The sequence below is a fragment of the Micrasema longulum genome, unplaced genomic scaffold (genome assembly GCF_059751315.1).
Source record: "Micrasema longulum isolate JH-2025_06_02 unplaced genomic scaffold, ASM5975131v1 h1tg001015l, whole genome shotgun sequence".
In the NCBI taxonomy this organism is placed as follows: Eukaryota; Metazoa; Arthropoda; class Insecta; order Trichoptera; family Brachycentridae; genus Micrasema; species Micrasema longulum.
The window spans coordinates 145,869-434,226 of NW_028278203.1; the positions used below are offsets into that span (position 1 = coordinate 145,869).

A 288,358-nucleotide genomic window follows, 5' to 3' on the forward strand; every position below is an offset into this window, starting at 1 on the left:
GTGGGGCTGAAGTTTCTCATTAAAGCATTTTCACATTACACGCGATAGAAATTTTATGCGTAGCATAACGATAAGGTTCTTTAGAAAATGCAAGCAAGAAAGGCAATATTTCTCATGTTGTAATGCCATATATTACGCATTTGTAAAGTGACTATTTAATTTAGTGTCATCGGTTCTACATTTACCTGAGAATATAATATATATAGGGATGAAACAAGGAAATAAATAAAATGCCATTAGTAAATAATTAAAAATATTTATTTAATTGTGTGTGATAATAAATCTATGTATATAGTCGAATAGTGCAATCGGCTCCCGCTGAGAATACCCAGGGTTGGAGTGGGTGGAAGGTAACTCCGAGGATACCGAAGTCCTCATGAGCTTCATGAGTCTGCAGCTGCTTCAGGGGAACTATCAGAGGATTCTGGAGAAGATCACTGTTAAAATAAAAAAAAACTGTTAATTAATATGCCATGTAGCTTTTTCAAATTACGTAGGTATAACATGGTGTTATATGAGGTGAAATACGGCGACGTATAGGTATTGCCAAAAGTGCTACGAGTCGGCTGGTGAAGATCTGGAAGAATCACAGAATAACCATTCACACCAAAAAGAGACTGGTGAAGGTCTTGGTTTTCTTAGTGTTCGTGTACGGTGTGGAGTGTTGGCCACTGAGAGAATCTGAAAAGAAAAGATCGAAGCTGTCGAAATGTTGTGTTGGCGGCGAATGCTGCAGATTCCGTGGACGGCCAGACGTACGAATGCATCTATACTCCAGGAACTGGACATAGGAGAAAGACTAACATCCATATGCGAGAAAAGAATCCTGCAGTTTTTTGGGCATATTTCCAGGGGAACTCTGATAGTTTGGAGAAAACTATTACGACAAGGTCGCGTGGACGTCAATCAACAAGATGGAGCGGCACAGTCACTGAATCATTAGAATCATCACTGACGAATGCCTATAGAAGAGCACAAGACCGTTCCAGATGCAGGAAGACTGTCCACAAACGAGCCATGCCTGGAGTCAGGTGTAATCACCATCCTCAGACATGAGGTACGGATTGAAGAGAGAGGTATAACATAACTAAAAACACTGATTTTATAAAAAATACTTGAAATAAGTATAAATTAAATTAACAATATTTTTAAAATACAAAATTTTAAGATTTTTTGGTGTATAAATGTATAAAAATGTACCATAAGATACCTGAAATTATGTAGAATAAATTGAAGAAGTGCTAGGTTTACTGTAGTAATTTGATACAAATGTAAATATCATGTAATATAAACTATCTAAATCTAAGTAATTAAATGTGAAAAAAATAATATATTAGGCAGGTGCATAAAAAAAAAGACCGAAACTTACTTATACACCATTCCATGGGATATGATGAGCTTTCTATCATCAGATCCGGATGCGAAAAGGGGATATCTCTTGTGGAAGGCGACACCTCGCACAGCTGCACTATGGAGTCGAAGTGTCTGGTACGGTTTGCTTGAGAGATCGAGATCAAACCTGAATACAAAAACAAGGCATTATTAAGTTAGGTTATAAAGGCTTAAGAGTTTTCTGAGCAAGTAGGAATTTACTGTATATAAATACTGGATTAAACGTTGAGTATTTTTATTGAAATACATTTTTATTTCACAAAAATTTTATCAGTCGTAAAATTTCACATTCGTTTTTATCGCTGGTCAATTATTAAGATATCAAATATAAGTTTAAAAAATTAAAGTAAAAAATTGTGATTCTATCATCATACAAGTTTTCATAATGGAACATCCTTAGCTAACTTAAACATTTTAAACATTCGATAGAAGAAAATGGCATTTGAAAAATATTTTAATAAAACTGACCACATCATTTTTCTGTCATAAGAAGCGACAAGTAAGTTGTCGCCTGCGGGGTGTATTGCCATACAACTGATCCACTGTGCTGAGGTGAGAAGTTTTTTAACTAACTCCTGTTTTACAAGATCGTATACTCTTACAATACGTTGGGTCTGAAAACAGAGAAAAAATATTATAATAAAGAGTCTATAATGAGCGTTTTGAGTGTGCGGCGGTGGATCTGGCTTGGACACATGTTGCGGGTGCCTCGGAAGAGCCTTAACCCGAGTTGCCTCTTCTCCACACTCACGGGGTCCCGCCGTCTTGGAAGACCGTCGATGACAATCTTTCGGTTTTATTTGGCCGATCTGAGGGAAACAGGGTTGATGTGGGAGGAGGTGAGAGTGCTGGCTGGCGATAGTCTCCTAGAGGCGTCTGATAATGTCCACATGCTCCACTTAGGAGCAGATGCGGAAAAAAATAATGAAAGTGTAAAAATTATACCACAAAACATATAATAACAAAGATAAAGAAGAAAATATAGAAATCCAGGCATTTACGGGACTTATAACCTGTTATTGGTTGGTTTAAGTGATCGATTTACACACTGAGTAAATATTACCATTCTGCCTGCATTCAGCATCTTTACTTCAAACCATAAACTACGGCCCAATCGGAAGTGAAATATTTTAAATAAAAAATAAGAAGGTTGCGATATGTGTCCATATGAGCAGATTCTACGAGAAAAAAATCTCCACTAACATGTTATAATTTCACAAATGGGGGGTTAAAATCAAAAAACGCCACTGTCCATGATCACTGTTTTTGGGAAGACCAACAAATCCAGTAGCAAAGAGACTATTTCTTTTAAGTTCAATGTGCAACTTGTGCGTGGTATAACAGGTAGCGAAAAGACTTCCGTTGAATGTGTTTTGTTAGTCTTCCCAAAAAGTAATCATAGATAGTAGTGTTTGTGCTTTTAACCATCTCAAATTAAGTATTCAATAATAAATGCATGATAATTTTAGAAGTTCTCTTATTTAGATTTGACTTACAGCGACAAAAAGGAATGGTCGTATCGGGTGGAACAGAGCACATTGGACCATTCCCTTGGCTCTGGAGAATGGTAGCTGCGACCTTCTTCGGGAAACTTGATGCACTACTACAGAGCGGTTGGCTCCATCTGGTAACACAACACACACGTAGTCACCTCGGCCGTGCCAAACAACCTGAAAAAATAAATTAAACATTTTTTTTTGTTTTGCACCACAGCAGGCCAGGAGGCCCAATCCCAGTGGTGAACACCCAGGATTGAGAAAAATCACATAAAATGTTCATGTTCCCGTGAGTCAAGCGTCTTGACCACTACACCATAGAGGCCCCCTAATATTTATGGTTACAATGTCCATATGCCAATCACACACACACACGCGCATTATTTTACCAGAAATCTAGAGCGTCGACTGAAGAAAGCAACTTAGCATTTTCTGTTTATAACACAATACATTACATTGTCCAAGACCAGCTTATTACACACAGAACTCTTAATAACGAAATTAGTTGAAAAGTGACAGTGCATCAACTTCACCCCCGCCATAGAGACGTCCAGAACAAAAGATCGTGACATATAAAAGGAACGGGTCGTATCAACATCATTGTTCAGTGTTCATCTAGTCACATCATCCAGTTTGATTAGTTCTCACAGTTCTTTAGTATATTCACCATATATACTAAATACATATAGAATATCAACATCCATTCTTCTGCAATCTTCAACTAGTGTAGAAGATCCTCTAATAACAACTAACAAAATCCTATATATTTGTCTTACATTTTGTGTAAAATCACTGAAATTTAGTGATTTTTCTCAAAATAAATACCTAAGTTAATTATCTAAAATTAATGCTGTTCGAAAATTTTAATTTTGCTTTTTCTTTTATGTTTTATTATAGAATTCCAACTGATCATGTGCAATGTAACTGCAAGACATGTTGCTCTTAAAATAATTCTAGACAAAAAATATTAGTTAAACTGTGTTGTTTTTGTCAGAAATAAAAAAAATAGGTTAGGTTAGGTAAATTTCAAAATTAGTTTTAATTTATAAAACATATTTTTTATATGACATATAAATGGTTCCTTTGCGTGATCAACTGATATTTGAGTCGCCTGAACATTACATAAATTATGCAACGTTATAGTAACTTGTGAATTTGATTTTAGCAGAACATATTATACTATAAATCAATGTTTTAAATTTTTTCAGGAACAGGATTAACGTGCCAAATTTTTGGTATATTTCTAAAGGGAATCTTTTATGATACACAAGTAAATTACCTGCTTAACTTCTTTGAAGTGACTGACGCTGATTCTAATGCCTAACTTCCACAACTCTGGTGATACCGTTTCCCACTGAACAGCTGTTCGAATCCTTTCATCGGCTAGAAAAAAAATTGGAATGATAAAAATAATATTTAGGTAGTTTGTGAAACCCCATGAGAGATCATTTTAAGGGGGTCTATAGTATACCTACAGTTCAAAATCATAAAACGAGAAGCAGGTCAGTATTTATAAATATTTAAATATTTTTTAAGTCTCGACAAACAAATAATATAACATATTTTATACTAAATAAATATATAACTACTTAAGTGATTTAACTTGAAAATTTGCAGTTTGTGCTTCAAATATCAGTGTTCAATTGGATAATTATTACGCTTGGGAATTTATTATAGTAAGTAGTACATTATACATACCGATATATTCAGAGTTATCGGGAGCCTCTGCCAGCAACTCGTCGGTTCTCTCAGCGACCTTGTGGTCTCCGACTCCCTTACCCGGTGAGAAAAGCAGCATTCGTTGGCCGCAGGTAATGGCGAGGAGAGAGAGAGAAGTCACGGGAGAAGCCTGTACACTCTTTACTGCTTCGTCACCAATTTTTGTGGTCTTCAAGCAACGTCCGGTGCTAACTTCCCATACTGTAAAATAAAGAGAAAAAAATCCTCATTTTTAACAATACATTGCGCACAGAAATAAACTCCTAAATCGATTTTTAAAAATTGATTGTGAAACTACCGTAGAAGATAGCGATAAATGGTATATGTGCTTTATTGAATGCATGCTGATACTGGTTAGCAAAAAATAATTAAATTACTGCTTCAATACAGGCTTACTTACTTACACGGGTAATTACAAAACCAAATAAAAAATTCCTGCCACTTTTTTTTATGTTTGAAAAGAGACAAAATTCATTATCTGAAGTACATCATCCATCTGATAAAATTAAGTAATTACTCAAAAAAGCCGAATTTCTAGGAGAGCCTAAACACCAAAAAAAAAACGTTATCCTAAAACCACATATTTTTCAATGAATTTTTTTGTTTTTCTTAGCACACTTTAAATACAGTATTTTTATGGGACCCCCAGAACCACAACTTTATTATACTACTCGTATACCCTCTGAGGGTCGCGACCTGCAGGTTGAAAAACACTGCTTTAAAGCAATGCCAATGTGTCATATATATTTCGATTTGTCTTAAAAAAATATATTATTTTTTACTAATCTTTGTTGTCATAAAAATAATAAAAATTGTTAAAAATATGACACTGTTTGACAACGGCGATGCTCAAATAAGTGTTAGTGTAAGTGGGTCATACACCCATCAAGCGGGTAAATCAAAAAAGTAGAATTATCTCATTTTTCAGCATATGAGATTTCTATAAATAATATATTCTGTATTACTTAACTAAAATCAGATTTTTTATAGGTACAACTATTTTATCGGATGTGCGATATGAGCATTATAAGTATCGATAGCAGAAAATAGTGTTTTTTTTTGACAAATATAATGATACTATGAAATAATTCTTTTTTAAAAATCTTAATAGAATATATCGTTATTCGTTGGACGTTGAAGGTGTAATCTCTAAGTGAGGAGAAACTTACTTTTGACAGTTCCATCATCACACCCGGAGTACATATATTGGCCTGTGGGGTCTACATCGATGCAGCGCACAATATCCGTGTGCCCTCGGTACACCATACTCTCGTGGGTAGGGAAAGGCTGAAGATCCTGAGGATTGGGTAGCTTGGGGACGAGTTGATGAGGTTCGATTGTGAGCTGAAATCACATATTAGAGATTAGATGATTGGAACATGATTTAACTTTGTACAATTTCATATCCTTTTAAATACCATTATTCATTGTCTTGTTTTTTTAATACTACCTGTCTATACCAATCAAAATAAATCAATGTTTCTATGAAAATGCTGTTTTTCTTTCCTTTTTTTGCGCCCCACGTAAACTTAAACCTTCAATATTTGGCCCATGTCAGCCTTTGAGTTTGACATGCTTGATCTAGACTGATTTATGTGATAACGTGAAGCATTTTTACATTATTTCTGCTTCTCCCTGGGACCAAAACCCGGATCTAAGTTATTTTAATTATATACATGATTTTTCACTGGTACAAATTAACCCCGATAATAAATGCTACAATAGTCCGAAATATCTGCAAATATCATAGAATAAAAATCTAGGAAAACACTATCAGCAATTGAAACTTTATGAATGATGAGTTTGTTCATTTCAGCATCTTCATTCTAGTATTGCACAAATGTGTCATCTAAAGGATCTATTTTTATATTTACCCTCATTTTAATAGCGCGAGGTGCTAGATACAGATCTAAACAACGAAGGAAACGCTCTCGAGTGTATCTGGAATATGCTGGAACTTCACGAAGAGAGGCGTACTTTTGTGGCAAGAAAGTGTATTTCCTTTTCCACGGCACGTTCTCCATTCTCTTCCATTGTTTCATCTGAGAAAAAAGTAAAACAGAATTATTTTAAAGTATTGATTAAGAGACAATTAAAACAGTTTTATATCTTCACGTATCTGACAGTATGGTTGTACCGGTGTTATATTTTATTTACATACATATTGTACTACGATATGCATACCTCTCTTTCATCAAGTAAGTACTCAGGAGGAGGATTGTAACTCTCCGCATGTCCAGGAAGGGCCCGTTTAGGTGCCGGAATGTGATTCCTAATCCTTCTCATTTCTTCAGCCTGGTCATCAGTACTCCATAACATGTAGAAACGGGTTTCCTGAAGATTCAATACAAGGCATATTTAGGAATATGTATGCAATAAAGGGAGTTAATACATTACCCACGGATTTTCTGTTCTAAGAGTTATTAACTTAATATCATATGGTTTCTGGCACAAGTTGGTAAATACATTTTACTAGATGTGAGATATTATTTAATTTTTCATCCTAGCTTTAATTTTTTTATTTATTTATTTTATTGCAATTATGCCTGTATGTATTATAAGGATATGTGTTAAACATTTTTTGAATGGACTAAGTCCGTAAAAAAAAATAAAAAAATATTGCACTTTAAGAGTTAAAAGCTCTTTCCAAATCAACAATTCAAATAAAACTGAAACTGATATTACAAAACATTATTTTTGTATTTAGATAATATGAATTATTTTTATTCACTTTTTAAATAAAGATTATTTGATGCCATTTATGAAGACATCACATTATACAAAAATTAGTAGTTACCAATTTGTGCCAGAAACCTGATGATACGTAACCATTCTAGTTCATTAGCTTCATAACCTTGGGGCAATTGATCAAAGAAAAAAAAGATAAATAACTATAAAGTGAACAATATTAACAAAATATATACACTATTTTATATTTTTTAATACATGCCAAATTACCTTTTTCTTTTCTCTGTCTATTCTATCTTGTTCTCTGGTCTTGATCCACCCAGCTCGCAGCGCGCGGACCAGCCTATTGACCTGACGCTGCTCTAACTGAGAGGGTAGGAAGGACCTCTTGTGTTCGGGAAATGCTCGAACTGGAGTTGGGAGAACTATACTCGTAAACCACTCCACCCATTCCTACGGACAAAATGACAAACGCAATAAAACAAAAGTAAATGAATAATTGAGACATGAGTGGATAAAGGTGTTATTTGATAAAAACAAACAGCAGAGACATCTGGGGTTAATGTTTTGAACACCAGTACAATAACACTTTCATTAATTCTCAAAATCAGTTTACTGCTACTTTTTGCATGGTGAAGTTGGCTTTTAAAAAAAATTACGACATAACGCCTTCCATCCATTCATGTCTTCAATTCTGACATCTGTGTCAGCCTTTTTTAAATGTTGAAAAGCTCATTACATCGCATCATTTAATCTATATAATAAAATAGCTAAAAACAAAGAAGCTAATTTGTCACTACACTGCTGTAGTAGTAATGGTATGTAAATTTTGATGCAAGAAATATTTGTTTTGACAATTTATTTTACCAAAAAGCATAGCAAGTTTATTCCAGTTCATTGTTGCATTAAGGCGCTGGGCGCACTTAATAGATATTTTTTGTAGGAAGATATAATCGGTGTTGGTGATTTATTATAAATAAAAATAATTTTATTTATTTCCGCATAAACATATTTACTATAAAACATTATTATCGAAAGTCAATTATAATAGTAAGCTGTGCATAATCGCTTATTTTGAAAATTCGCCCCTGGTGCATATTATACATATATGTATTAAATGACCAATCATCAATAAATAAATTATCAATTTATTAAAATTAGTAAAAATACAATAATATGGATTTATTAATAAAAGACTCTTACGGGATAATCTTCGTAGGATGGATCAGGAGTTCTGCCATGTCTCAACCTTGCCAGGATCTCCAAATCCGCCTTGCTGAGGATAACATCTTGTCCTGTCAGAGGATCATTTACCGTCCGCCAAAAGTCTGGATCCTCACACCGTCTGTAAACAAAACAAAATATTTTTTTAAATCAATAAAAAAAACTGACAAAAATAAACAGGTAAATATTATTGGTTCAACTTTCAGTTGTATTTACTTATTTATTAACGGACCATTGTCCATTTATAAAGGTTAACAAGATACATTTGAAATTAAGTCAAAATTACAAATATAGGAGACAAAACAACAAACAACAGAGCTTTGATCAAACATTCAATGACTTCAAGACAAGATCTGGGCTCTTAATTTAGCGCTCGTTTCAACTGTGGTAGACTTAAACCGAAAATATCCAGATATTATATGATACATAGATACAATACGACAAATATAGAATACTAGTGCATTAAGGCCATAGTTTGTTACAGAACAAACATAGGCTGATCGTGGAACAGCACTTCAATATACTGAATATATAAATCAAGTCAATGTAAGTACTAAGTTTTGTAGACTCTAAATATTCAACACTGACTTCATATCAGTGAACAAATAGTCACCCCTCTCTAAGCCAAACATTCATGCTACTTTTGTAAGCACATGATGTTGGACCGATTCAATTTTTTTAAAGTAATAACCCGCTAAGCCTCCATTTTGAGGCTTGTCAGAAGGTGGGATAGAGGGGATATGAAAGGAGGTAATGAAAAATACACACAACACTCCGACCAATTGAGGAAAAAATCTTTCTTGGATTTTTTTTCTTGCAACTGGCGAGAATCGAACCTGCGAAACCAGTTTCACAGTTGGCCGTCTAACCAACTGCACCACGGCGCCTGTCTTTGTTTGATTTGATGATGTTTCTCTAACTTTAAATTTGATTGTCAAATACATAAATATATGTAATATTTAATTATGAATAACTATGATTAGCAAAATTAATGTAAAACAGACAATACATAACAGCACTAAACGTGTGAAGAATTTTTGGTACATTTTTTTGGAAGATTTACCATCAATTTATTGTGGATTGTGGTTAATCTTCACATAAGTGAAAAGTTTTTTAAAAAATCAAAAGGCATTAAGTCATAAGGAAATTTGTCAAGTTCAAACTTACTTTAAAAATTCTTCTATTTGATCTCGCTGAGGAGGTTTTAGAATTTGTTTACCATCCCAATCATAACCTATGTGTGGATAGTCTTTATACCAATGTAACGGGACATCGCCTATTGTATTTCTGCGGTCTTCTTCATCTGATGAGTCATCACTTAAATATTCATCTTAAAAAAAAAAACAAAAACAAAATGAGTACTCCAGAAATGCATAAAGTCCACTCAAATCTTGAATAAACCTCTGCTTATGTGTGTGAGTAACACAAATTAAATTAGTATGTTTACTTGGTTTTTCGAGAGGCACAAACAAATTAACGTAGGCTTATTAGTCATTCATATGCACTGTACACAACCATTTAAACACTAGTTTTAATTTATCTTGTCAACAATTAAATATGACTCTAATGCATGAGTTTCATGGTTTGATTTCTGATAAGGTTTTGTCGTTATTTAAAAATGGATTCTTCACTATACATAATACATATTTCATAGTTTTCGCAGACTGACTAATGGTCACTGAATAAACTGATTTACTTAATCAATTATCAGGATAAGGGTATATTGGGGCAAATAAGTGTAGAGATACAGAGAACAAATGATAATATTTGGTAGATTTTAAATAAAATCAAAAAAAAAAATGTGCTGATTCATATTTTTTGCATCACTAATATATGTGTGTATTTTTTTCTTTACTCTACAAAGATCTAATGATAAATTAATACTAATTTAATATCTCAAATAAATTTACAAACCTTTTTTAGTTTCAGTGTCATCTTCGTCATCTTTACTTTCAACTTTTGATTCATTCCCATTTACACCAACACCTTTCTTGTTTAATTTATGAACACTACTTGCTGTACCACCACCTTTTTCTTTAGTTGTATCGATACTTTTTGTTGATTTAGTTTTTATTTTATTGGATGTATTTTGTTTAGAAATGACAGGAGATTTTTTTTGTGGAATCTCTGCTTTTTTATCTTTAGATTTTTTAGAAACTTCTAGTGTTTTTGCTTTTGCATTTTTTACATCTGATTTTGTTTCTTTATTCTTTTTAGTTGCTTTATTAGATTTTGTTTCAGAGCCTTCGTCACTAGAATCCTGTTCAAATCCAGATTCTGATTCATCACTAGATCGATCATCTTCTTCATCACCATCATCTTCACTGTCCTATAAAAATGAAGATATACTATAGACACGTAAAAATTGATTTGAACATCTTCCTGAATGCGGAATCCGACAATACTATATGTGTTGTTAATACTATATTAGACAATGATTATTATCATTGAACTAAATAAATAAGAAAATTAAAAAAATAAACATGTCCGTATATAATTATTAATATTTGTCTAAAAGATGCAATGGTTTCCTGAAATCAGAAGGTACATTAATAAAGTTTGGACAAATGGAGTAATAATAAAACAAGCATTATTCGAAAAACATATAATAAAATCATGATATCCAACACAAATATTCCATTTACAAGAAATATGTTTCCAACAAAAGTTCCTCCGTTTAAAGAAAATCCAGTCTTAAACATTTCCCTTGAAAACCTAAATTTGGTAAAAACAAGTTTTAAAAATCAAATTACCTCTCCCGGGCTGGATTCGAATGATAGATCGTCATCGTTATCAGAATCGAAAATAGGTTTCTGAAAAAAAAGAACTAAATTAACAGGTGACTGTCATTTAATTTAATTTATAATTAAAATTTAAAATAAGTAGATACGGTGTTTGTTTCTGGGGGCGATTACAATCCATACCCTCACAATGACGGTATATATAGTCCATAAAATATAGCTTGATTAGAATGACAGCCGTCAAACTAATGTCATTAGTGATGGGAAATTACTGATCACTGATCAAATCGATTTTATCAGTTTTTTCATGCAATCATGAAACTGTGTTTACGAAAATTGATATAAAAACGCAAAAACAAGCCTATTATAGTGTGTTCAAGACAATTATTCACCAAAAAATAAGACATTTATACTTTCTTCATGAACAACATCAAATGAATTATTTTTTTATTCGATCAATTTACATTGATCAATTTGTCTCATCTCTAACATTTTTGCAAAATGATGTAAACTTGTAAGAATGTGGTTAATAATTAGGTTTATTTTAGTTTTAGAGCTGATTTTATATATTTATGTTAATTAATGTTTCAAGCATTGTATTAAAAAAATAAATTAACACGCCAGATACGAACGATTTTTCACGTTTTTGAATATATTTTATAAAATAAGAAAATTAATTAATCAAATATGGTACAATGTTTTTTTTTTATTCACTGTTGTGATAAATCGCATCTGAAAATCCGAAAACATAATACTTTTGGTGTGTAACACATTGAAACGGAAAAATTATGGTATTATTGGTTTGCTCAAAATATTTTAAAGGTTTGTTTTATGACTTACATCCATTTCTCCATCTGAATCCTCAACCTCTCCTTCCGAATCTGAGCTGTCAGCATCCTCATTATTCACTGATGCGAGTAAGTCTTCTGTTTCCTAAAAACGAGAAATATCTCCAAATGCAACATCGTGAGTGAACTTTACATAATATATAGATAGTATTAAATACATCTTCCGAAAGAAAAATGCTGCCGTGCTTTCGGATTCTATAAGTAAAAAAAATATTTTTTTAAACTCGTGTGTATTACCGAAGTTTTCATTTAAATACATGACACCAAGTTTCACAGCTTAACCCTAAAATACTCACATGAATATTTGATTTTTTGACAACCGCGTCATCACTTTCCTCCGATTTAGTTTTTAATTTGATATTTGGTGAATTTGTGTGCTTTCGTTTTTTTAATGCCTCTTTAGAAGGCGGCATTCTCGACGAATTTTGATAAAAATAAAATAAACTTCAACAAACTTTAAGACGCACGTGGGAAAATGTCAAAATTGAGATCACGTGACACTCTATTTTTGCTACTGTGTTGCTATACTAGAGAAAGTAATAACCATTTTTAATTCAAGTGCTTACTTCAATAAAGTAAAGGGACAAACAAAAAACTAAAGATAATTATTATAAGTCATAAAATGTATTATTTTGACCATGTTGAAAAATATTGCTTACGAGCTGAACACGACAATGATTTGCTTTTGCTAGATTTTAATACATACCTACTCGTATATACATATATAATATATATATATATAATGAATACAATCGAAAGTGTGATATCAATAATTATTGAATTGAATTAAAATTAGATATGCGGTGACAGGGAATTTCGATAAATAGGTATTTGAACCTTGTTTTCCTTTCACTGTCTTGAAGACGCCTCTCCGACGATGCAAAAAAGATAACAGCATTTCGGACTTTTTATGCCTAACTAAAATAAACTTATAGAGTCTTTACCTTCTCTTAAATGTTATTCATCTCTGTTGTAATGTGTTAATGTAAACAGCTCCCTAGGGAGTTGAATCCAGTCCTTGTCTACAAAAATTTGGACAAACTCAAAATATTGTTGATAAATTACCTGGTCCATGAAGAAGTATAGAAATTGAAAAAATAATATTTTCAGGTGTTGCCTAGTATGTAGGTGAAATAATTCAATTAGATGAATCTCACCCGCATAAATAAAGGTTTCAGCTCTTTAACTTCACAAACATCAACAGATGAAAGAATTGAAGGAATATAGATGTTCAAATATAGGCAGAATGGTGAATGTTACACAGTGTGTAAAGTGGCCACTTAAACCAGCCATTGACAGGTCATAAGCCCTGTAGATGCCTGGATTTCTATATTACCTTCTCTTAAATGTTCTTCATCTCTGTTGTAATATGTTATTATAGAGTCTCATATTCCGCACCTCAAAATTGAACTGATTTCATTATTTTTTGAAAACGGAGTAAGTATCGGAAATAAATTTTTTGTATCAGTACGTTTTGCATTTTTCAAAAATTGCTATCATATTTGTATACCGTGCGCCCAAAGACCGCCGATGTAACTGGACGTTTTTATGGGATTTTGGATGATTATAATTCTCATAATAAGCCATTTATCAATAAACCAAAATATTGAGATACGCCGAAGGTAAATATTTATAGTGCCATAACCCAAGATGAAAATACGGTAATATGTTTGGATGAAGAAAAGTCAGACCGCGTTACCTCTCAAGATAAAACACTATTAAGTAAATTTACAAAGTGTACTTCATAATGCTTTTATGTAACCAAAGAAAAAGGTTCGGTTTTCTTAAATAAAACTATTGATTTATTAGTACACATCGACTCACCCTGAGCCCTCTAAAATTATGACACTTAAATGCCCAAACGCTCAGTCATGGCCAAGCGTATTTAGTCGTTTTTTAACTGCCAGCCGGTTTTGACTAGAGCTTGATATTTCATTTAAAACCCAAATGCCCGATTGTGCGTGAAAGCGTTAAAAAACTGTTCGGATGAAAGGAAAAAATATGGTGTTACTTTTCGTTGATAAGTAAGAACCTAGGTGCTTCTTAATGTTTGAATTCCAAAACATAAAATAATTTGTTTTCAAATATAGAATTCTTTTGGCAAATGTCAAACTCTGCTCTTCAGGGTGTTTGTTTTTGTTGATTTTTTTTGTCTTTTGCCATACGCTAAATAAATTATCAATTTTACCTTTGTATGTTTCTATTTCACTGTGTAATCGACAATAAATTACATATTTTAATTTACTTGTTTGATTGTAAAAATTTTGGTAGCTTTATATTTTTTTCCAGGAATAATGACAAAGGTACTGCGCATGTCTATCATCAATAAAATAAATTTTACAAGAAATTTGATGGTTCAACTATTCTTAATTCTATAATGGTACAACTAACTTATGGCATAATTTATTACACTTTTAAATTATAATAATAAAAATCCGTAGGTATTTAGTTTAATAAGGAAGTTCACTGTCTTTTTCAATTTTTTTTATTTGTTGATAGATTATTAAATTAAGCCAAAAACATTTTTTAAAAAAAAAATTTATATATCGTATTATCAGCGATATGATTTTTTAATGCTTTATATTTCTCAAGTAACTCCGGGTGTGATGTCAGAAGTTTTTCTCTATTAGTTCTTCCAATTGGTTCGTTTACGGTAAGCCAACCGGGTATCCTTCATAGATCTCATATCATTGGTTGGTTCATATGAACCAGTGACGTCGATTAAAGTGGTGCGTTTTTATTGAAATGTATAAAAAAAAAAATGTACATTGTCAAGAAACTTTGCAATACAATTTAATGCTCTAATTTTTACTGCGCGCAAGAAAACAGTTTTTGTATCCAATTTCCAATAGGGCTGAAGTTCCTCATTCTACTTTTATTTATAATTCTTACGAGCGACTTACGTAAGTGCAAGCAGGGATTGTCAATAATGATTTTACAGAATTATGGGAATAAATAAGTCTAATTTAAACAAATTAAAGCATAATGTAATAATAATTATATGAACAAGTATCGTTTGAATGTACTTAATAAAAACAGATATAAAATATATAACTTTATAAAGTTTTATAGTAAATATTTGTTTGGTCTCCTACCAGTCTGATAATGTTGGGTATGACAAAATCTGGTCACTGGTGAAAATTGGAGGAGGAATTAAACTAAATAATCATTACCTTTTTGCTTTCCTTCCTGATACTTTTCCACGTTTCTACTTCTAATTTGATGTTTCATTTTGTTTTTTAATATTGTTTAAAGTTATTTTGTTACATTATCGATTCATTTTATATTCCATTTTTAAATTACTATAATAATTATGTTTTTGTACTATATTATATTGATTTGAACAATAATACATTATTTAATACTGGTTTATGTTTGTAACTTCGTTTGTATTATTTATATTTTATTAGTTTCATGAGTACTTAATGTTATTTCTTTTATTTGGATTATTATTGTTAATTTTTATTTTGTATTATTTTAAGTTATTTTATATGTTTTGTTAATTATTATGGCTAAACACAGGCACAGCCTTAAAAGCTACAATAGATTAGTGAATATGTATACAAATGTAGTTTGAAATGAATAAATAAATACAAAATGCAGTTCCACCAAGAAATATCAGTAGAAAAACTCAATTTATTTATGACACTATCGATTAACCAGCTTCATATTTCCATTATTTTCAGCTTCATATTTTTTTTCCCGTATTATGTTTAACTTTAGGCAACCAATAAATCAATAAAGTGAAAAACAAATAAATAAATCAAATATTGTTTAATAATTCTTGTAAACATACTTTTTTTAAAAACACAACCATTATTATAAAATATATTCATAAATATCTTAAGTAAAGTTTTAGACATTGTGGTAAAGGTAATTTTTTCAAAACAATGAGGAACTTTTCAGTTGTACTTGCATTTAGCCTCAACCGTTGTCTTATCACTTTTCTGGACAAATGTTTAAGACTAGGAACATCATTGTTTTTTAACGAATTCAGCAATTCGGATAATCCTTTTGAATCTTCAATGAGCTGCAAAAGGGAGACTTGTTTACGTATATTATCTAGGGACTTCACAGAGAGGCAGCACATTGGTAAAACTTTAAGCATAACCTGTAAAAAAAAATTCAATAAGGAAAATATTCAATATTTCAACAGAGACAAAGGTATCATTAGAAAGGTGGAAATCTAAGTGCAGTAAACCCCCTATAATATTGAGACAGGTACCACGTTATCGGGGGTAACGTTATATGGGGGACTTTACTCGCGCAGGTTGACGTAATCTTCCCAGAACTTGCGGGCAGGGTAGTTCAACGTGACAGTTTAACATTTTTTTTTGTAAATATCTACATTGAGAGATAATGTGTATGACATCTACCGCGCGAACGTTGGACCGGGTCCAGATGCCTCGGTGTAATGTTATATGTAGAGTAAAAAGTATGTAATTACCTTACGTACTTGAAAGTAAGTAAGGTTGACCACACCCCAAAACTGTCATAGCGCAGTACTGGGATCATAATCAGGGGGTTGATTTTTTCTTTGCAAAAATATGCATTATTTTACACATTTTACGATCACTTCAAGAAGTTGATACCTAGTTGGTGCTAGTTAGCACTAATAATAATAATAGCTCGCTCAAATGAAGTGATGGGGACGAAATGTTTGTCAATTAATGGCATACACTATTAATAAATTATAGAACACATTTTACATGTTAAGTTTTAATAAAAAAAATGTGTGCATCAATTTACTTAATCATAATTTATTTATTAATATCCCAGGGATATTTACATATTTACTTACTGTATCATGTGAATATCCCTGGGACAGAGCAGCGATGTGCCGATGAGTCATCAATGTTAGTTCCGCTAAACGTGTCTCAAGGTCAAGGGACATGGACCTACTACGTTATACGGAGGACCATCGTTATAGGAAAAACTGCCGCAAACGTTATAGGAAAAAACCCTATACGAGTGTATGTTATAGGGGGGTTTACTGTATTTACATAGGTAAATCAACAGACCTTTGAGAAATGTCATGGTTATATAAAAATAGTTCATTTTATTTTGAAAATAAACTAAATTTAAAAAATCCGACGCTATTGAATATCCCGCTATTTAAAACTAAACATCACACTATCTCCTCTTCGGGGTAGATGTTGAGGATAGAATACCATACCACTTTCTTGTCATAGATAATTTATTTGCTCTACATTCATAATGTTATCTGCATAATCTTGTAGCAAACTTAGCAACCAATAATTAGGTTTTATGAAATCCACAGGTGGTACATCATCATTAAATTTTGCCTTAAGTAATGATGCAAAGGGCGCTATATTGGTTCACCAATTACAGCATATTTAGATTTTTCACAATCTTAACATTGCAGTTGTATTTTAGAGTAAATATTTTATGATAACCTCTTAGATGGTGGGAAAATGTGATAACCCTAGATTATGAGGCGAACAAATATTTTAATCTACATATTGTGCTAATTACAAATACAGTAAATAAAATAGATTAGAATGTTTTATAGTGTAAATTAGTTTTAAATATACATGTTTGTTGATAATATGTTCGTCATCATAATTTCCTTACATACGAGTAGATGGGTGTTTCGGTTATTTAAAGAGAGTAGCAGTAACAGTTACTGATTCACAAATTAAACTGTTCCTAAATAACAATTTAGAGCAGCGTGGGTAAAAAATCTGGTACAAGCAATAGCTGGAACAGTATCATAAAATTTAATTGAACTATTAATTGTTACGAGACACACTGCTCTGAACTATTTTTTAAGAAACAGTTTCACGTATCCTGGTTAACGTAACAGTTTAATTTAACAACTTGGCTACTTTTTCTTTACAGTAACAATTTAAAAGCGGTATAATAATTTGATTTTTTATGAAACTGTTTTGGAACAATAGCTTAGTTTTCGGAACAATAATTCAATAATCTTATAAATAAATATTTATTGTCGACATAGCTAGAAATTGCATCAAAATCGAATTAAAAACACTCATCCAAGATTCTGGTTCACTTTTACAAACAGAACAGTATTCTTAATTCAACTGAACATGGACAAATATATTACCTCAGCTGATATACGTTGGCCAATGAAATTATATTCACTTAGTTTCTCGACAATTTCTTCTGGATCTACCTTTAGGGAGTAAGTGAGGAGTATTGGTAGTGTGTGTCCGCTAGATGTAATGGAAGCCATGAGAGCATCTGGCACTACATTGTTACTATCATCCGGCATTGTGGAATAATCAACATCACAGCCTTGGCTAACTAATATCTCTATTACCTGAAATAAAAAAATCATATTACACAATATTTTATTATTATTATTGGATATAGGCAGGCAGCCTTTGCTGGTGCGCCTATATATCGTGTTCTGCTTTCTGTGCGTTCTTCTTCCTTCAAAAAAGGATCTAAATGTTTTTTTTACAGGTTGATCGATATGGAATAGACAACTAGGCTTGGCAATTTATTCCAGTCTGAAACCACCCTGCTGGAAAGGAAGTTTTTCTTTGAATGTAGGTGGAATCGGGGACGATGGAGATTCCAGTTACGACCCCGTAAATTGGTGATGGAATTTAATTGACATATATTAACAGTCATAGTAATCATTAAGTGTCTTGTAAGTTATCAAGTCATTTATCTTCCGTCGTTCTTCCAATTATGTAAGTCCTAGTGCTTTTAATCTATTGTGGTATGGCTATGATTCATTTGGAAGTTTTTTGTAGCACTTCTTTGGACTTTTACCAGTAGCTCTGTCTTTAGTGAAACTTGTTAAAGATATCAAAACTACTTGTTTAAGATATCAACACTACTTATTTAAGATATCAACACTACATGATCAAAATTCAGCAATTAGATAAATTCAAGATTTTGTCAGACTGTTCGGTAAATTCTGTTACATAAAAAACACGCAGTTACTTTTAGACCCTCAAATGATTACATTTATACTTATGTCTATCGAGGACATTAAATCACTAACTAGTATTGTTGCAGTTATTAATAAGATATATCATAATGATGATTTCCCTATCCGCACCTAGTGGTGCATAGGGCACTGCACTGCAATTACAACTGCAGCGTATTTGTTACACAGGAGGTGATCAATTGTACCCTTCCAGCGCCAGTCCTGGGGCAATTAAATATCGGAGTATTAAAACAGTAATTTTACGTTGACACTGCCAGGAATTGAACCTGGGTTCTCAAGCATGGTTGGCAAACGTACCAACCTTTATACTACGAGGCAGACTTATCGCCACTCGATTACCTTTTCCAGGGTTTTTATCAGAGAGCCGCCATTGAGTTGAAAGCACTCGCCCAAGGTTCTGGTTTTATTTCACATACAGAATCGTATTTTTCATCCGCTCGGACACAGACAAAATGAAAAAATATGATTTATTTGTACCTGTGCGTGACAATTAGTGTGTTCCGTGTAATGCAAATATACCAATGGAGGACATTCTCTTCTGTACAAAGGATTGACTGCAACTCCTTTAGTCAATAAAAGAAATATTAATGTCTCACACAGATCCGCAGAATATTTATAAATATATTCAATAATATTTAATATTGAACAAAATGGGGGGTTTACAGTGTAGCGAGGTCGGAATCCGAATATTTTTTCAAGTAAAACATGAAACCTGTCACATTTGTTGAAGAATATCGGGCCTAAATCGGATTTTAGCAAAGTTGTAAGAATATCCATGGAAAAGTATAGAGGTTTACAAGCCATGTTCAACAGATCATTTTTGATATTATCAACATTCGTAACAGGAAGAAGCAGCTTAAAAAGTTCCGCATGTCCGTGAGCAACAGCTGTATAAAGTGGAAGGTTTCCTTCGTCGTTAGCGATATCCGGGCTTGCCTTATTTTCAAGTAAGAATGTAGCAACATCCAAAGAGCCTCTTAACACAGCTAATATAAGACCGGTGTTTCCATCATAGGCACATTCGTTGATGTCTAATATAAACGGAAATATGGCGCGCACACATTCGAGAGATCCATTAAAACAAGCGAGGAGGAATGGTGTCAAGCCATAAACATTACGCAGAGTGGGGTCAGCCCCGACGTGGAGGAGGATAGAAGAGACTTCTGCATGGCCACGGTGAGCAGCTTCGTGTAATGCAGTGTCTCCATCATAGTCTTGGAGGCTAATTATGGAGCCCGCGGCTATCAGAGCCTGTACCGCGTCCACACGACCTTGACAAGATACTACGTGTAGCGGAGAAACCATTTCGTTGCTAGCATACTCCGCAACATTCTCTCCATATTCTAACAGTAAAGAAATAGTTTTCATTGAACATTTATTTCTACATGCTAGGTAAAGTGCCGTGTGGCCTTCGAAGGTTTCAGCTAGAGTTGACGTTATAGGATATTCCAAAAGAACTTTTACAGCTTCAAATGCGTCATTAGCAGCTGAAACGTGCAGCGCTGTCCATCCTCGATTATCTGTGCAATTAGGATTCTTTCCTGAATCCAATAAGTGTCTTAATGTTACTGTATCGTTTTTCCCTGCTGCTAAACTAACAGCGTTAGTGCTTAAAGGGTTTAAAGCGCTGAAATCCATTTCGTTTCATATCTTTTAAAACGCTGGTAGAAGGTAGAAGACCATAACATTTTATATTTAAAAAAAGTTATTTCCGTATTTATTCAACTAAGCGGGTTATTTTATGATTGAACGGAAAAATAGAGAAAAAGCAATTAAATTTAAGCGAACTGTCATAATAACATTGAAAATAATTGAATGTCAAATGTCACAACGACATTTGCCGGAAATGCTGCCATTATTAAAAAGGAGCAATAATTTTCTTGCCTGATAAAAAAATTAAAAAAGAATATCTACCTAAAAAATAAATTGAGCTATGATTGGTAACTTTGGAATTTACTTTCACTGGATCATAAAAAAATATTCTTCATCGACAACATTACAAAAGTAACCTTCATTAAATACAGAAAAAAGCGCGTTTTCTACTCCAAATATTAGGTTTGATTCTATCAGATACAATGAATTTGGTAGTTTTTATTTTTTTATTATTACAAAAATTATTTATATGAATTACGATAGTAATTATTATTTGTTTTAATTAACAAAGGTATTGGAATCCTTTATATCGGTCAAAAAAATACAGTTTAGTCTATTTTCAGTAAAACCTTTTCAGTCAAACAAAAAAAAAAAAGATGCAAAAATATTGTTAGGTTAAAATGAATAAATGTAATTTATTTGATTCGCCTGTATTTTAAAATATCAACAACAATAATTATTGTACATAAGTAATGTAGGTATGTACTTCATTTTCGTAAAAAAAATCACCCCAAATGCGAATAAATTGAAAAATACAAGTTCTCTAATTCCAGTGGAGCGTAGGACCAAATAGTTTTTCTCCTCTTCTTTAAAGCGTAATGAATATTTTGAAAATCTTGAACAAGACCCATCCTAATACCATGAAAGATATCAATAAAATTTTCAGCTTCAAATATTTTGGGTAAAATAATATACCTAAAATTGAGTGAATGTTTGTAATTTTTTTTTTGCGGTGCACATTTAATTACTTACCTAATACTTCATTTGCCTAGCATGCAAATTTTCGCCATTACCATCTTAGGCTTATACTACCTAAACAATAAATAAAGACCTAAACGAAAATAGGGAAAACCTATAATGAATGACGTTTTTTGGCTTCATATTTATTTTATTGTGCGTAAGGAGTAATTTAATTGTAAGCTAAAAATTATTTTGTAGCAGAACGTTAACATGATAATCAATGTAATTCAGCGTAGATTTGGAAACAACAAGGCGGTTTACGTAGCTACTAAATTTCGTGTGCGAAATATCAAATTCATGCTGACTGGTAATTTTAATTTCCCTGACAGGTTCTTCATACTTCCCAGCGAAAACAGACTGCACGCATAATTGCTGCTTTCGTTCCTTACAAGTAAGCCTTCCATTAGTAACAAAGTCCTTTTGGTGATCAATATAATTATTCTGCATTTTACTTTCTTTGAGCTCTTTCCCCACGCACATCATTTTCTCAATTTCTTCTTCATCCAAATACCAATAGGTGTCAGCCTGGCCTATGACCGGTAGATATTTTCCGCTGTTTAATGCAAGTTTCTGGGTTTTTACAATTTTTGTATAAAACTTCCGCAGATGCGTCATGTATTTTTTGTAACGAATGCTCTTGAGCAGTTTTTCAAAATCTGACAACTCTCTAAAACAAAGACAACAGCCAAATTACGAACTTTGTAAAACATGTCTGGTACCGGTAAGTCGCCAAAATCTTTTTTGCCCAATAATAAAATTGGTTTATATTAGTTTATTGTGTAATAGAATTTGCTATAAGTTTTGATGTATGTAACTATGTCTTTGTTTATAAAAAAAAACATTTGTGCCGTGTACGCCAATAAAATATCAAAAATAAAGTATGGAAGAGCGCGACGGTGATCAAAATTACATAAAAACTTCATATTTATAACAAGTTACAGAAAACAGGAGTTAATCGACTCAATATCTATAGTTATTTGTTTTTCTTTGTAATAGGATTTCAGACACAATGAATTTTTACCTCTTCTAATTTCTGATATATCTACCAATATATTTTTTTTTGTTAAGTGATTTATGTAGATCTCGAAAACCACTTCTTTCTAAACCGCCTTTCCCACACAATATTATAATAAAAGTAGGTAGTATAAGTAATTCATACCATTTTTTTTTAATTCTCACTTCAATGTTGCAGTTACCTTGCAAATCAATTAAATTTTACACCTGTCGTGTTAAAGCTCTATGGGCGTACATAGATAATAAATAAATAAATATGAAATAAATTTAACATTTACTTTTTACAGGAAAACGTTGGTTGCTGATTCGTCTCTTATAACAAATGTTTATAGTACCAATATTTTGTTTGTCGTTGTTTATTGTTATAATATAAATATAAGATCATCCTTTAAAATACTACCTACTACAAATGTAATATTAAAACAATAAACTTAAGTCACGAGCGTGGCAGACAAAATAATATACTCCGTTGGTGCCCTGAATATATGAAAAACAGTAAAGCCCCAGATGAAGACAGAATTACTAGCGAAATGTTAAAATTAGGTGGTAGAAAGCTGACAGAAGCCATAAAAATATTACTTGATAAATGTTTAGAACAGGAAAAAATATCTGACGATTGGCAAAATGCAGAAATTAAATTATTGTTTAAAAAAGGCGACAGTGACGATTTCGGAAATTATAGACCAATCAGTCTACTGTCACACCTTTATAAATTGTTAACAAAAATTCAAACTAACCGATTGACACAAAAACTTGAGTCTTATCAACCTGTAGAACAAGCAGGCTTTCGCAAAGGCTTTGGAACTAGAGACTACATCCAATATATTCAACTACTCATAGAAAAGTCGACTGAGTACAACATAGTACTACATTTAGCTTTTATCGACTATCGAAAAGCGTTTGACTCAGTTGAAAAATGGGCTGTTAATGAAGCACTCCAAAATGCCCGAGTTGATTAGATTAAAAAAATTCATTTATGACAACGCTGCTATGGATGTGAGGATTAATGAGAACACAAAAACTGATAAAATCAAGAACCGATGAATCAGAGAAAGGTGTCAGACAAGGAGACACAATATCGCCAAAGCTCTTTACGCTAGCCTTAGAGGATGTATTTAAACCCTCAATTGGGAAAATAAGGGTGTAAAGATCGATGGCAGATGATATAGTGGTCATAATTAAAGACATGGATGAACTAGGCGAAATGATTATGGAACTACATGAGGCTTCAAAAAGGATTGGTTTGTAAATGAATATTCATAAAACAAAGATTATGGGTCCAATAGGACGAGACATTTTCATTAACAATAATAAAATCGAAGTAGTTGATGAATATATATATCTAGGACACAAAGTCAAACTTGGTAAAGATAACCAGATAGCGGAGTTACCTAGAAGAATAGGGCTAAGTTGGGCTGCTTTCGGCAAACTTAAATATATTTTTGAAAATAAAGAAGTGGCTATATGCCGACAAAGACAAGTATATGAATCGTGCATATTGCCGGTGACAACATACGAACTAGAAACCATGTCTATAACACAAAAAAGTAGCCAGAAATTAAAATGCACGCAACGATCCATAAAAAGACAGATGCTCGGTGAATGTCTAAGATACAGAGTAAGAAATGAAGAAACAAGGCGCCGAACCGGAGTCATGGATATCATGGATGGAGAGACAAAATGATGGCAGGTGGACACCCAGAATAATAAAGTGAAGACCATGGGCAAACAAAAGAAGAGTTGGAAGGCCACAGAAAAGATGGGTCGACGACATTGCCTCTACTGCCGGTAAAACAGGAATGATGAAAGCGGGTGATAGGAAGGAATGGAGACGTTTGGAAGAGGCCTTTATCCAGCAGTGGAGAGAATAAGGCTAAAGAAGAAGAAGTTGGTGATATTTATTTTTCATCAGAACTGAACAGGGTTCCACCTTTAAGAGCATGTCTGATTATATTAACGAAATTAATTCTTTTATTTGATATATAGGAATACTTACGTTGAAAACCTCTTTGAATAAATGCCAACAGATACTTGAGTGCGTAGCAAATGATGAAGCTTAGCTAAAACGAACACTACCCACTTCCTAGATTCGATTTCAAACTCTTCGAGTCTCTGTTCCTTTAAGGCTTTTTTGTTTGCCTTAATATCTGCTAAGACTTCATCATTTTTCTTTTGGATTTTCGATATCCAATTCTTGAGAGCATAATACGAGAAAACATCTCTACGCGAGAGATAACCAAGCCAAGCCTTCTGGATGATGGATGCCATTTTGTTGTAGTATGCCAAGTACATTTCTTCCACGGTAACTTTAAGAAGATGGCGATAGTACACTCTTCCACGCCATCCCCGATACCATTTTTGAATAACCAAAGCCGACTTGTTCAACTTTATTATGTATCGCTGAATTATAAACCTTCTTACGTAAGATTGGATAGTGCGGGCACAACAAAACCGAATTTTGGCAGTGTTTTCATTTTCACTGGAAATTACAAATCCACAAAATAATTATACATAACCACCTACTAAGTACATCAACATTTAAACACGGCATATTTTACAAAATACTTACTCCGAAAGGTTTTGAGCTTTATCCAAAAAAACGTATATATTTGGAACGAGATTATAAACAGAAGCCATTTTGACAATTGTCAGATTTTAAATAAGGAATATAAATATACACGAGTTAGATGATTTAATTCGTGAAAATAGGGAGGAGGTATCTATTCATAATTATATATGTATATATGTATGTATGTGTATATGTATGTACGAAGTATGTATGCTTTATATTTGTGTATTTAATTGTATTTTTACATTTAATGTAAACTTTTTTTTTTCTTTTCTTCTCTTTTGGGCTATAACTGTTTTTTTTTATTTCTTCAATATTGTTTTTTTATTTATAGGAAAAATATTCGTAAACCATATTTGCCGCAACAAATCGGTTTCTTAGAACAGGCATTTGCCCATATAGGAACCGATTGCAACATTAGGCGTATTAATATTTCTGGCTTGCCGACCCTTCATATACTGAGCCTACTCCTAGTACTAGCAGAATTTGCCAGAGTGTTTTTTGTGCCATTTTGTAACATTGTATGTATAAACTAATAAATAAATGAATTTAATAGAATAGGTATTTTATTCCTTTCAATATTGGTTGAAGTACCTACACGTTGATCACCAAAATGCTACTTACATAAGTTTTATTGTTTAATTTTATTGTAATTTATTGTGACTTGACACGGGCATAGCCTAAAAAGCCTTAATAAGTTCATAAATATTTAATTTTTAATGAATAAATAAATAAATTAGTCTTATATTTTTTACTGAACTTTAGAGTCGGTATATTTGGAATTATGGGCGTCTTTCTGTAGGACCCAAGTCTTTTTTTTTGGTAGGTAGGAAGAAATTGGGTTAAGGCAATATGCCCGCCCTTGTGCATATTTATATAAATTGTTTAAATAGTTAATTAAAATGAGGTTTTGAATAAACGACAACATAGATAAATAATCTAGTATAAAGCCATACCTTCTTATTGGTTGTAAAGTCACCTCATGTCATCTCGTGGAAGGTTTGTAAGCGGAAATTTTGCTAAAAATTTGTTTTTAGTTGGCTCCAGAAACTTTTACTCTTCTATGGATTTTTATAACCCACGAATATTATTTTGCCGAAGAATAATATTTTTTTCAATTCGACAAAAACGAAAAAAAGGAATAGTACGATAAAGGTTTTATATAAAATGAAAAAGACCGTGTTCGTTTAGAAAATCAAATAGTTTTTATTTTGTTATCGATACATTTATGAAAAACTAACTTAAATACAATAAATGTCTTTAAAAATAAAATAACATCATCATGTCACAAGTGCAACAAAACTATAAAAAATCTATGTATCAAATTAAAATAGAATCATCATTGTACGGGGAATCGGCCTGATCGATCCATTCATATAAGTAATGTACATATAAAGTTCTAAAACATTCACGAATAAATAAATGACGCCATAGCAACAGAGAAAGTTGTCCTTGATCAGCAATAACACATCGACCATTAGACCGAATATATTAGGATATCCCGCCAGACAAATGAACGGGAAACAATGGCAGGTACACTAAGAAGCTTAACCTATATCATTAACTGTAGGCACTGAATTTCAGACAATACACGAATGTACCATCAATAGTCACTTGATTCTCCTCTTTTTACAATTTTTATTGTGTAGGTAAATTTCGTATTTGTTGTTGAATTTCAGTCGACATCGTTTGCATCTGAAAATAATATACGGACTTTTATTTCTCAACTTTTTGAGCAAAAATTTTGCAATTAATTTACGTCTAACTGACTTCTTTTTCATTTTTATAGATTTGTTATCTTTCTGGATAGCATTAAAGTTCTTCGACTGGTGGAATCCAGTTTCGGCGAATAAAGAGCGTTGGGATGAGGTGTCGTAAAAAGAATCAACATTAGAACTTTTTCCAGCTATTTTGAAAATAATGTGATCGATTTGATTTCCCAAAGCCGCAGTTTTGCATTCGGTTATGGCGTCTTTTTCGCGCATGCAACCGTCTTCTATCCCGTCTGTCTGGATTACTTTCTTGGGTTGGCTTTGTTTTCTCGATCTTCTGAGTTGTGTATTTTCCTCGTCGCTTTCCCAAGCAGTTTGGGAAGAAGACATAACACTATCCGAGGTAGAACTAGCCAAGGCATTGTCAAATTGAAAATGTGACGAAGCTCCATTGGCGGCCAAAAGTGGCGATCTCAACATGCTATTGTTGGCGTGACGTCGCTGGTGGACCGCTAAAGATCCGGCGGTTTTGAATGCCAACGAACAGATGTTGCAACCGAATTTCGACGCCTTGTTTTCTTTGTTATGAGATTTTTTGCTTTTCTGTACTTTTTTCTTCTTGTCGATAGAATGTTTCGAGTTTTCAGCGGGAGATGTGACTGTCGCTCCGTGGGCCGCGGTCGGATCGCGCTCGCCAGTATCTTCAGCCGAGTTGCCCACATCCCCCGCTTTAGGAAAATCCTGGACGTTCCTTTCTTGCGGGTGCGGGTAGGACGCGTGGCCGCGGACGTTCACGCCGCCCGGGAAGTCATCCTGGTCGGAGCCGTCAGACGCCTCCATGTAGTTGAAGAGGCGCGCGGCTCCCTGCTGCCGTGGTGGCCTCCACACCCTCACAGGTTCCAGGGAGCCTCCATCACTCGAGGGGCTGTCAGCGGAAAAGAACTTTATCAAAAAATTAATATCACCCTACCTCTGGCGAGGTCAGAGTCATACATGGTCCCTAGCTAAATTTTGCGTGCTGGGTTAATACATTAGTAAGTCGATTAGTTCCCTGATCTCGTCAACTCTTAATAAAATAGAACATATTAGTAAAGCTTAATCTAGGGAAAGGGGAGAAAAGATGATGATGAGATGTTAAATGTTAAGAAAATGAGATGAAATGAATAGAAAATGACACCAACACCGAGGAGTTCCCTTGCTAAGCGTAACATGCTTCCTAGAATTCAGATAATTATTTTACCCAAATGAAGGCATCACGGGCGCCACTGGAGCTCCACTGTACCCTGCTCTCACCATCGTATTCGGCACCTTTATGCTGCGATTTTCTACGTGGCTGAAAGTAAACATAGTATTGTGAGTGTGTGTGAAACGGTGACTTAAAGAAAACGAAATAGTTTATTGTGGCACTTACTGTTGTTCCTGCAGGTGAATGGAAAGCTGCGCCTGGTCTTCAGCGAGGAATGAGCATTTTCCACATGCTTTTTTGTTATGGACCTTCGAAACGTGTGTGGATAATCTTTCTGATCGTGCTGCTTTGTAATCGCATAACGCGCAAACAAACGGCTTAAGATGAGTATTTAAGTGTCGTTTCAAGCACCAATTATCTACACCTGACCAAGGACAATAACAGCAGGAGTATCTCTTTTCGCCTTTCTTTTTGTTGCCTGCATTTTTACCGAGAGCATTAGAATCATGCTCAGCTTTGATCTGATGCATGTTATGTTCAATCTTTACGTGTTGTATTCTCGGAGCGTAAGATTGCTCCGGTTGATTTTGTTGGGTGTTCATTTCCGGAGTCACTTTAGGGTAGTAATTACCAGATGTCTTAGTTATCTGTCTTCTTATTCTATTCAAATCATAGGGATGATCACGATGCATTCTCAAGAAATGTTTTTTGACGTGATCAGCTCGATTAAATTGCTTCTGGCATACGTAACATTCGAATGGTTTTTCATCTCTGTGAATGTTTTCGTGTCTCGTGAAGAGATCGCGCCGATCAGTAGCGTAAGGGCACGCCGGGCAACCGTAGCGCTTGGCGGCTCCCTGAACGGCCACGGCACCCGGGGTCCCCGCGGGGGGAGAGCCGGAGGGAGCTCGACCCGCAGCCGCGGGGGGCGGTGGCGGAGACACGCTGTCAACTTTCGCTTTTAATCTTTGGAGGTATTTGGTGACTTCATCTAATACGGGGTTGTTTTTGACGAGCGCGTCAGTTCCGCGGTCATCTGGCATGTTGTGTTCTCGCACGAGATGTAGACGGACGCATCTCGCCCACGCGCTTCCGTAGGCGCACTGCGGGCACTGGAATACGCGTGCGTTGGAGTGGGTTCCGAGCCAATGCTCCGCTATTCGCGAGAGAAACCCGACGCATTCGCAGTCGACGCACTTGAAGAGTTTCTGGGCGGGGTTGTAACTGGCGATCCGCGAGGCGGTCCACTGCAGGGCCTCGTCAGTAGCGGTCCACTTGTCCTCGGCCGCGGGGTTGGTTTTAGGTTGGAAGTTGGCGTGAAGAATACCCGGTGGCGGAAAACCATTTTGCATAAGAGCAGCGAGTCCGAAGGCGGTGATGTGGTCTTCGGGTTTCAGCAGGGACCCCTCTTCGTGGTCGGTCACTCTATCGGGAAAGTCGAGGGCACCCTCTTCTCCGTACAGTTTCTTGGTGATCTCTTTAAACATATCCTCGCAATCCAGGGCCAGTGGCCCGGGCATAGCCACCTCCATGTCAGCTGCGCTCGTCCTCCATGGTCCGAATCTGAAAACGAGACAACTGTTGCAAATACGATAGTTATGACTTATGAATCTGGAGACGTTATCTAATACAAATAAAGTATTCACCCCTGCAAGTAGTTCCCATTCATCTGACCTTTTATCGAATGCAAATGATGGAGAGATATGCGACAATTCGGACATTAAGACGGTCAATGTAAGTAGGGCGGTATACTGTATGGTGGGCGGCCGCCCCCGCCCTGTATCGATTCCCCCTCCGCCGCCCCAGACCACCTCTTTCCCGCCCCGTCCTGCCCTAGAACCGGACAATCTTTGTTCCGGCCTTTGAATCAACACGAATCCGAGTCATGTTTATCACTCTGACCGCGGTGCCTAGTAGTGATTCGCGTACACAATGCATAATTAACGTAAAATGTACATTACATACGACTACTATATTCCAAAAACACTTCAATACATTATTAATTTACGGGTTGTTCTATTTTGAATAGGATATTATGCCGTATTATAATATTATGTGACGAGTAAATTTGTGGGAGTAATCAAACCGAATATTCCACACGAAATTACTTAGAATGTTTGCATAAACTTCAGTTATAAGAATAAACATTCCAATTTCTACTTGAAAAATTCAAATCATGCATGGGGAAACGATAATAATTATGAAGCAAATATTTGAAGAGTGATTTTTTAACGTGGCCTAAGTAAAAAAATCTTTTAGAGAAAAACAGCTATTCGTGTTTTGCCCGTTTCTATTAGATGCACTGATTTTTTTATAGATATCGAAGTGATTTTAGACTTGAGTCATGCAATCAGATCACTTAAACGCACTTTTTTAATTTGCCATCATTTACATTCATATTAAAATAAGGACTTTTGAGGGCATTTTGAGGAAACATGTGAAATTTGAGGTCGTGCAGTGTTGGATTTTGTGACAGAGAACAAATTTTCTTTTTGGTTATACGGCGCTTTTAATTGTTATTACAATGGCACCCTTATTTTGAAATTGATAAATTTTGAATTGGAACTGTTTGAAAAATCACAAAAATATATTAAATTGGAGCTTCGTGAAAACTTGATTTTACGATATATAAGTAAAAAAGTAAATTATCATTCATAAGTAGTCGGTTCATATAGTGCGTTCGAATGTTTAATAACCATATGTTAATGTAGTAATGCCTGTCGGTAAACCAAGTAAACACACAAATTTCGTTTGTGTTAGAAGAAACACTAGAATGATATATATATATATATAGAAAAACTTGTTGTTACGTACACATAAAGCAAAGGTTATTAAAGATTTTAATGAACTGTACTATTATTGGTCATGTTTGGTTAATAATTTATTCCTGCATAAAAAATGTCTGCCTTTCAAAAGGTTTCATATTAAAGTAAGGCAAGTATGTGTGTATTCCAGAGAAACATACTTAAAAAATGTAAAGTTTGTAAAAATTCGTCGATAAAATTCCATATGCATGTACGTATATTTTACTTTTGTTTGTTTTTTTATATATTTAAAAAAAGTTATTTTTTGTACAAAATAAATTATATGCAATTTACACAAACAGTAAACTTATAAAATATCGTTAAGTTATGATTTATTTCTAAGAAAGTTATTTAGATCTAAATTTTTTGCAGAGAGGGAAAACATTTTAAAGAAGAATACGGAAGTCTGGGCATTTACGGGGTTTATGACCTGTGTGTGAGTGGCCACTTTACACACTGTGTAACATTCTGTCTGCAAAAATTTGGACATACTCAAAATATTTTTTTTCCTTGTGAAACTTTAAAACATCGACACCATAATACATACATATCATTTATTATCTTCATTGTTTTAGATGTATACAATATTATGTCGGTACTATCTTATTTGATGAAAAATGATTTCTTATCATTTTATTAACACTAACCGCTGCCCTAACTCTTGTATGTTCAATAAAGTATTTATTCCATTTGCCAGTCTGAAGCACTAACTATGCACAACACTCTTTCCTCTATCGTTCTTGCTCTAACTATAATGCTTTTTTTCATCTATTGCTATATTTTACATGCCCCTTATTTATTTAAAAATAATTTAAGACTCATTCTTTCTGGCTGCGATACGATCCCACTTGCTTTTTAATGATGATCACACTTACACACACCTGAACACTTACTCCCACACATAAACGATAAACACACCTCTATACTTACTCTCATACAAATACACATAAATACACTCTTTTGTTGTACCATAATTTAATAATTATGATTCTTATTTAGAAACTTCGCTGGTCTGTCATTAAACGGTATCTTTTTTATGTTATTATATCATTGTCGACTGTTTGTTTCTTTAAAATAAATATATAAACCAATTTTAGAAAATTGAGTTATGAATGCTAATATGTTCATTATCTTATTACCCATCCGTGTAGCTAAAAAGTATTATTTTTTCCGTTATTAAATAGTATTTTCAGCATTTTTTAGTGCCAATCTCAACTTACTGATTTTACTTATTTGACTTTAAAAACAAACAAAATGTATTTTGTAAAATTTGCAAAATGGTCTATGGAACAACCAAGAACTAGGGCAGCGTAACGTGTGAGTATCTAAAGTATTAATACCAAAGTATTTACATTTTATTGAATAAAGACTAATAATTTCGTCACAAACACACACGCAGAACCATCACAGCCTCTCACACGCCCCCATCGCCTCACCCTTCCCTGCCCCGTCCTGCCTCCGGAAAGGGGGGTCTTTAGAGGGTACCCCACGCCGTTATGTGCATTCCAGAGCTTTACTGACTGCGTCAGATACCCGATATTGGAAGGGGACTTGGAAACGTCAAACGATTTTTCAATATTGTGAGAGAAAAAAAAAGCAAAATTTTTATTTTCGAATCAAATTTGTTGCAACAGAGATGTTAAACAATTTTGAGAAGAATGTGAAAGTATAGGCATTAACAGGGTTTATGACCTGTCACTAGTTGGTTTAAGTAGCCACTTTGCACACTGTGTAACATTCACCATTCTGTCCATGTTTAAACATCCACATTTTCCCAACTCTTCCGTTTGTTAATTTTTGTGAAGTAAAAGAGCTGAAACCTTTATCACGTGAGTGAGATTTATCCGGCTGAACCATTTCATAACATTTTGGTTTTTTCTTTTAATTTTCTGATTAAAAAAACAATTATTTATCAATATTATTCATTTTCATTTGCCTGTGTTCAGGTGAATAAAGTAGATAGTTCTGTGTGTGAAATCAGTGGAAAAATGGCTAAGGCCAAATACCTCCCTATTTATAAATTTGGAGCAATTTAAGTGTGATAGGCCCTGAAAAATCAGAATTTTAGTTTACAAGCTTGATGGGAAGTTCAGTGTTTTTTATTTATTAATTGACTATTCAACTAAGGCAATTTATTTTCTTTAATTTTTATACATCGCATTATCAGCCCTATGATTTTTTAAAGTTTTGTATATCTGAATTAACACCGCGTGTGACGTCAGAGGTTCTCTTCCGCTTATTCTCGATCAGTTCTGCCCATTGGTCTTTTGGCCTGGTATAGAAAAAAAAGACTTCATTATTAAAAAAAAAAAGAGGGACATATCTTGACGAGTCTTGTATTCATACACGTGTTTTAGGGCCAGACCACGAAACTTCAGAGTAACATTCCTCTTGGTAAACGTTAAAAAGCATCCTAATATTTTTTTTCAATTACCATTTTTTTTCATGTCTTTTTTTTATAATCTGAAAATAGAGTAAATTCTTAATTTCTCGGACAAGCATCCCTTCAATAAACCCCTACCCCCCCCTTCCTAGCCGCTTCCCTTGTCCGCGTTCAACGCGTATCGATTCTTTGGTCAAATAGGATTTTTTACTATTTTTTTAGTTATTTACGGGTAGGGGTTTGTAGAAAGAACGCTAGTCAGAAAAAATAATGATTAGCACCATTTTAACATTACAAAATTAAAAAAAAAACTACTTAAAAGTGAATTTAATTTATTATTATTTTATTTTAACAGTCAACTATGTATTTAATTTTTTGTAAATATTTTTAGTGAGAAAAATACGTATGCTTTTAGTTCTTATTAATACTTTTTGAGTTTATAGAATTTTTTAAATTTTTTTCTTTGTAAAGGAAAAATAAGAAACCTCCTGACAAGCCGGTTTCGCGGTTTAGGGGGTTTTATTATTTTTCCTTTCATATTTTTCTGTTCATGTTACCATATTAAATTATTTATTTATTTACTATTATAACTAACGGCCGTAGCCAATTTGTACAAAATTATATAATATAAAGAAAACAGTTAATTGTTATGCTTAAACTCAGTAAAAGTGATGTGTAGTAAAAAAAAAAGAATAAAATATTTACAGTAAAACAGTGGAGTATAGAAGAAAAGTAGTAAAAAAGATATGCATTTTAGGTTTGTAAATCTATAACACTCTGTTTATAATAGAACTGAATAAAATAAATAATATAAAAATAAATAAAAACTGGAAACACTTTTCAATCTCAATAAATAATGTAATTCCTTAAACACATTGTTAGGCACAAAAATTCAGCAAAAACAAAAATAAAAAAATAAAAATTTGGAAAAAAAAAATTAGATTTTTTTACATTTACCATGAGGAATGTTCCTCTGAAGTTTCGCGGTCTCGCCCTGAAACACAGTGTATGGTGTATGCATAGACACATGTGACATAATTGCCACACTACAGTTTAAAAAAAAATGAAACAAAATAAAACTAAAATATCCCTTTTGGTTTTTAATTTGACTGCCTTCAAAATGGCTTTATCTGTATTCGTTTCCTGCGAGCGCACAAAAGGTTTGTCTTACAGAGGGACCCAAGGCACCCCATGTCTCCCCCTATTTGCCCAACCAAGGGGTGTCTCCCCCAACGCTTACTTCTCTTTTGGTGGTGTTGCACCTGTGGGCCTATATTTATATCCATCACGAATGTCTCGCAAGATTACGCAGAGAACCAAACCGTCAAATTTGTGAACATCTCGTAGGGGTAGGGACGCGCGTCGCGTCAGTTTAAAGATCATAGTCATGACGTCACCGTAAGTCAACGAATAGGTAAGATAATTTCATCGTCATCATTTCCCTATCCGCATTCAGCGGTGCATATGGTACTGCATTGGCGTAGTGTATCTGGATCTTTTTCGCTACATGGAAGGTAAGAAAACACTCTTCCAGGGTGCTGATTATATTCCTCACTCGGAACAGTATTTTTAATTCGCCTAAATACAGAAACCACAACTTCTATGTAGGTAAAAACGGTCAGGTAAGTGAAATGATATTTTTTGTGTTCAAATATTAAAATGTTGTAATATTAAAATCTCTAAATTCCACACAAGTCATGGTCAAAATAGCTTTGTCTTCAAAGGTGTCAAAAATTACAATAATCTCCCCAATGAACTAAAAACTATTAAAACTAATATATCTATAAATAAATTCAAAGTAAATCTAAATAATTTTTTTTAACAACTGTAAAAACTGCATTAAATTTTAAGTTTTATGAATGTAGTATTATTTTCTGTTTTTCTTTATATATCCTATGTTTTTTTTTCCTCATGTACTCGTATATTTAAAATTTTATAAACTCTAATAAATAAATAACTGTAATAGTGTAAGTCACTCTCCAAGCACAGAAGTTAGTCTCTTTTGTTGAAGAGTTACCGCTATAACACTGACTAGATGTATAAAAGTATTTGTATAGAATTAAAAAAAACATGCACCATCTATGAAATTTATTAATAAAAAATAAAAATATTGATAAACAAAAAAAGCGTTTCTAAATTAAATTAAATTATATTTTTTAGATCCACCTAAACAAAATGACAAGACATAAGTCGAATAAAGCGATTGGTAATCTAGCTTCAATATGTAAATGTCATCAACTATCAAATATCTAAATTTCGTAAATGGGGTCTAGAATTTCAATCGTCCATGCGCTCAGTAGCTGCAAGATTTGTTATAATCTAATCTCCTATTTTTAAAAAACAAGTTTTAAAAAAAACATATTTTAATGTTATCAAACACTAAACTTTATTGTCAAATTAAAACATAAATGAGTGCTAGATTTCTTACCGCCCCTGCGCTCTGTAGCTGCAAGACGTGTTTTAATCTAGCTGTTATCTGTTATAATGTAAATATATTAAAATTGGAAACGAGGAATTCGAATCCCAATTGTCCATGCGCTCCGTAGCTGCAAGACGTTCTGGGATATTTATTTACTGTACAGCGCCCTTGAGGTAATTTTAACAAAAATAGCGCTATATAAATTATTCAACTATAGTAATAATAAGAAAAAGCCACGTCAATTCCTAGTTGAATCCGTTTTATGTAGTTTTTAAGTAAAATATCAAACTTATGTTTGAGCACCCGATGACAAATGTTGCCCAACTAAAATCGACGTTTTGCTGTCCCATTTTCCGCACCCCAAAATTGAACCTATTTGTTTTTTTAAAGAAAGAATCAGACTGAAATTATCTGTGTCGGTACTTTTTCCGTTTTTCAAAATTATTTATCATATTTGCATAAAGTACGTACGAAACGGCAGATAAAACTGGGAGCTTTTTCGGGTTTTTAGATGGTCCTAGTCCCATAAGAAACTATTTTTCAAAGAAGCAAATGATGGAGACACGCTAATGGTAAATATTATATCTATAAAATGTAAAAAAAACATTTTCCTAGTGCCATAACCCAGGGAGAAAATACGGATAAACGTTTGCATAAAGAAAAGTGAGATGGCGTTTTTCCTTAATATGAGTATTTTAAAAAATTTATTATTTACATACAATATTACATTTTCATTGTTTTTTTAAAACATTTTTTAATATTTTTTTTTACAGGACTCACCAAGCCAATTAAAATGGCTTGTCGGTAGAGATCCTTTGAAAAAAATCTATATGATAACACTACATAGTTGTAAAATAATAATTACTACTAACTTAAATATAAGGAGCAAAAAAAAGTACTTATAATTTATGTTTTCAAATAATATTTAGAAAAATGTAAAAAAAGCAAAAAATAAGTAAATGATATCGCAATTATAAGACAAAAATTAATACAAAACCGGAATACCAAAATTTATAAACAGAAGTGTGTACATAATTAAAAGGCACAAAGCATTTTATTTGAAACATTATTTCTTGACATATCTATATCTATTTTCATATCTATATGTTTTTATATATCATCGCATCATCATCATCGTTCCCTTTCCGCACCTAATAGTGCATAGGGCACTGCATTGGTACTCCAATCGCAGCGTATCTTGATTATTTTTGTTACATGAAGGTAAAATGATCAGTCTTACGCTTCAGGTACCAGTCCAGGGACTATGAAATACTCTAGTGTGAAAACACCCATTTTAATAAATATTTTACAGTAACCATGTCGGGAATCGAACCCGAGACCTCTAGCATGGCAGGCTAACGCGCTGACCATTACACCACGAGGCCGACAGTTTTTATATATAATTTGTTGTAATATGGTTTTTGTTAAATAAAGATTTCTGAATATTTCCTTCGTCTTGTTGGAAGTACCCGTTTACCTATGTAAAACATAAAATTGTTTTTCTAGACAAAGCTGTGAAAAGTCTCCCGAATACAGTTTTGAGTTTTGGTGAAATGTGAAGGTAATTTTTCGATGAATAATGTAAGTGGAACTCCTTAGGGCCTAGTCTTAAACCACGTGGGCGTGTGGAACTGAGAGGCAACTTGTAACTTAAACCCTTTATATGCTAACCGGCACATCTGCCTGCCAAATGAGCGAGTGAAATACTCAATGCTCACAAGCAAACGAAAAGAAACTAAATTTAACGAACGTAGGCAACCGGTAACTATAGTCCTTGAAATATAGCTTGATTAGAATTACAGTTGTCAGCAAAAGTGACGACATAATATTGTACTTACGTCTAAGGAGTGACTTATATCGACACATGAATGACACCAAGTCGTTGGAACAATAGTACTACACACGTGCGTTTCCAGAAATTATCAAGCAACCAGTGGGCCACATGGCGACGGTATTTACCTACTGTCTACAAAAGCTTCTCTTCGGACATCTATCTCCCTTTGTTAACCATGGAGTTGAAAGAGTGTTTGATTTCTTTAGTTTTTTATTGCTTACTTCTTGACATGAACACTTGACCAATTTACTACTATGATCTATTTTTTATAAATTTATTGATATTAGTTTAACTTTGATGGAATCCCACTCGTCCATGCGCTTTGTAGCTGCACGATGATTGGTTATCTAGCTTTCATATATCAACTTAAAAATACCTAAATTTTCTAAATGGGGTCTAGAATTCCAATCGTCCATGCGCTTATTAGTTGCAAGACGTGTAGTAATTTTACTCCTTTTTATTATGATTATTTTTATTTTTTAAATATCATTAATACACTAAATTTATTTGTCAATTTTTAAAATATGTAAATGGGGGCTAAATTTCTAACTATCTATGCGCTCTGTAGCTGCAAGACGTCTTGTAATTTAGCTCCTATCTGTTATATTTTTTTATTGATCTTAATTGAAAACGAAGAACTAGAATCCCAACTGCTATTTGAACTATTTTGAACCGCTCTCGCGGCCGCAGAAAACACTTTTGTATCGCGTATTTTGTATTTAAATACGCGAGATAAAAGTGTTTTCTACGGCCGCGAGGGCGTTTGAAATATCACAATATACATAGTGCAAAATAATTCATAAATCTCTTATATCTGACCCGAGCTATTGCTTCTCTGTATAAAGACAGCACAGCATGTGTTAGGGTAAATGGGTCATTCACATCGTGGTCTTACATTTGTAAAGGAGTCAAACAGGGATGTGTGATGTCACCATGACTGTTCAACGTATACATCGATAATTGTAAGAAAGAACTGAAAGGCTTAGAAATGGGAGCAAAAATGGGTGATCTAAATGTCAATTGTCTTTTGTATGCTGATGATGCCGTGCTTCTTGCTAACAACACAGAGGAACTGCAATTCTTGGTAACAAAAGTCAACGATGTATGCAAGGAAAGCGATTTGCTGATGAATGTCGATTAATCGAATGTGATGGTTTTTGAAAGAAATGAAAGTATGACTAAATGTGAAATCACGGTATATGGGGTATACTAAAACAGGTAGAGGAATTTGTGTATCTGGGAAGTATGTTTACTAGGGATGGAATGACTGAAAAAGATATTGAAAGGAGGGTGAGTGCCGGGAATGGAGTGAACGGTGCTCTGAAATCAACCTTGGCAAATAAATGTTTGTCGAAAGAGGCAAAATAATCAGTTCATAATGGAGTCCCGGTCTTGACCCTGTTGTATGCGAGCGAAGTATGGACTTGGAAAAACAGGCGAAAGTGTGGTGAAACTATGTACGATAGATGCAAAAGTGTCAAGATCCGTACATTATGTAAGGCTGAGATAGGCATTATCGACGAAATCAAGAAAGGAGCTCTGCGCTGGTTTGGACAGGTAGAGCGAATGGACAGCGAAAGAACGGCTAAAAAGATTTACAATGCGAATGTTGATGGATGCAGAAATAGAGATAGACATGGCATGACCAAATCCCACAAATACTTGAAGATGTGTGTATGAATAATCGGCTCGCGTGCATGAGAAGATTTATGAATGTAGAGGAAGCGAGATCTGTATGCAAAGATAAAGTGATGTGGCGTTCTTTCCTCTCTGCTTATCCTTACGGGGAAATGACGTGATGGTTTGTTGTTGTTGTCTCTTATATAAGAATGAATTAGATGCAACAAAATACTGTAGGTACATATTTAGACATATTTAAGTAGTTTCGGCCATTTCAAAGTAATTAATTCCAATAAAAGCCTCCTGCGGCTCAGTTTTGCGTAGAGCTGTCGCCTGTTTGGATGTGTAAAATTACTGCTCATTTAAAACTTCAATATTACAACAAATTGTGATAGCAATTTTTTTTTCAATATTTTTGTTTGATTATAAAGTTGTATTTTCAAATCACGCAATGTTTATTAGAAGCCCAGTCGGCGGTCGTAACGCGTGACGTCAAAATGACGTGATACCAACTGAGAGCCGTTTTGAATGAGCTCACTTTTAAACCAGAAAATTATAAATGAGAACTCTTTCTGAATACATTGATAGTTATATCATTAGAATCGTAAAAATCAGCCCTAAATATGCATTATATTTTTAACGTTATAACCAACATGTGAAAATACCGTATTGGCAGCAAATCTGTTCAATCATTTAACAGGCGAAACTCCACGAAAGCGTTCAAAAAAAAAAAAAAAAAATTACCTGTGAACTAAGTTCAGTCATATCACTCCACTACTTTGGAAATTACAGTAGCTACGTTTTCCACATAGGGTGGAATACAAACTCTGTTGGCTATGTATAAGTCACTGCACAACTGTGCTCCGGAATATCTAAGGGAACTTTGTATTCCAAATGAACTAGCTGACAGCCGTCTTAACATTAGATCAGCTACATCTACGTCGAGAGGTTATCATACATCTACGCAAACAGCGCACTAAATTCTGCCAACGCGCATTTACAGTCGCAGGCCCTATGGCATGGAATGCTCTCCCAGCAGAGGTGCGAAGCTGTGAGAGTGAATTGATGTTTCGGAAAGATCTTAAAATCCACTTGTTCTCTAAATTATTTGAATAAATCCGTAGCATCTGATAACAAAGTAAATTGTTTTGCTTAAATTACAAACTCAAAAAGTTACATTTATGTAATCACTTTGTAAAGCGCCCCTGAGGCATTATGTTACGAAAATGGCGCTGTATAAGTTATCCGTAACAATAATAATCTGGTGCGAAAGAGATACGATGACGTTTTTTTATGTGAAATTGATAATTAAATTAGCAATATTTTTTTTGCGGTAAAACTCAAAATGCACCGATGCATTTGTGGGCCGCGTGTGTATGTATTTATAGGGGGGGCATTTCTCCATTCTTCTCGACCGTTTCTCGCCCACATCCTGCTACCTGGGTCCGGCCGGGGCGCGGTGGGGGCGCGCCGCGGGGAGGAGGGGGCCCCAGGGGGCCCGTATGAGGCAGGTGGATAGGACCAGAACGGAGTACAGACGGGTAGAGTAGAAAATAAACTTCCACCCGCCTACCCACGTAAGAAATTATTTAAATTTGAAATTTAAATTCGGAGGGACTGCGAATTCAAAAATCAAATAAAACCCGTCTAAATTTGTTGCAACAGAGATGGAAAATATTTTTGAGAAGGAAATATGGAAGTCTACGCATTTAAAACGCTTATCCCTGTCTTTAACTGGTTTAAGTGGCCCCTTAACACACTGTGTTACATTCACCATTCTGCCTATGTTAAAACTTCCACATTTATTCAACTCTTTCACCTATTTTGAATTAATAAATAAATAAATTAATTAAGAAATCTTAGTGAAAGTATTCGGTTACAGCTCGTATCAGTTTGACGAATCTAGTGGGGTACCCCCAAGGCTCCACCTGGGACCAGTACTGTTTTCTTTTTTTCTTCACGACATTGTGTCGATATTTGAGAATGTAAACATTCTTCTCTTTGCTGGCGATCTCAAAATTTCAAAAAATATTGTGGAGTTCTTAAGTCTAATTTGGTAAGGCCTTACAATCGGTGCCAGAAAAATGAACTTTATTTAAATGGCGACAGGTGTTGTGTAAGAAGTAAAAAAACCTATGTTATTCGGTTACAAGATCAATAATATCAACCTGGGAAGAGATTTGGGGATAGTTTTTGATGAAAAATTATCGTTTATTCCTCACATTGATACCATCACTAATAAGGCGATGAAATGTCTTGGATATTTGCAGAGAACTGTAAAGGATTTCAATTATATCACTACCCCAAACTACTATTTACTGCCTTAGTTAAAAGTATTTAAGAATTCAATTCAACAATTTGGTCACCTCATTACAATGTTCATATTTAAAAGTACATAAGAAACAACGTAATTTTCTTAGATTTATCAACTATAGACCTTATGTACTCACAGAAAATATTGATTACGATTACTTATTGTGTACACTAAATATGTCGACTCTTTACAAAAGAAGAACTAAATATGATTGATTTAATTTATATGAAATTGCATATGGCGTATTGAACGTCTCGGAATTAACTAGTATTATCGGCATAAAAGTACTTGTTTGAAATACTCGGCAGCTAACGTTTTTTTTTAATCTCCCGGGAGTCATTATTATTATTTAAATTCACCGATACCTAGACTATACCGGCTAGGCAATGAGTATGGTGAAATTTATATATTTCGTTTGCCTTTATATAATTGTAGAATATTTTATTTCTTAATATTAGTATTCAATGACTAAATTTTACTAAATGTTTCTTTATTCTTTTTAGGTATCTCTATAATAATATATTTATGTGTATGTGTGTGTATTTATATATGTAAATATATTGAATATATTACTGTACACCCATATACCTTTGTGGGTACATTAACTTATTATTGTTAATTTTAGTCTTTCTTGTGTAATTCTTACTTTTAACTTCATTTATTTACTTATGTTACACTGTTGCACTAGAACATATTGCTAATAAATGTAAAAGTCCATATGGCGTATAAATAAATAAATAAAAATACTTAAATTAGCCAATAACACGTCATGTTAAAAGGAGACACCCGAACCGTTCAAAATATGTCCCAGTCTGTAGACGGACATATTTCGCTGCCCCAGAAAATATTGTATGATTTATGTTGCAAAAAAAAATATTTGCTGCGAGTTGAAAATAAACACAATATTATAGAAAAGCAATTGATTTTTAATCCACATCCACACCCAAAATTTTAATGCCTTTACTTAATTAATCAAAAGGATATTTTTGAAACGTAAATTAGGAATAATTATTATCTGTTTCATAGCCTCGTCAATCTAATTAGGGGTAAAAACATAGTCTCTTATTGTGTACTATTTGATTACCCCCATTTAAAATAAATAAATTATTTATTTTAATCTGAAAGAACGTGTTTAAGTAAATCATTAATTATATGCACATCTTTTGATTTGGAACAAAATAAACATTATTAACACTGGGATGAGAACTCTTCCATATTCAGTGATTCTAACTCATAAGTTAGGTATTAATACATTTAAGTATTTATTAATTTAGATTTTCCTACCTTTTAAATAAATATTTACGTCAAGTTAATTCAATTATATTCATTTTTACATTCATAAACACAACATGTTAATTTTTGACAGCTGATAAGCTGAGGAGGTTGAAAACTGACAGTTGTCATGTAAAAACAATTTGCATAGAGGCATGTCAATAAACGCACTTGCAATGTTACACTATATTATGACATGTTGCGTAGCGCAATCCAGACGAATTAAAGCATTTAAAAGCAAATATGACTCTTAGCAAAGGCAGAAACAAAAAGAAAAAAACATGGCCGTTCGCGCCACGGCTCGGCAGAAGGCTTGTATTGTATGTACAATATCTAGAAATAACCATCCTATGCACTTCAAGATCAAAACGGGAAAACGAACGAAGAATAATATACATCCGTCTCTGTTTACAAAGCGGCGTAGTAAAGGGACAGAGAAGGGTAGAGAAGAATATCAAATTGACGGTAAATTGGACACAAGACGGCACTATGTGAAAAATGACGCGCAGTTCAATAGTTTGACACGTACGTATGTATTTACGTACTCTGCGCTGCCGACGAATGGGTATAACACCGAGGTTTTACTAAATACATGAGTATATTTTGTTCCGTGTTAGCGGTAAGATAATTCGGCAATGATGCGTTTTTGTTATTTAAAATTGGAATGTGTTTTTTTCTTACCGCGAGATCGTTCGGGTGTCGTCGGCTGGCTTCGGGCGGTGGGGTCGGGTGCTCGGGTGCGCTGAGACAGGAGACGACGTGCCACCCACTCGGCGGGTCGGGCTGCACTAGAGCGCGCGCCCACCCCCGGAGTGGGGCGCGCCGCCCCCCGCCCTGCGCCCTCCGCCCCCCGCCACCCGCCAGGCGGCTTGATACCCCGCGGCAACCTTACACGGCGGTTTATACCTGAATCCAATACATGTTACGACAACCCTTTTGCCTCTCACAAAAAACAAAGAAAATTACATTAGTAATTACAAATTTTCACCTTGGCGACAACGTCTTTGAACCGAGACCAGAGTCATAAGAGAGTTTAACTCTAAAGTAACAAGTCTCGATCAAGGAAATCAATTTGAGTTAAGTCCGCCTTGTAGTGTGGTGCTCGGCGCGTTCGCCTACCATGCTTATGTCCTAGGTTTAATTCCAGGCTGCATGCGGCAAGGTGAAGGTAAAATATTGGTTCTGAATATTCAGATAGAGAAATGATAATGAAATAAAACATCAAACATCACTCTGTCAGATTTAAAATTTATACTAAAAATGCATTATGTAACTTAGTAGACATTATAATAATAAATATGTACATCTCCCTTCCCCTCCTTATCCTCTCTTCAAGCATTCTTGTCCTAATCCTGCCCAATTTACAGTAACTTAATGTTCTTAAAATAAATATAAAAACATTATTTGATTATTGAGTACATGAAAATAACATTTTTAAATGTATAAATTGTATGTATTTATTTGATATGTAATATATTTTCTTTACTAACTTTGTATACTATGTGGAAATCTGTTATTAGTTCTGAGCTTATACACTATATCTGTTTGTTTACTAATATGTATGTAGAACTGTTGATTTCCCAAATAAAATAAAATAAATAAATAAATAAAATATTGTTGAAATATTTGTAATTATTATTTATTTTTTTGAGAATATTTAAAAATAGTTCAAATCATAATAACTGTAATGGAAAACGTATAACGACATCAAATTGAATTCACGACTAAACCCGGTCACTGGTAAAAATAAAAGTGGAATAAAACTACATACGTATTTTTATAATTATAAATTAAGTTTACAAATATACAAAAATAATTACTTAAATATACAGTAACAAAGATCACAGTTAACAAAATATTTTTAGCATTAAAAAAATAATAGTATTTAGTTAAAAAAAGCAAGTCAGATCTGTACAGCTAGAAAGAAAAACGAAAATAAAACACGATTCATATATACAATATTAAATTACAACAAACATAATTTAAATTACGATTATTTACAATGAGAGAACGGCCTTGAATAAAAAAGGCTCACTGGGTGATCAGAAGCAGAGGATCCGAATATCACCCCCGTAAGAGGAGGACAAAACAAGATAACTTTTTGAGTCCAGGGACAGTAAAATTTGCAGTAATAATAAATTAAATACAGCGCAACTTAAAATCGCTTTTTGTGACTCTTCAAATGTACGTACAGTCGACGCGCGTTCAATGTTGGTTCCCGCTACCCCTATCATCCGTCTCAGTCGGGTCGGGTGTTTCCGTCTCCTTCCGCCACCCCTCGCGGCCACCCGGCCCCCCGGCCCCCGCCCCCCGCCCCGCGCACCCCCCGAGGGGCGGACGGGCGATCGATCGGCTCACAGAACAACTAATGGCTTCCTAACAAAAGCTAAAAGCCAACAGAAACCATGATTCCGCGGATTTACACATCTTAGAAATATGAATTATACATAAATATAGTATTCAAATATAGTGAACAATATTTTGAAGCGTTAGACTGATCATCATACCTTTATCTAATAAAAAAAATATTGAAATGCTCTGCGATTTATGTATCAATGCAGTGCCCTATGAACTATTAGGCGCGGAAAGAGAATAATAAATAAACAATAATTATAGTATTTTTAAAATAGCAAAATCTTTATACATAACAGGCGCCACATTCAATAGTACGAAGGCTGTATGGAGATCGGATATTTACTCAGTGAAAACCAAATTCCGCCCATATAACGCCTGCACAACACCTATTCTCCTCTACGGATGTGAATCGTGGCACCTCACTAGGGTCCAAAACTCTGTTTTTTTATTATTTTTTTTTTATTTTCTTTTATTTAGGAAACATACAGTACAGTTACAAAGTTTTATATTTTACACAGTTAGACTTAACTCTAATGGACGATCGAAGTTTTCATATTATAAAGTAATTATATGTAAGGTTATTAATGAAAGTACCAAAAAGAGAAGGTTAAAAAACATAAATAGAAGTTGTTTAAAAATTTAAATTAAAGCAAAAAAAATAAGAAAATTTGTACAAGTAATTAAAAGTTAAGAATTTAAATAAAGATTGAAAAACATGCTCAGATGTAAAATTAAATAAAATAAAAATAACATTTTTTAAAAAGGAAAAACATAAATATACACATACTTATTTTAAGGGATTCAAAGAAACGATGAGACGAATCTTTAAAGAATCTTTAAATAAGAAAATAAATTTAAGTCAATTTAAAAACATCTTCAACAGATATTTGAGAATAGATGTCTCAGAAGAATCTTGTGTGTGCGGTGGTTTGATTTTATAAGGAAAGAAGTAATAAGAGAACGAACGCGGTAAACTCCGGTGATGACTGTCATCAAGCGGAGGCGATACTGCGGATACCCCCTAAGAGCCTTATTCACGCTTGCTTACTTTATAAGGCATCAGGATCGCGACGTCCTGGTCGTCCGCTACTGGCTGTTCGCCGGCAATTTATCTCAGAACTACGGGACGCGAATCTGACTTGAGAGCTAGCAGCTGACTGAGATGTCTTGGGGCACTTTGTGGACACCATATGCTTCAACTAGGGAGCCCGCATGTAATGAAGATGACGAAATCTTCGTAGAATTTTAACTCACCATCATCTAAATCAATGTGGAAAAGAAGAAATTTAAAAAATATATTTTTGTTTTATACCAACCGACAGGTGTGTTCAATTAACCCTTATGGATTGGTATGTCAATAAACAGTAATTAATTTACCGGATATACAAAATATGTTCAATCGAACATTAAACTCATCATCATAATCATTCTCCTTTCCGCACCCAGTGATGCATAGGTAAACCAAATGCAGCGTATTTTGATCATCTGTTACATGAAGGTAAGGTGATCCGTCCTATGCTTCAAATGCCAGACCAGGAACAGTGAAATAATAATAACGAAATAAAATATCTCGGGGTTTACTTGGATAGATATTTAAATTTTAAAACACATTCTCAATATATAATTTAAAAAAAAAACATTTATGGGAAGATTGCGAAATGTAATAGATGTAAAGAGCAGTGTTCTTGTATATAAAACAATCATATGCCCACACATAAATTACTTTTCTTCAATCCTTTTTTTTATGTAATGAAGGAGAAATTAAAAAAATACAAATTCTTCAAAATAAGGCGATGAGGATTATACTTAAAAGAAATATCTATTCTAATGTAGAAAGAATGCACAAAGAAATTTGCTTGCTCACAGTAAAGCAGCAAATTAAATATGATGTAGCAATTTTTATGCATAATATAATTAAGGGGATGAATAAAATAAAAACAATAATAAAATTTAACCAATAATGTCATACATATGAAACAAGGGATAAAAAAAGATAAGATTACCAATGAGGAGAAAAACAGTATTTCAAAACTCATTGTACGAGGAATTGAAGCTGTACAATGAGTTACGTAAAGGAATAAAGGAGATAAAAAGATCGAAATATTAAAAATTAATTTGAAAAAATATGTTATTGAGAAATTTTGATAAAAAATTATAATGTTAGTAAAAGTTTATATTAGTTCTTAAGATGTTATGAACTAACTTAATTAAGCATAAAATAAATAAATATTGCAGTCCAAGCCGGATAAAATTTATGATATTAAGGTGGTACTGTTAAGGGGGATTGTACCGAATAGTACAAGTCGTGAGGCGTATATTTTAAATTCTGTGATGCCCTGCCAGTAAAACAACTTTGTGACTACAAATAGATTGTAGATCACTGTGTTGATTTAGAATATAAAAAAGGAATTTCCCATACTCACAACTATTATTTTTATTATTATCAGCGCGTTTGCCTACCATGCAAGAAAGAGGTCTCAGTTTGATTCCCGACTTGCTTGATATGAAATATTTATTCATAAGGATGTTTTTACACTAAAATATTTCGTAGTCCCTGGACTGGTACCTGAAGCGTAAGACTGATTATCTTACCTTCATGTAACAAAAATGATCAATATACGCTGCGATTGGTGTACCGATGCAGTAACCTCTGCACCATTAGGTGCGGAAAGGGAATAATGGTGATCATAATATTTTTTGATAATTTCCTGTTTTTTTTGTGTTAGAAACACGCTAATAAACTTATATCTATTATTAGTTTGGCGTGATCTAGATATTGTTAGAATTTTTTCGTAAAATTTGACCAATAATTAATAAAATACCTCAAGAAACCTCGGGATTGATCGGTCCCCGAATTACAAATTTCTTTGGAGAACGCGCATTGAATAGCTTAATACCAAGATTGCTCAATACTCTCCCGAAAACTTCTTCAATCTTCAAATGAAAAAAAATCCGAAGAAATACCTCCCCCGTACTGTTTAGTAACTGTTTTAAAGTAAAGTAAGGTTTATGTTGAACCCAAAACCCGAACGACTTTTTCTCAGAGAGACCTCTTCTGTGTCCACCGAGAGTGTTTATTATTTTGGAAGAACGCGTTAAGCTCTCAAGGACAAAATATTTTTTCAAAAACGAGTTTCAGGAAGAGGGATTTGAGTGAGAAACTGCTTGATGATTTTTCAAATATTTGAGGTACTTTATTTCAATTTAATTTTTTCATGAACTTTAAATGTATTTTCTTAAATGCATGTTTCTTTTATATGTTGGTATGCCATGCATTTTTTAATGATGTTTTTGTTCTGCGCAATATATATAGTGATATTGATTTTTAAAGTGTTCTACATAATATTCGTCCCAACTCAACACAGGGCTTTGGTTCCATGGACTTGGGATGATATTCCCACCCTTATTCTACCCTATGCCTAGGCGTAATTTTGTACAAAGTTTATAAGTAAGGCCCATTATGTGTACAAAACATTTATAATTTTATACTTCCTTTGTAAACAATTTTTTCAACAAAGTTTTAAAAAAAAGTTTGTCAAAGAAAAAATTTCAAAATTTAAGATATCTGATTATTTAAAATAAACAAAAAAAAGGTTAGCTCATCTTCGTGATTTTCTTATATCTTCTAATCAACAAATAACCAGAGGAAGTTCAATGCTACAGCATGGATATAAAAATGTTTTCTTATGCGCGGTAATAATTAAAGCATTCAATTGTATGTGGAAGATTCTCGAAATGTATGAAATGGTTAAGGCTGTAGTCTGGTAAAACGCACGCAAAATGAGGAAATCATACAATTTTACGGACAGTATTTCATAAACCTTTATTAATTTAAAAATGTAAAAAAAGTTATATTTCCCTATTACATTTGACTAAATGTGTTGGACAAATATTTCTTCGACGAAATAAGTTGTACACGTGAACTTATAGAATATTGTTTATGAACATTTATAACAAATAGCCCCGCCACACTATGCTCCTCGCGCTGCCGCCCTCTCGCCTGATGTTGCCCTCTCCGCCCACACACTGCTCTACTCGGGCAATTAATCGCGACGCTCCGCACTTGTCATTTGTCTTTGCCATACAATGGACGATGAAACTGTGGCAGCGTGCGCGCTCTACATTTTTAGTATAGCTTATTATGTCAATGTCATACAAAGAAATATGCATCATTCAAAAATGACGCCTGCGTCTTGTGTGAGCGCTCGATGCGTACTGCAACTGCGTGCTTATGTGGCCAGCCACTCGCGTTCATATTGCCGATCCTTTCACTCGCGCTCAAAAACCGACAAAATAGGGAGCGGTGGGCACGACGAGGAGCATGACGTGTGGCATGACGAGTAATGTTGCCAAGCTACGTCTCTGCCTCCTTTCCTCGCTACATCTCTTGCCACTTGTCGAGTGTGTGGCAGGCCCATTTAGAGATTATTCGCAAAAGTTGGAAAGGATTATGAAATATGTCTGTCTTGCTTTTTCGGCAGTACTTATATAATATATCGTGACACATGCGGGTAAACAGTATAAGTGTGATATGCCGCGCAGTCGTAGTGTTTTTTTTTTAAATTGTATTTTGCCGAGTTGAGGTTTGCGGTTTTTTTTCTGACTCATTTGAAAATATTAATTGAAGTAAAACTACAATTAATTCAGGATGTGGGAAACTTTTCTAAAATGTTATCTCATACGCAAGTTGAAATCGGTGATTAATACACACTAAAATAATAGTTTCAATATTCACACCCACTGACGCATAAGGTACTATATTGGTACACCGAATGCATATCTCGATCATCTGTTGTATGAAGTAAGTCTTAAGCTTTAGGTGCCAGTCCAGTAGCTCAATCACAACTAACTATCGACGTGCTAATAAGGAACGTCAAAACAATTTCTCCCCATGGTTGTTTATCGTATTCGCAATCACAAAGGATCATCCGTGAACTCCTAATATTAAATGTCAAAATATTTACGTTTCGCGACGTAAAGTGCTGCTGTGCAATTAAATATTTCAATTTCCCCGGTATAAATATAGAAAATATTCCTAAACTGCTATTTTTATTTATTTATTATTTATCATGGTATTTATTGCATTTAGCAAGCCAAATGTCAAGAAAAGCAGTCGCCATAGTAATTGTAATTTAATTTTCACTTTTTTGTATTAAATACTCCTTACTATTTACTTTCTAAACGCCGATTTTTCGGCAGTGAACTGTATTTATTTACGAGGAAAACAAAAAACAAACCGACACGAGCGTTGACTTAGAAATAACACACTCGTTGACTTATGACTGCGATAACTAAGGCATATTCATTGTGATCGAATTAAAGTGATGCCTATCATCATTACCTTCTTTTGGTACAAATATGCCAAGGCTACCAGATTACAGAGAGCTCTTTTGGACAGCTTTTCTCAATAGATAGCGAGCAAATTTTTCTTATAAAAGGGCAACACCAAATTTCTCAGATGCGGTGTGCAGTAGAGAGAGGACAAGCTAGTGTGGCATTCATTAAAAAAATATTTTATAAATTCTGCCTAGTGTTTGTGATTTCCAAACTTCCATAATTTACAGAAGTTTGTGCCAGAACATCGCACAATAGTGAGACCGGCCAACAGAGGGCGCTGTAAAAATATTTAAAAAGTGCAGTAGAGCTTCGTTTTAAAGTGCAGTAGAATTCACGCCGGATTGATTATGCTTAACTAAAATCGATAAAATCCGCTTGCAAAATCTTTTGTTTCTATTTCGTTTTTTTGCGAATGTTAAGTGAGTAAAGGTTTTTTCTTTTTCGTTTTCCAAATCCGAAGACGGCATGGTTTTTGGATGGTTCTAGCTCCCATAAATATAGTGTGTAAAAAAAGGACTGTTCTAATGCAAGGAGAAAATACGGGAATACGTTTATATAAAGAAAAATCAGTCTTTTTCTCTTTACACTGGATCTTGATATATACACATATGACTTTGTGGACCTCGGCTCGCTTATCTCCAACAACGGCAGTTGCAGACCTGAGATTGGTCGCAGGATTCAAATGGCCAAGGAAGCAATGAACCGTTTGGAGAAGATTTGGCGAGATCGAGGTATATCAATAAACACAAAAAAGCGGTTGATGGAAACCCTGATATTTTCTGTTATCCTATATGAAGCTGAAACGTGGACAATGCGTGCCTACGAGAGGAAGAGGATCGATGCATTCGAGATGTGGTTGGAGAAGACTGCTGCGAGTGCCTTGGACAGCCAGAAGGACGAATGCATCGATACTGGAAGAGCTCCATATTACAACTCGTCTATCAGTGGTGTGCTTGAGAAGGATACTGTCTTTCTTTGGACATATTGCTAGACGTGAGCCAGACAATCTAGAAAAGGCAATAATGTCTGGCCGAGTTGAAGGTAGGAGAAGCCGGGGTAGAATCCCATATAAATTTGATGAGTCAGTACGTCGGGCTGAGGACAGACTGGAGTGGAACAGACTAATCAGAAGTGTTCATGGTGATCACGATCCTCAGCATTGAGGGACCGACTTGGAAGAAGAATATATATGTGTATATAAATTAACCTCAACAATACAACACATACAAATAATATAATCACCAGATCCCCAACACAAAGACAACTTAAACAAATACAAACTAATACCACATTCGGACAAAGGGATTTTGAGTATTATCCTATTAAATTCTATTACCTACTTCCACTGTCCATTAAACATTTAGTAACGAGAAAATGTTCAAAAAGGCCATAAAAAAATTAATAGTGGAGCTGGGTAGAAGTAACATCGATTGTCTCGTTCGCCCAAACCAATATTGAATCAACTTCTTCACAAATGTATAGTTTGTGTTATGTTTTTGTTCTTTTACTGTGCGTTATATAATATAAATAATATAGGTATACATAAATTATATATAAACATAAATACGCAGTGTTTAAAACTGTCTGAACATTTTGTTAATCATCTCTGTAGTCTTCTTTGTATATTCTCACATGTAAAAAAAAAAAGAAAAAAAGTATATTGTTAAGTGTCCTCGGCACGGGTAGAGGACATATTTTTGTTATTATTAATCATTGTTTATAATGAATTAACAAATATATCCTGACAGTAGCCTCGTACTTCTACATTCCGTATCCCGTCCAGTTGTATATTTCTAAAAGTCAAAGCAGACGTACTTTCACATTATTGGACACATCTCATAGACGACATCTGTTGACTTTTTAGTGAAGTTTTTACAGTTACATTATTTATTTAGTTTTTCGAGCAGAACTCTGTGCTTTATTCCGCTGGGACCAACGGCAATATTGGGGAGAATTCCTTCGCTCTTCAGGGGGTTCTCACTCTCGCATGCCTTTCGTTCTTGGTCCTACTGCAAAACGGAAATATTCCGGATCTCGGAAGTATTTCCGGACGGGAATTTCAATCCTTTATGCATTGAAATTCCAATATGGTCACTGCGAGAACACAAAAAATTTAAGATTTATTTTTATATTCATTATTTTTTTCCGTTCTTCCGCTGATTTGAGTGAAGTTAAAGAGCTGCAACCTTTTTTGTTGTGAAGTGATTCATCTGATCGAATTATTTATTTATTTTAAAGAAACAAACAGTCGACAATGATATAATAACATTTTTAAAAAATATATAGTTTAAAGACAGACCAGCAAAGTTTCTAAATAAAAATTATACATATTATTAAATTGTGTTACAGCAAAAGGATGTGTTTATGTGTATTTGTATGAGAGTAAGTGTAGATGTGTGTTTATGTGTATTAGTGTGGGAGTAAGTGTTCAGGTGTGTGCATCATTAAATAGTAAGTGGGATCGTATCGCAGCTAGAAATAATAAGTCTTAATTTATTTTTAAATAAATTAAGGGGCATGTAAAATATATCAATGGATGAAAAAAAAACATTATGGTTATTATTTTTATTTTTATTATTTCACAAATTAGGCACCGCCTGAAAACAATTTTTAACTTCTTTTTGGACTAGTTGGTTTTATTACAATACTTTGAGCTTATCCAAATGTTTGTAGACAAAATACTGTATTTCACCCCCTTGGGAGTCATTCAGATTTAAAAATTTACAGCAGGGATAGAAAACATTTTAGAGAAGGGAATGTGGAAGTCTGGGCATTTACAGGGCTTATGACCTGTCATTGGCTGGTTTAAGTGGCCAATTTACAGACTGTGTAGCATTCACCATTTTGTCTATGTTCAAACATCCATATTTCTTCAATTCTCCCACCTGATGATTTGAGTGAAGTTACAGAGCGATTTTCAGTTGAAATTAATCAAGTAAAATTAGATATATTGTATCATGTTTTAAGTATAGATTTTTTTTTTTTAATTAACAGAAGGGAGAGCTGAGGGAATGTGGATTGTTTAATATAGGCCGAATGGTGAGTATTACATAATGTTTAAAGTGGCTACTTAAACCATCCAATGACAGATTATAAGATCTATAAATGCTTAGACCTCCATATTACGTTTTCAAAAATGTTTCTCTCCATTGCAATATTTAGTTTGAAAAAAAAAAATTGTTCTATTTTTATCGCTAAGAAGTGCGAAACTGTGAAAGTGAAGTGACATTTCAGAAAAAACTTATAACTAACTGGTTTTCTAAAGCATTTGAATGTAATAAATGAATTGTTTTATTTAAACTACAATTTTAAAAAGTTAAAATTAAATTTATTTATTTATTTATATAATTACTTTGTAAAGCGCCCCAGAGGTATTACATTACGAAAATGGCGCTTTACAAGTTATTTATGACAATAATATTGGAAAAAAAAACTTAGTTTGTGATATTTTGATATTTACTGAGGAAAACATAATATTTTGTCGGTTCTCTTTTACTACCTATCATATTTTTTGTATTATCTCTATTCGGTCGCGTTCGGTAGTACAAAAGAATGCCGCCCAACGAGATCAATGGACAAAAGTCTGAACGTAATGGCGAAAAGCTTTAGAAAGCGCGGGACGCGCTGCGTCTGTTTCCCGCGCGCGCGTGCGCCTCCGCCATTTTCCTCGCGCACGCGCATTGCGAGCACGCCAGCACGCATGACAAGGCCGGGAGAGACCTTTTTGATGGGTGTAACAACCCAGTGTAAACCCGTGCGCGACCACGGCACGACACGACCAAATCGTATCGAAACAAACCCATTTTTGGACAGAGAAATAACGATGTCGGCCGCCCGCGAAGTCCGTCGATAATCAGGAAATTTGTGTGTGTTACAAGTGCCAGTTTATCAAGGTGTATTTGGTCTTAACTTGAAGAATCTATTTAGTGAGCGCTAAACTCCACTTAGCTATCGACTTGTGACGGATAGGTGTTTTTATCTAAAATAATAAATATATCCAGTGCTCCATTTGGTGTCTATTTGAGCTAAAATAAACGGGTAAAGTATTTTCATCTTACTTAACTAAGTAAAATTTACACATTCCTGAAAAAATGCACTGAAAAAGCTAGGGTGTTTTTAGTCTTGTTCTCCGTACGATGAAATTATGAAACGAGACTTGCGTACTTCGCTTTCAGATCATCCAATATTGAAAGCTAAACAAATACTGTTCAACGCTTTTACAGAAAAATATTTTATTACTTAACTTAAAAAAGAATACAAAAAACATCACAGAAAAAGCATAAAATTGAAAGTAAATCAAAAGCAATTATTTTTTCTCGTAAAAAGACATATCATATTATACGCCTAAAGTGTTCTTATAAAATAAAATAAACAAAGATATAAATAAATAAAATGTAGAACAAAGCCACTCGATCGAACATCTACAACATTGCGCGCTAAATTACATTACACTAATTCAATATTTGAGAAGTTATGTATTTATTTTTATTTTATTTATTAATTGAACAGCGTTTTGTTATCAGTTTTACAGGAAATATTTTATATGGAGACAGGAATGGCGTAAAATTAAATAGACATATTATAAGCGAATAATATGTAACATCAAAAGGTAATATCCTAAATGAACAGATTGAAAATGCTGTAAGATCACTTTAATTCGTATTTAGTCCCATTCCTTCCGTCTCTTTGTCACATGAATATTTGCAAGTTTTTCGGGATTTGTTATCTCTTTTTTTAAGAGGGCAATGCAATATTTCCTTAAAACTGAGATGCATTTAGAAAGAGAATAACGTGTCAATTTATTTTAATAGAAAACAAAGGCGTTTATTTAATTACTCTATTGAAATTATTGTCACATTAAAAAATGGGCAGGTAATGAAAAGCATGACTACGTACTGGTATTAAAATGTTTAGTAATAACCCTTAGTTAACGTGTTAGTGTTTGTCGGTGAACCAAGTTGACGAACAATTTTTGTTTGTGTAAGCACGCACATTTTAATTATTTATTTGTAAAGTTTATTACATATTTGAAAGGTCTGCATATAGATATTTGTGTACGTGTATATGTTATTATGTTTCTGGGTTTCGGTGTATAAATGTGTATGTGCAAGTAAGAGAACTCAGATTAGGTTAAAACAGCTGAATTGCATGATAAGTAAGTATTTTAATTTATATTTATTTATTTATGTAAAGATACACATTACAAAAAAATAATAACGTATCCCTAACATATATATATATGTGCATATGAACTTTTTTAAAACATATTTGTGCGTGTTGCGTTCACATACAATTGATAAACAATATCTAAATATAACAAATTGTTAACATATTACAACGGAGATGTAGAAAATTTTAGAGAAGGTAATATAGAAGCCTAGGCATCTACAGGGCACTGTGTAACATTCACCATTCTGCCTATATTTGAACATCTCTATTCTTTCAATTATTTCATCTGTTGATGTTTGTGAAGTTAAAGAGCTGAAACTTTTATTTATGCGGGTGAGATTCATCTAATTAGAAATTGAAAAAATAACATTTTCAGGCGTTGCCTAGTATATAGGTGAAATAATTCAATTAGATGAATCTCACCTGCATAAATAAAGGTTTCAGCTCTTTAACTTCACAAACATCAACAGATGAAATAATTGAAGGAATAGAGATGTTCAAAGAATAGAGATGTGTTGTCTATGTTTTTATGAATGTATGTATGTGTATGCGCATGGGTGTATGTACGTGTGTGTGTATGTACATGTGTATATATGTGTATATTTATATATATGTGTGTACATATGTGTATGTCTGTATGTATATGAATCAAAATGTGTATCCGAATAAGTTTATATTTTGTTTGTCTGTGCTCTATATTAATTTGTTAACTATTATAATATATTAAAATGTAATTGCCTAGCTTGGAACGGGGTATGTACCCTTGTTAGCTGGGCAAAGTGAACATGGAATTGTATTTTGATAAAGAGTGTGAATAAATAAATAAATAAATAAATATAGGCAGAATGGTGAATGATACACAGTGTGTAAAGAGGCCACTTAAACCAGCTATTGACAGGTCATAAGCCCGGTAGATACCTAGACTTCTATATTACCTTCTCTTAAATGTTTTTTATCTCTGTTGTAATATGTTAATATAAACAGCTCCCCGGGGAGTCAAATCCAGTCCTTATCTACAAAAATTTGGACAAGCTCAAAATATTGTTGATAACAAATTGTGATTATTATACCAATGTCGGATGTATTGTTTATTGTTTATTGTTTAAGAGCCCTGTATTAAGTTGGGATACGACATTATGGAAAGTGGAAGCATGCGTATTATTAAAGAATACTAAAAACAATAATTATTACATAAATTTAAACCTTAATTAACATCTGGACAACACTCTTAATATTTATGTATACAATTCTACTGTACGTGTGATATCTCTGAACTCCTCCTAAACGGCTTAACCGATTTACTTGACGTTTTCAGCAAAATGTAGATCTTTGCGCTGTGCATGTTCGTAGATATTAAAATCTTCAATCTAATCTGTAACAAAAAGTTAGGAGCATAAATGTTTTATTTATCGATATACCAGGGTTTTGGTTTGAGTGGGTCCCTGGATGGTTTAGATTCACAATTATTTCCGGTAGGTGGCGCTGCGATCTCAATGTCAAATGTCACTTAGTATATAGTTTATTCAAAATTGGGGTTTTTCGAGATTTCGCGTTTGCTGAACCAGCTAATAGCAGGCAAGCGAACGTTTGGACAGGACAACGTCTGTCGGGTCCGCTAGTAGTATATACATCTATGCAATGTCTCGCAGCAGTCACCAGCAATGGTCTCTTCCTTTGGACAAAATTCAAACTTGTACACTTCTCCTGAAAACGGCTTTCGTTTTGGAAAACTTTGGATGTTCATTTAAGACACTAACACTCTTGGGGCCGCAAAAGGGAAATTTCTTAGAGTGAAATTAGAACGTGTTTTTGCCATAAAATTATTCAAATTACATGGAAACTTCGTACAAGCATTCTGCTGGGATCTCTTTTTGTAACCGCATGGCCAGAAATATGTCAATGACTCAATAACCGAAAAAATGTTTTACAATATCCAGTACATTCATTGATTGAAACATTGAGGGGAGATCCTTAAGCCCACCATCCACCCGAAGCTGTTATAGAGTACTGAGGAACTCTCTGTCAGCTGCGCATAGAGGAAAGTTATTATAAATATTCCTAAGGAATACAAACTCTATGCAGATTAAGGGGGGAGGAGGATGTATGGACAGAGGCCAACACGTCGTCCCCACCCCTCAGGATCCCCTCAATACCTGTGTTTTTTTTATTAAAAAATATGTATTTACACAAACAATTTACATAAATAAACGTATCCAAATAAACAAAAACAATTTCTTAAAACTATAGTAGCACAACAAACATAACTTACTCAAAAAACATAACCAAAAACATAGATTGAAACTATTTCTCAGATGGAAAAGATGAAAGACATTGAGGCATTATTTAAGAATTCATTTTTATTAATGTATTATAGTAATGTAATAACTTATATTTACATATAAGTTATTAATTTAAAAATACTTGGTACACTTCGACATATTTATTTTGACCAATTAGTGCTTTCACCTTCTAATGGGCATCTTCAGACTGTTGTATTTGGTCTCAACTTGAAGAATCTATTTAGTGAGCGCTAAACTCCACTTAGCTATCGACTTGTGATGGATAGGTGTTTTTATCTAAAATAATAAATATATCCAGTGCTCCATTTGGTGTCTATTTGAGCTAAAAAAAACGGGTAAAGTATTTACATCTTACTTAACTGAGTAAAATTTACACATTCCTGAAAAAATGCACTGAAAAAGCTAGGGTGTTTTCAGTCTAACAATATAAATATACGTTATTACATCATTACAATGGAATTCCATCAAGAATTGTCAATAAATAATTTAAATGAAATAATTTATCATAGGGTTTATGATAGACGCCGTGCAACCGTTGTATTACAAATTCAAGAACCAGCCTGAAGTTATGATGCTTAAGGCACTGCAATTCTTGCATCACTCGAAATATTTTTTAATTTTTTTTTTTAATATTTATTTTACAGAAACAACAGTCGACAATGGTAAAATAACATAAAAAAGATACAGTTTAAAGACAGACCAGCGAAGTTTCTAGATAAAAATTATGCAAATTAAATTGTATTACAACAAAAAGGTGTGTTTGTATGAGAGTAAGTGACGAGATATGTTTGTGTGTATTTGTGTTTTATCTCAGCAAACAAAAGCCACAAACAAGTAAAGTGGCAATTTAAACCAGCCAATAACAGGTCATGGCGGCCTCCGTGGTGTAGCGGTCAAGACGCTTGACTCACTCACGGAAGGTTCCGGGTTCGATTCCCGGTGAGAACACAAAAATTCAAAGTGATTTTTCTCAAGCCTGGGTTGTTTTGCGATGGAATTCACCACTGTAATTGGGCTTCCTGGCCTGTTGTGGTGCAAAAAAAACAACGAAACAAAATAAGCCCTGTTAATGCCTAGCCATCCATATTACCCTCGCAAAAATGTTTACCCTCTCTGTCCTTACAATTTAGATCAAAATAAACACGTTCGTATTTTAAAGTATCATTTTACGAAAATGGCGTTATTTAATCTATCTATAGTAATGGGAATTGGAAAACATTAACAATTGACAAAAGAGTCAAATACCATTTTAAATGTTCAAATAATAACGGTCAACGCTTTTGCCTACCATGCAAGAGGTCTTGGGTTCGATTCACGACATGGTCGACATAAAGTATTTTTTTGGAAAGGCGATTTACACTAAAACTTTAAAGTCTTTAAACTAGCACCTGAAGCGTAAGACTAATCATCTTACCTTCATCTAATGGAAAAAAAGTATTTAGACACAATTCGGTTGGTGATCCAATTTAGTGCCATATACACAATTTTTTTATTTATTTTTTATTTCAAAATACAAAAATGTACAAAACATAATTGTATTCCCGTGAGTTAGCAAACTCATTCTGGGATAAATACAATTAAAGATTATCAGATAAAAATAAAAATACATTTATTTGAACACAATTAAAACAAAAATGGACATATCTCGGAGATCTTTTTAAAACAAATTCTAAAAGATAATATATTTGGTGCGAATAGGGAAACGATTTAATAATTATATTGTTTTACATAAAAATATTTAATATCATAACCACAATGTTGATTATGATAATACTATGAATCATTCGTGCAAGTTTCATAATGTTTATTTTTAATCGTATCACAAATTAATTTTATTTTTCGTTGGGTTGTGAGATTTGCAATAGGTTTCATGTTGTTTTTGTGCTATATTTTTTTAATAAGCAAAAAAATTACTGCGGTAAAGCAGTATTACTTTTATTCAAATATACACATTTTCGCACACAAAATTTGTTTTAACTTTATGAACAAATTGTGCATAGAAAAAAAAACTAATTTATTTTTAAGTTTATAATTTCTATGCAGATTAATGAGAGGAGAGATGGACAGAGGCTATCGCGTTCATACTCTTTGGATCCTCCAAGTTTTATTCATAAATTTAAAAAATACCCTAAATATAACTTTGAAAATCACTCCTTCGAATACATATTTTAGGTTGACCCTGTCAGGAATCGAACCTGAGATTTTAACAATGGCAGGCATGTACTAATTTCTAGTCGATTTCCTTTTTCAATATTTTTACACGAGAGTCAAAAGCACCCGTCAAGAGTTAGAGAAGTAGACACATTTTTATTCATTACGTATGTACCAACTATTTATTATATTTTGTAATTTTATACTCATTTTTTTTTTTTTTAATATAATTAAATTAGCTTGTTAGTAAACCGGGAGAAACAAGTCCGATCAGGAGAGCCAGAACCGTGACCACCACTCCACCAGACAAATAATGTATTCATCGTAAATAATTGTATTCTTTATCCGTCCGAACCCAGCGACTATTTAGTATGCATATTTCATATATTACGTTTCAAATAAATCAAAATTGTTTTTGTTGAAATATTTCTTTGAGCCCCTATGTCAACAAATTCTCAAAACATATACATTATACAACATGAAGGTTGCGTATCCATCACTTCCGCATTTATATAAATAGGTTATTGTGAAGAATTTTACATAAATCACAAAACAATAACATTGTAAATAGTTGGTCTAAGCCAGAGATTCTCAGACTTAACTTATTTTCCGGTTTTTTTAAAAATGAATAACCCGCTATGCCTCTATTTCAAGAAAAGAAGCAATGAAAAATACACCACAACACCCAGACCAATTGAGAAAAAATCTTTCTTGGATTTCTTTCTTGCAACTGGCGGGAATCGAACCCGCGATGCCACTCTCACAGTAAGCCGTCTAACCAACTGCGCCACGTCTGTCAGTGCCATATAGTGGCATTTATTCATTTTTTTGGGACAAAATCATTGTTATGGATATTGTACATTATGTCATGTTTACCGGTGAATTTTTTTATAAAATAGATCTAAATTTGTTGCAACGAAGAAGAAAAACAATTTCGAGAAGGGAATGTGGAAGTTCAGGTATTTACAGGGCTTACGACTGTCATTGGCTGGTTTGAGTGTTTAATTTATTCATTTAAAATTACATTCTTTGAAATATTAATAAACTTTTTAGGCTGTGCCCGTGTCAAGCCATAATAATTAACAATTTAAAGTACATAGTAAAATCTATTGAATTAAATTATAATGACATGTGATGCAATAGAATAACAATCCAGAAAAACAAAGTATAAATAATAAATAATCAAATTCCAAAGAAGAAAATGCAAAAAAAAATCAAATAAAAATATTAAAATACAAATTATACAAATTTAGATTCATACGTAATCAAATACGAGTATACAAAATAATAGTATCACTGAAATCAATAAAAAAATTTAAAAAACATTATTGAAATGATAATTAAGATATAGTTTCTCACTTACTCTATTTTTTATTATTTGACACTTTATATACATGTACAATAAATATACATATAAGGGCGGGCATATTGCCTTAAGGCAATTTCTTCCTACCTACCCAAACCGTTCAGTTTGAGAAAATTATAAATAATAAATACATGGACATATTGAATCTTACAATTTTGAATCAAGAATTGAATTTCATACAAAAATTAAAAACAAAGATTAATTAAAGAATTCAAAATTAACACTATACAATGAAGAGAGGAGAGGGGATGGGAAGGAAAGAAGAAGGATAAAGGAACAATTTAAATATTTAGATAGTGACATTTCAATCTTGACTTAAATGTAAATAAAGAAGGAGCGTCTCTAACATTAGTGGGTAGATTATTCCACAATCGAGCAGCTACTACTGTGAAAGAGGAGGCAAAAAAATTAGAGCGATGACAGGGTATTAAAAGGGTTCTCTCGTTACTAGAACGAAGAGATAGTCCGTGTTGTGAAAGAGGTTGGATGAGCTCTCTCAGATAAACAGGCGAAGTGGGATTATTTAAAATATTGTGAAGAAGTGATAGAATGTGAATGTTTCTTCTATGCCTGATACTGAGCCAGTGTAGTTGCGTGCGATACTCGGTTATGTGGTCAAATTTGCGAAGATTAAAGATATGACGAATACAAATATTCTGCAATCGTTCTAACTTATCAAGCAATTCAGAGTTGGCATCTGGATAACATACATCCACGTAGTCAAGGAGTGGAAGAAGTAAGCTCTGGACTATTTTTTGCTTAACATTAATTGGCAAGAAATTCTGTAATCTTTTAATTGAGTGCAAACTGCTATAAAGTTTACGACTAACTTCGTTAACCTGATCGTGCCACTCTAAATGCTTATGAATGATAATACCTAAGTTTTTGACTGAAGTCATGAATGGAATTTCTGTACCATCTATTTTGAAAAGAGGAAGTGTAGAAAAATTCACTTTTGAATACATTTGTTTACTACCAACAAGTACAATTTGGGTTTTTGTTGGATTTATGAGAAGTCCATGTTTTTTTGTCCATGAAGAGATATGGTCGAGTGCAAGTGACATTACTCTATGTGTTTCAACAATGTCGACGGGCTCTATACTTTAGTAAGAAATGAGAGTAATAAATAATATGCCAAATAATAGTGAGTACTAAATTAGGGAGTTTTTAACTCTGAGAGTAATTAAAAAATGCTGATTATGGAGATATCTTGTTGTAGTAATTATCCAACGAATTGTGATTACATTTATCATTATCATCATTTACTTATTGGGCACTACATTGGTTCTCATTATGTAAGTCATTTTGTTTCATTGAAGAAAAAAAAATGCCAGATCAATAAAATATTGCGTAGAACCACTTTTAAAACAAATATTTTTTATCAACCCTACCAGAAATCAAACCTAGGACCTCAAGCATGGCGACATCTGAATCATCCTGAAAAATGATATCGAGTAATAATAATTCCGCCTTATTATGTAGTTTACATACTATGCTTCGGGTCCCGGTTGGATTCATAACAAAAAGTTGTGTTTTAAAATGATTAAGGTTAAATAATTAAAGCGTTTTTGTCAAAATGGGCTTGTGGCTTGAGTACGAAAGACAAAAATAATTTTGATGAATCACAATAATGATTTAAATGAGGAAGTTTAGTGCTACCAGAAAATGGATAAAAATATGTTTTCTTACGTTTGGTAAAAATTAGAGCGTTTAATTTAATTACACCTGTAAGATTTTTGAAAATTAGGGTATTTTTATTATAGAACAAACCTATTGAACTTTTTCAAAGATGGAGAATGGTAATTAAACATCTAGTATAATTATTATATTTATGAAACAGTGCTTTAGGATTTTCTTGTTACATTAATCCTTAAAAAAAAAAATGTTATTTAATTTGATTTTCACATTTAAAAAAATGTTTTAAACTTCTACTGAATGAATTTATTTAAAAAAAAAACACTTTGTAATTTTTACCATATAAGAGTTTAGTGTATTATAAAACAACTAGTTTCAGGTATTCTAAATTACCCATCATCAGGTGTAAATATAAAAAACTACAAAGTGTTTCATTGTAAATAAATAATAAATGTTTTTCCACAAAGTAAATGCTGAAACAATAAATAATATAATTCTACTGAAGGTGTTATATAATTTTTAGGTTTAATTTTTGTTTCTAAATTTAGGTAAAAAGTATATTATAATTTTTGCCGTATATGTTCATAATCATTTTCATTCCTTTTCCGCACCTAATGGTGCATAGGGCACTGCATTGGTAGACCAACCGCAACGTATCTTGATCCTTTTTGTTACGTGAAGGTAAGATGATTAGTCTTACGCTTCAGGTTCAGAAATATTCTAAAGTGAAAACACTTTCAAATTAATATTTCAAATCATCATGTCGGGAATCGAACCCGAGATTTCTTGCATAGTAGGCTTACGCGCTGACCATTACACCACGAAGCTGTATATGTTAATAAAATAAAATAAAATTCCAAGTTCACACGGATAACTAGTGATAGAGTGTGGTGATAGATTTCCGGTTTCCGGGAAGCCAACTCACAAATCGGCAAAACTTGTGACGTCACATGCGGAGTAATTTCAAACTTACAAAACGTGTAAAAATTAAAGCGCAGATAATACGATACATTAAATTTAAAAACATATTTTTTGACCCAAGTTTGGCAGTTTATTAACCAATAAAAAATATTAAAAAAACACTAAGCTTCCTCATTCATTTTTTGTGGCCCTTAGTCGTTTAATTAATGTCATAATTATTCTTCCATTTAAGTCGCGTTATTTTTAAATAGTTTATTGTGTAACATTTTGAACGCAACTGAACAAACCATCGCATATCTAGTACGCGGAACAAATCACCGTGTGTGAATACAAAATAGCGCGTTTGTAGGTGATAACAGGTGATAACACAAATAGACGACTACTTAATCTTTGTATTGCTCTCAGGCATAGGCACTAAAAAAATCTATTTTTATCGACAGATAGGCAATATTAACTGCCGGTACATTGCCCTACGGGAAAAAGGATCCTATCGCGAATAATTTTATCTACTTTCTAAATACAAAAATGAGGAGATTAGAAGGCATATTTTTTTTACATCAATATCTTCATCAACAAACCCTTATCAGCACCCGATGGTGCATAAGGAACCACATTATAACACCAAATACAGCGTATCTCAATCATTTTATATAAAAATAAGGTAAACAAACCTATGTATGCTTCAGGCGCCAGTCTTAGCAAATAAATATATTTCTGGATCTCTCAAACTTGTCAGGAATCTTACCCGAAGAAGCATCATATTCCCCTATTCATATCCGAACCCAATGGTGCATAGGGCGCTGCATTGGCACTCTAATTGCGTCACATTTCGATACTTAGAAAAAAAAAGTAAAGTTAATACTAGATTGAGTTTTTCTACTGATATTTCTTCGTGGATCAGCATTTTAATTATTATATGTAAACAGTTTTATGCCACTTATATTTTTAAAAAAATACCGGGTCTTGCCATGACCGACATCGTCAGACTGGTGGGAAACTAAACAAATTTCTATGTTATAAACAATTGCAAGCAGAGGTTGTAAATCATGATTTTATATAATTATGAAAATAAAGGAGTTTAAATTAAAATAATTTAAGTATAAGATAATAACAATTGTATTAATTTAAGTTTTGTTTTAATGCATTTAATAGAAACAGGTGTAAATGATATAATTTAATGAAGTTTTTAAATGAAAATTTATTTGAATAAAATGTATTTAAATTTTATTAAAACTATAACAGGGGGTTGGTAGTCCCATCGACAGCCATGTCCCCGGTCCGGGGGTAGTTAAGTGATTATTTTATTTATTTATATATATTTATATTATTTTAATTTTTTCATTATTTTAATTTAAACTCTTTTATTTCCATAATTATATAAAAACATGATTTACAACCCCTAGAAATTTGTTTAGTCTCCCACCAGTCTGACGATGTCAGTCACGACGAAACCCGGTTACTTGTAAAAATCTATGAATAAAAGTGGAATAAAATTATATACGTATTTTTATTATTATAATTGAAGTGATTACGTTTCAGAAGCTAGAAAATGAACAATGAAATATTGCAGCGTAGGACTACCTTCAAAACCAATTATTTACGTCCTCCCTTGCGACCTCATGCATGGTAGGTGAAATGTGAACCACTACACTACGAGGCAGACGTTTCTCCTCTCGATTTCTTTTTTAAAGATTTTCACCTTACGTATCTATGTAATTAATACCACCCCTGGGTTCTGCGCCCGTATTACAATGAAATGTGAACAGTTACTTCAATTCAATCATTTTTATATTTTCGTTTATTCTATTGATTAATGTGGTTACGTAAAATGATACAAGTTAATTCTTTTCTGTTATTATCAGTCTTTGCTTTTGTTTTGTTATATTAAAGTTGCAACTTTTCAAAAAAGAGACTAGCTCTTCGCTTACACTGTTTTAACTTTGAGTGCATTTGAAGTTACATAAATTAAAACACAAATAACTATAGTCGTGTTTAAAACATGCGCAGCATTTGAGCGATAACAGTGAACAATAATGAATATCCAACAATGTTCGAGTATGTCCAAATGCTTGCAGACTGGCTGGATTTCCTCCCTAGGGAGTTATTCATATTTAAATTTATTTTAACAGAGAGGGAAAACATTATTAAGAGGGGAATATGGACGTCTAGGCATTTACAGGGCTTATGACCTGTCATTGGCTGGTTTAAGTGGCCACTTTACACACTGTGTAACATTCACCATTCTGCATTATGGAAGTTGGTTTAAACATGGGCAGGATGGTGAATATTACACAGTGTGTAATGTGGCTACTTTAACCAGCCAATGACAGGTCATAAGCCCTGTAAATGCCTAGACGTCCATATTCCCTTCTTAATAATGTTTTCCCTCTTTGTTGAAATAAATATAAATATGAATAATGAACATGCTTAAGTTATCGCAGTCATAAGTCAACGCGTGGGTAATCTATAAGTCAACGCTCCAGTCGGTTTGTTTTCCTCGTAAATAAATACAGTTCATTGGGGAAAAATCGGCGTTTACTATAAAAAATAATACAATTTATTGAAAAAGTAAGGAGTATCTTAGACAAAAAAGTGAAAATAAAATTATAATTACCATGGCGACTGCTTTTCTTGACATTTGGCTTGCCAACCGCCGGCTAAACGCAATAAATAGCATGATAAATATTAAATAAATAAAAATATCAGTTTTGGAATATCTTCCATATTTACACCGGTGAAATTCAAATATGTGATTGCGCAGCAGGATTATACGTCGCGAAACGTAAATATTTTGACATTTAATATTAGGTGTTCACGGATGTTCTATTGTGATCGCGAATACAATAAACGACCATGGAGATAAATTGTTATCACGTCGATAGTTATTTGTGATTGAGTTACCGAACGCTTTGCGTTCCTTTGCTTCGAACATAGGCGAGTATTCGGTGTAACCAGTACAAGAAAAACTAATATAAAATAATGAATAATAAAAGTGATTAAAAAAATATATATAAGCTCAATGATGATTGTAACGTACGCGTTACCACGATGAAAGTTTCGCCGGTTCGTCACCCGCGTCTGCCGCAGTCAAGCTTCCCGGCGTAAGTGGGAAGCCGCCCTCCCAGACAGAGCCAAAGACAAAGTCGGAAGGTAGGAGCACAGCTGCGCCGACCGCAAGTCAACCTCAATAGCCCTGAAAAGGACTTTCCACCCGGTCCAAGTGGTGCAGAGAGGCGAAGGCAGTCAGCAGGCAGAGCGGAGCGAAGAGCGAAGTGCAGGAAGGCGAACAGGACGGAGAACGGAATAAAACACGTGTGAACTGTTCAGAGTTAGGAACTCAACTGATTTAATATTTCCATTTGACCGCCTTATAAAGCGGTGCGCGTCGAGCTCCGTGAGTCGGCCATCCCACCCGCGCCGGCTGCCTCGGAGTGGTGGGGGTAATCTTTCCCCGCCACTCGCTACATGCCGCCGGCCGCAGGTGGCGTAAATACGGGCGCTCAATGCCCGTACGGGCCATTTCCGTCGGCAGCCGCGACGCGCGCAACATGACATTTACATAATATATTTTTATACATTTTATTCATTTTACCTAGCTATTTTTCCCGGTAATACTGAGGCCAGGCTCGAAAGTGACCATTTTATCTTTATTGAGAGCCCAGCCATCAGTTCTATACATTTACCGGGGATCCTTTCTAATTATTGTATTATTTAATTTATTCGATTTTACGCGTCCGGAACACTCCCCCCGTGCAGCTAGTCTGTACTATTTTCCTGCTGGGCGCGTTGTTCCTCTTCCTTCATTAGTACGGCGATCTTCACCGCTGGTCTGGTGTAGGTGGCCGTTGGTGGTCCGCACCTCGACGACTCGTACTTGTCCGTCAGCTGCTGGTTCTGCACGGGTGACTCTGCCGCGAGGCCAAGAATTCCGCGGCAGATTTGGGTCCATGATGAGCGCGAGGTCCCCGACCTGTATTGGAGGCGCGGGCTCGCGCCATTTCTTCCTGTGCGCCAAGGTGGGAAGGTACTCCTTCAGCCATCGGCGCCAAACATGTCGGCCATTTTCTGGGCGATCCTCCATTGCTTATGAAGGCAGGCCCCTTCTTCCTTTTTGTTATAATATGCCAGAGTTGGCTGTGTATTGGCTGACCCGAGGCAAGAAGTGGTTCGGGGTCAGCGGTGCTTCGTCGTTGGGCTTGGTTGACACATGCGTGAGCGGGTGATTGTTCACGGTGTACTCTGCTTCAGCCAATATGGTTTTGAGGGTCTCCTCTCTTGGAGCCTGCTCGTTGAGGGTTGCGTGGAGGGCTCGTTTTACAGATCTCACGAGTCTTTCCCACGCTCCCCCCATATGAGGTGATGAGGGCGGAATGAATTTCCACTCAATTTTGCGAACTGTAAGTTCGGCGAGCATTCTGGGGTCCGCCAGGAGCTCGTCTACGGCCTGTTTCAGCTCTTTGTCCGCTCCCCTGAAGTTGGTAGCGTTGTCCGAGTATAACGCGTGTGGGCAGCCTCTGCGGGCGGCCATCCTTCTTATGGCCATTATGGCGGAGTCGCTTTCGAGGGACGACGCTAGCTCCAGGTGGATCGCGCGTGTGGTGAGGCAGGTGAACAGTGCCCCATAGCGCTTTTCTTTTCTTCGGCCGTTGGTGATCATCATCGGCCCGAAGATGTCAAGCCCGCAGTGCGTGAACGGCGGCGTCCTGAAGGCCAGTCGGGCCTCAGGCGCCGTTCACGCACTGCGGGCTTGACTTCTTCGGGCCGATGATGCCCATCACCACCGGCCGCAGCATAGAAAGGCACTGTTACTCCTCACCACGCGCGCGATCGCAGATGGTAGCGCTCAGGGCGATCGTCCCTCGACTCCCGGGTGGCCACCCTTCCGGTGGCTGTGCGTGATCAGCAGCCGGGTGTATGGGCAGGTCCCGTCCATGATAGGCGGCGCGCTGCAGTCCTCTGCGAAGCTCTGTGCCGCTTGGATGCGCGTTCCCATCCGGATGACTCCCTCTTTGTCTAAGAAGGGTGCCGCTGCATGGAGGCGGCTGTGCGGCGGGATAGGCGCCTTTCGTCTCAGGAGCTCCAGCTCTTCTCCGAAAGCCGTCTCCTGGGACCGCTTCAGCAGCATGATTTCTGCGGCCCGTGTTTCTGAGGCGTGAAGTTCAAAGGTCCCCCCTGGGGACGGTAGGGACTCGTGGCGGCGGCATCGTGCGATGAATCGCAGCACCCATGCCGTCGCCCTGACGAGTCGGGTCCACGACGAGAAGCGCTGCACCTGGGGTAGGGCCTCCGTCCGTCTGATGTGGCCCACGAAGTGGCGGGGTTGTTTCCGCTCCAGCGTCTTCTCGTCCGGTTGTTGTAGTAACTTCTTCTCTTTCGGCCAGTCGGCTTCCCCTTTTCTCAGGAAGCCGGGGCCTCCGAACCATAGTCCCGACCTCGCAAGGTCGGGTGGGCCCTTGTCGCGGGTCCCTATGTCGGCTGGGTTGTCCTTGGTGGGGACCCATTTCCAGTCCCGTACGTCTGTGAGCTCGTCAATCTCGCCCAGCCTGTTTGCGACGAACGTGCTGTACCGCAGTGGGTCGGTTCGCAGCCAACACAGGACCGTGCTCGAGTCCGTCCAGAACACGGTTTGGGTGATGAGAGCTCGACTCTCTTTTTTTATGGTGGCGGCCATCCTTGCCGCTAGTAGCGCTGCCTGGAGTTCTAGTCTAGGCACTGACAGAGGCTTTAGGGGGGCCACCTTGCACTTCGCCATTGCGAAACTTGTGGTATCGGCCCCCACAAAGTATGCCACTGTGCAGCATGCCTGCTCTGACGCGTCGCAGAACACGTGCAGTGTCACGGGTTCTTTCTGCCCTTGCAGCGAGCATCTCGGTATTGTACAGCCGTTCGCTGCCAGCAGGTCGCGCCATTCCAACCACTTTTCGGCGTGGTCCGGTTGCAGCGGTTGGTCCCAACCTGTGTTTGTCCTCCAGATGGCTTGCAGCAATATCTTCGCCCGTATCGTGAGGCACGCAATGAAGCCTACTGGGTCGAAGATACTCATGGCGGCGCTCAACATGCCGCGCTTGGTGGGTCGCTCCGGGATGGCTGCACTTTCGGCTCCGTGCCGAAATATAAATAGGTCGCTCTTGGGATCCCATACGATCCCGAGGACCCGCTCCGTCATTACTTCTTCCCCTATGGTGACTGCTGTATTGGCCCGGTCGTCGGCCTTTACTTCTTCCAGGACATCTGGTTTGTTTGAAGCCCACCCGGTGAGCCGGAACCCGCCATTGCCGAGTACGAGGGTAACATCTCGTACCAGGCTTGCAGCTGTTTCTTCGCTGTCTGTGGCGTCTAGGTAGTCATCCATGTACATATTGTGCTCGATCGCCTCTGCTGCGGCGGGAAATTCTTTCGCGTGTGCTCGTGCGACTGTGTTTCGCACGAATTGCGCGCTGCTGGGTGAGCACTTCGCTCCAAACATCATGGACGCGAAGACAAACGTGTCGGGCTCCTGCCCGTCCTTCGTCCGCCATAGGAACCGCTGCGATTGCTGGTCGGCTTCCCGGATTCTTATCCGCAGGAACATCTCCCGTATGTCGGCCGCGATGGCTACTCGTCCCTCTCTGAAGCGGATCACGTTTCCGAGGAGGGATGAAAGCAGGTCAGGTCCCGTCAGTAGATGGTCGTTCAACGCCGTCCTCTGGAACTGGGCGGCGGCGTCGAACACGACCCTTATCTTGCCAGGCTTGTTGGGGTTTGTCACCGCGAAGTGGGGCAGGTACCATTTGCGCGAATGGTGGGCGTCTACCTCCTCGCGGCTTAGTTTGACGGCGTATCCCTTTTCAACGTAGTCCGCCATCTTGGCGCGATATGCGATCGCCAGTATCGGATCCTTCCGTAGTTTATTTTCCAGGGAGTGCAGCCGCTTCATGGCTGCTTGCCGGTTGCAGGGCAAAGAATCTCCGTCTTTCGCCCACAGTAAACCGGTCTCCCATCGTCCGGATGGTAGTTGTGTGGTTGAGCTGCTCATGAGCTCCGCCGCTCGCACATCTGCGGCGCGGCAACGTTCCAGGGTGGTTACACCTAGCGAGTCAACGGCGAAGCTCTTCTTTACCAGTTCCGCTAAGTCCCTTTCACCCTGGCCGTCTGGGGGTAATTCAAAGGCGGGGTGCACAGCCCCGCCGTAGGTGACGGCTCCTAGGGCCGTCTCGATGGTTAGCCGCCCGTCCTCTTGTAGGACTGGCGGGCCTGTAGATACCATTAGGGTGGCGTAATCAAGACCGATTAACATCTTCGGCTTGATGCCTGGCCCGTGTGTCTTGGTGCTCTTTCGGTTGCGGTGCGGCAGATCCATGACCCGCACCGTCTGTGCCTGGACACCAAATTCTTTGTTTCCTTTAACGAGGATTACGGATACACGCTGTGACTGTAGCGTGTCCGTGTTCCCACTGGCACCGATGAGTCTCAACTCCTCGCAGGCCCCGGTGGCGCCCACTGCACGGGCGACATCCTCCTCGAGGAGAGTTACCGATGAACCCTCGTCTAGTAGTGCGTGGATCTCCATTGACCCACGCGGGCCCTTCAAGGTTACTGGCACTACCTTGAAGGTCACTGGGACTTCCGTTCGCCTTGTCAATAAGACTTGCTCGTTCGGCGTACTGTCCACTCTCTCGCGGTGTAGTGACCGATGATGCCGCCCGTGGCACTCGTCGCACTTCGCCGCTTCACAGGTGGTCGTTTTGTGTCCCGGTTCTAGGCATCCGTAGCACACGAACTTGGCACGCACAATTGTCCACCTCTCCTCTACCGTTTTCCGGAGAAACTTCCGGCATTGTCCGAATGCGTGTCCACTCATGTCGCAGAACAGGCATTTTTTGTCCTGAGTGAGAAACACGTGCCTTTCTTGGGTACGCCTTTTCTCCACTCGGGCGGGTTCCGTGCTGATCCCGATGCAACCCGCATTCGGTATTGCACCGGTCAGTCTCGCTAGCCACAGTGCCAGATCCCTGGGGGTAGCTTTTCTCACGGTATCCGGCTCGAAGGACCAAATGTAACGTACGCGTTACCACGATGAAAGTTTCGCCGGTTCGTCACCCGCGTCTGCCGCAGTCAAGCTTCCCGGCGTAAGTGGGAAGCCGCCCTCCCAGACAGAGCCAAAGACAAAGTCGGAAGGTAGGAGCACAGCTGCGCCGACCGCAAGTCAACCTCAATAGCCCTGAAAAGGACTTTCCACCCGGTCCAAGTGGTGCAGAGAGGCGAAGGCAGTCAGCAGGCAGAGCGGAGCGAAGAGCGAAGTGCAGGAAGGCGAACAGGACGGAGAACGGAATAAAACACGTGTGAACTGTTCAGAGTTAGGAACTCAACTGATTTAATATTTCCATTTGACCGCCTTATAAAGCGGTGCGCGTCGAGCTCCGTGAGTCGGCCATCCCACCCGCGCCGGCTGCCTCGGAGTGGTGGGGGTAATCTTTCCCCGCCACTCGCTACATGCCGCCGGCCGCAGGTGGCGTAAATACGGGCGCTCAATGCCCGTACGGGCCATTTCGTCGGCAGCCGCGACGCGCGCAACATGACATTTACATAATATATTTTTATACATTTTATTCATTTTAACCTAGCTATTTTTCCCCGGTAATACTGAGGCCAGGCTCGAAAGTGACCATTTTATCTTTATTGAGAGCCCAGCCATCAGTTCTATACATTTACCGGGGATCCTTTCTAATTATTGTATTATTTTAATTTATTCGATTTTACGCGTCCGGAACAATGATGTAATTCTAACGGAAACAATACTATCAAAACAATGGAAAAGTGATTACCGTTAAAATTGTTTAGCTTGTTCTGAGTAAAGGCTAATCCTGTGCTTCCAACACTAGGTACTACTCTCTGGAGAAAACCGATTAACCCTCTGAAATCATAATCTACCCTTAAGGCACCCACCCAAGCACTTCCCAAACATAAGGTAGACATTATGAAATAGTGTTTATTTGGCAAGTGATGGTTTTGCACTGAAATATTTCATTGCCTGTGAACTTCCTTGTTTATTTATTTATATTTGGATAATTTACACAGCGCCGTTTTTGTGAAAATCACCTCAAGGGCGCTGTACAATAAATAAATATCCCAGCGCGTCTTGCAGCTACAGAGCGCACGGACGGTTAGGATTCTTGTTTCTCGTCTCCAGTTATGAAATATAGGCGCTAGATTACACGTTTTGCAGCTACAGAGCGCATGGGCAATAAGAAATCTAGCCCCTATTTATATTTCTATTTTTTTATTTGATAATGGAGTTTAGAGTTTTAGTGATATTTAAAAAAATGAAATAAAAAACAAATTTATAAAAATAGAAGTTAGATAACAACAAGTCTTGCAGCTACTGAGCGCATGGACGGTTGGAAATCTAGACCTCATTTACTAAATTTGGATATTTGATAGTTGATAACATTTACCTATTGAAACTAGATTACTAATCGTCTTGCAGCTACAAAGTGCATGGAAGAGTGAAATTCTGGCAACTTAAAATTATCAATAAATTTACAAAAACAAACATTGAGCATAATAATAAATTTGTAAAGTGTTCGTGCTAAAAAGTAAACAATAAAAAACTAAACAGATAAAGCACTTCAACACTATGGATAGCATAACAGATAAAAATATCCGAAGGGTAGCTTTCGTAGATGTTCGGTAGTCACTAGTCACTGTCGCAGTATCGCACAAGTGCAAACACATGTTTTTGCTAAATTCCTAGAAGATGGTCCGGTCCACGCGTAGTTGCCGGAGGGGGAAAGAAGCCTATTGTTCCAACGACTTAGTATCCATTTTAGTCTGTATTATTTCGTTTTATAATGAGTTTGAAATTCCCGCTCAATTTTATTAATTTTTGACATTATTATTAGACGAACGTGTGTATGAGAGTGGTTTACGGATTGACGTATCATTTTGCATGTACGAATATATTAGAAAGAATATTTTAAATCTATTGAGTATGTATCAATAAGTTCACTTTTAGTAGCACTGTTGTAGTGGGAGATCATGACTGATTTCAGAGATCATCACTTGATGATCATTATGTCTACGTGTATTAAATTAATAATATCAACACACGCTGAGTTGGTGAACCGATGCAGTGTTATGAACAATAACAAAAAAACAATGCTTTTGTATGAGTGAAACATTCAGGAAGACCCAAGGTCTTTAAAACAGGTTTTTCGGGTATGTGAAGGGAGAATATTTACTTCCAGTGACAAGTCATAAGCCCTGTTCATACTTAGACTTAAGTGTATATATTTATTAATCAATTATTGAAAGTGCATTATGCGCAAATTATTTTATTTGAATTATTTTTATTTTATTTTATTAATTTTTCACGCCCAAAAGGCTTATACACATGAAAGTTCTAGAAAACATGAGTATATAAACAACATAAAATTTAAAAAATACAATTTAAAGCAATAAAATATAGAACAGTGTTTAGAAGTAAAGTTGGTATAAAAAAAGAACATGAGTATATAAATAACATAAATTTAAAAAATTACAATATAAAGAAATGAATGATAGGAACATTGTTTAGAAGTATAGTTGGTATAAAAATAAAAAGATGAGTGTATAAACAACATAAATTTAAAAAAATACAATATGGCGAAAAAAAAAACATAAATATTATTAAATATTTGTATATAACCACTTACCGACTTTTCTGTGTCTACCGGTTTCGAGACGTAACCGTCTCTTCGTCAGGACACCAATTAAACCAACATGCAAACCATCATGAAAAACCCACTATACACCTTCACCATAGTTGTTGCACAAAAATATAAAACCAACACGACATGTATTTTAATAAGCACATGCACTGATTAGGACTGTTAAAATGCTTGACCATAAAGTTAATGCTTTAAATATTAATAATAAATAAAATCCATTTCTTATATTGTTTGTTATGTTTAGATTCAAATGACAGGCGCCGCGCCGTGGCGCAGTTAGTTAGATGGCTAACTGTGCAACTGGCGTCGCGGGTTTTGATTCCCGCCAGTTGCAAGAAAAAAACAGAGATAGATCTAGAATCGTAGAAGAATCCAAGAAGATTGTTCTTATTCGGTCTGGGTGTCGTGGTGTATTTAATTACCTCCTTTCATATTATCTCTACCCCACCTGCTGACGAGCCTCTTAATACAGGCTTGGCGGTTATTCCTTTATAAATAAAAACATTAAAAAATGAAGAATCTCAAAAAATGTATAATTTCAAAGATCTTTTTAATATTTTGCCTACTTAAATTGTTATTAAATGATCAAAAAATGTGTTCCTCGGAATTTAGTTTCCATTTACATGGATTTAGACATAGCAAAAATACTTTCGTGTAGTGGTCAAGGTGCTTGACTTACACACGGAAGGTTTCGGGTTCGTTTCGCGGTGAGAACACAAAAGAAAATAATTGTGATTTTTCTCAAGCCTGGGTGTTCTGCGATGTAATTCACCACTGTAATTAGGCCTCTTGGTCTGTTGTGGTGCAAAAAAAACCAAGTATTACTTAGGTATTAATATTACTTATATAACACATGACACGGGCAGAATGTTTTTTTTTTTTCTAATTGAAAAAAATAACTATTTGCGTTCTTGTGATTTACCAAAATATAAAATTTTGAAGGTATGGCCTAAAAATGTTTCAATGAGTTGTAAATAACTCACAATTAGAAAATGGGAATCAAGTTGGGGTAAAGTGGGATTCGAACCGCGGACCTTTGCGTGAGTCCGAGACACTAGCCACGGCACCACAACCCGATCCATCACAAATCGATCAATCATAAATATTTTTTATAGTATTTTCATTAAAGATAAGTGCAATGAGAATTTATACAAAGCGTCGTTGTTCAATCTTCCTTCGAGTATTATAATTTAATTTATAAAAATCTGATTTAGGAATTAAAGAAATGTTAAAACATGAGCAGAATGGTGGATTCATAAAACAGACAAAGTCAGACTGTTTTCCCTATCTTTTTCAATACATTTAGATCTTAATAACTCCCTAGTGAGTAAAATCAATTTAAAACGTTGCAAATGTTTCTTTTTAAAAAATAAGTGACAATAATATTGTTCAGACTTCTGAGCCATATTTCTGCTGTACATTTCTTCAATTTAAGCATGCTTATTAAAATTATTTTTATCTTGGCCTGCGAACAATTTATTCCGTTGTGGATTAAGTCACTTGCCTGTTGCTAATCATCATAAAACACAGCGCTGTACGGAGGTATTTCCTGCAATCCGCCAGGAACTATTATTGCGAAAATTATATCCCTTAAACACGAACCACTCATTGACTACATTCGAGGCCACCGATTGAACTTTTTTAATAAATCAAACCAACACTTTATTTACCTGTGTATGAACTATTCTCTCATGGGAGAAACTATATGGAATCATTATTTTATTTGTTTTTTTATTTTATTTATTTAAGACGTCTATAAACGTACATACAAAAGCATGTTGCATTAAAGCAATTTCTTCCTACTTACCCAAACCGTAGAGTTTAAGAAAAAAACATGGACATGTTTTAAGTAGTCAAAAAAAATCTTTAAATTGTGAACAAAATTTAACTAAAAATCTACATACTGTGAAGAGAGGAGAGGGAATGGGAAGGAAAAAAGAAAGAAAAACTCAAATATTTATATAGTGACTTTTTAATCTTGATTTAATAGTCGGTATATTATTCCGCAATCGAGCAGCTGCTACTGTGAAATAGGAGACAAACAAAATAGAGTGTTGAATGGGTATTAAATGGTTTCTATCGGTACTAGAATGAATACATAGTCCATGTAACCAGAACACTTACTCTGACACAAATACACACAAACACACCCCTACACTTATTCTCTTACGAATACACACAAACTTTCACAAATACACCCTTTTACATATACAGGGAGTTCATTAAACCCTGTCACATCCGAAACCACGATAATCAGTATGAGCAAGAAGACATATTGGCACATAAAAATATTTTTTTAGAACGAACAAAATTTAAAAAAATAGAATATCAAAAAAGCAAATGGTTGCTTACTTCTGCAGAGGAGAAACGAGGAAAGGGAAGAGGGAATCTGGTACTGCGCCGCGCTCCCCTCACTTCTCCCCTGCAGAAGTAAGAAACCATTAGTTTTTTCAAATATTTTATTTAAAAAAAATTCTTTGTTCTTTTTTTTATTTTTTATATGCTAATATGTCTTCTTGCCCATACTGATCATCGTGGTTTCGGATGTGACAGGGTTTAAAGAACACCCTGTATTTCATGACTCAATATAGTAGTACAAAAAGAAGTTAAAGGTAGTTTTGTAAAAATTATTCATATTTCAATTTATATACATATTTTTTTATATGAACTTCATTATTAATGTTCTAAAATAATCCTAAATATTGACATATTATACATACATACATGTAATCATTTATGTATATGAGTACTTACATATTTATACGTACTATATTTTTTGTTTTTTATTACGTTTTTGAATTTTAAATTTATTATTATTTTGGTCGCATAAAAGTGTTTTATTATTAGTCACGTTCAGTATTTCAATAAATGTTCCGGAACTTCAAAAGCCTTGTATTTATTTCAATAGCCACTTCCAGTTCTCACATAGCTACAACTAGTATTTCAATAGTTATGCGCATCTAGTATTTCAATAGATATTCCAGTATTACAATATACTTAACTATTATTCTAAAAGCCACTTCCAGTAATTAAATAGCCACGACCTACGACCGGTATTTTAACACTTGTGTCCAGTATTTCAACGGCCATCTGCATAATATCAATGGCGACATCCCGTAATTTAAATCTGCCACCAGTATTTCTACACCCATTTCCAACATGTCATCAGCCAATGGCAGTATTTTGAATATGTAAAACATTTAACAAGAATTTGAATAGTCTCGATATATTTAACAGGTACAGAAGAGATCTGATAGGCTTGATTCAGAATAACAGAGAATTGACGTATTGTCTCTTTTCTTGCTCTGAATCATTAAATCAAATGCAATTTTCCCCTCATACTTTCCTACATTCATCCTTCACCACTCCTTATCAATTTCCTTATTTTCCTTCCCACTATCTCCTTGTTTTGTCCATATTTCTTTTATTTCAATACATAGTATATTTATTATTTATATAGTTTAAACTTTAAGCCGTCGTCGCTTTATTGCAGTATAATTTAGTGAATAAATATAATTGGATGGCAGACCCTTCTATGTATATATATGTTTTATAGTTTTTATTAATATTGATTCCACCTGTACATCTGTTTGTATTCGAAATAAAATAAAAATATTTTAAAAAGTCACTTCCAGTCCATCAAATCCGTGACTAGTATTTCAACACTTGTTTCCAGTATTTCATCAGCAATTTGTGGTACATCAAAAGCTACTTCCAGTGCTTTAAATCCATGACCAGGAGTTTAACACTCGTGCCCAGTATTTCATTTTATTTATTTATTTATTTAAATTTAATGTTGTGCACACAGTGCTATGTTAATATAAATCTAGACAATATTACGAACAAAAAATAAACCTAACACAGCCCCAATTACGTACACAACACAATATATGAAACAACTATCTAACAGTACAACAAGATGTAAGAAGAATTTGTGCTTTGTGTGAATTTACTAGTGATTGTGTTTTTACTGTTGTGAGTATGAAATGTAGTGCGTGGAGTGAGGTGTATGGAGTGATGTGTATAAGATGTGGTGTTTATGTAGTGTGTATTCTGGTAGTACCTAGTTTAGTATTAATTGTTTCTGTTTATTTTCAAAGAGGCTAAATGATACTAATATTACAGTAACTTTAAACTTTGAAGTAGGGCACACATAAGCGAATTCCCCTATGTGCTCCAATAATAACAATAATAACATTAGTAATACTAAACATTAAAATCTTTAAGACTCAGCTTCCGTTTGTAGCAGAGCTGAGTCGTTAAAGATGTCTAAATCGTACATCTTCTCAATTTTAGAAAAGTTACTAACTGCTCTTCCTAAGAGCGAATTTTGAGCTGCTCTGGTGTTGCATTTGTTGTAGCTCAGTAATACAGTATGTCGAGTGCGACGAATAGGAGTATTAAAGTTTATTTCATCATCCTTTTGCAGTATTTAAACGGTCACTTCCAGTACTTCAAACCCATGATCAGTATTTCAACACTCATTTCCAGTATTTCATCATCCATGTGCAGTATTTCAGTTGCCATGTCCAGTGTCCAGCATTCTGGTCTGAACCGTCTCGTCTGGTTTCAGGGCCGCCGCGGGATGGAGCGGGGCGCGCTATGAGCGCGGGCCCGCGGGGGGCGGCCATGGGGGCCGCGCGGTGAGGCGGGGGCGCGCGGGGGCGGGGCGGGACGGCCGCGGCCCACGCCACTGCCTAGCCGCACATGGACGCTTGGAAAGGTAAGAAAAACACATAAAATTAATAAATAACACAAAAAATACAAGAATAATCGAGTAAGGCATTCAAAGTTAACATTTCTCGTTGTAATTAGTTTTAAAAAAACATGTTTAAGGGTCAGATATTAGAAACATCACTTCACATAATTCCAAGAGAAGCTGATGATTAAACTGTTAATTATATACGGATAGTTGATAGATCATTGTAATCTCAAAGTGAAATTTTTAAAATCCCATGAAAAATATATGCAGGAATTTAGGTAAAAACACGCGAAAATGCCCTTTCTGTCATGCTCCGTATACCTGTTACAGAAATTTTATCAAAAAATCCTTTCATAATATAAAGTAGCAATTTAGTGTTTTCGACTCGAGAGCTAATCTTAAATAAAAATCTAAGAAATTTCTTAGGTCCCTTGTTCGATCCGTAAGATTGATCACCTTGTTTTTACGATTATTACAATTTACCCCTTGATAGTCTGCGATTAAAGTATCAACACAGTGTCCTCTGTGCCACTGCTCCTTGGTAAGGCTCTTGAAGTGATTACTCACAAAAACGGCGCTATAAAAATTGCCGAAATTTATTATAATTTTTATTAATGTTTATTTTGAAATTCGTAACAATATCATGTTCATCGTCATTAGTGTCACCAGCCAATGGCAGGTCATAAGCCCTGTAAATGCTAGACTTCTATATTCCCTTCTATAAAATGTTCTTCATCTGTGTTGAAATATATTTTCAAAAACATGTTTCATCATCCTCATTCTTTTTCCGCGCCCAACGGTGAATAGGGCACTGCATTGGTAAATCAATCGCAGCGTATCTTGACCATTTTTTTTTACATGAAGGTAAGATGATTAGTCTTACGCTTTAGGTGCCAGTCCAGGGACAATGAAATATTCTAGTGTAAAAACGCCTTTTAACTTTTTAAATTTAGTTCTATGACTAACATAGTCTAATATATATTTACAACACAATACTTACATCTATACTTATTCTAACATTATTTATCACTATTATACACTTAATATCCTAATTTATAATATTCACTGTTTCATATGTACATTTTCATTAATTATATTCACTATTTACACTATATATTACCTAATATTTTTCACATATATACTTTTTACATTTAATTTTAAATATATTTACATTTATTTCATTTTTTATGCTTTCTGGCATTTCCTCAAATAGTTGTATTCCCTTGTACATAAGGCAGTTCTGGGACATTGCTTTTGTAAATATTTCATGTCAACCATTTCGGGAATCGAGCTAGAGACCTCTTGCATGGTACGCAAATGCGCTGACCATTACACCACAAGGCCGACTACGAAAAATATGTTTAAATGAGGATAAAAATCGGTAAATGCTATTCGCCTTCAGAATTGTTTCCCAAATCTAGCACAGAACTTCAGCAAAATTGTAATTATTTTTCCAGATGATCAGGTTCAGGAATTTTCAGCAACATAACCACTGCAGCAACTTTTCTATTATAGTTTCAGTCACTGAACTAAAGTGGGCGTATTCTATTTATGACTCACTGAAATTCATTGAATAAAAACGCCACCTCAAAAGAGAGACGTGATCGCGTTGTCGTCCAATCTCTTTATCGCACGATACTATTATTTATCTTTCCACTCCCGGCTTAGTAATATCAACAAATCTACATTTAAAAAAATAACTAAAAAAATAAGAAAAATTAGTTCTTATGATTTACCCAAATATTTCAATCTTGACCATTATGTCGTGTTAGAAAATAAGAAACAAGCTGTGCGACCGCTTAATTGAGTCCTTGACTACTACGGGGTTGATAAATGACAAGCCAAGAACGAAAAATACCCCAATTTCACCAAAAAAATATTATTTAGGTAGATACTGAAGATTCGTCAAGATATTCTCACGTGTTCTAATAAAGTTATAAACTTCTCTAGGTAATAAATTTATCGACATTTTTAACAAATTGTACTAATAAAATAAGTTTTGTGAAATTAATAAAAACATTTGCGTTCTTATGATTTATCTAAATATTTTTATTTTGGGGCCGATTTTAACTATGTGTAAATAACTCACTGCTAGCAAATTAATAATATACATTCTATCAATAGTCGTAGTAGAGCGGCGTTCAAGCTTTATAAATCTAATCAACGACATTGCGACAAGACCACAACTCGATTCAAATTATGCTTTATGTTAAGCGCTTAAGTATGAATTATATTTTTACAACTTAAAAAATTGAAAACGAACAAATGATAAAAATTGGACATTCAAATATAGAATTAAAAAAATACCCACACACAGACCATGCCTTTGTGTGATTTTTTTGTGTTGATGTATTAGTTTTTTTTTGTATTTGTGGCTTATGTACACCTATTGTAAAATGCCAAGAAAAAAAAAATATTTCTAAATATACATAAAATAAACATGTATATATTATTTTTAATTCGTATGATTGATTATACAACTATACATATTACAAGCAAATCATGTTCTTTTTGGGCCCCGATTAAAAAGTAACCTTATCTTTTGTTGTCTATAAAGTAGAATTGAATATTCTTTACGAAAATGTATTTTTTTTTATTTAAAACAAATTACCAATGAGGATAATTTTATTCATATTTTCATTTAAAACAATCTACTTTATTTTATGGACAATAAAAGATTACTTTGTTAACCTTTCATTGTAATACCTGTGTCCCGATTGGAATGGAAGCTATCTTAAATAGATTATAAAATATAATCGAATTATCTGTCCAAATTTGTCTTTATTTGTATAAAAAAATATTTTAGTTGGTAACCTGTAATTAAACATGTTTCGAAAAAAACACACAAATATGAACATTTTCGTACATAAAAATCGATTTTACTTAATAGACAACTCTAGATTACGCTGATGTTTCCATGACTGATTTAAGCTGTGAGCAACTAGATAAACTTGAACGACTTCCGAATACATTCATAAGGTACATTTTTTGTCTTAGGAAATATGACCACATTTCTGATTGTCGTAGGCAACTGAAATGGCTCAAAATTAGACAGCGGAGAGACTATCACTCCCCCTCACTTCTGTTCAATGTACTTCATAGTCCTAACGCTCCTATATACCTGCGTGAAAAAATTCAACGCTTATCAGTTCATGGTTTACCTCTTCGTTCTAATTCTCAAGGCACTCTCTTAATACCCATCCACAATTCCTCTTTCTTCTCTAACTCATATAGTGTCCATGCGGCTCGACTGTGGAATCATCTCCCACCCACCATCAAAGATGTTACTACATTATCTCTGTTTAAATCACGTCTGAAGAAACATCTCCTTTCTCTTCCTTGATCTCTCCTCCTTTCCTCTTTCCTCTTTTTTCCCTTTTCCCATTGAGTAATAGTTTTGATTTAAGGTAATTTATAAACAAATACGTTTATTTCTATTTTTGAATATCTTTAGCTTTTTAAACTTTATTTTCTATTGAATATGTTCTGTAACTTGAATTATAAAAATTAAACTTTTATTTTATCGGTTGTTTGGAAGAAATTGCCATTTGGCAATAAGCCCGCCAATGTACAAATAACATTATGTACAAAAAGTTAAATGATTAAATAAGATAACTCTGATGACTTTTCATTGTAGTTCGGTCCCAGGACTGGATTATTAATTACTGCCCTAATCGTCCATAGGTTTAGAAAAAATAATCATTTAAATTAAATGCGTCATTTTATAAACGCTTTTTTTATTCAATGTTCAAACCAACTTACATTTTTATTTCTTTCGGGAAGCCATTATTGTGGAATTTGTTCAGTTCCTGTGTGAAGATGAAGTAAATTTATTATTGGTCTTCGTTGGGATTGTCTAATCGTTTATTTCATTGGTATTTTGTTTGTTTATTTTACTCGTATGGATTAATATTTATTAATGAATTTGTGTATCTGGGAAGTATATTCACTGGGAATGGAAAAACTGAGGAAGATATTGAATACAGGGTGAGGTTGGGAACAGGGTGAACGGTGCACTGAAATCTACCTTGGCAAACAATTGTTTGTCGTAGGAGGTAAAACTAGCCGTTTACAATGGAGTTCTGTTGCTAACCATAATATATGGGAGAGAAGAATGGAATATGAAAAATGATGACGAATGAAGGTTGAATGCTGTCAAAATGCGATCTTTTAAGCAAAAATGTGGTAAAACGATGTATGATGAGTGCACTAATGTCAAGACCCGTGCACTATGTAAGGCTGAGACAAGCATTATCGACAAAATAATAAGGGGTGCTGCGTTTATTTGGACATGTGGAGCGAATGGACAGCTAAAAGGATCTAAGATGCGAATGTTGATGGATTTAGAAAACAAGGAAGACCGAGAAAGACATGGCACGATCAAATCCAAAAAAAATTTGAAGATGGACATGTCAATGGTAGGAATAATCGGCGTTCGTGCATGAGAAGATGGATAAATGTAGAGCAAGCGAGGTCTGTATCCAAATACAGAGTTATATGGTGTTCTATCCGTTCTACCTACCGCAACGGGAAAACTTGTTTATTTTTATTTGATAAAATTAAATAAAATCATTATTCGGATAAAAAAAAATTTTAACATAAAAAATATTTAAAGCTATGTAATATAAAAAATAATGTAAAATAATATAAATTAAATGAGATTTTTTTTTAAAGGCAAAGAAAATTGTAGACAAAGTTCATTGAAATCTTCTTTACTATGATTAACTGCACTAAGGTGGACCGTAGACTGTTATTTTTTTATTTATTTGTTTACTATCAAATGCACCGCATTGCGAGAAAAGAAAGAAGAAAGCACATGCTTAGGACCATTCCCGAAATACCTGCTAGATGGATTGGACACATATTGCGTCACGAAGATCTAATCACAATGCAATAGAGAGGGTAGTAATGAAATAAAATTTTCCAAATTTTTATTATTTGCGGACGACTTGAAAATTTTCTGTGAAATACTAACTCCTTTGGACTGTTTGAAACTTCAATACGACATTCAAAATATTATACGATGGAGTAAACGAAACAAACTGGTCTTCTATGTCTCTAAATGTTTTGTCATGTCGTACAGAAGAGCGTCCAAAACAATTTATTTCCGTTATATCATGAATGGAGTAAAGCTTGAACGAGCGTCGACGTCCAGGGATCTCGGGGTGCTGTTTAACGCTAAGCTATTATTTATTCTACATATAATATCGTTATGTGGTAACTCCCCTAAAATGCTTGGATTTGTTCTTAGAAACGCCAAGATTTTTTCAAATATTCAGGTTCTGAAAACACAGTATAATTCCTTGGTAAGAAGTCGCTTGGAATTTAGTTCCATCATTTGGTCACCAAATGAAACCACGCATTCCTTAATGATAGAGAGGGTACAGAAAAAAATTCTGCGTTATCTGTATCTCAGGGAGTATGGATTTTACTCGCAGTTTTTCCCGACTGACTTCTTACTAGGAATGCTGGGTTACCAATCATTGTCTGGGAGAAGGGATATTCATTTGGGTGTTCACTTTTTTCAATTCATTGGTGGTCGCATACATAATTCCGAAATTTGAATGAATTCGGTCTATTTGTCCCTGTTAATTATCTTCGACAAAGGCAACACAGGTTGTTCTACCTACCACGATTCAGAATCAACCTGCCAATGGTTATGCCGGTAGGTAGAGCAATCGTGTTATGCAATCGTACCGCCTCGGATGTCGATATATTTCATGACAGTGGGATTTCTCTAAGGAGGGCAATTTCCAAATGAGGAAGTTCAGCGGTTTTTTTCAAATTTTTTATTTGTTAATAGACTGTTAAACTAAGTCAAAATTTTTTTTTTTAATTTTTACATATCGTATTATCGGCGCTACGATTTTTTGAAGTTTTGTATTTCTGAAATAACTCCGCGTGTGACGTCAGAGGTTCATTTCCGCTTATTCCCATTCAGTTCTTCCTATTGGTCCAGAAGCGACAAGCAGACCGGAAATCTTCCATAGCTCTCAGATCATAGGTTGATTCACATGAACCAGTGACGTCATTTAAAGTAGTGCGTTTTTATCAAAATATTTTTTATTATTTTTTCTGCACATTTTCAAGAAACTTTACAATACAATTTAATGCTCTAATTTTTACCCCGCGTAAGAAAACATTTTTTGTATCCAATTTCCCGTAGGGCTGAAGTTCCTCATTGTAATATGTATTTCAATTCGCTTGTCTTTTTTTTATTCTCTCTTTTCTATTTAATAAATCTGATATGTATATTTTGTAATGTGTTGAGAAATAATAGGATACTCTGTAATGTTCTCAATGTAACTAAAAATAAATAAATGAAAATATCTGAGGGGACAAACAGCGACAAAACCTTGAAGATTTATGTGAGGATATAAGTATGAAGGGCTAAAGAGGGCCGCATAAGACAGACCGAAGTAGCAGAGGAGATTCAGAACTTTGCTGCAAACCAATCCATCTTAGAGGACTGAACCAGAGAAGAGAGAAAACTGAAATCAGTAAATAAATCGGTTTTATTTCCCACTAATATTATTCATGGAGATCTAAATATAGAAATCAATTTAAGTGATTAGTATTTTCATTCGCTCGAGACAGAACCACCTATTGGGGTATTATGATTTGCCGATTCTATCAACGCTACGATTCAATTACTCGATTAATTCAGTGATATAAATTCAAATTAGGGGAATAATTTTAAATTATAATTAGATAAATTTTAATAAAGGTTCATAAATATATATTGAGGCAAGCAATCATTAATTCGGGTTGAATTTTATTGTTCGCGTAATCGTCAGTTTGTTATACGTAACCCGTTTTCCCGAGAATAAATAGGAATCTGCGATATTACTACTCTTTTATATTATTTTGATTTCGTGTCCAGGCGGATGAAGACCACAGTTCTGTGTGTGAAACAACGCCAGAATCCTCGATAAGTATTTTTTACTGGACGGTAATGATCATGAAAAAGGAAATCCAGGGGAGAAAAATAAATCAGCCTTCTCGTGAAGTAGTTGGCGCGTACGCCTACCATTCTTCAGGTCATGGGTTCGACTCCTGGGAGGGTGCACGCAAAATAGTGATTTGAAAGGTTGTGTAAACTGTAATATTTTGTTGTTATTGGACGGACACAAGCGTTACACAACTTACCTTCATGTGACCAATGATCGAAGAGGCCGCATTTCGTTTACTAATGCAGTGCCCAATAGACCACTGGGTGTGGAAAGAGGGGTGATGATGATGATTAGTAATAGTTTAGTATTAGATCATTCAGTATTTTATCATATAATGATAAAAGTATCAAATTATAATTATTAAAAAAAAAAATATTATTAAATAATAATAAAATAAAATCAATAATTGCGATTATTTAGTGCGTACTTTTTCGATTTGCGTTTTTTATTTATTTGTAGAACACTTTTATATTCATGTAACGAATGTTTATTTTCTTGTCGTCAATTCAGCAACTCTGCTTCGCTTTGCTTACTTAGCAATGTGTGTCTAGGACCTCAGCGAAGCGTTATTCTCGACACGCGAATCACCCATTTGGACATAAATTATTTTCGATACCATAAAACGAACTATAATTAAGTAACTTGTCACTGAAATATTTAACGAAATCGTGACAATAGATTAGTACATGAATAGGGGAACTTTCTACGGTATTCTTGGCTTCATGCCTAGGGTGATATATGCGTTTTTGTTTCTTCGAGGCATTGAGTCATTATTATTTTATAATGTGTCTGTTTTTTGCTGACTTTATTTGTTTTAATAAATGCTACTGTTTAGTTTTCGTGTTACTCTGTTGGTAGTTTCTGTTTCATTAAATGTATGTTTTGTTTTAAAAGCGGAGCTACCATCAGAGTATATATGAATTCAATAGTCATGTTCAGCAATCCCCATATTGGTGATTCCTGCAGTACAAGAGCCATACAGCTTTTAACTTCTAACTTCTAAGAATAAACATCGGCATAACAGCAACGCGTTTCATTATCAGTTCATTAATAAGGGAAGACATTAGAAGTAAGAGAAGATGTTAAGTATCTTGGACATATTTTAAATGAAGCGTTTAATGACGACAATGATATAGCCGTGCAGTTAGATACGATAAGTGTAAAGCATAAATAATGCTCGACAATCGTTTCTTTAAAAGTAGCGACAGTGTTAAGGACGCTTATACTCAGAGCTTTCTGCACATCCATCTACACCAGTGAGCTTTGGTTAAAATACGCAATTTCTACTACTAACATTACCACACATGTCTATCCTAGAATACATTCCTGGCGTTTTCCACATTCATGCATCTTGTTATACACGCCCTTTGGTTTTATCTGCTTTTGACATGTCCAGACTTAAGATTTTAGTTTATCTGATCATGCCACGTCTTCCTTGGTCATCCTCGTCCCACGTTACCATTCATTCTTGCCATTTATATATGTTTTACCATTATTTCGTCATCCATTCATTATTTGTGACCAAACCATCTCAGAGACCCTTTCTTAATCTTATCATTGAACCTGACTCAGATTTGCACTGTCGCCTGATTTCATCATTCGTAACCCTGTCATACATTGATTTACCACACATCTGCCTAAGACCTCACATTTTGACCGATGTAACTCTGCTTTAATCCTTCCTCTGCCAGTTCTATATTTTACTTCCTTAAATATGTTAGGACCAAAGCTCCGTTGTGCACTGCCAGTCAAGCTTCGATTGACATAGCAATTACTATGCTTAGAGCGCCGTTTATTTTGTTGCGCGCATTCACTCTCAACGTCTCGTCCTTTCAACATATTTTTCTACTCTTCCATCTCTTAAAAACATTCTTCCCAGATACATCAATTCTTTTACTTGTTTAAAACATTCGTTTTATATATTTATCATGCAATTAGTAACCTTCTTTCCCTTTCAAATACCATAACTTTTAACTCACTTTCGTTCATCACCAATTTTCTCTCCAGGTATACAGTATACATTCTAGAGATTATTTGTTGCAAATTCATCTTGCTTCTTTCTAAAAGAACTGCATCATTAGCGTACAACAGACAGTTTACTACTGCAAAATTATCAATTTTTGCTCTAATACCCATACATTATATACCTTTCATACAGTTGTCCATGTATAGATTAAACAACCATAGTGACATTATATATCCCTGTTTTACGCCTTTTGAGATTGCCAACCACGGTGTGAATCCGCCATTAACACACACTGAACTCTCTTTGTACAAAAATGTCACTCTTGTATTAGTATTTTGTTTACACCATACTTTTCCAACTCGCCCCACAATTTAATTTTATCAACATTATCACACGCTTTTTGAAAATCAAAGCAACAAATCCAACGCAAATGTCAAAAATGTATAACAACATGTAAACTTTCTAGATAATGTAGTGTAACATACATGTTTCGAGGCAGTTAGGTTATTTATTTAAATTCTCTTCTGAAATGCAGGATCCGTGGGTTTCAGGTAAAGGTCGCAAAAACAACAACCTTCTGACTCTTGCAGTTCAACCATAGCAAAACTCACCACTAAAATAAAAGACTTCTGTTGCAAAATATCTAGATTTTGAATAATTTAAAAAATGTATATTGAAAACATAGCATATAAAGTAAAATTATAAGTTAGTTATTAGTTTTATGATGTTGTGAACTAACTTAATGAAGCGGAAACCATAAATACATTATGTCCTAGCTATATATGAAAACATTTCGAACAAAATGCCATTAGTGGGCACACAGAACTTTATGTTTGGTCTTTTTTTTTGAGAATGAATGTTAGTTTACTGATTAGGGTGCGTGTGTGTTACTGCTGTAGTTACTCTCCTGTAAAAATGAGTTTTTTGAGCTGTGTCAGTGTTTTTCCTACAAATCTCTAAAAACAAATACTTTTAAAATATTTATTTCTTAATATTATTCCAACAAAAGTATTAATTTCACTCATCATAATCAATACAATTATTAAAATTTAATGGCCTATTTAAATATAGATAATATTATCTAGATAATTATATGTTCCTTTTATAAGTACATTGAAGTTGAAATCGATATGCGTCGTCGTCTACCCTACTTACAAACTAAACGACACTGAAGCCGCATCGACCCGACGATAACGTTTATTATTTACTGTATTAAATATTTTTTAAGTTTATTCTATTAAAAACACAACCTGTATCCACCCTGCCAGGAATCGAAGCCAGGACCTCAAGAATGGTAGGCAACCCCTTTAAACGCAACGAAACGACGCGGATTCATCTCCACTCGATTTCATTTTTCAGGACTTTTACCTGAGAGCAGCCATCGAGTCGAAAATACTCATCCAGGCTACTGGATCCAATTTACACGTAGAACTGTATATCTTTATCCTCCTGGACACATGAATTCGTATTAAAACGTTGTTAAAATACATTTTTGACATTCTACTAAAAAGATTTATGCAACAATAGGCTTGGATTTGGTTCTGCACCTCAATTTGTTACTTTCACGTTACAGATGATCTTACATACCCATGTATTTTTATTTTTAATCTTTAAACATATTTTTATGTGTGCTCTTATAATAACAATGTACATATATTTAATTTATAAGTTGTTGAACACATATTTCTTTTTTCCCATATAGTAATATTTTTATACTGCCTTCTATAAAAAGGAATTTTGACATTTTGCCTTTTCTCTAAATGGGAGTCTGATTTTTACCTTTAGTCTGATAGTGTGGTCAAGTTCATGTTTGCGTTAATATTTTTTTCTAAAAATTTTTTTTTCTGTGTTAGTATGTACATACTCATGCTTGTTTGCTGCATTAAGTGTACCAATACAGTGCCCTATGCACCTTTGAGTGCGGACAAGGAGTATGATGATGATGAGGTTTGGATTCGTAATACGGTTTTAGCAGTCTCATTAGAATGAATGTATAAATATTATGCAGAGCTAGATTTCAAATTCATCTAGCACTAGGTCGTTGTAAGTAAACAAAATTTATTTTCGTATATTCCTACCGACTTGGATACATATATGCCGTGGATTTGATACCAGATGCTATCATCGAATACAATTTAGATTACTTACTCGTAGATCCCCGTTTCTAGTACAAAATAGTTTTTAAAAACTTAGAATTTTAGAAAAAAATAATCAAAGCATAAACATTATCACAATACAAGAAAAAAGGTAAAAATCAGACTCCCATTTAGAAAAAAGTCCAAGGCACAAAATTCGTCTTTATGTAAGGCTGTAAAAAATATTATACCCATGGTAAAAACATTTATAAAGAAAAAAAATTATACTTCTTAGATTTTCACGGCCGTTAAGATGCACAATAAGTTTTTCTGGGTTATTATGCCGTGTGTCGTTCGTACTCTCTACCGACGTTTCGGATCGCGTTACAGCGTCCATCATCAGGGTTGATGTTATTTGTGTATGAATATGTGTTACGTTAGGTACTTAGAATTTTTACCGTGTCGTAGTCGTTTTTGTGTGATGTTATGTATTTGGGACTTGTACCGTGTCGTAGTTGTTTAGATTAATGTGTACCATTATGTACTTAGGATCTATACCGTATCACAAATCTGTGTTACATTGCAATCTTTATGCGATTTCTTTATGACTGGGTACCAGGATGTTTTTAATCGCATCCCATCATCTCTGTTTATGTTGTCGGGATGTTTGTAAATCTCAATTGCTTCTTTTACTAGTCGTGTTTGGTGGTTCTTTGGCCTCCCTAAGATTATCGGCTCAAAGGAAAACTTATGCCCCGTTTCTATGTGGTGCTCGGCCAAGGCCGATTTTTCGGGGTAGCCGAGCCTGCATGCACTCATGTGCTCCTTTACTCTCTTTGTTATATTTCTGGCAGTCTGCCCGATGTAAACCTTAGGGCAGTTTTTACAATCCAGTTTGTAAATGCCGTCGGTTTCAAGAGGATCCCGGTCCTTTGCTGATTTAAGAAAATCTCTTATTTTTGCCGACGTGCCGAAAACAGTTTTGATCTGGTGTTTTTTAAGGATTTTGGAAATTCTATCCGTAATATTCTTTACATATGGCAAACAAGCTATCCCTTTATAGTCATCGTTATTGCTGTCATACGTCTTGTTTGTGTTTGATATAGAAGCTATTCTAGCCAAAATCTCTTTCTTTTTGTATCCGTTTCCTTCCAGCGCGTTTGTTAATATGTTCAATTCAGTTTCTAAACTTGTTTCTTCACAAATACGAGTCGCCCTTCTGGCAAGTGTATTTATGAGACCCAGTTTTTGGGACGGATGATGGTGAGAGGTAGCATGAAGATACCGATTAGTATGAGTCGGCTTTCTATACACTTTATGGCCCAGGCTCCCGTCTTGTTTTCTCATAATTTCGACATCAAGGAATGGAAGGACCCGTTTTTGTTCTTTTTCCATTGTAAACTGTATAGAAGGATGCAGGCTATTCAGGTGTTCTAGGAACACTTTGAGTTTATCTGATCCATGATCCCATATCACAAAAACATCATCAACGTAACGCCGCCAGACTTTGGGGACGAAGGGAGCAGTATCCAAAGCGGTAATTTCAAAGCTCTCCATGAAAAAATTCGCTATTACGGGTGAAAGTGGATTACCCATAGCTACTCCTTCTATCTGTTTATAAATTTCCTTTTCAAAAGAGAAATATCCATTTGTCAAACAGTGTTCAAATAAGGCACACATGTCCTTATCAAAAATCTCTCTTAAAAGGGCCATTGAATCAGTTATTGGGACATTAGTAAACAATGATACTATATCGTTTTCCTTTGAGCCGATAATCTTAGGGAGGCCAAAGAACCACCAAACACGACTAGTAAAAGAAGCAATTGAGATTTACAAACATCCCGACAACATAAACAGAGATGATGGGATGCGATTAAAAACATCCTGGTACCCAGTCATAAAGAAATCGCATAAAGATTGCAATGTAACACAGATTTGTGATACGGTATAGATCCTAAGTACATAATGGTACACATTAATCTAAACGACTACGACACGGTACAAGTCCCAAATACATAACATCACACAAAAACGACTACGACACGGTAAAAATTCTAAGTACCTAACGTAACACATATTCATACACAAATAACATCAACCCTGATGATGGACGCTGTAACGCGATCCGAAACGTCGGTAGAGAGTACGAACGACACACGGCATAATAACCCAGAAAAACTTATTGTGCAAAAAAAATTATATTATACAGAAATATGTGGTACACAACTTATAAATGAAATAATGTACATTGTTATTATTGGCCACACATAATAATATATTTATTTAAGCCCTATTTCAAGATTTAACATAAAAATAAATAATGATTATTTATTTTAAATATACATGTATTTTACAGCACACCTGCCAATTTTATGTACATATCTCTAAATCAAAGCAGCAATAGTAAGATAAACCCGAAATTTCCGATTTTGAGCTTCGCATGCAGTTATCCAAATAATTTAAATAAATGAATATTTTTAAATAATAAAATTTGAAATCAGTTTTTTTTAGTTTCGTTTAATCAGAATAAAATTTGAATAATATTTTTATCAATCAATCAAATATTTAATATGTATATTTATATTAATGTTTCCCATTATATGAAAGAGAAAACAATTAGGAAGTTAGGCCCTACAGGAAATTGGATATAAATAATGTACTCGTATTCTTACGCTCGATGAAAATTAGAACATTAATTTGAGCGGCTAAGTTTCTTGAAAAAGCATGAAAAAACTAATAAAAATTATTTAAATAAAAACGAACTACTTTGCATGACGTAACTAGTTCTTTCTAATCAACCAATGATAAGAGAATTGTGATAGATTTCCGGTTTACGGAAAGTCAACTGACGAATCAGCAGAATTCATCAAGAAGAAGGGTAAGAGAACTTGAGACGTCACACGCGAAGTAATTAAAAAAATGTAAAGCTTTCAAAACGGTGACAAAACAGACCACTGTAATAATGCTACATTGATCACATAAACCAACTAACTACAGGTCGTAAGCCCTGTAAACGCCGAAATTCCCATATTTATTTTTTAATTAATTTTTTAAATTTATATTTCGTATTTTTTTATTTTCGTAATGCAGTTCAAAAATGCTTATCCTAATACCGCTAAAATCAGTGATCTATCAACTAGTTGACGGTTTTACGCAATATTCTGCTATGGTTTTTTTTATGCACTGGAAACTCATTTTACACGGTTTCGAAATAACCTGAATTTGTTTATTTATTTATTTATTTACATAATTAGATGGAGTTATGCAAAAATGTGTTAAGCCGCATTGTTATTACAAAGGTAATAAAAAAAATTTAAGGTCTTCCGTAAAAACGTGTTTTCTCACTTTTTTGTTAAATTTTTACTAAAAAATAATAAGTTATATTACAATTTTATCACTGAATTGTTTTATTTAGTAATTTTTATACATTAAACTTTACAGCCAAGCTAATTAATTAATAATCTATTTTTTAAGTGCGCCTGGGACCCGATTACAATAGAATGTTAACAAAGTTATCTTCGACTGTCAATAAAGAAAAATCGGTATTTGTGTACAAAAATTAGTATATTTGCATTAACATTTAAAGTATCTTCGTCGGTAACCTATAATTTTACTCGATACCGATTTTACTGATTTTAAATTTTCTCAGTTCGAGGTTGGTGTGGCCTAACACATTTTTGCATAACACCATCCATACACGGGTGTACAACATTTTGTAGGTAAGTTCCACGCATGCGCCCTCTCTCTTCCACGGAATTCTGCTTTTTCAGTTAAGTCAAAATGCAGTTTAATTACCTCCAATTGATATGATCGCTCTGGGATGAATGAATCAACATTGATAGAACATTCTAGATAGCGGGAAAGACTGAAATTGACTGTTTTTGTTGCGCGATTATAACTTACGCCTGCGGTTAAAAAAAGATGAAATTAATTAAAATTTGTGAATCTGCATTTTTTTGTGATTTATTTATAAATCACGAGCTAAACCCGGCAATGCTTTGCTATTACTAAATTTGAGTACATACTCGTACTCGTATACAGATTAAATGAACACATTCAAAAGTTTAACCATCAATTATTACTGTATTTGGCGTACTTATTGTACCTAGGTACTTGTTTATGATTAAATTCCAGAACATAAAAAAATTCATTTTCAAATAATGAATTTAAGTAGGTGCCTAGGTACTTTTTTATGTTTGAATTGCAAACCACAAAATAACGAATTTTTAAATATAGAATCCTTTTTGCAAATGTCAAACTCTGATCTCCTAACCAACAGGGGTACACTGTATGTGGGAATGCGATTTTCAAAAATACATTAAATGTCAGTTAGTATTACTTTATAGTTATCATTTTATACGTAAATCCATCAAAAAGAAATTATAATAAATTTAAGGAAAAAATCTGATTGGGATCCATAAAAAACTAACGTTGTTTGAATACATTCAAAAATAATTTTTTTTTCAAACTAAAAAAAATATTTATTATTTAGAATGCAGCCCTGGTGAACGATGAAAAATACATTTACAGTCCTAACTTTGTTCTACCTAATAAATTGAAAATTTTAAGAGCTATAAATATACTCATGCCAAAGATCTACATTTCGCTGAAAACCGCTCGCAAATCGGTCCAGTAGTTATAAAGTGTATCGAGGATACACATGCGAATATTTCCTTTTATATTTATATATATATAGATTTATACGGCCCGAGTTTATTATGGCAGTTATATGAAGAAAAATATTTACAAGTAACGGAACATAAAACTATGTATCAATGACAAACAAGGGCAATAAAATAATGGTATACAATATATTTATAAACACGACCAACATATAAGACTTCGAGCTAACTCATGCCAATCTATCTTCATCCCACCCTGTGTTGATGGCGAGGAGATCTACGAAAAGCCGGGAGATCTATCCCAAAGAATTCCAAGTTATTTGACGAATCGACTAATCAACACTTTCTGGGCATCGGGGCATAAAAACAAAAGTTGCTCTTAGAAGATTTGATATTTGATACACTAATTTCAGAAAGAGATAATAATAATTACACATCAAAAACAGAGAAAAAATTGCATGAAAAAAAAAGATTTATTACGACATTAGTAATTAGTTTTAAACAATGCATTTAAGAACGTTTTAAAATGGATAATTGTCATATTAAAAATGTCTATATCACAAGTAAATTTGTTGGCTAAGGAATGTAAACGTGGAATCGGAGTGTCGTGCATAGTTAGTACCCACGTATGTACTCGTAGTTGCAAACAACTCCGTACTTCTAGTGACTCGATTCGGTATTGTGAAGTTAATAAGATTCAGGAGTTCACAACAATCGATATTCATAAAGAAATAATGTGTAATGTGTAATTGGTTTTACTTTTTAAAATTGAAGATTTTGTTGAAAAGATTATGATTTCCATAATAAATAAATAAATAAATCCATGATATACATTTTTTTCTTATGTGTTAAAGTTTACTTGATGATTACAAAAAAAACATGGTTATTTCATAGCAATTGCCGAGATATTAATTGATTAAGTGCACTTTGCAACGCCGCGCTGATTAAATAAAAATTCAACGCAATCATGTCAAAATACTGCAAAATTCTAATATTTGAAAATTCTCCAACAAAAAGTTTATAAAATGCTAAATAAATACGTGGAACGCATGAAATAATAAATTTAAATCGAATTATAATAATATAAACAGCCAACTGCCAACACACTGTTGTGTTATTTTAGTCCCGTTTGTTTAAAAACTTAATTGAATTCTAATTGAAAACAACGAAATATATCTCTTATATAAATAAATTTAATGCTGATTAAGCTAGCAAGTTTAATACTGAAATAGAAAAATACTTTATTTATATTGGTAATATACATTATACAGGGTGTTCTTTAAACCCTGTCACATCCGAAACCACAATGATCAGTATGGGCAAGAAGACATATTAGCATATTAAAAAAAATATTTAGAACGAAGAAAAATTAAAAATATAAAATATTTAAAAAACAAATGGTTGCTTACTTCTGCAGGGGAGAAGTGAGGGGAGCGCGGCGCAGTATCAGATTCCCCCCTCCTCGTTTCTCCTCTACAGAAGTAAGGAACCATTTGTTTTTTTGATTTTTAATTTTTTTGATAAAAATTGCAAATTGTTTTCAGGCGTCGGCGTCGCCTAGTATGTGAAATAATTCGATCAAATAAATCTCATCATAACAATAAAGGTTTCAGCTCTTTAACTTCACAGATAAAATAATTGGAGAAATACGGATGCTCAAACACAGGCAAAATGGTGAATGTTACACAAGGTGTAAAGCAGCGACTTTAACCAGCCAACTACAGGTCATAATCCCTATAAATGCCTACACTTACATATTCCCTTCTCTGAAATGATCTCCATCTTTGTTGTAATTTGTTAATCTTAATGACTCCCTAGGGGATGAAATCTAGTCTTTCGTCTACAAACATTTGGACAAAATCAAAATATTGTAAGCTATTTAATGCCTAAACTTTCATATTTCCTTCTCAAATTGTTTTTCCTCTACGTTGCAATAATTTTAGATTTCCGAATTATTCATTTAACTCTTTCCATTTGAATTTAATTGATATATGTATTATTTATTTGCAAAGCATTTTCTTGGCAGTCTCTTAAAGGATACATAAGTAATAATGCGATGAACCCCAAATTTCCGATTTCGAGATACACATACAGATACTCGCATGTTAATAAATAAAGTAAGTTTGTGTTTTAAATAAAAAAAATATTAAAGTTAGGTAGTTAATCTGTGTGAAAATATACCGGTCAGACGCTTTGCACGCCTCAAAATCCTATTTATCATCATCAATCCATAACCGCTCCCTAGTTTGTGCATATGGTATCCATAAGAGCCTCCGTGCATCTCTATCGGCTGCCAACTCCTTCGCATCCACCTAAGTCAGGTTCTCGTCCTGAATTTCTGACATAAACTGCCGACGGACATTCAGCAGTGGAAGTCCGGTACGTCGAGAACCCGGTGCCTTGTAGAGTAGGCAAGCGTGGTTAAGGCTTTCAGGAGGCATCCGCATTATATGGCCTAGCCTACCGTATCGCCTCCGTTTGTGGATCGTTGTCACCGAAAGTATCTGCGTCCGTTCTCTTAATACTTCGCGCCTGCTTCTCCTAACCCCGGCTCTTTTTTAATGCTGCCATTTTCTGTTACACATACTCCCAGGATTTTGAAACTCTCGACCCTTTCGATAATTTGGTTTGACAGTCAGGGGATTTTGAGCATCAAGGCACGAAGTATTATACAGTACATGGGTTTTAAAATATTTATTTTTAAACCCATGCATGCGAAAAATCTACAGTAAACTGAAGACCCCCGACTGAATCGTCAATTATAACCGCATCGTCGGCGTACTCTAGGTCGCAGAGTTTTTGGGAGAGGGAGACGGATATTTCTCGATCTAGTGGAGTTGACTTTCTAAGGATGAAATCCATAAGGATTATAAAATGGAACGGTGCAAGGACGCAACCTTGGCAAACTCCGGTGGTCACCTCAAATCAATCTGTGACAACATCGTTAATTCTGATTTGGCATTTGCTACTTGAGTACAATATCGGCGCTTTCAAGTAGCAAAATCCGATTACCTCAGAACATATTCTTTAGAGATATCTCACTGTTGCTTCTGGATAAAAGCTAAAGCAGCATTTAGTTAAAACTGCTTTACTATGGTTTTCTCTCTTACTGCATTATCAAAATTAAAAATAAACTTTAATTAAAACAAAAAATACATTTTGGATCTGAACCCTTTTCAACCATCAAAGGCTAGGTAACGCTTGAAAACTATTTTTCAATTTCATACTTCTTCTTATACCAGTTAGTTTAATCAACAATGTTTTGAGTATGTCCAAATCCAGCCTGTCTACAAAATTTGGACATACTGAAAATATTGCTGATTTACCATTTTGTTATACTTTTAGTGCTCCTTTGGAAAAAATCGGACACAACTTATATTAACAAATTAAATTTGCACCGTATTGGATTAAAATGTAATGTTTATTTCTTAAAGAGCATTTTACAATTTTTTTATGAATATTGGTACGTAAAATAGCATTTTCCCTATATTTCTCCTCAAATTGGAGAAAAATTATCTATCCGAACAAGTCTAAAGCACGTGGAGCTTCGGTCGATACTCACGGGAGAGGAACGCAGATAGGACATCCCTCTACGTGCGAGAGGGGTGGCAACACCTCATGCCTGGTGGTTTAGGGGTATAATGTAATGTTGGCCTTGTAACTTTCTGTCACTCTTTGTTGGGTATTTACCCAAATACAAATCTCGAGGGAACCGTAACACAATAGAATAAAAAAAATACAAAGTAAAATAGTATTAAACGCTGACATAATGTTATTCCTATACTGCCGTCATCAGCAAAAAAGCACTTATTTGCAAAAGTCTTATTTTGAGATATGACAGTTTATAGTATTTATCAACTTGAAATGCAAATTAAAAAAAAAACTGTAAATAATCGTCAGTATATACACAGTATGTCAATTCGTCAGGATCGTAAAACAACGACACATGTGATTTTTTTCAACTTTACGTGGGAGCGGTTTGAATTTTTTTTGGACACTTTGTGACAACTTGATAAGTGCAAAAGTATCTAGGATAGTGTGTGTTTTTTAAAACATGGAAAAATATACAATTTTTGGATTAACGAAATATTATGAGTAAAAAAATAATATAATTTTTCGGGCCTATAAAATACGCATGTCTCTGTGCTAGCCTCGTTTTACAAAGTGGTATTTCTAGCGCTACTACCATCACGCCATTTTCCCGTAGGGGTAGGCAGAGAGAATGGACCGCCACACACGTCTATCCTGGCATACATTCCTAGCTTCTTCCACATTCATGCATATTGTCATACATGCCCTTCGGTTCTGTCTGCTTTTGACATGGCCAGACTTAAGATTTTGGTTTATCTGATCATGCCACGTCTTCCTTGGTCGTCCTCGTCTCACGTTACCGTTCATTTTCGCCATATTTGTTTTACCATTCTTTCGTCGTCCATTCGTTCTACTAATTATACTTAGCTTAGATTTACACTCTCGCCTGATTTCATCATTCGTAACCCTGTCATACATTGATTTCCCACACATTTGTCTAAGAGATCGCATTTCAACCGCGTTCACTTGGCTTTCATCCTTCCTCTGCCAGTTTCATGTTTTACTTCCATACATAAGTGTTGGAACTAAAACTCTAGTTGTGCACTGCCAGTTTAGCTTCGATTGACATATTTTTATAAGCAATTACTGTGCTTAGTGCTCCGTTCATTTTCTTGCCCGCATTCACTCTCCTTTCAACATATTTTTCAACTCTTCCATCTCTTGAAAACATGCTTCCAAGATACACCAATTCTTCTGCTTGTTCGAGACATTCGTTGTTTACATTTATTATGCAGTCAGTAACCTCACTATCCCTTTCAAATACCATCACTTTTGACTTACTTTTGTTAGACTCGATCATTTTAATTACTAGTAAATCAATTTTGATTCATATATACGAGTTTATATTTAAACATTGAAATTGACTTTACATAACTTTTTCACTATCAAATATAAAAGATAGTCAATGTCCCATTTTTTGCACATCCGTCGTGGTTCTACGATCCCAATGAATTGTTTCTAAAGCATAAAACCTGTGTGTGTCATAGAGCATTGTCTTGCTTTTGATAATCTTAAAAGTTCTGAACGGGTTTATTTATAATCCCAACACTTTAGAGCGCATACAATTATATATACAGGGCAACTATTTAGCTAGGCAACACAAATCATTTGTTCTTTCTGAATGCAGGACAAATTTACCGTTGATGATGCCTGCGGGGAGAATGATTGGTCTGTTGAACAGCCTACTGAGAGAGGTGGATTTTTTTCATGCTGGAATTGTCAGTTTTAGGCTCTTCTTCTCTTACTTATATCGCCCGCAACTACTCATGCTCAGTATCAGGCATAGAAGAGACATTCTCATTCTATCACTTCCTCACAATATTTTAAATAATCCCACTTCGCCTGTTTATCTGAGAGAGCTCATCCACTTACCCATCTCTACGTCAAGACACCAACTAAACCTACCTGCAAAATCCACTATCCACCTTCACCATAGTTAAGTTAGCACAAAAATAAAAAATGTTGGTTTCATATATTTGCATCGGTATGGATGCATTGGCATGCATTTACAACTTACACGGGATCACCCAAAAATATGCATATTTTTTGGGTGATCCCGATTATATTGTTAAAATCGTCCTATAAATTTAATGAACTTTCTAATCATTTAAAACTTCACAACCTTACTACTCCTTCCACATTCCATTATTTTGCTTATCCTGCGTCGTTCTATCCTTAATTTCTTACTTTCATATTCCATCTTCTTACTATTTCTTCTTTCACGAGTCATTCGATTTCTCATCCTTTTACATTCCATTCTCTTTCATATATTGTAAACAAATTCACCTAAATATTGCGTATTGGTGAATGGACCCACCCTAGTATCCTTCTCACTCTCCCGCCCCTAACCCCGGATGGGGGAGACAGGAGAGGTGGTCACCCCCACTCCCCAGTGTGAAGACAGCACGCACTTACCACTCGCCATTATCCATACATTTTCGCTAAGAGATGAAATAATATTATTAAATTCTGTGGTCGCGCTTCGGGTGAGACCCATTTTGTCTTATCGTTCCCGAGCAGCTTTTTTTAAGAGACTTTTATGATGTGCTTGGACGGCGTTTTATAAAAATCATTCAACCTGTTAAAATGATATGAATATAGAAACAGTTGCACAAAAAATATTAGTTAAAGTACGCTTAAGGTTAAATAACAATTATTGTTGCGTTTTTGAAAATGGGTGCAATGAAACAACGAACGAGGAACCATTTTAAAAGAGTTAAAACCTTAATTGATGTGGGTGAGATTTACGTGATTCAATTATTTCATCCTCTTGGCCACTACTAAAAACACTTTAAAATTTTTACACTTCTTTTTATACCAGATAGTTTTCGTTTCAGTTAAGTGCCGGAATACGGCGTTTATTCACTTGATTCAATGTAAAATAAAACAAAAATAAGTACTTAACACGTAAAATTGCAAGAAAATATTCCCAGCAGCTTTGCTTGATACAAAAGTACCCGTTCTAAAGCTATGTAGGTATATGTCTCAAATAATGTACAATAAACTTATGTGTGTAAATAAATAAATAAATATATACAAATATATATTTACATATTATAATAAGAAGATTATTGCTATATTATAATAAAAATGAAAAAAAAACAATAAAAAAAAATTATTATAATGTTTAAAAAATTAGAATTAAAAATTAAAAAAACATCAACAATTAATTTAAAAAAATAAGAACGTAAGTTAAGTGAACAACAGGGAGTATTTAATTTAAATGTAAATTTATTAAAATAGGGAGGGAAAACATTTTTTAAAGAGAATATGGAAGTCTAGGTATTTACAGGGTTCTTGATCTATCTTCTGATTTCTGACTTACAAAATACAACAGACGGAAAAGTTTTGGAAACGTGGATCAAAAATACAAGCATACTGTCAACGATGTTTTGAACATCTACGTAGAGCCAAATCATTGCAGAAGGTATGGAAAGATATAAGAAATTTTGAAAATAATGGTTTCGCGGTATGTAAACTTGAAACAACAAATGTCATCTTCGTTTCTATAAAATGTTGTTTCGGTTGTAATATGTTAAGTATATATATGTATTTATCATATTTTTAGTTACTTTGATAGGCGGACATAAGAGTATAAATGTAAAAATGTAACTTTTCACGAGAGCAAAAATCTTATTATGAACCCAATTATTTAGCTACAGAACTTGTATTTTGCGAAATGAATTATCAATTACGGATTATTCTATTTGTGTCACCGCATTCGAGTAATTTGTATAAATAACATAAATATTCCAGATATGCTACAGAAATGAGTCTACTTATATAACTAGAACTAACTTATACCATTTGTACCACTCAATGAATGATATAAATTTGTATTTTTATATTTATAGTACTAAAGCCATTTTGTACTATTTGTGTCACTAAAAACATGACAGAAATGCGCATACGTATTTTATTAAAACTAAAGCTTAATAGGCACAAAGCTGTTTATTTATCAACAAATTACAACAAGGATGGAGAATACCTAAAATAAGGAAATATGGAAGTCTAGGCATTTACAGGGCTTATGACCTGTCATTGGCTGGTTTAAGTGGCCACTTTACACACTGTGTAACATTCACCATTTAGCCTACGTTTAACAGTCATATTTCTTCAATTCTTCCATTAGTTGATTTTAGTGAAGTTAAAGAGCTGAAACCTTCATTTTTGTGAAGAGATTCGTCTGACTGAGTTATTTCATGTACTAGGTGCCTGAAAACAATTTTCCAATTTTTATAAAATAATTCAGTCAGATGAATCTCTTCACAACAATAATGGTTTCAGCTCTTTTTCTTCACTAAAACCAACAAATGGAAGAATTGAAGAAATATGGATGTTCAAACATAGGCAAAATGGTGAATGTTACACCGTGTGTAAAGTGGCCACTTAAACCAGCCAATGACAGGTCATAAGCCCTGTAAATGCCTAAACTTCAATATTCCCTTATTTTAGTTCATCTTAATGACTCCCGAGGGGGTGAAATCCAGTCTTTTGTCTACAAACATTTGGACAAACTCAAATATTGTGCTGTTTATTTATGTTTTGAGTAGTCGCATAATTCTACTCTTAATACAAGTACCATAGATGCAGGCATACGAGTTGTGTTCAGAAAATAACTTTTTTTTTAATTTCGCGGATTCGGAGAGTCCGATTGTCAATTTTATTATGTTGGTATACATGCTCCTGAAGTATGCTAAATTTTTCAGGTGTGTTCATTGTTAACTTTGTCTGTGTTAGCCTGTATTCATTATTTACTTTGTTTGTAAGTGATTCGGCGATCGTTTATAACCATTTCATTCTCTTTTTCCACGTTTTCATCGGTTGTTGATGTGCTGGGGCGTCCGGGCCGTTCGTCAACTTCAGCGTATTCACGGGATTTTGGAAACGCTTATACCATTCGTAAACTCTTGTTTTACTCATAGCAGACTCACTATAGGACTTTATTTATTTTTTTACACCAACTTTGATACAAATCCTTTAATCCATTTTTTAAACAAACGAAAATCGCCGAGCTCATAAAAACACGTCTAACTTTAGCGGCTGCCACAGACAAAGTAAACAGTGAATACAGCTGAAAATTTTAGCATACTTCAGGGGCATGTATACCAACATAATAAAATTGACGATCAGACTCTCCGAACCGGCAAAATTTAAAACTCCCGTTATTTTCTGAACACACCTCGTACACTCTCGTACACGAAGAACATTTTCCAATATAAATCGCAATATATATTTTTGTTCACTTTGCCCAGCTGTATGAAACAGTATTAATGATTTTCTTGTTATATTACTTTTAAAAAAATTTTTATTTTGTTTTTTACATTTTTTTTAAAAGGAATAACTCGCTAAGCCTCTATTTTGAGGCTTGTCAGCATGTGGGATAGAGGGATATGGAAGGAGGTATCGATAAATACACTACAACACCCAGACCAATTGAGAAAAAAATATTTCTTGATTTTTTTCATGCAACTGGCGGGAATCGAACCCGCGACGCCAGTTTCACAGTTGGCCGTTTAACCAACTGTGCCACGGCGCCTGCCATTTATTTTTAAATTGTTTAAACTTTCTACTTAATATATAGTATTTATTTATTTATTCATATTTTTCGCTTACAAACTATAATTAATGATAAAAATAATGTGACCTCACTGGGGTTTCCCGTGCCGAGGACACTTAACAATTTAGTTTTTTTTAATTACATTTGAGAATAAACAAAGAAAACTCACTTAAAAAACAAACATAATTAACAAATATTCAGACAGTTTTAAAAACAAGGTATTTATGCACATCTATATTATTTATATTACAAAACTAAAATAATTAATTAATTATAATTTTTAAGTTTAATTTTTTTATAAGTCTTTGGTAAAGGGATATTAATGTTTTTAAAAAATATATATTAATCTAAATATGTTAATATTTTAAATTTTTGCAAAATGCAGATTTGCCTTTTATGTTAATAAAATAAAAATAAAATAAAATGAACATAAATGTAATAATTCTAATAATTCTCTTATATCCGCCCATCAAAGACATTCAACATCTAGTTGGATTTCATCTTGTAAAATTGACTAGAATAAAGAGCCGCGTATATCCGATTCTAAGGGCACATGTGATTTTGAATTCCTGAAGGTATTCATTAGGACAGGTTAGGTGACAGAATATCTTACACATCAAAGTCTTTGTTTGTTACAAAGCCAATTGGGTCGGGTGTGGCTGGAAGGGTCTCGGGTCAAAGGTTACGGTTTACCGATCCTTACAGGGATGTGCCGCCGCGGCCCTAGAAAGGTCTGCCATATCTCTCTCAAGTCAATGTAGACATGGAATTGGAAAACGAGTAGGTGAAATTAAAATATATAATGTAATATTTAAATGCCAAAATTTTACACTAAACATTTTAAAAATAGTTACATATATCGAGGAATCAACTTATTTAACAATTTGCCTCACGAACTAAAAATTATTAAGGACCACACTAAATTCAAGCTAAAATTAAAATATTTATCTATTTTTTAAAAATATTTTTTTATCTAAATATATGTTTGGACCCCTGTATTTAGTAGCCTTACGTGTCATGTACAAGGCTAAGGTAATCAGAAAAATTCGTTATTGTTTAATTAACATATTACAACAGAGATGAAGAACATTTAAGAGAAGGCAATATAGAAGTCTGGGCATCTACAGGGCTTATGATCTGTCATTGGCTGGTTTAAGTGGCCACTTTACACACTGTGTAACATTCACCTTTCTGCCCATATTTGTTGCAATATGTTAATAGCTCCCCAGGGAGTTGAATACCCTTGTCTACGAAAATTTGGACAAACTAAAAATATTGTTGATAAATCCACCTGGTCCATGAAGAAGTAAAGAAATTGAAAAAATAAAATTTTCAGGCGTTGCCTAGTATGTCATGGACCAGGTGGATTTATCAACAATATTTTAGTTTGTCCAAATTTTCGTAGACAAGGGTATTCAATCTGGGAGCTATCAACATGAAAGAATTGAAGAATATATTGTTAATGTGGCAGAAAGGTGAATGTTACACAGTGTGTAAAGTGGCCACTTAAACCAGCCAATGACAGGTCATAAGCCCTGTAGATGCCTAGACTTATATATTGCCTTTTCTTAAATGTTTTTCATCTCTGTTGTAATATGTTAATGTTAACAGCTCCCCAGGGAGCTGAATCCAGTCCTTGTCTACGAAAATTTGGACTAACGCAAAGTATTGTCGTTATTGTTTATCTTGGAAATGGGTCATTTTATCACTGATTTTGGTTTATTACCTTTATGAGTCCAATCACCATTGTTGCAAAGTCTAAGAACAATGGCGCGTGATAACTTTAATCATTTAAGATATTAAAAAAAAAAAACAACGAAATTAATCAGTCCAAAATAATTTTGGCGCTTTGTGTGGATTTGTTCAATGGACGTGAAATTAGCTTCGCTAATGAATGCACAACCGCACACTCTGGCCACTGATTACAATTCGTGTGGTAAACTCCGTTATTGAATCCCCAAATATCATAATTACATTTCGTATACTCAATCACACACGTCCACACATTTATGAAGGACAATACGGGTATGTGAATGTTGTTATTTTATGAGCGAACAGTCATATCGTTTGGGAAACTAATCTGGAATGTTGGTTCGAAATAGAGAAACAGGTGGTCAGTTGAACCACGTGACATATTATTTTTCATTTGGCAGAAGTAGTGATCAATTTAACCGCCTGGAGTATTAATTTTTCAAGTAGGGAAGATGGGGGTTAGTTAAACCACCCGGAATATCAATTTTCCCATTAGAAATTTGGTAATCAATTGCAAGTTTAGTCGTGTTGTTACCACCTTTATGTAGGCACCTAGTTGGTGGCCTAATTTTGTGATGTACAAAGTTATGTGGGTGCACAGAATGAGAGCAAGTAAAACAGGGTACTTACGTTTTACACAAAGATTTATTCACGAAACTAAACTACTGAAGCTAACACATTGAAAGAAGGATTCTAATAACTATATTAGGCAAAATAAAATGAAGTTGGTAAATCTAAATTGGCGGTAATTTTGTGCCTCGAAGACGCGTGCGGTGAGGTCGGAATCCGGTAGTTTTCCTCCTTGTCGGTTTGGCCCGTTCGTACGCTCTACGTCGGCGTTCGGCAATGTTCGGCTCGTGCCGTCGTTGTCGACCCGCCACACAGCCCCCTTCCAAGTTTTGAAATCTGTTTTTCAAAACTGACGCTGTATCACCCTCCTGCCGCTACGCGTTGTGTATGCCGGTTGTTCTGTTGGTGTTTCCGTTTCTGCTGGACTGGCTCGTTCTTCCGCTGTCTGGAACGCCGGCTTGCACCTGTCCAGCGAAACCTTTTTATGTTCGCCATCCACGTCCAGTGTTACCGTCTTTTCCGCCCTGGTGATGACCTTGTAGGGCCCTTGTAGTTCGGCATCAGGGTTTGTACACTCTGTCGTCCCTCAGAAACAAGTGTGTGGCTCTCTTTAGTTCCGGGTGGATGAAAACGTTACCTTTATTGTGGTGCTCGACTGGCCTTGGTTTGACGTTTTGCATGAAATTTACCAGTTGCCTAGTGTAGGAGTCCGGGTCAATGTAGTCGTTCGTCTGCTCCAGGATGTCTGCTGGTAACTTTAGTTTGCACCCATACAGCATCTCTGCTACTGAGTGTTCTGCATTCGTGCGCAGTGTGGCCCTCAGTCCGAGTAGTATGGTGCTGATCGATTTTGTCCACGGAACAGGGTGGTGAGCTTTAATGGCCGTCTTCAGCGTTCTATGAAATCGCTCGATCATGCCATTACTTTGTGGATGGTAAGGCGTCGTGTTGGAGTGTGCTATGCCTGATCTGGAACAAAACAAGTTAAAGTCCGTAGACATGAATTGCCTACCCTGATCAGTTATAATTTTCTCCGGTACGCCGTATCTCGCAATCCAGTTGTCCCAGATGGCTCTGATGATTGTGTGGGTCTGGATATCTGCGATAGGGATTACTTCCGCCCATCGAGTGTATCGGTCGATACATGTGAGGCAGTACCTCAGTCCCTCTGATGGTGGAAAAGGTCCGATGAGGTCGACATGGACCACGCAGAATTTCTGTCTCGGCATGTCGATCTTGATGATCGGTGTCCTCGTGTGTTTGTTGACTTTGCTCTTCTGACAGGGTATGCAGGCCTTCGTCCAAGCTGCGCAGTCTGCTTTCATATTTTTCCAGACGCCTCTTTGACTGATGGTCTTGGTCGTGGCGTCGGCTCCTGCATGGTTGAGGTTATGCACTTGGTTGAAGAAAGATCTCTGTAGCGTTTTTGGGATGTACGGTCGCATGTTGCCTTTGTTGAGATCGAAGACGATTTCTTGTCCCTGCATGTTGGTTTTGATCAGGTTCAGAGCAGTGTTCTTGTCGTCCAAGAGTGCGAGTAGTTCGTTGTCCTGCCTTTGTTCTTTATGGATCTTTTCGAACGATATGTTTGCCTCTTGTTCGATCATGTCGATTCTTGATAAGGTATCGGCGACGACGTTGTCTTCTCCTTTTATGTATTTGATGTCCGTGCTGAACTGTGAGATGTAGTCTAGATATCTGAGTTGTCTGGGGCTTTCTTTGTCGTGACTTTTCCTTCTAAACACGAATTGTAGTGGTTTATGGTCCGTGTATATACAGAATTCTCTGCCCTCCAGATAATGTTGAAAGTACCTTACAGTCTCAAAAATGGCTAGTAGTTCCCTGTCGTACGTACTATATGAACACTGAGCCTTGTTCAACTTTTTTGAGAAGAAACTTATCGGTTTGTAGTTGATGCCGTCTGTGGTTTGTTGTAGCACGCCTCCGATTGCGTAATCTGAGGCGTCTGTCCACACTGACATCTTGCTGCTTTCCTCTGGGTAGCTAAGCTTAGTGGCGTTGATCAGCGAGTTCTTGACCTCTTCGAAATCGTGTGTAGTGACTTCGTTCCACTCTACTTTTCTGTTGTCATTCTTTTTTGCTCCCTTGAGGTAATCGTGTAGTCGTATCAATTTGTGTGCTGCTCGTGGTATGAATCTTCGGTAGAAGTTTCCCATGGCCAAGAATCTTCTCAACTGCTTAATGGTTTCTGGCTTGTTGAGGTTCGTGATGGCTTCCACTTTTGTTGGCGAGGGTCCGATGCCTTCAGCCGAAATTTCATAACCAAGAAATAACAGTGTTTTCTTGGCAAACTCGCATTTAGATGGGTTTACCACCATTCCATGATCTTGAAGTCGCTGGAACAAAGCTTTTAAGTGTTCCACATGTGTTTCTTCGTCTGGTGAAGCGATCAATATATCGTCGATATATGCGTGTACTCCTTCTAGACCTCTTGTGACTTCGTTGATGTGACGTTGGAATGTTTGTGCAGCGCATGATAGTCCGAATGGCATTCTTACAAATTCAAATAACCCGAATGGTGTGGTTATAGCTGTCTTTTTAATGTCAGTTTCATTAATTGGAATTTGGTGATATGCTCGTTGTAAGTCAATTTTGGAAAAAATTTTACAGTTAAATAAGTCATTGCATATATCGTGGATATGTGGCAAGGAATAACGATCAGGTACCGTCTGTGCGTTTAAGCTACGGTAATCGCCACAAGGGCGATAAGTACCATCGCTCTTCTTCACCATATGCAATGGAGAGGCCCACTCACTCTTGGAGGGTCTACAAATACCTTGAGCCACCATGTGATCGAACTCTTGCTTCGCCTGCCTCAGTAGTTCTGGGGACAGCCGACGAGTCTTACACATAACGGGTTTGCCACGGGTATCTATATGGTGGATTGTGTTGTGTTTATCCAGCCCTGCGTATGGTTTATTGATATCTACTAGTTGTGGATACTTCAATATGAGTGAGTGGTAAATGTTGGTTTTGTCTGTTAATGATATGGAACATGTTATGTTGTTGTTTGTGGAGATGTCAAATGCTCTGACTATCTTGCCGTTTGTATTGTCTACTAACCGTTTGTTCCTAACATCTACTAACAGGTGGAAGTTGTGGAGAAAATCTGCTCCTATAATAGGGCGTGTCGTATCCGCTATTATAAACTTCCATGTAAACATTTGTTTACATCCCAGATTCAGTGTTACCGTGGTAACTCCGAAATTCTGGATCGTAGTCCCGTTCGCTGCATAGAGAATTAGCTTAGACTTTTCTCCATGGCGTTTGTGTAAAGATCTAGGAATTAATGATATTTCCGATCCGGAGTCAACGAGGTATGACACACCGGTATCACGATCTTTAACAAAGAGACGTGTTGTGTTGGTTGAATCAGCCGCCTCCGCTATGATTCGACCATCTAGTTTTTTGAAGCTAGATGCGGTTTAAATTCACATGGTGTGACGCATTTCTTAGCTTGATCGCCAAATTTTGTGTGGAAGTAACAAAGAATAGTTTTCTTGTTATTTCCGTTGGCCCTATAGCTTGTTTTGTTGAAATTGTTGTTGTATTTGTTGTTATTGAAATTGTTACTGCTGTTACTTGTTGTGTGTTTGAATCTATTGTTATTGTTGTTGTGACTATGCTGTTTGTTGATTGTGTGAAATAAACTCTCTACCTTATGGGTTAGAGCTTGTACGGACTGTTCTAAACTACAAATGTTATTTTTATTGTTGGTACCTACTACCGCTACATTATCCTGTGTGTACACCTGTATTAGGCGATCTGCTATCGTCGCTTGCCTATCCCAGTCATCTTCGCTTATGGCTAAATGCGCTTGGATCGTCTTGGGCAGTTGTTGTATCCACAAGTATTGCAACGTCGTTTCGTCTATTTGTAAACCTATTGCTAGCGTCCGCATCTCTCTAAGTAGGCTGGATGGGTTTCGATCCCCAAGCTGTAAGGAAGAAAACAGTTTTTCTCTCCTTCTGTCCTGTGGACAGCCCATGCGTTGGATTATAGCTTCCTTCAGCCTCGTATATTTTGCTCGGTTCGGTTCCATGAGTAAAATATCTGAAACTTGTTCTATGTGCGTTTGTTCAAGTTTTGACACTAAGTGACTATAACGTGCGTCTTCTGAAACTATGTTTGCCAACTCGAATTGTGCTTCTATCTGTTTAAACCAAAGTTCGATGTTGTTCACCCATAGCTGTGGTAGTTTAACGCTAATCCTATCCGTGTGGAACATGTTGTTTGCTGTGTTGATATTTGTCAAGTCAGTGTTGTCCTTGTTAGCCATTGTTTACAGTTTAAAAATATTCGTTTTTAAAAAAAAAATTCAGAAAAATGTATGTAATAATGATTACAGTATAAGTTAACATATTGAAATAAAAGTATTCAATAATGAGTGTAGTTGTATTAAAAAGTTAAGTTTAAATTATTAGATTTAAATTTAAATTTAAATTTAAATTTCAAACAAAAATATTTATTTTTTAAATGTCAGAGTCACTATTTGTTATGTATGTACTGTGCAAGTTATAGAAAAGAAAATTAAAAACAGAAAATTTAAATAATTATTTTACCATACGGCGGAACACATTTTCCAACTATTAGGTATTTGTATTCTCCAAGCCTGAGTGGTCCCCTCAATATTAATATTCCTTTTGATTGTCCGTTGTACAATATATCAAGTTTAAAAATGTTTATGGTAAAACTTCAAATCTGTAACACATAATAACATGCATAGCCTAGGTTAAAAATATAAACATATATAGTACAGTCACACGATATAATGTATATAGAAAAAAAGTATGGATACTAATGTCCACGTACTAAGTTAAACATTCGTCGGCTTAGCCGCCCGAATATCTGTTTGTTTGATAGTTTCAAGTTGTTTACAAAAATAAAATTTTACAAATTGCAAGTATTGTGCACGACTGCGCCAGCTGAAAAATATTTCCGATAGATTTCGCTGGTAAAAAAAAACTTACTCCCGCAGTGCGTTCACAAGGAGAAAACTTTCGGATGCCTACGTCACGCTTGTCTCGCCATATAATATTTGTCAAAAATAATTATGTTCCGGTACCCTGTAAGTACCTCTACTCAATCTGGCACCCTATGTAAATGTTCGTGTGAATTGTTTGTGTGTTCGACTCAAGAAAAATAAAAAAAAATAAAATTTATATGTGTTGTAGGAATGTATTACTCGGCGTGCGATTTTTGGTGAGCGAGTCGCTCGAACGTATTATATTATGTTTGTTTATAATAATTTTAGTTAAATTATGAATCACCTGTTTGAATTAATCCCGGCCGAGTAATATTGTTAAGAAATTAATCACAGTTTAATCAATTCACTAGTTACATTAATTACATTTACATTAGTTACATTTACATTGAAGATTGTTACCGACAGAAAAATTCACTCGATTCGCTCGGTCTTTGAAAAATCTAATTCTATTATATATTATAATTATTATAATATAATTCTATTATACTAAATTAATTAACCTTACAATAAGTTAACCTTGAAATAGATTAACCTTGATTAATTACAAATAAATTAAAAGTGCAATCAAATTAAAAATGAAATTTTAAATTTTTCATGTACCGACCGAAAAAAAGTAATTGTTGTACAATTTTGTCAAGCGAAGATATTTCTGTCTGAAATTTTGCGCAATTTTTATGGAATTTGAATGGGGTCACCGTGATTGATTGTTTAATGTTGTGTTTTCGTGTTCAAACGTCGGGGTATACCACTTTTAGTCGTGTTGTTACCACCTTTATGTAGGCACCTAGTTGGTGGCCTAATTTTGTGATGTACAAAGTTATGTGGGTGCACAGAATGAGAGCAAGTAAAACAGGGTACTTACGTTTTACACAAAGATTTATTCACGAAACTAAACTACTGAAGCTAACACATTGAAAGAAGGATTCTAATAACTATATTAGGCAAAATAAAATGAAGTTGGTAAATCTAAATTGGCGGTAATTTTGTGCCTCGAAGACGCGTGCGGTGAGGTCGGAATCCGGTAGTTTTCCTCCTTGTCGGTTTGGCCCGTTCGTACGCTCTACGTCGGCGTTCGGCAATGTTCGGCTCGTGCCGTCGTTGTCGACCCGCCACACAAGTGTCTGTACGCGAGAGGTAAACTACGGTAACTCCAAATACTACGAAATTGAGTTATTATTGTGTCGAAATATTTTTTTTTCTTTATTACACGGTAAATAGCATTAACTACTAATTTCTTTAATAACAAACATAATTTATTTATTTTTTAATGTAACTACACATCAAATTAGAGGATAAGGACAGTAAGAAAACATACAGTACTTCTATGTCTGTCTTCTGTATTTTTGTAATGAACATCAGTATATTTTAGAAAACAAATTTACTTTGAAGCCTCTCATTGAAAAATGAAAGATGTTTAAAGTATGAAAAATCACTAATATGTCTCTCCTGAAAAGTTGGGTTTTTGGAGATACCGTAGTTTCCCTCTAGCATTCAATTATAGTTTATGATAGTTTTCCGTTAATAATAATTCTGAAAAGGAGAATCGAGTGGAGATAAGTCCGCCTTGTAGTTTAGTAGTTGGAGTATTCGCCTACCATGGTTGACTTTCGGGTTCGATTCCTTGCAGGGGAGTTCGTGATTGTATACTGCAATATTTTTATATCCCTCTAATAGAACCTGACGCGTCATACTGATCACCTTACCTACCAGGTAATAAAATTTATCAAGATACGCCGTAATTGTAGTACCGATGCAGTGCTCTGTGCACCACTGCGTGCGGATAGGAAAATGATGAAGATCTATTTAACAATCTGGAATATTGGTTTTCATGTTGGGTTGGTGGTCAATTGAACCACCCGGAATGAATAATGAATTTAGGGGAGTCTGTGGTTAGGTTACTATTTTAACCACATTATGGCAACTCTATCGCTAAATATACATTGTTGGTATTTTAATATGTTTAATGTACTAAGATATTTTAAAACATACAAATTGAATTAACTGGTGTAAATTAAGTCCACCTCGTGATCTCGGGTTCATCTCAAAATGGTTGACATTGAATATCATTTATTTAAAAAGGTTTTTCAAACCAACTTTTCAATCAATATGTATTTTACCTTCGCCTACCATGCAAGAGGTAAATATTGATTAAGATACGCCTCGGTTGGTGAACCAATGCATTATCCCGTGTACCATTTGGTGCGAAAAAGGAATGATGAATTAATGAAATAAAGTCGTTTAACCTCATTTTCTCGTTAACAATGTTTTAAGTTTGTCCATATTTTTGTAGACAAGGACTGCATTGAACCACCTAGGGAATTTTTAATATTAACGTATTACAACAGACACAAATAACATTTTACAGAAGGGAATATAGAAATCTAGGTATCCACAGGGCTTATGACCTGTCACTGGCTGGTTTAAGTAGCTACTTTACATACTGTGTAACAATCACCATTCTGCCTATATTATAACATCAATATTCTTTCAACTGTTTTATCTGTTAAAGTTTTTGTTCTGCTGATATTTTCAGGCGTTACCTAGTATGTATGTAAGTGAAATAATTGAATCAGACGAATCTCACCCGCAACAATTAAGGTTTCAACTCTTTAACTTCAAAAACGTCAACAGATGGAAGAGTCGAAGGAATATAGATGTTCAAATATAGGCAGAATGGTGAATGATGCACGGTAGCAATATAAAGTGGCCACTTAAATCAGCCAAACACAAGTCATAAGTGCTGTTGATGTGTGGATGCCTAGCCCTTCTGTAATATGTTCTTCGTGTATGTCGTAATATGTTAATTTTCTTGTGTTAAGTTTGTGAAAATTTACGCTTTAGTAAACTAACGGCATATTATATAGTCTTCTTTGCATACGAATCTAAATTAGATGTCTCATAAATCATTCCTTGACCCAGTAATTGAGCGCTATCTCAAATTAAATGTCCCCAGAAGAGTTTCCTAGCTTTGCTGTGCGAGATTCAGAAATATCATGATATATTATGTATTCCTGACACTTTGTCTTACGTCTGGAAAATCAAAGAAACAGGAAGATGCTTCGTTAAGACGTTAAGAGCGTGGGTATTTGAGAAAATATTAATGAGTTTTCGTTTGCCCGTGCTTTGTCAATATCATCCGATTTGGTATTTGGGTCTTGCGCTTATTTGCTTTTTTTTCTATTTACAAGCGCATAATACAATAAAACAAGACGGGTTGTGGTCCCGTGGGTAGTGTCGCAGACTCCGGAGCAGAATGTCCGAGGTTCGAATCCCGTCCTACCACTACTTGTTTTTCATGTTCCAACACGTTTTTTTAGTAAAAGAAAATGGCCCCAAAATTGAAATATTTCGGTAAATCATAAAAACGTCATTTTTGTTTTAAAATTATTATTTTTTGGATTATATAAATGATATAGATAGGTAAACACTATCTATATCATCAGTTCTCTTATCCGCACCTAATAATGCATAGAGAACAGCATCGGTACAGTAATCGCACGTATTTTTTTTATTTATGTAACTTTTTGTCCATAATGTTAATTGTATATTGACGGGATAGTTGCCAAATGGCATTTTTTTCCAACCAACCCATAAAATACAAGTTTTATTTTCATAATTCAAGTTACAAAACATATTAAATATAAAATACATAAAAAAGTTAAAGATACATTAAAATATAAATGACTGTATTTACAAATAAATTACTCTTAATCAATATTATTACTCAATGGGAACAAAAAAAAAGTGGAAAGGGAAAATGAGGAGAGATTAAGGAAGAGAAAGGAAATGTTTCTTCAGACGTGATTTAAACACAGATACTGTAGTAACATCTTTGATGGTGGATGCGAGATGATTCATCAGTCGAGCCGCATGGACACTATATGAGTTAGAGAATAAAGACGAATTGTGGGTGGGTATTATTATTGAAAAATAGAACGAAGGGGTAAATCATGAACTGATAAGCGTTGAAATTTTTGACGGAGGTATATAGGAGCGTTAGAACTATGGAGTACATTGAACAGAAGTGAGAGGGAGTGATAGTCTCTCCGCTGTCTAATTTTGAGCTATTTCAGTTGCCAACGATAATCAGAAATGTAGTCATATTTCCTAAGACCAAAAATATACCTTATGCATGTATTCTGAAGTCGTTAGTTTATCAAGTTGCTTACAGCTTAAATCAGTGTTGGAAACATCAGCGTAATCTAGAATGGGTAGTAGTAATGCTTGTACGAGAGTGCATTTAGTATTAATGTGTAAGAATTTTTGCAACCTTCTAAGTGAGTGTCGAGTGTAGACTGAAAAAATATTTTGCGGCTTAATTCATTAGTATGAGCTCGTCACCATAGATGTTCATCCATTCGTACTCCTAGATTTTTTTTATAGATTTCCTGTATTGGATATTAGTACCATTGACATTAAGGGGATTAAGTGAAGATACGTCTAACTTACTAAGCAATCTTTGACTACCCGCAAACATAATTTGTGTTTTAGATGGGTTTATAAGTAAACCATAGTCTTCTGTGCATGTTGACACGCAATTTAGTGTATTAAACATCATTTCTATTGCTTCACTAGTGCTTTCAGGTCTGCAATGAAGATAAAGTAATACATGTATTTTTTAACAAAACAACTAAAATTATTAGTGTAGCTTAAATAGTACTAAAAATATATTAAAACCTGCTGACGAATTGCATGCTTGCAATTTAGCCGCATTTTTAATTTCAAGATTATTTTTATAAATATTTTTTAAATTAATAAAAAAAAATGCAAGATCTTAATCTCTCGCTTCAAGTAGATAAAGGGACTGTAAAAAATCCAGTCTAAAATGTCTATTTATATCTATTTAGATATTTCATGTGGACTCAACGGTAATCGAATCCGAAATTTCAAGTATGGTTGGCAGATGTTTTAACCAGTAGACCACGAGGTGGACTAATTTCCATTAGGTTTTTGTGTTTCGAGATTTTTATTCATAAATAGCCATCGAGTCGAATATACTCGTCCAGTAGCTCAATCACAAATAACCATAGACGTGCTCAAAAACATGCTAAGCATTTGAGCGATCATAATAAACAATAATGAATATACTTAGTTATCGCAGTCATAAATCAACGCGCATGTAATCTCTAAGTCAACGCTCGAGTCGGTTTGTTTTTTGTTTTCCTTGTTAATAAATACAGTTTATTGGCGTTAAATCGGCGTTTACTATAAAAAATAATACAATTTATTGCATTTGCAAAATAGTTAGGAGTATCTGATACAAAAAAGTGGTAATAAAATTACAATAACTATGGCGGCTGTTTTTCTTGACTTTGATTTGGCTTGCCATAATAGATGCAATAAATAGAATGATATAAATAAATTAATAAAAATAGCAGTTTTGGAATATTTTCCATATATACACCGGTGAAATTCAAATATGTGATTTCGCAGCAGGATTTTACGTCGCGAAACGTAAATATTTTGACATTTAATATTAGGAGTTCGCGGATGATCCATTGTGATTGCGAATACGATAAAAAACCATGGTGAGAAATTGTTGTCACGTCGCTTATTTGCACGCCGATAGTTGTTTGTGATTGAGCTACAGGGTTCTGGTTTTATTTCACAGACTGAACTGTATTCCGCATTCACAATAGACATTACAAAACATGTTTTTTTATAAAGAGATTATTTTGCCACATATCTAGGAAATTTGCCTGAGTGAATACGAGGTCCCGGGTTCGATTTCCGGGAAGATTGACATGAAATATTTCATAATATATTACAAGACTGGTACACTATTCAATACACACATTGCTATTTTAGTATCTATTTTATTTTGTTTTCAAAAACTAAAAAAATATAAATAATTTATTTTATTGACTGATTGGAAGAAATTGCGCCGCTAAATTAGGCCACCGATGTACAAAAAAGTTATATAAAAAAAACATCGTCATTCCCCTTTCCGAACCTAATGGCGCTTAGGGCATTGGATTGGTACACCAATCGCATATATTTTTGTCTCGATCATATTTTTATTACATGAAGTCTTAAGCTTCAGGTGCCAGTCTGGGGGCTATGAAATATTATGGTGTATAAACACCTTTTCAAATAAATATTTTATATCAACCATGCCGGTCATCGAACCCAAGACCTCCTGCATCGTCGGCGTAGGTAAAATACATATCCATTAAAAAAGTGGCTTTACGGTACGTGTTTTATAGTTCCTGGACTGACACCTGAACCACAGGGCTGATCATTTTACCTTCATGTAATAAATGATGGAGATGGGCAGCATTAGATGAGGGTAACAATACAGTGCTATCGTAATGAGACGAGAATAATGCTGATAGCAACAACCAAAAAAATATTTTTTTTGGTTATGATGTCATTCTGTAGTTTTTCAACTTTATTTTTATAAAAATCATGAGTTGAGTTGTAAATGAAGTTAAAAACCATTCTTCTGATGGTTTGGAAATACTGTTTGGAAGCAAACATAGCAATATCCATCAAACATTTTATTCGACCATTGACAGGCTTGAGATTTAAATTTTCTTAATGGCCGTGCCATACAAATATAAAGAAAGTTTTTTTAATTCGTGTTTCAATTAAAGCTAATTTATTAGTTCAGTGAAAATAACATTTCTAACATAAAGACTCTCTTTGGCTAGTGTAGCAGTTTTTGTTATTTTTCTCGAAAACACCAAAACGGGATCAAGGTTCGTAGGTTTTCACGGCCTTCAGAATACAGATAGTGTTTTTCTGGGTTATTATGCCGTGTTTGTGGGCTTTGTATTGCCGACGTTTCGGTACCCGGTACCCGACTACGAACCTCATGGTACCCGGTGCTTCCAAAGCCCACGGTACAAACTCCACACACTTAACCACATACATTGCCCGACTGCGACACGGTACAAATTCCTCACAATTAAACACACTAAAAACTACACTCATACATTCAGCCCTGAAGATGGACACTGCAATGTGCTCCGAAACGTCGGCAATACAAAGCCCACAAACACGGCATAATAACCCAGAAAAACACTATCTGTACCAAAACGGGAGTTTGCTATCTTTGCTTCCAATGCCCTCATATATTCTCTCTATCTCTCTTCAATCCATGCCTCATGTCTAAGGATAGTAATTATGCCTGACTCCAGGCATGACTCGTTTGTGGACAGTCTACCTCCACCTGTAACGGTCTTGTGCTCTTCTATGAGCATTCGTCAGTAATAATTCAGTGACTAGGCCGCTCCATCTTGTCGGTTGGCGTCCACGCGATTTTGCCCATTCGACACTTCCCAGGAGATTAGTTTTCTCCAAACTATCATCGTTCCCCCTGGTAATATGTCTAAATACTGCAGGATTATTTTCTCGCACATGGATGTAAGTTTTTCTCTTATGTCCAGTTCCTGGAGTATAGATACATTTGTACGTCTGGCCGTCTGCGAAATCCGCAACATTCGCCGCCAACACCACATTTCGAAAGCTTCGATATTTTTCTTTTCAGATTCTCTGTGTCCAACACTCCACGCCGTTCATGAACATTGAGAAAACCAAGGATGATAGATAGACATCGGTAAATCTCTCACCTCCACATTCCAATCGGGGCCAGGACCCTCCATCTCCTATGATCGCAGTTAATGGCCTTAATTATTTTAATAATAACGTATGTTTGTTTGTTCTCAGATGTGCTCGGTGAGTGAGTTACCGGGCGTGCGGCTGCGCGGGCTGGGCTCGGCGCGGGGACCCTTCCGGCGCTGTCTCTGCTGGTGTTGCTGCTGTAGCTGCAATGGTTCCTGGTCAGTATTACAATTCAAATTTTAATTTAATTGGACGCAAATAACACAAAAAGCAAAAAAATAAACTTAAGGCGTGAAATCGAGACAAGATATCAGGCCCGTTGCTCAATCGCAGATGTTTATCAACGTGGTTGAAAAGTTCTTAAGGTGATTCTCAACGAAAATATTAACCTAATAATTCATAGATGGCGCTTTTATAATTTTTATTAAAAAAATCAATTTTTACGTTTATTTTCAATGGAAATTATACATAACTTGGTTTGCGAAAATTTTACACCATATTGACTCTAACAAATACAATAACCATATTATTGTGGTCCTTTTCACAAAATGGTGTACAAAACAAAAAAGAAGAGAAATATTTTTTTTTTAAGTTTTGTGAAAAGGACCTAAATAATATTTTTATTGTATTTGTTACAATCAATATGGTGTAAAATTTCCGCAAACCAAGTTTTGTAAAGTTTCCATTGAAAATGAACGTAAAAATGGCATTCTTCATTAAAAAAAGTGGCATCTATGAATAATTAATTTCATATTTTCGTTAAGAATCACCTTAATGACCGATCAAGATTTATTTTTGGCGTTTGGCCACGTGGCTGCTATATAGCGCGTGATCAATTCTGGACAAACAATTACAGCTTCATAAAACAATTTTATTTTAATTTACTCACAGTTTTCGAGTATTTTCTTTATTTAATTAATACGATATTTTGCCGGGACCTAATAATATTCGAATGCGATTTATACGTCGCAAAACGTCATTATTTTGAACGATGACATTAATATTGGGTGTTGCAACGTATCAGGTTGAAGTAGAGCGATATTGAAAAATGTAATAATCCCGATGGATAAATTTTAATAGATGTTCCATTGGAATTGCTAAAATGATAAACAATCGCGGAAGGATTTTTTTGTCGCATCGGTTATTACCGACAAGTGCAGCCGGATTGTGATTAAGCAACAGGAATCCCTGAGCAATGGCCCGAAATCATCAAGGCACAATACTTGGTGGGGTTTCTTCGATTGGTCTGTGTAGCTGTGGACTATATAATAAACGGCGTTGCTTATCTTTTAGAAATTTATTTATTATTCTTTAAATATAAGATTCATCGAATCTCTTATAATCGTCAACAAATAAATTATAACTACAAAATATAAATCATAACAACATAAATCAACAATAAGTAAATTAAACCTATCAAACGAATTTAAATAAAAAAACTAAAATCATTAAATTAAAATCAATAATCGCCAATCTAATGCCAAGCTGTTTTATCCTGCAAATATTCATCGACTCTATATCAACTCTTTCCAAACAGGCTGTGCTAGACAAAACCTTTTTAAAAATTGTTGGCAAAGCCTGAATTTCAAGAGACGTTTTATTGTAGAATCGAATACAGTTTGAGGCAAAAGAATTACATATTTTTTGCAGTTTAGTGGCGGGCACAACTAGCATACGTTTATTTCTAGTGTTGAACCTATGGGAATCTCTGTTTCTTTTAAAATCAACAATATTTTCATGAACGTACATTATTTTCATAGATATATTGACATGTGACTGTCAACATATGTTTTTTTTAAACATATCTCTGAGCGATTCTCGGGGACTCGTATTGTAAATTGCTCGAACAGCTCTCTTCTGCAGCACAAAAACGGAATCAATATCTGCAGCACTTCCCCACAGCAGTATACCGTAAGATATAACACTGTGGATGTAACTGAAGTATACCAATCTAGCTCTTTCTACATTAGTAAGATGTCGAATCTTTTTAACAGCGTAGGCTGCAGAACTAAGTCTGTTAGATAAATTAACTGTATATATGTAGACCCCATTGAAGCTTAGAATCTAATTTTATATCCAAATGTATGGTGGTATCCACAAGATCCAGCTCTTTGTCTTTAATTTTTACATTAAACATAGTTTGTTTGACATCACGTTTCACAAATATATTACATTTAATATTTTTTTCATTTATAAATAAATTGTTGGAATTAAACCAATGGTATCTGTGTGGATTTATTGGCTGAAGTTTGGCTGATGACCCAGTCGAGCTAGTCGAGCAAAGTGAAGCGCAGAAAGAGAATGAGAAACTATTTTCAACTCCCTTTATAGCCTTTATGAGTAGATCCAAATACATACTTTATTTTATTTTATTTTATTTTATTTTATTTTATTTTATTTTATTTTATTTTATTTTATTTTATTTTATTTTATTTTATTTTATTTTATTTTATTTTATTTTATTTTATTTTATTTTATTTTATTTTATTTTATTTTATTTTATTTTATTTTATTTTATTTTATTTTATTTTATTTTATTTTATTTTATTTTATTTTATTTTATTTTATTTTATTTTATTTTATTTTATTTTATTTTATTTTATTTTATTTTATTTTATTTTATTTTATTTTATTTTATTTTATTTTATTTTATTTTATTTTATTTTATTTTATTTTATTTTATTTTATTTTATTTTATTTTATTTTATTTTATTTTATTTTATTTTATTTTATTTTATTTGGGAAACCAACAGTTCTACATACATATTTATAGTAAACAAACAGATATAGTGTATAAACTAATAACAGATTTCCACAAATCATACAAAGTTAGTAATGAAAATATATTAAATATTAAATAAATATACATATATTATGCATATAAAAATGTTATTTTCATGTCCTCAATATAAATATTTTTCAATAATCAAAGATTTTTTATTTTTTTTTAAGAACAACAAGTTATTGAAAATAGAGCGGGATTAGAACAAGGATGCTTGAAGAGAGGATAAGGAGGGGAAGGGAGATGTACATATTTATTATTATAATGTCACAATGAGAGTTACAATGAGTGATGTTTGACAATGTGATGTTAATAGTATGAATCTAATACACAGGAATTTACCCACACGTAATCTTAACAATATTCTTTAATAACAATAGTACTTGCCTCTTAATCCTTTAATGCCTAATTTTTTTAATTCTAACTAAAAATATATTTTTATGAATGTTTTTTTTAAATGCAAATACTGAGAAAAATAATGAAAAAAAATGTTTCATTTATTCAGTTTTAATTTTATATTTTAGTTTATAGGGACAATATGCTACATCGGGCATTAAAATATAAAAAAATACAAGAATGTAAGGAAAACAAAAAATAACGATTCTTATGAACATCATTTTATATAATAATGAAAGTTGCGGAAACAACTGTAACTCTAAATCATTAAAAAAACAGAGAAACCACCCTTTGAACTTTAGCTAAATTACACTTCTGACAGAATACGTGCAACTGACTTTTTGTTTCAAATGTAATTGAAAAAAAATACCCTAGGTTGGTAGTCCGAACGCAATTATAGCGGGGTAAATGCATTCGGAATACCAGCCCTGGTGGTGACTTTTAAAAAAAAATTATAATGGCTAGTATGCACACAATATAATAAACTAGTCGCCGAGTGATAAACATGTTTGAAATCACTTTTATACACCGATTATCGGTATGTAGTAGATCGTCTACTACATACCGATAATATTGGCATTGTAGGGTTAAACAAAGTTTCACTAGTGTGAAAGATGTTGATCTCCAAAGTTATCATGTTCAGTTGCCTGACAGCTCATCCTATCAGCATGACTAGGGGCGGCATTTTGAATGCAATAGTGCGCGTGAGAACGGTTTTTTAACGCGTATTTACGAACTCGATACACGCTAACAAAGCCATACCATTCAGAATACCAGCCCTGAGGCAGGTTGGTTCTGGAAGCTGGAAGAAATGTGGAGACGAGCAAAGAATAAGTTACCCAAGTCCAGCGAAAAATAGTGCGCATATTGATTATATTTTTTGTTTGGTCAATATTTATAATTTGGATAAACTATTAAACCAAAACGTTGCTAATATGGGGCGCGTTTCGTGAGGGAAATGAGTAAAACTTATAAAATAATTTAAAAACTTTTAGATCGGTTGTATAAAGTGATACCAACATAAATTGAAAGAAAGTAATCAAATATTTGTTGGAAAAGGGTCTTTTTATTGTGTTCAAAATAATGAAAATACGCATACATTTTTTAAAAAGTGATATGATAGCTATCAGCTGTGACGTAGCGCATTTTGCCGATCCACTTTTTGGCACCTTTTCCCAACAAATCCATCGTTATTTCTGAAATGATGCGTGTTATATATTTAAAAAAAATAAAAAATATTTGCGTTCTTATGATTTACCCAAATATTTCATTTTGAGGGCCATTTTCAACGAGTTGTAAATAACTCACTATTAGAAAATGAAATCAAGTTGGGGTAGAGTAAGATTCGAATCACGGACCTTTGGTCCGTGAGTCCGAGACACTAGCCACGCGACCACAACCCGATCCATGCTTATATAGTTATTTTTAGTGTTATGCTTAGATAGTTTCCTATATTTCAAAATAATCCTATGGCGTCAAATCACAGGATCGTAAAAACCAATTATCGGGATCGTTTCTGAAAATAATGTTGTCGCTAAAATTTTCAGAAAGTAAATTTATAATTTCACAAAGAGCTGTATATGCTTGAAGAACTAAACGCTGCGCTGATTTGAAAAGTAAATGTCCAAAATGTACATGCGTTTTTTGCTTGTAAATCATTTAAATATCAATTTGATTATCGTTTTATAAGAGACAGAATTACCAACCGAAAAATCAAAAACAACAAATAAATCACGCGTTATATGAGGTTCCAGAACTATGTGGGGGCTTTTGGTTTTGAAAGTAGAGATTCATTTATTAACGACTATGTAATATGCAAAATAAAAAAATAGTCCTGTATAATAACTAGTTAGCTTAGTGGTTTAACATAATGTTTTTATGTTTTTTATTTATTTATCAAGATCAGGATACATATAAATTTAAACAACTAAAATCCCACCAAGACACTTTCTGTGACTCGTTGGGGGAGATTTATATTGATACTAACTTATAATATTATGACCCAAATTAAAAAATAATAATTTACTAATAAAAGCCGGAAAGATCAGTAATATTCAAACATGATTTTTTTGATACAAAAAAATTACACATATCCGCTACTAATTATAAATGATCCGAATAAATTTTATTTAAATGTATGTATATATTACAAGCTTTTGATTGAGTTGTCACTCTCTTATTTTATTTTGTTATTGTTCGATGACTCGACGCTGGAAAAGAAAAAATATTAAGTGACATTTAGTAACTTTACAAAAGAGCCAATTTAAGTTTTTTTTTAAAATTAATTAAGGTACTAAACTAAATTGTTCTAAAACGATGCAAATCTACAGTAAACCGGGAAAGGCATTGTTTTATAAAGGAGAATTTCATCGCTTCTCTATCTGTAAATCTCTTCTGGTACAATATTTTTAAACTATAGAGTAATGTAGATCCTAGATCTTTTTAATATTGGTTTAAGTTTTATGTCCCCACGATTTTATACCGTTCCTTATTCATTGATTCTACTAAGGAATAATAAAAAAAATTTAGAGTTTATTTCTGCAAATAAATAATTAAATCATCACTATTTTTTGCGTGATTTTTTTAGGTAATTAACATTTTTTTAAGATCTCTCTTAACCCAGTTCATGTTTTGATCGTTTAATATTATTTAATATTTGTTTAATTTTTTTCATGTGCTGTCCTCAGGTCGAAGTGGTGAGTTTTTTACAATATTCATTTATTTATTTTCACAACATATTTATTTTCACTTTGTCAGAATTTTATATCCAACCATTCTTTTCTTTTAACTTATAAATGTGACAAATGGCACGCTAAAAACACATTTCTCGCAAATTCATATTTTTTATTCGGTCGTAATTTTGCTTTATAAGGACATGCATGAAACATCTGTACTAAAGAAATAACAAATAATGAAGCTATGTTTCTGGGATACATGACTGTCAGATGTGATTCTTTAGGTTGGCCATACAGGAGACGTAATGGTCGTAATCCAAAGTGATCGTAATTTCAAATGAGGTTCTGTAAGAAACAAAACTCACGATGCTCGCTATACAAGTTAAGAATAAATTTATTACAGGAACATTTTCACTGGCGAGTCATTCTCCAAATCAAGATCTCCAATTTTCGCTTGATCCCTTCGAAGATTGGTGTCAAAAAACATGCAATAAAAGTGGCGAAAACAAAATAACGGCAATGAAAAAATAAGTATGGATCATCAAAAAGAAATTTAAATTAATGCAACATTAATGTGTGAAGTAAATGATAGCGAATATCATTTTGTGATGAAAGTAATCGCCTACTAAAAAAATAATATTAAAGATAACTAACTAATACAACAACCCTTTCGTGAACTTCAGAAACAGGGAGATGACGCTTACAAAGTCGCTCAAAAAGTTCAATCAAATAAAGATTGGAAAATACGAAAAAAAAAAATAGGAAATATAATGCGTCTGAATTTAATAACTTACAATATAGTAACTGAAATGATTTTTCTTCATATTGAGTATAATGTGAGTCATAAGTAGTTGATTAAGTTTTTTTTTACAACTATCTATCTATCTATCGACTATCTAAATAAATACATAACATTACATCGACACCTCTAGCTCATAAAAAACAACTTGTCGACAAGGTAAATAATGCAGGTACTCAAAATAAACGCTCTAAAAACCAAAGCCATGGTAGCCAGCAAACGGAGTGGCATTAACATCCATCTCATATAGATGGATAGAACAGGTTACTCGTTTTAAATATTTAGGATGCTCGCTAAATGATGAGTGGAATCTGGATTCCGAAATAAAGACCAGAATTGAAATTGCAAGATCAACCTTCTATAAAATGCAAAAACTCCTGTGCAACCCAAATCTGAGACTAAGCACAAGATGGAGAGCAATAAAAGCTTATGTATTGCCAGTGTTGCTTTATTGAGTGGAGGGGGTTGGACTCTTAAAGTTTCAACGATGAACAAAATTGAGACCTTCGAACTTTGGTTTTGTAAAATAATGCTTCGAATCTCATGATCGTTTCTCCAATGAAGCGGTTATAAGCATTATGAACAAAAAGAGCGAGTTACTGACCATTGTGAAAAGAAGAAAAGCCTCATACTTTGGTCACATATTCCTCAAGAGAAGTATGCCGTTTTCCAACTTATTATGTAAGAAAAGATAGAGGGCAGGCGGGGTATGGGACGGAAAAGAGCATCATGGCTCAGAAATTTTAGACAGTGGTTCGGTGTGCCGGATGCAGCAACGTTTATTAGACTGGTCCAGGATCGTGGTGAATTCAGAATGATGGTCGCCAACCTCCGGTAGGGGTGGCAAAAAAAGAAGAAGCTCATTAAGATACTACCTATAAATTAATATATTTTGCACAAAACAGTAAGTCAATAAGATTAGACACATGCATATTGCACTGGACATGTTGTGAAAATTAAAAAAAACTACAAAAATCACAATGAAACGACGCGACGTTTAAAAAATCGATCTGTTATTTTTAAAAATATAAATTTTGAACGTAACAAATATTGTGAACTAATTTCCATAAAAAATGTATTGCAAATCCAGATATTAGAAGACAATATACTATACACGATTCTTCAAGTTCTGATGGTTAGTAAAAATGTAAAAAAAATATCAGACACACATCAACATCAAGTATCTTCTCCGTGGTAACTACTAGTACATAGCAAATCGTTATTTTTAAATCACCACCACTCAGTGGTGCATAGGGAACTATTTCGATCATATGTTACAAAAAGGTAAGGTGATCAGTCCGGGAACAATGAAATAATGCAGTTTAAACCACCTTTTCAACATTTCACGTCCACTATGCCAGGAATCGAGCCCAGGACCTCAAGAATGGGAGGCAAACGCGCTTACCACTACGCGACGAAGCGGACTTATCTCCACTCGATTTGCTTGTTCAGAATTTTTACCTTAGAGCAGCCATCGAGTCGAAAACACTCGTCCAGTGTTCTGGTTCTATTTCACACAGGGATTTGTATTATTCATCCGCCTGGATACAACAGCACTTGTTTAAATCATTTAAAAAAAAAGTTTAGTTAAGTAAAGTTTAAAAAAAAAAACAAATTTTAGAGAAATTCAGTGAAGGTGTATGACTGGCAAAATTAATATTTCTAAGTAATTGAATGGAATTCCCGCAAACACCGTACATAGACACTTTGTCACAAAAACTAAGCTTCGTTATTCCAAAATGTGTGAAGTCACGTTCATTTTCACAATTAATTAATTAAGCTTGTAAATGGCACTTTAGCGTGACGGTACACTGTTATATTGAGCGGCGGTGGCGGTGTGTATGAAATGTGTTACCTTGCGTTAACCGTAACTATTTTAGGAGGCGTATATTGTCACAATTTCGTTTCGTAAGTTCGTTCGTTCGTTATATATCCATCTCAGCCTAATGCAATCAAAATCGTATTTCACTCTCGTTCCCACTCATGCGATACGAATGAATTTACGAAACGAATTTGTTTCGTAACTTCAGTTGTATCGTTTGAGGGTAAACGAGAGCGAAATTCGGTTTTGATTGCGTTAGAGTGAGATGGATATACGACGAACGACATAGCTTACGAAACGAAATTGTAACAGAATAAGACTCCAGTATCTGCGTGCACATATTTTTTTAATGTCAAAATGATTTGTTATATTTATATAATATTACTAGCCGACCTGACATACGTTGTCCTGCCCGAGCATTGGCTTGCCTGTTATTTGCTGGTTCACCAAAACTTTTTTAAAATTATAATTTTCAATTAATTATATACTAAGTGACATTTGACATTGAGTTCGACATTTCAATATTTTCGTTTTGTCATTGTGTAATTTGCTGTTCCCTAAAACAAAATAATAAAAATAATACAAAAATATCACCAGCCAAATAAATCATTCTACTGTAGGCGTGATGAATTATTAATATTCTCATACTGAATTTAAGTAGGTACCTTGGTACTTTTTTATGGTTGAATAGGGAAATATCACACACTACGAATACCGATAAAAATATATTAAATGGATTTAGAATAATTAATTGTATTTACAGAATCAATACGGATATTGCGGAGAAATGTTTTCATACAATTTTTTTTTAAATCATAAAAAAATATGTCACTAGAAAAATGCGACATGTTTGGCATTGATAATTGTGACGCCAAGATTCATGACGATGTTCCATAAAAATTTCAACTTTTTGGAACAAAGTTCTAAATTAACATGGATCGTGACGTATTAGGGGCTTGACCAATGCAATGCCCGTTTTGCGGGAATTCAAAATTACATTTTTTTTACTAGACAGTATTTTAAAGACCCTCATTACTTTAAAAACGTTTTAAATACGTGATATTTCCCTATTCCAACACAAAAAAAATATTTTTAAAAGGCATAATTATTTTTGCAAATGTCAAACTCTGCTCTTTTTACAACAGGGGTGCACTTTATTTAGGATTGCGATTTTCAAAAATGTATTGAATGTCAGTTAATATTATTTTAGCGTTACCGAAAATCCAGTAAAAACAAATAAATGGGTAGAAATTATAAAGAATTTGGAAACAATCTGATTGAGATCCATAGAAAACGAGTGCTGTTTGCATTCAAATACAAACTTTTTTTAGATGTAAAAATTTAACATCTTCCCAACTTTTCAGTACATGCATTCTCGTCGAATGCAACTCCGGTAGGTCGATGAAATTTTTTTTGAATTTTTTTTATTTGAAAATTTATTTAAAAACCCTGACGGATTATTACACATAAATAAAACGTTTATGCTCCTTACTTTTTTTTACAGATTAGATTAAAGATTTATATAAATACAAGCATGCGCAGCGCAAAGCTTATTATTATGCCGCACGTAAATCAGTTAAGCCGTTTGTTTAGGAGTTTAGTGACATAACACGTACAGAAGAATTATACAGGATGTTCTTTAAACCATTTCACATCCGAAACCACGATGATCAGTATGAGCAAGAAGACATATTGGCACATTGAAATACATTTTTAGAACAAATAAAATTTACAAAAATAAAATATTAAAAAAAATAAATGGTTGCTTACTTCTGCAGGGGAGAAACGAGGAGTGGGGAGGGGGTAGTCTGATATACCGTCAACCGCGCGGCGGCGCCCTCCTCGCTTCTCCTCTGCAGAAGTACGCAACCATTTGTTTTTTTAAATATTTTCTTTTTAAAAAAATTCTGCGTTATAAATATTTTTTTGAATATGCTGATATGTCTTCTTGCCCATACTGATCATCGTGGTTTCGGATGTGACAGAGTTTAAAAAACACTCTGTATATATAAAGATATAACGCATTTGTTTTACCTGTGTTTTGTAGTACCACACACGGATAAACAAACTTCAAATGACTGAGCCTTGCCTCGATCAACTATACTTTCCACAATACAATTCCACAACTCACTTATCATTGGTTGGTTCATATGATCTACTGACCTCGTCGTTAATAGTATTTTATATTAAATTAATCATAAATATATTTTTCGTACATTTTCAAAAAACTTTGCCATATAATTTTTACCTCGCGTAAGAAATAATTTTTTGTACCCAATTTTCTCGCGATATATAAAATCTAGTTTTATATCACATCGTATAGATTTGGGGACCCAAAAGTGTTGCTATATTTAATTTTCGCCAGGACGCACTAATTTTGGGTGATTTTGTAGTTTGAAAATCGGTTATATTCCAAAACGAAATAAGTGTTTCCGACATGGACATAAAAAATATTTCCAACAAATTGACTATTTCCAGGAGTTAGTCAGTTCTGGGAAAAATTAAAGGGAAAAAAATATTTTTCACGGGTGCATTTTATGGACCGGCCAATTTTGTTGTGGAACAAAAATACTTGTCATGTCTTTTTAACTGGATCTACAGTTTACCTCTTACCTTCTAAAATAAAAAATATCTTAAATAGTTTTGCAAAAGAACACTGCAACAAGGAAATATTACGACTTATTTTTACAATTAAATTAATAAGAGTCCATGAAATATTGTCGAGTAAAAAACTTTTTTTTACTTGTGGCATAAAAAATATTACAAATGTATAATTTTAAATTCCCGCGAAAACGGTGCATTGCATTGCCACGCCCTTAATACGTCACGATTAGGTAAAATTTTGAACTTTATTTGTGATCATTTCAATTTAAATAGAACATCGCCACAAATCTTGACGTCACAATTTTCAAGGCCAAACATGTCGCGTTTTTGTAGAAACATATTTGACATTTCGATTTTTGAAGTTATGTATGAAAACGTTTCTCCACAATATCCATATTGATTTTGAAAATACAATTGAGTTTTCCAAATCCGTCTCCCATTTTTTATTAGTATTCGCATTATGTGATATTTCCCTATTGTTTTAATGAGTTTAATTTTTGTTAGTATAACATCCAGTTTCTAATTTATAAGGATTATTTATAAACATACCTACCAATGTATTTGCTAGCATAAAGTTCCTCCTAGCTTTTCTGAGCTTTTGGTTTGATTCTTTGCTAAGATTTTCCTCAGAAAAGTATTTGAGAAGATCTCCATGATTCACGATGCTCCTAACTGCAGACTTTTCCCGATAGATGGCGACTCTTCATGTGAAAAAATACAATGTTAATAATTAAAATCACCCGTCTTATAAAAAAACAATAAATCATTACTTAATTAATACCTACATTTTCCAGCGAGTACACAAAAAAAAACAAGCATAAAAAATAATTATTAATTAAAAAACTATTCATAAAAATGAAATCATAAAATAAATCGGAATCAATAAATAATGTTCAATTTAATTTGTAGATTTTCATGTTAAAGTTTTAGGTACCTATCGTATCACAAACGTACGGCCAAGCACCGACAAACGTTAAGTAAAAAAATGTTTAAAGTTAAACAATTATTATTATCATATTACAAGAGATAATATATTATTAGAGAAGGCAATACGAAAGTCTAAATATTTACACGGCTTACGACCTGTCATTGACCGGTTTATGCGGCCACATTCTGCCAATGTCCGAATATCCTCATAGCTTCAATTCTCTCCTCTCTTGATTTTTGTGAAGCCAAAGAGCTGAAAACTGCATTTTTATTTTATTTTATTTATTTCCATACATGTAGTTTATAACACATTATTTGAGACATAAGTCCCAACTCCATGGGACTAAAAGTCATGTTTTTTTTAGATGGGACGAGCAATTAGTTGACACAGACACACGAGTATATCACCATAAATATAGGATCAGAAACACAAAATTTGTGGTTTCAGGTTAGGAACATAAAAAAAAAGCATTAATGTGGGTATGATTCATCTGACTGAAGTATTTCACCCAAATACTAGGCAATGCCTGAAAATAATAGGGATTTAAATAAGTTCTTGCCGTTTCCCGACAGATGGTGTTATATAAGCCTTTCTACGTCGGGCAATACTAATGCCAACTTTATCGTGAAGCTCACCTAACCATTAAGCTTGAAATGACAGTGTATGTTAAACATGTCGAATTTCGTGCCAAAAAAAGAGAATTTGCTGTGAATTTTAATGCATTAATTCTTGTGGAGAATCAAGATGACCATGCTCTGTCTGGACGTCACCAAACATCATCATCATCATCGTCACCTCTGCAATCAGCTGGGTCTAGTGTATTGTGAGCTCCTCAAACCTAATGAAACCATCACGGGAGATCGCTATCGACTACAATTGATCAGTTTGAGCCGGGCATTAAAGGGAAAACGGCCGCAACACGAGGAGAGACGCGGCAAAGTAATTTCACAGCATGGCAACGATGGGCCACATGTTGCGAGGCCAGTGGATACATACTTGGAAACGTTCAAATGGGAAGTCCTACCCCACCCGCCGTATTCACCAGACATTCGCCCCTTCCGATTACCACTAGTTCCAATCGATGACTCATGGCCTTGCTGAGCAGCACTTCCATTCTTATGAATGTACCTGAAAAATGATTTCATTTATGGATAATTTCAAAAATAAAAGTCGTTCTTTCGGTATGGTGTTCATATGCTGCCAGAAAGATGAGAGAAAGTAGTCGCCTGAGACGGAAAATACTTTTAATGACATGTTCTTTGTTCTTCTTTTTCTGCCTTCTGTCCTCCACTGCCTATAGGCCTCTTCCATATCCTTCCGTGTTTCTCGGTCGGTTAGTACTTGCAGCCAATTTTACCCCCTACAGCAGCTATGTCGTCTGTCCATTTTTTTAGGTCTTCCGACGCCTCGCTCATTCTCCCAAGGTCTACATCTTAAAACTTTAAGGGTCCATCTTGTGGGGTCTTGTCTCGCAACATATCCGTTATTCTGGTTCTGTTCCTAATTTCTTCATTTCTTATTTTGTCTTTTAGGCTTATACCAAGCATGGATCTGTCCATGGATCGCTGTGTGCATTTGAGTTTTTCTACCTTTTTTTTTATGAGGGTAATGGTCTCTAACGCATATGTAGTCACCGGCAATATACATGATTAATACGTTTTCCTTTTCAGACAAATCGAGATCTCTTTATTTTCAAGTATGTGCTTAAGTTTTCCAAAAGCTGCCCAACTCATTCCTATTCGTCCACCGTTTGATTTTCTTTGCTCAGTTTTATCTTATGTCCAAAATATACATATTCATCTACCATTTCGAGGTTTTATTGTTAACAGTAATGATATTGTTTACTGAACTTATAATTTTTGTTTTTGTAATGTTAATATTCAGACTGATTTTACTAGAAGCCTCATGCAATTCATTACTAATTTAAAAAATACAGCATTAATGAGCAACTCAGTGTTTACCGAATAAGCGGTGGCTCCAAATTAGAAATTGAAAGACTTGTGAATACATTAATTGAGTATGTTTTTAATCTCAGAAAATAGTACCAAATTTCTGATTAACGTAGGCAACTAAAATGGCTCCAAATTAGACAGCGATGAGACTCATTCAGATCACTCCCTCTCACTTCTTTTTAGTAAAATATTTATTTATTTTATTTTATTTATAAATCATGACACAAAGTATTTTACAAGTATAATACGTTGAATGGTTGAAACCAGGAGTTACAACAACTCAATTCAGGATATAAATAATATTAGCATTTAGAAAATAACACGTATTAAGAACAACAAAGAAACAAAGCAAGTTTAGCACCTTTATAACTAAAGATAGCACAACAATATATACGCCTCAAGCCTCAAACCTCAAACACAAGCAGAATAAATATATTAAAAAAACGCTTTTAAGAATTAAAAAAAGTAGTGAATCTACTAAGGGAGTAAGGCCATTGATTGATACTAACCAATCGTTGCATTACAGGTCAAAAAGTCTTTAGTCATACTTTTTTCAGAAAATTTTTCGATTTTGTGATCCAAATGACTTAAGTCGTGTAAAAAATAAAATAAAATTCAAAATTTAAAAAACACAAAATGTCAAGAATAATTTAAGTTAAAAAAACACAAAACAGTTGAATCCTTCTGATTTGGCAGCTTTTTTTATGATTTTCAGACACACTCAAAACTTTGATTGGCTCTCCTGAAAAATTGACTTTTTTTACTTAAGCCCCCTCTCCCGCGCACGGAAGAAAAAAAATTTGTAAGTATGTAAATATATATATACATACTTACAATTTTTTTTTCTTCAAATTTATGTTTAATGTATATGTTAAAGGCAATTTATGCCGTTTATCTAAAAATAAATGAACCTAATGTGTTTATTAAATTAATCAAAATAAAAACACTGTCATTTTGTTCCTACTTTCCCTGCCTATTTCATAAGATAAAACTTATTAATTTTCTCTCTTGCACGTGGATCTAATTTATGTTCAATTTTCCTTAATTTGCTATTGCTGCTAAGACCAGACATAAATGTGTGGCATCTGTTCAGGCAACTGTAATAAAGTATTCGTATGTGCTACATACACATACACGCATGCATCTATTATACGCACTTGACTCTCGATTAACCGGGATTCGGGTTAACCGTGTGAAAACGGTGGAAATTATTATTTTGTTTCCCGGACAGAAAACATCGAAAATGTATTAAAAAATGTATTTTCTTGCTACATTATTTCTTCTCCTCGCTGGCTACCATATGCTACCGAGTTAAGCAGCAATGTGGACTTTTTACGTTTTTCTTTTTATCATTTAAAACAGTTGTTTACACGACCAACTGCGAAACTGGCGTGGGCTCGTTTCCTGCCAGTTACTAGAAGAAAAAATCCAATAAAGTTTTTTTTCTCAATTTTGGTCTGGGTGTTATGGATATTTCATAAATTCTTTCCATATCACCTGCAGACAACTCTCTAAAATCAGCTCAGCGGCCAATTCCTTTTTTCAAAAGCAAAAAAATAACAGTTACGATATTCATATATTTTTCCATGATAATTTTCTACGATGCGATGGTTTAAAACACGCATATTTAAAAAATATATATTTACATCACAACAGGCCAAAAGGCCTAATTACAGTGGTGAAGACAGAACACCCAGGCTTGAAAAAATCACGTTTTATTATTTGTGTTCTCACCGGGAATCGAACCCATAACCTTCTGCGTGTGAGTCAAGAGTCTTAACCACGGACGACGGACATTTTACATGTATAGTGGCATTCAATGTTCCAATCCGCCGGTTGCGAAATAATAATGTGCTGTTCCTCGATCAACATAGCACAAACTATGGATTGCATGCACCAATGTCCCGATTGTGTCGTATTGTAAACTCGAGACAAGATCTGGACTTTTTTGGTGTAAGTCTTTATAGGTTTGAAAAATCACTAAGATCGACCGGATCTTGTCTTGAGGTAGTAATTTTTTTTTGTCCTATCTTTAATTTTATTTAGTTGTATTTTATTTTATTAGTGCCTGTATTTATTCTAAGAAATTGTATTTACCATCGTTAGAACAGACTGCATAAGTCCTTCAAAGAAAGAAAGAAATAAATATATAACAATTTTATACGCCATTTATACTTTTCTAATTTTTTTTACAAACTGTGATTTTTACCGATTAGAAATATAACACAAAAAAATAAATATTAGGTTCAGTTTGCATATTTTAGGTACATATGTGTTTTAGTGAGTAAAGTATATACAAAGTATAAAATTATTATAATATAAAAAAACGAAATACAATATAGTAAACAAAATAATAAATTACGTTTAGCCTTAATAAGTTCAGTCTTTGTTTTCACGAAAAAATGTTCGTTTGCCTATGCCTACAAGTATGACAGGTGTGTGTGTGTGCAACTGTTCTCCTGTAAAAATGAGTTTTTAAGTAGTACCGCTTATATTCCCGGGGTGCGATGTATAATTTTGCAATAGTGCGTAGGACAATGTAGGAGTGATTTTTTAGGGGTTAACCTTCAAGCTTGAGTGCTGTGAACACGTTGGTTGCTCCCAAAGCAGTGATCTGTGTGTAATCGTTGGTATTTTTAACCCCGAACTACACAAGCAGGAGACAGAATAAAGGTGAAAGGTTTGGCTAATAGAGTGGACTAAATTAGCGAGAAAATATGCTGGAAAATCATCCTGAAATCAGTATTTATAACAAACGTTGGCTAACAAGCCTAGTTAAGAACGCTTAACTCAAATATATTTTCAACAATAGTATTTTAAGCATGTCTAAATGTTTGTAGATAAGTATATTTACTTTGTCCCATAATTTTTTTTCTAATTATTAATTGATCAATTTTTTTTTTGATTTTTTTTTATTAATAAATTTCATAAAAGGTAAATGTTTTTTTCAAATTTCATACATATCTACTTTTACACATATAATAAATTTTATCACTGTAACTCTCCAAAAAAGAGACTAACTCTTGTGCTTGGAGAGTGACTTACACTGTTGTAGTTGTTTATTGTTTATTATAAGAGTTTATATAATTTTAAATACGAGTACACGAGAAAAAAAAACATAGGGTATATAAAGGAAAAACATAAAATTATAATACATTCATACTAATTAAAATTTAATGTAGTTTTCACACGTGTTCAAACAATTTCTTTAGATTTACTTTACATTTATTTATTGATATATTATTTTTAATAGTTTTTAGTTAATTGGGAAGATTATTATAATTTATTACACCTTTGAAGACAAACCTATTTTGACCACGACTTGTGTGGAATTTAGGAATTTAGGAATTTTAATATTATGTCGGTATTTGAGTGATTTATTCATCTCAAATTCTTAAATTTTTTCATTTTTATATATTTGTATAATATAATTTATTTTATAAAGTGTGTCTACTGTATGAACCTTAAATATTTTAAATAGACTTTCCGTATTGAATGTTGAGGGTTTCTTTAGAATTACTTTGATAAATAATCTTTATACTATTTTAAGACGGTTTAATATATTGGCGTATGAACCACCTCACCCTACAATACCATATTGTAACAAAGATTGTACAATTGAGTAATAAGCTATTTCGACTCAAAATATTATATTAGGTATATCAATAATGAATTATTAACCTATTAGGTTTACATGTAAGTATATAAAAAAACTTATTATTATTATGTACTTATTATTTCATATACCTACATATATAGATATAACGCAACTAAGGAACTCTTTAAAAAAAATTAAAAATTAAATTTAATTTAACTCTTTCAGCTAGAATCCATAAATTAGCCACTGATGCAATTGTAGACGAATAACTAAAACTTGAAAAAAAAATGTAGCAAGCATGGACACAATACGAGAATATCAGAACATATTAAATATAATATTTTTAAAAGAGACAAGGACAGTCGAGGTTAATAAACCAGGGACTGAAATTATACAATAAACTACCAGACAAAACTAAACAAAAGACTCAGACAACCTTTACAAAATATGATTTGTTATGAACATCATAAAAATTAAATATTTTGTTAAATGAATTTAATCCGTAACGGTTCATAAATAAATTTCAAACAAAAAATATCGATACTAGTCTTTAACGGGAAATAAGAAATAAAAGGAGAAGAAAACGAGAGAGTTTAAGGAAGAGATAAGAAACGTTGATTCAGACGTGATTCAAACAAAGTTTCTGTGGAAACATCTTTGCGGACAGTACATGAGCTTGAACAGGAGAAATTATGATTGGAACGAAAAGGTAAACCATGGTTTTATAAGCGTTGAATTTTTTCACGAAGGTATAGAGGAGCGTTCGAACTACGGAGTACAGAGAACAGAAGTGAGAAGGTGTGATAATCTGTCCACTGCGCTAACAATTTTTTCACCATATATTTTTAATCTCTGATTTACTACCAAATATTAGTGTGGCACGGTAGGCAAACGCGCCAACCACTACACCGCGAAGCGGACGTTTCTCCACTTGATGTTTACCTGAGGGCAGCCATCGATTAAAAAACACTCGTCGATGATTCTCCCGGACTGGCATCAGAATTGTAAAAATGATCACCTTACCTTAGTGTAATGATCGAGAGACGCTGCATTTGATTTAACAATGCAGTGCCCTATGCACCACTGAGTGGATGAGATGATGATGAAATATTAGTGTACAATACACACAAGTCAAACAAACACTATGGAAAAAAATATCGAATGCTCATGCGTTTATCAGAATTATTCGATTTTTACTTTAAAAAACGTTATAAATAAATTTACAACATTTTTGATAGTCACCATCAAGCTAGTAGCGAAAATGTTCAAGTGCCAATTTCATGTTACATAAACATATTTTATTAAAATTTAAACTTTGGCAAATATCTGTAAATAGATATGAGTTATTGCAAGAAATAACTGTTTTTAATGCAATCGGTATCTTTATTGGCGAACTCTACTCTCTTTTGCTACGTATCTAGTATCTAATTGTATACAAGGCTATGGGTTTTTAGGTTCGGCGTAAGCTTCAGTCAAGACTGCTATCAAAGTTTATCGTTTTAGCCAAAGAACACGTCCAGAGTGTTGTTAAAAGTTTAAAAGTCTTGGGTTGGCAAAACAGATACACTATAATTGAAATTACGATTAGTTCGACGGTTTTAGTCTTAGTACAGGTCACACTATTTACAGTCGAAACTGACGTTAGACGGTCTCGACTCAGCACAGGTCAAGACGATCTCGTCTTAGCACTGATCACACTATAGTCGAGACTGTAGTTGCATGGTCTCGTCTCGGCACAGGTCAAAACAATCGCATTTTAGCACGGGTCATACTATAGTCGAGGCCGTAGTTTAATAGTCTCGTCGCAGCAAAAGTCAAAGAGGTCTTGTTTAAAACAGGTCACACTACAGTCAAACCTATAGACGGTCTAGTTTTAGAATAAGTTTAAACTCCTCTGTTTAAAAACAGGTTACCACCCTATATTTAAGTCTGTAGTTAGACTGTCGCGTCTCAGCAAAGATCATGGCAATCTTATCTTAGCATGGATCTCAATATAATCAAGATTTTTATCATAATTTATTATATAAATAAAAGACGAGTGATACTTTAATCCACAAGTTTGGAATATCCAGTGACAGGTTTCATCGCTTTCGCGACATCTTCGAGACTGGTATCTTTATTAAAGGGTTCAATGAATTTATACAAAACAGAGGTAAGGATGATACATTGAACCCTTTAATAAAGACACCAGTCTCGAAGATGTCGCGAAAGCGATGAAACCGGTCACTGGACATTCCAAATGTGTAGATTAAAGTATCACTCGTCTTTTGTTTATATAATAAATTACAATGAACTTCCAGCAATAATTTTCACTTACAAACTTAAATGTTTTTTCATCATAAGTTACTCTTTTTTTTTTTTTCTTGTTCCCGTTATTCATTGCTTTGCTAATGCATACAAAGCTTTTTTTCCTGGTATGTATATTTTGCACGATAGTTATTTTTCACGGGTCTGAGTCGATTCCTTCATTATTTTTTTTCATTTTTGTAACTATGGTCTTAAGAAAATCAATGTATTTTTCGGCAGTAGCTTAACTTTTTATTACTTCCTCTGGGTTTTCAAAAATTTGGCCGTATTGTGCGCACATTTGTATGCAGTTTAACTTCTCGGCATCAAACGTAGGACAATCTAGTAATATATGGAGGACGCCCTGAGATCTGAGTCCATTGGAAGGGCAGCAATCGTTATCTCCTTTTATAAATCTATGAAGATATTTTCGAAATGCACCATGACCTGAAAGCATTTGAGTCAGCTCGTAAGTCCGCCCCAAAGTATCCAATATCTCGGCATCTTTTAAATTTTTGAAAAACAATTTCGCTATTTTGCCTGTAGCATTTGATAAATATCTTTTGTTCTAAGTATCGTATGATGTTTCTTGCACTATTTTTTTTAATATATGATATGGGAATATGGTCATAGGTAGGGAGAGTTCTCATTTTGGAAACTTTTTTCGCTAATTCATCCGCTCGCTCATTTTCCAAGTTACTCTTTACATGACTAGCGGAATACCGATCATATTGTCTTCAAGTAATCATTTACACTACCCGATTTAGTCAGTATACTAAAGCACAGGTACAAAAAATATCAAATTAAAAAAAAACGGATAGGTGAAAGCGGGCACATTTTTCGCGATTTAAGGGTGCTGAAATTGTGGGAGAGAGAATCATATTTTGTTTTCTCATAATTTTATATGTACGTTTTGATATTAAAATATTCTAAGACAAATTTATAGTTTTGGTTCTAACCCAAAATATTCTTGGCAAGCAAATCTTCTACCTGGTTCATGATATATAAAGCCGCCCGTGGTAAGTGGTTAGTAAAAATAGTCTAAATTAAAATCGTTATAATCACGAGTTCGACACCTAGTTTATCACGAGTTCATAAGTGTTGTTTAAATAGTCCTGAAATTTGTAATATGCTTTTATACATATTTTTTAATGAATTTTATTATGAAAGCGGCGTATTATGAATACAGCCTTCTATGGATGAATTACTGTATTATGAATACAGCCTTCTATGGATGAATTACTGACCATACAATATTAGAAGGTTAAAGTGTTTTTTTAAATTTTATTATCATGAGTTACCCACTTTAGGAAATGAGATAACATTTTTTCGGGCATACTTGTACCTACATTATGTTTTTATAGATGTATTCCTTCCGCTGAAGTCAGGATATTAAATATATATATTTATCTTAAAGACCTCATGAACCTTGTTCATGAATTCTAATAGAAAGTCTAGTTTCGTGAAGCGTTATATTATTTGTTTTCTAATTATTTTTAACCTTTTAATTTGATGATTTTTGACATATTTTAACGGACGCTTAGCCAAAATGTTGAAAGCAACGTTTAAAGCTGTAGTCTGGTAAAACGCACGCAAAATGAGGAAAGCATACGATTTTGCCATTTTAAAACGAATGTTTTTTTTTAATCGCGCAATAATAAAAAAATATAAAAAAACATAAACTAGATAAAAATAATAATGTTTAAAGGTATTTATATTTAAAATATACACTTAAGTTTAATGTAACCAAAATATAATTACTTTTAGACCGGCAGATTACGCCATTTCAAATTTAGACTAAACTTAGGTATCTGGGTCATATAAAGACTGAGTACTAAACTAAAATTTGATGTAGTAATTTGAAGATTGAACATGAAAGTGGCTAAAGCAAAATCTTATTTTTTTGGTTTTTGACAGCAAATACAAGCATTTTAAATCACATTAATTTCTGTGACATTTTCCTTTATTTTTACGTAAAATTATGCCTTCGGTAATACTTTAAAAAAATATATTTACCGAAATATTTTATTTGAAACATTTTTTTAAAGAATTATGTTCTCTTTTTGAAAAATAAAAAAATCATTCTGGTTGTAATATTCATTTTCAAACAATATCTTATTAACGTTTTCATTACCTTCATACCTTCCCCTATCGGCAATGGTACGTTTGTATTTTATCTCGTTATTGATAATTATTTAAACGTAAGTTATTTTTCTACTTCTTCATAACTGTTATTTTGTTTAATTTACCATTTTTCATGTAGGTATTTGTATCTGTTCCAGATGTTTTTTTTTTATTTTTATTGATATTTTTACGAATTAATTCGATGTTTTTAATGATGTTTTGAAAAAAAAAATGTTTCAGTTTTTTCACGGCTTTATTATAATTATGTTAAAGGTTGTTTAAACCGTAAAAAAAAATCATTTTTCAAACAGAAAATGATTAAGGAGCCAAATCAAATAAAAAATAAAATCAGCAATGTCAGACATACGAAACTAGATGTAAAGAAGATAATATATATTCCTTAAAGCTGAAATGCTGGATGTCACATTTAATAAATTATTTAGAAGAGCGATTTGAAGTTGTAAAACTGTTTCAAATGTATCTCTCCAAGTAAAAACACAATTTATTGCTGTTTTTTTGGATTTATATGCTTCTGAAAAGAATATTTAAGAAAAAACATTGAAAGTATGGATCAAATAACTATGGGACTTCAATGTTTTTAGTTCTTACCTCCCGGCCCGCGCCCTAATTCCTACTGGGACTTAAGTATAAAAAGTAATGTAGAATATTGAATTAAAAACAATGTATTTATAAAACTTTATTTTGGGCAGAAACGTTAAATTACGTGCTATTAATTAAAACATTAATTATTTATGAAAATAACAGATACATATAAATTTAATGACATGATTTTAATAGCAATAAAACAGTTATTGAAAGTAAATAGTAGGTGAAAAAAACAAAGTAAAATAATGAAACGAACAGCAAAAGAAATGACATAATGGTTAAGTATGGTTGATTATTACAATAAGAATTAATCTTGCGCAAAATCCCTCGCTGCGTCGGAGGTAGTTTGTTATAAAATTGTGGAATTTATTTCAAACCGTTCAATGTTGTTGAAAGCATGAGTATTATTACTGCATTACTGGTGTTTTAGAACAAGCTAATTCAGTAGTGGTATACCGTAGGACTCCAATGTTTTTTTTATTAATAGAATCTGAATATAAGAACAAAATGACATTCATAACTTTTTTTTTTTTAAATAGACTTTAAGCCTTTCAGCTTTAAGGTACAGAAATTACCAATGAGGAGAAAAATAGTATCTAAATTCATTGTACAAGGGATTAAAACTGTACAATGAAAGTCATCTTGACAAATTTTGATATTAAACTTAACACTATCAAAAGTTTTTCAGATGTTATGAACCAACTTAATAAAGCATAAATAAATAAAAATTAATCAATCATCCGTCCATTTCATTAAAGAAAATATATCCGACCACTCGACAGATCCGTTGGAGTTCTATCCTCCGTATAATGCCGTTAGAGCCATTAAAACGGACAGGTTTATGGCGTTACAATTTATACGTTCCATCAAGGCTTGTTTATACGACCAAGATACAAAATGTTTACTTCCAAATAACCTTGCTTTGAAGAATAATATTATTGATTTCATCATCACCATACACATAGGGGTATACATATACACCATCGGGTGCATAGGGCGCTACATCAGAACACTAAATACAGCGTACTTAAATCATCTGTTACATGGAGGTAAGGCGATCAGTCTTACGCCTTAAGTACGAGTTCAGAGTTGGTATTCCAAACGCTCTCGCGACCGTATTATCTCGTGTATTTACGTACAAAATACACGAGAAAAACTGTTTTCTCGTGCCGCGAGCGTGGTTCAGAATAGCACCCCAGGAACAATTAAATATTGAAGTGACAACCACCTTTGACCCTTTGTTCCCTGAACATAGATTCAATAGAGTTCTTGAACTTTTTTTTTGTATTGTGTTATTTACAGCTTGGAAACGATTACTTTTTTTCATATAAAGATTTTTTTCAAACTCTTGATTAAAAAAAAGTGCTAGAGTTTTTTACCCCCAGGAAATTGCAACTTTAAAAGTTGTTACTTTTCTAATATGATATATTTACAAAAATATATTTGAAAAAAACACAAAAATATTTAAAAAATAAAAACTTACACCACCACCTACCCCCGCTATAATAATTTTAATATTAAGGTTTGTAAAGAAGCAGTAATTTTACACAACCAAACGGGTGTCAGCTCTACGCAAAACTGATCCCCAGGAGAAATTTTTTGGAACTTAATACTTCAAAATGGCTTAAATTACTCAAAAACGTCCAAATATGTACTGACATTGATTAGTTACATCAAATACATTATCATATTAGAGATATATGACTTATTCTACACGTGAACAAATTTTTACCGTCAGGGAGCAAAGGGTCAAAACCAATTTTTAACATTCATTCTGTCACAAATCTAACCTAGGACCTCAAGCATGGAAGGTGAACACGCCAACCACTACATTACGAGGCGGACCAATTCCCACTTGCTTTCCGTTTACAGGATTTTTTCACGATACATACTTTTTTATTAGTACATATTAAGTGAACACTTTTCGTTCATACAAGTCAGAAATAAAAGTAACACAATTTTTAAAAATCGAAAAGGTCTGACTAGACCGTATCGTTCATCGAAAATACACATTTTCCCTCCAAAAATACTTATATCAATGTGAAAATGTACGTTCTATAGGTTAAATCGTTAGTTTCGCGCTCTACCACGAACACAGCCAAGGTCCGGGTACGAACTCCACCCTAAAACGATCGATTTTTATTTTCGAGCGCATTTATTTTTACTTAACTATTTAAAGAAATGACTTTAATTTAAAATACAGTGCATAAAATAAGAAATCAAAACAAGTTAACCATAACAGTAATAAAATACATATTTTATTTAGGATGCAATTGAATTATTATCGAAATGTAAAAAATAATTAAATTTAAGCGAATTTATAAATATATTATCGGAGTCATTAAAATTTTATCACCGAATTAATAATAAATATCTGTACCTTAAGGATAAACCGCACCGTATCTGATTCCACGTTACTCATCCTTTAATATGTACAACATAATGTACTTTTTTAAAGTTGATATGTGCAAGCCTTATCGCCCAATTAAAAAACAGCTGCTATTTTTAATTAGTCAGGTTTTTTATGCATAAATTTTCGTTTTTTAGTACGAAATTTTGACCGAATCTTTTTTTGGCCAGTCTGTTTTTTGGTTGGCTGGAAGATATTGCTTTTATCAATAAGTCCGCTAGAGTACTTATTCTCAGTACTTGAAGTTAAAAAAAAACTACGAGAGTTACATTGAATGAAATATTCGAGAAACAAGATATTGTAATTTTGCCATTTCCAAAACATTTAAACTTTTTAACCAAATGAGAAAATTTGAATCTATAAAGAACTTTCAATGTAAAATTATGATTTCTTTTGATAATAATAAGACATTTATCGGCCTCGTGATGTAATGGTCAGCGCATTTGCCTACCATGCAAGAGGTCTCGGGTTCGATTCCCGACATGGTTGAAATGAAATATTATTTATAGGGGTGTTTTTACTCTAGAATATTTCATAGTCCCTAGACTGGTACCTGAAGCGTAAGACTGATCACCTTACCTTCATGTAACTAGGTCGACTACCGGTTAAACATTAACTTCTCTAACCATACTGAAAGTATGCAGTACCATGGAATAAACTCTCTTAAAAATCGATAAATAATGTTGGACCAGTTACTTTTATACAAATTATGAAATAATAAAATTGATTATCCTAACCTACTTGAAAAGCATCCATTCCGTGTGCCATCTGGACCGACAAGACGAAATATTTTGTTTTACACAGAACACGCGTCAACAAAATATTTGAAATAATCGACAATACCTAGAATATGCGACCAATATAACAATAGATTTACCGAGGCTGATGTTTTTTGTGACAATGTATGTAAATTTAGGTCAAAAATCATAGGAATTTTTAGGGAAACAGATATTTAACTTTGTTATTATGTACATATTTTTTCATTTCTTTTCTTCAACATAATTTTAATTATTGTATTAAGTTCAAACAATGTTTTTGGTGTGTGCATGAGTGTCCTACACTAATACACAAAGAAATTGTCAATACTTATGTACATATTGTTTGTTTACCCAATAAAATAAATAAATGAGGAATAAAAATGAGCAAACGCCCCGAATCAGCAGATGAAAGTTAATACGGGAAGATACTGGAAGAAATTATAAGAAAATGGACCTTTTGCATTATTCGCGTGAAACTGAAACACCTCTGATTGAAATTAACCTTATAAATGTTCCGTTTAAATAAAACAGTTAGATTAAAATATTTTGCAAAATTCGCTCCGATTCATTCTGTCTTGCGTTAGTATTGCATTCTTAAAGCGATTTGTATGTAAACTTGTGCAAAATCCTCATAAAGCCAGCGGAAAGCTTCCGGTGCGGTTTTATAAACACATCGCCCGCTTCTTCAATGGGGAATTATTTTGGGCGGGATAATGATTCCTTTCCCCTCCGCCTCAGCTCCCGCCCCGCCCCGCCCATCGACGTCCCCCGCTTCCGCCCCCGCCCCCTTTGCGTTCCGCGCTTCCGCCCTCGCCCCTTTGCACCCCGCTTCCGCCAGCGCTCCCGCCCCCGCCCGACACACCCGCCCTCGCCATCGCATTAGGCGCTAAGAGTGCTCATTTACGTCTGAATTTTATTCTACGTGTTGAATAATGAATATGGTTATTCTTTTTGTACGAAAATGTGCGATTTTCGCACAGTTTTTAGTATTTTTCTCTGTAAATTGTCCATTTCGTGGTGTAATGGTCAGCACGTGGAGCTGTGCTTTCTTGTGCATTAAAATATTCCGGTCGCAATTTAACAATAAGATTAAGTTTCATCACATAAATACCCGTAACTGTTGATAAATTTAATCTAAAAAAAATTGGCCCACATGTCAGGTAATCGGCATTTACCATATTTTAACAGATGAAATCACAATTCTATTGGTTGTCAATCCACAATAATAATAATAATAATCATGTTTAATTGGTAAAAATAACAATTACTTAATCTAATACATACACACTTAGGTAATAGATTTCTCTGGATCATGTCTAGTCTGCCTAACTAGGTACAACCTGTTTAGGTACAACAACAAAATAAACAATAACATTAATACCTACTAGTTAATTTATTTTACACTTATTTTTTTTCAGTTAAAACCTTTATTAGCATAAAAAAAACAATACACACAATAAAAAAAATTGAACACTTAAGGTTGTTTTACAATATTTATTTATACCATTTATTATTTAAGACTTATATCGGCCTCTTGGTGTAATGGTCAGCGCGTTTGTCTACCATGCAAGAGGTCTCGGGTTCGATTCCCAACATGGTTGATATGAAATATTTATTTAAAAGGGTGTTTTTACACTGGAATATTTCATAGTCCCTGAAGCGTAAGACTGATCATCTTGCCTTCATTGAACAAAAATGATCAAGACATGGTGCGATTAGTGTACCAATGCAGTGCCCTATGCACCATTAGGTGCGGAAAGGGAATGATGATGATTATTTAAGAATGTTTTTGAGTAAATTTTCCTATTTTTCTCGACCTTAACCAACTAACCAAGCTAATAAACAAATACTCTTTACAAAAATAACTACTGACTACATATCTAATTTCTGTTGTTTTTCCTTATAATAAATACATTTTTTTAATCCTCCGTCCCATCTTAAGAGGTTCTCCATCTCTAATAAAACATAAACAAATACAGTTTAAACATATAATAAATTAGCATTACATTCGTTAAAAAAAAAATATTATGTATAAAACACGCCTGAAAATTTATTTAAAATTTATAGATTTATTGAACTAGTTTTTTTTTTTTAAATTTTGATTTTTGCTAATCCTTTCATCAAAGATTAGCGTTGAAAATATTTATCTTTTTCTTCCTAATCTGTATTGATTAATTACTTTATGTGAAACGGGAAATTCCCCAATGAGGAAGTTCGGTGGTTTTTTTATTTTTTTATTTGTTAACAGACCATAAAACTAATCCAAATTATTTTTTAAATTATTTTTAAGTGTGGTATTATCATTGCTATGATTTTTCAAAGTTTTGCAATTTTGAAATTACTCCGCCTGAGACGTCACTAATTGTCGTCGGTGAGTTGTTCTGACTGGTGAGTTGGCTTCCCGGAAACCGGAAATCCTTTACGTCACTCTATCATTGGTTGATTCGGAAGAACTTTAGACGTAGTTCAAAGTAGTTCATTTTTTTTAAACATTTTTATTATTTCTTTCATACGTTTTCGAGATACTTCGCCGCACATTTTTTATATCGAATTTCCCGAATCACAACTCTTAGTTCAATTAATCTAAAAGCCTTATTTCATCCTTACAAATGCTACTCAATAACATATTTTTGAGCAGTAATTTTAAGTTACAAATTAAAACGTAATAAATTCAATAATATTATCAAATTAAGTCTTTAAAATAACTCGAGATAATGTCAAGGCAATGTCCCGCCAGTGTTGGCACAAACAATATACAGAGAAGTGCTTGATTTCATTATCTTTTTCAATCAATAAAATAAATACTAATTGCGTTTTCGTAAATCAATATCAAATAACTCGTAATCATAAAATAATAAAGAGGTTAAAAATATATACACAATTAAATAAAAATGTACAACCAAAAATGTCGTAATGAGAAATTCCACTGTTTTCTAAATTTTTTTTTCTATAAGCGTACTATTTAACTAAGCAAAAATATATGTTTTTTTTTGTGCGTTATTTACAAAGACATGATTTTTTAAAGTTACATTTATCAAATACCGCGCCAAATGACTGTAATCAGTGTGTCACTTTTCAGTAGTGACGTCATGAAACGGTTGGCGTTCTTACTTTCACTCACCTGACAAGAATCTATGGAATATTGCTTTGATTACTTTATTTAGTTGATCGTAATTTGCTCATTTCTATGTTATGGTTGTTTTTACGAACGTTTCGATTTAGAAAAACCTAGAAAGTTGACATAATCTCTGGTTTTTGCGTGCGTTTTTGAGATATTTCATCCTACTCCAAAATTTTTAAATATTCACGTGTACACGAAAACTTTTTTAAAATTTAATTCCGGGTTGGGCTGGAATTCCTCATTATGAAACTAAATAATAAAAAAAAAATAGATTACCAATGCGGAGTAAAAAAATATATTAAAACTACTGAGGATGTTCAGTGGTTTTTTTATTTGTTAATTGACTATCAAACTAAGCTAAATGAAAATATTTTTTTTTATGTATCGTGTTGTCAGCGCTACGATTTTTTAAAATCTTGTTATTTTGAAATTACTCCCCGTGTGACGTCAGGAACTCTCTTCGGTGAGTTCCGCTGATTGGTGAGTTGGTAAGTATAGTACGTTCTCAGTCGTTCTCACCATGTGTTTACTGCTACTCATGTCGCCATTTTATCTCTAACAGTTATTTTTTGTTAGTATATAAACTTTCTATCATAATTATCCTAAGGAATTTTCTACCTCAGTATCTTTGAAGGATGATTTCAGCAAATAACGTCCTACCAAGTACTATTTTTTTTATATTATTACAAAAGCTTGGAGTCTAGCGCTGTTTTTAAAATTACTCAGAAACTAAGAAAACACCTTTTAGGTTTCTTAATTTTAGGTTGAAAGTTCAAGTCTGACTCGCTTGAGCTTAAATTCGGCATTTTAGGTCAAAACTTTTGTAGCTTTCATTAATGTTACAAAGCTGATTATTTAATGCGTGGAAGTACAATTTATACGAAATGAGTTTCAAAAAAAAAAATCCGAACAAACTTTCCAGAGGTTTAAAAAAAAATACCGATCCGGTCGAACATTTTCAAAAACCCATTAAAAAAGTCATAACTCGAAAACTAAGCAAAATCCCAGAATATACATAGGGGTGATTCAGATACCCCTTAATACGAGGCACCTACATTTTACCTTTGGACGTCACTTCTCCGGCCTTTTGTATAACCAACCGGTCCAAAGGTAAGTATAAAAATTGAAAAATATTTTCGGACGTTGTCCAGTACTCGTATGTAGTTGAAATAACTCCGATAGACGAATCTCACATCAATAAAGGTTTCAGTTCTTGGACTTCACAAAAATCAACAGACGGAAGAATTGAAGAAATATGGATGTTTAAACGAAGGCCGAATGATGAATGTTACCTTAACCGGCCAATGACAGGTCATTAGCCCTGTAATGCGTAAAACTTCCATATCCCACTCTCACAAATTTTCTCCATCTAACCCTCCATTGCAATATGTTTATTTTAATTACTCCCCGGGGTGCTTGTCTACAAAAGTTAAGACAAACTCAAAAAATTGTTGATACTTAATCTTATACTAAATACTATTAGCTAAATTACAAGGAGCAAAAAAAGATACGAACGTATAATAATAAGAAAAATAAAAACAAATAACTTGAATTTTAATTTATTGGCAATGATACATAAGAGGATGCCCGGTCTGACTTTTCTTTATACGTATTTCCGTACTTTCTTCCTGGATAATGGCATTATAGCAGTAATTTTTGCCCATTTTTTAAAATGATTAATTGTCTTTATCAGGAGCTAGGACCATCCAAAAACTCTTAAAAACGCCTAGTTTTATCTGCTGTCTTCGGGTGTATTTTTCGAAAAAAGCAAAACGTACTGACACAGACAAACGTCTTTCTGATACTTTCTTTAAAAAAAAAACAAAATAGTTTCAGTTTTAGGGTGCGGAAAACGGGAATGCGAGAACTCGATAGGGTTGATCTTAGTTAGACATAATCAGTCCGGCGTGCAGTTGTCTGTTTCGCACGGTATTCGGGAAGGGATCTGCGAGAGAGAGACAGAAATACTGTGTTCAAATACTAGTTAATCAAACCGCTTTACTCCGCATATCCTCTCTAATTTTCCGGGGCATAAAAAACAACATCTACAAGAGCGTTATTACTAGATTTTCTCCGATTCGATTGTTTTGAAATCGAAGCCGGTTATGATTTATTCGATTGTTAACTTAAATCGGTTATCGCTAGTGTGTTATGAGTGTATTCTGTATACCAGGGGTCAACTACTGTCCGGTGTTCGAGCTATCTACCAATCATCATTTCCTATCCGCACCTATTACTTAGTTACTTAGTTACTTGCTCAGCCTTCGGCTTGAGTCCAGTGTTGTACAAAGGCCCCCATTTGGACCTCGCCAATTTCCGGTCAGCCGCCACCCATTGCCACGTTGGACCTGCAACTCTTCTGATGTCGTCGGACGATCGGGATTGGGGCCTCTCTACGCTCTGCGTCCTGTTCTAGGCCTCCATTCCATCACTTTTTTGTTCTTCTACCATCCGACATCCGAGAAACATCACCCGCCCAATTCCATTTTAACTCCTCTTTCCATCGCTCAATAATCGTAATGTCGTATGTAATCGTAATGTTTCCCCATATTTTAGCAAAATAATACAAATGCGTCGAACAATTTTTTTCTTCGGGTTTATTGGGATGCTACTAGATTCAGAATTTAATTTATTATTTGAGGGTATTCGATTTTAATTCTTAATTTTAACTTTTAATTTAAACTTTTAACTTAATTTTAATTTAAACCTTTAACTTAATTTTAATTTAAACTTTTAACTTAATTTTAATTTGATCTTTTAATTTTAATTTTAACTTTTGATTTTAATTTTAACTTTTGATTTCAACTCTTAATTTTTACTTATTTATATAAACATCTACTACCTGCATCTAATAAATTATTGTTGGTTGTGAATTTTTACAAAGAAATTTAAATGTTCATGGAAGCAGAGAGAGTGGAGTGGGAGTTATACAATGTCTTCTCCTTTTTATGTACTTTTTATTTTATATTCATATTTTTACTTTTTTAGAAATCAATTATTTTTCCCCTCTCCTCCTGCATTCATAATAAATTAGTGGGAAATCTGTAATTGGTCTTACTTTTTTTAATTGTTCTTTTGTACCTACCTTGTTTTATATAAAGACTGTATGATTTCCTTAATAAATAAATAAATAAATAGAAGTAAACTTAGAAATCTCCACCAGAGACGGAAAATTATTTATAGATGCCAAAATAAACTATACATAGAAACCTACCTACCTAAATAATAGCGTAAGTCAAAACCATCTCTACATCTTGAAAAACAGATTTCATTTATACTACTTGACTCCGCAAACTAAGCAATTTTCATTGAGTTAGTGAAGTATGATTATAAATCACACACAAAGTCTTTTAATTGAGATTCTAAGTTTGCTTCTAATAGCCTAATATATATTGTAATGTAAAACCAAATAATTCACATCTGCCCTGACAGGATTAGAGCTTTAGACCTCAAGGAGTCGAAAATACTCGTCTAAAGCACTAGTTCTATTTCACACTCAGTAAAGATGTACCGAATATGGAATAACTTAGGAATAAATTCGTACTAATTATATTCAAATTGTTTATTAAGTATAAAACATTGAAATCTTTGGGAACATAGTTATGTAACATAGAATATCATCGTTTTTTTTTTTTTAATACGCAAATGTCATCGCTTTGAACAAAAAGTGAAACAATAGAAATAACGTGAATAATAAGTGAATATGGAATTGTATTTTGATAAAGAGTGTGAATAAATAAATAAATAAATAAATAAACGTATTTCCAAAAAGTGTTCTTAATACGGAATACTCAGATTTTTGAATTTTTCTAGCAATAATCAGATATGAAATCGATATTATCGGACTCCGTATACTCAATATAGTACCGATTACGGCAGGCTTTGTACTGGATTCACTCCTTGCCTTTGATCTCGTGCCTTTTTAAAGTATCCCTTTTCTTTTGAAAGCCTTCCAGTTCTGTTTTATAAGGAGTCTGAAATCTAGGTTTCATTTGTGTTGTTCCCTTTTTCGTTTGTATATAGATACAATATAGAAAATACGAATAAATTAAGTTTTCCTACAATTCTATATTAGAAACAACGTCCCGTCCCTAATTTCAGAAATTACTTCCATTTTAGAGTCACCCAGATATCTCATATTATGAACGATATCAGAATAAACAAATGTATTCACAGAAAAAATCTACGGGAATTTAACTTCAAATCACTACGAAATTTAACTTCACGGGAATTTAACTTCAAATCACTACGAAAACATAAAAGTTATATTGTCGTAGAGTAAAAGTTTGATAACTTTCTGGAGAAAAAATACATTGAAAATTAACAAACAAACCATCACGCCTTTTCCTCGTAGGGGTAGGCAGACAGGATAGAACGCCATATCACTTTGTCTTTGCATACATACCTCGCTTCCTCTACATTCACATATCTTCTCATGCACGCACGCCAATTTATCCTACTCTTGAGATGTCTATCTTCAAGTGTTTGATGGACTTGATCGTGCCATGTATTTCTCGGTCTTCTTCGTTTTCTGCCTACATCAACATTCGCATCGTAGATCCTTTCAGCCGTTCTTTCGCTGTCCATTCGCACTACATGTCCTAAACCAACGCAGCACCCCTTTCACACATTTCACAGATTCCACATCAAATCGAAATGCCACAAAAACGTAATCACTGTCTCTGATGCTTGCGGTGAGTCTAGCATTCGAGCATGTTCTACGTAACATGTTTCGGTCGGTCGCGGTCGATGGGGATGTGAGTACGTTCTTGCTTAGTTTTTGAGAAACACAGTCATCTCATATTAGGGACGTATGCCATATTGGGTACATTTCCTCTACGATATTTTTCAACATTTCCGTAAGTTTAATAAAAAAAACAGTTTATTTATGCATGCAATATAACTAGACACCTAAAAAATCTTGAAAGTCTCCGTCTGTAAAAATTGCCTCGCTCGATCGACAGTCCTAACAGCTGCGATCAATCGGTTGGCCACCGCTGCTGTATGCGCCTTTACATTACTCAGAATTTTTCAGTTCAGACTAAGAACCTCAGAACTCAGACCGAATGTAGCGTCTATCGGGAATGGACCGTCCTTATTAGCGCCCAGCTGCACGAGCCGCCTGGGAATAAATATGAACAGTGGCCAGTAATCTAATTACACGCCACACTTCAATCAGTACTCGACACTAACTGTCTCTTCAGCGTGTATCGTGTCATTTTATTATCCGCTTGTTCTTTAAGTTATTTGTGAGCAAAATCACCGAAATTGGTGACAAAGTTTTATAATCTGTAAGATCTGTGCCTTTTCAGTGAATTTATTAAACAAAACTGTGCCTTTAAGTTGACTTGGTCGACTGTTATTTTGTGAAACTCCGTGATATAATTTAACATTATTTTGTTTTTGGCTCAACGTAAGGTTCTTTTCCAAAACATACTATTTCCAAATTTAAACTTTTTCAGGAATCTTCTTTTTTATTATTGACTGTTTGAAAAGTAAATCATAATAAGATCTAGATACAGTTCAGTTCACGGTGTTTATTATAGTAAATAATACAATTAAACAATTTGTCATGTTTACAAAAGAGTGGCAAAGATTTCAGATACAATTAAATAAATTAATTTGTTTGTAAACATTTTAGACACTGTCTATCCACACTAGGTATTTGTAAATACCCGTTCTGCTGAGAAAGGCCGAATTGACTTATTATTTATAAAATACAGCATTCATCTAGAATTTAAGTTATAGTCTTAATTTTTTTCTAAAGATAATAGAGAATTTTCAAAAAAGTCTAAATCAAAATGAAATAATATATAAAATATGAAACTGATAAAAATATAGAGAAAAAAAAATTAAAAAGGTGCAATCAGTTACTGATATAAAATAATAAAATTTATTGAAATAATATATGAAATTTGTTAAAATAAAAATTTTAAAAATACGAAACACTGACAAAAAAAATTATTGTCCGACAAAAACTCATATTTGATGCTCCAACTGCTTCCCATTTTTAAAGCCACTCTTTAGTACGAGTTTTGAATTTGTTTCTCGCTAAACACAATAACTTTAAAAAAGGATGATAGAGTGTTTTTGTTTCCTGAAAAAATTTGGACGGTCCACCACCTACAGCAATAAATATTTTTTTTAATCCTTTTTTTATTTTGATTATTTCCCAAAGTTGACTAATTCCTGGAAATAGTCAGTTTAATGAAAATATTTTTTTAAGTCCATATCGAAAATAGTTCGTTTCGACAAAGAACTGATATTTAAGCTACAAAATCACTCAAAATTAGTGTGCTTTGGATGAAAAATAATTTGTCAACATATTTTGCGTCCCTCAATCTACATGATACGACATTAAACTCGATTTTGTATCAATTGTTATATTGTTTAAATAAACTCGTATTGATGTGTGGAAGATAATATGATAAATTAAACAAGCTAATGACAGAAAATAAGCCCTGTAAATGCCTAGACATCCATATTTTCCAATAATTCGTCTCGATTAAGATAGTTTTCTATTTAAATAGTTACCGCTCATTTCAATTAGTCTTTTTAAAACTGTATTTTTAAAAAGGCTGCGCTTTATTTAGGTACTTCAATAATTCAACAATAGATCATTTAATCGGGTTGTGGCTTAGTCTCAAACCACTCGAATTTTATTAATTTGTATATTTAATTCAATAAACTCATTATGGCTTTGAAATTGGAAACAACGTGTAAATTAGTCGAACTGACAGATTTATTCTGTACAATCTGTACAAGATAAAAATCTCGATTTCAGATTTCAGTCCTCGAAAATTCAATTACCAAATTAAAAATATTTTCCATCGGGCCTTACTTATAAACTTGGCATAAAGTTACGCCTAGGAATAGTGGTAGAATAAGGATAGGAATACCATCCTTATTATATTGGTAGAATAATAATGGTATTCCCATCCTTATTTAACCAGGATGCCTAGGAGTAACTTTATACCAAAATGACTTGCCATTTATAATCAATTTTTCACCGTGACACATTTGAAATAATTTTTATATATAATCTCGTATCTGAGGTACGTTTTCGAAAGTAAGCTTAAGCTTTACGTAAAATTAAATTAAGTATGACAGGTGTTTTTTAAATGAAAATTTGATTTAAATATGCAGTTCTTTTGGCTTGCAAAAATCCGTTTATTTATATAATGTAAACTTATAAACATGCCTTAATTTTTTTTTAAAGAAAATAATCTATATCTGATTCTTTTTGCAGTGGTACAACGCACTTTCTCCCCCACGAAAAACCTTTTTTTGTCAGTAAACGAAATCAATAAAAAAGGAATTTTAATCGAATTTGACTCAACTAATTTCATCACCATAACCACATTGCAATTATTCATTGACATATTAATACATAGACATGCCCTGAACCCTCAAAAATGAGGACACTTAACTCATGTCCGAATGCTCAGTCATGCCCAACGCATCGACCTTCTTCTTCGACCTTCGTAAATGCCTACTTTTCGGATAAACATGATAAAAAGGATTGTGTAAAATTTCATAGGTAAATATTTTTTCGTGAGTGATTAACAAAGCTTAAACAATTTTTATTTTTTATAATTGATTTTTTTACATAAGGATTTTTTTGAACATCCATTTGACTCCCGTAGTTAATATTTAAATATAAATGAAATTTTTTTAAACGTTAAAATTATCTTTTTGTTCCTAAAAATCCTAAAAAGTTCCTAAAAAGGGGTAAAAATCATAAGGAATAAGGAATCATAAGGAGAGGGAAAGAACTTGTTTGGATCCACCAAAAACGAATTTGTTGATTGTTAACGTTAAAATACAAACTTTTTTATGTATCACTAAATTTTTAGTAGCATATGCATGCTCGTTGAATGCAGCCCTGGTGTAAATAAATAATACTTAGCAACTATGGGCAAGTTTTCGCGTACTTTTACAAATATTTTTATCTAGGGGATGTTTATGGATTATATGTCAATGCAATTAGTACTATTAATTTACTTGCGTCAAATTCCAAATAGGAATCTATCATTTTGTAAAAGATCGTAATAAAAATATAAACAATTCTGATAATCATGACTCTGGCAAAAATACAAAACTATGATCAAGAGTGCTATCTGAATTATTTTTAAAGTATGTAACACTTGATTGCACCCGGTCTAATACAAATTACGCTGTCAAAATATACGTATGCCCGCAAACTTTTAGAATAAATTATTTTAATTCGTTGTTCAGTCAAAAGTGATTATGAGGAACTCCCTAGTAAAAAATGGACGCAATGATGTCATCAGCTAAAAAATGATAATGTATTTAAAGTGTGTGAAGTGATAACGCGTGAATCTGTGAATCAGTGTATCTCGCGCGAGTCGTGGACAAGTCATTAGTTTGCATGATCGATGCAAGGAAGTCGAGTGTGCCTCAGCCTAGTTCCAGTAGTCCCACAGCCAATGGGAGCAGCCGACGGGCGAGCTTCAGGGGGAGGATGGTAGAGAGATGGAAAAGTGCGGTGCGGAGGTTAAGAGAGAGGTAAATTGAACTTCTTATGTGTCTCACAAGAGTAATTTCAAAGCTGCCTTATAACGCAAGTAACTTTAAATGTGTCTCACGACAAGGGTAACTTTAAACCTGCCTTATCGTCGCTTTAGTTCGTTTTTGTCCAACAGACCATTTTTAACGAAACTGGGTTAAGTAGGAGTTTTGATAAAGCCTTTATTTATAAAATTTAAATAAATTTTTTTTTTTATGTTTAAGGGGTTTTTTAAAGAATGTTGTCTAAGGTTGTGATCATTATTTATTCATATTTCCAAAAAAAAAACTTTAAAGTTCTGTTTCTGCAGATTTGTATTTCGGTATGTTGGACATAAACGAACTAAAGCGACGTTATAACAAAAGTAACTTCAAATGTATCTCACAAGAGTAACTTCAAATCAGCCTTACAACATAAGTAACTTTAAATGTGTCTCACGACAAGAGTAACTTTAAACCTGCTGTAAAACAAAAGTAACTTCAAATGTATGTCATAAGAGTAACTTCAAATCAGCCTTACAACATAAGTAACTTTAAACGTGTCTCACGACAAGAGTAACTTTAAACCTGCTGTATAACAAAAGTAACTTCAAATGTGTCTCACAAGCGTAACTTCAAATCTGCCTTATGACACAAGTAACTTTAATTGTGTCTCATAACAAGACTAAAATCTATCGTTAAACACGAATAACTTCAAATATATATTTTACAACACGGGTAACTTCAAATGAATGTGTCTTTCTATATGAATTAAAAGTAACACTGTACCATCCACCATTCTGCCTACGTTTGAACATCCGCATTTCTTCAATTCTTACACCTGCTGATTTTAGGGAAGTGAAAGAGCTGAAACCTTTATTGATGCGGGTGAATAAATGAAAAAATGCGGAAGTATAATTAATATTTATAAATATTTCGCCTAGTGGCAACGCCAGAAAATATTTTTCAATTTTAATACTTCCAAGTTGTGGTAGAGTGAGGTTCGAACCTTGGACCTCTGATCCGTGACGCTAGCCACGGGACTACAAACCGGTTTTTTTTTTTTGGATCAGTTGGTATCAATCTTTCAAAAATGTCTTCACGGCATCAGTACCTAAATCAAATTTGTCTCACAACACAAGTAACTTTAAATGTGTCTTTTGTATTTATTTTGCACAACAGGCCAGGAGGCCCAATTACAGTGATGAATTACATTACAAAACACCCAGGCTTGAGAAAAATCACATTTTAATTTTTGTGTTTTCACCGGGAATCGAACCCGGAACCTTCCGTGTCAAGCGTCTTGACAACTTCAATAATGTTTTTCAATTTGCGCTTTAACTCGTCTCTGAAAATGGCCACTATTTTTAATTTTATATTGCGCGCTAAAAGCCAAACACTTAGTAATTTGGCTTTCATCAGCTTGCGGATCACGTTTGTAAAATATTTCATTTATGAATATTGAGGTTTGTAAAGGAGTAGTAATTTGGCACTTTACCCGTAACCTAATGGGTTACAGCTCTGCGCAAAACTAATGTTCAGAAGTCATTTAACAAATATTATTTACTTCAAAATGGCCGAAACCATGATCAAATGCTTTCTCATATAAAAAATAAATTTTAATATTAATAACTCCCTAGCGAAGAAATCCAGCCAGTCTGCAAGCATTTGGACATACTCAAACTTTGTTGTATAAATGAGTTATTTTACACCAGCGCTGTTATTCCAAATGTTCTCGCGGCCATATAAACCCCCTTTATAGCACGTTTTTAGTATGTAAACACGCGTTTTAAAAGGATTTTCTACGACCGCGAGAGCGTTCATAATACCAGTCCAGGACAAATTTGTACCGTCCGAAAGCAAGGGGGCAAACTCACTTGTATATACAAAACGAACGCATAATTTGAACCGGGTTGCGGTCCCGTGGTAGTATTTTAGACTCACGGACCAAAGGTCTCAGGTTCAAATCCCACTCTACCACAACTCGGTTTCCATTTTTCCAGCACAAGTTATTTACGACTCTTAGGAAATGGTCATAAAATTTAAATATTTGAGTAAATAATAAGAACTCTAGTATTTCTTTTTTTTTAATAAATAAAAAAAAATCTGTAAAGACCAATCCTAATTCTAACTCCTGCAAAAATAACTGGCGAATTTCATACAAATGATCAATAGGATCCACATTCCACATGCCGACATATAAACAAAATTAAAACCTTATGTTGACAAACACGTGATTTTTTAAAATATTATCAATATTTTTAATATTATTGGTGAACTTTTTGAAAAAAAAAAATTAAAGAAAATGAAATCAAACCCTAAGGTCCTAAGATATTGGCCTTTTCCGATATGATTTTTGTTACCTTCTTCTTCTTCTAGTGCCTTGCCGGGTCCCCCCGACGTTGGCGATCACTACAGCGAAAGTATATGTATCTGTCATGCGCTACTTTTATATTTCGCAGCCAGGACGACTGCTTATTGATGTACTCGCCGTAGCGATTCCTGGGAAAAGATGACCAGAGTGGTTTCCCGTTGCGTTCTCTGGTGGATTTTTCTGTCGGGGGTTCCTTCCCTCAGCTGGTTAGTTTTGGTTTTGAGGTGCCAAAAACTCGCCTTTCATCCTCTCGTTATCTGCTGTGATCACACCGGTATGAGTGTGATCCCATTGCCCAGGGTTCACGACGTGGACGCTAACGAGTTGGACTAGTCAGTAGTGTTGCCGGTGGAATGCAACTGGGCGTTCGCAGCATTTTATAGAATCGCATCCTCCGGCAAGATGTGACTCACTGCGACCATACTGACAGTTCGAACCCTTACCCTTTTGTTACCTTAATTGATTTATTAAATTCGATTTACTATATCTGCCGCCGCCAAACAGTTAAATCAGCCACTCAACAGAGCGGATAGGCTGTTCATTAAATGCCGATATTCACCTGAATGGCTAGGCCGTTCGTTGAATGAACGTTCAACGAAAGGCTTGAACGTCATTTAGCCTCTTTAATTTTAATACAACAATAATAATCGTTATATTTTTTAATTGATTTTGTTATGTGAAGTTAGGATGGTTGGGTTTAGTAAAATAATTTTAAAAAATCGTATTTTTACTTAACTTAATCTTTAATTTAAGTAAGTAATAAATCTTTAATATAACTTAATAAATACAAAATATTATTAAACTTGACCCAACCTATCCTAACCTAACCAGAATCGGCCATTTCCAAAGGGCTAGATTATATCTAGCCAACAAGTTGAACGTTGAGTTATCTTAATTCATTCAACGAACGGTCTAGCTATTCAGGTGAATGCCAGCATTTAATAAACAGCCTAGCCGCTCTGCTGAGGGGCTGATTTTATTATTCGGCGGTGGCATATCGACAAACATCGGTTAATCCTTCTACTCTCGTTGGAATGCGGGACCGGTGATCATTTACTTGTGCACATAATGAAAAATATAAATAGGATCAAAAATTTTCAAATAAAAAATATGCGAAAAAGGATAATGAAAAACATAGTAAAACGTAGGTATCAAGAATAAAAGGGCAGGCCCGTAAGGTTCCTTATTTTGATTCTCTTCTGAAATGCAGGATCCGCAGGTTTCAGGCGAGAGTTGGATTTGTCAGTTAATCTGAAGTGGTTGGACTTATTAAGACAGAAATTTATCTTGCACAATACTTTTGACATTTGATGTAGTTGTTTTCTTATATACTGTTTTATTGTTTAAATGACAATCGTTCACTAAATCCAAACGTTTTTTGCCAGTGTTAAGTTACATAGGAGATATATTAAAAAGTTATTACGATTACAAAGAATACCATATATTTTATCAATATAACAAACAATACAGTTGGTCTTTATAGATATATATATATTTTTTAATAACTGAAACGATTTTGTGATTGGGATCAGAAACAAGGGTAGACATTCGAGTTGGTAGGGGAACTTATACTGTATCTTCTGTGAGTAGAATCGGAATAAAACATGATTTAGTTCATCGATGTCCTTACCACATTCACAAAATGGAGAGGCTACAAATTTTATTTTAAAGAGATGGGCCTACAAATGGTTGAAATCTTATCTATTTATGGGAAGGTGCCAATACCAAGGTTTGCGAGCGATTCCAACTTGGATGTTAGCATAATAAATTGCACTGTGTTTTTTAAATTTTTGCCAATTATTTTCCCAGACCAGTCTATGTTTGACATTGACATATTAATACAAAGAGGCGCCCTATAGAGTAAAATATTTGCAAAAGTGGTGACATGAAAACGTACTCATAGTTACTGAGTCTGTATATTTACACCCGGGCTGCATTCAATGATCATGTATATGCTAACAAAAATTGGGAGATATTCATTTTTGGTATATAAAAAGTTTGTATTTTAACGTTAACAATCAACATTCGTTTTTGATGGATACCAATCAGATTATTTCTTTAAATTCTTATTTATTTTCACTGGATTTTGGGGAATGCAAAAATAATATTAATTCACATTTCTTACATTCAAAAACGTATTCGCATTAGTGCGCCCCTGTGAGTAAGAAGACCTTCGCAATTAAGCCGCTAGGCGTAGTTTGAAGTTTACAAAAAATAATATTTATATTTTAAGCTTTGTTAATCACTCATGAAAAAATATTGTCCAATTAAAAGTTACACGATCCTTTTTACGATGTTTGTTTTTCCGAAAGGTTTTTATTCATGACACGAGCAGGCATTTTGGTTTCGATTCTAAATGTCACGCCTAGCTCGAAGAACGACTAAATACGCGTTGGGCATGATTGAGCGATTGAGCATGAGTCAAGTGTCATCATTTTTGAGGACTCAGGGCGTGTCCATGAGTATTAATATATTTTTTATTTTTTTTATTTAAATCTTAAAGTAGGGCACACATATCATACATATTGTTATGTGTGTTCTAATAATAACATTGAAAATATATTTAATTTATAAATTGTTTATCACATATGTCTTGACCATTATTTTAAATTTTGATATGTTTTTTTCTTCATAAATATTTTTTTCCATTTCGTAATACTTTTTAATTGCTTTAAATAAAATTGAATTTTGTGACTTTGCCTTTTTCCTAAATGGAAGTCTAATTTTGTTCTTTTCTCTAGTATTGTGATCGTGTTCATGCTGGTTCCGATCAATTTTTTTCCAAAATTCTGTTTTTTTATTAGAGTTTATAATTTTATGAACAAATATCATTGTATTGTAAAATATTCTTTGTTTATATGTTAATAATTTCATTTCATTTACCATCGACTTTACCCTCGTATATCTGTTTTTTTTCAAAATGATTCTAAAGGCTTTATTTTGTAATACAGTTAGTTTATCTATGTTTTCTTTGTTTGATAAAAATAAAATGCTACTACAGTAGTATGTAGTATATGTCAATGATGTTTGATTTTTAAATTACAAATGGCATCCGATTTCGGAAACAACCTGTTTATAGGGGAACCGTTTTCACAAGCCTAAGATTCTGGAAGAAAATGTTTATTATTATATTATATGTTTTTTTCCGTTTTATTTGTAAACAAATGCTTTCGTAATTTATTGCCTTCCACGAGAGAGACACATACGAGTGATTCACCTTAAAATATTTTATCTAATTTTACTAAATAATGTAAAACTTGCGTTAAATAAATTCCCATGAAGTTAAAACTAAGAACTATGTTCTCCGTTTTTATTATTTTTGTGTATACATGCATATGTGAAAAAAATGTTTTTTATTTAGAAATCCGATGTGTTTTAATTAATTTTTTTTTGTTTATTTTCTAGTTTGGCTGTCAGGAATGGCGAGGATAATGGGCCGACGAAGAAGGAGCCAGGACCTGCTGAAGGTCTTCTCTGCGATGGAGAACCACCGTAAGAATATTATTTAAAAATCATTGTAATACTAGAAGTAGGTATTATAAAATAATAACTATACTGGGGTCTAAAATCAATGCTAGCGAGCTCATACTAATGAATTAAGCCGCAAACATTTTTCAGTCTACACTCACTTAGAAGGTTGCAAAAATTCTTACACATCAATACTAAATGCACCCTTGTACAAGCATTACTACTACCCATTCTAGATTACGCTGATGTTTCAATGGCTGATTTAAGTTGTGAGCAACTCGATAAACTTGAACTACTTCAGAATACATGCATAAGGTACATTTTTGGTCTTGGGAAATATGACCACATTTCTGACTATCGTAGGCAACTGAAATGGCTCAAATTTAGACAGCGGAGAGACTATCACTCCCTCTCACTTCTGTTCAATGTACTTCATAGTCCTAACGCTCCTATATACCTGCGTGAAAATTTTCAACGCTTATCAGTTCATGATTTACCTCTTCGTTCTGATTCTCAAGGCACTCTCTTAATACCCTTCCACAATTCCTCTTTCTTCTCTAACTCATATAGTGTCCATGCAGCTCGACTGTGGAATTATCTCCCATCCACCATCAAAGGTGTTACGACAGTATCATCACCTTTCACTTCCTTAATCTCTCCTCCTTTCCTCTTTCCCTTTTTCCTATTTTTTCATTGCGTAATAGTATTGATTTAAGGTAATTTATAAACAAATAAGTTTATTTCTATTTTAACATTTCTTTAGCTTTTTAATCTTTATTTTCTATTGAATATGTTCTATAACTTGAATTATAAAAATAAAACTATTATTTTATTGATTGATTGGAAGAAATTGCTATTTGGCAATAAGCCTGTCGGGCATTGTCGATGTACAAATAACATTATGTACAAAAGGTTAAATAAAATCAAATCTTATACAAAATAAATTAATATTTTTAATCGGTACCCAAAGGGGGATTCTGGGTTCGGATTCCGGTGGGATCACAGTAATTAAGTGATTATTCTCAAGCTCAGGTGTTAGGTCTTGTAAGTCATCCCTGCAATTGGGCCTCTTGGCCTGTTATGATCCAATTTTTATCATATCTCACCTACATTATAAGTTTCTATGTCAAAAAGTTTATTGTTCTTAAGGGATTTTTTGTTTCTGTAGCGATTTTTCGTGTGAAATTGCCCAAGTCAACATAAGCATTCCTTTCACTACTAAAAATGAGATTTTTGTTACAATGAGGATGTTCGGTGGTTTTTAAAATATATTTTGATAAAAGACTATCAAACAATTTTTTTTTAAATGTGTATCAGCGTTATGATTTTTTAAAGTTTAATGATTTTTAAATTACCCCGCCTGTAACGTCGCAAGCTCTCTTCGGTGAGTTTTGCTGATCGGTGAATTGCTTCTTGGTAACCAGAAATCTATCACAACAGTCCATCGTTGATTCGGAAGAACAAGTGACGTAAAGTAGTTTGTTTTTATACTTCTTCTTGAACCAGGTGGATTAATCAACAATGACAGGTCAAAGCGCTGTAGATGCCTAGACTTCTTTATTCCCTTCTCTAAAATGTTCTCCATCTCTGTTTTGATATGTTAATATTAACAGGTACCTAGGAGGTTGAATCCAGTTCTTGTCTACAAAGATTTGGACAAACTCAAAACATTGCTGATGAATCCACCTGGTCCAAGAAGAAGTATAAAAATTAAAAAATGTTTTCAGAGGTTGCCCAGTATGCGGTGAAATAATTACGAGTAAATGTGATGAATCTGAAACGCATCAATAAATGTTTCAGTTTGTTTTTATTGAAATCTTTTTTTTCACAAATTTTAAAGAAACTTCCCGGCATTATTAAATGCTTTAATTTTTAACGCGAGTAAGGAAAAAATATATATCCAATTTACCGCGTAGCACCGAACTTCCTCTTGGCCTGTTGTAATGCAAACAAATATTTATTTATTTGTACATCAACGGTTCAAAAAACCTTTTACAACAAAAAAAAAATATTTATCAAAATAATCACAGCAGTGCACATGCACAGCACAAGCAACATCAAAGAGTTTATGATTTTTTAAGCGAGTCATTAGACAATATGCAGGTAATAATTATCCTTTTTGAAACGATGTGACAATCTCATCAAAAATGTCAGTGTAATTATTGTTGCATCAAGTTTCACTGCGATGGCAAAGATCGTCAAGTTCAAATGTTTTATTGAAAAACATTGCCAATTTGAAGCTTTGGCTTTCCGTAAAATATGCAATATGCTCAAATACCCATGCCACTCTTCGCTATTTTGTTAAAATTAGCGTATTCAAAGCTAAGCGCGGCGCCGGCTTTAGGGCCGGTAAAATCAGATACCTACTTCAGAATATTTCCAACTCACCCGAGTCTTAGATATATTTCCATCATCTAACATTAACAGTATCCTCATAAAATGCGAGGAATTTTAAACAAAACGCTTTACTCATCACAAAACACCGAAGTACAATAATATGCAAGGAATTTGCAACCGTTCGGGCTGGCATTTTAGCGGGAAAACTTTTCTGAGCGATAAAATTTTCCTATGAAGTATCTTCGCAAATGAGAATAATGGTATTATCGATTTCACTTGAAAAACTTGAAACGTCCTGCTAAATAAAAATAAAGATTTTTAAATAAAATTTAACCATAAAATGAAAATATTATAAAAAAGAAAAATTGAGTGAAATAAGAACTCTATTTTATTTGTGCCGTGTCTGGTATACTGTTTTTCTTTTCATTATAAAAAACGTTTTCACGTTAATATAATCATGGGTAGACATTTTAAAATATGGAACTGCAAACAATAAATATAAAAGAGTACCCAGTAGTGGTATTTTTTCCACAAAAAATAAATAATATAAAAATATACCTACACTAATTTAAAAACGTTTTCTTTTACTCTTGTTCTCGGTTGCTTTGCATAAGTCTGTCTTAAAATTGAAGACGTGATACATTAAAATATATTATCATAAAGCAGAAATATAACAATACGCTTATTTATATACAATTAACTATATTACAAAACAAAGCTTTAATAATCATTTTGGAAGAAAAAAAACTGATACACTTGTGCAAATTTGATGTTAAATTAATTAAAAGTACTAACATAATATAAGCAAAGAATATTTATTAATAATGTATATATTTTTTAAAAATACAGAATATTGAAAAAAAAAATAGATCGAAGCCAAAATGAACATGATCACAATACCAGAGAAAAGGTAAAAATCAGGCTCCCATTTTGAAAAAAGGCGAAGTCACAAAATCCCATTTAAAGTAGTAAAAAAATATGATATGGGAAAAAACATTTATAAAGAAAAATAAATATCAGAATTAAAGCAGCAGGTTAAGAAATATGTGTTTAAGAACTTGTAAACCAAATATATGTACATTGTTATTATAAGGGGAGCACACATAAGAATATGTTTATGTGTGCCCTATTTCAAGATTCAAAATAAAAATTGAAATAAAAATTATTTTAAATTAACTTAAATCTGAATAACGAAAATAGTGTAAGTAAGCCACTTTCCAAGCACAATAGCTAGTTTCTTTTTAGAAAGCTACAATTTTAAGATTAACTATTATAAATATATAAAAGTAGATTGTAAAAAAAATATATATTTATAAATAATTTTGTGTAACTATGTTAATTGATAAAAAAATAAATTCTAAAAAGCGGTTAGAATTTTAAAAACATTCAAAATAAAGTTTAATCATTTACATGATAATTCGCTAGGAGAGAAATTTTTCAGAAATTTGAGGGGCTGTATGTAGTCTGGAAACCTCAGAGTAATAATTTGCAACCGCTTATAGAGCCTTCCATGCGGACAAAAACCATTCTACGATTATCAATCACGAAGTTAGTTACAGTTTACAGAAAAACAACGCACCGTAGCCATAGGCACTCAAGTCGAGAATTACAAGCGCAGCAGCGAACCGTCCGTTTGTAAATTAAAAAAATCGATGGATTTTGTTTTGTTTGATTGATTTGAAGATAATTTATTTTAAAGAAACAATCAGTCAACAATGATATAATAACATTTTTAAAAATACGGTTTAAAGACAGACAAGCGAAGTTTTTAAATAAGAATCAAACATATTATTAAATTATGTTACAACAAAAGGGTGTGTTTGTATGAAAGTAAGTGTAGATGTGTGTTTATGTGTATTCGTGTGGGAGAAAGTGTTTAGGTGTGTGTAAGTGTGAGCATCATTAAATAGTAAGTGGGATCGTATCGCAGCCAGAAATAATAAGTCTTAATTTATTTTTAAATAAATTAAGGGGCTTGTAAAATATATCAATAGATGAAAAAATGGATAGACTATAATGAATTATCATGAATATTGTAGACTTTTAATTATGTTGTTTAATATGTACTTATTTTAAGTAGAAAATACTAAACAAATGATGTTTTATAGTGAAGTTTGTATTTTTAGGCCAAGTATCGAAGAAATCCAGAGTTGGGGCAAATCCTTCGATAAACTCATGCGAAGTACAGGTAAATAAATTTTAATATAAATAAAGTTTATGTAAAACGAACGCGAACGGCTAGAAATATTTACGATTTGTTTAGATTTAGATGCAGATATCCAGGAAGACCGAGAAAGACATGTCAGAAGTCGAAATATTTTTTTACAAATTATAGACTAAAAAAGGATCGTACATTCAGACCATAAAATTAAGAATAGTCTAGAAACCGCATATGAGCATCACACAGAAGGCGACTAAACTACTCATAAATAAATAAATGAGTAGTTTTACGTTTTGACCAATTCGTTTCTTTGCAGACGTCGCTCAGTATGCAACTCCTGATTTGAATTCAACTATGCGTGTTGTGTCCTTTTAAAGTGTAGAAATACTGCTAGGATCTTAAAGAAACAGGATGGAATCACATTTCATGTGTAATTATCAAATGAATGTGTAAGTAGCAAAAAAATTACTTAAAAATTGAATTATTTTTCCATCTGTCAGATTGTCGAAGAAATCAAAATGGACATTTCGTTAGTGTTGCCAGGGTAGTAATTTTTTTACCCTACTTTACTCATCTAATGAGAGAACTAATAAAAATTGGACAATTTAACTGATTATTCCTTTACTCCCCGAAAACTGATTTTTCTTAGGTATATTATTTATTTATTTATTATCTACATATTATATACGCCCAGATAGCTTTTAAATGACGCAACAGGTATGACCTTAAAGTTAAAGAGTTTATGGTGCCTATAACAAATTATTCTGTCGGCCTCAGCGCATTTGCCTACCATGCGAGAAGTCTCGGGTTCGATTTCTGACATGGTTGATATTTAATATTGGTAAAATGGTGTTTTCACACCAGAATACACCATAGTCCCTGGACTGGTACCTGAAGCGTAAGACTGATCATCTTACCGTCATGTAACAAAATTGATTAAGATACGCTACGATTGGTGTACCAATGCAGTGCTCCATGCACCATTAGGTGCGCCAAAGGAATGATGATAACAAACTAACATGTTGGTACTTATATTATTTATTTATTTATTTAATTCACATAAACGCCCGCAGGGCTTTTACAAGTATGATACATAGATAAAATATAAAAAGTAATAAATAAAATATAGCGTTTAGTAAATTTAAATACATATTGCTACATATAACTAGTAAGAAAACATCATTTAAGAACACATACATATTTTTTTAAATATTTTTTATTCATTAATATTTTTTCCATTATAAACTATGATTAATAATTAAAAAAATGTGACCTAACTGGGGTTACCCGTGCCGAGGTCACTTAACAATATACTTTTTTACATTTGAGAATAAACAAAGAAGACTAACTTAATAAACAGAGATAATTAACAAAATGTTCTGACAGTTTTAAACACTACGTATTTATGTTTATAATTAATTTATGTACATCTATATTATTTATATTAAAAAACGCACAATGAAATAACAAAAATAATAAGATAATAAAATAATAATAATATAAACATAACATAAGCTATACATTTGTGGAGCAGCTGATTCAATATTGGTTTAGGTAAATGAGACAATCCATTTGACTTCTACCTAGGTCCACTATCCATTTTTTACAGCCCTTTTGAACATTTTCTCGTTACTTATTGTTTTGATAGATGGTATAAGTAGGTTATAGATTTTAATTGAATAATACTCAAAATCCCTTTATCCGAAAGTAGTATTAGTTTGTATTTGTTTAAGTTGTCTTTGTGTTGAGGATCTAGTGATTATATTATTTGTATGTGATGTATTAGTAAAATGACATGATACACATATATATTGTAAAGCATTTAAATAAATCAATATACCCAGAAAGAAAAACTTTTTTTTTTAAGATACGCTAATAAAAAATCCTAAGTGTTGTTATAAATACACAATTGTACGCGGGTAGAAAAGAAAATTATAAGCAAATTATTAACATGTTTTAAAATGCTCAAAAGTATACATCTGAATAAAATACAATCAATGAATAACAATAGCAATAAAAATATAGTATCAAATGACATACAGCATATAAGCAGGTAGGTAGTAGGTACATAATTAAATGTGTTTGAAAAATCATAATAAAATATAATAGTTTTAGGGAATGAAATGAAGTTTTTAAGTGTAGGTGAGCAAAAAAGAGTGAATTTTACAGCATTCGAATAATGAAAATGTTTTTTTTTTATCGCTGTAAAAATTTTTACTCTAAAAACTGACAATGGAAAATGAAACATATTAATTTCTCCATACTCATTTCCGAGCCGCTGTAGTCCGACAATTAAAGAATTCACAAAATAATCTGCCTACCAGAAGCCACAACAAATCATGTGCATCTATTTAGTGCTTTAATCCTTATAAGTCTAGTTAAATCAGGGTTAAGCTAGAGTTTCCTAGGACAGCGGTGCCCGTATCTTAACGGCCGTAGTGAACGGTGATGCGGTGGACAGCCGTCGTAACGGTGACTAAAGAGTGGTTTTATTTTTTAACGGTGTTATCAATACCGCTTTCCTAGGAAACCACTCTCTAGTCACCGTTACGACGGCTGTTCACCGCATCACCGTTCACTACGGCCGTTAAGATACGGGCAACGCTGTCCTAGCAAACTCTAGCTTTAGTGTGGCATTTGTCATTTTATAAAAATTGATAGTATCGTTTAGAATTCTTCGCTTAAAAAGGGAAAATATTTTTAAAAAGTTAAGTAAAAAATTATAGTCAATCTATTTAGCTGGAAAATTAAGTTTAAAGTTAATGAATATTATGTTATTTATTTATCTCAAAAAGTTGTCAATTTTTAATTTCTTAATTTGGTATTCCTAAAAGTATCTACTTTCCTTAAATTATGTTTTTACTGATAACTTTAATATTATTCCTCATGATGTCATGTTTCCTCAGAATTCTTTTAAGTTTTCTTCAAAATTTCTTGAATATTTCATTAATTTTTATATTCTGCAGCGGGTCGAAAAGTGTTTAGAGACTTCTTGCGCTGCGAGTACTCAGAGGAGAATATCCTGTTCTGGTTGGCCTGTGAGGAGCTCAAAAGAGAGAGTAACCCTGATGCTGTGGAAGAGAAAGCTCGCTTCATCTACGAAGACTACATCTCCATACTTTCACCCAAGGAGGTGAGCTAAAATTTACTTTTCTCGTTTTAATTTGTTGGTTATTATAAAAAACAAAATATGCAACTATTTAATACAATACAAAATATAACAACATAGAAATAGAATAGTGGAGAAACTCAGTACTTTAGTTTTCTTTCTGCGTCCAGGCAGATAGAGAATAGAGCTATTTGAGTGTAATAGAACTAGAACACTGGACGAGTGTTTTAGACTCTCAGGTCGCTTCCTGACTAGTTGGACATATCCTATGGTGGCATACCAATGTAGTTCCCTATGCATCACTAGGTACGCAAAGGGAACGATGGTGATGATATACTAATGGCTAATAATAATTTATAAATCATATAATGCAAATTTTAGATATGGTCAAATGGTAAACTCACTGTGTGATAAAAATGAAAACAAAAATTTTGATTGTTTTATTATGCGAGTTTTGTATATTTTGCAGGTGTCGCTGGATTCCCGAGTACGTGAGGTTGTGAATAGGAACATGGTGGAACCTACTCCACACACCTTTGATGAGGCCCAGCTGCAGATATACACCCTTATGCACAGAGATTCTTATCCCAGGTAACTCAAATTCATGACTCACATCTCGCTCTGCTTAAATGTTGAATGTGGGAGAAGCAGTTTACCAAAATGTCTTTTTTACATTACGATTTCAATGCTAAATTTTTTCCAGAGCAGGAAATATCTAAAAGAAACTATTCCGAGTGTATATAGAGTGTAATATTTTTTTAATCTCTAACAACCAATATTGTACCCGTTCGTTTTTTTATTTTTCAAATGCTAAAAAATAATACTTTCACAATTTTTAATTATTTAGAAAATGTTGAAATACTTAAAAATATTTTATCTAGACAAAAGACTGATTATTAATAAATTAAAGAAAAAATATATAGATACGGAACCATTTGTTCAAAAACGAATTGGACGTTTGAGAGGGTCAGTACTGAAGTGATGTAACCCACAAAAGAGTATAAACGGACTTAACCTTTACCATGTGTTTTATGAACTAGAAGTGCTTAAACCCATTTTTTACCATTCATTAATGGATGACACCGCTCACACCATTACCAGTTTGAACACCCGCAACTTACATGGATAAACTTTGAACCCATCTATCTTAGTTTCACATGTTTGTGGGTATGTGTCACTTCTAGGATGACCACTTCATATTTATATGTATAGGAAGTGAAATAAGATTACCAGAAAGACGAGATAGCCGATAGCTGCCTGTCCCTAATCTAATAACAATAATACATTGTTTTCAGTCTCCTGTTTTATTGTCATGTTCTAATATTGGTTTTAGAAGTTTGATAAATATATTAAGATAAGAATACCCCTGTTCAACTGAAGTAAAAGTTTAAAAACAATACCCCCCCAAAGTCCTATGTTATTTTTTAATTTCATATAAAATACATAAGCATTTTTTTTCTCATGCCAGGTTTGTGAATTCTGCTCTTTACAAGACTCTCGCCCAAGTAGCGAGCAGCAGTAGTCCGGCGGGCGCAGGAAGTGACGAGGAGGAACCCGGATCTCCCGACTCCTGTCATCAGGAGGGAGGCCCCTGTCACGCCCGAGGAGGGCCCGAGGAAAATAAAGAAATCGCAGAAAGCAAACCGGAGAAAAAAGAAATCACAACCGATAAAAAAGGAGTCACTTGGGAGAAGATGGAAAACACGTCAGATAAAGAACTGAAGAAAGAAATTGCAGACAAAAAAGACTCAACTGATAAGAAATCACCTGCCAATAGAGAAGAATTTGCTGATGCAAAGGAAGAAAAAAAGGAACTCTGTAAAGGAAATGAAAACAATTTGGGAAAAAAGGAAACAATACAACTTTCTTTAAATAAAGACCTCGAATGTAAAGCAGAGAACAAACCGAGTCCAGATAGTTTGGAGAAGAAAAGTGCAGCTGGCGGAGGTAAAGATCCGGGACTCTCTAACAACTTGGCATAGTGAATACTTTCGAATGAGTGCGCCGCAGACTACACAATATTGACAAAATGCATAAACATTTTCTTATAAACTTCGCTACACCAAATATATAAACATAAATGTATCCAAAGAAACCTTATATTGAGGAATTTAAGTGCGACGTTTAGTTGTTTTATAATTTTCATTCGATGTAACCGTGTAAACTGACCAAATCATACTTTAGATAATTTTGTAGAAGTGAGAAATATGCATTGTTGGGGACTATTTAGTTATTAGGTATATCGGAAGCTAGTCATGTGAATAAAAAATAAACTGACATTACCGGTGAATAATAGAAATCTCTAATGGACTAAGTTTTGGTGAAGACTAAAATGACAAAATAAAAGTGTGTGGGGAAGTTTAGTTACCAGTGAAAAAATCCCCATTCTCGAGTGTCGTGTGCGGATCATAATAGATCTCCCTATTGGAGAAAACAAATTGTCTGTTGCAAATGTTTTTCCACTGATGCGCATTTATCAATATGATATTATATTGTTTCTAAAATTCTTACTTTTGCGAATCAAAGTAAACTTATTCATAATGGATACGATAAACATAATAATATGATCGCTAACGATAATGAATAAAATATAAGCAACACAAATATAAATGAAACAGAAGTTTGCATTAGTCTTAATTTAGGAAATAAACAATTAGTTCTAGTCATATTTAAACCTTATAGATTAAAATTATTAAATAAATATTTATAATAATATTGTAGAAGTGTATATTCCTCTGATTCTCCGTTGTGATTTTCTTGTTGACAAAATACATTTATTCAGACTTGTTATTTAGATGTATTATTAGTTATATCTAGTCTAATAATATATCCAAATGGACAGATCGATAACTTAAGTTGTTGTGAAACATGTCGATGTTTTAGTCATTATACTTCATACAAATATTACGCACAATGATTCGATGTTTCCAAGCAAGATGAATGTATATTGTTTATACAATAATTACTCACAAATTATAAGATTTTATTTAAACGTTTTGGTAGGAAAAGAATTATGAAGTTATTAAGCCCGCACCAGCAAGACTTCCGTAGAGGGTTATAGATGATGTACTACTGCTTCTGTTATTGCGACTAGGAAATGCACGAATCTGCCTTTTCTATAGCAACTAGCAATATCGTGAGATATGAATGTAACCTAACCTAACCGATGAATACAAAAGCCGGTTCACGGTTTGTGGGAGACATTAAATCATCGAAATAATCCTGTGATGAGACCTTCTGCGGGAGCTTGGGGCAAGTGAGATTATTAAATATTGTTCAATAATTTAACTGCTATACTTAGAATGGCGGATTTAGGAAATAGCCCTAACTTGATACTAGTGTATCAGTTATATTAAGGTTACTCCAATGCTTATGACAAGTACTGTACCGTGTGTCTACGTGTTAACTGTTACGTGTACCCCGAGCCAGTGTTGCCCAAGATGGAGGGCTAAGTAGGAGACATGTATCATTTTAGGTTGGCTGTATTATGTTAACCCATTAACTTTCCAATTCCCATGTACTATTATAGGATAGATCTGAATGTTCTAACTGCAAATTTGTAATAGTCTTACAGAAAAAATATAACCATAAAATGCTTTAGTTTCTAAGAAAATATTTAACAAAACTTTGGCAAACACTGTGACAGTAATGTCTACCTACATTTTTAAAGAAAAATCATCTAAATATATGAATATGTAAGATCCACTATTGTTACCAACAATCAAATAATATGTGTTTAGTTTTAATAAACTTTGACAAAGAGACCGAATAAATGAATAGCACCAGATTTACATGTTATGTTATAATATATTAGTACTAGTATATTTTTCTTTAAGCAGAATATTGTCTCTAGTACAATATTTGTTTACAATTTCCTTTACTTGAAATATATACACGCTTGTAGGTTTGACCACATCAATAAATATAAATAGGTAAAAAAAATCATTTATAAGATAGTAACTAAAATAATGCAATCGAAATTTAAATGTGATACCTCGATGGATTAACTACAAATAATAAAGTCATCAATTAAAAATGAGACACCACTTTTAAATTTGAAATTGACATCAAATAAAATAACAGAGAAAATTAGAGATAACTTTAAAACAAAAAGAAATATATCATCCAATGGAAAAGAGGCATTCTAAAAACCATATTCTTACTGTAAAATTGTGCAATAACTTAAGACTTGATATTAGATTTGTCAGACTTCGTAATTGTAAACATTTTTATATTTTATACGAAGTTTTGAGTGTCATTAGTAAATTTTCAAATAGAGACTATGTCTGTGTGTTTAGGTAATATAGTAAGGGCATGTTTTCTAAACCTTCGTTAAATCGTAGGGTGTATCTTGACTAAATAAATAATAGTAAATATTAAGTGGAATATGTCGCAACTATTCGGGACCTTTTAACCCTAAGAGTCGGAGATCCTCGCTGTACTGTCTCTGATAGATGTGCATGACACTTTCCAGATTTTAAGCTCCTAGTGGAACTGAGTCTTCACTTCCTTAACTCATTATCTGATATGTAGATATCCTCCGTTACATACGTCTATAGTGAAAAACCAACACAAATATATCTGTATACATTAAATGTAACCACAAGTACTTTAATATTATTTGTCCGATGTGCGCTTCTATAATTTCTAGTGTTTTTTTAAACTGGCAATCTCAATTCAAATATCATCAAACTCACAAAACAACATTACCTTTTGTGGATTGACTCTCGGTGATTCTCGAAACAAAAAAAAAACAAATCTACTAAACTTATTAATATACATTTCATTTTTTAATATTTGATATCTCTGACTGATCATTAAACACAATCATTTTATATAAGGACACGGTTAGTTTAAGCAAATTTTACACCAAAGCTTAAATTTAAATGTTTCTCAGTTAAATTACACTTTGAAATCTTGATAAACGCATTATATGGTAGGAATTTGTATTTGAAGTGTATTATGGATTCAAAAATGTTGTATGTGTTTTTTTTTGGCAACTCTCACCAAGGCTAGGTTTAGTTTTATTAACAAAATAACTGCAGTAAAGTACAATTTCATATTTAATTTATCCAGAAAATTAATATACTCTTATGTAAAACAAGGCTTAATATTAATTCATGTGTATCTTAACGGTGTATTGTGGTAGTTCCCTCTTTGATAGAATACATACATACTTTGAAATGGAATACATTATATTACATGGTTGAAATTCCTCATAAAACATCCTTCCAACACGTTTTCTGTTTCGTGATAGTCACTCCATTTTCTTCTCAGTAAGTAATTATGATGTCACTGCCTATAAAAGTGTAATATGTGTAACTTTAAGGTAAAACCTAGCTGAGCACACTAAGTACGAAATAATATTATATACCTACATATAAACTTGCACAAATACGAAGTTTTCTTCACGCCAAAGCACAAATCTCTTCAGTTTGAAAGATAATATTCAAACCTAACATTTGAAATATATTATTTTATTATTTAGTTTTCTAAAAAGTATGTCGATACCTACTTCTCATATATTGGTGGCACGAATATTAGGCCTACTGTTTTTCCTACAAATTGTTAGCACATTAAACCCTTAATAATGCGATTGATATGTTCCAACTTAATAGGATATAGCATCAGGTTGTACAAGTTCATCTGTTTAGTATTTAAATTCATCATAAAAAATGAGATCTATATAATAGATCACGAGTGTTAAAACCAGTAAGATTGAAGGGCTTACAGCAACTTACATTGCACAGTTTTTTATGAGTGGCTTCAGAACCATTTAATTGAAAATACAAAAAAAATATCATTAATTCAAATAAACTTTTGTTGAAATACCAAAACCATAAAAAATATTTTTATTTTAAAGTTCTAGAATAATGTTTTAATTCCTGCGAAAAAAATATTGTTTGTGGTCACTTGAAGCATGCGATTGCTTCGTGTAAAAATGAACAGCCATTTAAATATATTTTATCTTCTTTTGTTTACATTTTAGGAAAAATTTATGGTGCTTTGTTTAATTTTACATTAAAATTGCAGACTGTTTATTAAAATTGTATAAAAATTGAACATATAAATAATGTTTAACGAATAAAGAGCTATATGCTCTTCATAAATCCTTGGCCTAATATTCAGATACTAAAGATTACACAAGCTAATATATAACAAATCATGCGCTATACTTTCTAAAACGAATACACCTTCTAATTTTAAATGAAAGTGTCGTGATTTTATAATTTTTGTGAATTTTCCAGTGTACAATTGAAGTATTGAGTACTTTAAATCCTCAATTTTTCTAGCAAAATAATAACAGTAGATAATAAAGGAGAATATATAAGTACATAATTATAAAATAATGTAATACAAATAAATGCATGTCACATACCAAACCAACGTTTCTTTGCTAACCTATCATACTGATTATTAATATTGTAGTCTATGGTAGTATCATTTCAAGTATTTCATGTGTTTGCAATATTAGCATTTATCTGTTAATGTCGAATTATATATATAAAAATCTTCATATTTATACATCACACAAGTACATTAAAAATTCAACAACTATATATTACCTTTGGACTATGTTAAAATATTATATTGTACTTTTAAATATAAGTATAAATCGGAAACGGATCTTTTATTTATTTCCTTTGACATCATGAACATAATTGATCACAGCGCTTACCAGATCAAAGGTAGGCGCAAGATTGACAAGGTTTTATAAAACGGCTCTGAACTTCGATACAAAATTAAAACAAGCACTTGCAGTGATGGTCAATACATCAGTACATCATTGCAGTCAAAGAAGGTATGGTTAATTCAATTTATTAGTTATTTTGTATTTAACATAGCAACCTTCATGGTAAATGTGGCGCAACCAACCATATTGTCTCTATTCCTCTTCACCTAATGGTGCATAAGCCAATACATCGGTACACCAACGGTAGTGTATCTTGATCATTTTCCACAAGTAGAATAAGTTTTTAGCTTTAGTCTAGAAACAATGTAATATCGCAGTGTAAAACCATCTTTTAAATCAATATTTCATGTCCACCTTCCCAGGAATCGAACCCGGGACCTCGAGTATGGTAGGTTAATGCGCCAACCGCTACACTACAAGGCAGACTTATCTCCACAGTATTTCCTTTTTTGGGATTTTTATCAAGTATAAATCAAGTCAAAACTCCTTGTGCAGGATTCTGATTCAATTTCACACATAGAATCGTAATCTTCAACATGCTAAGAATTGAGCCAAGGTTCTCAAGGAGGCAGACAGCAGTTATTATTTTTAAGAATAACTTATATTTTTTGTAAAATAATGGCACTTGACAATAGTGATTCGGTGCTGCATTGAATTTAATTAGACATAAAATTTTAGAAAGCCCTTCAGAATACAGTAATTCGTTTTGTAACACGTTATGGATTTGTGGATTTAGAGAACAGGTGGGTTTGAATTTTTTTCCGAAACATCACTTTACTCTCGCAATTTTTCTGCTGGGAGAGCATTCCATATCAAAGGGCCATCGACAGCAAATGCACGTTCACCGAACTTAGACGCTCGTCGCATACAGGCATGATGATTTTTCCTATTGCTGTAGATGAATCTGATCAGAGTACTAATTGTTTATTCACTGACTACCTAAATAGTATTCTTAGCTGCAGTAAAATATATTACATTTTTTACAGAATGATTAAAAGAAAACACATGTGGAGCATTCGTTCATTCGGACAGCGAAGAACGGCTAAAAGGATTTACGATGTGAATGTTGATGGATGCAGAAAACATGACCATATTCAACAAATACAGGCCGAAATAATTGCTATAATAATAATCGTAGAGGAAGCAAAAACATAAAGTTAAAAACGGGAAACTTACGGTTTGTTACCTCGAAACAAACTTTGTACCACTCAAATGCTATTGTTCTCGATAAAGCAGTCACCGTAGACTTTCTTCAACATTTTCAACACGTCTGAACCAGAAATTTCATTTGCAACACAAAATTTAAGACTGATTCTTTGTTTATTTATTTTTCTATGCTTAAAATCGCAACACCCACTTGAGTACAACCAATGTTTAAACTTAGCGTAAATATAGAGTACAGTTGAGCTAACTTAGCGAAGAAAAAATAATTTAGAAAAATAATTTATATGGGCCTTTTAAATTACTCAGTGCCGGTATTTATTTGACAGATGTATCAGTGAGACAAAATAAAGAAACAGATTTTTAAAACACTTTTATTACAGCAAATTTACTATGTCCATAAAATCTTAAGAAATAGTTTATATTAAATAAAATAAGGTTAATTATTCATTCATAAACATGTTACACTACAGTGTACGTATAACTACTTAAAAACTAAAGAAATCTTAAAATTCTTTGCAGCACTAGAGAAATAAAATAAAATTATTATAAATGTTATCAAGTTCATAAATCAAGAAATATTTTTTAAATATGTACAAATAAAAAAAGTTAATTTGAAAACCTTTAAGTAGAAAATAAATTTTCACAAAAATAAAGAATGCTATATTATATTTTAATTAATCGGGTAAATTTTTGGTGTGAAATAATTACCTTTTATAAAGTGTCCTAAGTTTACTGAAATGACATGTATATTCAAAATTACGTAATGCTGATTTATTCTAGATTGACAAATACGTCTACAGAGATGGGAAACCTATTGAAAAGGATTAGTATTTTCAGGCGTTTCCTAGATGGTGAAATATTTAGCGATGAAAAATTTACCTACACCGATAAAAGTTTCAAGCTCTTTTACTTGCGAATGGATAGAGAAAGAACGGCTAGCAAGATTTACGGTGTGAATGTTGATGGATGCCGAAATAGAGAAAGACATGGCATGACCAAATCCAACAAATACTTGAAGACGGACATGGCACGCGTGGATGAGAAGATGTACGAATACAGAGGAAAATAGATCTGTGTGCAAAGACAGCGTGATATGGCATTCTATCCTCTCTGCCTACCCTTACGGAGAAACAGCAAAAATACTGCTAGAGCATCAGAAAAACGATCATTAATTAGAGTTAAAATAGTAACAATTTAAAACTAACGGCTCTTAATACCTACAACAAATTTATTGCAGGAAAACATTTTCATTAAATAAACAGGTTACAAGGTATTCCAGTATCACGGCGATATATAGAAATACACCAGCACCAGCACCATCGCCGCTTCAGCAATTAGTGGTATTATACTGGTGATTCTACTTATTTATTTGTACGAATTTGACTATGGCACCTCACATACAGATAGATGTATATAAAGTCATGTTAAATGTTTTTAAAATATAATTAAATTAAATATTTACTTGTACATAAAAATTACAGTGTATGTAATTTTATGAAAAATCTCTTAAAGTAAATTTTACTAACCAGACCCGCAATCTTTTATAGTTTATAGCAAAATGTAAAAAAAAAAAAGTATTTTAATGTCTTAAATGCAGATAAGGTAAAAATAAATTATACAAATATTTATGGTTAGAGATCTAACGAGTTTTATAGCCATTTTCATCCAGTGTCTTTTAAAAACAAAATAAGTTTACAATTTATTTGCAAGTACTTGTCCAGATAAAAAAATATATTGTTTAACTTTAAAATAAGCTCTGTTCTTCAACGTCAAGGTGATATTTTTGAATGCTAGTAGAGTATTTTTTTCATTTGTATAATTATTTTTTATTACATACATATTTACAGTTTTTCTCCCATATATTTTATTTCTAAAAAGAATGCACAAATTTTATATAGTATTTTCTTTAAAAAAAAAACATAAAAATAAACAAAAATCCGAAATTTAAACACAGAAACAAAACCTACATCAATAAAGGTGTCAGCTCTATCGTTTTAAAGAATATGCTTAAAGTTATTTTTTTTTTGAATGAAGTACAGGATACATAAAAACAGCGATTTTGAAATAATATTCCTTAATATCAATGGAAATCAATTGAGATTCATCTGATCAATCATTTGTAAGGTCGTTCAGATGCACAATCAGTTATTTTGGGATATAATGAGGTGTATTCGCAGAGTTCACATTTAAAGAGTGCTGGTGAAATACGGCATAATAACCCAGAAAACCCCATTGAGTGGGTTTTGAATCTGATTAACATAAGATAATTTATTTAGGAAGGGTCTGCAAGACATATTTTTCAATAATTATGTACTAGCAATGCTGAATAAAATGATCTGTTATAAATTTTTATTTTCTAGATTTACAGTCAACAAAATTAAAATAAGAACCCTTTGGCCAGTCACATTTTGTTAAATGTCGGGAAAGAGAAATAACTACGCAGTCATCTCAAAACAAAATGATTTAATATTTAGAATGAGATGCATAAGGGCTAAAATCGTCACCGTGAGACAAAGCTCGCAGTCAGTGGCATTTTTTAGCTAATAATTTTGACACAATGTATAGATCAAACATATAAGAAACATTAACTTTTAAGGAGTTTTTACAATGTAATATTTTATAGTTCCTGGACTGACACCTGATATATGAGACTGATATTCTTGCATTCGTGTATTTAACAATCGAGATACACTGCGATTGGGAGTACTGTGGGACTCCCCCGAAAACCAATGCTCACTGTCCCTGACATACTGTCGTCTTAAGGACAGTGCAGAATCATGCATTTCCTGTATGTAAACAACAAAATAATAAAAACATTAAAAAACTGATTACATAGCTTGGATGTCAAATTGCTGACAGCGGGGAAAAAGAAGATGACCTTAATTTCTCATCGAAAGTAAGGAGAACACTATGACCAACTACTTTAATAGCAGTAGCACTCTTAGGTACCACGAGTAGACCAGTAGTTCAGTGGAGTTCAGTGGAGTTCAGTGGAGTTCAGATCAGACATGAAGTAGATTAAATCAGTTCAATTCAGTTACTGCCGTTACTCACGAGTTGTAAAACCAAATTATGTATTTTATTTTACATGTAACAAATACTTATCGAAGCATCATCATAGTTTCTTTTTGTGATCCCCAACCGGTGTATTTGTTAATTACTGGATTTGTTAATTTATCATAATATGGTGACACAATGAGTCAAACGCTGCTCTCAAATAGGTCCAAGATCGGAAGGAATAAAGGCGCATTAGGGGCATGCACTCTATAAGTATTTGAGCAGTGACTACGGCCTTCCTTATTAAATTATCATGAAGATATAATGAGAGTTTCTGAATCAATTTAAGCAAATTACAAGTTAGTGAGAATATAGTGTTCCTCATATTTTTGTATCAAGAAGGCACTGCATAAAATCCTTTTTTGAGTACTCGCCCCTGCGTATCATACACCTGAGCTTATATTCTCAATGCTCTGGCGGGGGTAAAACATTGTTAGAATGTGTTAGTTCTTAGCGTTCAGAATACCATCCTCGGTGATTGAAATCCCAGGAGCTAGTCAAGCAAGACAAGAAAGGTGTTACGAGAGATTGTGCACAGGAGTGGGGGCTGCGAGCGCGATGTTCCGTCGAGCACTTGCGGTGGAACAGTGGCCGACCTGCGTGGCAAAGCGCAGCGTGCTGAGACTCTCGTGCGCGCACTCTTCGTACGGCGCTGCGGCGGCAACCAGCAAAGCCTTTGCCGCGCCACCAAGCTGCGGCTCTAGCAGACGGGTCAGCTTGCTGTTGCGAAACGGGACATGTTCTTGCTTCTGCTGCAGGGCAAGTATCACCTGGAGACAATAATATCACTGTCATATTTTCATTCACCAAAACAGTTTATATTTTGCATTCTATGCCGAAGTTTCGGATAGCATTGCAGGAACAATCATCAGGGGTGATATAATTTGTTTGGGTATCCTATTAATTAATAATTAATTTAAATTAAGCATGGGATTTTTTAAATTTATTTATTCAAAATATTAATTTAATATACATTATTTTATTGAGACACAAGTCCCAACTCCACGGGACCAAAGTCCTGTGTTGAGTTGGGACAAATAATACACTCAACCGTTCTAATGCTAAACTAGCGGGACGCACAATGTACCCCAAGTGCTGAGCATGTTTAGATTTTTTAGTCTTTTTTTGCAATCGTAATTTTGGTTACAAAATTAAATATCCAATAGTTTACATGATACAAATAAATTCCCCTTTTAAACTATATTTTGCCCTCGGTATTTGTCAAGGCCGAATCCGAAAGTGAAACAACTCGTCTTTATTGGGGATTCGGCACTTGACTTTCTTACATATACCGAGGCCCAATACTTGGTTAAATCTTTATAAAATACACAATTAAATAACATTTATAAGTCTTGTTCTTTAGCCCGCGCGTCCGGAACAGTTAGCCACTATATAAACGGTATATTTACGTGCTTTTTACTCTGCAATAACATCTATATAAGATTATTTTGTAACAGAAAAAAATTACTAAAACAATGACTGCATGAAAAAACTGCGCATTTTTCAATAAAAATCAGTGAATAAAAATACTGGGTAAAATGGACAGCTTCTTTAGTCTATTTTTTTTTTTTAATTTTATTTTTATTTTTGCACCACAACAGGCCAGGAGACCTAATTACAGTGGTAAATTACATCACAGAACTCCCAGGCTTGAGAAAAATCACATTTAATTTTTGTGTTCTCACCGGGAATCGAACCCGGAACCTTCCGTCTGTGAGTCAAGCGTCTTGACCACTACACCATGGAGGCCGCCAGTCTAGTCTTTAGTCTTTCGGTTGCTGTGCTAATTCATTTGTAAAAATAATAATTTTGTTTTATTATATTAAATATTATATATTTCTTCAATTCTTTCAAAATTTGCTATAAATCGACATAAACAATGAATTAACTGTTAAATACTTTTTAGAAAAAAAAACACACGTTGAATTTATTCTGTGAACTGTTACATTATTTACATAAAATTGTAGAAATACTGTCAATGGTGGCGATTTTATTATTCAAATATATACCTAAATACAATCAATAACGAACAAATACATTTAGCGTTGTCTTTCTGAAAAACCAACTTATTTCTCAGAATCGAAAAACACTAAGCCTTAATATTGCAATCCGTTTATTGCGGTTTTTGGCATTGTTAAGACACCAATAACGTTGTTTGATGACCGATATTAATTTTTTTTGCTCAAAAAGTAGTACGAAAAATCCGTTTTAGGCCCTAAAGTCCACAATAACGAAGAAAATAAGGTGAATTTTTCTCGAAGATTTTGAAGCGCAGATCTCAGCTCCGACACTCAAAGGGTGCCAAAATTGAGAGCTGAAATCTACGCTCTGGCATTCGAGTGGTTAAATAACATAGCAAAACAAATATTAAGCAAAACAAGAACATCATTAACTCATTTGCCGCAGTGCCAACACTTAATTTATTATCAAAAAGGTTTGTGGCTTAAGTATTCATCAAGTATAGAGTCTATAATATATTCATGGTCACTAACAAAATAAGTGTTAAAACAAATAAATAAAATAAGTGCTTAAACTAATAAATAAAATATGTTCATTTTGAACGCGGGAAAAGGAACAAAGATAAACATTTGATTTACATGAAACAAACCGATATAAATATTTCAAAACTCATCAAGGAGTTTCTAACTCAAATCCCTCTCCTCGGGGAAATTACCACACAATAAATAATCTCATAAATTTTCGAATTGTCTATTTGTAGCATTCATGGAGGAAGATACAAAAAAGTATTTTGAATGGTTAATAAGCAGAAAAAGGAAGAATCACGAATGGGAATTAAGAGGGCACTTTGAGAATGTGAATAACCTGTCCAAGTTCGGAAAGGCTCCTGTTGATGTTCTTGGTCTCCTTGAGGCGCTGCGTGAGCTTGGCGCTCTCGCTGCCCGCTAGGTCCACGAGACACAGGCGTGAGGCGAGCGCCAGCTGGCGCGGCGCGTGACACCCCTGCAGACGTATGCGCGCCACCGAGTGTGAGCGTGACGAGCGCTCGTTGCCCGCAGTGGCGGCCGTCTGGCGGTGCAGCTGAGCGCGAGTCGCTAGCCGCAGCAGCTCATCGGCACTGCGCACTTCCTGACATACAAAACACAATTTTTATTTATGATGTTATAATATGACCCCTTAAGCAGAATTTTGGAAAAAATTCATGAATGTCAACATGAACATAATCAAAATGAACATAATGGATAAAAAATAATATCAAAATTAAAACTTAATGTTAATCCGTAAAACTTCATTGGCGGGAGCCAGCCGCACGAAACAAAAATTCGCTGCTGCTCCTATGGCAGGAGACACCCACCGCCTAAGCAAATAGTCATGTAAAAAATGTTCTAACTTTCTTTTTTTTTTTACATAAAATAATATTATTACTACCATCTATTGAAGAAAAAATAAACAAAGAATTTTTTTTATTTAAGAATGTATTTCCGTTTAAAAATAAAAAACAAAATAAATAAAAAATTTACAACTGTCATTCAATAATTAAAAAATGGCTATCATGTAACATTTTTAGTTATGTAATAAGATAAAAAGTGGTTTTAAGGACTGTGCAGTAACCAAAATAAAAAATATATAAGAAGAAAAGAACCAGAGTGGTTTTACAAGACATGTTCACGGAAATCTGATGTGCACAGGCAGAAAGTCATAAAATTACTGATAAAAGGTGTTTTGTTTTAGATAAATTTTTGTTTTTATTTTATTTACAATAAAAAAAATAAAATCATCACCAAATTTAAAACAATTTCTGTATTTATTTTCTTACTCAAGTTTTTTTAAATCTTACGGAGGTCAAAAAGTTCAAAAACTGGATGAGCATAATTTTTTTTAATGCTTCCTACTTCAGTATATGTGTGAATTATTTTTTTCTGTACTTGTATTTTATATGGCACGGTGTATTAGATGTAGACACATTAGCTTAATGGTTCTAGTGTATCTAAGAATAATAATAAAACAATAATGCACTTCCAGTAATGAAACATTTGTAACATTTGGCTTGACGATAACATTACAATGCTTTTGCTTTATATTTTTATAATTAATACTAATCTATGAATATTTCCAACCTGTTGAATTATATCTTTATATTTTTATAATTAATACTAATCTATGAATATTTCCAACCTGTTGAATAATATGAAATAATCGACAGTCGGGTTTAGTGATTTTTTAAAACTTGCATGTGGACGTTTCCACGCAAATAAACAACAAGACACGTTTGTAACGCTATGAATAAAAAAATTACCTGCTCCGTCAAGTTGGTGACGTAAACATCGGATCCCTTGGCGTCCACCATACGGATGTCCAGGTCCCTGGGGTCTCGGGACGGCTGCAGAAGGTCGTACAGCTGCTCGTTGTAGATCTCGAGGAAGGAGGCATGAACTGTATACTCCCAACTGAACAGAATGTATAAGAGACTTTAAACAGATGATTGGTATTTTTGAGGGGGAATATGGAAATCTTGGCATTTAAGGTTAATGTACTGGATTTGTATTCTATGCATAGTAAGTAAAAGTAATTTAGAACTATATATGATGTTACTAAGTATGTCCGATTCCCGTTTTATACGGTAAATACATTCCACGCAATACAGTGTAAAAAAAAGTATTATAAATAAAGACACTGTTGGATAGGTTTCCTTGTATAAAAATCTATTCAGGGTATCAAAAATTAAATTTCATTGTTTATTGTATCTGAACTAAATTTTTTTTAATGCTTTCAAAATCAAAAAAAAAAAAAAAAAAATTGAAAAAAAATCACTATCAGAGAATAGAGATACGCATTTACACATTTGGGACATCATTTTCATTACTTTAGATATGTAGTGCATGTGTAATATTTATTTGCAAGTTTTCAGGTTTACTGGATTGAAACAAAAAAATTGTTGTCGATGGCCATGACAGTTTTTTTGTAAGTTTCCTATACGACTCTCGGTTAAGAGTCATGCAAGGGATCAAATCATATTGAAATTGTAGAAATCGTTTTATGTTGTGATCAATTGTTATAAATACATTTACACACCGTGTAACATATGATTCTGTCAAATAATTTACTTTAATTACTTAAAACATCTGTTCAAGTATAAAAGCATTGAAACATCAAAAAGAGGGGTCAAGAAAATTAACGGCTTTAAAAAAATAATTTAAAAAACAGTACACTTAATAATGCACAAAAAAGGTTTTGACTCTATTTTCCATTTCATTCCTGCCCACTTCCATAACGTAGTTTAAATTTATATTATGGAAAATTTTCTTGCTGCTTATTTCTTTAGGGGATAGTGGAAATGGGTTATCAATTTTAATAGCATAGTAGTCAGTCTACTAAATTGATCTCGAGCATATTAAGTTTAAATGAAACTTACCCTGATTTAGAGAGCTGCTTAATGGATTCAAACAGCATACTACAACTGCGGGGAATAACACCGGGAGATTCTCCAGTTCCTTCCATTGTATAGGTTTTACCTACATACATTTAATTCAAAAGGTCAGTACATGCGTAAAAATACACATGTTAAAACATTAAATGTAGATGAATTATGCATTTTAATAAAAATAAATAAACAATCATATTAATTTGAATAAACATCCAAAACAGAAATTTATTTGGATGAATCAGTAATACTGAGCAAATGAAAATAATCATTTTGGAACTAATAAATTTATTTATTATTGAAATAAAAGACGAGTAATCCAAAAATTTGGAATAATCAATGACTGATTTCATCACTTTGCGACACCTTCAATACATTAATGTTTGTTATAAAAATTCATTTATTAATATAAAATCAGTAAGGATAACAAATTCAAACTATAATAATTAATTAATTTAATTATTTAAAGTGTAACTGAGTAAATACACTAAATACATTGTTGTGGATCTTCTTTATAAACATATTTTTATAACAAAGGAGAACTGAACTGGGTTGTGGTCTGGTAATTAATGTCGCAGGCTCGCAGATCAGAGGTTCGAGGTTTGCACCCCGCTTTACCACAACTTGATTTCCATTTTCTAATACATAGTGTGTTATTTACAACTCATTGAAAATGGCCATATAAATGAAAATATTTGGGTATGTGAATATTTTTGTTTCAATTTTTTTGTTTACGTTACTAATCATTGTTAAAGTAATGAAACCGATGCAAATTTGTAGATATAAAAATTTAGACCAAATGGTTTAATTGGATTATTTTAATAAATTATTTACGAATAATTGAATTAATAAAATAATTTCATGTCTGGTTAAAAGGATGTTTTACCGTTATTGTTATAGAGATAGCAGCATTTTTATCATTTATTTATCATTTATCATTTATTTATTCATATATATGTACATTACAAAATAAAATATCTTAATTCATTACCTGAACCCGTCTGCCCATATGCAAATATGCAGACGTTGTATCCATCCAGAGCACTCTGTACCAAGCAGGATACTTCTTCCCACACGTCATCCTGATTGCTGGATGGTCCAAACACTCTATCGAACTGAAAAAATAACAAACAAAAAATGAGTAAATAATAATTTAGCTCCATATTTATTTTGGGTAAAATCACTAAAATAAATTTAATATGCCGACCGGCTTCAGAACACAACTGTTTCTTAGTCAAGGCCTAAAAATAAACTAAAGCTAAATATTTTAAATCTTACCAAAGCTAATATGAACTAAATTACGGGTACCTATTATACATCTGCTAACTTGTGTTCGGTGTTTAATAAAAAGAGTGCAAAAATTTTTTAGTAAAGGGCCGTTATTCAAATCTTTAATTTGGTTATTGATAAAAAAAAATTTCAACATTTTAACACTAAAAATGGCTAGTCTACAGGTGGCCCCATATAAAATATGTCTGGCACTGAAAAGGTTAAAAAAAAAAACATTTCAATACTCTTTTGAATAGAACACAACTGTTGGCGTGGAACTTATAGGTTTGGAAGTTACCTTGAAGTCGTGTTTAGCGAGTCTCCGATGCGCACCGGGTTCAAAGCGTTCCAGCTCAATGGTACAAGCATCGGGGAAGGTGAGTGCTGCTACAGGTTTACCAGCTGCTAAAGCGGGACGAACTCTGCATATAACTCGTATGTTACCTTTAAAAAAACACATTTGTCATTTAACGCAATACTGAAAATTGCACTGTTACAAACAAATTAATACTTATTTTATTCTTCATCTTTCTTGTCTTGCTCATTGCTAAGTGTAGTAGACTCCACAGATGTCAGCAAATGACACACCTTTATTCCTCCCGGTCCTGGGCTACGCTGAGAGTAGCATTCAATAAGGACCCCATTCATTTCTTTATTTGGTCGGTCCATCTCAAATGAGACCATCCTCTTGCTTGCTTACCCTCGACTGTCCCTGTTACTACCATCTTATCGTTCTTTCTTGCAATATGTCATGCCGTATATTACTAGTTGTATTTATACTGTACTGATAGTACACATTAACTCACTCGTTTGAACATACGATTTTACCATAAAAAAAATAATAATTGTTAAAATAAAACCGCAGTCTTAATTATAATAAATATAAGGCACATTGGATGAGTTTCAACATATATGGTTATAAAAATGTACCTTTCATATCTTGTAACTTGTTATGAAGACTTCGTCTTTCCCAGTGAAGGCGTTGTGTGGATTCTTGCAATTCTTCAATATCCTGCGCTTGTTTTGCTATCAACTGAAATATTTAAAAATAAATAATTAATTCACAAACAAACCATCACACCGTTTCTCCGTGGAAGCAGAGAGGACAGAATTCCACACCACTGTCTTTACAGACTTTGCATTCTCTATATTCATACACATGCACGCTGATTATTCAGACTATTGACATGTTCATCGTCAAATATTTGTTGGATTTGGTAATATAATGTCTTCCTCTTATTTTGCATCCATCAACATTCGCATTGTAAATATTTTTGTCATTCTTTCACTTCCCATTCTTTCTACATGACCAAACCAACGCAGTACTCTTTTCATAATTTTGACAATTATGCTTGCCTCAACTTTGCACACTGCATGGATCTCGACATTGTGCACCCATCATACAGTTTTACCACAAAATTTCCTTAGTAATACCTGCATCCTCGTACATTATGAGCTGGTTTTAAGGTAATGATAGGCATACTCGGGGGTAATTTTCATTGCAAAAATTAAGAAAATAAAATAACACTTTCGAAAAAAGAACCTGGTAAACATGCTAATAAAATCATTTTAGAATAACCTATATTATACGATGTGCAACATTCACCATTTTATGTGCATTATTTTATATGTGTGTTTAATGGCAAGAAAATTTTAAAGTAAGAGTTATAGCATTTGTAAATGCCTAGATGTTTATAATATACCCTTCTTAAAAACATATATATCACTGTTGAAGTTATCAAAAAATGAACCCATTAGCTTGAGAGTGGAATTAAGTCACAAGACCTTTGCGTTTTAACTTTAGATTCCCATTTTTATCTGCACAATATGAAACATATTTCAATCCCTACATACAAAACTAGAGATGAAAAAGTAACAACTATCAATGAGGAGAAAAACAGTCTCAAAACTCATTGTACAAGGGTTTAAATTGTACAATTTGTTAGCAGAAGAAAGAAAAGAATTGGAAAGCTTAAATAAAATAAGAATTTATTTTAAAAAATATGTTCTCGATAAATTTTAATACTAAACGTTCATGTTAGTTTTAAATTAATGTTATAAAGTAAAGAAGCATTAATAAATACCATATTTTTTGGACCATAAGATAGACATTTTTACTTTTAATTCAATCAAAAGTTTGGGGTGCCTCTTATGGTCCGATGCGTCTTATCGTCCTCAAAATACAGTAAGCAGTTTTTAATAAAGACTCAAGTTGTTTTCGAATAAACACATTGATGGAATAAGTTAATATTTATATAAAAACTAACTTTTATTAATGATTATCGGCTAGAGCCATTAAAATCATATCTCTAATTTAAGGAATGCCATAGTTGTAAAAATAGTGTCTCTCTCCGTCAGTCTAGAAGTATTGTCTACGTGAAACTAAAGTAATTAAAAACAGTCAGCAACGAAAGTGTTTCAGAATCTTAGCCAAATAAGATTTACATCAAACCATCAAATACACTCGGATGGAAGTGAAATATTCCGAAAAGAAGAAAATTATGATACGAATGGATTCTATGAGAAAAAATGTCTACCGAGCGGATCCTGTGAGAAAAAAAAATCCGCAATATGTTGATAAATTCTTAACTTTTAAAATATGTGTTTTTAATTAGAATGAATATTCATATTAATACATACCTGTTCTTGTTGGCAATTGGTGTCTTCACATTGATGGAGTTTCCTCGTCGTATCCTCTAGTGACCTTTTAGTCTCTCCCAGCTCAGAAGTGATCTGACCGAGTCTCTCGTTCAGGGCCGCATTGTCTCGCTGTACGAGTTCGTATTTCTGCTGCAGCTCCGTGGTATGGGTGGTAAGTTGCATTATTTTACTTCTGTCAGCTTCAGCATTCACCTTGTACTCGTCTAGAGTCGTGGCGTAGCTTTCCCACTGAGCTCTCATCTCCAAAAGTTCTTCGGAGATAGTGTCGTGCGTCCTCTTCAACTCCAAATATTCCGCCTTCATCGGCTTATGCTTCTCCAGCAGATCGTTAAAACGAGCCTTGTAATCGTAGAGCGGTATCTTTTTATTCGTGATCGTTTTAGTACCTGTGGAAGTTTGAGAGTTTGACAAAATATTTCCATTCCTCGGTTGTTTAGCGGCAGAGTTAAAATTAACGGGGGGCCCGGCTCGCTTAACTGCGCCTAAACTGTTTTTAACAAACGGTTTATTTTCTTTATTTTGAGCCACGAAATTTGATCTCATAGTGTCGCCCTTGGGTAGTAAAGGATGTATAACCAACCCGTTTCTATCCGATATCGGCCGTCGTGCGGGTCCCATTTGTAAATCAGAAAACGATTTACTTCTTCGTAAGTTGGTTTGAGGTTTCTTCATCACAGGTAAAGATTCTTTTGCCAACCCCATGTTGGGAATACTTCGCAATAAATTGCTTTTAGCCGGCTGCCAAACTTGCCGTACCTTGGGCAATTTGCTCATCGAATCCATGATTTCCAAAATAACGCTGTTCCTGTTTAACGAGTGAGGTAAATTAAATACACATATTACTAAACTACAATGTCTTTAAATCACTTCGATGTTTTTTATTCACAATTCACAACAAATAGTCAAATCTGAAATATCAAGTTAACTTTTAAAACTAAACACGCACAGACATGTACACAAATTGACACAAACAAAAGTCAGTAAAAACGGTTGATAATGTTTGAATTTTGAATTCGTTTACATTTTTACCAACATAATAATGATGTTGTTGGAATTATCATCGGTAAAGTAGGTACTTAGAACTTACCAAGCGTTTTCTTACAAATGCGCTAAAAAAAAAAAAAACTATAAAATTTTTGAAAGGTGATAAGTTTTAATAATTTTATTTTATTGAATATACCAATACTATTTTGTGGTAGGAACACAACCATTAATTTCATCATCGTCATCCACCTTTCCGCGCTTAGTGATGCAAATGCACTGTAGGTATTAGCAAACGAAATGCAGCGTAGTTTGATCATTTGATACACGAAGATAAAGTGAACAGTCTCATTCTTCAAACTTTGTTTGATGCAATAAATACAGAATATAATATCAAAGAGTGTAATATTTTTTTATATTCTTGTCCCTTTATTTCGTAATATTGATTTATTTTCTTTTTCCGAAATTAGTACCCATTAACAAATAAAAATGCCAATAATTGAATATTAATTTCGTTTAAATTTTTTATCGAGTAATTAGAGATTTAGTAGTTATTATAATCAACAGTAATTTGAGCATGTCCAAATATTGCAGACAAGGACTAGATGAAAAATGTTCTTTCCTTCTAAAATTGTTTTCTTTGTTATAATTTTATTATATTTATTTGTTTGTAGTTCTAATAATCTGAGTAAGCATGTGCCTTGAAATAATAAAGTCTAAACTCAGCAGCCAGATCGAGGAAACTAGAATTATCAGCATTATACGGTAGAAAAATATTGTTTTTTTTTTAACCTTTAATGTACTCTGTGGAAAAACTCCCTCAAGTCACCGCATCATAACCTGAGGTTAGGAAATGATCGCCTGATAATCTGTCTCCTTTCATAGTATTAAAATTATATGCGCGTCATGCTTAGTGATCTAATTTGATTAAATCTCTTTCTCTCAAATGAAGGTTTTATATATTTGTCTCAGGGTACTTGATATTTGGTCATTTTTGGAGATCCTGATAAACAAAATGTTTCATTGAAAATTATTTAAATACTTAAATATGTTTTTACGATTCACAAAATTCAAAAAATTCATGGTAATATTCATAGTAGTTGCCGAAATATTAATTAATTGTGTGCAATTTGCAACACCGGTCACATCACACCTAGATAATATATTTTAATGTAAAATACATTGTACACGCTAAATCAGAAAACCCCTTCTGTCTATGATAACAGTAATTGAGTACTGTTTTATAGAATTTTGACAGCGCCCTCTGTCCGGTCTAACATTCCGTGTGCTGTCAGATGCACAGATTACAGATATCTTCAGAGCAGATGTCAGATGTCAGGCACATGAATAGCAGATATCGATATTGCCAGGCTGCATGTGACTAGAGTCAGTTTTATATTTTTCATTTACATAAATTTAATACTTCAACGGATATTGTATTTCTAAGTGTTCAAAATTCCTTTTTTTTGTTGTTTTTTTTACCAATTCAGCACATTTTACTTTCCCCCTTAATGTTATTGATAACAATGGTTTAAAAGTAATATTTTAGACAGTTTTAAAATCGGCAACCCTAAATAATGAAACAATATTTCAGTTGAATATATATTTTTTTATTGATGCCTCTTACTAATATCAGCCAAAACACATGTTTTTTCAATAAATTCACATATAAATAACTCCAGAACAGTTGCAGGATGTAAAAGAAAAAACAACACATAACCAATAAACTTGTTTAATTTCCAAAGAACACAACCAGACAATTGTAACAATATCAAGAATCATTCTAAACGCAAAATGTGGATCATCATAGTTGACTAGATATAATTTGCTAAAAAAAACACAACAAATATTTTTAACATAGTAAAGATATGTTTGCACATGTAGATGTATTACCAAGTTGTAAAACTACTATGGACATATTAATTACATTCATGTCCTACTTCCTCAATTACATTAACAATAATTTCGATAATATTCTTAAATTATGAAGGAAAACGGTACTAAGGACAAAATTTGTTGGATACCATTTAAAAATGGAAGCTTAAAATAATGTTTCAAACATAACATTCCAAAAAAAAAATATTTTGTTATATTCCTGAGTATCGTTTGAGTAGATATTTTGAGAATTCCATATTTTTTTACATATAAAAAGGAAGTATTAGCATTCTTATAATTTACCCCAATATTTCAATTTTGGGGGCTATTTTCAACCAGTCGTAAATAACTCACTTTTAGAAAATGGGAGGTTGTAGAGTGGGGTTCGAACCTAGGACTTCTGATCCGTGAGTCTTAGGCACTAACTACGCAATTACAACCCGACTTCAAAGCAGAAGCTTCACCATCATTAAATATTTATGTTTACCAATTAGCAGAAGACATGAGTTCTTGAATTCTGTTTTGAATACTAGTCATTTAAAAAGTTATATTGCTGCCTCGGTACAGGCTTATATGGTGAGAGGTAATAGGCATATTTTAAATTACCTGAAAACGAGACATTCCATGGCCTATGGGACAAACCTGTAAACCGTAAAAATCCGCTCTAAATATTTAGGGAGAGGGAATATTAGGGGAGTATTAAGAGAGTTAAATCCAGTCCTTGTCTACAAAAATTTGGACAAACTCAAAATATTATTGCTAAATATATAATATATTTTCAACATTATTAGCGTTTGAAGTAAAAATATTATGGAAAATTTTTAGACATACATTTTTAACTGCGATAAAACACCAAGTTCATATTTTCTTTGACAATTTAAAAAAGTAATATTGAATTAAAACATTTATATAAAAAATTGGTAAGAAGGCAAATGGCGAAATTTTAAGAGTATGGTTTACAACTTGACAGATACATATTTCAGTTTAGTTTTCTGAAGGTACAGCAGTTTGTATTCTAATCCCATGCATGCTTTTGATTTGGTCTTGAAGAGCTGTCGTTACTAAGCGATGCTGCTTTACAATGGATAGGCCTTTAAAATCACTCGATTCTATAGAAACCTGAAATAAAATAACAATTTATTATGGTTGTTGTTAAATATTCATTCTTCATACACTAAAAAACTACTTGCAACATGGAAAGGTTCAAGGAAACTGATGGACTGTGCACCGGTGGCGAGCGGTAAGTTTTTAGATTGGTAAGCTGTGAAAATTCTGATAAAATGTCCATAGCGGCAGTATGGCACATCCCAAAGAAGAATTTTATATTTGATAAATAATCATAAATCATCACAATAAATTGCGCTAGCGGTTAAAAGTTTTAGTTAGAATATTTTCTAATTCAACACAAACATTTGATTAACAAAAAAATGCATTAAAAAAAAAAACTAAAATTGCTCAACTGACTTAAACCCCAACCGTAATCACTAGAAAGCAAACGATTTATCCACGTGGCTATTTCATGTACTAGCTTAGCCGCCGAAAAACTGATCTATAAAACTATATTATTAATTAGCGTATCTGACATATTTTTTCTTACTTGCGACTATTGTAACTTGTTTTGAAATAAAACTTTATTTCTTAATGAATAATGATAAAAATGAAATTGTTTATAAGCATTCCTCACCGAGTACTGTAGTTCACTAAACAAAACATAAATAATTTCCTTTTTAGAATCATTCTTTCATCGATGTTTATATCACATTAATATGCACGAAACGATGTGAATGATACTTTTTATAATTCTTTATACATATTTACTCAACACTATTCACTATTAATTCACTAGTAACGTTTTTATCATAACTCAAACATTATTTTTAAAGTCAAAATCAAAGTAGTTTTATAATTCATGTTTATTTTATTTTTGTTTGGCGAATCTTTATTTTTCAAAACCCACCAAAGGATTTATACTGATTTATGCTGATATTAAGTATTCTAAAGGTCCATTTGTAATATTATTAATTTTACAATAAATTTGCTTTCAAACCACCAAACAGAACATACCAAGTATTCTTTTAATCTAACATCTTTGTTAAGACATAACATATTCTTTCTCTTTCTCACATATAACCGGTGCGTTTTATTTTAAAGAATAATAGCCCTTATGAAGATGTATTCAAAGACTAAATTGCATTTAGGAAAGCTGCAAGATTTATCAATAATTGTAACAGTAATGTTTCTAACGTAAATCTAAAATTTGTGGTTTAAAGACGTAATAAAATTCGTATTTTATCTTTATCTGCATGAGCTCGTGTAATCCAGTAGTAATAATTTCTGATAATTCGGCGCATGGGCTCACAGTACGGAATGAAGTTATGTGAATTAAATATGATGTAAATTTACTAACTTAAGAAATGCAAACGATGGTATTTTTCCTAAAGTAGCACAAAACATTACATTCAATGTCAAAAAAATATGGTAAGCTGCAAAGAATCAATTAGGACAATTTGTCCCTGACGCGCACACTATCATACACTAACACACTCATACACTCACAAACCTAATCTCAGTCATCCTGCCCCTTACAATTCCAAAACTAAGACCTTAGCTTACAAAAATTAAACTGACAAATAAATTGTAATTAAATTTATATAATTTTTCATATATTCATTATTTTGTAATGATAACTATAACACAATTTTCTGAAAATTCCCAAACTTCGAGTTCTTTAAATTTATGTATCTGATTCACATACACTGATTGTTATTTTTTAATTTTGATGTGTCCAAGTTCAAGACCTTGTCATTAATTTCAAAATGATTTATATAGTACCAATTTTACTAAAACCACCTTGATGGCAAGGGCGTTGTTGGACTTTATTTTGGTGTTCTTGGCTTCTGCATTTATTCCATTAAAGATCTTTTTAGTTACTTTTTATCATTTATTCGCTTCACATACCCAAACTACAGCAGCACCCCATAATTAATATCTATTGAGTTCATATCATGATTTTACTTTTATTATACCTCAAACATAGCTCCACATCCTCCAGACACATCGTTGACTTGTATAAATGATGCCTTGGGAAATTTAGTCCTAAGAGATACAGCAAGATCATCTTCTACAATCAGTGGGCGATGATTAGACCCACCTGCACCAGCCTCCCATCTTTTCTGAAGTATTCCCTGTAACTAAAAATAGTAAAAACTAGAACAAAGAATTAGATAAATAAAAAGAATATGACAAACCAGTGGGATAGATTATAACATTCAAAAACCTAGGTGCAGAGATCCGAAGTTAGGGAGCAGACGAATAAAGCCTTTGCCACATCTGGATATCTTTGTAACATTATTTAGAGCAATAAACATATGCATAGAAAGAAAAGTAAGGATATTATATAAGATATGTGTCCGGCCAATTATGACATATGGGGTAAAACAAGGGCTGACACAACCAGGACAAAGAATCTGTTTAGAACATCAGAAGTGAAAACATTAATGGCAATCACAGGGAGAATGCGTAAAGATCGAATCCACAATGAAGAAATGAGATGAACCTGTGGCACCGAAGATGTTGTACGATGGAGAAGAGCAAGAAGATTCTGGAGAGACTGTGTAAACAGAATGGACAACTCCAGAATCCCTTACATGGCAGCTAAGAAATTCCGCCTGGTCATCATCTTCCTGATAGACCGTCTAAAAGATGGAGGGACAGTTGGATCTCAACAACCCGAGAGTAGCAGCTTTCTGTCAAAAAAGATCAATAGGTCTAGAAGAAGAGGAAACAGAAGAAGGAGAAAAAAACTTAAACTAGAAGTGCCTTATATAATATGTTGGAATATCTGTCAAACTTCATAAACTGTCGAGGAGGTTGAATCCAGTTCTTGTCAGTGAAGATTTGGATATAAGTACCGTAGAACTCCAATTATCCAAATCAGTTGGGACCGGGCCCCATTTGGATAATAAAAAAATTAGATAATTAGATTTTTTCCGAAAAGATTCTATTTTAATTAATTCAACACTGCGTGTATGTTGAAAATGGGCTAAAGAAAAAGAGCTTTTAATGAATTAAATGAAAAGGCAACACTTTTACAATATGTTAAGCGAAGTTACAAGTGATGTACATTAGTCCAGTATGAATGTACCGTACAACGTACAACACACTGACTGACTGATCAAAACGCACAGTGGAGGCAGGAAGGCAATTCGTGGAGGGAAGAACAATAGTGCACGTAGACAGAATCATTATTTTGCAAATCGCAGTACGTTTCCTTCGTATTTTCTTCTTCTGAAATTCTGAAAGCGATTTGGATAGCCGGAGTTCGGATATTTGGATTTCTACTGTACCTAAATAAGAAGGCTGATAAAATATACTGTCTAAGAGGGTGATGTATTTTTAGGCATTGTTTTTAATTCTTGAAGGTTACAAAAGTAAGTGTATCTTTTACAGAGTCATTCAGTCTATGGCTTGAACAAAAAAAGTTGTTATGAAAAAAGAATGCAGTACGATAATAACATAATACGGTCTCCATCTTGTGCCGTTCATGGTGTTCATATTAATTGTTTAGAATCGGTTCAACATCTTTTCATTAGAAAAAATGCATGGAAAATGGCTTAAGTAAAGAATGACTATTTTAATTCTAAAATTGAAAAAAATTGCAAATATCTCTAGCTTCGCAAAATAAAGACTAAATGAAGATTTAATCTGCATCATTAAAATAGTAAATTGTTTTCTCTAAATGCCTAAAATAAAATAAAAAACTTAACTTTCCCAATTGCAGGCTTAATGAAATACTCTTCCTGGTCAATAACGGCCAAATTATAGTATTCAGATGCCTTGGCCCAAAAAATCAGGCTAGTGAACACTTGTCTAGTGTAAATTTTTGAACATTATATGGCATGTTTTTGCTATTTGTTCTAATTTATGTTTTTCTATTTTATTTAGTGTGAATTTGTATGAACTGAGCTGTGTCCATAATTAATAAGGAATGGAAATTATACCCAATTTTATTCATAATGCCATGTTTTATCAAATATTACATAATATCCTAGTTGTATAGTGGCCAAGATCCTTTCCTCGTGCAAGGGGTTTCTGATTTAATTCCCAGTGGAACACAATAATTAAATGTAATTTTTTACCACTATTATTGGGGTCTTTAGGGAAGTAGCTCTTACATACCTACTGTGGAATAATATTAACATGTTTTTACTACATGCACAATTATATTATTGTTTTCATTTTAAATTTTAACTCAAATCCATAGACTACAAGTACTAGGAACAAATAAGAATATTTGTCAATTCATTGTGCTAAAATCCAGATAAAAATTATTCACAAAAATTTTATTTCAATATCTACATACGTATAGAGTTTTGTTCTAAAATAGTCTGAAGATAGTCACGTATGATCTTCGTATTTGAGAGGTGTTTGTGATGTGTACTTACGTTTAATTGTTTTTCTTTTATGGACGCGAATATTTTCTTCAACATTTTACTATAAAATAATTAAAGTATTCCCTTTCAACGTTCTTCCTCAAAAGCGCAATAAAAGAGTTTCAATTGTGTAACCTATAAATCGGTAAGTTTAATTTGACATTCGGGATGCGATCGAAAATGACATTTCAAGTAAGCATTAAGCATAGACAATTTTTCTAGAATTACATCATTAGAATTACATAGAGAACTAGATAATCATTACTAGAAAAAAAAATTGTTATTATGTGTACATCATTGCTATAATTTCTCTAATTAATTACTAGTATATTTAAAAACATATTTATTTAAAGTTATATTAATAAATTGTGTAGAAGTTAAGTAAATGTATTCGAAAAAAATCAATTGTAAGGGATTTTTTAACCAAGCACCATTATAAACTTATCGATTTTTATCGTTGATTCGCTTCATATGCCGGAACTATAGTACCTAAGAGCTCGATAATACCTTGTCATATTGTTCTATCCTTAGAATATATTCAAAAACGTTTAGGTAAATGCTCTAAGGTTCTACTAACACCCCTCTTATACTTGGTTTTACACGAATGTCGGTATTTTCACATCTATCGAATATTTATTCAGTTTGATCATAAATGCGTCCGAGATAAAAAAGCTGCGACATATTTTAGCGAACTTGAATTATTTTGCATTATGTAAAACTAAACTTCTTGAGAAATTCTATGTGTTAATAATAACTACCTCCGTAGCTTTATAAGATTGCACTTTTTGGTATTTCATTTCTGCTAGTATACTACAAGCAAATTTAGAATGCTTATTATTAGAATATATATCTACATACAAATAAAAGAAAACGAAAATCCCCACTGAACCGCAGAACCGGCTTATCAGCAGACGAAAAATAATTTGTATGGACACGAAAACGACGGCCATTTTGGTAGCACATATTTTTTTGTTTCCCCCTACCATAAATTTGTTGTACAAATAACTTTTGAGGTTTGTTAAAAAGCACTTAGCTGATAATACTTTGAAAATGGCAAAATTAAGTAAAAATGATAATTGGCATAACAGTTTAAACTTAGATAACCTATATGATTTTTTAAAAGAATACTGGATTTGAAAGAAAAAATAACTTTCCCTTCGAGTAACGTGTATAATATAATCTGAGAGCTTCCCCTAGGAAACCTAATATAAGAAACTCTCATATCATTGTCGTCACATAATCATAAAATCTTATGTCGCATCTCTCGTTTGTTTGTTAGTTTGTAAAACAGGATTATAAATAAAACAAGAACTGGAATTTTCCTAATTAAAGCTTGTGTTTACTTGTTAGTGTTTTTTTATTTATTAAAACATTAAAAATAGTACTTTGCTTAGGTGTTCAAAAATTAAATAAGTCATTTGAAAAGAACATCAAACTTTAAAATGAGCTAAACCCTTCAATGGCGATAGCACTTTTTGTGAATTATTACCGATTTCAAAATTTGTTTCATAGGTATTTAAATGATTTTAACAATATTCCAGTCCTTCCCATTTATTGCAATTATCATAATTATTATGTTTAATTGACAAAATGTTTCCGATTACTTTGTAATATTTCAACAATAGTGTTTGAATGTATAAATATTTACTTAGTAACGGTGTCAACAACATTAACAAAAAATACAATATTAAGGTCACATCTCACATCTGAAGATGTTTATATAATAATTATTTTAATGCGTCGTATCTCGTAGATGAAATTTTAACGCAACCTTAAATTATAATGTAAACGTCGTATTTTTTATTATTTTATCGAAACATTTTCATAGTAGATAACGTTAGGTATGTATTTATCTAGGGTAGGTCTTCGGGTAGTATACGTGTACACGAGTTACGTTTTAATGAACTCGTATTGCGCATTGGATGCACAAAACAAACGAACGAGAACGGTGGGCTAGAATATAAGTGCCGGAAATCATAAAGATAATATTTGTTCCCGAATGTACCGCCGTGCGACTTTAATGGAAATGGTCCTTTCGATATAAAGGTACCGTGTTGTCAAAATCGGAGGTATAGTCGAAGTCGTTATTATTGTTGCAGTCGTTCCCCTTCCCTCTCTTTCCCCGCTCTGCTCCAACTCAGCTCAGGGCTAGCGAGGCGAGTAGGCACCGAGCACGAAGTACCGGGCAAGTGGATGACGGAAGCACTGTTTGTTTACGAGCGGTGTTTGTACACACCGCCGTCGCGCCTGCGCAGCCATACCAAAACAATACGCCGCGCCGGTCCGCCATTCAGTTCAATTTGAGAAGTCGTCGCGGCAGCTGTGTGTCCGACGTTTGTTACTATTTAATACAACGTTTCCAAGAGCCGTGATGCCTAGTAAGCAGGAATTGTGTTTGGTGGCCAATAGTGACTTGCAAACGGATTACCTGGCTCGTGATGTGGAGGAGCTAGTGTCCGAAATAAAGGAAAACCTACGTCTCAAGGCCAAGCCACAGCGAACGCAGGCGCAGAGGCCGTCCCCCTACAGCAGGCCCGAACGGGCGACGCGGCCCCCCGCGCCCACGGCCGTTGAGGACCCCTACGAGATGCTGCAACAGCTGCTTCAGTCCAACTCCCTCGTAGCGGAAGCCGTGCGGCGACTACAGGAAGGGCTGGGCCCGAAGCAGCGGTTCTTCTACGACGACGAGGACGAAGTGCCCCTTCTCAACTATCCCGTTGGAGTGTAGACTTCGTCCCCGGCTACCCGGCGCCCGGTCCACGTTTCTGCTTCTGCTAACCCCTTTACCCAACACCAACAGTCTCCGGCCTGGGCGGGCGAGTAGCTTGTGAAAGTGTTTGTTGTGAAATTCTTTCGCGGTCAGGTGATCGTGCTCTATGTGTGTATGTGTTTGTGTACATTCGGGAGAACTCGTTCTCGAATAGTATTTCGCAACGAAGAGTGCTAATTGCGTGTATACGAGTGCGAGCGAGACGGAGACTCGTGACGCATCAAAAAAACGAGCAAAATGGCGGCGTGATATTTCTATTTATACCTGAGTAGTTAAATCAATAAATAAAACATTACGTTACAGGAAACAGTTCTTGATGTGTATTATAATGCACCCAGATAAGAGTTAACGAGTGATAATGTGTAAATAATTAACTCTTTAGTCAAATATTTTCATGTCTTTAGTAGTAAGTATAGCGTTAAAATAACGACGGTCTGTCGTAAGCACAGAGTAAAAAAAACTATAAAGATTAAACATTACGCTTATATGTATAATTGTTTAAGTTACTTTCGTTTAGTATTAGTAAATTATTTCGGAGCAAAGTTTACTTTTGTTACTATTTATTTATTACAAGCAGAGGTGATCGAATCTTCAGCCAGTAGTCGCCTGTCGCCGCCGCCCGCTTTCTTATCCAAAGTATGATTAATGATTAACAGAATAGATATTCCGTCACATCGATCGGCCGATGAGCTGGATAGTAAGTTTTGTTACAAAGTTGATGTTCCTAGATGCGGGACCCCGCGGTCATGGCTCCGGGATCCTGGCTCGTGGCTGACCCTCGGCGCCTCTGCCCAACGTTAGTTCGGTACAAAGAGTTCATGAAGTAGTTTGTTTCGTCTTTCGTCCACTACCTTTAAGGCAGCCTGATGCAGGCGATAGGGCGAATGTTGACAATTGTGAATAATGCATGTTTTAATGCAACACGTTCAGCGTATTCCTAGCAATGTATTATGTAACGAGTTATGATTTGTGATTATAAAACAAATTCAAGTGATATAAATATAAAAAATGAAAAGATACAAATGTCTTTTTATTTATCTAGTAACCTTATTTTAGATATATAGTATAACTTTGCAATATTAAGTCCCCTGTAGGATAATCGGAATTCCACGAATGAAACTGACGACTTTGAGATCTGTTTTAATAATATGGAAACTGACCCACTTCAAAAATTTATCAATTTTCGGAATCTCTTATTTGGACTTAAATAGTTTCAGCAATTTTTGAGTATGATCAAATTACAATCGCTCGCAGACAAAAGCTGGATTTCTCCATCCGGAGTGAAGATTTCCTCTTCAAAAATGTTTTTTCTTCTCTGTTGCAATAAATGTTCGTTTAAATAACACTCTCACACAACTTGTTCCCATTTTCTTAAAGTGAGTTTTTACTCGTTGAAAATGGCCCCTAAAATTGAAATATATGGGTAAATCATAAAAACACAAAAAAAAGTTTAAAAAAAAACACCCCGCTAATAAAACTGTTTATTACGGTTCATTAAGTCTTAAAAAGTAATAAACATGATTTAACCCTTATACTGCTAAACAACGATATATCGTTGTTGTTAATCCCTATCATAAAGTTCTAACTAGACTGATGCTGACGTCATAATCCCCAAAAGGGTAAATGAATTCGGAAACTGCTTGTTGCACTTAACCGTCAGTGGTATAAAACATTTTGAAACATAAAAATGACTTATTCGACGGGTTATTATTTAGTTTCGTACCTATTTTAGGCCTACGGAAAATTTAATACAAACAATATTTTCTTACGCGCAGTAAAAATTTAAGCATTAAATTGTACAGCAAAGTTTCTTGAAAATGAATAAAAAATAATTTAAAATATTTTAATGAAAACGAACCACTTTGAACGACGTTACTTGTTCATATGAATCAACCAATGATAAGAGGGTTGCTTGAGATTTCCGGTTTGCTAATCGTCAATAAACCAATCAACAGAACTAACCGAGAAGAAGCGGAAGAGACCTTGCGACGTCACACGCGGATTAATGTCAGAAATACAAAACTTTAAAAGATCGTAGCGCTGAAAATGGGATACATAAAAATTGAAAAAAAAAGGTTCGTCTATTGACAATTAATTTTTTTAAACCACTAAACATCCTCATTATAAATTTACTTGTGATGTTTAAATTCACAGTGCTTTAACTCTTAAAAGACTGTGCTGAATAATCCCTTTGCAGCCGGTGGTGTAACACAATGTGACCACAAGCATAAGTCGAGATATTTTGAAATGTAAGCTAAAATACCAAATTATTTACAATGGTATGTGTTAAAAATGATCTTTATTCAAAGATGTTACATAAAAAATATAAAATTAAAGCATATTTATGCAAAATAAAGTTAGAAATTGTGTTCATTCCTTTTAAAATCCTGCCAGCAAGCGCTACCGCCCGCGTCTGGTTGTCGACTGAATTCCGAATTACACTTACGACTGAATTTAGCGGAAATAGATCAACCGGGAGACTAGAAAGTATGCTATGCTAATACAACTATTTGAATGCAAAAAAGAATATCAAATTTTTATTGCAAATAAATACTAGATTTTATTGGAATAAATAAAAACGCTGTTAAAACATATTCTTAGAATAATATGGAAATAAAACCTAAAAAAATAGCAAAAAAAACTTGTAAGAAATAAAATAATAGTACGTAATACGTGATATAATCAAATCATAATTAAACATACACAAAAATGACAACGTAAACACGTTTTTTAAAACTAGTTATGAACAAATTTTTTGAACACTTTAAATGAAATAACTTTGCACACTTCCTTGGGTACACTTCCACTTATTTGTTTGACCAATTAGCGCTTTCATCCTCTAATGGACATCTTCAGACTGGCGAATATTATACAATGTAAGGATGATTTATAGAAATCAAAATATTATCTTAAGTGTGGAAATGAGTGGAAGTGTACCAAGTATTTTTGATTAATAACTTATATGTAAATGTATGTAAATATTTCATCATTACAATGAAATTCCATCAAGAATTGTCAAAAAATAATTTAAATCAGATAAATTCTGAATAAATTGTAGAAACATTTCGGGAACACGGTGTGTTAAATACAGCGTCAGCCCAGTATACTACAAAAAACTTCACGCGACTGATGTGTTCTCTGTCCCACAAGTGGTATAATTCTGTATCGTGCTCTTTCGGTATTGTTTTCTCGGTCACTCAAGCTCCGCCCCTAACGAATAGTGTCCTTGTCGGTCTTCTGATATGCTATATTCTCGTGCTCTTTCTTATAAAATTTAATAAACCACTTATAATACTGGCATCTCTTTCGTTTGTTTTAATTTATTTTACAAAATGAAGAAACTGTTTTTTATAGAAAAAGCCCGTGCATTTTTTATAAAAATGTTTCCTTATTTTGGTGTAAAAAAGTCCATATAAGGATTACAAAAAATATGAGTTGGTTATTTAAAAAAATAAGAGAGTTATTAAATGTTTTTTACCCGAGGTAGACATCCGTTACCGCATAGCCACACATGAGTTAAAGAAAAGAGAAACGACTAAACACAGGAAACTTCTAGCTAGTCGGGACCTGAAACAGTGATTTTTTTTACATTCAGAAACAGTGAAATAAAGAACAAATCAATGTTAATAGTAAGATTTTTTATCACTTATATGACATCTGAGGAAAATAATTATATTCGGTGTTTTCCCCGCTATTAAACCCGATTCAGTAATTACGAAAATATTGATGTACTTCCGTAATGAATAACTAATTGTATACTTTACCTTTAATATAAAAATTCTTATCAAGTGAGGTCCCTATATCACCGGAAAACCCCATAATTAAGAATATAAACAAATAAGTAAAGAGCCATAAAACATAAAAATAATTCACCATGGAACCTAATGATTGTCAATTAGGAGGTTTGAATATTAAAAAAATCATTTGTTAATTTATTATAATGGGTAACGACAGTAATGGGAAATCAAAATGTTTTAGCTGTTCATTAGGTAGTAAATATTACTCTACTAACAAAACGTAATTATTACTATACAAACTCTATTCTACAAACTATTCTACAAAGAAAACGTAAATGAGGTATATCAGCTCGATATTGATCCAAAAATACTTCAGAAAAAGCTTCTTTGATTTCGTGCTCTTCGTAAGAGTCATATTATAAATTATTATCACTATCACTTAAAAAAATACCATTATTGTCTAATTCTTTTTCGGAATAGGTTCAGCTGCTAAGCCTCTGAGTTTCTCGGCGAGATACTATTATTTCTTTATCACTTTTACTATCCGTTATCATTTTGAATGATATATTTTGTAAATTTATTCATAATAAAAAGGACGCTTTGCAGAGTTAAATTGTTAGTTAAAGTAACAAAGTAACATTAAAAATATATATATAAATGTAAAAAATATGTAATTTACCTCAGCTGTTTGTAATTTCGGCAACTCGCTCAATCCATGTCTATCTCGTCTACAACCAATGTCTATCTCGCTCAATCCATTATGCGTGAACTAGCTATTAGTGAAACGGAATATTTTTCTTAGAAGAGATATTAATTTGTGAGACAGTTGTACAAAAACATTATTTTTTTAATTAAAATTGTATTATGACAACTACCAAGAAATAATATCACTTAGTACATTTACCGGTTTACAAATTTCAAGATATATTTTACTCAATTTTTGTTTAGCATGCATTTATGGAAGTGGTAGGTTTGATAATATATAACAGAGCACTTTGCCCCGCAATCAACAAAAAACTATCATAATTATTTCGTTTCAATAATAACAATGCGCCTTGAGATTGCAGTACGAGATCAGTTTTGTTTGTTTTTATTTTCAATTTAGAAAGGGTTTACAACCGCTGTACGAAAATTGTCTATTTGCGGCACGAATTTTCTATCTTGCTCACTCCATTGGGTTTGAACTAGATATTTATGAAATGGAAGATTTTTCTTGGAATTGCTATTAATTGATAAAACAGTAGTGTGTTTGGAAAACAACGTATTCGATAAAATATTTTTGAAATGTATAAATAAGAGGATTTCTGATTAGATTCTTGAAAAACTGCGTAGCAGCGTAAGGGTTAATTTGCATCACATAAAAGTAATATTAAAAAAAAAAACGTTCTTTCAAAATTTTATTTTAAAAAAATATTTCGTTAAATAGCTCTTGTTTTGTTTTATGTCCGGTTTCCTTATGTGTTCTGAAATTTATTTTATTTAACCCCTTAATTAATATGAATGGAAATTACCCTAATTATTTTATTAACCCTTACGCTGCTACGCAGTTTTTCAAGAATCTAATCAGAAATCCTCTTATTTATACACTTCAAAAATATTTTATCGAATACGTTGTTTTCCAAACACACTACTGTTTTATCAATTAATAGCAATTCCAAGAAAAATCTTCCATTTCATAAATATCTAATTCAAGCCTAATGGAGTGAGCAAGATGGACAACTCGTGCCGCAAATAGACAATTTTCGTACAGCGGTTGTAAACCCTTTCTTAATTGAAAATAAAAACAAACAAACTGATCTCGTACTGCAATCTCAAGGCGCATTGTTATTATTGAAACGAAATAATTATTATAGTTTTTTTGCTAATTGCGGAGCAAAGTGCTCTGTTATAAATTATCAAACCTACCACTTCCATCAATGCATTTAAACAAAAATTGAGTAAAATATATCTTGAAATTTGTTGCAACAGAGAGGAAAAACATTTTTGCCAAGGGAATATGGAAGTCTAGGCATTTACAGGACTTATGATCTGTCATTGGCTGGTTTAAATTACCACTTTACACACTGCGAGATATTCACTATTCTGGGTATGTCTACACATACATATTCATGATTATTTTTACATTACCTCAACTCTTCCATCTGTTGACTTTTGCAAACTAAAAGAGCTGAAACCTTTATTGATGTCGGTAAGTTTCATCTGGATAAATTATTTCACCTCCTAGGTAATGCCTAAAATTACTTAAAATTTTTTATGCAAGTTATTTTAATCAACAATATTTTGAGTATGCCTAAATGTTTGTAGGGAGTTATTTAGATTGAAACCTAAAGGTAACCGGTAAATGTACAAACAAGTGATATTATTTCTTGGTAGTTGTTATAATATAATTTAAATTTAAAAAAAAAATGTTTTTGTACAACTGTCTCGCAAATTAATTTCTCTTCTAAGAAAAATATTCCGTTTCACTAATAGCTAGTTCACGCATAATGGATTGAGCGAGATAGACAACAGTTGCCGAAATTACAAACAGCTGAGGTAAATTACATATTTTTTACATTTATATATATTTTTAATCTTACTTTGTTACTCTAACTAACAATTTAACTCTGCAAAGCGTCCTTTTTATTATTAATAAATTTACAAAATATATCATTCAAAATGATAACGGATAGTGAAAGTGATAAAGAAATAATAGTACCTCGCCGAGAAAGTCGGAGGCTTAGCAGCTTAACCTATTCCGAAAGTGAATATGACAATAACGATATTTTTTTAAGTGATAGTGATAATAATTTATATTATGACTCTTACGAAGAGCATGAAATCGAAGAAGCTTTTTCTGAAGTATTTTTGGATCAATATCGAGCTGATATACCTCATTTACGTTTTGTTTGTAGAATAGTTTGTAGAATAGAGTTTGTATAGTAATAATTATGTTTTGTTAGTAGAGTAATAATTACTACCTAATAAACAGCTAAAACATTATGATTACCCATTACTGTGGGTACCCATCATAATAAATTAACAAATGATTTTTTGATATTCAAACGTCCTAATTGACAATCATTAAGTTCCATGGTGAATTCTTTTTATGTTTTATGGCTCTTTACTTATTTGTTTATATTCTTAATTATGGGGTTTTCCGGTGATATAGGGACCTCAATAGATAAGAGTTATTATATCAAAGGTAAAGTATTCAATTAGTTATTCATTACGGAAGTACATCAATATTTTCGTAATCACTGAATCGGGTTTAATAGCGGGGAAAACACCAAATATAATTATTTTCCTCAAATATCATATAAGTGATTAAAAATCTAACTATTAACATTGATTTATTTTTTATTTCACTGTTTTTGGAATGTCAAAAAGTTCACTGTTTCAGGTCCCGACAAGCTAGAAGTTTCCTGTGTTTAGTCGTTTCTCTTTTCTTAAAAGCACTGAGAAATTAAACAACAAAAGTAAATTTATAATGAAGATGTTTAGTGGTTTAAAAAAAAATAAATCGTTAATAGACAAAGCTTTTTTTTTCAATTTTTATGTATCGTATTATCAGCGCTACGATATTTTAAAGTTTTGTATTTCTGACATTAATCCGCGTGTGACGTCGCAAGTTCTCTTCCGCTTTTTCTCGGTTAGTTCTGTTGATTGGTCCATTGACGATTAGCAAACCGGAAATCTTACACAACCCTCTTATCATTGATTGATTCATATGAACAAGTGACGTCGTTTTAAGTTGTTCGTTTTCATTAAAATATTTTTAATGATTTTTTATTCATTTTCAAGAAACTTTGCCGTACAATTTAATGCTTAAATTTTTACAGCGCGTAAGAAAACATTTTTTGTATAAAATTTTCCGTAAGGCTGAAATAGGTACGAAACTAAATAATAACCCGTCGAATAAGTAATTTTTATGTTTTGAAAATGTTTTATACCACTGACGGTTAAGTGCAACAAGCAGTTCCCGAATTCATTTACCCTTTTGGGGATTATGACGTCAGCATCAGTCTAGTTAGAACTTTATGATAGGGATTAACAACAACGATATATCGTTGTTTAGCAGTATAAGGGTTAATATAATATTTTTGAATTTGACTTAGACTAAATAAAAATAAAGAATAACAGTATTATCTACTTGTAATATAATATAACCGAGAAATCTGTGTTGGTTTTACTTTTGTATTTATCTTTGTTCTATTTAAAATATATTTTTATTTATTTTTTATCTACGTTCAAGTTACATTTCGATTTAAAATTTGTGAGGTTTATGCACCATGTATTTGTTTATTTCCAATATAAATCCAGTTTGAATGCTGACATTTTGGGGTGTTCCCATACGAATAAAATTAACATTTACAACCTATTAGTATCCTAATGGGATTATTTTAATATCTTCAAAAGCGTTTTACAAAAAGCATGATGGTAAACATTATAATTTGATTGTTAGATGAATTAACTCACGTAATGTTTTACATTGTCTTCCAGAGATCTAATTGTGCCCATTTTACCCTTATTTACGGAGCCTAACATATTTCTACAACAGCTTACACTACTAAAATAAACTAAGTTTATGAGAACTAATACGGCGCGGCGTTTATAGACAAAAAATAATACATATACTATAACAAACAAAAGTAAATTGCATAGAAATATTCCTAGCAAACTTACTAGGTCACAAAAAAAACAACAAAAAGGTGACGAGTGATCACATTAAATAATATATATTGTTGGTAATGTATCCAAAATAAAACACGTTTATTGTATTTTAATTTTACTTTATTTTTTAAATCACACAAGAGGGTATATTATGATGCGTTTCGTCTTGTAAGGACATTTTCAAACTAACTTAAAAATTTACTAAGTTTCATTTGGAATTTAATATGGAATTCTACCAATTCGGTAATCAGGTGGCAGAAGGGACCATCTGTAATTTTTTATATGTTTTAGTTTTTGAAAGTTTAAATATTTCAGTAAATACGCAGAAAAAACAAAAATAAAACAGCATCATTTAGAATGGTAATTAATTATTGAAAAGTAAATCTACAATATTTTAGTTTGTGGATTAAAGTTATGAAATTGAGTTATATTTCAGCTCCCCTAAACATTTTTAAAATTACAGATATTGTCCCTTCTGCCATCTGACTACCGAATTGTTTGCATACACAATAAATATGTATATTATATTATATACACGGTGTTTTAAGGCCAGGCCGCGAAACTTCAGAGGAACATTCTTCACAAAAAACTTTTTTAAATACTTTTTTTTTTCAAAAAACAAAAGAAAATATAATAAATCCTTAATTTCTCGGACTAGCATCCCTTCCACAAACCCCTCCCCTACCCAGCCGCTTCCCCTGTGCGTATCGTTTTGTCAAATACGTTTTTTATCAACAAAAAAATTGTAGGGGTTTGTGGAAGGGATGCCAGTCCGAGAAACTAAAAATTCGCTCTAAAATCATACAAAAATACAGTAAATAATAAGTTAACCATGAAGAACGCACCTCTAAAGTTTCGCGTTCTGGCCCTGAAACACCCTCTATACTTTATTTGGATAGTGCCATTTTTGTGAAAATCACCTCATAGGGATTTACATCTAAAGCTCTAAATTTATCTATCTATTTAAGATTTATCTATCTAAGAATACAAAACATAAAAAATAGTACATACATCCAGTTAAAGTTTTTCACAAATATAATGAGAGAACATGTTACACAGTAAAGAGAAAAATAATATATTATATAAGACATTAGAAAAAAAAAGAGTTCGTAAGAAGGTTAAGGGATGAATAAAATGGAGTGGAGGAGAGGGATTTTCATAATGTAGTTGACCAATTCATAATTTTGATATTATAATAAAATAAACATAATTAAAGGAACATAAACTTATTACACACTGACAAATATTTCATTTTACAGTGTTTCAAAAGGTTTTTTTTTTTGAAGTCGAGTATATAAACAGAATTAAAATAATTATTGAATTTATTGCAAATAGACATGCCGTTACTAACAGAAACATCTCCGCAGTGCATTATTCTAGGTAAAGTTTTTTTATTAGATCTTTTAAAATTTGAGTATGGCCACAAATCTTTTGGATTGGTCTTCAGCAAAGTCTCTATATTTTCTACGTATTTGTCAAAACAAATTTCATTTACAGTTTATACTAAGGCTTATTGATAGAAAGCCGGGTAACACATTTGACTACTTTGGCAATACAAAATGTCCACCTTGTTTCATTCAACAATCTGACAGTCGGCAAAATAATCGAATTCTTAAATAATATTATTTGTGAATTCGCTACTTATACATGAAATGTGATACCACCGTTTTCCATTTTAATCCCAGGAGTATTTTTACACAAACGACACAACTCGGCATAATTGAATTTAAATCGGCAGTTGCGTACTAAGCGGCGTCTACAGAGTAACTAATATCTAAAACGTAAAACTACTCATTTATGAGTAGTTTAGTTCGATGCACGTACGCGGTTTCTGGATTATTCTATAGTCTGGATATTGAAAGTTTATAGACAGACTCTTGAAATGTCGAGTAGGTCAGACATTTAGGTTATTTAATTCTTTATCGAATTCTAATGGAATGATTCACTTAATCATTATTTTTTTTTTATGATTGCCGTCATTTCAATAAATTACACTAAGGATAATAATATTATTCTGGATTACTCATAAATATGTTTATCTTGTTTAGACTCCGACGCTTTTGCTGTGTTTTCATTCAAAATCATTACTCAGCTTGTATATTATATCTACTCATAATGTATATTACCGCCGAAAAAAAACGATCTTTGATTGTACGCTTAAAAATCGAGCACATTACATGAGTAATCAAAATCGCGACTGTATTTGTAAGGTTATATTTTGAGGCTTATCAAATATACAAACAAATAACAAATCATTTATTGATATACATTACATGTCTACACCATACATTAGGTGCAGCGCTAAGCACCCGTCTTGTGTTCCATCCAACTCAGGTCACGGAACCTAACTTGTACAGTAAACGCGAAGCAGCGTAGAAAGACGCGACATCCATCTTCAAATTCATAGTAATCTGGCATAGACAGTCTTTTTTACTCTGCTACGCCATTTGCACAGAAATGTTCACACGACAACACTAATTTTTCGAGACATAATTAAAAAATATCGTTTTATGAAGCGTCGTCTCTATTTAATTAAACCTAAGCGGAATCATTACGACATTTCTCCGTAGTGGAAGGCAGAGAGGATTAGACGCCACGTACAGACATAGCTCATATTACATTTATCTTCTCACGCATCCACGCCGATTATTCCGTCTTTTGACGTGTCCATTTCCAAGTTTAGTATTTGTTGTATTCGGTCATGCAATTTCTTTGTCGGTCTTCCTCGTTTTCTGCATCCATCAACATTCGCATCGTAAATATTTTTAGCCGTTTTTTCGCTGTCCATGACAAGTTTGTCCAGGCGGATGAAAAATTCTGTGTGTGTAATAGAATCAGAATTCTGTTCGACTCGATGGCTGCTCTCAGGTAAAAATCATGAAAAAGGAAATCGAGTGGAGAAAAGTCGGCGTCGTAGTGTTGTGATTGGCGCATTCGCCTACCCATCTTGAGGTCCCGGTTTCGATCTTGGCAGGGTCGACGTGAAATATTTGTTTTAATGGTGATTTGAAACTGCAATGTTTCACTGTCCCTGGACTGGTACCTGAAGCGTAGGACTGATCACCTAACTTTTAATTTAACAAAACACATTTAGATGCGCTACGATTTGAGTGAGAATGCGGTGCCCTATGCACCACTGATATCCAATTAAACGCTACCGCCGTTTCTTGATTTTGTCGATCGCTTGTCTTCTGCTTCTTGTAAAGTCAACAACAACAAAAAACCATCACGCCGTTTCCCCGTAGGGGTAGGCAGAGAGGATAGAACGCCATAACACTCTATATTGGCATACAGACCTCGCTTCCTCCACATTCATACATCTTCTCATGCACGCACGCCGATTTTTCCTACTTTTGACATGTCCATCTTCAAGTATTTGATGGACTTGATCGTTCCATGTCTTTCTCGGTCTTCCTCGTTTTCTGCATCCATCAACATTTGCATCGTAAATCCTTTTAGCCGTTCTTTCGCTGTCCATTCGCTCTACATGTCCAAACCAACGCAGCACCCTTTCTTGATTCTGTCAATAATGCATGTCTCATCCTTACACACTTCACGGATCTCGACATTTGTGCACCTATCATACATTGTTTTACCACAAATTCGCCCGAGGGATCGCATTTCGACAGCATTCAACCTACTTTCATCATTATTTTTCCAATTCCATACTTCGCTCCCATACATTAGAGTTGGAACTAGAACTCCGTTGTGAACTGCTAGTTTAGCCTCCTGCGATAAACATTTGTTTGCCAAAGTAGATTTTAGTGCACCGTTCACCCTGTTCCCGGCACTCACCTTCCTTTCAATATCTTTCTCGGCCTTTCCGTCCCTAGTAAACATACTTCCCAGGTACACAAATTCTTCTACCTGATTCAGAATATCTCCGTTCACGCTGATCTCACATTGAGTTATATTTTCATCCCTATCAAAAACCATCACTTTCGATTTATCAACATTCATAAGCAAATCGCTTATGAATTCATAAAAATCATAAAAAAATGTAAAGTGATTACTTAAATCAGCCATTGACAGGTTATAAGCCTTGAAAATACATAGATTTTAACATTCAAGAAGTCCTTCATCTTGGTTGAGATATATATTTTTTTAAATATAAAATTTTATGCTTTTTTTATGCTTTTTACAAAAAATTGAACCATGCACACTATCAAAAATCCCTCAAAATCATGGCTCGTGTGAGGGGATTAATAAAAACATAAATAATCGGCGGCTATTGGAAGAATATAATGGATTTAAAAAAAGTGCTAATATCAAAACAAATGTTTGTTAGTAAAAAAAGGATATGCTAAGTATTCATACCATCAGTACGTGTGTTTGGGAATCCGATAAACCATCACTATTGAAGAAAAGAATTGAGATTTGGTTGACAGACATTGGAAGTAAGGAATCTGAGAATTTATTGAGGATAGTCATCTAAATATTATGTTATCCCATTGAATCATTTATAAATTTATTGTATGTGCATATATAAATACAGGGTGTTTTTTAAACCCTGTCACATCCGAAACCACGATGATCAGTATGGGCAAGAAAACATATAAAAATATATATTCAAAACAAAAAAAATGTTAAAAATTTAATATTTATAAAAACAAATTGTTGCTCACTTCTGCAGGGGAGAAGTGAGGGGAGCGCGGCGCAGTATCAGATTCCCCCTCCCCCTTCTTGTTTCTCCCCTGCAGAAGTAAGCAACCATTTGCTTTTTTTGATATTTTATTTTTGTTAAGTTTTTTGTTTAATAGTTCTTAATTTAAATTCTTATTGATTTTTGTGATTGCCACACCAGAGTATTGTTACTCCGGTAGGTACTAATAGCATAGTATATAAAGATAGCACAAGGGCTATAATCTCTTTCGGATTTCGTTTTTTCTCGAAGTCTTCGGTCGTCACGGAACGCACTGTGCTTTAAAATAAATATTGTATACCGTCCACTATTATCAAGATCTTTTATTTAGTAAGATCGCCGCCATATTTATTGAATTGGCTACAAACACCAGCACACATTTTTCCAATTTTTTAAAATTTTATTCGCTCTAAAAAAATATTTTAATGTGCCAAAATGTCTTCTTGCTCATACTGATTATTATGGTTTCGGATGTGACAGGGTTCAATGAACATCTTGTATATATTATATATATATATATATATCTTATATATATTTATATATTTAATTTTATTAATATTATGTATTTAATTTTATTTTTACATTAACGTAAACTGTATTTTTTTTTCTTTTCTTTTGGGCCACAACTGTTTTTCTTTTTCTTCATTATTATTTTTGCTTATAGGAATCATCTTCGATAACCACATTTGCCGCAGCAAATCAACTAACAGGCATTTGCCCACATATGAACCGATTGCAACATTAGGCATACTTATATTTCTGGCTTGTCGACCGTTCATATACTGAGCCTACTCCTAGTACAAGCAGAATTTGCCAGTGTTTTTTTGTGCAATTTTGTAAAATATGAAATGTATATATATACGAGTATAAATAAATAATAAACAATACATTAATGAAAGAAGCTATTTAAATCGGATTTTTTTACCTATAATTAAAATAAAATTTTATTAAAACGAATTCAAATTATTCATCTCTGTCATATTATTATTATTATTTATTTTTTTTATTTAAAAAAAAAAAGAAATATTTGCGTTCTTATGATTTACCCAAATATTTAATTTTGAGGGCCATTTTCAACGAGTTGTAAATAACTCACTATTAGAAAATGGAATCAAGTTGGGGTAGAGTGGGATTCGAACCACGGACCTTTGGTCTGTGAGTCCGAGACACTAGCCACGGGACCACAACCCGAATTATGGAATACATTGGACAGTTTTGGAGCTATGAAAAATGAGAGTCTGCGCGAGACTGGATTAACAAAAAGGGATTTTTATTTATCAATATATTTACACTTATAACTTTTTTTTATTCCAATACAAATCTACTTCTATAACTGTTACTCTCCAAAAAAAGAGACTAGCTCTTGTGATTGGAGAGTGACTTACACGGTTAGAGACTATAAAATGTTCTTCATCTCTGTTGTAATTTGTTAATGTTAACAGCTCCCCAGGGAGTTGAATCCAGTCGTTGTCTCCAAAATTTTGACAAACTCAAAATATCTTCGATAAATCCACCTGCTCCTTGAAGAAGTATAGAAATTTAAAAAATAAAAGTTTCAGGCGTTGCCTAGTATGTAGGTGAAATAATTTAATTACACAAATCTCACCCGCAAAAATAAAGGTTTCAGCTCTTTAACTTCACAAACATTAACAGATGAAATAATTGAAGGAATATAGATTTTCAAATATGGGCAGAATGGTGAATGTTACACAGTATGTAAAGCGGCCACTTAAACCAGCCAATTACAGGTCTTAAGCCCTGTAGATGCCTAGACTTCTATATTACCTACTCTAAAATGGTCTTCACCTCTGTTGTAATATGTTAATGTTAACCGCTTCCATTCCAATTTGGACAAACTAAAAATATTGTAGATATATTAGTTTTAATTGTTTTTAGTTCATTAGGGAGATTATTGTAATTTTTGACACCTTTGAAGACAAAGCTATTTTGACCATGACTTGTGTGGAAATTAGGGATTTTAATATTATTTTGGTATCTGAGTGACTTATTCATCTCAAATTCTTTTATTTTATCTTCTTTGTAAATTTGTATACTGGAATTTATTTAATAAACAGTGTCTTCTGTATGAACTTTAAATAAATTACGTAGAATTTCCGTATTGAATGATGAGGGTTTCTTTAAAATTAATCTTTGTATTTTTTAAGCGGGTTAAATATATTGGCATATGCACCACCCCATCCAACAATACCATATTGTAATAAATCTTTAGATAGATCTATATTTTTTTAAATAAAATAAGTGATGGCGCATAGAAACATGTTTTGGACACAGTTGGCAATGATTTTTTCTTGGCTCCAAAAGTTCAGCTTTATGGAATAATCAGTTGGAGAGAAAGGTAAATTTACATCTATCAAATAATTATTTCCTTCGTCTCTGTTGAGATATTGGTCTGTTTTATAAATAACAAATGAATGAATGCGGTCGTTTGAATTGTACGGCACATAAAACAGTTAAGGTAAATGAACTTAGCGCAGACGACGCGATGTGCGCCGCGATTCTACTTCTCGGACCAATAAATGATACATTATACCTAGTTAAATATTATTTTCCTCGTATCACTAACAATAAACTTTGCGATGGCTAGCCATTTGTCTGGGTGCTCAAATTTTGTTTGTACAACTATCTAAAAATAAACACAATAAATATAATTGTTTTTCCGAACTACATAAATCCACGTCTCACAGAGCGTATTCGTTAATTGAGGCTGCTGAAAAGTAGGGTAATCATGCGATTTTGCCATTATAAAACGCCGCTATTTTCAAATCGCTCAATTTAAAAAAAACAAATAAACCTTAGATGTAAACAATTATTGTAAGTAAATATTTGCATTTAACCACTTACCGACTTTTTATGTCTGCCGGTTTCGAGACGTACTCCTCTCTTCGTCAGGACATCAATCAAACCAACATGCAAAATCCACCACACCTTCATCATAGTTGTTGCACAAAAACGTTAATCCAACATGCCGATTTGAAACCACTTACTTTTAGTAGGTAATTCTTACGTGCGCTATATTTATTTATTTTATTCGGAATACAAACAGATATACAGGTTAAATTATTATAAATAGAAACTGTAACTAAATGTATATATAAATGTATAAATGTACATTGCCTTATATATATATATAAGGCAATGTACATATATATATATATATATATATATAAGGCAATGTTCGAATGGTTGTCATCGATAGACTAAATAACTACTAGACCGATTTACGTACGGTTTTCAGATAAATGTACATCTTTGTCACGAGAAGGTTTATAGCTCATAAAATCTTCAATTTATTAAGTAAAAAAAAAATAGAAGCGTAAATGTTTTTTTTATCAATCATCAAGGTAGCAATCATCGCCGAGAATGCATATTAAAAAAAATGGATGGATGTTATTTTTTTGTTTACAAAAAAAGTTTATTTTTGAATGTTTACAGACAACATTAGTTTTGTTATGGATCCCAATCAGATTATTTCATTGAATTCCTGATAATTTCTACCCATTTATTTATTTTTAATACTAAAATAATATTAACTGTTCGATACATTTTTGATTGACGCATTCCTAACTAAAGTGCACCCCTGAGCAGAGTTTGACATTTGCAAAAATAATTCTAAATTTGAAGTCATTATTTTACGTTTTGGAATTCAAACACAAAAAGTACCTAGGTACCTACTTAAATTAAATATTTGAAAATGAATTATTTTAGGTTCTGGAATTCAATCATAAACAAGTACCTAGATACAAGTACGCTAACTACAATAATTGATATTGATATTTTGATTGTGTTCATTTAATCTATATACGAATATGTACTCAAATCTAGCAATAGCAATAGCAAAGTATTGTCGGGTTCAGCTCGTATTATATAAAAATATTAGGGCATGCCACCCAATAATATGTATTCACCTAATTATACTAAAATAAAGCGACTACGGTTTAAACTATAAAAATAACAAATATACTATTTATTAAAATAAAAGAAATATGGACGATAGTGAAAAGGAAAATAAAGAAATTGATAAGGAGTAATGAAGGATGAATGAAGAAAAGTAGGAGTGGAAAATTGCATTTGATTTAATGATTAAGAGCAAGAAAAGAGACAAAACGTCTATTCTCTGTTATTCTAAATCAAGCCTTTTAGTTATATCTAAAACTCAGGCTCTTCCTCTTTTTTCAACTACATATATCTCCCATACCAAACATTGGGGAAGGTAAATAGTGGGAGTTGCGCGTTAGTTTAATTGGTGTCTTGACGAAGATACGGGCATATCTCGAAACCGGTAGACACAGAAAAGTCGCTAAGATCATAGGGCACTGCATTGGTAACCAATCGCAGCGTATCTTGATCATTTCTGTTGCATGAAGGCAGGACGAACAGTCTTACGCTTCGGGTACCAGTCCAGGGACTATGAAATATTCTAGTGTGGAAACACTCTTTTAAATAAATATTCTATATCAACCATGTCGGGAACCCGAGACCTCTTGCATGGTAGGCAAACGCGCTGATCATTACATCACGAGGCTGACACAAATATTTACTAACATTTAACATAAGTAATTATTTTATAAGCTATTTCTGATAAAAGTTAAATTAAAAAATGTAACTAAAATATGATTTCATTTCGACCGGCGTATTACATATTACGTCTTTTGAAATTAAGCCTAAGTTTAGGTTAGGTACATTGGTACTCAAAAATGTACAAAATATGTATGTAAAATTTATTATAATAATTTAAGAGAATAAATTTAACAGGAAAGTTAAAATTATTCAGAAAACATTTAAATGTTGGTTTTCAAAAAGAAATACAAGTTTTTCTGTCACTTTCTCGCAAATGCCTCCCCGATACCGTGCGAAAAAGACAACTGCGCGTCGGACTGATTATGCGGCTAACTAAAATCGACAAAATCCCCGTTTGGCTGTCCCGTTTTCCGCACCTCAAAACTGAACCGATTTGGAACTTCCATTTTTAAAAAATATTTATCATATTTGTTTATCGTCGTCCGAAGATACTAGATAAAACTAGGTGCTTTTAAGGGTTTTTGGATGGTTCTACTTCTCATAGTAAACAATTGATCAAAAAAAGAAATACAGGGACACGCAAATTTGAAATATATATAGTGTGTAAAAAAATCATTGCTTTAGTGCCATAATCCAGGGAGAAAATATGGGAATTCTCTTGTAGAAAGAAAACCGAGACCACGATTAATTTTAAATCAAACAAATTTTGTAAGTTAAATTATGCATTAACAATCATTTAAAAATAATAATTTTGCAGGTTCATAAATCTTTCTTAACTCGTTTATTTTTAAATGAAAAAAAATATAAAAACTAAAACAGGGTCATTACTTTTTACTGATTCAGTGATTTTTTACTACGAATACCGATAAAAATATACGAAATGGATTTATGGTAATTAATTGTATTTTCAAAATCAATATGGATATTGTGGAAAAAAGTTTTCATAAATAACTTTTAAAACGAAATTATAAAAAAAATATGTCACTAAAAAAACGCGACATGTTAGGCATTGATAGTTGTGACGTGAAGATTTTCTGACGATGTTCTATGAAAATTTGAACGTTTAGGAACAAAGTTAAAAATTAGCATGAATCGTGACATATTATGGGCGTGGCCACTGTAATGACCGTTTTTTCGGGAATTCAAAATTACAAGTACAAAAAAATATTTTATGCTACTAAGTAGCAAAAAATATTTTTTTTACTGGACGTATTTCATCGACCCTTATTACTTAAAAAATGTATGAAAAGCTATATTTTCCTATCGTCGCAGGGTTGGTTCTAGATTCTAGAGTTATACCTACAAGACTTAAATTTTTTTTAAATTTATTTTTTGATATGATGTATCGTTGGTAAATAAGAAATTGATTACAATCTTATGTTGTGAGTGTGTCTTTATCATACCAATCGAACTAAATCTATCATTATGTATGATAAATTTATCGTTTTTTTTTCCGGGAAGGTTAGATAAAAGCCAGATTAGCTTGTATAAATTTGGTAAGAATGATTTCATGTCCATAAAATGATTACACGCATCACTTCAATATTCAATGGTATCATATTCTAATAAACATTAATATGCTTACATGGGAGTTAATACAATAGGGTATTTTCACAATTCGGGAATAACGTTAAGAAACTATAAAATATTTTTAGGGGATTTTTACGATTTTAATGATATAATAATTGATGTTTTCGTTTGAAATTTTCGGGTTTAAAAACGAGCACATACAGAACGGCTCGCAGTTGGCGTCACGTCGACGTCGCACGTCATGCCTGCCAAGTGCGCTTCTAAGAAACATGCTTGCAAGTATGGAGCAGTAACGTAATACGTGCCGTTTGTCGCACAAGGCGCGAAACGTCTTTTTTTAGACGCTTGTAAGTCTTGCCGTGCACGGAATGCGTATCATCCGTCTCCAGCATCACATCTTAATTAACTTAAGTAGTTAATATTTCCATAATTTCTCTATCCATGTGCATAAGGCACTGCATTGGTACTTTAACGCAGCGTATCTTGTTCATTTGATACAAGTACACAAGATTATAAATATCATGCTTCAGATTTAGTTCATGAAATATTCCAGTTTAAAACCATTAAAAATTTTTTTTTCGTGTCAACCACGTGCTGACCATTCGACCTTTTTTCCTAGTTTTATTACAGCTTACCCACCACATACCGCACACCGCATCTGAGGACATAAGTCTCCTTGGCGGTGCCCACATACACGGAAAATTTCCTCGTTGTCAAACGAGAAAAGCTGCCCGAAGGAGCTCTCTGAAATCTGGTAGCCTTAGCTTCTTTGTGCTGAAAGAAAGTAATCCAGAAGTACATAATATGTACTTCATTGGATTGAGAAGAGAGGGAAGTGAATTCTTCACTGACTGGGATTAAATTGATTGGACATGATCAATTCGCCGAAATGATTACAAAACTTTTTAAAAGCCTTGAAATTATTTTTAGAAGTAGAAGTCCTAGTTTTATTACAAACACAAAACTGTATTTTTCATCCAACCGGACCTACATAAATTATCATTATTCCCTTATGGTGCATAGGGCGCTGCATTGGTACACCAATCAAAGCCTATCTTTATAATTTTTGTTACGCTTCAGGTAAAAACACCTTTTACATAGATTTCATATCATCCATGTCGGGGATCGATCCCAAGACCCCCGAGACCACTACACCATGAGACCGACATAAAGGGGTATTGAAATCCTTCCGGGAATCTAACTCGGACCTGAGACATAGAAGGCGCCGACTGATCTCTACTCAATTATTTTTTTTTAAATTTTTACCTGACAGTAAGTGTGTCGAAAGCACTCACTACCTACACCTGTAGCTCAATCACAAATAACTATCGACGTGCTAATAAGCGACGTGATAACAATTTCTCACCATGGTGTCTATCGTATTTGCGGTCACAATGGAACATCCGTGAACACCTAATATCAAATGTCAAAATATTTATGTTTCGCGACGTATAATCCTGCTGCGCAATAAAACATATTTTAATTTCACCAGCGTAAATATGGAAAATATTCCAAAACGGCTATTTTTATTTATTTAGTTTTTTTTTATTATTTTTTTTTATTATTATTTTTTTTTTTATTGAAATTTTTTTTTTTACAAAATACATTTTTGAAATACAAAATAGGTAAATATACAGAACATCTTATATATAACGTTTCTACCTCTCTAATAAAGTAGAGTAAATTAAAACAAAGTAAATTAAAACTAAAAATAATTTATTAAGTTATTATTTATCATGCTATTAATTGCATTTAGCCGGTGGTTGGCAAGCCAAATGTCAAGAAAAGCAGTCGCTAAAGTAATTGTAATTTAATTTTAACTTTTTTGTACTAGAAACTCCTTACTATTTTTCAAATGCAATATATTGTATAATTTTTCACAGTAAACGGCGATTTTTCGCCAATGAACTGTATTCATTTATGAGGAAAAAAACCTACCGACCGTTGACTTAGAAATTTCACGCGCGTTGACTTATGACTGCGATAAAAAAAAATTCTTAGATTATTGAAAAATATTTACGAGTACATGAAAATAACATTTTTATACGTATAAACTTATATGTATTTATTTAATATGTAATATATTTTCTTTACTAACTTTGTATACTTTGTGGAAATCTGTTATTAGTTCTGAGTTTATACACCATATCTGTTTGTTTACTATAAATATGTATGCTGAGCTGTTGATTTCCCAAATAAAATAAAAATAAAATAACTTAAGGATGTTCATTATTATTCATTGTGATTGCTCAAATGCTTAGCGTGTTTTTAAGCACGTCGATAGTTATTTGTGATTGAGCTACTGTACAGTAATATAATTCCAGACGTGATATACAAATATTATAAATACCTGACTCGACATACGAGTAAGCATTCTTAGAATGAATGTTCGTTATAAGCAGTTATAATTCGTAGAACAACATTGTTTGATACGGTTTTGTTATTGTATGTTGCAGTTAGAGACGGTTTGTCAGTTACCTGACCGTTTCAAATACAGATAACGCGCAGGTAGGCCAAGAGAACTTAATGCAGGTAAAGATGTAAATTAGGGTATTAGAAGCAAACTAAGAAATCTCCATTGAATTAGTTGCTGAGATATTTGCGAAAATCTTTGAAAAAAGAATTGTGGGATTTCTAATTATGCTTCAATAACTAAAGTAATAATTATACCTTTGTAAATTTAAATAGACTTTAAGATTGTTTAGATTAAGGCTGTAGTCTGGTAAAACGCGCGCAAAATTAGGAAATCATACGATTTTGCTATCTTAAAAAAAAAAAAAAATTATCGCGGAATAATAAAAAAAAATAAAAAAACAAAAATTAGATAAAAACAATATTTTTTAAAGCTATTTCTATTTAAAAATATACCAGTAAGTTTTATGTAACTAAAATATAATTATATTTAAACCGGCAAATTACGCCATTCCAAATTAAAATATTAGAACAAATTTCATAAACAGTACACACATTTTACCTATTTGGCTTGATCCACTCATCGATCTGTGCGCAACCCACCTCCACTATCCATTTCTTAATAGCAATTTTATATTGTGAGAACTTACTAATTGTCCTACGGATAATGGAAGTAGATTGTACACTTTAAACGAGTAGTAGGCCAATCCTCTTTGACCGAAGGTTGAATTTATTATTTTTATTTTTTGCAGCTTCAGGGTGGAGCATCTAGTAACTCTTGTATTTGTAACGGAAGGTAGATAATAATGTTTACGTGCGTATAGTAACAAAGATTTTACATAAAGTTGTTTTATATATTTTACATTAAGATTTTCAAATATACCGAGGGAGCTAGTTCTGATTGGGACTCTTAAGATAATTTTTATTAAAGCTTTTTGTGAAATTATTATTTGCTTGATCAGTGTGTCATTTGCACATCCTCATCCAATTATCCCATATTCCAAAACTGATTGAGTTATTGCGATATATATTTTTACAAGTCCTTTTAGTCTAATTATATTTCTTATAGTTTTAAAAAAGTAAATTTGCTTTTTCAAATTATTTTTAGTATGATTAATTTTATTAGTCCATCTTAAATTCCCATCTATATAAATTCCCAAATATTTAATTGAATCAACTCTGTCCAACGATTTACAAATACATTCAATATTCAATATTGCAATAGAGATCGGACATTACGTATATCTTTTAGTATATTGTACGTGCGTATATATTAGATAATTGTACTTATAGAAATAAATACAAGTATAATGAGTATTTTTTCTTGAATTTTAAATAACAGTTATGAAATTCAAAATACTAAAAATTAACTTGAAATAAATAGGCAACCCATATTGAGAAATATTATACTTTAAATTTGTAAATATTTATTCTAAAATGATGATTCGCTTTGATAGACCTATAATATATATATATTTTAATAACTAATAATGGAAATGCGTCATTAACATTTTTTTGCTACTACGCATTTTAATGTTGATAATTGATAATAAATTTGAATGTTTATATCTGAAAAGATGTAATTCATTACCCTACTTTGAAATGGATCTAACCAACAATTTTGACAAAAATAAAACAGTATATAGTCTCTACAATCCGAAAAATTCGAAACCGAGTTTGTTCGGTTTAACAAATTTTCGGATTACTGGAATATTTTGAAATCAAAATAAACTTTGTGCAATTAGTTCATAAATAAGATATTTTGACGAACACCTTCTGCACTATTTTGAATGAATGCTTTATCACGAAATTGGGGCAAAACCATTATCTGGTGGGTTCCACATTGTGTGGAGTACTGTTTGGAGGAAGAATCATAACTGTTATTTGTCCATCACCACTTATCAAATAGGTGTAATAGGGAAATATCACATACTACGAATACCGATAAAAATATGTGAAATGGATTTAGAAAAAAAAATTGTATATTGTGAAGAAATGTTTTCATCCAAAACATTTAAATTGTATATTTTTTTAAATACGTCTCCTCGAAAATGCGACATGTTTGACATTGATAATCGTTACGTCAAGATTCGTGACGAAGTTCCATTTAAATTTAAACAGTCATAAAAAGAGTTTAAAATTTAACCGAATCGTGACGTACAAGAAGCGTGGCCAATGCAATGGACCATTTTTGCAGGAAGTTAAAATTAAAAATTTGAACAAAAATGCTAGTAATATGACAATGTACAAAATAAAAATATTTTACTCTACAGTATTTCATAGACCCTTATTTATTAAAAAAAAATGTTAAAAAAATGTGATATTCCCCCCCATTCGGAAGGCCTGCGGTGCTAATCTAAATCGCTCTCGCGGCCGTTTAAAACACTTTTATCACGCGTATTTACATACAAAATAAAGCCTTTTCTACGACCGCGAAAACGTTTGGAATATCACGCCCGGAGCATTATCGAGTAACAGTAAGGCTTTTGGAGGCAGCTTGGTTTCTTTATTTCTTCGCCCGTCACTTGATGCTGTGGTTCGGATAACTGGACGTTCAATTTGTAGTAGGTTCAAATAACAGAGACTGTTTGGTATAAATATATTACAATAAAGATGAAGAACATTTTATAGAAGGATTTATATGTCTAGGCATTATGACCTGCCATTGATTGGTTTTAGTGGATTCTTTACACACTGTGTAAAATTCACTATTCCGCCTATGTTTGCACATCTATATGCCTTCAATTCTTCCATTCGTTGATCTTTGTGGAATTAAAAAACTAAAACCTTTTGGAATGATCACCTTACCTTAATGTAAAAAAAAAATCAAGATACGCTGGAATCGGCGTACCAATGCAATGCCCTATGCACGATTAGGTTCGGAAAGGGAATCCCGATAAAGATGATAAATATCTTTTTAAAATTAATTTATTTAACTTTTTGTACATAATGTTAATTGTACATTAGCGAGCTTATTGGCAAATGGCAATTTCATCCAACTAACCAAAGAAATTAAAGTTTTATTTTTATAATTCAAGTTACAAAACATATTCAATAGAAAATAAAAATAAAAAAGCCAAATAAAATATTTATAAAAATATTTAAAAAAATATTTGTGTACAAATTATCTTAAATCAATACTATTACTCTTTATATTTATTTATTAATACTTTTACATTGTTTGTATTCTTTTTTTTATACAGAATAATGTTCCCTCACTTGGGTGTCCCGTGCCGAGGGAAACTAGTTATTTAACAAAGTTAACATAATATTAATAATAAAAAACGTAATTAATCTTATAAACCTAATAATAATTAACATAATAAACAATATAAACTAAAATAATCATAATAAAAAACATAACCAATTTAAATAGACCAATAGACCAAATTTCATAAACAGTACACACATTTTACCTATTTGGCTTGATCCACTCATCAATCCGTGCGCAACCCACCTCCACTATCCATTTCTTAACAGCAATTTTGTATTGTGAGTACTTACTAATTGTCCTTATGGATAATGGAAGTAGATTGTACACTTTAAACGAGTAGTGGGCCAATTCTCTTTGACCGAAGGTTGTATTAATTTTATATATGCCCTTTTTTTACATTGTTCTTTCTTCAAATGAACGCATTAAGGAAAACGTTGATATAACCCTTTTTAAATAAGGTTGTGAGGTTTCTTAGCTCTTGACACGGATCTGACGAACTCAAGACTCAAGAGTGTTCCTATCTATGTTCCTCTCAGTAGGTCATCGCTAAACATCACCCACACATTACCTACATAATTATGTACATACGGTTATAGATTAACAATTATACTATTGAAGATACTAAATGCTACGAAGATAAAAACGAATACTAAATGCACCCTTGTACAAGCATTACTACTACCCATTCTAGATTACGCTGATGTTTCCACGACTGATTTAAGCTATGAGCAACTCGATAAACTTGAACGACTTCAGAATACATGCATAAGGTACATTTTTGGTCTTAGGAAATATGACCACATTTCTGATTATCGTATGCAACTGAAATGGCTCAAAATTAGACAGCGGAGAGACTGTCACTCCCTCTCACTTCTGTTCTATGTACTTCATAGTCCTAACGCTCCTATATACCTGCGGGAAAAAAATTCAACGCTTATCGGTTCATGGTTTACCTCTTCGTTCTAATTCTCAAGGCACTCTCCTAATACCCATCTACAATTCCTCTTTCTTCTCTAACTCATATAGTGTTCATGCGGCTCGACAGTGGAATCATCTCCCATCCACCATCAAAGATGTTACTACATTATCTCTGTTTAAATCACGTCTGAAGAAACATCTACTTTCTCTTCCTTAATCTCTCCTCCTTTCATTTTTCCTCTTTCCTCTTTTTTCCCTTTTCCCATTGAGTAATAGTTTTGATTTAAGGTAATTTATAAACAAATACGTTTATTTCTATTTTTATATATCTTTAGCTTTTTAATCTTTTTTTTCTATTAAATATGTTCTGTAACTTGAATTATAAAAATAAAACTTTTATTTTATTGGTTGGTTGGAAGAAATTGCCATTTGGCAATAAGCCCGCCAACGTACAAATAACTTTATGTACAAAAAGTTAAATAAAATAAAAATAAAAAAAGATACGATTGTCTTATTACTATATAAATTTACATCATCATCATCATATTGAACATGTTATCAATAAATTCTAAAAATTCCTTGAATTTATTAACAGAAGCTCAACTGACTTCAAAAATATCAATACCCTTAAAACTCTCTTCCGTTCCCTAGTTCGCCCGCACCTAGAGTATTCCTATGTTATCTGCTCTCCATATTATGATGTTCAAATCAAGAATATTGAATCAGTTCAACATCGATTTTTGAGAAAGATAGGCTGGAGGTTGGGCTTATCCAGAGACCAATATACGTATAATGAGTTGAAGTGAAACTACCTAAAATATATCTTCTCTTCAAGACCGTCGAAATAAGTTCAACCCTCTAGTCCTATTTAAAATTCTCAACTCACACTTTGATGCGCCTGAACTACTGAACTCAATAAAATTAAATATCCTAAATAGAAACCTCAGAAAAAACTTACTCTTTCATACGGATAACCATAGAACTAACTATGGTTTTCATTCCCCTTTGCCCAGAATTCTTAGGTCTGCCAACAAACATACCAGTCTTGATTTCTTTGAAAACAAGTTGTCTTCTTTCAAACGCTTATGGACCCTAGCTTGATAGCCTTATCTATTTCCGCAAACCTTATCTACAAGTAACTGGATTGAGGCATAACAAAACGATCACTGAATCAAATTAAATTTTAAACACCTCTCTTCCGCTTCCACTCCCACAATGTCTACTATATACCATTGAGTCTTTCTACTTTTTTTATAATAATTTTCTATGAATAAATATGTCCTTAAAAATGCTCATTGGGCGCATATATAAATAAATAAAATAAAATAAAAATAAAAGTCATCATTCCACGTTTGCCCATTTGGTGTCCAGGAAGATCCTTCTGGCACCTCTGTCGGCGCCCTGCTCCTGTGCATCCCCTCAAGTCAGGTTCGCGTCCCGTAGTTCTGACATGAACTGCCGATGAACAGTTTATTAGTGGACGTACAGGGGTGGTATTCTGAATCTTCTCTACCCCCTAGAGAATGGTTAATTTGGGGATTTTTATTTTTTAATTCGACACTTTACTTAATAAAATAGACACACTGATGATTAAACGTCAAATGACGTATAAAACTGTTAAAAAAACGGAAAAAAACGAATTCAGTTTTGTCAATTCAACCTAATTAAGTGTTTTGGGTAATGCTTAAGATCACAATAATGGTCTAAATAAAAATGTTCGTATTTAGTTTCACGAGTTCGTATTTATTTGACGTTTAATAACCAGTGTGGCCATTAATGAAGCAAAGTTTCGGTGAATGCAAAAAAAAAAACATCAAATTAACCACTCTCAAGGGGATAGAGAAGGTTCAGAATACCACCACAGGACGTTAAGAACCTGATGCCTTGTAAAAAAAACCAACCGTGATGTAGATTCTCAGGACGCATCCGCAAGACATGGCCAAGCCAACCGTTTCGCCTCCGTTTGATGACAATTGTCACCAGAATTTGCTGCGTCCGTTCTCTTATTACTTCATTCCTCACAAAATCAAACAATCGCGCACTCAAGATTCTTCTGAGACACTTACTCTCAAAACTCAGAATTTTGCTGTTTTGGGCTCTAGTGAAGTGCCACGATTCGCATCCGTAGAGGAGAATAGGTGCCATGCAGGCGTTATACAGGGTGTTCTTTAAACCCTGTCACATCCGAAACCACGATGATCAGTATGGGCAAGTCGTTTTAAAAAAATATTTTAATGTGCCAATATGTCTTCTTGCTCATACTGATCATCGTGGTTTCGAATGTGACAGGGTTTAATGAACACCCTGTATAGGCGGCATTTAGTTTTCGCTAAGTAAATATCCGATCTCCAGACAGCCTTCATACTGTTGAGTGTGGCTACTCATGTCGACCTCGCGGTGCAGTGGTCAGCGCATTTGCCTACCATGCAAGATTGCTTACATGGTCGACATTAAATATATTTTTTAAATGGTCGTTTTACACTAGGATATGTCATAGTCCCTGGACTGGCACCTGACCCCGTAAAATAAAATAAAAGCGTAATTATGTGATTAAAATGCCCTACTCCAAATTATTTTTATGTTATAACGGCTTTAAGTATATAATATACCACCGGACTCCCTGTATAATGAAATATCTCAAGACGCTATCGAGGGAGGAGGGGGGAGTTTTAAGTAATAAATAAGTACCACATATTTTTTTTTTTTTTTATACATTAAACGCCCATAGGGCTTTTATAATACAAATTTTCTTAAATATATAATACATAATTAAGTTTACAAACAATAATACGTAGCAGTTATGCAAAGGTTTACAAAGTAAGGTAATAAAAACGTGTATAAAAAGATGTAATATAAGTTATTTAAAATTACGCAATTTACTTTTTACAGAGGGTAACTTAACATCTAAAAGAATAAAACTGAAAATAAAGATATAAAAAATGCACGCACAAATGTATATATACAAACAATTTTTTATATTTTTTTTATTAATAACAAATAAAAATACAATATTACAACTAAATACAATTTTTTACATTAATTAAATACATATATTAACATTAACGTTTCCCATTAAGTAAAAGAAAGAAATAATTATTGTCTGCATAATGGGGAGTGACGTCTTACAATAGTTTATTTTATTTTAACTAATAATGTTTTTAGGATAACATATATAAATTACAAAAAAATTATAAACAATGTTTTTAATCAGTGTTACATAAAGAAGAATTATAAATTTAACTTTTGACTACATATAAAGAAAGGTTATTTCATGAATATATAATTAAGTAGCAAAAGAGTGACTAATTTAAACATTGTTTTTAATTACTTATTATAGTACTTGTTATAATTTTTTATTTGATTTACGTAGGCGAAGTATAAAATATACCAAAAAGATCACTAAATATATTGGCATTTATATGAAATCGCACTAACGGAGAGAACTAAGCACAATTAGTTTGAAATGATTTTGTGTGAAAAGTAGATCTAAGTCTGGTGGTCTTCAATGGAATCCTAAAGTTTATTTTATTTAGCATGCATATATAACATTATTCACAATATTGTGAATAATTTTATAGACCACATATGCAAAAAATCAGCTGGATATGAAACATTTGATGTTTAAAACCTAAAATTCCTGGGCTGTAAGCCCATGGTCTACGGATATTATAATATTTACTTGCAATAGTATTATCTCACACTTAGTTAGACAACTTATTGTGTAAATTGCCTAAAACGTAAAATTATCATTCAGAAATATCTCGTTTTATCTGGTAATGTTTATCAAATTTACAAAGTGTGGCTTGAGGTTTCGTGATTTTCTGGCAGGACGTACATACATAGGTATATTACATTTTGTGGTTACTGTTTTAAATTAAGTAATAATTTTAAATTATGCAATACAGAAATTTATTTCGAAGACACATAAATAATTTAATTTTACGAATATGTTTTTATGCAAGTTTTCGCTACCAACAGTTAGGTACTCAAATAGAAACGAAATAACAATATTTTAAATAAATGTATTTTTACATTTTATTTATTTATTGTATATATATATTTATATTTTTTTTCTTATAGTTTACAATATATTATTACAGATCTTTGTATTAACAGTATAGCTATAAAAACTAAAATAAAATATTATCAAACTGAATTCGAAAAAAGCAAAAGAAATTAATCAGGTTGTGGTCCCGTGGCTAGTGTCTTGGACTCATGTCTTAAATGTTCTTGGTTCGAATCCCACTCTACCCCAACATGATTACCATTTTCTAATAGTGAGTTATTTACAACTGTTGAAAATGGCCCTAAAAATTAAATATAAATTAGGTTAAATGCAGATATTTTTTTAGACATTTTTTTTAACACTATAAATAAGACGAAAGCCTGGAAAACTGTAAATCACCTATAAGGAAGAAATGTAAACTTCCTTGATGAAGTTTTCACTAAGTACATGGGCTAAAATACAGAAATAAATGAAACAGTAAATAATTTCACCTCAAGTTTTGTGAACGAAGTAGAAAAAATAAAACATAACTGCAAAATTAAAATTCTAGTTAAAAGCGTACATGTCAACAAAACAAATTAATGAAATCATTGCGCATTCCACATCCGAGGCCTTTTCGAATACAAAAAATAATAACTGAACTAAACTTACAAAAATCACCCGGACTTCGATTATGATGGGAAGATAAGGACGTCGTACCTTCACTATGACGGTATAGTTGAAGATAAATTCTCTCGAGTGGTTACGAAGATACACTACCGACCCCCCACATTTAAGTTTTGGGTAAGTACATCGATTTGAAACATGGGGAATCGTACGTCACGGTATACATATCTACGCACTAAATTAAAAAAGGTTCAGTATGACGTCATAGTTGATGATTAAATTCTCCCGACCGCTTACGAAAATACACTACCGATCCCCCCCCCCCATAAAGTTTTGATGTAAGTTCATCGGTTTGTATTGACGGGTCTAGAACCCCTCGATACTTTTATCTACGCATTAAAAGTGACAAAAATTTTGTTCCACCGAGCAATTTTTCCTTCAACTACGATTTATTTCAATTTTTAATCGTTCTGAAGTTGGCACTTTTTTTCTTAAAAGTCTTTTAAAAGAGAAAAATAAGTAAATTTTTGAAGTCGAATTAAATTCCGTCATAACTGACAGTTTTGAAAATGAACGGCTAGATGCAGTGGCTAGACTGGCTAGATGCTGCCCCATACAAAAGCATCTAGTAAAATGTTACCACTGTAAAAAATAAATTTAGTTATTTTATTTTTTCCATCTGTTTTATTATCTTTCTGAGTGTACGTATCGAGACGTTAAAGTAGCCGGCTTTGTAATCAATTGGTGGGTATAGACTTAAAAAGAATACGGGATATGAAATATGTAAAGAAAAACATCAGTCCCATGCTTTGTAAAATAATAAATCTATGTCTAGAAAAGGGGATTTAACCCGTTTGTCAAAAATATCTGTAATAAGTAATAAGGTCATTTACAAAGGAAACTCTTACATGGAATAATGTAATTACAGACTTATCTTCATCTTAACATGTATCAATAAAATATTTGAAATATTCTTGGTCCAGAACATAACAACATATCTTGATAAGCACTCAATAAATTATAAACAGTATGGGCATATAATTAAGAATAGTCCAGAAACCCCACACGAGCAATAAACAGAAGGTGACTAAACTACTCATAAATGAGTAGTTTTACGTTTTGACCCATTAGTTTCTTTGTAGACGTCGGTCAGTACGCAACTCCTGATTTGAATTCAAGTATGCCGTGTTGTGTCCTTTTAAAGTGTAGAAATACTGTTAGGATCTTAAAGAAACAGGATGGGATCACATTTCATTGTAATTAGCAAATGAATGTGTAAGTAGCAAATGCATTATAAAAAAAACTGAATTATTTTTCCATCTGTCAAATTGTCGAAGAAAAGAAAATGGATATTTCGTTAGTTTTGTCAAGGAAGTAATTTTTTTCCCCCTACTTTGTTCACCTAATGAGAGAAATAATGAAAATTGGACCTCGGATTAAACAACTCTGTGGTGGACATTTGACCGACATTATCTTTAAAACATCAAATATTATTTAACATGGGCGTAAGTATAGCCTGTGAGCTCGCCAATACATGACAGATGACATTAACATAACCATAGAAAAACATAGCAGTTGAGCTCTCAGAAGTAAAGCAACGTGAATGCAGCAATGCTTGAACTACATGTCAATAATATTCTAATAATAAATAATATTATTTGGCCATACGGAACTTTAAAGCACACCTTGGTTTAATTACTAATAGTATTTTATCGGTTAGGTAGGTGTATTTAAAAAAAATGTTGCGTACCTGAAAAAAGCAGAAATAATTATGTTTTTGTAAATGATGTCAGTAGCGACACTCGGAGAGTGGCTTTGTGACGTTTTGACATTTTTTATAAGAAATTCATGGCGTAGCCGAAATACTGTTATAAAAACGAGGATGTTTTTGTTGATTGACGTTAGCAGGCGCTACCCAGGGGCGACTTTGTGACGTGAGAAATTATTAAAAAAAAGAGATTTATGGCGTAGCCGAAATATTGTAATTAAAACGAGGATGTTTTTGTTGATTGACGTTAGCAGGCGCTACCCAGGGGCGACTTTGTGACGTGAGAAATTATTTAAAAAAAGAGATTTATGGCGTAGCCGAAATATTGTAATCAAAACGAGGATGTTTTTGTTGATTGACGTTAGCAGGCGCTACCCAGGGGCGACTTCATGACGTGATGAAATTATTCATTTAAATATTTTTTTTCATTTTACATAGCGTAGCCGAGATAAGAAATTGTTGGTGTTTCGAAATTTAACCGTGTAGGTAGCCGCCTAGTTACAATATTATTTTTGTATTTGTATAACTCCTGTTTTATAATGTTTATGTATTTATCGCTATAAGAATTAAACTAAAGATAGTTTTTACTTTTAATCGCTATCCGTTTTTTAAATTATGTTTGTAACACTCAGTAATATTTATTTTTCAAGTATTCAATGTTATTTTTGCATTTTAATTAATATTGTTAATATAAAGCGTATTTTTATTTATTCGAATTTACTAGACTGTTTTTATTACAAAAAATAAAAATGCATATTTCTCTATGTATTTTTCTGTTATAAACAATCTATTAAAATAATACACATCAAATTTCCATAGTTTGTTGATTTTATTTGCAATCTTCTTTTTTTTCGATGGTTAAAACTCTAGGAAATTCAAAGACAATAAAAAATTTACTGTCATATATTGGCGAGCTCACACGCTATACATAGCCCTTAACATGATATAAAAATATCCGTTTTATGTGAAATAAAATTTGTTTTATATTTTAAGTTCAAAGTTCATTAATTCAATTACTCTTATTAAATGACCCTTTACTTATCTGCTCTGTGGTGTCAATCAATATTTCCGTGCGAACAATAAAATTTTAGAGAAATTAACAGATTGCTTTTTTTTTTTACCTTACATTTGTGTTATGATTATATTTTTTCTCATCGTGCCACATAACGCGGCGACATCACGAATGCGCGCGGTGAAAGTGAGGCAGTGGGGGAATTTTTGGATATAATCCGATGTATTCAAATATAATTCTACGCTCCTTCTGGACTATTCTCAATTCTATGAGGATGGGTTTCAAAAAAGGATAAACACCACACAGTTATAGTCTGACTTTGCAAACACTATAAGCCAAGCGTCAAATAACAAAAAACACGTGATTGTTATATTCGTCGATTATGCTAAAGCCTTGGACACCTTAAATCACTTTCGCCTTGAAGAGTGTTTGGACGATGCTGGGATCAGAGGAATGTATAAAGAAGTACTCGCTAACTATCCTAATAATCGAAATATAATTGTGAAAAAATATATATTTATAAATACGGCGTATATTTCAAATTTATCGGGAATTTTTTTTGAACTTAGGCTTTTCATTTATTTTATTTCTTCAATTGTACAATTTTAATCTCTTGTACAATGAGTTGAGGCTCTGTTTTTCCTCTCATTGATAATCTAGCGTCACTAACTAAACTTCTAAACACAGTTCTATATTTTATTTATTTATGTGTTTTTTTAAAAATTTATGTTGTTTATATACTCATCTTTTTATTTTTATACCAACTATACTTCTTAACACTGATCCTATCTTTGAATTCTTTATTTAGTATTTTTTTAAATTTAAGTTGTTAATATACTCATCTTCTTTTTTATACCAACTTTACTTCAAAACACTGTTCTATCTTTTATTGCTTCATATTGTATTTTTTCTATTTTATGTTGTTTATATACTCATGTTTTATATAATTTCCATGTATGTAAAAGCCTTATGGGCGTGAAAAATTAATAAAATAGAAAAAAATGTTTTGTAGGTTAAATTTTATTATATTCTTCGTTTGATTTAATGCCTTCATTAATTGCAAAATTATATTTTATTTGTCACTTTACTGTGAGAAAGCCAATTTTTTTAATGCATTTTTTTTACATTACATTATCTTTGTTTGAGTATTATCCTCATTGCCTTATTCCGTAGAAAATGAATGATTCAAAGCTTACTAATTTTTCGTTTTATGCTAGATGTTTTTTGTCATTATTAATTTTTGTAGGTACTCAAATTAACTGTCATATGAAGGCATTGGAAGCAAAGATAGCAAACTCCCGCTTTGGTGTTTTCGAGAAAAATAGCGAAAACTGCTACACTAATTCCAAAGAGAGTCTTTATGTTAGAAATGTTATTTTAACTGAACTTAAACTTTAAGATACTAATAAATAAGCTTTACTAGAAACACGAATTCAAAAAACTTTCTTAATATTTGTATGGCACGGCCATTTTGAAAATTTAAATCTCAAGCCTGTCATCGGTCGAATAAAATGGCTGATGGATATTTCTATGTTTGTTTAACACCATTTTCAAACCATCAGAATTATGATTATAAACTACATTTGCAACTCAACTCATGATTTTTATAAAATTAAAGTTGATACACTACAGAATGACATCATAATATTTTTAAAAAATCGGAGGTTGCCATCTTTTTTTAATATTTTTTATTTGTTTATTTTTCCATAAGATATTATTTACATAGAAATATAATTACAAAAATACACATACGATAAGTTACAATTAGTTGGTTGGCCGAGAAAATAAAAGAAATGAAAAGCCTTAAAATAATTCAATAAAATACTCTAGATAGCAACACATGTTTTTAAATTTAAATTAGTTGAAAAAAAACATAATTCATAAAAAAAGGTTTGGATCAAAATGTTTGAGATGGTGAAACGAAAATTGAATTCAAAATTTAAACTAGAATTTATGGAAAATACCACAAAATTTGTGTGATTTATATATATTTATATTTTTTAAAAGCCCTTTCCGGTATCTTTTTTGTTCGATTTGTCATTTTAAAGTCATTTAATACCTCGTTTTTATACCTTACCTTCATGTTACAAATGATCGAGATTCACCGTATTTGGTGTACTAATGCAGTGCCCTTAGCACCACCGGGTATGAATAAGGGTATGATAATGGTGGTACTTTTCTTTACTTTTTTATTTCTCCATTATATATTATTGCATTTATTAATGTTAGTAAATATTAGTATTTCACCACTTACCGACTGTTTGTGTCTACCGGTTTCGAGACGTACCCGTCTTTTCGTCAGGACACTCACTCCACCAACATGCAAATTATGTGCAGAGTTAAAGGGGATGCAAACACCATGAATGATTCTTATTTAGAAACTTCGCTGGTCTGTCTTTAAACTGTATTTTTTTAAAATGTTACTATTTCATTGTCGACTGTTTGTTTCTTTAAAATAAATAAATAAATCAGGCGAGAGGGCGGCAGCGCGAGGAGCATAGCGTGGCGGAGCTATTTTCTTTTTTTTTGTCTTATGAATTACATGTTTACATACCTTTAAACTTTATATAAGGGTCATTAGTTCTGTAAATAATTTGATTCGCAAATTCCCTCCTCAAAGAGTTCTTCGTCTCTGTTTAAACATTTGAAAATCGTTTATCCGCTAACGATGTTAGAAAACACCTTGTCTCTGTAGAAATTGTATATTACGTTATCGATTTCTTCTCTATTGATAGAGACACCTATGGAAATATGTAGGTATTATGGTAGAAATCGTTTGGAAATCATTGCAAGATTACAAACAAATAAAAAACAATTTGTTTTTTATAATTTATTATTCGAAGATGGTAAATAATACTTAGGTTTTTTCTCTGTAGCGTCCCGTACCAAGGCTTATAAACTAAATATGTTTTACAAGTTGCCGAAAAGATTAGAGATGGGTCTATCGCATCGTTTTGTGGGACGGGGGTGGTTTTCGTTAAAAACAAACATTCATATAGTTAGCTAGTGTCATCAGAAAGCGTCTGAATAAATATCATTATTTAAAAAAATAATTTGCGTATAATATTTATTTGTCAAGGAATGATTAGTACCTAGATAAAATTTATTTTGTACAACTATCTAAACAAATATGTTACATAACATATGACATATGATGTAGTATGAAAAACTGCATATTTCTTGCACTACAACGCTCCGGGGGGCATTTACATAATTCACAGTGGTAATTATAGCACAGAGCCCCCAGACTGGAGAAAAATAACATTTTTATCATTTTTATCTCACCAGGGTAGATGAAAAATACAGTTCTGTGTGAAATAGAACCAGTTTCCGACTCGATTGCTACTATGATAAAAATCCTGAGAAAGGAAATCTAGAAGAGATAAGTCCGACTCGTATTGTATATATAGTGGTTGGCGCGTTTGCCTACCACGCTTTAGGTTCCGAGTTCGATTCCCGGTAGGGTGGATATGAAATATTGGTTTTAATATGTATTGTACGAGTATTTTATGTATTTCTGTGGATATCTGTCATTGGTTTTATTCTCTGTATATTTTATTTGTCATATTTTTTTTACATGTATTACTGTTGATATCCCTAATAAATAAAATAAAATAAAAAAATAAAGGTCATTTAACATTGGAATAATTCATTGTTCTTAGACTGGCACCCGAAGCGTAAGACTTCGTGTAATAAAGAGAAATGAAACACGCAAATATAATTCATAAGAGATAAACCTAATTTAGTGGTCAATAGGGCACTGCATTGGTACTTTAATTACGGCGTATCTGGATCATTTTCATTTCGTGGACGGTAAGATGATCATTCTTACGCTTTCGGAAGCCAATACATAGAGTTATCTTCAACTGTCTGGAAATAAAATCTTGAATATTTGTATGAAAATTGGAAGTCGTTAGAAATCTGTAGTTGAACATGTCAAAATTTTCTATTCTTCTGCTTTAAAGACAATTAAATTTTTACTTTATAAACAATTGAAGACTGTTTACTTCCCATTGTATTACGACCCTTTAAACATATTTAACGTTGACCCTGCCAGGAATCGAACAAAGGGTCTCAAGCGACCGCGCCAATTATACAAATTCTCTGAAATCCAAACCCAATAATTAACTTGTGTATGTAGAATTTGACTACCTGTAACCATTTCCCCTTTTAAACTCCTTTTAACTTACAACCTCACGAATTACTGTTACATTTATTTATTTATACTTTTACATTGTTATTTTCCTTATTAATACTAGTATTTACACGTATCTTTAATTTTCTAATTATAAATGGTATATTCTGTAATTTATTTTTGTTCTTCAATTTTTAATTACTAACGATATATTTTCAAATTTATATTTATGCTTCAATTTTTATTATTATCGGTATGTTTCCCAATTTATATTTTATAATGTGTATTTATGCTTCAATTTGTATTATTATCGGTATGTTTTCTAATTTATAATAATTATGTCTCATTTATTTAATATTAATGGCATATTTTCTAATTAATTTTTATGATTCAATTTTTATTATTATTACTTGCATGTTTTCTAATTTATATTTATATTGATTTTTTCTAATGTTATTATTATTATTTGAATTTATTAAGCATATTTAATGAAATTAAAAAAAAACACATGGAAAAAATAAGGTCCTTCCTAAACACAGGAATTTCCTAGCTAGTCGGGACCTGAAACAAAGAAACTCTGTACATTTTAAACTGTGAAATACATAAATAAATAAAATAAATTGTTTGTATTCTTTTTTTTACACAGAATAATGTTCCCTCACTGGGGTGTCCCGTGCCGAGGGAAACATCATTAGCTCATTACTCTATGTAGTAAATAGTTTAGTTTATTTAAAACAATATTTAAAAGTTACTATCAATATTTTGAGTTTGTCCAAATTTTTGTAGACAAGGACTGGATTCAACTCCCTGGTTAGCTGTTTATATTAAAATATTACAACAGAGATGAAGAACATTTAAGAGAAGGTAATATAGAAGTCTAGGCATCAACAGGGCTTATGACCAGTCAATGGCTGGTTTAAATGGCCACTTTACACACTGTGTAACATTCACCATTCTGCCCATATTCGAGCATCTAAATTCCTTCAATTCTTTCATCTGTTGATGTTTGTGAAGTTAAAGAGCTGAAACCTTTATTTATACGGGTGAGTTCTATCTAATTGAATTATTTTACCTACACACTAGGCAACGCCTAAAAATTTTATTTTTTCAATTTCTATACTTCTTCATGGACCAGGTGGATTTATCAACAATATTTTGAGTTTGTCCAAATTTTTGTAGGCAACGAGTGGATTCAACTCGGGGAGCTGTTTATATTAACATACGACAATGAGATGAATCTCACCCGCATAAATAAAGGTTTCAGCTCTTTAACTTCACAAACATCAACAGATGAAAGAATTGAAGGAATATAGATGTTCAAATATGGGCAGAATGGTGAATGTTACACAGTGTGTAAAGTGGCCACTTAAACCAGCCATTGACAGGTCATAAGCCCTGTAGATGCCTAGACTTCTATATTACCTTCTCTTAAATGTTCTTCATCTCTGTTTTAATATGTTAATAAATATTACTGTTTTATAAAAAAAAATCACAAATATTATGTGTTAATTTATAATTTTAAATAATAAAAAAACAACAACAATTATTATGTAGGTAATGGAGAGTGACGTCTTACAATTACGTTTTTTTCTTATATTTTTGCTTATTAACTATTCCTAAATTATGTATGTCCCTTATAATATGCAGATTGAGAATTGGTTATACGGTGTTGGCATCACACCTCAAAAGAATTTAATAAGTGACCTCTGCTTTGTGTGAATGTGAAGAGGAAGAGGAGACTGCAGATCACGTTCTATTTAACTGCAGATTGTTGTTACTTAATGACAAATTTTCCGTGGTGTAGTAGTCAAGATGCTTGACTTACACACGGAAGGTTCCGGGTTTGATTCCCGGTGAGAACACAAAAAAAAATAATTGTGATTTTTCTCAAGCCTGGGTGTCCTGCGATGTAATTCACCACCGTAATTGGGCCTCCTGGCCTGTTGTGGTGCAAAAAAACAAAAAAGAAAATATGGTTCTACATTAATAGAGGTACACTTAATATTCAGCATGTTCTTTATTTGAACTGTTGTCCTATGGTCAATAGTGTGATAGTCAAACATTTAAGGAAATACAAAAAAAATACCTAAGACACTAAGTACCTCAGAGGTAGACGGATGCAAATCCAAAATTTGATGAAATGACATTTCGATTTTCGTATCCAGTTTATGCTCATGTCCATTGATTTTGAAGAAACGTAAGTCTTATAATGAATGAACCAATGTATTAAGATACTGAACATACAAATTAATGTTCTGAATTAATATAAACCACTTAGAGAAAGTAGATTCTTTAGGCTATTGTTAAATATTTGAAGTTTGGATTAGCATCCGTCTGCCTTTGAGGTACAAATATATTCTTACAAACTAAATAATTTACGATATTAAAATTATGTTAATTGAAATTAAATATATTACTTATTATAATTTTATTGTTCAGCCCTGTTGTATAAGTTGTTTACATGTGATCCGCTCGTTAAATATTGTTAAATCTTTTGTTAATTTGCAACAATTTTGCAACATTGCAACAATATTAATACCATCAAAACTCTTTATTGCTCATTAGTTCGACTCCATCTAGAATACGCTTCTCCTATTTGGTCTCCATTCTACAGGAGTCATATTGACCATATCGAGTCTGTCCAACACTGTTTTCTAAGAAAAGTGGCATGGTTGCTCGGATTACAAAGGGATAATTATTTCTATTTTGAAATAGAGCAATCTCTTAATCTGTCTTCATTGGAGAGACATAGAAGTGAGATGGACCTTATATGCATTTTCAAAATACTTAATGCTTTAAGTGATGTCCCATCTCTGTTGCAATCAATTTCTTTTCATGTTCCCAACCGTGTCACCAGAAGTCAACATCCGCTATTTATAAAATCTTCTAAAGCTAGGGTTTCCTAGGACAGCGGCGCCCGTATCTTAACGGCCGTAGTGAACGGTGATGCGGTAGACAGCAGTTGTAACGAGGACTAGAGAGTGGTTTCGTAGGAAAACGGTGTTATCAACACCATTTAATACCGTTTTCCTTGGAAATCAGTTTCAAGTCACCGTTACGACGGCTGTCCACCGCATCACCGTTCACTACGGCCGTTAAGATACGCGCACCGCTGTCCTAGGAAACCCTAGCTTAAGAGCAACTTTGGTTTTTATTCCCCAATGTCCAGAATGTGTAGATTAGTCAATTCATCACACGGCTTGGAATTCTTTGGGATAGATATTCCGGCTTTTCGTAGATCTCTTTGCGACTAAACAGTGTGGGATGAAGTTGGATTGGCATGGTTTAGCTCGAAGTCTTAGGTCTTTCGTTTTTATGAATATATTGTGTACAATTATTGTTTTGCCCTTGTTTGTCTTTGCCAAATAGTTTTATGTTTTTTTTGTTCAGTTTCTTGCGTTTATGTTTTTTCATGTAACTGTTGTAATTGGCTTAGGCCGTATATATAATAAATAAATAACTTTGGTAAATTAAGGCATGTATCACTCAAATTTGGGTGCTTTGCCGAGAAAAGAAAAAAAAACTATTAAAAAAATATATATGTATGTGCTGCACTGCGTGGCGGTCTTATTTCCTTTGGAATAGTCATCGAGTCGAAAACACTAATCCAGGGTTCTGGTCTTATTTCACACAGAGAACTGAAAAAAATATATTGAAGATAACAAAGTTGAAATTTTTTTTTATGTAAAAACATAACAGGTAAAAAGATAATGTAAACATACGAACTAAAAGAAAAGGGTAAATGCAAAAATAAATGTCGGGTAATTGATAGAGTTTATTATGATTTTGAAATGGTTGTTGTTTTCGCAATATTTAAAAATGCTTTGGCGTCCGCAAGTCTGCACACGCTTCCCAAAGACTTTACATAACATACCACTTTAAACCTACTACATGGCATTGTAGATCTAAAGTTGAAAGTATACAAACCCAGTTAAACCCACTAAATAATACTTTTCATTGGGCAACAAGCATAGCGTCTACACGATATCGACACTCGTGTTTCGAGGGAAAAGCAAATTAATGTTTATCAATTCAAGTATAGATAAAACTAGCGACATCTATTGTTGAAAGTGGGTAAGTTTTAATAGACCTGAAATCTATGATTTGGATCTAAAAGGGCCGTAAATGTCGTACATCCCAATTTAACATTGCCTCGATTATGAACGCTATCTTCATCTGTATATATCGAAACGGTATACTTAACTTCTGTACTATCTGTATCTTCCTCGGTATGTCTTTCGGTTTCGAGACGTCCCCGTCTCTTCTTCAGGACACCGACTAAACCAACATGCAAAACTCGACATAATCATGATAATTGCATCACTAGTTGCATATAAAATATTAACAGATTATAATAAAAAAATTAAATATACAAAAACAGTTAAAGCTATTATTGTATCAGTTTTTTTGTGATTTGCTCAAACTATTTTGATTAAGTGTTTCTTTATAGAAAGATGGATTTTGTCGGGTTTGCATCCAGTACTTTCCATGTATTTGGATATAAAATAGGGTCAACGCACCAATGAATGACCGTTTAAGTTCAGCTTGTGGTGAAATCCACACTAAAGATATGAATTTCATTATTTAAGCGTACAAAATAAAAGATAACAATAAAATACACATTAACTTTTACTTTTTTATTGAAATACGAGTATTACAATTATAATTAATATTACTCTAAAAAAATAGCAGAATCACCAGTGAATGACCACTACTACCCCAGTAAAAATAATACTCAGATTTAGTTACATCATAACATTATAAAACACCCTAACACATTAGAATATGGATAGGATAGAGTTCTTAGATAGAGGGAAACGGTGATAAATGGTGTTGATAACACCGTTTTCCTAGAAAACCACACTCTAGTCACCGTTACGACGGCTGTACTCCGCATCACCGTTCACTACGGCCGTTAAAATACGGGCACCGCTGTCCTAGGAAACCCTAGCTTTACTGATAAAAGTCACCGCACGCGCCTGATGTTCAGTTGTAGTTGCAAAATGCAATATACCTTAGCGACTCGCTAATATCCAACTCTCCCCTACTTCGTTAAAATTTCAAATTGAAATACTCTCAAATTATTCACAGATTAGCAGCAAAAGAATTAACAGATTTACAAATTAGAATTTCGCACTGAGTTATCGATTTCATTGCAAATAACAGACAGAAACATGTCCGATAATATTATAATGCTAGATTACATGGGTCAGAAAATGGTGCAAAATCTGGCGCAAGATTTTGTGCAGTTTCTTGTACAATAATTCTTGTCCCAAACCTTAAACCATTTGTCAACAATATTTTGAGTTTGTCTAAATGTTCACAGATACACAGTGTGTAAAGTGGCCACTTAAACCAGCTAATGACAGATCATGAGCCTGTAGATGCCTAGACTTCTCTAAATTGTTCTTTATCTCTGTTGTAATATGTTCATTTTATTTGCTGTTTTACAATTAACGGGCTGGACTACTGACAACTTACGATATATTATTCTACAATCAACATTAGGTTTCTAAAATAAAATGGATCGTAAACCTCATCAAAAATATGTATTTCCAGAAAAGAAAGGGAAACGTGAATTGAAAAAGTGCAGTAAAACATACAAGACCGAATATAAATAAAGTGACACAAGCAAAAACAAATACGCTTTGACAGTTGAAGTTGACAGTTAATAGTATCATAGGCGTGGTATGCGTGCGCAGATCTTGGTTGAAATCTTTGAAAAATTGGGCATGTTCTATTTTTTCTGAATTTGATCGCAGGTTTTACCCAATTAGCATATTACACGATACAGCTTTCATTGGGTCAAATCTTGCACAAGATCTCATACTATTTTCTGGTTAGTGTTTGTCAGAAGTTATCTCAATGCAACTAATGGTGGAACTGTATAAGAAATAAGAACATTCCAGATTAATGATATTATTACGAAAACGAATTTCGATTTTGCATCGTCGAGTAAAGACATCATGCTGAGAGCATACTCTGCGAATCACGAGCTGTCTTGTAAACACCAGTTTTAAATGTAGCAAACAGAACGCCGAGCAAAAGAGGTCTGTGGTTTATAACAAAATATTATTTGTTTTTATATGATTGAATGTTTCTTTTTGATTAAGGCTTTTTTATTGCTAAGCGTCCTTCAGCCAGCAAGAATTCTAACGGAAATTTCAGACCTCTGGCCGTGTGATGTTTTCTTTTGCACGACGCTGCATTGATCAGTTGACGAATTCATCAAAAGCAACTGTTTGCCTGCGTGAATTTTAATACCCCGCGATGTAAATGATAATACCTTTCTACACAACGCTTCTGTTGCAAACCTTGTCCCAAATTCAGTTTGATGTGTATGTGTAGATAAATTAACGATTTTGAAACTAAAGGTAACTTGTCTTCGAGCAATTTACTCTAAGCCGCCATTATAGGCTGGTTTGTGAATAGTGTGATACTGTTGTGTTCATTACAGACATAATGACAAGGCGTAGGTACAATCAAATTCATAATAAATTTAGGTACGCGAGAGGTAATGTACAGTAACATTAAAAGTGCTGAAATAATATATTTGGATATTTAAGCTAGAAAGTACGAAGATACGTGGAAACTAAGTCTTTCATACTTAGAAAAATACAAATGAAAACTACGAATGAAATTTGAATGTAAATAACAAATTACAACAGAGATGGAGAACATTTTAGAGAAGAGAATATGGAAGTCTAGGCATTTTCAGGGCTTATGACCTGTCGTTGGTTGGTTTAAGTGGCCACTTTTTACTATATGTAAAATTCACCATATTGCCTATATTTGCACATACATATTCCTTAAATTCTTCCATCTGTTGATTTTAGTGAAGTTAAAGAGCTGAAACCTTTAATGTTGTGAAGAGATTCATTTGGTCGAATTATTTCTCTGTTGTAATTTGTTAACCTTAACGACCCCCTAGAGGGTAAAATTCAGTCTTTTGTCTCCAAACATTTGGACAAACTCAAAATATTGTAGTGGGTGTAGGAAATAAAAGTATAACAATAGGTAAATTTGTATATGAACATAAACAATAGTTCATACATACAAATTATGATAGGTAAAAATTTGGGCTAATATATTTTTTAAATGTATGTATTGTTTTTTCTATTCTAATAAAAGTTTTTATTAAAAAAAAAAAGAATGTAAATCAACGAATTTATAAAATGATCATAAAAAAAAAAACAACTAACTTTTTTTCCCTGAAAAATAAAAAATAAAAATATGTACATGTAAGACTACTTAGCTGTCAACAATATTTTAAGTATGTCCAAATGTTTGTAAACAAGTCTGGATTCCACCCCCTAGGGAGTTCAACATGGAAATTTATTGAATGTGTAAGTCTAGGCATTACTGGGCTTGTGATTGTGGTAATTTTGGATAAAATTGGCTTGTGATAACTGGCTGGTTTGACCCTTTGTTCCCGAACATAGATTTAGTACAGTTTTTGAACTGTTTTTTTTAGTTACGTTATTTATAATTAGAAAACGAAATTGAATTTATTTTTCTTGTTTTTTTTTTGGAAACTCTTCACGTATGAAAAAAATAGTGGCACAGATTTGTAACATTGGGGAATTGCAATAAAAAAAGTAGCTATTCTTTCAATACGATATATTTTCAAAAATAAACGAAAAAACTACATTATCGAACCACAAGAATATTTAAAAATAAAAGAACTTACTTGCTTTCATAATTAAGATATTGAGGTTTGTAAAGGAGTAGTAATTTTACACTTTATGCGTAACCAAACGGGTGACACTACGCAAAACTGATCCCCAGATCTGTTTTTGGAACTGTTGCTTCAAAATGGCCGAAACTACTCAAAAATGTCAAAATATGAACCGACAGAGATTAGCAACATCAAACGCATTTGCATGTAAGAGATATATGAGTCATTTAACACCTGGACGCATTTGTACCGTCAGGGAGCAAAGGATTAAGTGGCCACATTACACACTGTGAAACATTCACCATTCTGCCTATGTTTGAACATCCACATTTACTCAACTCATTAACTTTCATCGAGTGACTGAAAGGTATTGTAAATTCAGGTTTTATGAACGTTACAAATAGCTGTTAATTTAGAGTTACTGCTCTTAACCTCTAACAGTAGATATTTTAGCTGGATAACCCTATTTCGGATGAAGGCAATCTATTTTTGCAGACGTCAGCACAAGGTCTTATTCAAACAGGGTTTGATTAATTATTTTTCAATAATCATTATTTTACGTAGGTACCCACAAAAAGGAAATTCAGTAAGAAATTGTGAAATAATAATATAAAAAGATTGCATATCTCTATGCTCACTCATACTGTGAAAATATATCGTTTCCGTTTTAATTCGTCATCATCATCGTTCCCTTTCCGCGCCAAATGGTACATATGGCACTGTATTAGTACATATCAATTACGTATTTGTATAATATTAACACTGTCATAAAATTAATTGTATGATAAATATTCAACCATTCAAAACAACCGCATCCCTCTAAATCTTATATAATGCATACGTTCGCAGCCATCTTGAGTTTGCATCTGTTTTCTGGAATCCTAATATACAATTTATATATCACAACTAGATAAAATACAGAATAGATTCCTTAAACTTCTAGATCGTAAATCTCTTACATATTTTGACTCGTATGAAGACTCTTCTTCCTTTCACAGTTTAACTTCCCTTACTAAACGTTGAAGAATTTCTGATCTGTCTTTACTCTTCAAAAATTTAAACAATTTTATCGATAGTCCAAATCTCTTAGAGTGTATTTTAATCAATTGTCCCGTAAAGTCAACACGACAAGTTTATTTTCTTAAAATTCACTGCCCAAAAAAAATTATGTTCAAAACTCGTTTATTTATTTAGATATTTTTAATACAAAATTTTGTGACTTCAAAAAAAAACTTTTTTTAACACTGTAAAATGAAACATTTGTCAGTGTGTAATAAGTTTTTATTCCTTTAATTATGTTAATTTTATTATAATATCAAATTTTTTAATTGGTCAACTATATTATGAAAATCCCTCTCCTCCACTCCTCCACTCTATTTCCTCATCCCTTAACCTAACCTTCTTAAGAGCTTTTTTTTTTCTCATGTCTTATATAATATATTATTTTTCTCTTTACTGTGTAACATGTTCTCTCATTATATTTGTGAAAAACTGTAACTGGATGTATGTACTATTTTTTATATTTTGTATTCTTATATAACAACTGTTGTTTTTCCTTAATAAATAAATAAATAAAAAAAAGTCACATTGCGAGCACACGAAGGATGGCCGATTAATTGAGGTTAGAAGGGGCGAATTATTTTTCTTGTAACATGCCTGCTATTATGTTTTTATTTCTAAATAAATAAACAAAAAGAAATAAAAAACATTTCACAGGATATTTAAATGTCATACATTTGCTTACCATCTTCTTATGTGTTATATTTATTTTTATACTTATATGCACACTTAAACTGAACGCATGTATCTAGTACTTTGCGTACTTGTTTATTTATACAATTGATGTTGTTTTTACAAATAAAATAAATATTTTAAATGGTTTATAGACCAATGAACTGGCAAAAAACTCACCTTTGTGTAATGAGGAAATTCAATGGATTTTAATTTATTTTTTATTTATTAAATTACTATAAAACTAAGCTTTTTTATGTATCGTATTATCAGCGCTATGATTTTTTTTAAATTTTGTGATTTTGAATTTCTTCGCCTGTGAAGTCACAAGTTCTCTTTGGTTAGGTCTGCTGATTGGTGGGTTGGTTTTCCTTAATCCGGAAATATATCACAACACTTTACAAATGTTTATTCGGAATAACTAGTAATGTCGTTTGCAGTAGTTCATTTTTGTTGAAATAAGATTTTTTACTACATATTCGATAAACTTCGCCATACAATTCAATGCTCTTATTTTTTGACAAGAAAACGTTTTTTATATTTCATTTATTTATTTTACAGAAACAAACAGTCAACAATGGTATAATAACATAAAAAAGATACGGTTTGATGACAGACCAGCGAAGTTTCTAAATAAAAATCATACATATTACATTGTGGTACAACAAAAGGGTGTGTTTATGTGTATTTGTATGAGAGTAAGTGTATAGGTGTGTTTGTGTATATGTGAGAGTAAGTGTTCAGGTGTGTGTAAGTGTGAGCATCATTAAATAGCAAATGGGATCGTATCGCAGCCAGAAAGAATAAATAAATTAAGGGGAGTGTCAAATATATTAATAGATGAAAAAAAAGCATTGGATTTAAAATGGCATTGTGTAATATGGTCAAAAAGTACCTTCAAGATGATGGGGAGTTGCTTTTAGCGATTAGTCCGCCAAATTACTTATGCCTTGTACTTGAAGATTCAAATAAATAAATCAAATAAATAAACTCATATTTGCCAAAAAAAAGTAGCAAAAGATATTGCTTTCTTTCAACATACGTATATTGTAAATGATACTGTTTTGACTAGATTACACAATGCCACATCATTTTGGAATTGACTCAGCATAATTTATTATTGATCACATTTAATTCTATCAAATTAATAGTAGTGCGTGCACAAACATAGTCGGTAATAAAAAATTAACTAAATATATTTATTTCTTCAAAAACGTATCGATACTGTTTTGACAATATTGCGCAATTTCACATCATTCTGAGATTGACTCAGTATTGTTTATTATCGATCTGATGTAATTCTATCAATTTAATCTGCAATTTTAATGTGTGGGTTGGGTAAACTTTCTTATATTCGAGAGGCCGAATCTGCACATAATCACATCACAATCTGAATACTTAATTTTGAATTTAAATTACATGAACATAAGTACAACCAGTGGAAAATATTTGTTTGTCGTTTGGCCTTATTTCCTTCCGCTAACTTTTTTGGTACTTGTGTCATCTAGTAAAATTTTAATCATCTACTCATATGAGTCACCATATTGTTATTTATTTTTAACTCTTTTGTGGCTATGGTGTCACATGAGTCTACATAAAATACAAAAATTATATCACTCTATTTTTAAAAAAATAATCAAGTCGTATTTTGCTTTAACGGGCCTAAATTCATTTATTATTTTTACAAGTTATGAAAAATAGATTATTAAACAGTATAAAGTACTAGTGGACCCGACAGACGTTGTCCTGTCCGATAAAATACTTTTCATTGATAAGTAGGTACCTAGGTACCAGTGGCGAGCGGTGAGTTTTTAAATTGGTAAGCTATGAAAATTCTGATAAAATGTCCATAGCGGTAGTATGGCATATAAAAAACAAGTCTATTTTATATTTAATAAATAATTCCTAACAAATGGCTCCAGCGGCTAATAGTTTCAGTAAAAATATTTTCTAATGTAGCACAAACTAAAATATCAATTCGTTTCGATTAAAATATCAATATATTAATAATTTTAAAGCAAATTTACTTTCAAACCACCGAAACATAAGTATGATCAATTACTGTCAATTACTTACTTATTATTGTAACTTTCGTGTTAAGACATACAAAATATATTCGTTATCTCTTTCTCGCAGATAACGAGTGCGTATATTGTCACCTCCCTTAGACTGTCGTAAGTCAAATTGATGTATTTTAAAGAATACTAGCCCTTATGAAAAAGTATTGAAAGACTAAATTGCATTAATTAAAGCTGCAAGATTTTACTGTAATCGCAAGTGTAATTTTTCGAACGAGATTCTAAAGTTTTAGGTTAAAGACGTATTTGAATTAGTGATTTTAAAGTGAGCAGAGTGATCTCGTGTAATCCAGTAGTAATAATTTTGGCCAATAGAGGCGCAACTGGTCGCTGTATGGAATAAAGGAATATATAAATTTACTTACCCAAGAAAAGTAATATATTTTTTTGGTGATGTGTTTTTTCCCTAATAATACTACCGTATTATAAAACATTACTAACGATGTCAAAAAAATATGGTAAGCTGCATGTAATCGATTATAAGGAGCATTCGCCCCTGCTAGGTACTTGTTTGTGATTAAATTCCAAAATGAATTTAAGTAGGTACCTACGTACTTGTTTATGGTTGATTTTCAAAACATAAAATAAATATGTTTTCAAATATGTCATTCTTTTTGCAAACGTCAAACTCCGGTATTCTCACAGAGGGGTGTACTTATGTTGGAATACGATTTTTAAAAATGTATTGAATTTAATATTATTTAAGTACAACCAAAAACCCAGTAAAAATAAATAAATGCGTAGAAATAATAAGAAATTTAAGGAAAGAATCTGATTGAAATCCACAAAAAACAAAATGCTGTTTGTAAACATTCAAAAACAAACTTTTTTATGCACAAAAAAACAACATCTTTTCGTTTTTTTATAAATGCATTCACCTCGAATGCAACCCTGGTAGATCGATTAATAAAAGATTTATGCTCCTTACTTCTTTTTTACATATTAGATTGAAAATGTTTATATCTACGAACACGCACAGCGCAAAGATCTACATTTCTCTGAAAACCGCACGTAAATCGGTTAAGCCGTTTAGGGGGAGTTCAGTGACATCACACGTACAGAGAAATTATAAATATAAAGATAAATGTATATAATAGTATCCATCTCCTCCTCCCAAAAACTCTGCGACCTTGAATATTTCAATAATGCGGTTATAATTGGCGATTCAGTCGGAGGTCTTCAAGCCACTGTAAGATAAGTTAAATACATAGGTACTTCGCATGTATGGGCATAAAAATCAGTATTCTAAAACCCCATGTATTGTGTGACACTTCATGCTTTGATGCCCAAAATCCCTTGACTCTGTCAAACAAAGTCATCGAAAGGGTCGAGAGTTTCAAATATCTGGGCTGGTATTCCAAACGCTCTCGTGGTCGTGTTATCTCGTGTAGGGTCAAAGCACAAGTCAATGACCACTCCCCAGTAAATGACCATTGGTTAATAAAACACAATATAATAAGAATTGCGACATGTGTTCAGTCAAAAAACTTTTGACACTAGAAACTATGACAAAAGCAGTAGGCGGATACATCTTTTGGTCAGAAACAAATCTATCAGTTTCGAACTGTGAGTTGTCAAAAGATAATAGTGCGTCTTCCCGTTATTGTTCTGAGATTGATAGTGTTTTTGTAAGGAAAGGTGTGGTAAGTGTTTTATTTGATGCTATTTCTTATGCAATTCTTTGAATATATCCATATTCTAATGTGTTAGGGTGTTTTATAATGTTATGATGTAACTAAATCTGAGTATTATTTTTACTGGAGTAGTAGTGGTCATTCACTGGTGATTCTGCTATTTTTTTAGAGTAATATTAATTATAATTGTAATAAATGTGTTTTTTATTGTTTTTTTTTATTTTGTACGCTTAAATAATGTAATTTTTACCCTTAATGTGGATTTCACTACAAGCTGAACCTTAAACGGTCATTCATTGGTGCTTTGACCCTATTTACATACAAAATACTTTAGAAAAACAGTTTTCTCGTGCCACGAGAGTGGTTCAGAATGGCACCCCTGGGAGTATATGTTTCGGAAAATGGCAGCTTTCAAAAAGGCCTGGGAATGCGGCTAGAAATAGCAGGCCCCACATTCACCAGTATGAAAGCTGTCTGGAGATCGGATATTTCCTCAGTGAAAAATGCCGCTTATATAACGCCTGCATAACACCTATTCTCTACGGATGCAAATCGTGGCACCTCACTAGGGCCCGAAACAACAAACTTTTTTCAACGAGTTGTGAGAATAGGCGTCTTATAAGAATTTTGGGTGTGCGGCGTTTGACTTTGTAAGGAATGAAGTAATAAGAGGAGGGACGCAGCAAGCTCTGATGACAACTATCATCAAGCGGAGGCGATACGGTTGGCTTAGCCATGTGCCGCGGATGCCTCCTAAGAGCCTTAACCACGCTTGCCTACTTTACAAGGCGACAGATTATTGACATCCTGGACGTCCACTGCTGACTGTTAGAACCAGACTTGGGAGAATGCTCAGGTGCTGGCATCCGACAGAGAATATGTTATTTTTTTTATTTTTAAATACCTGTTCTTATACCATGTATACTTTTTACCAATTTAAAAAAAATGTGTACGTGAATTTTATTAATGACATTAAAATCGGAAAATGACGGGTTAGATCCATTATGAAGTTCAAATTGTTTTTCTACGTGTTATTATTCTTATTATTTTTAATTATAGCAAATATTTACCGTCAATCAATGTGATATATTTATTATCGTATTGTTTAGTGATAACAAAATATATCGTTATAATATATTATAAAATATGTTATATTTTATTTGGGGACCGCGAGGAAGAAAGATACTTTAATTCTCGGTAAAAAATAAAAATAATTGCAAGCGTACCATCAAATGTGATATTTATGCAAAATAAAAATACACCAAGAACAAGAGGTTTCCTCTTTTTTGATGTGGCGTTCGTTACGTTTTCTTCATGTGTACTTATGTATTTATTTTGTAAATAAAGGGTAATTTATTAAACATATAAAATAAATCTAATAAAAAAGGATAACAAAAAAAATCATTTATGGGAAGATTACGAAATGTAATAGATTTAAAAAGTAGTATATCTTATACAATGATAAATAAAATTAATTACGATTTGGAAAATATATCAAAATGGTCAAAAGTAAATAAATTGAAATTAAATATATCAAAAACAAAATATATGAATATTGGGAAAAAAATAATAACCCAGGGTTACAAAATCAATATTGATAATATGAATATAAATTATGTGGACGAAATAAAGTATCTCGGGGTCTACTTGGATAGATATTTAAATTTTAAAAAACATACTCAACATGCAACAAAAACATTTAAAAAAAAAATTCATTTATGGGAAGATTACGAAATGTAATAGATTTAAAAAGTAGTATTCTTATATATAAAACAATAATATGTCAACACATAAATTACTGTTCTTCCATTATTTTTTTATGTAATTAAGGAGAAATTCAAAATATACAAATTCTTCAAAATAAGGCAATGAGGATTATACTAAAAAAATATATATATTCTAATGTAGAAATAATGCACAAAGAAATTGGCTTGCTCACAGTTACAACAAATTAAATATAATGTAGCAATTTTTATACATAAAATAATTAGAAGATGAATAAAATAAAAACAATACTAAAATTTAACTAATAATGTCATACATATGAAACAAGGGGTAAAAATAAGATAAGATTACCAATGAGGAAAAAAACAGAATCTCAAAACTCATTGTACAAGGGATTGAAGCTGTACAACGAGTTACCTGAAGAAATAAAGGAAATAGAAAAAATTTAAATATTTAAAATTAATTTGAAAAAATATGTAATTGAGAAATGTTGATAAAAAAATTGTATTATTATTAAAAGTTTATATTAGTTCTTAAGATATTATGAACTAACTTAATAAAGCATAAATAAATAATATCTTGTTTCCTCTGCATTCATGCATCTTCTAATGCACGCGCGCCGATTATTCCGACTTCTGACATGTTCATATTCAAGAATTTGTTAGATTTGGTCACGCCATGTCTTTCTCGGTCTTCCTCTATTTTAACGTCCATTAACACTAGCGTCGTAAATATTTTTTGCCGTTCTTTCGCTGTCCATTTGCTCTACATGTTTCTTTGAACCTTTGCATTACAATTTAATGCGCTAATTTTTACCGCGCACAAGAAAAAAAAATGGAGTCAATTTCCCGTAGGGCTGAAATTCTTCATTAAACAATTATTAATCTTATCAAAATGGTCATATTTTTCCTGTTTCGATGTTCCCCATAGTCCCGTAAGTTTGATCGAATCTGCGTAAATGGTGTGCGGTGATTTAGATAAACGCTTATCTACAATATTTATAGATTTTTTTCATTCTAGCGAGCGTGGTAACAACAGCTGGTGTCTCTTCTCAGTGAAGTGCCGTCACAAGTGCAACTGCAGCAGTACCTACTGAATACGCACTAACGCAAAAGATGGCGGCTAATGGAAGGTAAACAAACAACATAAACAAAATAACACAATTATATATATAATTTCTTATAATATTTCCAATGAGCTTTTAAAAAAAACTCATTTAGGGTCAAGCGTATAATTATATTTATTTTTAGACGTATTTACGCATTTAACGAATTATTGTCAAGAAAAGCGGAATATAACTTACGATGTATTATAAATTGAGAACTCAACAAATCAAAACATTTATAGCTTTAAAGAAATTCTAAGCTAAAAAAATACGTACCCATTTTCTGGATCAACTAAAAAAATATTATTTATTCGATGTACTTCTGTAAAAAGACCCTTTTTAATTCATACATCATGTTCTTATACAGGGTGCTCTTTAAACCCTGTCACATCCGAAACCCTAATGATCAGTATGGGCATGAAGACATATTAGCATATTTAAAAAAAATATTTAGAACCAAGAAAATTTTTTGATATTTCACTTTTAAAATTTTTTTTCGTTCTAAAAAAATAATTTAATGTGCCAATATGTCTTCTTGCTCATACTGATCATCGTGGTTTCGGATGTGACAGGGTTTAATGAACACCCTGTATTTCGAAATGAGGAAATTCAGTGTTTTTTATTTGTTAATATACTATAAACGTAAGCATAGTTAAAATAAAAATATGTATTGTATTATCAGCGCTATCGTTTTTTTAAGTTTTGTATTTCTGAAATTAATCAGCGTGTGACGTCTCAAGTTCTCTTCCGCTTCTTCTTGGTTAGTTCTGCGATTGGTCCGTCCGTTGACGATGAAATCTTCCACAACTCTCGTATTATTGGTTGATTCATATGAACTAGTGATGCCGTTCAAAGTAGTTCGTTTTAATAAAATATTTTTTCGTAAATTTTCAGGGAACTTCGCCTTATAATTTAATACCCTAATTTTTACCGCGCATAATTTATTTTTTTTAAGGGGAAAAGAGAAAATTAATATAAGCGTTCTTATAATTTACCCAAATATTAAAATTTTTCCGGCCATTTCCAACGAGTTGTAAATAACTCACTATTAGAAAATGGAAATCAAGTTAGGGTAGAGTGGGGTTCAAACCACGGACCCCTGATCCGTGAGTCCGCAACACTAGCCACGGGACCACAATCGAACATACGAATCTAAATGTTGGTTTGTGAATAGGTCCTAACTGTACCGGCGGATGTCTCTATTTAAGGCGGGCTTGATGTTACTGTGCATTGAATCAAAATTTTTATTAGAGAGAGTGAGAAGAGCTAAAAAGCATCATCTTTGTTTTAAAATATATGTAACTCTGTACGCACTAAATTTTGTTTCGTTCCTGTTAAGAGATTTCTTGGTAGATCATGATAAACGTCACTAGAGAATTTGTTTAAAAGGGTTTGCACATACTCAAAATAGTTTTACAATATTGTATCAGTTTCATTTAAGCATATCACATTAGAGCCATTAATGAAAGCATAAAAAGTCTCACTAAGAGTAGCCAACAAAACGCCTTACTCCACAGATAGACTTTTTACAGAATTTCCAGTACTAAACAAAAGGCAAATATACATAAAGACACTTTCATCAAAAACCTGACAGGCATAATGACGGACAACAAATTTACGACACTGGGCATTGAGCAAAGACAAAAAACAATACTTCTGCTCACAAAGAAAAAAAAAGCTACACATTTTTTTAAGTATGGACATATCGGTAAGCAAAATAAAAAACAATGTTTTCAAAACTCTAGTCCATAAATGGATTACTAAAAAGACTAGACAGGAAGCTGAGGAATATGTTTCATATATCAGAATATAATTTTAATTTCTTGAAATTTCTTTCTCATTTTATGAATGTAGGTATGTTTTAGAATCTATTTTTATATTTCTTTTGAATTTTTACACAACAATTGATGTGAAAGTATTTACTATTATGTATAAAATAAATAATACATTGACACTCCGGAACGTGCCTGTGGGCCAGTAGAGTGGCTACATCCATAAATAAAAAGGAAATTATACTGAATGTACATATATACCTATTGTATATACATTTTCTTTTGTAAACTATATTTTTGTATTATATATTGGATTAAATAAATAAATTTTTAAAAAAATGTATAAATTAATAAATATCCCGGAATTTCTTGGTACATTTAACTTGGCCTTGTTAAAAGCGAACACCAATCAATTGTAGACATTCTTTTTTATTAATTTTCCACTTTGATATTTTTGGACCCCGCTGTGATTACTACATTGTCGTTTTACTGTTTTTTTTCTAAAAAGGCTGAGTGATTTTGAAAACAGTTTTTACTGATCCACAACCCAACGACAAAAATTTAATCTCTTGTTCGGTTTTGATCAAAATACTATGATAAACTCGAGTTGCAATTTGAGAATTTACTTTTCCGAGATAACATTGTGTTTTATCTATTATATATAATTAATATTTTGTAGTGCTGAAAATATCACATTAATAAATGTGGATTTTAAAACAAACACAAATAAAAAAATATATTAGCAAACATAATTTATCAGCTACACGGGTCTTTTCGCGTTTTTTAAATGATTATTTTTAAATAAGCAAAACATTACGATGGTAACGATATTATTTTCTGTGCTGCGTCGGATTAATTTTCTACGAAGTTTAAAATAAGCATATATTGAAATACCTGACAACTAAACTGCGTGTATTACGTTACCGCGCTATATTTATACGCAATGTTTGTTAGAAGCGCACTTGGCGAGCATGACATTTGACGTCAAAATGACGTAACCCGGTTTGGATGTGCTCGTTTTTAAACCCGAAAATTATAAATGAAATCTAGTTTTTCATAAATTGATAGTTATATTATCAGGATCGTTAAAATCCGCTCTTAAAATTTATATGTTTTTAACGTTATTTCCGAGTTGTGAAAATTTATATTAAGTTTCTCGAGTCAAGTTTGATTTTGTTACAGTTAAATATGCCTAAAAATATTTATTATTATTATTAACTATTGTTATTCCTCGTTCAGAATTGCACGCAAACCTGTAAAGCCAAATATGTACTACATTAAACAAATGACCTACCATTACCTCTTTAAAAAAATATTTTTGTAACTTAACTGATATATTTGTAATGTTATATAACAGAGAATTTAGCTGGCCTGATGAAGTCTAAACGTCTGAAAGTTGTTAAAAGTGGAGAGTTTGAACTAAATGCATTGAAATCGTAATAGTATGAAATTGAAATTGGCAAAAATGGTAATTGTGCTGGTCCTGATTCAGTTTCTGCAAAATCGTTTAAATATATACATATTAAAAAAAATAAAATATTCATATAAATATACATATTACAAAATTTTTTTAAAATACTGTATCCCCAACTCTATGAGACCAAGAGCCCTGGATTGGTTGGGATACAACACAATGGAAAGTGAAAGCATGCATATTATTGAAAAATACTAAAAATAAAAATACTAAATAGACATAACTTTTAATAAACATTTAGACAACACGCTCGATGATATATAAATCTATGTAATGTCTCGTGGCAGTCTCCTGCAATTAAAGCAATATTGAACATATTTTATCAATGTCTTCAATTGTATTTACTAATTATCAATCCGAAAAGATACCCCACAACTAATTGCGGTCGACATTTATACATCTACCGAAAATAATAAGTCATTGTAAGACTTATAAGTTTAAATGAAAAATTTAATGTATCAAGGATATGTTAAAAGCAAAATCAGTTTGGAGAACTGGAGACAAAACAACAATACAAAGATTATGAAGGCAACAAAACAAAATAATTTAAATCACACATAATCTAAACTACTTTACGCGAACTGTATAAAAACGTAAAACACCTAGACATAGATAGCTTTAGAAAACTAGAAACACTTAAGCTAATCCACAAAATAACACAAGACCACATTAAAGACGATGACATCTTGCTGACAAGAGTAATTGACATACACAACTATAACACGAGAAGATCTCAACACTAACACACACAAAGAGCCAAAACAAGAATAGGCCTATCCCGACTTATTAACGATGGACTAAAAATGTACAATGACTTATCGCAATTTTAAAACAGCGACTTTACAGAAATTCAAAAATGAACCAAAAATTATGATAAAAACCAACAAACTTGCTCGAAGATGGATGGTATAAACATGAAGGTTTCTTTATTAAATAGTGAATAAAAATTTAAAATAGTAATTTCCTCAAAATACTCATAAATATTTAAATAAACGATGGGATGAAAATATGAGCAATTTACGAGTGGTTTGTCTGCAGTCTGCAAGTGAAACGTCAACGTTGTCGAGGCCGTTGAGGGTCCGTAAACCCGTAAACATTTGTTTCGTAGATTATAAAAAGCTTTTGATCGAGCAAAACAGATGAGAGAAGAATTACGATAATATAGTTAATTTCATCCCCTTTATTTGAATAGTTTGTTTGTTTAACATTTGCAAAATATGCTAAATAGGTACGTTATTTTATAAATGCATTAGTCGACCTTCACACAGTTATATCGATCTACTTTTGTATACGCACAGATTGCACTTTATTATTATTAATAGTTGCTTCGGTTGCTTGTAATTGTTTATAAAGTTTATTGAAACAGTCGTCATTTGTGTTTGTCATATACTCCTACATACAATCACAATGCTGATTGTACATATACAATTGCAGCTATTTAAGAATTTAATCTTAGCGAAAATTATTTTTTTAATTAATTAATTTCATAAAAGGTACATGTTTAAAAAAAAATTCTATACCTATCTACTTTTACACAACTAGTAAATGTTATCACTGTAATTCCAAAAAAAGAGACTAACTCTTGTGCCTGGAGAGTGACTTACACTATTGTAGTTGTTTATTTAAGAGAGTTTATACAATTTTTAATACGAGTACATGAGAAAAAAAAAACATAGGATATGTAAAGAAAAATCATAAAACAATAATACATTCATACTAATTAAAATTTAATGTAGTTTTTACACGTGTTCAAAAAATTTCTTTACATTTAATTAAAATTTATTTATTGATATATTATTTTTAATAGTTTTTAGTTCATTGGGAAGATTATATGGTCAAACATACAGAAAACAAAATTACTTTTTTAAAAACATTTATGCAAATGAAAGGTTTTTATTAGTTCACGAGATCTTTATGAACTAGCTAAATAAAGCAACAATAAAACGCAATCACGAAGAATAGGAAAATAATATAGATAGAGAAAAAAGTTATGACAAAATGTTAAACGATCTCAAGACAATCTTCTGCTTTCGGTGCCTTGTCGGGTCCGACGTTGGCGATCACTGCTGCGAATGAATTTCTGTGCCGCACTATTTTCATATTCCGCAGCCAGGACGACTGCGTACTGGTGTACTCGCTGTAGTGATTCCTGAGAAAATATGACCAGAGTGGTTTTCCTTTGCCTTCTCTGGTGATTTTTTCTGTCGGGGTTACCTTTCCTTAGCTGGTCGATCCTGGTTTGGAGGCGCCAGAAACTCGCCTTTCATCCTCTCGTTATCTGCTGTGATCACTCCGTTTCGAGTGTGATCCCATTGCCTAGGGTTCACGACGTGAACGCCGATGAGTTGGACTGGTCAGTAGTGTTGCCGGTGGAATGCAACTGGGCGTTCGCAGCATTTTATAGAATCACACCCTCCAGCAAGACGTGACTCACTGCGACCCTACTGACAGTTTGAATTCCCTTAAGACAGTGTTTGGTATAATTCAGTAAATTTTGAAATTATGACAGCCTTTCACCGAATAGTTTTTTCAGTTCCTGCCTTTCGTTGCCAATACGATATATTCAAGATACTGATGCATAGTTTGTACTATGCTGATCACTCATTACTCATCATGGAACAGCACTCAGAGTAATAATTCGCATTCGTGTATCGGACGGTTTCGGTTGTTTGCGCTTGCAATTCTCGACTTGAGTACTCACGGCTCGTTGTATTGCTGTAAACTGTAACTTCGTGGTTGATAATCATAGAATGGTTTTTGTCCGTATGGGCAACTCGTCGGCGGCGATTAGTCAGGGGCGCATTATTAATCTAAGGAACACCACGTCATCATTCTCTCATCATCTCAACCTTCGGTTTAAAGTACTTAATTTCTTGCTAAATATGCAGTCTCCTAATGGACTGAGTTCATCCTTAGATCACCCTATAGCAAATCTAAGCATTCAATTATGTTAACAAATTACAACAGGGATGGAGAATACCTTAAATAAGGGAAAATGGAGGTCTAGGCATTTACAGGGCTTATGACCTGTCATTGGCTGGTTTGAGTGGCCACTTTACACACTGTGTAACATTTACCATTTTGCCTATGTTTGAACCATATTTCTTCAATTCTTCCATTTGTTGATTTTAGTGAAGTTAAAGAGCTGAAACCTTTATTGTTGCGAAGAGATTCATCTGACTGAATTATTTCACATATTAGGCAACGCCTGAAAACCATTTTTCAATTTTTAAACTTCTTCTTGGACCAGTTGGTTTCATTACAATATTTGAGTTTGTCCAAATGTTCGAAGACAAAATACTGGATTTCACCCCCTCGGGAGTCATTAAGATAAACAAATTACAACAGGGATGGATAATACCTTAAATAAGGAAATATAGAGGTCTAGGCATTTACAGGGCTTATGACCTGTCATTGGCTGGTCTAAGTGGTTAAGTTAATTTGTTAATCTTAATGACTCCCGAGGGGGTGAAATCGTCTTTTGTCTACGAACATTTGGACAAACTCAAATATTGTAATTCGATTATGGACTTTTGCATACTGAATTTCACTTGACCCACTTGCTAAATATGAATATGGAGTCTCTTAATAGAATTAGTTCATCTTTAGATCATCTCAAAACCAAATCTAAGTATTAAATTATAAATTATGTATTTATGGATGACCTGATTTGTTTTAGCTCTTGGTCTATGGGTCCCGGGACCCTGGATGTCCCCTTGGAGTTATTCGCCTTAAACAGGAAGCGCTTGGCCTCTCAGCTGCCTTCCGACACAATAGCCCTTCTCCAGGGAGGAGATGCTCTCAACTTGTACGATACAGATGTAGAGTACGTCTTCAGACAGGTGAGATTGTTGTACCTGTTCAAATATTTTTTGCGCCATATGATCAAATATTCATTTATTTATTTAAGAGCTAGGCAACACAGACCATTCGAACGTAGTTATGTAGAAAGCAGGCAATTTTGGAAAAAATAGATATTGGTGTTATCGGGTGCAGTAATTTCTATTTTATGTTCTGCTAAAAACAGTCAGGCCGCTTACATACGAAAATATTGTGATAATCACCTTTTGAAAATAGCGTTAATCATAAAAACGGCATTTCTCAATTTGCAGAAAACACTCACATCGCTAGAAAAATCTTACAGTATAGATGCTGATGGGAATCCTACATTAATTTAGTTCCCTTAAATAAATTGAAGTGAATGATTACAAAAGTATTTTAATTTAATAAATTCATTAATAAAAATCCGTAATAAAAAAATATGTTTTAATACATAATGTCATCTCATATATTCAAAGTTTTAATGAGGTATCATTCAGTGTTCGATCTGACTGTTTTTTGCAAAATGCATATTTAAGGTTGGGTGGTTGGTCAACCAGACTTAAAAAAAAAACAAAATTGTAAAAGTACATATTCAAATTATTTTTAATGTTATAAAAAATTTATTCAAGTGATTCTTAACAATTAAATACCCCAATATAAATATAAAATTACATTTTCAATTCATAATGACACAATATATGTACATTGGAGTTTTACTAGGGCTGGCTGTTTTCTGCAAAATGCACATATTAGGTTTTGTGGTCAGCCAGACTTTAAAAATCAGTAAAACTTGTCAAATATATAATTAATTTTTTTTTTTGTGTTACTATATAAATCAATGTATGCATTATCTCTTTTTACAAAAGTGCTATTATCTCAGTTTCACTTTTCTACGGCTGGCTGCTTTCTGCGCAACTACGTTCATTGGTTTTTCCTGAATGCAGGACTAATTTGCCTATGGGGGGGATGATTGGTCTGTTGAACAGCCTATCAAGAAAGATGGATCTCTTCCATGCTAAGGTTACCACTTTTAGGCTCTTCCTCTCCAACTGTATATCGTAATGTGTATTGGTGATTAAGTTGTCTTTGTTTTTTATAGTTTTTATGGACTACATTTTGTATATTTAAATGTTTCGTTTTAAAAATGAATTTTACCTTCCCATCAGACTACGTACCCAGGGTCCGTATTCTAATGGGAAGATAAAATTTGTCTTCAATTTCATCTACAAAGTAAAATTAAGTGTTCTGTATGAAAAATATAATATGTTTACATTTTTTTTCTACCCATAAATATGTTCAATTACAGGTTACCAACGAAGATACTTTAAATTTTCAAACAAATATATACATTAGCTTAAAATTGCTAAATATCCAAATGGTTATTAGGGCCCATATTACAATAAAAAGTTATTATTTATCTACAAAGTAAAATTAAGTTTTCTGTGATAAAAATAGATTTTTTTTTCTAAACATGTTCACTTAAAGGTTATCGACAATGTTCATACAAATATACACATTTTTATACATAAATGTCGATTTTATTTTGTACCGTCTGGATATGTACCGATGAAGAAAGCATTCATAATCGCGGCCCTGGGTCTCCTTTTACAATGAAAAGTTGACATTTATCTTCAATTTTATCTACAAAGTAAAATTAAGTTTTCTGTATGAAAAGCAGAATATGCGCAATTTTTTTCTTTTGAACATGTTCAATTATATGTTACCGACGAAGATACTTGAAATGTTTATGCAAATATACTCATTTTCGTACACGAATATCGGTTTTTCTTTATAGATAGTCGACTATAACTCTGCTAACTTTCCATTGTTATCGGGGCCCTGGAGAGCTCAATGAAAAACAAGACAGGTTGCTTAGCTACAACTGGTTTTATTGTTTCGCTGCGAGTACTTTGTCGGGGATTTGTCCGAGTCGCCTGTTTTCATTCAAATGAAATATTGTCGTATGTTTTTGAGAAACTATAGAAAACAATGATCATACTAACGATGCGGGTATATTATTAGTATACAAACGAAATTGGTACAAAGGAAAATGCGTGGCGGCAAATAAATGACTACCGGTTGCCATATCGGATGTTGTGGACGACAGTCTTCCGTCATGTATTTCCGTTACCATTATTTTAAAAAGCCCGGCATCCGAATTCGGATCGGAACGTAGACATAGGCCCATTTAACGCGTATCATTCAAATCCACACCGCACGTTAAAATTAGGCTAGATTGACATTTATTGTATTCTTCTTACGGTGCCTTATCAGGTCCCCCCGACGTTGGTGATCACCACAGCTAAAGCATCTCGGTCCTGCGCTACTCCGAGGCCAGGACAACTGCTTGTTGGACGTACTCGCCATAGTGATTCCTGGAAAAAGAGGGCTAGAGTGGTTTCCCGTTGCCTTCTCTGGTGGATTTTTCTGTCTGGGTTACTTTCCCTTAGCTAATTGGTTCTGGTTTGAAGGCGCCAGAAACTCGCCTTTCATCCTCTCGCTATCTGCTGTGATCACACCGTTATGAGTGTGAATCCATTGCCCGGGGTTCGCGACGTGGACGCTAACGAGTTGGACTAGTCAGTAGTGTTGCCGGTGGAATGCAACTGGGCATTCGCAGCATTTTATAGAATCACACCTTCCAGCAAGATGTGACTCACTACGACCCTACTGACGGTTCGAACGTATTCGAATTGTATTATTGTATTTATTTAAAATTTATTTAGCGGCTGGTAAAAACCCTGCAAAAGAAAATTGCGTGAAGATTAGCTGGCCTCGTGGTGTACTGGATATTGTTTCTTCTTTCTGTGCCTATTTGGATCCCCCCGACGCTGACGTTGGCGATCACTGCACTGCAAGCGTTTCTGTGCCGCGCTGCTTTTATATTCCGCAGCTAGGACGACTGCTTACTAATGTACGCGCTGTAGGTATTCCTGGGAAAATATGACCAGAGTGGTTTCCCGTTGCTTTCTCTGGTAGATTTTTCTGTCGGGGTTACTTTCCCTTACCTGGTCGATTCTGGTTTGGAGGCGCCAGAAACTCGGCTTTTATTCTCTCGTTATCCGCTGTGATCACACCGTTATGAGTGTGATCCCATTGCCCAGGGTTCGCGACGTGGACGCTAACGAGTTGGACTAGTCAGTAGTGCTGCCGGTGGAATGCAACTTGGCGTTCGCAGCATTTTATAGAATCCTCCAGCAAGATGTGACTCACTGCGACCCTACTTTGAAGCCGGTTATTGTTTGCCCGGCATTAAATAAATAAACATAATAAAAAATAATTCTGTATCAATAAATATTCCCAAATTACTCCAAAGGATGCCTTTCTACGGTAGATTAAAAGCACTAGGACTCACATCATTTGAAGAACGACGGAAGAGATGGGACTTGATCGAAAATTATAAGATAATTAATAATTACTATGACTGCCCCCAGCATAAGATGTATCAATTAAATCCGAACAGAGATTTATGGGGTTATAAGTTGAAGCTCCATCGTCCCCAATTCCACCTCAATCCCAAGAAAAACTTCATTTCTAGCTGGGTACTTTCAGACTTGAATAAATTACCAAGTCTAGTTTTCCATTCCATTTCGGTGAACCAGTTCAAAAACCCTTTGGATGCTTTTTTGAAGGAGGAAGAACTCAGACAAAAGCAGTACACGAGATATAGGCTCATCAGCAAAAGCTGCCTGCCTATAATAAATAATTATAATAAAAATAATAATTTCTCCGACCCGATATTTTATCGTGCCGTGTAGATTTTTAGCGTGATGTGAAATGAGCTACACGCGGTCGATTTAGTAGGATCGTAAAAATCCACACGCCACAACGCCCATATCAATAAAGGCTGCGGCTCTTTTACTTCACAAAAGTCAACGGTTGGAAGAGTTGAAATGTAAGTGTTCAAAAATAGGGAGAATGGGGAATGTTATCAGTGTGTAAAGTGGCGACTTAAACTTTTAAAATAGGTTTCCCTAGTGAGGACCTTAAACTAATTTTATACACAAAATATTTTATACAGTATATTAATTACTAATTTTTTTTAAAAACCCATCAATGACAGGTCATTAGCCCTGTAGATCTTCTCATCATATTATTTTATTTTTTCAAATAGTTTCATTAGAATTGTGATATTCGCGCTTGGTGTCAGACAGAAATATTTTATGAAGGCAGTGGTGATCATTCATACTAACAGAGATGCACACTCATCTGTTTCTCATCATTATGAGAATCAGAGTTCCAACATCGATCTGATTTCCCGACAAATGGTTAGAACTTCTTTGGCACAAAAACAATAATTCTTACCGATACAAAACCGTGGAAATGCTGTAAGATCCTCAAGATTAAGAGGTTACTGATTGCATTTCTCAATGAAATTAGTCGCGGGAAGTCGGAGAGGTTGGTGATAGAATTATTGATACATTGATAGCTGATAGATGGCCAGCATAATATCGTCGGACCAATGCCAAAGTCGCGAATCTACATTTTCGCCAGTTTTGAGTTAAATATACCACGGAAGTTAATTTTAAACAGTGCACACGTTTCCAAAACAGTAAATTTGAAATTGTGTAACGAGTCTGAGATCTGACCACTTACCATTTCACCAATCTGACTAAAAAAAGATCTATGCAATGCCAAATTCGCTAATGTTTCTTTCGAGACTTTGGCATTGAATACATTTTACTACGCTAAAATGGCGAATGTGGAAAATTTGCGATTCCAGTGCCTCAGACTGAATGTTATCGGTAACACCCTTTTTTTTTATTCTTTATCTTTTCCCTTTTTAGTGAAAAAAATATTATCAAAATTATTAATTGTTTTGATAAATTATAATTGATGTACTTATTTAATGGTAATAAATAAAATTATAATGTTAAAAAATATATTTGAGACCCTTCACGACAACTTCACAAAAAAAAAATTCCAACAAATCTTGCAATGCCAGAATTAACAATGTGATAAAAATAAAGTCAAATAAAGTAATTTTTCAATAAATCATCTTGCGTGTTTTTGCACATTCGCGGCTTTGGCATTGACCCGACGATTATGTTCTTCTTTAAATTATTATTTTTTGTTGATTAATTTCTAAAGTTATGTATCATTTTTATGATGCAACCACTTAATTTATTTTTAAAAATTGTTTTTCACTTGTAGTTTTTACATATTTTTATTTATTGATTTGGTGTTTATTTTGTAGATCTCCATATTATCAGAGAAAAGCAAATACTTGAGTACTTATTATTTACTCAAATATTTAAACTTTCAGATCATTTCCTAAAAGTCGTGAATAAGTTATGCTGGAAAAATAGAAATCGAGTTGTGGTAGAGTGGGAGTTAGTCCACAATACTACCACGAGACCACAACCCGGTTCATTATATTAAAAACAAACACTGATCGTCTATTTTATTTTTAAAATCGTCTATTTTATTTTTAAATCCATAAAAAATTATGACAATTGAACGTAGTTATGCAGAAAGCAGCCAGCCATAGAAAAGTGAAACTGAGATGAGCACGTTTGTGAAAAAACTGAAAAATTAAATCTACACAACAGTTGGAATGTTTTTGACTTTTACAAATGATAAACAATGAATACATTAGTTTTTTTTATACTACAAACAAAAATCTTATTATGTAATTTACCAGTTTTAATGATTTTTAAAGTACCGTAAGATTTTTTTAGTGCTGTGGGTGTTTTCTGTAAATTGAGAAATGCCGTTTTCGTGATGGACACCATTTTAAGAAGGTGATAAATACAGTTTTTTGTATGAAAGCGGTCTGGCTGTTTTTAGCAGAACATAGAATTGACCTTACTGCACCCGATAACATCAATATCTTATTTTTTCAAAATTGTGGGACTGGCTGCTTTCTGCATAACTGCGTTCATTATTGTTTCGTCTTGTAAGGGTATTTTCTAACGAATGTAAAGATTAAATGGACTGAGGGTCCTTTGTATCTATACACTTCTAGGTACTTAAGTAATAACGTATTAAGTTCAGCCCGTACAATGATTATAATTATGGGAAAACCAATAGTTAAGGGTAAGGCCAGGTGTTTATTTAGTGATAGGGTAATTGTAATTCTCCGAATTTTTAGTTCTAGGGTTTGAAAATAAAGTAAACGATTTTAAGGAGACTCAAATCAGTATTTGATTTCAATATTAAAATTACAAATTTTATTTTTGGCTAGTAAAATAATGTATTTTTTACTGTCTTTGAACAGGGTTACTTACATTAAAAGTAACTCTATATTATTATTAATTTTTAAAGCATTAACTTTGTGGTCAAACAGTTTGTTGAATGTTACTTATTTTATTTATTTTTATTTATTAAGGAACAACAACAGTTGTTATAATAGAATACAAAATATAAAAAATAGTACATAAATCCAGTTACAGTTTTTCACAAATATAATGAGAGAACATGTTACACAGTAAAGAGAAAAATAATATATTATATAAGACAATATTTTGAGTGTGTCCAAATTTTTGTAGACAAGGACTGGATTCAACTCCCTGGGGAGCTGTTTATATTAACATAACAACAGAGATGAAGAACATTTAAGAGAAGGTAATATAGAAGTCCAGGCATCTGGAATATTGTTGATAAATTACCTGGTCCATGAAGAAGTATAGAAATTGATAAAATAATATTTTCAGGCGTTGCCTAGTATGTAGGTGAAACAATTCAATTAGATGAATCTCACCCGCATAAATAAAGGTTTCAGCTCTTTAACTTCACAACCATCAACAGATGAAAGAATTCAAGGAATATAGATGTTCAAATATAGGCAGAATGGTGGATGTTACACGGTGTGTAAAGTGGCCACTTAAACCAGCCATTGACAGGTCATAAGCGCTGTAGATGCCTGGACTTCTATATTACCTTATCTTAAATGTTCTTCATCTCTGTTGTAATATGTTAATATTATATAAGACATGAGAAAAAAAAGAGCTCGTAAGAAGGTTAAGGGATGAGGAAATAGAGTGGAGGAGTGGAGGAGAGGGATTTTCATAATATAGTTGACCAATTCAAAATTTTGATATTATAATAAAATAAACATAATTAAAGAAACATAAACTTATTACACACTGACAAATGTTTTATTTTAAAGTGTTTCAAAAAGCTTTTTTTTGAAGTCACACAATTTTGTATTAAAAATATCTAAATGGGGACAAAGTAAATTAAATTTGAAGTAGCTACGATAAACAAACGAGTTTTGAACATAATTTTTTTTGGGCAGTAAATTATAAAAAAAATGAACTTGTCATGTTGACTTTACGGGACAATTGATTGAAATACGCTCCAAGAGATATGGACTATAGATAAAATTGATTAAAATTTTGAAAAGGAAAGACAGATCAGAAACGCTTCTACGTTTAGTAAAGGAAGTTAAACTATGAAAGGAAGAAGAGTCTTCATACGAGTCAAAATATGTAAGAGATTTACGATCCAGAAGTTTAAGGAATCTATTCTGTATTCTATCTAGTTGTGATATATAAATTGGATATCGAGGATAACCACTTATAACCACTTACCGACTCTCCTATGTCTATCGGTTTTGAGACGTACCCGTCACTTCGTTAATTGTCTTAACAGTGGCGAATGGTGATTTTATTTACTGGTAAGCTATAAAAAAATATCATGTATTTGTACCTACATAGAAGGTACATAATATACTGTAAGTAATATATACTATAAATTTATTTTTTTCTGTGATACAACAACTCTCATCCATGAAATCAACTCAAACGATGTAACTTCGTGATATATTATATTATATAGATATTTATTAGGCCTCCTGGCCTGTTGTGGTGCAAAAAAATGTAATGTAAAAATGTAATGTAATATTTATCATTACTTTAATACATAACTCATTAAAAAATAAATTGAAAATAGCACTATGAATTTAGTCGATATTAGGTATTTAATTGAAATGTCATCTGGCCGAATTGTTCTAGAAATTAATAGTGCTAAAAACGGCCGCGTCGAGCGCCGTATGTCCTGCAATATGACGCATGAAAGTAACTATGGTTTTATGTCAAAAGTATTATTATTATTATTATTTGACACTTTATATACATATACAATAAATATAAATATAAGGGCGGGCATATTGCCTTAAGGCAATTTCTTCCTACCTACCCAAACCGTTCGGTTTGAGAAAATTGCGTCCCGTAGTTCTGACGAACAGTCAGCATCCGACGTCCAGGATGTCGAAAACCTGATGCCTTGTAAAGCAGGCAAGCGTGGTTAAGGCTCTCAGGAGGCATCCGCAGCACATGGCCATGCCAACCGTATCGCCTTTGCTTGATAACGGTTGTCACCAGAGTTCTCTAATTGCTTCATTCCTTTCAAAGTCAAGAAGTGTATCGGAAGAAATGTTCTCCTATAAATTATTGTTTTAGTTTTTGGCGATCATGGCTCGATACGTTCATGTTAATTAACGGTTCGCTACATTCAGCACTCACTACACGTGTTTTGTGTGTTGTGTTTATGTCACGCCAACAAACACCGCAAACAATATCAAAACAATGCGGTTTTGTGATGAAAAATATTATTATTTATATTTAAATTTATTTCAACAGACAGGGAATTTTTTTTGAGAAGGGAATATGGAAGTCTAGGCATTTACAGGGCTTATGACCTGTCATTGGCTGTAAATGCCTAGACTTCCATATTCCCTTCACAATTTTTTTTCCCTCTCTGTTGAAATAAATTTAAATATGAACAACTCCCTAGGGAGGAAATCCAGCCAGTCTGCAAGCATTTGGACATAATCAAACATTATTATCATTTAATTTAACAAATAGAAGCCCTTTAGCTCAATCATAAATAACCATCGACGTGCTAATAAGCGACGTGATAACAATTTCTCACCATGGTTGTTGTGGTATTCGCGATCACAATGAAACATCCTTGAACACCTAATATTAAATGTTAAAATATTTACGTTTCGTGACGCATATTCCTGCTGCGCAATCACATGTTTGAATTTCACCGGTGTAGTTATGGAAAATATTCCAAAACTGCTATTTTTATTTATTTATTTATTATTTATCATGCTATTCATTGCATTTAGCCGGCGGTTGGCAAGCCGAATGTCAAAAAAAGCAGTCACCATGGTAATTGTAATTTAATTTTCACTTTTTTGTATTAGATACTCCTTACTATTTTGCAAATGCAATATATTGTATTATTTTTTTATAGTAAACGCCGACTTTTCGCCAAATGAACTGTATTTATTTACGAGGAAAACAAAAAACAACCCGACACGAGCGTTGACTTAGAGATTACACACGCGTTGACGTATGACTGCGATAACTTAAGCATGTTCATTATTGTTCATTGTGATCGCTCAAATGCTTAGCATGTTTTTAAGCACGTCGATAGTTATTTGCGATTGAGTTACAGGGTACTCTGATGGGAAGTTAAAATTTATCTTTAATTTTATCTACAAAGTAAAATTAAGTTTTCTGTATGAAAAATAGAATATGTTTGCATTTTTTTTAAACATATTCACAATTACCGGTTACCGACGAAGATACTTTGAATTTTCATACAAACATACACACTTTCGTACATAAATATCGATATTAGTTTATATCGATTTAGATAGCCGTTCATAATCGCGGCCTGAGCGCTGTTTAAGATTGAAAAAATAAAGGATAAACTTGAAAACAATGTCATAGATTGCTCTTACTTACAAGTTCTCCGGAATATTTTGTACCAGGGGCGAATCGTCAATATAAGCGATTATGCGCAGTTTACCATTATATTTTACTACCGATAATAATATTTAATAGTAATTATATTAATGGTAAAATAAATACTATGTATTATAAACTACCGTACCCGTTTGTAAATTCTTATAAAAATAAATATATATATCGGCGCCTAGCAACCAGCCCATTCCCAGCAAATGAAGAAACTAGCAGATTACATTAGCTTATTTCTGTATACAAATATGTATACTGTTGCAACAGAGATGGAAAACATTTTTGAGAAGGGAATATATAAGTCTTGGCATTTACAGGGCTTATAACCTGTCATTGGAATGGTTAAGTGGTCAATTTAAACACGTGTAACATTCACCATTCTACCTATATTTGAATATCCATATTTTTTACATATTTACATCTGTTAATTTTCATCAAGTTAAATAATCGAATCCTTTATTGATGCGGAGGAAATTCATTTGGCTGAATTATTTCACCTACATAATTAATAGGCAACGCCTAAAAATATATTTATACTAACGACGATGTTTAGTGCTACGGGAAATTGGATATAAAACAAATTATATATTAAAAAAAAGTTTATTAAAAAATGAACTACTTTGAACTACGTCGTGTTCGGTAGTGTTGTGATAGATTTCCAGTTTCCAGGAAGTCAACTCACCATTCAGCAGAACTCACCGACAAGAACTTGTGACGTCGGACGGAGTAATATAGCGCTTATAGTACGATACATTTAAAAAAAAAACTCTGGCTTAGTCTATTAACAAATAAAAAAATTAAAACCATTGATTAAACTGCCTTATTGATCATTTTTGTTTCATGAAGGTAAGATAATCAGTCTGACGCTTCAGGTGTCAGTCTAGGGACCAGAAGTATTCTAGTGTGTAAGCACCCATTTGAATGATTATTTTATGTTTACCATGTCGCGGATCGAACCCGAGACCTCTCGCATGGTAGGCAAACGCGCCGGCTATTTGACCATATGTATTTCAAGTTACCGACATTCCGAAATACGCAATGCAAACATTATGACAGGAGTTGATAGCAGATTGTGTTCAAACAGTCTGCTGAATTATTATTAATTGCTTTTTTGCAGTATTTTCAGAGTCCAGTATTTAGCTCCGGAGGCCAAGTGACCCTGAAATAAGCTAAATATTTACACTGTCAAATTACTACGCCGAGCTCTATTTATTTTTCCACACACCTCCAGCCGAAGAAATATCTTACTTTCTGTAATCTTATTTCAGAACTAAATTCAAGAGACAAATAAATTTATTTATTTATTCACACAAATACAATAAAATATTAATAATAACGTATCGCAAACTCTATGAGGCCAAAGGCCTTGTGTTGAGTTGGAATACAACATAATGAAAAGTTTAAGCACGTACATAATTAAATAATAGCAAAAATTAAAATTAAATTTTAACCCATTAATATACATATATTTCAAAGGGCATCTGGACAACACGCTTAATAGTATATAAATCTATGCAATATCTCGCAGCAGTATCCTGCAATGGTCTCTTCCCTTAGACAAAATCCAGATTTGTACACTCTTTCTGAAAATAGTTTTCGTTTTGGAGAACTTAATATGTTCATCCAGTACATTGAACACTCTTAGGACCACAAAAGAGAATCTTCTCTGAGCAAACGTCGTGCGTGTTTTTGGAATTAAATAATTCAAATTTCAGGAAAAGCGCGTACGAGCATTCTGCTGGGATCTACTCTTGTAGCCGCATGACGTGAAATGTGTCAATGACTCTTTTAAAAAAAAATTGTCCAGTACCTGCATGGATTGGAACAATGTCAATAAACTCAATGTTAGTAATTTCTAAAAGACAGAATATTCTGGAGTTCAGACATTTAACAAAAAAACAGAGGCACACTGCTAAATAATTCATTTTCTATAACTTATAAAATCTGTAATATAATTTAGGCCAGTTATATCAAAATAAATTAAAATTGACTGATTGAATAATAATGGTTATGGTTTAATAATCATAGTTTATTAACAAAAATAACAATTAATTTATCTTTTTATTATATAAATAAAACATGAGTGATACTTTCATCCACAAATTTGGAATATCCAGTGACCGGTTTCATCGCTTTCGCGATATCTTCGAGACTGGTATCTTTATTAAAGAGTTAAATGTATTTATACAAAACAGAGGTAAGGATAGATAATTCAAAGTTATATGTAAGTAAATTAAATAAAGTTATTTTTATCTTAAGGATCATTATCAACAAATTTTCTTTGGGTTAACTAATGAGTTGATATAATGCTATTTTAATGAGTTAAACTATTTTATTTTATTTTTAGTGTCCCATCCTTCGTGAGTGTGGTTAATGATTTCTGAAAAACAAAAGGTAAAAAGTCATTAGTAAAATTATATTCCAAATTTGTGGATTAAAGTATCACTCGTGTTTTATTTATATAATAAATTACAATGAACTTCCATTAAGAATTTTCATTTACAAACTTAAATGTTTTAATTAATTTATCAACTACATACACAATTAGGTAATAGATTTCTCTGGATTATGTCTAGTCTGCTTAACTAGGTGCAGCCTGTTTTAAGGCAGACATTTTTATAAAAATAAACAATAACATTACTACCTACTAGTTTATTTAGTCTACAGTTATACAATATTAATTTATACCATTTATTATTTAAGAATGTATTTTGAGTAAATTTTTCGATATTTCTCGACCTAAACCCAGCAACCAATTTTTTACAAATATATTAAATTGAATCCGGGTCATGGTTTTGCAATGTTTGAGGTAACATATTAATTATTTTGATATGAATTTCTTCTAATTATTAGTCACTTTCACACAAACAACGGCCACAAAACAACGTCTCTGTCTTCCTTGTTAAAAAATCACTTTCATTCGTATAATTATTCTTCGCACAGTAAGGATAAATATTTTTTGCATTAAAATCTAGCATATTCATATAAATTTTACTTTCCAAGTCCGATGTGAAATTGTCCGTTCAAAGATTACAAAAAATACAACTTCATCATTTAAATAAATAACAGATATATATCAAGTCTTGTATCCTATGTAGATTGGTGTTACACCACAGCCACACAAGAGTTAACATGCAAATCCTACAATACACCTTCATTTTTATTATCACTGCACGTTGGTGTTAGCTTCTAATAGCACGTGTCCTATCAGCACGTTGGTTTTTTGCTATTACTGGGGTGAAGGTGTATACTAAGGTTTGCATGTTGGTGTAGTTAGTATCCTCAGGACCGATCCGGATCCGTTAAACAAAAAAATGTCGTTAGTGGTTATATGTATTTTTATTAATACCCATTCCGCACAGGGCACTGCATTTGTAAACTAAATGCGGGGAATTTCGATCATATGTTACATGAATGTAATGTGATCAGTCTTACCCTTCAGGTGCCAGTCAAAGAACAATTAACTATCAATATTTCACGTCCATCTTTAAAAGAATCGAACCCAGGACCTCAAGTATGATAGGCGAACGCGTCAACCGCTACACAAAAGGGCGGATTTATCTTCGCTCAATTTCCTTGTTCAGGATTTTTACTTGAGAGCCGTCATCGAGTCGGAAACATTTGTCTTAGGTTCTGCTTCTATTTCACACACTAAACTGTACTCTTCATCCGTCTGGACTCAGGTTTATAGTACTATTGCTTAAATTGTTTTAAGAATCTAAAAATTCCATGCTCGAATTTTTTTTTAATCTTATGATCCTCTCTTCATAGTAGTGTAGATATTTAGTCAATTTTTGTTTTAAAAAAAAAAAAGTGTACATATATAGATTAATATAGATACCTGAAATGTGTCAATATGCCTATTATTTATTTTCTCAAACTGAACAGTTTGGGTAAGTAGAAAAAAATTGCCTCATGGAAATATGCCCGCCCTTATATGTATGTGTATATAAAGAGTGTAATCAATAAATATGTTTTAAATTTATTGCAACAGAGAGGGAAAATATTTTTGAGGTGGAAATATGGAAGTCTAGGCGTTTACAGGGCTTATGAACAGTCATTAGCTAGTTTAAGTGTCCACTTTATAAACTGTGTTAGATTTATCATTCTTCCTTTGTTTAAAAATCCACAATTCCTTTTCTCTTCCATGCTTCACAAAAGCCAAAAGATGGACGAGTTGAAGAAATGTGAATGTTTAAACATAGCCAGAATGGTAAATGTTACACAGTTCCCTGTTTAAAAATGTTTTCCCTCTCTGTTGCAACAAATTAAGATTTTAGTAATTCCCTATGGAGTGAAATCCAGCCTTTGAGCACACATTTGGACATACTCAAGATACCATGTATTATTGTTACTTAAATAATAAATATCTATACAATATATTATTTATTTATTTATTTAAACGCCTTTTAGGCTTTTAAATGTTTTACATACGTATATACAAATAAAGACAGACACGTATTTTACAAAGAAGTAGCAAAAAATATATAAATGATTTTTAGAAGAAAAAGAAAAATATCAAAATATCATCTTTACATATTAGTATAAAAGTGGAAAGAAGAGAAGTGCATTTTTAAATATGAAGACAGAAATGAATTTTATACAAAGAAAGGAGCAAAAATAAAGATGAATTGAGAAGAGAAAGAATAATAAAAATTAAAAAATAAAAAAAAATCATTACATATTAGTCGAAAATGTATGAGGATACATAATAATACAAACATGTATTACAGTGGATTATGTACAATAAGCAGGTTATAGGACGGAATAGACTATCAAACTAAAACTATAAACTAAAACTAAAAAAAATATGAAAAATATTATCAGCGTAACGATTTTTTAAAGTTTTGTAATTTCTCCGCATAGTGCCAATTCTAATGTATGGAATTGGAAAATAATGATGAAAGTAGGTTAAATGCTGTCGAAATGCGATCCTTCAGGCTAATGTGTGGTAAAACGGTGTATGAAAGGTGCACAAATGTCGAGATCCGTGAACTGTGTAAGGCTGAGACATGCAATATCGACAGAACCAAGAAAGGGGCGCTGCGTCGGTTTGGACATGTAGAGCGAATGGCCAGTGAAGAACGGTTAAAAGGATCTACGATGCAAATGTTGATGGATGCAGAAAACGAGGAAAGCCGAGAAAGACATGGCACGATCAAGTTCATCAAATACATGAAGATGGACATGTCAAGAGTAGGAATAAAAGACATGCGTGCAGAGAAGATGTATGAATGTAGAGGAAGCGATGTCTGTATGCAAAGACATGGCGTTATATGGCGTTCTATCCTCTCTGCCTACTACTATGGGGAACAGCGTGATGGTTTGTTGATTTGTTTGTGACGTTACAAGTTCTTGTCGGTGAGTTTTGCCGATTGGTGAACACTATTATCGGTTTATCCGAGTGGACTTGTGACATATATATATATATATATATATATTTATATATTTGGATAATTTATATAGCGCCATTTTTGATCAAATTACCTCAAGGGCGCTGTACAATAAATAAATATCCCAGCACGTCTTGCAGCTACAGAGCGCACGGACAGTAAGAAATCTAGCCCCTTTTTACATTTTTTTATATTTTGCAATGATGTTTGGAGTTTAAGTGATATTTAAAAAAACGAAATTAAAAACAAATTTAGAATAATAAAACTTAGGTTACAACAAGTCTTGCAGCTACTGAGCGCATGGACGGTTGGAATTCTTGATCCCATTTACTAAATTTAGATATTTGATAGTTAATAACATTTACCTTTTGAAGCTAGGTTACTAATCGTCTCGCAGCTACAAAGTGCATGGACGAATGAAATTATAGCAACTTAAAAGTATCAATAAATTTACAAAAATAAACATCGAGCATAATAGTAATTTTTAATAATAAATATTTTTGATTATTTACTCATTATGTCGCTATTGCTGATCGCAAGCTTTTGATCAGCTCTCCTCGTAATTTTATCGCCCGAGCGATCTATGCATGACCCATTCATTGTTATGTATCTAGGTTTATATTTTTGTATATTTGTTCAGATTTTCAACTTCCGTCCGGAGTAAGATAGCGAGGAAGTGTTTAACTAAATCTCTTTGTTTCACTCTAAACATTACTTTCTACATTCTCTCCACTTCACGCTCGATTTCACTAATCGTCTACTTAACCCCTTCACTGCCGCTGAAATTCCCCAACTTACAGTACTAAAAAATTCCTCTGGAGACCGGTGCTGTAAGCTGTCGCGTCGTGTTACATTAAGCAAAAGCGGACACATTTTTCAATACATGTGTTTAAAGACAAAAAAATTACACATGTATGTTTTTAATATACGCGTGTTTCAGTGCCAGACTGTGAAACTTCAGAGGAATATTTATTTATTCATTCAAAATTACGCTCATTTACATGTTCATGGACTTATTAAGGCTTTTCAGGCTGTGCCCATGTTCAGCTATAATAATCAACAATAAAACACATAGTAAAATTAATTAATACGCTTTTGATATTGTTTTAACCTGTATTGGGTACATATATTTTGTTAATTTTAAAAACTTTTTTATTCTTGTAATTTTTTAACATTTGCACTCTCCTACTCGTTTAGCTTATATGTAATACATGTATGTAATTTTTAAACGTTTTTTATTTTTAATTTTTCTTTTTCTTTCATATATTATATTATGTATATATCATTGTGAATTAATTTCTATACCTTGTATTATGTTTATTTTGTAAATTTTTTGAAACCTTTTCATACCGTTTTAATTTGTAGTGTATCATAATTTTAATTTTGCTTTTGTAAATAATGTTATAAATAGTTTAAAATATAAAAACGTCTGTGAATAAATATTGTTATCTGCATGTTCCTTAATGAGTATTTTACAAAAACTCCTTAAGAATATTATATAAAACTATGTTTAATTATTATATTTAAATAAATTTCAACAGAGAGGAAAAAAAAATTGAGAAGGGAATATGGAAGTCTAGGCATTTACAGGGCTTATGACCTGTCATTGGCTGGTTTAAGTGGCCACTTTACACACTGTGTAACATTCACCATTCTGCCCATGTTTGAACATCCACATTTCCTCAACTCTTCCATCTGTTGACTTTTGTGAAGTAAAAGAGCTGAAACTATAATTAGACTGATCACTTTGCTTCGATCATGTTACAAGTTACACTGCAATTGTAGAAGAAATGCAATGCCCTATGCTCCTTCGGGTGCGGATAAAGAAATGATGATAAAATTAGAGCCGCATTTTAATAAATGTTGGGAATCGCTGAAATGAATTAACAATTATTAATTATAGCGAAATGAGCTAAAAACTAAAAGATATTTTCGTATCTAGTGGGAGTCCGTTTTTACGTAGGTAACACGCTCTTATTTTCTATCCAGAATAAAGAAGAATCTTCGAGTAACCTAATTTTCATATTTTCAATTTTCAATTTGCGCAAAGTAACAAGAATTTAAAATACTTCCAAGAGTAATACAATCTTACTTAAAAACTATAGTTTCCTAGGAAAGTGGTGCCGTTTATCTAGCGGCCGTAATATACGGTGATGCGGTGGGTGCGATAAGACGGCCTTGTCTAAATTAAATTGTTAAAGGTGTCTAGAGATGTAAACTTAAAAAAGCGGTGTCGTTATCAATTTAGCGGCAGCTTATTTGTTTAAAATTTGCGCTGGAATAAGCGCCCATGGTCTTTCATATTTTTCAGCAGTCATAATGTAAAAATTAATTACGTTGAAATAATATAATTTTATATTGAAAAACTTTTTTTAAACCAGTTGACATGGTATTAAATAAACATTTATGGATTAGTATATAAACAGGTCATTAATTAAGATATAAAAAGTATGTTCAAAACAACTTATGTTACAACATAAAATAAGAGAAAATATACAAAGTAATTATCTCTGAGAGATGAGAGACAAGAAATATTATATATAATAATAAATGATAAACTTTTCATATATCATAATAGATGAAAACTTGATTTTTTTATAGTTGTAGGATTATGTTGTTGAGGGTGGGAACTTGTACCCCAGTTAGAGATTGAATGGTATCTTTTATTTATTTATTTAACACTTTATATACATACACAATTTATAGACATATAAGGGCGGGCATATTGCCTTGAAGCAATTTTTTCCTACCTACCCAAACAGTTCACAATAGCATAGAAAAAGTAGACGAAGAAATAATACAGACCAGAGACAACAATGAAGAGTTTTTCTTGAAAGAAATTACTGAGAATGGCCTAAAAGTAATTCTTAAAAACATCAAATCGAAACCAAGCTCCGATGGATTTACTTTTAAAATATTGAGAGATGCTATGCCAGTAATTGGTAAATACTTAGTTGATGTAATTTATCAATCTATAAAAACAGGGACAGTACCGCAGTCATTGAAAACACTTTAATAGTTATCCCAATACCAAATATCAAGAATACCAAAAAAACCGAGGAACTCCGACCTATCAACACGCTTCCAAAATATGAACAACTGATGGAGTTTATTGTAAAAAATCAACTTATTGAATTTCTAGACAAAATTAATATAATTATTGAAGAGCAATCTGGATTCAGATCATTCAATCATTCGCGTGAAACAGCTCTTAATACAGTAATTAATGACTGGAAAGAAGAAATCGACAAAAATAAATATGTATTAGCAGTTTTTCTAGATTTTAAAAGAGCATTTGATACTATTGATAGAACAAGAATATTAGAAAAATTAAAATTAATTGGAATAAGAGGAAATGCCTTAAATTGGTTTCAAAGCTACCTTAATAACAGATATCAAATAACGAAAGTTAAAAATATTATTTCAAATACGATAGAAAATAATTTAGGAGTACCCCAAGGTTCAGTGCTAGGGCCCATATTGTTTATCATATACATAAATGACATCGGTAAATCTCTAAAATATTGTAAAATCCAACTTTTTGCAGATGATGCACTAGTTTACATATCAGGAGATAATTATGATACAATGATAAATAAAATTAATAACGATTTAGGAAATAAATCAAAATGGTTAAAAGTAAATAAATTGAAATTAAATATATCAAAAACAAAATCTATGAATATTGGGAAAAAAATAATAACCCAGGGTTACAAAATCAATATTGATAATATGAATAAAAATTATGTGGACAAAATAAAGTATCTCGGGGTCTACTTGGATAGATATTTAAATTTTAAAAAACATACTCAACATGCAACAAAAACATTTAAAAAAAAAATCTTTTATGGGAAGATTACGAGATGTAATAGATTTAAAAAGTAGTATTCTTATATATAAAACAATAATATGTCAACACATAAATTACTGTTCTTCCATTCTTTTTTTATGTAATGAAGGAGAAATTTAAAATATACAAATTCTTCAAAATAAGGCAATGAGGATTATACTAAAAAAAATATATATTCTAATATAGAAAGAATGCACAAAGAAATTGGCTTGCTCACAGTAAAGCAACAAATTAAATATAATGTGGCAATTTTTATACATAAAATAATTAAGGGGATGAATAAAATAAAAACAATAATAAAATTTAACCAACAATGTCATACATATGAAACAAGGGGTAAAAAAAAGATAAGATTACCAATGAGAAAAAAAACAGAATCTCAAAACTCATTTTACAAGGGATTGAAGCTGTACAATGAGTTACCTGAAGAAATAAAAGAAATAGAAAAAAAAAAAAAATTTAAAATTAATTTGAAAAAATATGTAATTGAGAAATTTTGATAAAAAAATTGTATTATTATTAAAAGTTTATATTAGTTCTTAAAATGATATGAACTAACTTAATAAAGCATAAATAAATAAATAAGTTCAGTTTGAGAAAATTACATTAGTCAATGGACATATTATATGCAGAATCTTATAATTTTATACACAAACTTATAGGCCACATTCATTTGTTCAGAATGTACTTAGGACATCACTCTTATGTCTTGCAGAATATAATGTATTGTATTCAATTTAAAACCATGACTTATTTCAGGTGAAATTATTAAACACGTGTGTGTGTGTCATCGATTATGGACTATGAACCCCACATAATCTTTACTCTTTACTCGCACATTATATATACAACTTTATGAATTTTTACAAAATTAATCAACATTTCGTCAATTTCTTTAGCTCACATCACGTTTGCACTCATTTTGACAGCTTTGACAGGCAAAAATGTTCACCGCTCCTTGAGAAAAAAGACTGGACGTGCCGCTATGGCGCCACCAACGTTTGGTGTTCTGCCCACAATCAACAAACGCTATCTAGGAAACCAGAGCTATTGGTTTGTACAGGCAACGTTTTAATGACGCCACCCACCGCCACATGACGGCCGCTAGATGACAGCACCGATCTCTTAGGAAATCAAGTTTACGTCTTGTAAGTTGCTTGTCAGTCAAAAATAGAGTGAAATCAACAAATAGCCAACAATTACCTATTGAAACTAGATCACTAATCGTCTTGCAGCTACAAAGTGCATGAACGAGTGAAATTCTAGCAACTGAAAATTATCAATAAATTTACATAACAAACATTGAGCATTAGTAAATTTGTAAAGTATTCATGCTAAAAAAGAAAATAACAAAAAAACTATACAGATAAAGCACCGTTTTAATACTATGGATAACAAAACAGATAAAAATATCCGAAGAGTAGCTTTCGTAGATTTTGGGTAGTCACTGTCGCAGTGTCGAACATATGGCAAACGAAAATGTGGTTGTTTGCTAAATTCCTGGAAGATGGATAATTGGCATGCTTTCACCTTTACAAATTACGCAGATAGGATATTAAGAGTAGGTGTGAGATATTGTATAATATATTAAGTGAATTAAACAGTTTTTGCTACAGTTCGTAAAATTGCCATTTGGTCATGATGTAGAATAACAATATCCGACAAGTCCTCCATATAATTCGCCAAACTCACAGCGAAAGGGCCAAGAAAGCGATAGAGTTAAAATTCAATTAAAATCGCGGATTATGAAATATAAATTTATAAAGTCACATTATTTTCGCCAACAATAAACGAGTTATGCACCCCAGTAATAACCGAAACAAATAGATTTTGGCATAGCCGAGATGGTACTATAAAAACGAGAGTGTTTATGTTGAGTGACGTTAGCAGGCGCTACTCAGGGTCAAACAGTAAAAACATTATATTAGTTATGGTGTCTATTGCTTACGCTATTTACATTTCATACCTTTTGATCCATCCCGATACAGTCCCGAGGTAATAACATCTCGAATAGATAAGGCGTCGGGTATTTACGAATATGCGTCTAGGGCTGTTATTCTTAACGCTCTCGCGGCCGTAGATAACGCTTTTATAGCTCGTTAATACAACAGAAGTATTCCTTTAGTTTATTAATTAATTTTGCATAAAAAAAGATTAAAGAAATAAACCTATTATTTCTAGTTTGTCAAATGGCCCCACGTTGCGTTGGGCGTAATTTGATAAACTAGATATAAATAATCTAACTTGAAAAGGTATTTCTGCTTTTATTTTCGTGGTTTTGCCCCTTTTCATCTTAGAACGCCAAATGAAATTTCTTATTCGTGGCCATTGATGAGAAATCTGGTGACGTAAAAAAAAGAATATGAAGGCTTTGAACGTTTAGTAATTAGTTTGGTGAATCGATTATGTCCAACTAAATAAATCCTACTCAGACGGATTCACTTTCACCTTTAATGAAGTACCTTCGTAATTCTAAACGTTTTTCATTCTTTGTTTCAAACTTTCAATGCTGGCTTTAGTTTTACGTATTTATTTACGACTTTTCTGCCATTTACATTTTTTGAATTTTTTTTTATTGGGGATATCAACAGTAATACATGTAAAAAAAGTTTAACAAAAAAAATAACCGGGTATAACCGGGTTGTGGCCCCGTGGTAGTATTGTGGACTCACGGGCCAAAGGTCCTAGGTTCAAATCCCACTCTACCACAACTCGATTTGCATTTTTCCAGCACAAGTTATTTACGGCTTTCAGGAAATGGACTGAAAATTTAAATATTTTAGTAAATAATAAGAACTCTGGTATTTCTCTTTTAAATATAAATTAAATATACAGAGAATAAAACCAATGACAGCTTTCCACAAAAATATATTAAATACACGTACAATACATACTTGTGTGTTTGTGTGAGTATAAGTGTGTGAGAGGGTGGGTGTTATATTGGAATGAGGGTGGACATGTGTGTAAATATTATTGCACAAGTGTCAAAAATATAAATATAAACTTCTTTAAATCAGGTTGTGATTTGTAATCCCTTGGCTAGTGTTGCGGACTCACCGATCAGAGGTCCGAAGTTGATTGAGACCCTAACTTGATTCCCATTTTCTGGGTAATCGATCGCCACGTGGGCCGAATATTGTGTTTTGAAAAAACGATCCTCAATGAAAAATAATCTAATTCAATCTTCCTAATGAACTAAAAACTATTAAAAGTAATATATCAATAAATAAATTTAAAGTTAATCTAAAGAAATTTTTTGTACTCTTGTAAATACAACATTAAATTTTAATTAGTATGAATGTATTATTGTTTTATGTTTTTTCTTTATATATCCTATGTTTTTTTTTTCATCTACTCGTAATTAAAATTATATAAACTCTTATACATAAATAACTAAAACAGTGTAAGTCCAAGAACAAGAATTAGTCTCTTTTATCGGAGAGTTATAGTGATAACATTTACTAGATGTGTAAAAGTAGATATGTTTAGAATTTTACAAAAACATTTACTTTTTATGAAATTTATGAATAAAAGATAAAAAAATGAAATTCCTCGGAAGACATATTCGCTGCCAATGGAAGTATTCTATTGAAAGATGTATTGTACTGAGCTTCTGTTTGAGAATTTCGACAGTCGAACGAATATTGTAGATGTTCTACTCAAATAGTCGGATGATAATGGTCGAAACGATGACAAACTATATCGTCCGCCAATCGAAACTGTCGTTGTATAAGCATAAATGCCAGTATTTAGTTTTTAGTTACTGTGTATGGCGTGCTAAAAAATAACATGTATGTTTTCCAAACTGACCTTTTCCGTTGACAACGTTGAAACAAACCGCTTTATTTAATGAGAAGGAAATTGCGTCATAATCTAGCGAAATCATCTCTTAGCGATTAGTTTTTTCGCAGTAACAAGAGATGTGTCACTGCAACGCGGCGGGTTTTTTGCGACCTGAAAATTGAAAATTCGCCTTTAGAACATCGAGACATTCAGGTATACCTAGTCGTACGAAAGAACATCGATATGATTCAGAAATAAATACAGTTTGCCGGTCTTGTGAATCGAGGATAAACAACGCGTGTAATTTGTAATGTTTAGTTTGTTTACTGAGAATACAGTAAACACGCAAACAAACAAATAAATGCCTTCAAAGGTTTTCACGTAATACAACATTGTTTCGCGAGGTAATTGCTACAACTAGATAACTTCAAAATCAGCATTTGTGAGTTGCCCACTTTTTTATCACCTATGAATGTTACAAAAAGACGAGTCATGCATTCAAATCATCATAAAATGACTATGAATCACGACTTGCCTATTTGTAGCATTGATATAGGAAGATACAAATATGTGTTTTTAGCGAGTAACTCAAAAATGCTGATTTTGAAGTTACCTATACTTCTTAAAATATAGCTTGATTAGAATGACAGCTGTCAAACTAATTTTATTAGTGATGGGAAATATACATATATATATTTAGATAATTTATAGAGCGCCGTTTTTGTGAAAATCACCTCAAGGGCGCTGTACAATAAATAAATATCCCACCACGTCTTGCAGCGACAGAGCGCACGGACGGTTGGGATTCTTGTTCCTCATCTCCAATTATGATATACAGCAGCTAGATTACAGCACGTCTTGCAGCTACAGAACGCATAGACAATAAGAAATCTAGCCCCTATTTACATTTTTTATTTTTTATTTTACAATAAAGTTTAGAGATTTAGTGATATTATTTTTTTTTAATAAAAAACAAATTTATACAAATAGAAGTTAGATTACAACAAGTTTTGTAGCTACTGAGCGTATGGACGGTTGAAATTCTAGACCTCGTTTACTAAATTTGGATATTTGACAATTGATAACATTTACCTATTGAAGCTAGATTTCTAATCGTCTTGCAGCTACAAAGTGCATGGACGAGTGAAATTCTGGCAACTTAAAATTATCAATAAATTTATAAAAACAAACATTGAGCATAATAGTAAATTTGTAAAGTGTTCATGCTAGAAAGTAAACAATAAAAAACTAAACAGATAAAACTGTTTAGATGTATTTCATTTCTATGTAATTAACCTTTATTTTTTAATTGTCTGTTTTACCTCTTATATGTATATTGTAAAAAAAAAAAACAAAATTTAAAATTAAAAAATTACTATACCATGTCTTCTCCCTTTTATGTACTTTTTATTTAATTTTTATGATATTCCCTTTTTTTTAGTATTTATTTTTTACCCTCTCCTTCTTATTCATAATAAATTAATGTGAAATCTGTAATTGGTCTTGGTTTTAAGATTTTGTTAAAAATCTAACTCGAGACCTCTTGCTTGGTAGGCAAACGCGTCAAATTCACAACTCGGAACAACCAAATTTAGACTTACGACAGTGTACAGTGTACGGTGTACCTAATCCGCCGGCTTAGTAAATTTAGTAGAGCCACGTTATTCTTCACGTCACCAGTCACCGGTCGCTGTCACCGAACGCCTCCCGCCTCGTGGTAGCGTTGTCGTCTTTAGATCACGAATTGTTTCCTAGGCCCCCCCGCTTAGCTTCGTCATCGCCACATATGCACGCTCTATATTAGATATAAATAAACAATTCTAATACAAACACATTAGTGTTTACTAACTTACACATACGAGTAATACAGTACACAAATCAACGGACCATTGTACCGGACGAGACGTCCTTGTCCTGCATGCATTTATATTAGTAATATAATCACTAAACATTCTCAGAATTGTACACTAATATACGTGCACACTGTTATTATTAGTGAGATCAAAGTTTCTCAATGTTTTTATTACTGCGGCTCCCTAAAATGACAAAAATAAAGTTTCTAAACCGTATGATATTCTCAAAAAATATTTTGTAATTTTAGACAAATATTAAATATTTTTCAACGGAGATTAAGCTGTTGAGAATATGGAAGTCTAGGCATTTATAGAGCTTATGATCTGTTATCAGCTCGGTTAAGTGATCATTTTACACAATGTAACGGTAGGCAGATGACTTCCGTATTCATGTACGTCATTTTTATTTTCTGTATAGATACATAAATTAATGTGGGTTTTTTTGATATTATATTTCGCATGCGTGTTGTCCCACTATAGATAATGAAAAAATAAAAATAACTAGCGACATCTATTGTTGGAAAGGAAGATTTTTACTTACTTAGACCAAGGCTGCGATTACAAACGCTATCTTCATGGGTACATATCGAAACGATATAAAAAAAATCGATATTTATGTACGGAAATGTGTATGAAAATTCAAGGTATCTTTGTCGGCAACCCGTAATTGAACATGTTTAGAAGAAAAAATGTACGCATATCTTTATTTCATACAGAAAACTTAATTTTACTTTTTAGATAAAATTGAAGATAAAATAACATTCATATTAGAATAAGGACCCAGGGCCCCGATTACAACATAAAGTTAATAGACTTATCTTGAATTGTGTATATAGGAAAAGCGAATTTTCCGAATGAAAAGTTAAATACTCTTATTTTATTATTTTGAAAACGTGTTTATTACGTGTTTATTAACGTGTTGCGATTACAGCCATTACGAATCACCGATGGAGATGTTTAATTTTTTTAGATACAAATATACATACGTGCCATTTATTTGTATTTACTTTAAAGACAATCGAAGATAATTCAATTGTTAATAAAAGTAAAATCAAATTTTCTGTACGAAAATGTGTATACTTGTAGGAGTTTATGTTTTAAAACACGTTCAATTAGATTGACAATGATACTTCGAATATTCATACAAATACTATACTCATTTTCTTACAGAAAACTTTACTTTACGGACGCAAATTGAAGATGCCGCTGTTCACTCCTGAAATTAAACATGTTACGAAGAAAAAATCGTACAAATATTCACATTTTCGTACAGAAAATCAAATTTCATTTTATGGACGATTGACGATAACTCTGTAAACTTTGCTTGTAATCGGGGCCCGTATCTTATTAAAAGTCACAATATTTTTTTGTTGAATATATTGAAAATCGGGTTGTGGTCCTGTTGCTAGTGTCTCGGACTCACGGTTCAAAGGTCCGTGGTTTGAATCCCACTCTATTTCAACTTGTTTCTCATTTTCTAATAGTGAGTTATTTACAACTTGTTGAAAATGGTCCTCAAAATGATATATTTGGGTAAATAGTAAAAAAACTTATATTTTTTTTAAAGGTATTCTGCCCCCCTTCGCGTCGATTTACAACTAATAATAGATTAAAAAAAAAAAAACTCTTCATTTAAAAAAGTTATGTTACCGCATTTGACTTATGTTCACAGTTATAATTTATTTTTCGGACGTCATTTCTGCCGTTGATCTACATAAAATCTGGGCCCGAAATGAAATGGAAAATAAACAGCGTTGTCTTCAAATATCTTAAAAATATATTTTTTATAATTTCTGTATGAAAATATGCGTATGTGTATGAAAAATTGAAGAGTATCATCTTCAGAAACCTGTAATTAAACATGACGTCTAAAAATGTTTTTTCTTTAAATATTCTACTTTTTATACGGAAAAGTGAATTTTATTTTATAGACCACTGAAGATAACTCTCTAAATTTGTTGCAACAGAAAAGGAAAACCTTTTTGAGAAGGGAATATGAAAGTCCAGACATTTACAGGGCCTATGACCTGTCATCGGCTGGTTGAAGTGGCCACTATTCACACTGTGTAACATTCATCATTCTGCCCCTGTTTAAACATCCACATTTCCTCAACTCTGTTGACTTCTTTAAAGTAAAAGAGCTGAAACCTTCATCATGTAGGCGAGATTTATCCGGCTGAACCAATCCGCCTTCTAGACAACGTCTGAAAACTATTTTCCATTTTTTCATACCAGTTAGTTTAATCTACAATGTTTTGAGTATGACTAAATGTTTGTAGATAAGCTGGATTTCCTCCCAAAAGAGATTTCTAGATCTAATTTTTTTGCAACAGAGGGGGAAAACATTTTTGAGAAGGAAATATGGAAGTCTAGGTTATGGAAGGCTAGTT

The 288,358-nt window shown here is 33.1% G+C and overlaps 11 protein-coding genes and 1 long non-coding RNA gene across 18 annotated transcripts; 3 read left to right on the forward strand and 9 right to left on the reverse strand.

The window, feature by feature from the left end:
• Nucleotides 1–242: 242 nt before the first annotated feature.
• On the reverse strand, nucleotides 243–12,624 carry LOC148277542 (ribosome biogenesis protein BOP1 homolog). The gene is made up of 16 exons (XM_088232746.1): nucleotides 12,405–12,624; nucleotides 12,101–12,193; nucleotides 11,273–11,332; nucleotides 10,434–10,848; nucleotides 9,687–9,849; nucleotides 8,499–8,640; nucleotides 7,566–7,748; nucleotides 6,792–6,941; nucleotides 6,482–6,649; nucleotides 5,777–5,951; nucleotides 4,587–4,808; nucleotides 4,168–4,271; nucleotides 2,889–3,062; nucleotides 1,861–2,006; nucleotides 1,370–1,519; nucleotides 243–437 (listed from the first exon to the last, which is right to left on the reverse strand). Exons 1-16 carry the CDS (start codon nucleotides 12,519–12,521, stop codon nucleotides 284–286), a joined length of 2,616 nt encoding a protein of 871 aa, XP_088088872.1. The 5' UTR covers nucleotides 12,522–12,624; the 3' UTR covers nucleotides 243–283.
• A 3,277-nt stretch (nucleotides 12,625–15,901) lies between these two features.
• On the reverse strand, nucleotides 15,902–20,890 carry LOC148277543 (uncharacterized). Its single transcript, XM_088232750.1, has 3 exons — nucleotides 19,532–20,890; nucleotides 18,197–18,412; nucleotides 15,902–16,219 (listed from the first exon to the last, which is right to left on the reverse strand). Exons 1-3 carry the CDS (start codon nucleotides 20,690–20,692, stop codon nucleotides 15,941–15,943), a joined length of 1,656 nt encoding a protein of 551 aa, XP_088088876.1. The 5' UTR covers nucleotides 20,693–20,890; the 3' UTR covers nucleotides 15,902–15,940.
• A 756-nt stretch (nucleotides 20,891–21,646) lies between these two features.
• Nucleotides 21,647–25,325, reverse strand: LOC148277544 (spermatogenesis-associated protein 17-like). Its single transcript, XM_088232751.1, has 3 exons — nucleotides 25,251–25,325; nucleotides 24,678–25,160; nucleotides 21,647–22,334 (listed from the first exon to the last, which is right to left on the reverse strand). The coding sequence occupies exons 1-3, from the start codon at nucleotides 25,316–25,318 to the stop codon at nucleotides 21,848–21,850; spliced, it is 1,038 nt and encodes a 345-aa protein (XP_088088877.1). The 5' UTR covers nucleotides 25,319–25,325; the 3' UTR covers nucleotides 21,647–21,847.
• A 1,107-nt stretch (nucleotides 25,326–26,432) lies between these two features.
• chn (zinc finger transcriptional factor charlatan) lies at nucleotides 26,433–43,594 on the reverse strand. Of its 2 annotated transcripts, none has more exons than XM_088232748.1 (4): nucleotides 43,476–43,594; nucleotides 28,374–29,711; nucleotides 28,203–28,295; nucleotides 26,433–27,887 (listed from the first exon to the last, which is right to left on the reverse strand). In XM_088232748.1, the coding sequence occupies exons 2-4, from the start codon at nucleotides 29,678–29,680 to the stop codon at nucleotides 26,861–26,863; spliced, it is 2,427 nt and encodes an 808-aa protein (XP_088088874.1). In that variant the 5' UTR covers nucleotides 29,681–29,711; nucleotides 43,476–43,594; the 3' UTR covers nucleotides 26,433–26,860. The 2 variants fall into 2 exon arrangements, with proteins under 2 accessions (XP_088088874.1, XP_088088875.1); XM_088232749.1 differs by having other exon boundaries at nucleotides 26,433–27,904.
• A 10,631-nt stretch (nucleotides 43,595–54,225) lies between these two features.
• On the forward strand, nucleotides 54,226–174,657 carry Dhit (regulator of G protein signaling double hit). Of its 5 annotated transcripts, none has more exons than XM_088232741.1 (8): nucleotides 54,226–54,524; nucleotides 79,290–79,439; nucleotides 119,187–119,299; nucleotides 162,230–162,316; nucleotides 166,756–166,817; nucleotides 169,757–169,923; nucleotides 170,369–170,490; nucleotides 171,368–174,657. In XM_088232741.1, exons 3-8 carry the CDS (start codon nucleotides 119,187–119,189, stop codon nucleotides 171,879–171,881), a joined length of 1,065 nt encoding a protein of 354 aa, XP_088088867.1. In that variant the 5' UTR covers nucleotides 54,226–54,524; nucleotides 79,290–79,439; the 3' UTR covers nucleotides 171,882–174,657. The 5 variants fall into 5 exon arrangements, with proteins under 5 accessions (XP_088088867.1, XP_088088864.1, XP_088088866.1 ...); XM_088232740.1 differs by lacking the exons at nucleotides 54,226–54,524; nucleotides 79,290–79,439; nucleotides 119,187–119,299 and adding exons at nucleotides 153,028–153,233; nucleotides 153,405–153,487; nucleotides 156,181–156,471; XM_088232738.1 differs by lacking the exons at nucleotides 54,226–54,524; nucleotides 79,290–79,439; nucleotides 119,187–119,299 and adding exons at nucleotides 153,002–153,355; nucleotides 156,181–156,471.
• On the reverse strand, nucleotides 68,143–68,685 carry LOC148277547 (uncharacterized). The gene has a single exon (XM_088232733.1). The coding sequence runs from the start codon at nucleotides 68,683–68,685 to the stop codon at nucleotides 68,143–68,145; it is 543 nt and encodes a 180-aa protein (XP_088088859.1).
• LOC148277548 (uncharacterized) lies at nucleotides 68,872–71,868 on the reverse strand. The gene has a single exon (XM_088232734.1). It carries the CDS (start codon nucleotides 71,866–71,868, stop codon nucleotides 68,872–68,874), a length of 2,997 nt encoding a protein of 998 aa, XP_088088860.1.
• Nucleotides 174,658–179,773: 5,116 nt separating the features above from the next.
• Nucleotides 179,774–191,119, reverse strand: LOC148277549 (protein claret segregational-like). Its single transcript, XM_088232737.1, has 8 exons — nucleotides 190,104–191,119; nucleotides 188,394–188,496; nucleotides 187,762–187,907; nucleotides 187,186–187,309; nucleotides 186,186–186,285; nucleotides 185,070–185,220; nucleotides 183,638–183,901; nucleotides 179,774–181,584 (listed from the first exon to the last, which is right to left on the reverse strand). Exons 1-8 carry the CDS (start codon nucleotides 190,905–190,907, stop codon nucleotides 181,333–181,335), a joined length of 1,944 nt encoding a protein of 647 aa, XP_088088863.1. The 5' UTR covers nucleotides 190,908–191,119; the 3' UTR covers nucleotides 179,774–181,332.
• Nucleotides 191,120–192,821: 1,702 nt separating this feature from the next.
• Nucleotides 192,822–198,619, reverse strand: LOC148277550 (bolA-like protein 3). 2 transcript variants are annotated; one of them, XM_088232745.1, is made up of 3 exons: nucleotides 198,425–198,619; nucleotides 196,007–196,165; nucleotides 192,822–194,099 (listed from the first exon to the last, which is right to left on the reverse strand). In XM_088232745.1, the coding sequence occupies exons 1-3, from the start codon at nucleotides 198,467–198,469 to the stop codon at nucleotides 193,965–193,967; spliced, it is 339 nt and encodes a 112-aa protein (XP_088088871.1). In that variant the 5' UTR covers nucleotides 198,470–198,619; the 3' UTR covers nucleotides 192,822–193,964. The 2 variants fall into 2 exon arrangements, with proteins under 2 accessions (XP_088088871.1, XP_088088870.1); XM_088232744.1 differs by having other exon boundaries at nucleotides 196,007–196,171; nucleotides 198,425–198,617.
• LOC148277551 (xaa-Pro dipeptidase-like) lies at nucleotides 198,416–262,323 on the forward strand. The gene is made up of 4 exons (XM_088232736.1): nucleotides 198,416–198,557; nucleotides 254,221–254,332; nucleotides 261,231–261,393; nucleotides 262,318–262,323. Exons 2-4 carry the CDS (start codon nucleotides 254,316–254,318, stop codon nucleotides 262,321–262,323), a joined length of 186 nt encoding a protein of 61 aa, XP_088088862.1. The 5' UTR covers nucleotides 198,416–198,557; nucleotides 254,221–254,315.
• Nucleotides 200,705–202,167, forward strand: LOC148277552 (uncharacterized). The gene has a single exon (XM_088232743.1). It carries the CDS (start codon nucleotides 200,784–200,786, stop codon nucleotides 201,138–201,140), a length of 357 nt encoding a protein of 118 aa, XP_088088869.1. The 5' UTR covers nucleotides 200,705–200,783; the 3' UTR covers nucleotides 201,141–202,167.
• A 10,870-nt stretch (nucleotides 262,324–273,193) lies between the features above and the next one.
• Nucleotides 273,194–285,849, reverse strand: LOC148277553 (uncharacterized). Its single transcript, XR_015823440.1, has 3 exons — nucleotides 285,717–285,849; nucleotides 284,143–284,286; nucleotides 273,194–273,469 (listed from the first exon to the last, which is right to left on the reverse strand). It is a non-coding gene; the product is annotated as an uncharacterized LOC148277553 (long non-coding RNA).
• Between the last annotated feature and the right edge of the window lie 2,509 nt (nucleotides 285,850–288,358).

What these genes read in the sequence shown, in the direction of transcription:
- LOC148277542 (XM_088232746.1), bottom strand. Translation starts at nt 12,521, where the DNA reads ATGCCGCCTTCTAAAGAGGCATTAAAAAAACGAAAGCACACAAATTCA. An exon ending in CAAATAGAAGAATTTTTAAA is followed by an intron (nt 8,641 to 9,686) that starts GTAAGTTTGAAC and finishes TTTTGTTTACAG; the next exon opens with ACGGTGTGAGGATCCAGACT. An exon ending in TATGACAGAAAAATGATGTG is followed by an intron (nt 1,520 to 1,860) that starts GTCAGTTTTATT and finishes TTTTGTATTCAG; the next exon opens with GTTTGATCTCGATCTCTCAA.
- LOC148277543 (XM_088232750.1), bottom strand. Translation starts at nt 20,692, where the DNA reads ATGGATTTCAGCGCTTTAAACCCTTTAAGCACTAACGCTGTTAGTTTA. An exon ending in ACACTAATTGTCACGCACAG is followed by an intron (nt 18,413 to 19,531) that starts GTACAAATAAAT and finishes TTTTTATTTCAG; the next exon opens with GTAATAGAGATATTAGTTAG. An exon ending in GCCAACGTATATCAGCTGAG is followed by an intron (nt 16,220 to 18,196) that starts GTAATATATTTG and finishes TTTTTTTTACAG; the next exon opens with GTTATGCTTAAAGTTTTACC.
- LOC148277544 (XM_088232751.1), bottom strand. Translation starts at nt 25,318, where the DNA reads ATGGCTTCTGTTTATAATCTCGTTCCAAATATATACGTTTTTTTGGAT. An exon ending in AAAGCTCAAAACCTTTCGGA is followed by an intron (nt 25,161 to 25,250) that starts GTAAGTATTTTG and finishes TGTAATTTCCAG; the next exon opens with TGAAAATGAAAACACTGCCA. An exon ending in TATTCAAAGAGGTTTTCAAC is followed by an intron (nt 22,335 to 24,677) that starts GTAAGTATTCCT and finishes TCTTTGTTTTAG; the next exon opens with AGAGTTGTCAGATTTTGAAA.
- chn (XM_088232748.1), bottom strand. Translation starts at nt 29,680, where the DNA reads ATGGAGGTGGCTATGCCCGGGCCACTGGCCCTGGATTGCGAGGATATG. An exon ending in ATTCACCTGCAGGAACAACA is followed by an intron (nt 28,296 to 28,373) that starts GTAAGTGCCACA and finishes GTTTACTTTCAG; the next exon opens with CCACGTAGAAAATCGCAGCA. An exon ending in CCCGTGATGCCTTCATTTGG is followed by an intron (nt 27,888 to 28,202) that starts GTAAAATAATTA and finishes TTCCGCTGACAG; the next exon opens with CCCCTCGAGTGATGGAGGCT.
- LOC148277547 (XM_088232733.1), bottom strand. Translation starts at nt 68,685, where the DNA reads ATGATCACCAACGGCCGAAGAAAAGAAAAGCGCTATGGGGCACTGTTC.
- LOC148277548 (XM_088232734.1), bottom strand. Translation starts at nt 71,868, where the DNA reads ATGAGTGGACACGCATTCGGACAATGCCGGAAGTTTCTCCGGAAAACG.
- Dhit (XM_088232738.1), top strand. Translation starts at nt 156,335, where the DNA reads ATGATCGATGCAAGGAAGTCGAGTGTGCCTCAGCCTAGTTCCAGTAGT. An exon ending in TAAACTCATGCGAAGTACAG is followed by an intron (nt 166,818 to 169,756) that starts GTAAATAAATTT and finishes TATATTCTGCAG; the next exon opens with CGGGTCGAAAAGTGTTTAGA. An exon ending in CACAGAGATTCTTATCCCAG is followed by an intron (nt 170,491 to 171,367) that starts GTAACTCAAATT and finishes TTCTCATGCCAG; the next exon opens with GTTTGTGAATTCTGCTCTTT.
- LOC148277549 (XM_088232737.1), bottom strand. Translation starts at nt 190,907, where the DNA reads ATGGATTCGATGAGCAAATTGCCCAAGGTACGGCAAGTTTGGCAGCCG. An exon ending in CCAATTGCCAACAAGAACAG is followed by an intron (nt 188,497 to 190,103) that starts GTATGTATTAAT and finishes TAAATATTTCAG; the next exon opens with TTGATAGCAAAACAAGCGCA. An exon ending in ATATGGGCAGACGGGTTCAG is followed by an intron (nt 186,286 to 187,185) that starts GTAATGAATTAA and finishes AAATGTATGTAG; the next exon opens with GTAAAACCTATACAATGGAA.
- LOC148277550 (XM_088232744.1), bottom strand. Translation starts at nt 198,469, where the DNA reads ATGTTGAAGAAAATATTCGCGTCCATAAAAGAAAAACAATTAAAC. An exon ending in TAAAAGAAAAACAATTAAAC is followed by an intron (nt 196,172 to 198,424) that starts GTAAGTACACAT and finishes TACTATTTTTAG; the next exon opens with TTACAGGGAATACTTCAGAA. An exon ending in GATGTGGAGCTATGTTTGAG is followed by an intron (nt 194,100 to 196,006) that starts GTATAATAAAAG and finishes ATTTTATTTCAG; the next exon opens with GTTTCTATAGAATCGAGTGA.
- LOC148277552 (XM_088232743.1), top strand. Translation starts at nt 200,784, where the DNA reads ATGCCTAGTAAGCAGGAATTGTGTTTGGTGGCCAATAGTGACTTGCAA.